The 286,414-nt window shown below is 40.7% G+C and overlaps 4 protein-coding genes across 15 annotated transcripts; 3 read left to right on the top strand and 1 right to left on the bottom strand.

The window, feature by feature from the left end:
• Nucleotides 1-28,563: 28,563 nt before the first annotated feature.
• On the top strand, nucleotides 28,564-41,824 carry rgmd (RGM domain family, member D). Its single transcript, XM_020632058.3, has 5 exons — nucleotides 28,564-28,676; nucleotides 32,536-32,576; nucleotides 34,314-34,462; nucleotides 37,278-37,789; nucleotides 40,041-41,824. Exons 2-5 carry the CDS (start codon nucleotides 32,539-32,541, stop codon nucleotides 40,737-40,739), a joined length of 1,398 nt encoding a protein of 465 aa, XP_020487714.2. The 5' UTR covers nucleotides 28,564-28,676; nucleotides 32,536-32,538; the 3' UTR covers nucleotides 40,740-41,824.
• Nucleotides 41,825-48,008: 6,184 nt separating this feature from the next.
• On the bottom strand, nucleotides 48,009-224,047 carry celf5a (cugbp, Elav-like family member 5a). 12 transcript variants are annotated; one of them, XM_065955917.1, is made up of 12 exons: nucleotides 223,579-224,047; nucleotides 208,555-208,637; nucleotides 125,949-125,997; nucleotides 82,194-82,319; nucleotides 79,240-79,319; nucleotides 71,075-71,221; nucleotides 64,810-64,954; nucleotides 57,062-57,271; nucleotides 56,658-56,750; nucleotides 54,995-55,138; nucleotides 51,804-51,967; nucleotides 48,009-51,318 (listed from the first exon to the last, which is right to left on the bottom strand). In XM_065955917.1, the coding sequence occupies exons 1-11, from the start codon at nucleotides 223,973-223,975 to the stop codon at nucleotides 51,840-51,842; spliced, it is 1,602 nt and encodes a 533-aa protein (XP_065811989.1). In that variant the 5' UTR covers nucleotides 223,976-224,047; the 3' UTR covers nucleotides 48,009-51,318; nucleotides 51,804-51,839. The 12 variants fall into 12 exon arrangements, with proteins under 12 accessions (XP_065811989.1, XP_065811988.1, XP_065811991.1 ...); XM_065955916.1 differs by having other exon boundaries at nucleotides 57,062-57,274; XM_065955919.1 differs by having other exon boundaries at nucleotides 56,664-56,750; nucleotides 223,579-224,046.
• Nucleotides 224,048-236,594: 12,547 nt separating this feature from the next.
• creb3l3a (cAMP responsive element binding protein 3-like 3a) lies at nucleotides 236,595-245,139 on the top strand. Its single transcript, XM_020632166.3, has 10 exons — nucleotides 236,595-236,752; nucleotides 237,146-237,262; nucleotides 237,380-237,623; nucleotides 237,997-238,130; nucleotides 239,699-239,809; nucleotides 239,886-239,992; nucleotides 240,559-240,627; nucleotides 240,773-240,857; nucleotides 241,357-241,450; nucleotides 244,399-245,139. Exons 1-10 carry the CDS (start codon nucleotides 236,732-236,734, stop codon nucleotides 244,713-244,715), a joined length of 1,299 nt encoding a protein of 432 aa, XP_020487822.2. The 5' UTR covers nucleotides 236,595-236,731; the 3' UTR covers nucleotides 244,716-245,139.
• A 7,813-nt stretch (nucleotides 245,140-252,952) lies between these two features.
• Nucleotides 252,953-255,974, top strand: rxfp3.2b (relaxin family peptide receptor 3.2b). Its single transcript, XM_020632174.2, has one exon. It carries the CDS (start codon nucleotides 253,408-253,410, stop codon nucleotides 254,608-254,610), a length of 1,203 nt encoding a protein of 400 aa, XP_020487830.1. The 5' UTR covers nucleotides 252,953-253,407; the 3' UTR covers nucleotides 254,611-255,974.
• Nucleotides 255,975-286,414: the final 30,440 nt, after the last annotated feature.

Consider the following 286,414-nt stretch of genomic DNA (forward strand, 5'->3'; position numbering starts at 1 on the left):
GAATTAATGGTTATTCCAAGTCTAGAAGACAAATAGTTACACTACCGGGTTTATCTTTTCTGTTTCAAGTAAGACTATGACAAAAATGGCTGCTTTTTCCGGCTTCATATTGAAATGGCAGACGTGACAGTGGTGACAAATGTAGTATTTAACCCTCGGCAAGAAAGTGTCAATGACATTGGTCTTCATGTCAAACTACCAAACTACCACTACTTGAATGCTTTTTCAATATACTTCAAGTCATCTTTTATTTTTACATTACATTACTTAAAGTAGTAAAGTAAAGTAAAGTAAAATAGTAAAGTACATTTTAAAGTAGTGATTTAGAGCATGAAGCATGTTTGTGATATATTGTGTCCTTCAGCAAAGTTACTAAAAAATAAAGCTATGGAAATATCTAAAAATGAAAGTAGGAAAGAGGAAAAAATAAACAAGAAATTTAGCAAATTGTGGTGTAGATGTTGTCTAAAATGCAGTCTCCTTTTATCTTTTGCCACTTAACACTGAAACCAGCCATTGATCTGTTGTTGTATAAGCTGATTAATTTTGAAAAGAATGTTAAGCTTCCTGAATACCGAGCTTGTGCATGACCTCTGAAAAGTTTTCACAAAACATTGAGCTATGATAACAAAAGGAGGGAGTGTACGAGGGGGGCGAGATGAAAACCTATGAAAGGGGAGCGTCAGTGTGAATAAAAACTGTGGGTGTGAGAGGTGGCTGAGGTGGCCCTGTGACCCCTGACCTCCTTCCCCAGGTCCATTCAGAGCAGCACAATGGTTGACACCTGTGTCCTTTCAGTACTGGCACTATTATTATTTACATCAGTCGGTGGGAGAGAGAGACAGACAGAAAGAGGCCAGAGGTGCTGTGAAGCAGAGCGAACCAGCCACATGCCCACAGCACCCTCTTTTCCCCTCTCCCTTTCACAGACAGGTGCCCTCCTCTCTCTCGCTCTCTGTCTGCCAGTCTCTTCCTCTTTAATTATTTCAGATAACTCCAAACACACCAGCGGAAGGATGAGTATCCTCAAAGAGGAGAGACGGGTTGTTTTTACATCCTGTACCTAATGGTCCGACTTTGCTCCTCTGTATCACCATTAACACAGAGGGCATCAGACTATGTTGGGTGGGGGGTGGGGGGAGGGGGATGTTGTTATGTTTTGTTCAAAATAAACTGCTTTCCCTTTTGATGATCTTGCAGAAGAAGAAGAAAAATGTAGCCCAATTAACATCCAATTACAAACAAGTTGTTTTTTTTTTGCAGCTCACCCACAACACTTTCAGTTGCACCCAAAACGATTCACGACAAGAGAGTTAGAGTTTAATGACGCTTACAGGACAATCTTTTTGTTAACTTTTTGTCATTTATCCCCCTCTAGCTGATCAGGCTGTTGGGTGGAAATCACAGGGAGCATGGGTGGCAGGCTGGGGGTTACATGAATACGTTTTTTTTTTTTTTTTCATTGGGGGAGAGAAAGCCCAATTAACAAAGGATAAGAAGTGAACCGTAAACACCCTCAACAAGGCCCAACAAACCTACAAGAACAAGAGCTGTCTCTCTCTCTCTCTCTCTCTCTCTCTCTCTCTCTCTCTCTCTCTCTCTCTCTCTCTCTCTCCTAACCCCCCTCTGCTGACCACTCCTCCCCCCTCTTGCTCACTCACTCTCTCTTCCACTTCCCTCACAAAAGGAAGGCTCAGAGCTTACAAAGTGCCAATTAACACTGAATGTTTGCCCCTCGCACCTCCCTCTCTGAACTGCTGACAGCTCTGGTGTTTGGGTTAATACCAAAGGCCTGCAAAGAATTATAATTCTCTTCCTTGCCCCATCCCCCCTTCTCTCCCTCTCCTATCCTTTTATTTTGTTTCCAATGGGGTGGTTTTACAGTTCAATGCACAGTCAAAGGGTGATATAAAATGACTTTCCAAAGAATTTCATTTAGGGAGAAGAGGGGCTGCTGCATTGGGGCAGCCAGGGGCAGGACCAGGGATAGGGTGGGGGACCTATCTCAGGCAGGGAAAGAGGGACAACCATAAATGCATAGGTGAAGACAATGAAAGATGTTTTTAATCAAATACTTTACCATGATTTTATAATACTTCTATTTAAGTATCTTTAACCCCCCAAAACAATATTGTATCCCTTTATTTTAATTCACCAGAGTAGAAATGTAGATGCTTTGTTACTTGTCCCTTTATCTCAACACATATTATGCAAAACAATGTGCACCGTGGGGCGGCTGTGGCTCAGTGGTAGAGTCAGTTGTCTTTCAACCTGGAGGTCAGGGGCTCAGTCCTCATCTCCTGCAGTCACATGTCAAAGCGTCCTTGGGCAAGACACTGAACCCTGAATTGCTCACACTGCGAGCTATTGCCGGCGGCATGTGAATGTATAGACTATAGAAAAGCGCTATCATGTGACATTTACCAACAATATACACACACAAACCTAGTTAACACACATAATTACAGATGTGTACAAGCACAGTCACACCTATTGGAACTCACTCTCACCCGTTGGAACTACAGGTCCCACTTGAGAGGAAGATAGCAGCATGGGTCATTTATCATAGTCAGGCCTGATGGCCGCGCTGTGCTTGTTTTTTCTCCCTTGTGAACTCCAATAAATCAGCGTACTGAATAAAAGAGCGGCCAATGAGCAGAGGTGAGAGGGTTAAACTCTGGGAGAAACAGAGACCACATGAGTCTTTGAGGGGAGCTTCTGCCTGGACTTAATTCCCTCTCCAAACTGGGTCTGCCTGGACAATTTATGACCTCCTGGGACCAACGTCTCTCTCCTCTTTCTTTTCTTTAAACTAATGTGCCCAGTTGAAATATTTTCTTTTCTTGGAAATGGAATAAAGCTTGGACTGTATTCAGCGTAAAGGCATCATGGATCAGATTGCAAAACAGTTTGAAACAACTTACTAAATACAATTCATGCTATAAATGATAACTCCTCATTGTCACATCAAACTTTTTTCAGTTCTTGGGAGAGCCACTACATTCCTTAGACATGTAGGCTTCAGACAGAGTGGTGCAAAGTCTGATTAAATTCCCTCGTTTAATTTAGCTGGCTATTGCAAAGTACTACAACTATGTTTTAAAGAAGACACACCACATTCCTCCTTTTAAAATGAGAAGTCTTAACAAGCCATAAAATGAACATACTATAGACCAATGATGAGACTAAGAGGTTGCTTAATCTGTTTGCAAACATTAGTGAAATAATTCGTCCACTGACATAAGCCTGCTTTTCTTTGTATATGCCTCAATTTCCTGCTAATTTGCACACTTTTCAAACACAATTTACAAAATGTGTATTCAACATAATCATGACTTGTTATCTCTTGTGGTGACAGTGGCTGCTCTTGAGCAAAAGTTGCAGGTTGACTTTTAAGGGTATTAACTGCCTCTCTGTTATTAGATTTAATCTGCTAGCTCTACAAATGAGTGTGAGGTGTACTGGTGGTGTGGAACCAAGCCAGACTGGCTTTATTTACATTTAAGAAAGGGGAGCTGAGCAGAGAGCTGACATGACCTGACACGGTTCATGGTTCCACCAGTGAGGGCTGTCTGGGCTTCAACCTCAACCCCAGGACCTCGGGGTCAAAATGCTCTGCAGCCTCTCTGGGATGAAGGCGGCTGAAGAGACATGTGACTCAGGCCTCTGCTTTAAATCCTGAATTCTGGGATTTACTTAAGATAAGGAGAGTGCAAAATGGGCCCTTATAACTTGGGGTGTGGGTTGAAAAACTCACGTCGGAGAGGGGGGAAAAAAACAGTATGCACAAGGAATACAATTTCCACATATCGAAACATAAGATCAAGCTACAGTATATCATTTTTATCTGAAGATTTATTGGGAAACAGGTGCTCCTCCTCCAGCCAGCCCTGGAGCCCTCTGTTTGCTTTCTGTAACATCAGATTCACATGAACTATAATTTCTGCTAGCCCAATGGCAGATCCAAAGGTCACTGGTGTGGCTGTGTCAAATGAGGGTCGTGAGAAACGCGGATAGAAGCACGTGCCTTTCAGAGAATTAGATGAATGTCAAAATTCTTTCTCAATAATGGACACATGTGAGAGGAATCATTCTGGCCAAAGTGCAACTGCACGTCTTTGCAGAGAAACAGGATTTCCTCTTTGCTTCATTTCAACATTCTTCTCTTTTCTCCCTCAACATTGCATCCCTTATTCCTCCTGAACCCATAGGAATTTCCTCTGATGTGATTGGTGTGTGTATGTCTGGAGTCTGTGTGACCCATCAGCAATAAGCAGAACATAGCAGACCGGCCACAGGGGCCAAACGCCCTGTGGGACCCAGACCTGGCTCAGGATCCGGGGCCGTTCTGCACCACAGTGGATCTCTGGCTGTAACTCACCCTCTGTCTGTGGTTTGGGATGGTGTGGAGGTAGGGGTGAATGGCAGGTCAGCCATGGAAAAGCTTGCTTTATTGTCTGTCTCGAAGAATGAGGGATAGAGGGTAGAAAGGGAGAGAGAGATAGAGAGATGGTAGGAGGAGAGGGAGGACGTGAGAGGAGGGAGGGAACGAGGTGGAGGAACCTATTTCAAAATATAGAATTGAAAAAGAGGTTTTGACATGAAGGTATATGAGAAAAAAATGTATGTAGCCTGAAAGTAGACTGGATGAAACATGTAATCCCACATGGCCCTCTTTTTCAAGTTATTTTTCAGCTTTTCGATACCATGATAGACAAAATGGCTGAAAATGCATGTCTATTTTTAAGCTAAACCGATTCCCTTCCTTGACATAGTATTTGATCAAACTGCAGTGTAGATCAAAAGCAACCTTCATATAGTATGCGCTATACTCCAAGGGAAGAGCTATTGGAAGTTTTTTTTTAATTCAACTGACAGTTTGATATGCTTTACAGAATAGCATTGATATGGGCCCGCACAGGAAATGGACAGTTTATGATAAACCTATAAATAAGCAGATCAGTCAAGATCTCTGGGTTATCAAATGAGATGATTTCTACCAGATTTGGGTGTCAAAGTTCCCGGCTGAAAGTGATTGATGAGTGCTAGGTAATTGTCCATTGTGAGGGGACGTCAGAGGGAGACAACATGTCACCTCGCAGTGAGAGTAAAGGAGCCGGCAAATGGAAGTGATTATGTCTAATATTCTCCATCTGGGAGCGATTGCCTCAGAAGAGGAGTTTCAAAGAGGAGCACGGTGGAGAGAGAAGAAGAAGGAGGCAACAGTAATTTGCACAGGATTTACAAATCTCCTGAATCGAATTTGGTTATCTTTGTGCACATTTTCTCATATTCCCTTAAGATAGTAACTCATGAACTGCATGCACACATGCTTAAGCAGCTCAACAACAATAACTCATACTTTTTATTGCAAGGATGTACAATATGAGAGGCAGCTTATTTCGTAGACAATCGAACAATCCCAGAGAATGAAGCTGTAATATTCACTGCAGCATGCTGGATTTTGAGGCTCAGACATCACCACTCACTATATCTTGCTGTCTGTCTGTGAGCAATCACAAACCACCCAAGAAATAGTTGCACGTTTGTGTGTGTGTGAGAGTTGAGCCTGAGCCAGGTCAGACGTGATCAAAGGGCTGCAGAGGAGAGGGGGGGGGGGAGTTATCTGGTCCCAATTACATTCAATCATGGGAAATTGGCAAAGTGCAAAGCAAGAGAGATCTTCATGATTAGAGCAGGAGGCCAGATGAGCTGAGGTGGTCCTTTGACATTTCTGACTTCACAGAGACGACAAGAATAAGGATTGGGAGATATTTCCACTTTTTTAGTTTGAGTAACCTATTTATTTATTGTTGTGAGTCACGGTACGATTGAACTATTCTATTTTCATTTTGAAATGACCATATAGACAGAAAATGACATGAAAGAATTGGCTTTCTGACATCAAACATGATGTAAATGGCATAAGAAGTAAATGAAATAAAATCAGAACACCTGACAAACTAAAATCAAATATCAAGAACAAAAATGTAAACATTGTATTATTATGCAATAATTTGTTGCTATATCCTGTTAAATCTATCTTGACAGGAAAAACACGATAGACAAATGTTTTGCTTTAAAGATCTGACTTTTCTTTTCTTGAATTAGAACAGACAAACGTGATTTACAAAGCAGGTTGGAATGATGTAAGAGGCAAAACAATAGTTAAAGCCACCTACAGGTGGTCAGCAAATGGCAATATTGTTGGCTGGCTGTGAGTTTAACTACTGTTGTCTTTTTGTTTAGTTGAGTAGTATGCAAGATAATCTTGTAGTTGTAAAGATTTTGTTTAGGCTTACTTGTTATTAGGGCTCTAATAAGCAAGGCCAGGACTAAAAAACTTTCTGAATCAAGGATTTAAATAATTAGCTGTTAATAATGTGTGACAATGTAATGGAAAGTTAAGAAAGCTTAAAAAGAAGATCAAGCTCAAACAAAGGCTTCTCTTTGTGTACAAAGGATTGGAACAGGGCACATTTCCCCAACTAATGAATGCTGATAAAGTGAGATGAGATAACCAAACAGGCATAACAAAAGGGATTTCTCTCGCTCAGGGTTTCTCACTGATTTGCCAAGTGGTTCCTTCTCCTCCTCTGATTGGTCAGTAGCACTCACCAAAGAATGCCAACAAAAAAAGTGACCCTGCAGAGAGCACCTCCATCCCCCACCTCACCCTCCCTGATATGTGTCCCTCACCCATCCCCCTTTCCTCCTACCAGCTCCCCCTCTCTCGATGTAGCCCTCGCCCTCCCTCTCGCTCTCTCCCTGTTGCCTCACGGCTTGCTGTGACCCATCTTGCACCTCCCGAAGCCCACAACAGACGCTTGGTGTGTGAAGAAGGTCAAGAGTTCAGGCTTGGCTGAGGCTCCATCCCTCCCTCTGCTCAGAGGAGGCCTGCCCTGCGGGTTTATAATTATCTGCCGTTGGCATTCAGCACAGGTTCAAGCACAGTGCAAGCGCTGGCACCAGCGTGGGGGGATGCGCTTGGCTACACACTTGGTGATTAGTTGTCCCTAATTGTCAGTTCCTTGTTCCTTTTTACCTTTCTCTCCCGCTCTCTGCTTCCCCTCCCTCCCCTCACCAGTTATCAGTTAGAATTATCTTGGTCACATTTGATACATCCTCACAAAGAAATAAAAAAGGAACAATATAGACTTGTGTATTTTGTCATTGACTGCAAAGGTGTCTGTCATTCAAGACAAAACCTTTTTCTTTTTTCATCTCACTGACAGACAAAGGTAAATTCAAAGACTCAAATAGCTTTAATTTAAGACTCAGTGTGGATGAGTACACGCCCTGACACACCAAGCAGACGGCAGACGGCGACCAAGACCGACTGTGGCATCACCTCATGTCGCCTTTTGTCTTGGCCAAAGGTTGCACTTGAACACACCGCAAAGACTAACAGCTGACGGCCAACCACCACGTACGTTCTGCGCATGCATGAGAGGAAATAACTCCCCATGCCAGCAGTCCATTGTTATGATATGAGTAGACCATTTTCATACAGCTGTCAGTCACCACTCATAATATAGGTAGCCTACTAGAATAATGTCTGGTATAAAGTGGAAAATGGCGCTGGCGTTGTCAGCCCCTGGTCTATTAGTTGAAAAAGGAAAGAAGAGGAAAGAAGAGGAAAGAAGAGGAAAGAAGAGGAAAGAAGAGGAAAGAAGAGGAAAGAAGAGGCGGAGGCGACAAATAAGGAGAAACCGCAATAAATGGGTGAAAGCATGGATACTACAGTGGCATGCTCAAGGGGCTTTCCTGAACCTGTGTCAAGAGCTGGAGTTACATGAAACCTCCAAAAAGACAATCAGAGTGATTCCTCTCACCAACCGTGCCGATGCCGACCAGCACCGATTCAACATGTCAAATCGGCTACCCAAAAAAGGCAGACGGGGGCCGGCAGGTAGCAACGGAGCTGGACAATCTGCAAAAACTAGAGCGATGATCTCCTTGGTGTGTCACGGCCTTAACAGATGCTGTTTGACATTTCATTGCTTGTCAAGATACATTTAGAAGTACAAGTGTCTTGTTCAAGGTTGTTGACATAGTAGGATGGCTGCAGACACAACTCACGAGAGAGTCAGTGGCTGTTTTTTTTAAACAGCTTACTATACTAGTAGTATGTACTGATTTGGCCAAAATGCAGCATGCAGTGTGCAGTATGCAAACAAAGGCAAGATCTGCATTAGTGTCAAAAATACGTGGATGTCCTACTGATTCTGAAAAAAATTACAGTATCCATCAGACCAGTCTTCCTTGCATACTGCTTCCGTGCCAGGTCATAGATGAAATGATGGACAGCAACAGATATCATAACAGGGGGAATAATCAAAATCAGACAAAACCACACAAAGATACCATCAAATACCTTTTTGATTCTTAAAATCATGAAAAGCTAAATGAATCGCTTGTCAGCTTTTTTCGGACCATAAGTGGATTCTACACTGTATTTGCCATCAGCTGTTTACTTTGTCCAAGATAACAACTGACTGTCAGTCAAACTACATACTACTGTCGATTCAAATATAGTATTCAGAATGCAGTACATAGTGCATGCTATGTTCAATGGTAGTATGTAGTAGGCAATTTCAAAAACAGACAGATTTCTCAACCTCAGGGATAGTGAACACAAGAGGCGAGCCAAATCAATCGCAGAGAAAAGATGAAGAGAACTAAAGTTAAGCAGCCTCCACAGATGGTCATCATGGGCCATAGCTACATGGGAAAAGCAGGTGGCCTAGAAGCTTTCTAAGTCGTGTCCAAATATGTGTCTTTTGCCAAAATAGGAATTCTTGGTATAGACCTTGAACTTGAAGTGTTTTCTCCTCAACAGTTTTGTGCCTTTAATTTATATTTTTATTTTTTAAGTTATATTTAAAATGAAAAAGCATACAAATCTTTCTATTTTAAATGTTGCACACATTTTTCATCTTGTGATATGCTGCAGATTTTGTACAGGTTTGACTCGTTTCCAAAGGTGAGGGTGTGCTTTCCATCAGGCATTTATATTGGCACTGACAGGCGGTGTGATAAATGACGTTGGATAAATCCATTCCTCAATGCCTTCTGAGATGTCTCCGCACCATTAGTCACTCACACTAGAGATCTCTGGGAGAGTCCATCATTGCTGCGCTGAGAAACACATCTGCAGACCTTGAGACAGACCCTGAAATGGGCTGACAACTGAACCAATACTGTTGGGGGCTGTTTGGGGGAAAAAAGAAAGAGAGAAACAGCAGTCAGGCAGATGTGGAGCCTGGATGGCTGCCAAAGAGCGCCCCGTCATCCTGCAGCAGACCCTTCATCTCAATATGAGTGAGGCAGAAAGCAGGGAGAGATGTGAAATACAGCAGGGAGCAGGGGGAGGAAAAAGGGGGACATGGCTAGATTTTGAACAAAAGCCCCATGACTATTCCTCCATCTGAGAACATCCTCCAAAGCTCTTGGCATCATTTCACCGTGACTGCACACCCACGGTTCAATCAGCAGTGCCAGCTGATGCTAGGAAGACAAAAAAACAAATTGAATTTGAAATAATTTATAGTGCAAACACCTCAGTGTGTGCAGCACCTTGACTGGCCTATTATTCTTTGACATTTTAGTGGAAAGTAGAACTAGTCCTTCGAGCCTTCAATAAAAATCTATATTTAACACGCGCACAGATGGTTGGAATAAAAGTCACATTTGCCCCTCTTCCCCTCTGCTTTTGGTGCAAGTAAGAAGTTGAGATTTCTGCCAATTTCCAAGAGCTATATGAGATGAGACATGGACTTTTGACAGGTGTTTGTTTGAATATCAAACAGAGCTGTGGAGTCCTGCAGATGGCAGGCAGATTGCATTCCAGATAGGGGCTGCGGTTCCTTTAGTTTCTTTGCTCTTCCATTGTTCCCTAGGGGAAAAGATGTTCTGACCTTTTGTCTGCATGACTATCATCATCATCCTAATCATCATGGGCTTCACCACTGGGTGCGTCCATGATGGAACAACGCAGTTCACTGTGTCTCTATAAGCTTGGTGCAGAGATAGAGTCAAGGTTTGGATCTTATAGTTTAATTTAAAGTTAACATACAGAAAAAAACAAGTACATTAAAACACTACCTCCAGAGGGAAAAGTAATTCAATTTACCATTACTGTTTAGGTTGTGAAGTCAAACCGCTTGTTTTAGTCTTGAATTTCCAAGCTGGGCAACTGGATTACTAATAGCCTTGTTAGATAGCTTTTTGGCTGATTTGGTGGAGAAATGAAATGAGAGTGTGATGAAGGTATGAGTAGCTGGCAGGGAGCACCTCGGTGAGTCAACAGACATTGGTCACTACCAGAAGGGTCCATGTGGTGTGGGGTAATGAAGAGCCAAGTGAGTCCAGTTGTTTGTATTAGCATCTATGATCTGCTTCCTGTGATAACATTTATTTTACAAATGTTATAAGCTGTGTTCAATCCCCAGGCTGCATCCTTCAGGGACCGCAATTGAAGACTAGTTTAACCCTTTTACGAAAGTTGGGTCTTTCTTAGGGCGCACGCTTCACCCCCAAAGTCCAGTTTGTTTGATTAGTGTGAGGGCGCGGTCACACTGGCCATCCGTACCGTGCCCAAGCACGCTTCAACCATAAAGTCCAGTTCGTTTGGCCAGTGTGACCGCTCAGTGCCGTGCTCAAGCACGGTACACTTCCTTGGCTGTGTCCCACTGCAATTGGGACACAGCAATAGTTTACACAAGTTCATAATGATCTTTCACTTGTTAGTATGAAGGGCCCAAAGTAGAACTCATTTTTGCAGTGACTTACAAGAATAGGAAAGACATTAGGAGAAATGAGGGAGGTGCTAACAAACTCAGGTCAGATCCTGCAAACAGATCCAAAGAACATGGCCAAAGTCAACTAGAGTCAGGCCACAGGTTGGTGCTTCTGCCCACACATATACCTCCTGTTAGAGTCATTACATAACCTCTTAAAAGAACAAATAGTTGCATGTTGTTCTGTTACTTCTACAAGTTTTTATTTTGCAGACAATTGCAGATTTGCAGCTGTACTGTTCACTCACATACAAGATCTCTGTGCATAAGAATTGAACCAGCATGAATAAATCCCCTAAGGGAAAGTCAGAATTCCCCTAAGTTCTATTTTTTGTATTATTTTTAGTACAGAACTCTAAAAAAGCAATTCAAGACCGTATGCACTTCTAGGGAAAAAAAGTTCAAGTCCACACAACCTGTACCAGATGTGCTTTTTGGGCTCCACAGCCAAGTCTCCATCAGCAGCCTGCCTTCTCCCTCCCCTGAGGGTGGCAGGCCGGCAGCATGCATAATGCCTGAGCTGTTTCATGCAACAGGTAGCCTCAATTTCCACATTCAACTGAGCCGCATTCTGCAGATCTCTTACTGTGAAAAAACCCACAGAGGAGTAGAGGGAAGTCTGTTCACCCCAAAGCTCTATTGTGATCATCCCCGTGCTGCTTTCAACTGTAACAATGACTGATGTGAATGAATGCAAGGCCCCCAGCCCTGGCCCCCACCCTGCACTGACCCCGACCTCCGCTGAGGTAAAGACATGGGGGTATTTTCTTAACCCTGATACAAGACAAATAGAGCTCCCAGGGAAAGGATCCGGGCCAAATTTGTCTTTTAATTCTAAAAAGATTGCAGAGGAGAGGGGATAGGCTGACTGGAATGTTTGACTCCCATCTTTCCAAGATTTAGAGGAGGTTGGGGGGTGGTAGTTAGCCAAGCAGATCTGAGGTCTTTGTGGCATTTTACAAGGGGGCTTCTCTCTTTGAGTCTGACAACTTCAATCAAGTTTCCTGAGCATTGTTCTTCCTTTAAACATGGAAAGTTTTGATTGTAATTTCACGCTGACAGAAACCACATGACTTGGGTAATTGTGAAAAGTCAATAAAAAAAGCCCACATGCTAATACTGGCCTGACAATAGAAACGTTACCACATTTTGACTCCCGACGATCATCTGTAACTCAGTAAAAGTGAGAATCTAATCTCAAGTGTTACATTTTGTGCCACAGATGCCAACAGGCCAGCCTTTACCAAACCTCACCCTGTCTGTGGTTGGTTCAAGCTTCTTATCTACAGAAAGAGTTCAAGGTGAGGAAAGCCCCTCAAACAAACACAAACTTTGAACAAAGAAGGGATGGAGGGAATCTGTGCTGAAAGAATGTGGCTCCTCTTTCAACGTTGGTATGCTCGCGGCACCTCCTGTCACGAGAAGAAAAATCCCAGGAAGAAACAAACTGAAGAAATGCAAAACAATCCCTGCAGCCTCCTGCTGCCTGACGAGTGATTGATGGGGACTTGTCACATTTCTCTTCTTTTCAAATTGCTGAAGGTGTTGAAAAAGTCAATTTAAATCTCTGTCTTCATTCACATTAACTGTTACAATACAAATTACAAATAACAACCCTTTTAACTTTTTAGAAAAACCATACCTGTTTTAAACCTCTTTATGTTCTGCATTCAGTGATTCTGTGAATTCTTCTCTATGTTTTAGGTTGTCTTGTTTGGGGTAAAGTCAGTCACTCTTTGGCTATGTTTGAGACAAACAATGCATGTGAGTAACACTGCGTTATTTAAAAAAAAATAAAAAATGGTTTCAGCCTCTTTTTTGCCACTCATTTATCAGATCTTTGAAATAATTTATTTTGTGATGTTGTCTCCTTACCACTATCTTTCAACTATTTATGTTTCTTTTAAATAATATTTATTTCTTCATAATGCTTTTATATTTATCAATGTTATGTATTTCCCTTATTGTTTATTACAATGTATTCCTGTTTCCTCTCGGTGGGTTTTTACAGTTTATTTATTTTTACATTGTTTGTCCTCTTGGTTTAACTTCATACTGACTGTACCATTGTATTGACTTCTTGTGTGTGGCCATGTTGTTGGGGTTCTTTTTTGTTGCTTACTGTGTTTGTGTAAAACATTTTGAAAAAAGCTCGGCTATTAATAATATTTAATTATCAATAGTAGACAAAGGCAAAAGAGTCATTGACAACCATTTCTTTTTTTTTTCAAAATAAAAGCATCAAACTTGCACAACATCTGCTGTCTTTTATTGTGAAGCAGGCACAACAGTCTTTTTGGGGGATTGAATTCAGAATGAAGTGTGACCAGCCACAGTGAGCTGTTAGATGAGGAGCTGCAGGCAACAGGTTGCACACCTCAATAAGATTACCAAAATGTACACTGCTCTGCTGTTGAGTGAAAATAAAAACCTTGAACCATGTCCAGAATAGAATCAGATTTCTGTTACAATTATTCCTTTTATCCATTCTTTACTTGGTCAATGCAAGTGAAAGTTTGAAACTAACCACTTTTTGTTCTATTGTATTTCTCATATTTAACTGAATTTGCATCTGTATCAGAGTCATGGCTGTTTCTGAATCAACTACATCTGAAATATCAGGATTCATAATTTTAACTTAGTAAAACTTGTAGAATAAATACTGCCTATTAATTTAATGTCAAAACCTACACATAGCTTTTTTAGGAAGCATTTGAAAATGTTAATACTTTTTCTCTTTTGATGCAAGACAATCCTTCCTGAGTTAAAAAAACAAAACAAAAAAAGCCTTATTGGCTTGTTTATTCTCCTCCTCTTGTTTTGCTTTCCTCCCTTCAAGCTGCAAGTCTTTAGTCAGAGCTTTGCTTTGACAGGTGAAGATCAACTGGAGTCATCGCTATTGGCAAACATGTGGGATCTGAGGAAATAGGTGGCACCAGGGTTAGCAGCAGTAGAGTTAATCTATACCTGTGCAACAACACACCTGGTTAGGACAGGGTTCACAACTTGGATTTATCCTCTTCCTGTTAACAAACTGCAGCACTTTTTCAGGTTCAACTCTAAATACAACAACAAAAAGAAACACTAATATACATGGGTTGATTCAACCTCTGTACTGTCTACAGAAATATGATAAATGGTGTCAATTAAATACCTGTGTAAAATACAGTGAAAGTATTCCCTTCATTTAGAGAAGACAACTATCCTGTATCCTGCATCCTGTGTTTTGATGAATGGTCATGGAGGAGCACTTGAGCCTTATTGACTTCTGCTGCAGATACTTAAAACAGGGAAGCAGCCATTGGAGCGATTAAGCAGCAATCACATTTGTAATTATGATAATGTCAATTGAGCTTGTCAAGGATGAATAATTTCAGTGAGACAGTAAAATGTACCTAACAAGGCTTTTCTCAGCAGTAAACATGGGGCTTTTAAAACTGTAATTAGCCCTTTAATGTCTAACACATGGCCCACAAGCCATCCATGGACCCAACTTCCTTGTTCGCACAACCACTTTCCTCTTCTCTCTGTAGGACACACTTTTCACATAGCTGGAACTCTAACCGCACAAATAGGAAGCTCCCTCAGTGGGGTTGGAGTGAGGCACAGGCAGGCGTAATTCAGCAATTGTGGGACAAATTGTTTTGTTCCTGTTCTGAAAATAGACACACAGGAGATGCAAAATAATGTTCTTACTGAGTCTACTTTTGGCTGCATTCAATTTAAAGCCTTTCTTGATTTTAATGTGCCTTGTTTTGTTCATTAACAACCTGAAACAAAAGCTATATTGTCCCTCAAATCCCTCTAAAATGTGTTTCAAGCTAAATAAAAAGACAAGATCAGAAACTGTAGTATGCAGCACCCAAGTCTCTGACCAACGATATGCGCCCAAGCTCTCTCTGTCAGACAACTGCCCCTTATGCATCGTCTCCACACACCCACCCAAAGTGTTGGAGAATTCCCCCTTGAGAAACAGACATGGATAATTGGTCACAGATTTTGTTGGCAGGACACAAAGGGACCTCCTATTCACCCCTGTGCAGCTGTCTACATCCCATTCTCGCATCTCTGCTCCCCACGAGTTGCGTCCCCTCAAACATTTCCCAACACCACTAACAGCATTGGAGCAAAGCTGAGCCGCTCCTCGTCTCCCCAAACACAGCCCCTTTCCCTGCCACAATAAAGCCACAAGGACACATGGCTCTCATGACCCTGACTCAGAGCCCCTCTCTCCTTAGTATGCCTTGAGGCCTCTGTGACTTCTGGGAGACCTTTGAATGTTCTGTGTTCTCTTTGATAAATGTTTCTCAACTTGTTGTGGATCTATTGACCTTGATTTACACACCTGTAACTTTTTGAATAACTTCTTTTCTGTAGTGAACAACTTTATGCAAATATCACATTTTGTTTTTGTAGGGGGCAGAAAAGAGGTAATACCGCGATTTTTCCAGATGTTAGTTAGGACTACTCATTTCTTACATGTCCAGTTGTGTTGATTGTCATTTTTGATACCTACTTTTATGTTGTTGTTGTTCTTTTTATGATGATGAGATATTAGGGTGTCCAAAAAAACAACCAGCCACAACAGCCCAAAACATTTTCACTGTGAGAAACAGGCTGCATTCGTAAGCGTTAAAGTTATAAAACACGTGCCAAATTTCCAAATGTAGCTCAGAGTACCTACAACACATTATACATTCAGTAGCTGTGTGACTGCAGATGATATTATGAATGTCTTCTACAGATAGCTGTACTGTACTGCTCTGGTTTTTGAACTGTTCAGGATAATTTATGCTGTCAAGACACAGGATTACAGGAATATTTAAAAAAGGGTGACACCAAAACAAAGAAAACAAAATTAACAAACCAAATCAAAAGAACAAGGCCTATAAAACTTAATATAACTCTCATAAACAAGACAGGAAATAATGTGTAAACTCAAAAATACAGACACGGCACAATTCAATTTCTTCTTCGTTGGTTTTTAAGAAATGGCATCCAAAAGGTTGCATGACCGCCTACCTCTGGATATGAAGAAATACTACAGTTTCGAACTTCCAATAACGAAACCAAATTTTAAAAATGAGAGTGGGGGAAAGGAATAATCATACTTATCTTCCTGAAGAGGTCCTGAAGGCCTCTCCCAGCAGCCCCAGCACTTCCTCCCTGTATTACCCGCAATGTCTGAAAACTTCCTTGCAGCATCCACAACAATTTCCACTCTTTCTGACTTATTTTTGCCTCGGATGCAAAGTTTATAACCAACTTAATCTGATCCTTACATGAAAAAGTATTCTTCATGCTTTGAACCTGAATTGTTTTCCCTGTGAGTTGAAGCTTTTCCTGTCTTTGTAACTACCAGAAACTTTTTGTCTTCTCTCTGATCTCATTCTGATGCTTTCATCTCTCTTTTTCTGTCTTGTCTTCAGTCTTCTTTCCATGCTTCATGATTTCCTCCACACTGACTGTGTTTCGTTCTTTTTCACAGCTTGTACCACTGCACATCTCTTCTCCACATTTACCACAAATCTCTCAGTAATGCCTACACACAAAGGATATGTGTCCACATATTCAGCACTTTCTGCACTTTAGGGGCAAGTGACGGCATGTGGCATGCCACTTGGTTAGCAGCAGCATGTGCCTAAAGTCAGCAGCATGTGCTGTAAGTTCAGCGGCATATACCATTAGTTCAGCAGCATGTGCCGTGGCCGATGACATACCACTAGAAGTCAGCAATATGTGCCTGTTGGTATGCTGTATGTCACCCGTCCGTCACACCAGTACCAACCGTCTTTCATCTCAATGATAGAGAAATGCATGAACAAGACATGAACATTTTAACTGCTGTAAATGTATGATTTTTTTGTTTTTACTGACAATGTAGTGATTTTTTAAAGCAATACATTTATCTCCTCTAATTTTCATGTGAATTGAAAGGATGTTTGTTCGGTATCTTTATCATCATGGTAAAGACATTTCATTGACTTATTCTGACCAATGATACCAATAAGCATGTTGCAAAGTTTGTCCCATCTAATAAGGTTAGCCTAGCCATCGCAGTAAGTCAGAAAAATCAATAGAAGAAAGAGTGCAATCCAACTTTGTGCCATAGAAACCTCAATGGCTATTCTGTTGCTGTCAACACACAATGTCCACTAAAGATCAATTACAGATCAGAGTAATCCAGCGCACAGCAGGAATGTTCAGATCAACCTAAAGTTTAATGCATATAAAACATTGGAGCAAACAACGTGTTTTCGCATTGTGGCCCCCTTAGGTTCGCTCTTCACTTGATTGGTGTCAGGTGTGGGTTTACAAAAACGTTCTCTGTCACCAGGTGGTAATAATCACAGATCATATGGTGACAGAAGTCGTGTCTATGCACCAAATATCAACTTTCACATTATTTACAATATTAGATTAAACAAACACTCAAGGTTACAATGACAAATAATTAGCAAAAAGAAGAAGGAAAGTCAAACAATCAAATCAAATATAAATGTCAATTTAGCATAGTCTAAATATTTACACTATACACGCACACACACACTACAAATACTAAATACCCCAGATGAGAAAATGTCTATAGTGCCTTGTCTGACCCTATGGTGCTTCTCTCGGCCTGTATAAGTAATATGCTACAGGTAAAAGGGGTATGTTAGAACCGTCAGGTACTGTGTTTAGAGTATATACAGTCTGCTTCCCTTCTCAGTCGTCTTTTGATAATGTTGCCTCCTCTTCGACTGGGCACAACTTTCTTAATGCCAATAAATGAAAGTGATGCAGAAGACCCATGATTTCTTGCCTTATAATGTCTATCTGTTGCATTATCCATATTTAAATTTTTTATTGCTGCTTTGTGTTTTGCAATTCTTCATTTAAGATTGCCTTCAGTTTGGCCTATATACTAGAAATAAGCTATGACCACATTGGCATATGAGCATATCAATCACGAGTGCTCATGTAATTGATAAATTCCTTGATGCTATATTTTTCACCTGTATGTGGGTGGCAAAGGTATTTGAACAATGTTTACACGACCACATCTATAGTTAGCCATAAACTTCTTTAGAGAGCCAATTAGTTTTAACTATAAGCTCTCTGTTATAGATGTAACTTAAATGTCACTGATATTCCTGACCCCTTTCTAACAGAAACAGGGCAAGGAAGATGCAAGATGTTGGAAGCTGGGGTCACAGGCTAAGCCTTACCAATGTTTTCTTGTGATGTTCTTGAAGTCACCGGAGATATTGTTATAATCTGACACAAAGGGGACCTTGTTGTCTGTGCTTTGCTGAGGAGGGTAAAGTAGTTCTTCTTATTCTATGCTTCTAGTTTAACTGACAGCTTTATCAAGAGATCGATTAGTATTACCTCTATCTCTAGACCGTGCTTTCATCTCTTTAGCCTTTAAGTCAAAGTCTGATTCTCTGTTGCACATACACTTCAGTCTGATACATTAAATACAGTTAATCTCATTGTTACTCCAGGATACTAAACACATTTTTAAAGGAAATTGACAACAGAGTGAGGTCCTAAATCAACAAATTCCCCTTGTGTTCCTCTTGTTATCGTGATTTTATAAAGGGATTTGTAGGAGAACAAAATCACATCTCTACTAACCATGCAACGATAAAACAATGCAGGAACAGTAAAAGAGTGTTCATACAGGAAACAGAAGAAAGTAGAGCAACACGTTTCACCTTCAGCTTCCTGCACTTTCTACCTCTTCCACTTCGCATAATGGATTGCACGTGTGGAGGTAGTGTTGTGCTGAATACTAAAAGATTTCAACAGAAACGAGGCAGAAAAAGAAGAACAAAAAATATGGAAAAGTGTAGTGTTGAAAAAAAAAAAGAGAAACCATGAAAGTTCAGTTTGGTTGAGGAAGAAGGAGAATAAGGTGATTAGAATTCCAGTCACATCCAGCGCAGCAGTTTGTGCAGTGATCCTAGATTTCTTGAGCAACCGAGCGAAGCTGTTCCCAAGGGGCTCATGGGAAGGCATAGGTCAATCACCTCTTTCCTGACTCACCACATGTTAAAGGAATTCTGCGGTGCATTGTGGGATATGACACCGTAACCCCCACAACTAAGTTTCCAAATGACTAACACACACTTTCTGAAGCCTGTCTTCTCTTTCAGTATTGGAAAAATGACAAATGTTGATGTGAAATGGGAATTTGTATCACCATAGTGTTAGTGAGTGGGACACGTGTAGATTTAAAAACACATTTGAGAGGAGTGAAATGCTCCCTTTTTTTATGTGTCGAAGAATGAAAAGTGTTGATCTTTGTTGATGTTTTTTTTCTGTCACTCTGAAAAATGGCCCATGATGACCTCACTAATAGATAAGTTACTAATGCAGTTCTAATAGGGGTATTTAACAATTATTCATCACAATGCTCTGGCTTTACTTCTTGAAAACAGTTCTTATCTGTTTACCAAGTGGAGACAGTTCAAGCTATTGTGGCAGAAAGCAAGATAAGGAAGACAAACAAGATTGTTCTTTCGGAGAGGCAAATGTTTGTAATGCAGTTTAACATTCCAGCATGCAGCTGGAGGATTTCATTCATTTCTCAAACTCCTCCTTCTGTTCTCTTCATTACTTTTCCCCCGCTCTCCCGAAGACTAAACTGATTACAGTTTATTAGTTTTAATGCCTAGAATTTAGAGGCTGTAGCTATCTGCCATTGTGCCTGGTAATTTGATTATTGAGATAATGAATGAAAACAGAGCCTTTGGATGTCTCACAAAAAAAGAGCCTGGAAATTGCTCTGAAGCAACATGACATGCATTCCTGCTAACAATTCCGATAGTAAGATGGTGTATTTGGAGACTTTTGTTGGAAACATTTTGATAATTAATTATTTTGTGTCAGCTAATAGAAGTATTATGGTAGTTGAGTTCGTCATTCAGATCAGCACTTAAACGCAACAGATATGCTGGAAAATAAGGAGGGCTCATAAACATCTTGACAGCCAGAATACTAGGCGTCTATTTAAAGGGTTGTGTTTCATGGAGAAGTTATTGCTGGGTTTTTTTTGTCATGCTGTGGGGCCTGTAGGTTTGTGGGGGTTGGAGTAAAATGATGGAGCTGATGGACATCTGTCAGCCAGCCTGATCAGAGAAGAAACAAATCTGCAAGCCTGAAGGAGGGGAAAGAAAGAGAAGAAAATGTGATCTGATTACTTTGCGTTTCTTTTGCTTTGGATGTGAAGAAATGAGAGGTTTACCAGACAGATATAGCATAAAAATCCATCCATCCGTGAGGGCTTTGTGCCTGTCCATCTCTGACATCCATCTCCTGAGTTCCTGTGAGCCCAGAGGGACTATTTGGAGCCACAACAGGCCTGAGGGAGGGCTCGGCCACAGGTGGTGTCCAGCAGCTGCCATGGGTCTGTGTACACAAATGCACACATCCTGCACTTATGCACATTCCCTGAACACACTCTGTCAGCCACACATGCCATCACACTACATGTATAAGTGTGCATAGTGCATGCCAACATAATTGTGTCAAAGGAAAACTCATAGATAGAACCGCAGGTACAAAAATGCACGGCACAGAGTCCACACACACAAATAGAGAACGTAGTATCAAATAGGGAATCATTAATCCAAGGATACTGACAGACACACACATGCACTCTCATCCCTCCACAAACATAATCCACTGCTGAGCCAAATGAAGCATACAGTGCACACACACACACGCACGCACGCACGCACGCAGGCACGCACGCACACACACACACACACACACACACATTACAGCAGGCCATTGTTTAAAATATTCCAGCCGCATCTGGTCTGCACACATGCCAGCACAAAGGCTGCCTGCCGCTCAATACCAAAGAGAAAGAAATGATTCCCTCATGACACAATGGTATAAATAGGCAAACATACGCAGACACCACACATAAGTCGGATCAACTGCAAGCATTGCACAGAAACAATCTCACACTCGAATTTGAGGAAAAAAAATGCCCCTCTCTGAAAAAAAAGTGTGCTGTCGGATCATGTGCACCCATTCTCACACCCACATGGATTCCTGTATTACTGCTGTCCATCTTACAGCTGTAATGTAAGACTCACACCCCAAGGAGGGAAAACCCTCAACTTCACAGTTTTTCTGGGTTATGATGGTTTAAATCGCAACATCAAGTGTCCTTTCTATCCAGCAATTTAAGTTTTAGCCTGAAATCAAGTCTGCATAGATTTACCTTTTTTGATTCATTGCTGAAATACCATGAAATAAAGTGAATCTCAACCCTAATCTAATTATGTGGAGATACATTTCCACTTGGTGGGTACAGTACATTCAGTGTATTTCAAATGTAATTATGTGCAAACATGGAGTGTTTGAGTAGTCTGTTTGACATTCGTTTTTCCTTAAGCAAAGGGCAAAAATTACCCCTGTTATGTAAGCCAGAACAACAAACTTTAATACATATGGTAAACACTCGCTAACATTCATAGAAAGACTACCCAGATGAACAGCGCTGGCAGTTTATTCTGGATTCCAGGGCAATGAGGCAACAAATTAAAACAGGCATTAGTGGTGAATTTGAGCTGCCTTACAGAGAAACAAGACACATGACTGACAGCAACGTTATGCAAACCCCCCAACAATTGTCCCTTTCATTGCTCCAAGGAATCAGACTTGTTGCCTTCCAAATGTGTGACTCAAGAAAAAAAGAGATAGTTTGGTCTTGGTGGGTGGGATTCATGCAGCAAGAAACATTTATGCCATAATAAAAGTACAAATTCAAATATGACTCAGAAACAAAGAAGTAGCTAGGAGCCGCCAACCACCTCCACATGTTTACTTATTAGCATCAAGAGTGTCATGTGTCTCTCACGATGCTCTAAACAGAGTCAGCTCTTGTCTGATGCTCCTGGTTTGCTGAAGTGTTTGCAGTCAGGCCTTCGTGACCACCACCCTGAGCCAAAAATGCAGTTGCTTGTCTCATTAGAGTACACATCTTTACCTCTGTATTTTAATGTCTTGCTTGCATGCAATTCCAGGCAAGGACACAACAGACATTTTTTTTTAGATTATTTCTCTGCTCTCCAGCTTAAAGAAAAGAGCAGGATCCAACAGAACTGCAAATGGGATCCAGTCCTGGCCCCAGGTACGGTTCAGAGACAGATTTAGATAGAAGGGAGTGAAGAGAATCCACACCCACTTTCCAATCCCTTAAGCTGACACATTTCATAGAATTCTTTCGAAAGAGGACTAAATAAGGCAGAAGCAACAAAGCTTATTTTCTGACCCCAGAGCCTGTGGGAAAATTGAAGATCATTAGATTTGGAAGAGAACCCCCTTCTATTTGCATATCAATAACATAACTAAATCCGGACTGTTTTATAATAATACATGTAGCACACCAGTTATATTCACATCTATTTAAATCGTTGCTTTCTTTTTCCTTGTCGAAACCCTGAAAGAACACTACCCACAATGTAACTAGACTGGGTGGCTGTTGGCAGACATAAGATGTGTCCCTTTCAGAGCTAGCATCCTTCAAAGGACCAAGTCTTCGAAAGACCCAGCCTACATAGCCTGCATAGACAACTCTGTGGAGCGAACTGAAATGAGACAGTATTTTACATTTCTATTGCTAGCTTTTTGATTGAGCTGAAGCAAATGACTTACATATAAAAATGTTATCATCGACTGCATGAAGGTCCTCAATTTGTTTGATTGGTGCTCAATGAATCTCAGGATTTGTTGGGCAACAGAGAGGATGCATCCTTTTTCCATTTGAAGGACTCTTCAGCGGTAGACTTAAAAAGATAGACAACACGACTGCTCCCTTAAAGTGAAGCCAAACATTTAAAGCTCTCTCTACTGACTGGCTAACTTTTATTTGACTCCACACTGACTGATTTTTTGTCTTTTCAATTGTTTAGTCCTGGGCTCTATCTGATGCTGAAATAAGTGACATCACTTAAGGAGGTCTATCAGACTGTGTTGCTCCCTCTGGAGTCACAAAAGGCTTTCTACAGCCTTTCGCACTTATGCAGCAGCACTCTCCCACACATTTAAACACTGAGATGTGTAAAGTCTTTGGAGTTTCTCTTCTCAGTGCTTTTCTATCTCTTTGGTTTATGCATGCATGAAGATGGGTGAGCAGTGAGAAAAGTTGATCCGAACTTGTTACATAACCTTGAAAGTGAATCTGTAACTTATGAGATGTCTAGAGAAACTCAAGAGAACTTTTTTTGTCTTTCTTTGTTTTGGTTGTGTTGTCCATGCAGGGCAAGTAAGGATGAAGGACTTAGGGTGCGTGAGCGTCTCGTTTTGACTCTACAAGCAAAGAGTAAAGACAAGGGCTACATATTAGATCCATAGACTCAGTAATGCTGATGCATGAAAGATAGGTAAGTGGTTATTTGTCAATACTACAGGTCTTGTCTTGCTCCTGTGCGATCAGACGTTTTACTGTATATCTCTCATCACATGACTGTGCTGCAGGCAAAGAGTGAAGAGAGCATTCATGGGAGCTTGTTAAAAATGATTGTTGTGCTCCTCAGAGGTTTGTATTTGTCTTTCAGGAGGCATGGGGCTGAGGGGAGGGGGGCAACTCTTAAATCTGACAAATTGCTGAAAATTGCCTTCACACAGTCATTCCTGTTTGGACACACTTGGCACATCTGGTTGAGATCTGGCAACAAAAGCACTGTGGCGAAGGGATCAGCTCTAAAAGTGGTGCTACATATTATACCCTCCTCCTCCTTCTCCCTCTTTCTCTCTCTCCTGTTTTGGTCTGCAAACACGCTCATCCATCTTCTCCCCTCTTTTCTTCCTCTTTCTCTCTCCGTGGGATGCTAGGAGCTGACAGTGTTTGAGGTGATGCTTGGCAGTTGTCCCGCCAGAGCATTCCTGAGCTCCACTCTAACTTTAAGGCTAACAGTGGGTTGTAATTGAGGCATCTGTAAAGATGAATGCAGCACGGTGACACTGCAAGCAGCGTTATATTTCCAATTGGAGAAGGCTGCACACAATCTGACAACTTTAAACACAGCCAATAAAAAAGATCCAAGAGATAATTTATTTGTTTTTTGGCATGATGTAGCACACATGCCTCCACACACACAAGATGATTAGTGGTTCAAAAGTGGAGCATCCCAATCTGCAGGGATCTTTTTTTTTTGTAAATGTATGCCTCTGATCACAGTGTGTGGTTCAGCAACATCGTCCTATAAATCCTCACCTTATTGCTTCACTATATTCTGTGCTAATCTCTGCGCTCTGGACAACATCTGCTGGGATGACTGCGCGTTTTCCATGCTACTGCTGCTCATGTTGTACTGTCTCCATGGAAAAACTCATGACATGAATAAGAAGTAAGTTGCTCCGCTGACTCAAACTGCTCTTGAAAAGGAGGCCAAGCATGCACTTTCACAAGGCTTCAGATAATATTCGCAATGTTTTTGACAAGTGCAAAATTCAAGTATATCTGTAAGTTTTACATCATGCAGCTCCACATAGACCTTTTTTTTTTTTAGATCATAAACTTTTCCTATAAACATCTAAAATAAGTTTATGGGAAAGTGGATTCTTAAACCGTATGTGTATTCTTTTTCTAACATGTGTGTCAAATAAACACACATTCGATTCTAAAGTAGAGGAGAGGTCATGGGTAAATACTTGAAGTGTTGTCAATCCTGCAGCTGTGTAACCGAGAGAGAAAAAGTGAGTGCACAGCTGCAGACTGAGGCCTCAGCTTCTCAAATTGCTCCTGCCTCAGTTTCCTGCCCTCTTTACCGAGAAAACCAGGCCCTTATTAGACCCCACCCCCACCTTAATAATCCATGATGTCACCTCCACATCACTTTTTTGTTTTTCTTGGTTTTTTTTTCCATCCCTTCTCCATTGTTTTTTAAATATTAACAGGTGTTAGTGACTCAATTTGGTTCTTCTGTCCCCCCCAACATCTGTCTATCTGTCCATCTACTTCTATCACCACATCTGCTTCAGTTTTGACTTCCCCTGGTTTGTTTGTCCATCTGTATTTGTGTTTCTTCCCCCCTTCTTTTCCCCTGTCCCCCCTTTTTCAGTGGAGAGAGGCTAAGGAATGATCAGTCATGCTTTGATGCTGCTGGCCCCTGCCCTGGCTTTCCACAGCACATGAGCCCAGGCAATTACGAAAGAACTCTTAGCTGACTGCTATTACCCTGTAATGCTCCCGTCTGGAGCAGGAGCAAGAGGAGAACGAGGATGAAGAGGAGAAGAATGAGGAGAAGAGGTGCAATGCTTGATTTAGGATCCATTTGACACAAAGATTCATTGGTTTCAAACTTTTCAAAAAGAAGAGTCCAACACTCCAACACTGTGATTGGCAGCTCTCTCAGTCAACAGCTCTTCCTGGACTGAGGAAAGGAAAAAGAAAAGTATAGACGTCTGGATTCTGCAGCACACATGTGGCAGACAGGAAGCACTATGGGGGGAGAGCAAGAAAGATGATGGCCCCTTTATCCCCAGCAATCATTAGACAAGACTCCAGAGGAAGTCAGAAATCACCATTCCATATGATCCATACTTCCCGTCTTCCCAGAATATGGACAACTGCTTCTTTAAAAATATTCAGTATGTGTGGAAACAATTCCCAGAGTGCACAGCTGGTTAAAATCTGCCATTCAATGTATATATAATAGTCCGTCTTTGCACAGCCGTCAAAAATAAATCATGTGGATCCTCCTTTTTCATTAGGAACGATAAAGCTCTGATGGCATCATTCAGGATTATTACCAAAGAGATAGACCTATAGAAGAATACAAATAACTTTTTGTTTTTGGGGGAATTAAGTGAGCTGTCTTTCTTTAAATTAAGCTTGTTTATTTATTGGCTTCATTGGTACTTTATTGGACAATAATCTGTTTATTCTGTCAATGTAAAAATATGTTTTGACCAATTCTATTAAAAGTCTGATGGTCTTCTTCTAAATTGACATAACATCTGGTCTGTATATGGAAAATAATCTGGAAACTGTCACTCAAAGTTGTGAAAAAAATAGAATCTCCATAAAATGAATGAAAACAATTATTCTGCTTTCAGAAATACAACAGTGTGGACCCACTGCACACAGCCAATTCACCTAAACTTGCCTGGCATGAATTGAAGAGTCTTTTCAATCAAACCAGCTCACTACATGGCTTATTTACTTAAACGTAAAACACCAATTTCTGTCAAGGGAATAGAAAAGTAATTTCCTCATCAGCACATTATGCTGTACACATCCAGTTTTGATTATAAAAGTTTGGTTATCTCAGTGAAGCTTGGCAGGTGTTGGAATGTTGCCCTATCGTTGTCTTTCCAGAGGTTTAGCTTCAATTTAAGTCAAATTATTTATACACGATTTACACAAGAAAGCAACATTATTTCTGCAAATATCTGACATTGAAAGTTGCTTTTCTGCGCCCCAGCTTGACGTCAGTGTCCTCTTATCACCCTCTTCGCCTACAGTACATTGTGCTGAAGCTCCCACTGACCTACCCTGTCCTTTCAGCCTAGACCACCACTCACTATATGACTGCAGCTGACCGAGGGCTTTGATGCTCACGCCAGCTTGGCACCATGTTGAGTGATGAGTATAGGACTGTGTAAGGACATGGATTACTGTGTTTACTATTGTTAGAAATGCCCCAAATGTAAAGATGATAAACCAGTAAGTGAAATATGAACCTAAAAAGAAGACAAATATAAAAATGTATCAGAATTGTGTCAATGTGTCTATGCTTGTGTTGTGAAATGCATGGCCAAAGGCTTAATCCCATTAAACTTTCCAAATCAATTCCAAAAGCGCACACATGTTGGAAACAATAGAAAAGCTGTTCTTGAAGACTGCAGATCACCAATTCACCCCCACCCAGCCCAGCTCTCTCACACCTGCTGTGTACCGTGAGAGGACCGAACAACTGGAGGCATGGACAGAGTGTGCGTATTTCTGTGTGCGTGTGTGCGTATAGAGAGCACAACTGGGCATGCAGGCTCTTGTATGAATGTGTGTGTTTACAGTGCACAGTCCTATAAGAATGCTTCAGTGCTTGTGGCACAAGGCACGGCCTCAGCTCGATTTAACCCTCCGCTGAATGCCACTGTGACGCCAGTCAGACTTTGTGTGGCCACATACCTTCACTGAAGAAGATATGGAAAAAATCTGTGGACCAGTAAATCTTGGAGATTACATGGCTCCTCTCAGCTGGGCCTGAATAATTCCTCAAATCCGACAGTGCCATGTCATTGCAATTTGGAGCTTTTGTCTGCAGATTTAAAAAAAAAAAAAAAAAAAAGGGAATCTGCGTAGCGTGCCACCATCATCATTGATCTTTGACACTCCTGATGTGGCTGTTCATGAGCATATGCCTGTGGGTATGTGTGTATGTAGAGGCCTGAGAGTGGGGATTAAATGTAGAAAAGAAGTGGATCAACAGAAACACAACATTGGCTTGATTTTTAATTGCCTCTCAGTTGAAATAAATGGCCAACGCAGCTGTCTGCCTGAACAGCTGCTCGCTGAAAAAGATTGGACTGAACAAACTCCATGGGGGAGGATAGAACAATGCGAGATGAATCATATGTAGCCTGTGAGGTATTTTGCAATTTCACGACTTTGAGAAATGCTTGCAGGATTAAGAATCACTTTTATTTGTTACTCACATCTGTTTCAAGGCGCATTTCCCAGGGTGCTTGCAAAGATGCATTTTCTATGCTGTCTGGGCAAGACAGAAACAGTATGGTGTATTACTGCAGTAAGTTCACTTAAGCAGACACTGTTTTTTTCTTCTTCCAGCTCTGTTAATGTGGAGTTTTTGAGTTTACAAGTTGCAATTTACAACTGAGGAAGAACCAGGGGGTCTGAAGATGGAGCAGTCTGTATGAATTTCCTGCAGAATATTTGTAAGACTTGAATTAAGTACTCTTGTTTTCTCTCTCTTTCGCTCTGAGCCTGAGGCCTTGTGGCTGACTTCTCCACATCTATAAATCACCAGGAACGCATGCATATATATCCCGGAGCAAGCAAGCCGAGTCAGTCTGGCAAGGTTAATCACATTCACATCTCCTCGGCCTGTTTGCAGCAGCCAACTGATAACCAAACACACATTACAGGGCATGATCTCTCTTGTTTGTGAATTCTGCTCATATCATGCTTTACTGTGTGAGGCCACATGAAAGAGTTGCATGTAGGTAAAGCTGTGGGTCGACAGTGTTTTGGTGATTGTTACTATGCATAAACATCAGTGTCTCGGGTGTTTGCAAAAGAAGAACGAAGCCAAAACACATAAAGGTTTGCTGAAAAAGTAGCGACAGATACTGTAGAGTGGGGCTGAGGTAGTAAAGGATGAGGAGGGACCCTTGAAACAGACAGAGGTCTCATTCACACTGCCCATATGCTCAGCTTAAACCAGTGTTGGGCTGCACTCACCCTTCTGTGTTTGATGGACTTTTAGAGAATATGGGAACCTTTCCAAGTGTGACAAATGGTTTCAAGCCTATGAATATCTATCAATACAAGTGACGTAGGTGTTGGCAAGTGTGCATGTTTTGGAATATACATGCATGTGATTGTACTTCATTTTTTTTTTCCTCTCTTCACAGAAGTGCCCAACCCAGATATGTGGGAATTAGGCCACATTGTTCACTAACATACTGCACTAATCAAAGTGCCGATTCTTGAAACAGACAGCTGTTGTCATGTGCCTTGATTCCAGTGGCTATCTGTCCCCGTAGCTGCCCTGCTTCATAGTCGGCCGGCTGTAGTTGTAAGGGGAACGAGGGTTAGAAGCGTCTACTAATTCAAACTCCTGTTAGAGCAGTGCTGTAATTCACAACATATAGCATATACTACCAACACACTGATCTAAGGTAAGATTTGTTTTTCTCTTCTCTTTCTGTTTTGTGAAGAATCCTTAAATTTGTACATGAATTGAATTCTACTTTGTCACTGAATAATAGTCCTATGATTTGGATAATACTTTTGTAACATACTCAAGGGTCCACTTTGGCATCATCATCTATGCAAGCATAGTATAGGTGATGGGTTTTTAAAAGGCATCTTGAAAGAGATACATGCATGAATCCTTCTTTCAATTAAATGTAGTAAATGTGCTAAAAAAGAAAAGAATTAAACAGCTATATACATTTCCTGACCTTTCATGTAGACCTTCCTGCATCTAGCAGATCTATGCTCGAGCTTTTGGCAGTGAGTCAGTCAAACTTCATTGGTAGAAGTGTAAACTCTGCTCCTTGCTAAATGTTTCACTGTCTCAAACCAAGTCAAGCAGGGGGGCACATTCTCAAAATGCCTCCTTGGGTCAAAATTTGGTAGATTACAATGACTAAATTTACACACGAGTTATTGTCCATCCATCTATTCCTGGTTCAAAGCAGTTGTCTGGGTGGGCTGAGGCAGAAACAATACCAACAGTTGTAGACCAACAGAAGGACAAGTTTTAACTGATTTGAGCCTACAGATTAAGCCTAAAGCCAGCAGGTGTTAGGGACAAGTGTAAAGAACACATGGCAGAAAAACAAGACAGCAGACATCAGGCTAGAGATTGGAAGAAAGATTTGAAAATAGTAAATGAACTATTCACAAACTACTGAATATGTCTTTAATCTTGTCTCTGGTCTTTTTTGTATTTGATCGTGAACTTAAACACTGAATCAAACATGATCAAACACGATTACAAAAAATGATCTTCTCCTAAAGTTGGGCTTACTCGGCAGTAGAAAGATGCATTTTAATGGTTAAACATGCAAAGAATAAACAAGAAAAGTTATGTTGTATTACCTTTTTTTTAAGCAAATTTATATGCAGATTTAGAATTAAAAACTATGTCTCAAGCAGTCCCTTCTCTGTATGTGGCCCAAAACCTTGAAATAACCTTTGACATGCCAGGTGAAATTTGCTGCATAGTTGTACATGCCTGGACTGCTTCACGTTTTATTTTGCTTTGCTTTAATCAGAGACTCAGAACCAGAATGCTCTAGATGACTGTTCCATATATTACAAAAAGTGATATTGTTATTTTCTCTTTATTTATTTTTGGTGCATTAACAGAGAGCCCCCTCCAACAGTATTTTGAAGAAAGCAATGTTTGTTTGTTGTTCTTTTTGCCTTTATTTGACTGGATAGCTGAAGATAGACAGGAAATGTGTGTGTGTGTGTGTGGGGGGGGGGGATGTGCACAATGCACATGGCATCGTGCCATCACTAACTGAGCCAAACCAGCACCCCACTGAGTACTATTTCTTGAGCTGGTGGCCGCAGAAGTATCACTCACATAACAGTTTTTAGGAAGCAAAGAGAGTTGTCAAAGCTCATTACAAAGCAATTTGTTGCCTGTTTCCATAACGCATCCTGGCTCAGAAGTGAGGGAGTGGTGTCATGAAAAGGAAAAGACGAGGCATGTTCAAACAAAGCTGTGCATTAGACAGCTTCACGGGCCGCTCTGTGAAGCCATGCATACATTCAACAGTTCTTTGCTACTTTGATGCATTTGTTGGGTAAAACATTAGAAGAGTAAATAGAGAGGAAAAATATTGGAGTATTTAAGAATAGGGAGAGCTTTAACCTCTAAAATACAAACAAACACACACACACAAACACATGGGCAGGGTTTGGGTCAGAGATCAAATGGCCCTGAACTCTCTCCCTTTAGGCTGAGGACATCAGAGGTCCCTCTGTGTGCTGCTCTCCATTTATTTTACCCATCATCCCTCATCAGGCTGGGCTGACCCTGCGACCCTGGAGCTAGGGTTACCTGTCAGTTGGCTGTCTATTCACAAGCAAGGGGCTTGATGCTGTGTCAACATTTACTCTGTGAGAAACGAGGAAGAAAAAAGAGAGGACTTTAGTTTAGTGTGGTGACGACAAAAGCAACAAATAGAAGAATGACAATGAGTTAGGTAAAAAAAAAACATTTTATTTTGAAATCATTTCATATGAATCTTTGTTTTCACCCCTGAACCCTCAACTATCAGGTAGAGCAGGGTCCTTTCAGCACTCTTCTTACACAAATGGCACGCATGTGTGATAAATTCCTGTTTACTTAGAGACAAAGATCCAAAGGAGCACAGTAAACAGATTCACACATGGATACCTACTGAGGGGTGCCTTCTAAAAACACTCCAGAAGCCCCCCCTGTGTGTGCTGTCAGCTATCAATCAGGGTGCCGTAAGTGGGATCCTAGTGTGGAGATGCTATCAGCCTTGCCTCGTATACACTCACACCACAGTTTCCCTTATCAGTGCTGAGATAACAGATCCCCTCTAACAGCCAGAGGTCTGAACCAGACACACACTCGCTTTCTACATCTCTCTGTCTCAGCTGCACTAGAGGCCACTTCATTTCAGACAGGGGCCCTCAAAAAAAAAAAACAGTCAATTTGCTCTAGTTCCTGTTTAAAATTCAATAAGTGTGTCGCTTATATTGCAACCGTGTGGTGCTAGCGGAGGCTACAGAGGGTGCATGCTCCTTCTGATTCTAATCTCTGATGTTATCAGCCCCTAGAAGAAACATGATACATGTCTCAGTTGACAAAGCTCAATGGGCATGAAATTCAACAAAAAGAAGCATGAAACATCAACCATTTCCTGCAACTGTACTTTTAATTATTTTGTAAACATTGCATTTCCAGAAAGACTAAATTGTTTAAGCTTTAGAGATTTAAAGAAAAGATTGGTTAAGAACTGTGTAGTTAAGCTGCTTTGTATTTAAAAAGTAAAAACCTGATATCAGATTTGATTTTTTTTTGGTATTACTGCAAAAAAAAAGAGCAGCTTTTCAAAGAGTTTTTATGATGGAGGTGTTATGATGTACATATGTGAGGTCACTGCTGTTATTTTTGTCTCAGTTTGGAGGACAGTGAGTTGAGGAGATAGTCCAGAACGTGGTCTGTTTTTCAGGCTTCCACCAGACCACAGCACACTGGGCCTAATAACAAAAACAAGCATCCCGGTGTGGAGCTGGTCCCACAGTGTGAGGACTTTAATGAGGAACATGTGGAGCTGCCCAGACACAGTCAGAGGAAACCCAATACCCCACTCCCTCTTTTCTTCTCACCCGTTCTTCTCCCTTCCCCCTCGTTCTCCCATTCTTTCCCCTAACTCTCAACATTTTCTATTGCATGGTCTAAAGTGGTTCATACGTATAGTGCTGCTTTTAGGTCCCCTGTTCTTGAACGTGTCTTTGTCAGCTATTTCTAATGTTTGACCGAGCCTCAACACACTTTTTTCTTAAATCCATAGAAACTGACTTTTATGCTCCATTGTGCTGGAACAAGTGACCCACTGTAAGCAGAAAAAATATATATACTGGCCTTGTTTTACTTGATAAACATGCTTGCAGCTCACCCACTCTGTCCCTTTTGGAGATTTAGTAGTATACACATTGCTGGCTCATTCAATGCAATATGTTCAGAAGGAAACATGGGAATAAAGAGGTCTTTCTCCACCCATCAAGCCTGACAGGAGTTTCTTTCATGTGCTGAATTCATCCTTAGCATCCACCTGGATCAATTAACTGTTTGCTTCAGTGGTCACCAGTCCTGCAGTGTGGAACCTCAGATCATTTAGACAGCACTATTATTGAGAAGAAAAAAACATGGCTATGATTTGTTATCTATGATTTTTTTTTTTTTTAAGACAGGCATTAGATATACAGATGCACGTCTGCCATAATTCATCAAACTAAGCATCTTTCTGTTGTTTACTTCCTCAGGAAATGTCCACACTTGCCCCAGAAGACAAACATCATAACAGGTGAGACAATCCTGCAAGGATTCATGACAATTTGCTGTTCGGAACATCCACACCATCAACAGCTCTCCCTTCTCCCCCTGCGTCACTGCTCTGTGTCCAAGCTGTCGGGAGGAATAAGAAGTGCAACATTTCTGAAGGGATTCAAAATATGACAGTAAAGCACAGTCATAAAGCAGATCAACCAAGCAAGCCTCCAAAATTAGCTGAACAAACAGAGTAAGGTAGAGCCCTCTGGGGAGACAAACTTGGCACACTGGACCCAGTGTGACTGAGGCCCTTCTGGCAGCTCCGAACAATCCAAACGTTCCACTTGGGTTGAGCTGTCTTCGTTTCCCCCTCCACTATATATATCAGCCCCACATCAACATGGGCCTGTGAAGACCTTTCACAAGACTGACAGGCCACCTGAATCACACAATTGTGTGGCCAGAGGAGCCAGCATGTGTATACGAAAACCAGTGATCCAATAACTGTCTGGGTTCACTTCTCTCTCATAAAGTCAGGAGGGAGGTGCAGAGGGAGACCCACAGTCAGCTACAAGCCAAATGCTCCAGCTGCACCAAAACAAGGCTTTTATTTCTAATCTCAATCGAAAAACAATGCTAATTTTGACCGTTGATTTTCTTAGAACCAATATTGTATTCAGTAATTGGATGGTGCATTCAAGTTCTTTATTTGCATTGCACAAAAACCACAACGTGTGGTACAGCTAACACTGAAGCTATAGGCTAGTGAGTCTCTGTGCATTGCAGATGGTCCGGCCTCACAGCAGCTGTGCAAATGAAAGACAGAGTGTCGTTGAAGCGGTGAGAGGGATGGAAAGTTGGCCACAAAAGGAAAAGAGTAACTCACAAGTTGCTAACTGAAAATGTAATGGAAAATTAATAGCACACTGAGATTTACTGGGGGAAAAAAATTGAGTCAGAGTATTTCTCTGAATGTTGTGAATAAGCAAAAAAGGGACAATTCAGGGACTAATGAGTTAGGGCAGGTAAAACATCACTTTGCAACCCCCACAACACCAGGCACAGAAAAGCATTTTTTAAACCTCAAATTGGAAAAAACAAAGTGATTCTTATTTCTCTGTTCAATTTGATCTAAAAATGCACCTGTTGCACCTTTACTGCATATTTACCAGCTATAGTCAGCAAGTGTATATGAGCAGTTGTAAATCAAACCCCCATTATTCAAGGACTTAGTCAGGAGTGAGAAAACAACAGGTGGGAGAATCCCCCTGCTTAATGCTGAAAACATTTGTCCTTAAGGGAGGGGGGGCAGGATCGCCTCTGAGTGCTTTGAAGTGCAAATCGTTTAAATTTTCTACTTTTGTGTTATAGTTCTGCATGGTGTTCTGCTGTAGGCCTACTTGTCACTGTGTTACTTCTTAGTTAACTGAATGCTGAAGTTGTACTCTTTACAGCATAAGGTGAGTTAAAATAACCCCTACACCCTTTTTCTTCAATCATAATCAGGGCAATTATAATTTCACACCGCCCCTCTTTTGTTGAGGGCACTTTTTCCACTGTCCTCAGCCCAGTAATTGCCACTACATGTAAATATCAAGTGGTTAGTGAATAATTAGGGTTTCATTGGCCAGCGAAGCACCTCTGGGCCCCCGTCTACGCTTTTTTTTTTTTTTAGACCCCTCCCCCTGTAGAGCCGCCCTGAAGACAGGGGCCCCCTTTTGACTGACAGCGCTTGGGAAGGAAGACGAATTCTTGTCTGATTTCCCCGCAGCCACAGCGTCGATGAGAAGCAGTCGAGGGACTCCATTCTAACTGAATGGATTGGTATGGGGAGAAGCGGACCACAAATCACGGCTAAGCGGCAGCTGTGGGACTGTATAACGTTGACCATGGTTTTACTTTCGCTGCTGTTTCGACCAGGTAAGCGGCGCTTTCTTCAATCCGTGCTCCTTCACTCCTCTCCTCGCATGCAAAGGTTGTGTCCCGCTCCCCCCCCCCCCCCTCTTAGGAATGGAGGTAAAGATGGAAAAAGTTCACTTTTTTTTCCTGGCTTTGTGTCGCTGAACTCTTAACTCTTTAACCCCCCTCCGTAGGCGTGTGGCTTTCTCCATTACTATGAGTTTGTAGTGTTTGGGTCTGTAAAGAAGGATAAATAGTCGCTGTTGGTGAAAGTATCCCGTCCTCTGTGGGGACAAAGTAACGTCCTGTAGCCTCTCCAGCCTTGCACCGCAGCTGCTAGCCGGGCAACACGAGTTACCGCACTACACGGGCGTGTTTTTAAAAAAAAAACCTTTTCAAACCCCTTTCACGTTAAAAAAAAACAAACAAATAAAAACCCGACACAAACAGTTTATAACCTACCGTCACAGTTACCACACTTTACATCACGCAGTCACCGCTTGCATTTAAATGTTACACCAAGTTCTGTGAAGTTACGACTTAGCTTCCAGCTAGCACACATCGCTAACAACTGTTGTCCAGCATCCGCAAGAAACAACCAGAAGAAAACCTCGGAGCAGAAAGTGACTGTCCCGCTGAAATCACCAACACGATTTTAAAACTTAGTGTGGCCATTAAAGTGTTTGGCGAAGCTAGAGGGACCCATGATATATTCAATATTAATGCTTCAATTATTAACTTTTGTTAGCTACCAGGCATGGGGGTCCCACTCTTTTGGCCTCGGAGCGTGTTGGGCAGAAACCCCTTCACCAAACTCAGGACAAAGTTATATTTGATTATAGTTCAGATTTCATGTGTTAAAACAAAGTTAAATTACTTGGACCCCACATTTGTTGTGATATTTACTTAGGAGTTTAAACAACCTGTTGAATGTGTTTGATCTAATATACATACCCTCTGGGGAAACAATCAAATGTATTTAAAATGTAAACATTGCTGCTTGTTTTGATGTATCTGCAATGTTAAAGACACCTGACACCATCTGCTTATGGACAATATACTGACATTTATCAGTGTTTGACCTACACTGCTGTTTAATCCCTTATGCCAAATTATGATCAGACACTTCAATCTAAAAAAAAATTGAGGTAATAAAATTCAGGGTTATTCATGAAAAAAATTCAAACCAGCGTATTTTAATGCAAAAGATAATCTTGTAGAATCATGTGAACAAGTAATAGTAAATTAGCATTAAGAACTTTGTGTAAAACATTCATTTCAATTGGTTTGGTTCTTTGTAATGACTTTGACTTTTCAATTCAAAGTAGATTAAAAAAAAAAAAAAACGTTTGTAAATGTGTAAAAAATAGATGCTGTAAAGTATACAGGAATACACAAGTTATTGTTGGTTATTTCTTACATATGTAATACTTTGGTATCAAAAAAAATACATGTATCCAAAGAATAGGTAATTATTTTTAACTTAAGTACATTAATCAAACATATGTGCTTTAAGATAGTTGATGTAACATCAAATGCCATCTCAAAGTGTCAATAGCAATGTTCAGAATTACATTTGAGCAGACCGTGGGTCCAATACATTTTTGAAAATATCAAGTATTCAACTTTTTACATTGTCTTTGTCTCCTGCTCCATCTCAATTCTACCAGTCTAACTCACTAATACAAATACTTGTTGTGTGGTCACTTTTCCTTTTGTTTTCCCATCATGGCCCCTCACACTTAATGATAGCCCGTTAAGTGCTGGAACATAAAGAGCCTTTAGGGAGATGCTTGGTTGTTGATAGTTGTGCAAGCAGTGATTGTCAAAAAGTGTCAATCACAACAGATGTATGTGACCTTGCAGCGAGGCAGCAGAGCCCTGCTTGAATTCAGGGGAGGGACGTAGAATAGTTTTTGGTTTGACCTCTCACACTCCGTCTTGGTTTTATCAATGCTCAGGTTGAAGTGCAGTAACTTTGGGAAGCATTAATCATCTGTCATGCCCCCTCACTGCATCTGACATATATGAAAGAGACGGAATTGAAAACATTCATGTGCACTGGTGTGGAATCTCCATGCTTATCTTGTAGTCTTTGTCCAAGCTTTTGAGAGATTAGACACAGATTCAAAGATTATTCTGTTGGTAAAGAAGAGCAGTCTGTTGCATCTGATCTTGGTTTTGCAATAAATGTGATGCATGTGTTGATGCTGGCTATTGATGATGGAAAATATATCCCCCCAACTCCAGTTTGTATCCGGAGTTGCTGAACAAGTGTGCTTCTTTGTGATACGTGGGCATACTGTGATACTTGAGGTATGGGGGCAGTTCACGTTAGCTGCTCCCATACCCAGAGCCCCGTCGCGCAATGTAGTTAGTTTAATGGACTTCAATTACCTCAGCAACAGCCAAACCACATTCAACACCCTGAGGCAAACAGGTTGGTTTCCTCCTACAGTGAGGGTATGTGCTTTATCTGTGAGGACTCGTTGGGGGAAAATAAGTTTTGATTGACTCTGACGCTCAGTGTGGGAACATGGCCTCGTGAGCTGAGCTTGCAGAGTTGGTTTATAATGGCTCTCCTGACTGAGCTAAACTTGATAATGACTCTGCTGCTACCTTGCAAACTGTAGTGAGGTAATGTTTCATAATTATTAGATGAATTATCAGATTCCTATTAGGATGGAACTAGTTTTTTGGTCGTGTTTGTAGATCTAGGCAGCATCATTATTGCGCAACAAAAAGTGACCGATGAACGTCAACAGAAAAACATTTTTAGTGTTTGTGAAATGATTTTACTGTAAAAATACTGATGATGATTGGATTTGTTTTGCAGCTCACTGCCAGCAGTGCCGAATCCAGCGCTGTAATGCAGAGTACGTGGCTTCTACCTCACCCTCTAGTGGTCTGCAGGATGATGTGGCTCTGGATGTGGACTACTGCATTGCCCTGCGGGCCTATGCTCTGTGCACACGGCGGCAGGCACGCAGCTGCAGGGGGGACCTGGTCTACCACTCAGCTGTCTTCCGCATAAAGGAGTTATTCTCTCAGCATAACTGCTCCAGTGACGGACCCACCTCCTCAGCAAAGGTCCCAAGCACATCTCGGCCAGTTGTGTCCGAGCTCTGCAACTACGAGAACCGTGTATTGACATCCGGCTCAGGCGGTCAGCAGAAGAAATACGCCCACTGTGGATTATTTGGAGACCCGCATCTGCGGACTTTCCGAGACGAGTTTCAAACCTGCAAAGTGGAGGGGGCGTGGCCTCTGATTGACAACCGCTTCCTGTCTGTGCAGGTGACCAATGTGCCTGTTGTGCTAGGATCCAGCGCAACGGCAACCAGCAAGGTAATGATGAGCTGAGAGTAAATGCTTTTAGAGATATGTTAGGTGACAGGAAATGTAACTAATCATTTAAAGGAGCGATATGTAACTCCAACATGTAGTATTTAAAATTGGTACTTCAGTCCAAATTCAAAACATTGGATTGAACGGTCTCTCCCCCCCCCCCCCCCCCCCCACCCCCTCCTCCCTAGAGTCATTACCCACATGGGTTGCCATGTTGCAGACACAGAATCTTCAGTGTTTAGCCAGCTCTGCATTGGTAACCCTTTTTTGTGTTCTAACCTTTCTCCGTTTTTCAAAAGCGTCTCCAATATTTACCCTCGATTTTCCTCGTTACTGGTCATGGAGCTTATTAGAAAAAAGCAGAGGCTTTTAGGTCAGGTAGGTTCAGTTGTATCCAAACCAGTTTGCTTGCCCGCTTCCATCACCACAACACCTGTTTGTTTCATGGGTGGCCAAATGGAAGTGTGGGGGTGCCTTAAAACCGCCTACCTTCTCTGGTCAAAATACTGGCTGCTGCAATGTTATCGGAGAAGCCAGCACTTTAACATAGCATGTTTCCTTAATGGCTGACGATACAGTTGGGTCAAATTATGATTTAATTAGGTAGATATCTTCCAAATTGCTCCTTTAAGTTATTTTTCAAGCAATAAAAGGCCAATTATTTATTGCTTTTTTAGATTTTGTCTTTCACTTTTTTAATTTAACAGAAAATTGGTAAACTCTTACTGAAACTCCTTGACTGAAGGGAATTCATGATTTTGAAATCCAAAAACTTCCTGGTTCTACTGAGGGATCAAGTACAAGTGATGCACAAAATGATACATAATAGTTCATTAGACATAAGACACTTTATTGTCATTGTATGCAATACAACAACATTTTAGTGGTGACAAATTATTCATTTTTAGCAAGAATTCAGCAATGATTAAAGTAAGCTTAAAACATATGGCTTATGTGAGCAGTGAGTTTTTATGCCCTGGATTTGTAGCTAAAGTAACGCCAGAAGTATCAAACATGTGAAGTTAATAATCATTCTTTGGTGCCTCTCGAGTCACCAGCATTCCTCTTGTCAGGGAGCTCCTTCAGATCTGTGAGTGAGCAGAGAGAGGAGGGGAGTCCTTCAGTGGTGTTGAATCACAGACATGCTTGAGCGCTCTACCTTTAATACATGGGTGGTCATATGGTAGTGATTAACGCTCACAAGATTTTCCTCCATCACCACGATCTGGAATGTTTTTTCACCCCTCTGGTCAAATAATTAACTGGCCGCATTTTGTGTAAATATGGAGTAATGTGGAAAACTAAAGTAATAATTGGACAGCGGGAAGGGTTTTCAATTCTGCTAATTGAATAGGTTAGTTTTGCACCAATGATCACAGAACATACTCAATTGCATTTTGCTGTGTGTTGTGCATTTTCAGCTAAATGCAAACCTGTAGTTTGGGTATGTCTTTGCCAGCACCTGCATGCCCCTATCATACCTATGAGTTGTTTTCCATGGCCAGACTAAAGACAGGAAATCATCCATCAAATACAGTATCCCTGCAAGTGTAAACTTAACCACAGTCACCGCTTTGTAAAGAAACTTTGAAGGAATGGAAGCTAGGCCCCATTAATTTTAAGCTCAGCTGGAATTCAAATCACATTCATTTAGTAAGCACGAGCACTGTCAGGGAAGAAGAAGGGTTCAAATATGCATGGAGATTCAAAGCCGTGATCAAACGGTGACGTTACAGCGCATATTCATGGCAGACTTTTGGACTATGACCAGTTAGTCCTTTGTTTAGTAAAGAGAGAACAGGATTAATTCTGGTTCGTATGACAGTTATCTCTTTGGGTGAAAACAATCTAGCGTCATTGTCAGAAACCTTTTCTGTAAACGTTTTAATTGGCTTGAGGGAAGAAAAAAAATCACCATTTAAAAAGACCAGTGTGAGCCTTTAACACACTCTACACAGCCTCCTGCTCCCATCTTGTGGCTGTAAGTGGTACTGCTCTTAGTCATAATAATTAGATTCTTTGTTGTTGTGCATCATTACTTTTAAACCAAGTGCGGTCGTTTGATGTTATAAACCCGTGTCTTTAATGAGAAGAAGAATATTGAATTTATTACACAAAATAAAAAAACTGTTCTAATTGTTTCTGTTTTTGCACTAAAACAACAAGTCCAATTCCTTGTGTGTGTGTAGAAGTAATTCCCAAAATACCTGATTCTGATTATTATTTTATTTTTTTCCCCCATTTATTTCAGATCACAGTGATCTTTAAGTCGTACCACGGCTGTACGGAGCAGAAGGTGTACCAGGCCACCACAGAAGATCTGCCAGTGGCATTTCAGGATGGTACTCGCAGTGGCGGCGAGAGCGGCAGCCTAACCATAGTGGAGCGTGGCGGCTCCGGAGTGGGCCGGCAGGTGAGGATACAGGCCCGCTACATCGGTACCTCTATCATTGTCCGCCGTGTGGGCAGCTACTTGACCTTTGCCATCCGCATGCCAGAGGACACACTGGACTTCTCAGAAGACAATGGCGGCCTGCAGCTCTGCCTGCACGGCTGCCCACGCAACGAGCTCATCAAAGAGCACACGCTTGGCCGACAAAGCCAGCAGCCCCGCCTGCAGGGCACCAACACAGAGCATGGTCCTCTGCGGCCCCCTCATCAGGTGTATACAGTTGAGCGGGCCACTGCGAAGTGTAGAGAGACTCTTCAGGTAGAGGACGTGTACTTTCAGTCCTGTGTGTTTGACTTGCTGACAACAGGAGACCCTGAGTTCTCTATGGCTGCTTATGGCGCTCTGGAGGATTTAAAGGCGCTGCCGCCCAGTAAACTGAAGCAGAACTCCCCGAGGACTCCTCGTCTTCACAACCGAGGGGCGTCAAACATGTCGGCAGCATCAGCAGCCAGCAGCTCCCTGCTTTCACTCCTACTCCTCACTCTGCTGCTTGTGTGAACATTAAGTAATCTGGGATGACCCAGAAGCCCATCTGGTAGAGTGCATGCCTTTTGCACATTACAGTGTCCCATGTTCAATTCCAGCCACCCCTTTTACTGCATGTCATCCCTTTTTCCATTCCCACCTGTCTCCATCATAATGCAGAAATGCCAAAACAAATCACAATTAAAATAAATGTTTAAAAATAGAAATATGGAGACAGACCATGGAAGCATTAACAGCTTGAGGAAAGAGTGATCTGAGCTCAGACATTACATTTGAATTGTTTTTTTGTTCGTTGTTCAACGGGGGTGGATTTGTGAATGTTGTGAACTTTATCAGTTTTGTTATTTGAAGGATTTTACCATCTCAACAGATGGCATTTCTTCACACTTCACATAATCTGTGGAATCATAAATAGGCCTAATCATATGGTCCAACATTTTCACATACTGTTATTTGGTTTACAGAAGTCTTTTGAAAAGTTAAACTTGTGTGTGCGCTGACAACAACGCAGCTGAAAATAATTTTATTTCTTTATTTTTTTGTAAATATTTCATGCACAACCTTCAAACACTACACCGTGTATGATGCTGCATATGTAACTCCACTACACATAAGCCGTTTCTGTGCAAAGCGATGTGGCTTCCAGATCCTGTTTATTCCAGGTAAAATCCAGCACTTAATAGTTTCAACAGCAAGTTTTGTGTATTTAAATGTTACCTCTTTATCTACTCCAAATCTTGTTCCAGAAATTGGCTTGCTAAATACACAGGATCCAACAACTGTATGTAAAAACTACCTATCCATAATATATGATGCATCATTTCATCTCATCTTCTGTGAAACACTCCTTCTTCAAGCTGTTTGTCTTTTAAGTTTTAAAGGAAAAAACGCAAATCTTTATATAATAATATATTAAGAATGTATATACGTGTTTTATATTGTGTACATTTGCCTGTGTATAGATGTTTTAACTGTAATTTGTTTTACATTTGTTGTGTTAAGTAGCTTATTTGGAGTTATTGTAAAAAAGTTAAACTAATATGTGTTGTGTTGTATCTGTAATTTTCTGTATTAAAGTGTTGGACACTTGAGAACAATGTCTACTTTTTTTGTCAGCCTTGTACCTGATGTCTTACAGAAGACTGTCGCCCCTTATGGTAAACAAATTGAATATTAGAAAACTTGTATTGTTGCATACAAACAAGGAATTTTAAAAGGACTAGCACATAACTTCACATTTTCCAATCTATATGCATGCAATGCCTCCTTTGTCCTGTTGGGGTCCTCAATCCATGAGGTGTAAGAGCTCGCAGTATAAAGACAGTTTTGACAGGCTGGCTGTGTAGCTGTAGGGATCCACAGTATGTTCTCAGTCCCCTGTGTAAATGTTACCTCTGAGTGCTGAGCTGGCTGCTGCCTTTGCTCTTGTCTGCCAGAGCGCTGCAAGGATCCAAATTGGATTTAGTCTGTGGTTAACACCAGGTTAGAGTCAACACACGCGCACATACACACTGCTAATATTTGCACTATATGAGAACAAAAGCATGCTGATTAAAAAGAGAGATGTGATCACTTTATATCTCCATCAAAAATGCAATTAAGAAATCAGTGCACTCCTTATGAGCACATACAGAATTCATGCTCTATAATTAGCAGATGGAGATTTCATTTGTATATTGTATGAAGTTAAAAGTGTCTCTGCGCTTGTATTACTGTGTCAGCATGTTTCATCACACATGCAATCACACTTAATCTCTCCATGTCCCATTTCTTGAAATAGAGACAGAGCCACAGTCAGCTGTGGGGTTTCTGGCCAATGAAACGTGTCACCATTTTCAGTCATTATGTGTGAAGCACTTTCGTGGCCTGAATCAGGTCCTCTTCGGGTGACTCCATCACCTCATTCTTGATATAAGGAGGACAGGAGAGAGATGAAGAGGGATGATGAAAGAAATCGAGGTGATTCTGGTTTGATGGTAAAAACTCTCACAATCTCTTGGATGCAGTCATTTAAAATGAAGTAAAGATACAGTTACTGTATATACTGGAAAGTATACACAGTATATAAGATGTACTTATCTGAGGCTTACCATTTCATCCTTCTTTTCACTTTGTCTACAAGATTTCAGAGGCAAAACATCATGTTAATATAGTTACACATTAATCAATCCATTTGTGTAGCACCAATTCATAACAAATGTTATCTCAAGACACTTTACGAAAACTGCAGGTCTAGATCGTACTCTTAATATTAGAATTCACAATGCTATTTATGCTAATGATAATAGACGTAAGACTGAATATCAACAGTTGTAGCAGTTGGAATCAGGGGGGTCCATAGCAGCAGGCCATCAACACCAATGATCCAGAGGAACCTATGAGACAAGAGAGCTCAGGAGCTCCCAGGAAGATATACGGTAAGTAGCTTAAATGGTACATGAAGATTTACAGATAGTTCCATAATATGATGTGAAGGCATACAGATAGAGATAGGTAGTTACTTATTACAGATCCTGAGGGAAATTCAAGTTAAGAGAGGTGAGCCTCAAGGTGCCAGGTCCCCCGGCAGTCTAAGCCTATAGCAGAATAATTAGGAGTTGGCCCATACCTGAGCCAGACCTAACTCTCAGCTTTGTTAAAAAGGAAAGTTTTAAGCCTACTTTTAAAAGGTACAGAGGGTGTCTGCCTCCCAAACCCTGACTGGAAGTTGATTTCAAAGGTGAGGGGCCTGATAACTTAAGGCTCTACCTACCATAAGCCTTTTAGATGTTGTTGGTACCATGAGCAGACCGGAATTCAGGGAGCTTGTTTAAGAGGGGGATTATAGCACTATGAGCCTGCTAGAATAAGATGGTGCCTTACTTTTAGGTGCTTTGTAAGTGAAAATAAGGATTTTAAATTATATTTTAGGGAGCCATCTCAGTCATAAAGTCCTTGAGGCATGCTTCTAGTTTACATAACTGATTGGTGTCATCCAGCCATTTGATACAAGTGTATCATCTATATAACAATGTAAATGTATAGAGTGTTTCCTCATAATTACCTAGAGCATATGGGAAAGAGAATTGGTCCAAGTACTGAACCTTGTGGAACTCCATGGGTAATCTTGGTGCACATGGAGGAACCATCATTAACATGTACAAACTGAGATTGAAACTGAGATATCGGGTTCCTGTTATGACAAGTGATATTTTCTAGTCTGTGTAATAGGATGCGATGGTCAACCATGTCAAATGCAGCACTAAGATCTAACAGGAAACGCCCGGAGAGAGAAGTCCACTGTCGGAGACCAGTTAGTACATCATTTGTCAATTCAACATTACTGTCAGGGTTCTGATTTAACATGTAAAAGTTTACACAAAACCACGGGACAAAACTAACAGTATGTTAGACTTTAAAAGAAGCACTACAGCACAGTAAAATGCTAGTTGCATCAATATGTTAATGTTTTTTATAGCAAAGCCAATGTATCTGATTGGACAAGAGGCATTCCATGAGTGTTCATAAACTAAAACGTCAGTGGGACTTTACTCTATAGTATCAACCAGATGGTCTGTATACTTTTAATTATCATTTTATAGATATATTTCTCTTGTCTGGATTGATTAAGATGGTGATTACAGTGGTTACAATCATTAATAAGGACCACAGAAATAGTCAGTGTTGTCGCTGATGGCCTTGTTTGCTTTTGCATACCTGGCTTGATGTTACGTGTCGAGCCGTGTCAGAAAGAACCACCCGTACATCCCATCTCCTTGTGAGCACAACTTCTCAGTCTGCTGAAAGGAGTGAAAGTTGTTCTGAAAATGATACATTTTCCACTTAGGAAAAACTGGAACAATGTGTAAAGTCCTCCAAAAAGTCAACCGTTCACAGCCCAAATAGGAGTCCTGACCATTTGGTGGATGTAACAGATGCAGCTTAGGAAACTGTTCAACCCTGTAAAGATTGCCCGTCCACCCTCTTTAAAACCATCCTGTCTTGACTTTCCCTGTAAACAAGGACAATTACTAAGCTAATGAGTTGAGGAAAAACTGCTTGAGTGATTGATACTCTCAATGGAGAAATTAATTTGATATTAATAGAGCACTTGGCAAGATAAATAGATAGTGGTGTGTGAGTTCTCTCCTTGATTGATAATGGATAGATTGATGGCTGTCTTAATGCAGGATGTTCCTTAGTCTTAAATGAGATGGCCTTGATGAGCAGAGACTTTTGCACAAGGATAGGACAAAGTTATCAGATAATTGTGCAACGTAAGATTACTTCCATATTGAGTTGTTAAGGTGCAGTACCTCGAGTTAAGGAAGTTAGCAGAGGTCTAGGATGCCTAAAACATCAAAATAACTTTAATAAACATATAATGTAAAGGATGAATATATTCTAAGGATATTTGTTATCTATAATATATTGCATGAGTTGCAAAAAGTATGTTTGAAAAATACAGCATTCCAGTTCTTTAGATGTGATTTATTGATGTTAAATAATGCGTGTGATGTTGGTCAGCCATAGTTGTAAACTCATTCAGCTGCTCCTGTGAGATTGTGTTTGCCTTCAGTTTCACAGGCTGCATCTTAAACGATCATCACTCCCACAGTTCCCGATGACTCGTAAGAGACACCCTCAATACACACACTCTAACCTTCCTCTGGATGGAGCATTTTGCTTAATGATGCACTAACAGTCTGATTGTTTCAGCGGGTGGAAGACATGCAACATACACATGCATTAACACCCTGTTACATGGGTCACTGCTGCAGAACAAAGTGCAAGAAGTTACCCATTTCTCAGTCAGTTTATGTAGTGTGTGTGTGTGTGTGTGTGTGTGTGTGTGTGTGTGTGTGTGTGTTGCCCCAGATGTAGCGATTACACAGCTCTTTCTTGTACCTGACCAGTCCAATCTTTCTATGTCTCCTCAATAATCAAAGTGACAGTGAGCAACAAGACGTATCTCACCCACCGGCTCCCTTCAGAATGCGGATTGACCTACACATCAAATCATACTCCTTGCCCTCCCTGCCTTGTGAGAAGAGGAGGGGGGCACTGAATGATTGACAGTCCTTCTTAAGTAAACATGTTGCAACCCTTGGGGTTCTGCCTCTTCGTGTGTATTTATCTCTTATGGGTAAAGTACCCTGTGGAAGGAAAATGTCCTGCAAAGCCTACAAGGAAGGACTTCCTGCATCTACAGCACTCTTTTCTCTGCTACTGTAACAGTAAAGCTCACAGCTGAGAACACCTGGTTGTATAACTGTGTATTTTTATTAACGAGCCTGTGTCACCAAACTTTTAACAAATGGCCCCCGGCACCCTGACGCCCCCAAAAAACCCAGCTCGGAAATTAAGCATCTGCATCATAAATCTTGGAAAGTTACAATAATTTGCAATTCACTCCCTCATCAAAGGCAATATTACCCTAATTTATTATCTCCCCGCACGAGAGGCCGCAGAGATAAGAGTTTATCAGGAGGGGGATTGATTTTCATTAACTGATTGTAATAAAGATGAACTGCCTGCCGTGCCCGCTGACCAAGAGCCACACTATATTGTAATTGGGACAATTTATATCATGAACCAGTGGCTCTACTTTTTCATCACACTCCCTCCCATTCTCTTTTTTTTTTTGTATCTGTCACTGCTCTTCAAAATGCTAGTCTCAGCTGTGCTGCTTCTGATGCTACAGTCGCTTCTGCCGTATGAGGAGGATAGAGGTGTGTGTGTGTGTGTGTGTGTGTGGAGAGGAAAGTGTCAGCAGATGTTGAATCAGATTTCAGTTTCAGGCATCAAAGAAATGCTGAAGTTACTGTACCTAAACTTTATACAATTTCTATACGCCATCCTTATTTGAATGTACTAGGATGGAAACATTATCATTGGAAGATCTCTTCCAACTGTCTGTGTGTCACCCTGTAGAAGAGCAGCATTAGGTGACCCACAAGCTACTAAAGCCTTTGGCCTCCACAATGACACATTCTCTTCATCTTACATACAGAGCCCATATAACGTATAAAATGGGTACATTTTCTGTCCTGACACATTTTATGATCCACTGCAGACTCCTGTTGTGCAAGAGCGACAGAAAACACCTTTAAATGAAAAAAACGTTTTGAAAACCTGTGAATGTGCAGCATTAACACCGTTATCTGGACTCCATCATCCACAGTACCATGACTTGACCGACACGAGGCGTCAACAGCAGGCTCCTTGAGACGTCCAGTGCAACAGCTCCCCCTGTCTGTGCAAATTGGTACATCACTCCATTCAATATAAGTGGTAGAAAACAAAACACCCAGTTTGAATTTTTATTGTAAAATTGGAAAAAAAGGAGAGAAAGAGAGAAAAGCCCCAATAAGCAATTCTTTTTGATACATATCTTTATCTTACCATAACCATGAAAGAAAATTAAAGCAGAAAATGTGGATAAATGAATAAATAAAATGAATGAATAAATAAATAAATAAATAAATTAAATAGATAAATAAACATCAAGTTACATACTTGACCAAATAAATAATTATAAAATTATTCAATCATCAATCATTTATATGACATAATCTAAGCAGCAAGTATTAAGAAATTTCAACAGGGGAAAAAATGTTTGGTTTCTCAGGCTAATACAGAACACATTGTTTTTTAAAAGTTTTTTTTTTTATAAAAAGATACTGCTTTCCCTGTCAGTTAATCCATGCTGTACTGATGCTGCCACAAAAACAGGTGGCGCTCTTCTTTAAAACCAAAGAAAAAACAATACAACCTGTAAACTGCATTTTCTCCTCCAGGTTCTAAACATTAGTACTGAGATTCCTCTTTTTGCGTCCTGTGTGTCAGTGAAGTCTTCTTCACAGACTCCATACTGCTGTTTATATGTTTTTGTTTGCTTTGTGCTGAGAAACCAGAAAGATAACATCTTTATAAAGCGACCCCTGCCCCCCCTCCTCCCCCCGCCCCCTCCCCCATTTCAAACCCTAACCTCTATGTACCCAAAGAAAGGTCCTGTGCTGATTTTCCATAATATACAGATTTCATATTTATAATAAGCTACTATCCTTAGCATTCAAACCATAGTTAAAGAATCATATTGTTAATACGAGTAGTACCATAATCTTTAACCCCCCAGCCCCTATTGAGCATGCTCGGAGATTGAAAGGGCACCATGGTAGGATGACAAAAAATAAATAGAAAACATGATAAAAGAGATGTAAGAGTAAAAACAATGTAGTAGATAAACTAGTTAGAGAAACACTATTGGAGTCCCTACTTTCTTTTTTTTTTCAACCAACATTTTCAATCAGTTCCAGTTACTCAAAGCTGCTAACTCAATTTACTTCTTGGATTTCAGTCATTTCATTACTCTCCTTCCCTTTTTCTGAATTTCACAGTAGATATGTATTTTCAGGCTTATATACAAACTGTTTCCACCCCCAAACCTTCCCTGATTTTAATTGTATTCGATCAAATTTCTTTTTTTCTTTCTTGGCAGAATGAAATTCATTCAACAATCTTCTCAAACTCATTACATGTCAGCCACAGCTGGCATCTTTAATTTGCATTGCCCAAGCTGTTGTGAAGGCCAAATTTAATTTGATTTTAATAATTTAAGAAACTCTCCAGTGGAAATCCCATAAGAAAAGATTTTTGAGTGGGTTTATAAGGCCCCTTATGGCCTGGGGGAAAGAGGGCGTATATCACAGCTTCCTAAAGCCGCTGGGCCCTGACAGCAGAGTGGAAACTAACAGTAACTCACCGAGAGGGGGAACCAAGCTGTCTGCTGGCAAAATATATATGAAATCTAACCTTTTCACAGGAAAACCCTATTCTATATCATTACAGCCTGAAATGACCCTCCTCCTTGAGAGCTATGCCACATCACAAAATCAATTATTTCTTTCACTTATCAACACTTCCTTTTTTAAGAAACTATGTTTAAACGTTCAAGGAATCTGGCACATTGTCTGACGAGGAGATACAGTGGATATGTTTGCATGATTTTGGCAATTTCTAACGAGAAAAAGGCATTAAAGACTTTCTTAAAACAGCATTTAAGTATTTCAGAGCGTTAAGAGAGTAATATTTGTTATTAGTGTCCTGATAATAACACATCCTTTTCTCCTAATACTGGGCCTGTGAGTCAGGAACGTATACGCGTAAGGAGTTTTAGAAAAAGACGTAGTCATCAGGACCCTGGACGCTGTTCTGGTGATGACTTTAGTTGTACCAGACTACAGAGGCAAAGTAGTTGTTTTCTATAGTCTAGAACAAAGCCAAAGAGACAGAGCGATGATCAGAGCGCTGAGGTTTCACACAGTCCTGAGAGGCAAGGTGCTTCAGAGCAAACTGAGTTCATAAATGGCATGACGAAAAAATCTAATCAAAAGACAACTGAGTGGATGTTAGTTCAACAAATATGAGCAATATGATGAAAAAAATAAAGTGATTCAGTAAAAGCATATAACTCATGAGAAAACAGGTTTCATCTCAGACGTGCTGTCTATGTGTCTCTCGGCGGACGCATAGCTACAGAGGATGCTAGATTAGTTAATTTATCATATCAGATACGGCGTGATGTGTCATGACCACACTGTATAGGAGCCGTGTGTGACCGCCGCTAATGGTGAGCTGTCGTCTCGTTGAAGCAGCAGCAGCTGCAGCGGCTACACTTACAGGCCTGCTGCTGTCTAATTGATGGATCATTTTGCTCTTAATTTGACCTCCTAAGGCTGCTAATGCCAGGCTGTTCATCACCGTGTACAAGCTCTTACTGTGCTATAGAACCCTATGAAGTACATAAATAAAATAAAATAATCTAAAGCTGCTCTTCTCTCTAGAGCTACAGTATTTATAAAGTTGCTGTCACCTCTATGTAAACCTCTGAACTTTATTGTTTTCTTTAGTCAGACAGAAATTTGCAGCATCTGTTAAATTTGGGTTTTTGAAGTCCCTCTGAGACTGTATGAAAGTGAGAGGAGGAAAAGACTCCCATCCAACCGCTGGGAGGAAAATGGACTCTGTCACTCAGTCAATTCGTTCAAAATGCCAATATGTAATTGATTGCACATCTCCTGCCCTGTGGCTGTGCTCCCCATCTGATCAATATTATCATTACCCTAATTATGCTGTGGGTTAGCTCTTGGCCCCCTTGAACTGATGGTCCCTATTAAGAGAGAGATATGCTGGCACTTGGATGTGTTGTTAGGAGGAGGAGGAGGAGGAAGAGGTGGGAGACTGATCTCACCTGCAGAGAGCAGCTGGAGGAGCCTGTCAGTGCAAGAGGGCACGACCTGGATGGGACCACTGTGACACACGGATGGAAATTTTTACAACCGTTGTCAGGCTCATTTATATATTTTATTAAGCGGTTACAGATGCTGCTGCACGGTTTTCAGTGCTGCTCATCCGGGTGCACTCACACTGCTTTATGGTCAGAGTATCTGTAATATCAATGCTTCAATGTGCTGTCAGAGACACAAGACAGCATAGCATAAAATAAAAAAAATCACTGCAGATCAGTAATGTATTGTTGAAAAGGCTGTTATAGTGTCACTTTTGGCACTACGAGACTGTTTTCTTCTTCAACACAATAACAGCGACAGATCACACCTCCGAGATGAAACGCTGAATATCACACAAAGAAATGATTAGAAAAAGAACACATCTGAACATGCCCGGTTCAATGTCTAACCCACATATTCTACGCCACTAAATTGGTATAGCTTTATTTTTTTTTACACATTTTTTTTTTCTGTTTTGTTTTAATATCCTCAAACCCAGTAGCTATAAATGTAAAAGGAACAAAACAAACAAGAAAAACCTTTCCTCTTATTTTTTTTCAACCTGAAGCTAGTATTTCTTCTTAAGTTTAACTTGTAATATTATTAGTAGTAGGTTGTAGTATTAGTATCATTAATACTATATATTACTGTTCAGAACAATAAAAATGTTTGGTCCTTTGGTCCCTTAGGGGTGAAAGATCTGCAGTTCTACTGTTGCTAATGGAAACCTCAGTGACCTCCACGAGTCATAGTTCTGCGCTTGCTGAGAGAGACGGTGAGAGAATAAGAGAAAGAGGGAAAGAGAAAGAAAGTCTGTCAGTGGATGTGTAGAATAGCTTCTTTTTTTCCACTGTTTTTCTTGATCTTCAAGTTTTAACCCTCATTTGTCCAGTACAGTAAAAGCGACAAGCGCCTCTTTCCTTATATATATGTGTATATAATATGTATATAGAAATCTATTTGTTGTTGCTGCTTTTTTGTTTGTTAGTTTGTTGCTTAATTAACAATTCAAGTCTCAAGAAAAAAGTTCTGTTGTTCAGTCTCATCACTTTCTTTTTTCAGTTTTTTTTCTTCTTCTTCTCATCTTTCTTGCACTGTGCCATCTGTTACTGTTAAGTCCCCCGGTGAAGTGCCTCCTCCTCCTCCTCCTCCGCAGCCGCCTCTTTCGCGTCTTCTTTTTTCTGCCGTAACCTATATCTTCATAAGTAAATGCTGATATGTCTTCAAAAATTCCTTATGTGTTGATTTTTTTTTAAACATATTTCGCTTTCAAAGAAAAAAAGTTGAACTCCTCCGAGATATCTTCGAGTGTCCTCTAAAATCTGAAAGATAGAAGAAAATTGGCAATTTAAGATCTCACTGCTCATTAAACCGCCATTTCAAAAATCCATTTATTTTAACTTTGAATATTTCAATATGGCTCGATTAAATCAGTGTAATAGTCTGGAGAAAGCTAAACCGCACTGGCACCAATCAATCTTTGTCAATCACAATGATGACAGATTTGCCTATAATTAATACTCCTGCTGTGCCACATATATATTCTAACTTTATAGTTTCTATAGCAGACTCTCAACTTTAGAACTTTGAAATATTAACCTTTACATTTACTGAACATGTTTTTTTTTAATATATATACTAACCGATCAGAAAACTCTAAGCTTTCATTTAAAGGCAGTTGAACAGAATGGAAAGGGGCCAACATGCAGGAGGAAATTAGCTTACACTCTTTTCACCAGAGATTAGATTTAGATCCTCTACAATTGATGATTCATGTTAATCACAGTGACAGGTTTTGACACTTCACCTGTGCTGCTGCAATGAATACTGAAGGTAGGCTTTGTCAGTAAGGGCGGCTGGCATCCTTCGGTCTCTTTAGCTGGACTTTCAACCTCTTCATTCCAATCTGAAAGCCATTCATGGCTTGAATAGCTGCCTGCGCACTACCAGGGTTGTCGAAGCTCACAAAGCCTGTGAAAAAATATCAATCCATAAGCTTAATCATCACTTAAGATGAACACCCTTCCACATAAGAATTGTAGTACAAATATTTACAGATGATTTCTGCTGCCAATATACAAAAAGAAAGCCAGAGAGAAAAACAGTTTGGAAAAAAAAGTGAGAAGAATAAGCAAACAGCTGTGAGGTTGTAAGCTGCTTTCTCATCATGGTCTGTCTTTCTGCTGAAGGAGTCTAGATGGTGCTGTTGAGGCAGGAAGCACATGAGCAGCTGGAAAGAGCTGTGTGCTTATGACAGCATACGTGATTGTAGTTTTGAGACCAAAAGAACATTTGGCTCAGAATAATGCGTTTGCCCAGTGCATGTGTCTAGTATGAACACAGGGGTGTATTTGTTGTTGATTTTGACCAGCTGCTTGTTGTTGCATCGCTTCACATTAACTTTTGTAACAGCTTCAATAATTCACCACTTTTGGAGTCGAGATGCAACAAGAGTGGGGGTGTTACTGTCATGAGACATCTCTGTTTTGATGTTGCATTATGGCTGAATTTTTTTTGTGTCAAAGAGATGTAATACTAAGCTGTTTAGTGATTCTACAGAGAGGCATTAAGAAGAGAAAGACATATTAAGAAAAGTAAAAGGACAGGGAAGAGATAGTTCTGCCGGTTTAATAGAAGAAAAAATGATATCATGAATCACTGATACAAAAACTGTTCAGGTTTTGAAATGAAAATACGGAAACAAAATGTTATTTATCAGAATTTGGTAGTACAGAGTACATTATTTGAAACATGTGCTTTTACTATACACGCAGCCAGTGGCAGAGCTAGACTTTCTGCACTTTCTGCACGTTGGATGTTAACGTATAACATTTAGATATCTAAAATATGTAACAATCCTGCACAAAAAATGTAATTGACTTTAAAACGTAACACAACACAGTGTCAACAAATACATTTTGAAAGCCTCTTTAAGGGCTTAAAAAGGAGACACATTTCTAATCTACCAATTGGAACTACTAACAAAAGGAAAAGTGCTACACTGAACTGCAAAGAAAGCCACCTACATAGCCAACGGTTGATTTTTTTTTTTTTTTTTTACATGTGGCCACTCAGATTTCAGGGGAGGCCACCCACTGGCTCCGCACCTCAAGACAACCTGTGTTCTGTATGAGATCAGCAGATTCCTGGACACTATCACAATGATCATGCACAGGTAAGTCCAACAAATATACACTATTTTTTACAATACCATTTTTAAAACAGCTTTAAGACATCACTAAAAAGGCTAAATTACCTACAAAGTGAGCAAAAATGGTTGAGCAAATAGATCGACCAATTTAAGAGCAAATATAGTTCATCGAAAGATGTCAAAAGTCTGCTGCTGGCACATAAAAAACTCCACAGTGCATTTCCCAAAGACGCAGCCCTCCACAGACCTATGCTGAACATCCTGTTTTCATCATGTGTAAAAATAAAGCCTGGAGGATTCAGTGACCAGAAACTGCAGTGGAGTGTGTCTCCGCTTGATGCGCTCCCCTGTGTCTGTGGTGTCATTAGGAACAGTCGATGACCCGTGCAAAACAGCAGGAGCCTCTCCAGGTCCACAGTCACCTGGGAGACATGTCTGTCGGCCTGTTTGGCTCCGGGTTTGGCCCATTAGGGTGAAGGCTGGGCAGCACGGAGGAGGGCCGAATGGAAGTCTGAGGAAAGTATACAGGCAGTAAAGGAGGTGTCCTCCTAACCCGCCGTCAGGTTAACACATTCTGGCTAGAAGTGGAGAAAAGATGGAGAGGAGATGCAGGCTTACAGCTGTAAGCCCTGCTCTCTGTCCTGTCACACATTACTAGTGTGCTTTCTCTCTGTTTCCTTGTCTTTCTCACACCATCAATCTAAGTTTATCCCCTCTCTCTTCCATTCTAGATTAATTACACCAGTGTGCTCCCTCCTTCCCCAGGCCTAACATTATGTTGTAAATGCATAGTGTATAAGTCAATACTGCAAATAGCTCTTCTTTCATGAATTTATATGTTATTAAGTTCCCCCAGGGAGACAGGACTGGCGATCAATTTGGCCCAGGGTTCTGTGGTTCCCTGAAGTGAAAACAAATGCTGATCCATAATTGTCCTTTGCCCCCACCAAAACACCCCCCCCCCCCCACAATCCCTGCCTGCCTCCAAGTTTTTATAAGCCCTGAGGCTTGTTGGTGTGTGGAGGCTGACGGAGCTAAATGGGACAGGAGGCGAAGCGGTGTGTGAATCAGCCTCAGCAGAGAGGGTATTGACAGATATTGGGGTTACAGAACGGTGATGTGGATGCTGATACAGCACCTGGAGGTTTGCAGGTCACACAGCTGCCAAACAGAAAACAAGGACAGAGGATCTGATCGACTGCATCATGGCTAGTTTGGCTACAATGTAGTCAGCACTTCCTTTTTTTTTTTTTCTTACAGTGCTGACACCAAAACACAACAGTCATCAAGATGCAAATTCAGGTCAGTCAGTCAGGGGTAAGATCATTCAATCATCTGTGTCTGGTTCTGTCAAACATCATCAAAATCTACAGCACCTAAGAGCAAACATATCAAATGTCTATTGTTTGCAAAGCAGTGTGAAAAAAACCCTTCCATTATTATGAAAATCAAACTTATATTGTGACGCTTCACACATTACCTGTAAGTTTTTTACCCAACACACACACTTTTAAAAACGCTGGAAGAGAGCAGACCGGAAAAACATTTTTTTCTTGCTCAAGTCGCATTGCTGTGTTTTCAACATGAACTACAAATTTGTATCAAATGTATTAATACAAATATGTGCTGAGGTTTATTTTAATTTGGTAAGTATTTCTGGTACTACTTTATATAAGAAATCATGGTTTATAGTACAACTTTATGATAATGGCTTAAAAGAAAAAACAAATCTACCCAAAGCGTCAATGTAAAAAAAAGTTCAGGGAAAATCCTCAATCGCCCAAAATCGCCCATGTCTTTGTATAATGTTTTGGGGGAAGTGGTGGAAAGCTGTGTGAGTCACTAACCGAAGCACTTGCTCTGGTTGGTTGCTCGGTCCATGAAGACCTTAGAGGAGATCACGGTGCCAAAGGGCAGAAACATCTGCATGAGTTCGTTGTCTCCAAACTCCTGTGGCAGGTGGTAGATGAACAGGTTACAGCCCTCTGGACCTGCAAACACAAAGAGAGAGAGAGAGAGAGAGAGAGAGAGAGAGAGAGAGAGAGAGAGAGAGAGAGAGAGAGAGAGAGAGAGAGAGAGTGAGAGAGGGAGAGATGGGGAGAAAATGTGTGTTTGCTGGTTGAGGCAAAGAGACAAAAATCTGTGAAAATGTTTAATCTATGCAGTCTTTTGTCAAATTAAGATAAGTGGACATAGATTGTCAGGACGTTATCAGCAAATGAACGTAGCTGTTCTTAAACACACACAATCAAACTGAAAAGTGTGTTCTGTCATTTAAAATGTCTTTTTAGAATGAATTAACATTTCAAGTGTGATAAAAATAATTTAATCTACAGAATGGATCAAATTCTCTAACTAGCAACTATATTATGAGATTAGAGTGCTAAAAGAAAAATCAAATAGAGGCGTTTGCATGATTCACCTTGACCATTCTGTAAGACTGGATCAGTGAATATTTCCATAAAACACCTTTGTACATGATTGCTGATTTTTTTAATTTTTTAATTTTATTTTTATTGAATGGTTTTTTAAATTAAAACAGAAACTTGTACATGCTTGCTGATAACTTCTCTGGATACTGCTTGAATTCCTCTGATCACGACATTTACACATTAAGAGCTCCCCTAAACTATGATTGCACAATTACAACTCATCACTTTATTGCACAATCACACCTTTACATCCCTGCAAAGTATGTTTACATCTAGGACATATTATTCCATATGTAGTACATGTAGATATATATTGTTTTATATGGTTTTGTATCTTAGATTACCTATATTAAGGTTATTATTTGTATTATAATAATAATTTAATCATTTATATTCTTCTCGTGTTAGGGTTTATTTCTTGTGTATGTTCTGTGTTTTTTTCTATGGTGCTTAATTTGCTCTGATAACCTCTTACTGTAAAACCACAAATAAACACAATAAATCAATAAAGAACATATATCTCTATATATATAATATAATTAACTTGCGACAAAGGAATAGTAAAACCACTGCTGTAATTAAATCACAATTAAACAACCTCAATTCAACCTGCATTCATTATCATTGTTAGTTATCTCTATTTTTTTCTTTTCTTCTTTGTATTATTTCTGTCTGGGATCAGTGCCACTATTCCTGCAGCCAGGGATTTAATTATACAAGCTTATGAAAAGCATGGGACTATGATTATGATAATGACATTATCTGTTTTAAAGATATGGAGTATGATAGCCATATGAACATTGTTCTATCATCCTCATGCTTTATGTATTTATTACCTGAGACGAGATGTAAACTGTCTTTTTTCAGCCGTTCTACTCTATTTATCTATCACATACAATGAAATGTGCATTATCAGAGTAGTACTCTGCTCTCACCCTTGCATGCTTTTTATATGTGCATCACACAGAATGAGGTGTTGCAGAGCTAAAGTAATACTGACCCTGCATGCTTGTCTTCTTTATGTGTCCATTACACAGGATGAGGTGTGTGATGTGTAAAAGTAATAATGTTCTCTCACCCTCACCTTCTCTCTGCTGCTGCTGCTGGATGACCTGGGGTGGTTGGGGCAGTGTCTGGCCAATGGGAGTCAGTGTGGTGGCTGGATAGATTGCTGCAGGTGGAGATATTGGGGGGGGGGGGAGAGAGAGAGAGAGAGAGAGAGAGAGAAAGAGTGTAAAAGAGAGGGGGGGGGGTTAAAACGGGGATCCCACAGAGAATGGTGTCAAGGATGCTTAAAGTCGATCACACGGGCATAACATGTGTAATCAAAGGCTGTCTGATGTTCTGTTCTAAGGCACTGTACAACACTGTCTGAATACACACTCATGCTGTAGTTACCCTGCAGTAATTGTCCCATAGCTGCAACATTTACAGCAGATTGTAAAACCTCAGCATAGTAAACAAAGCGTTCTAGTCTCTCACCTGTGTATTGCTGTACTCCGGTGAAGGCTTGCTGTAGGGTGTCAGCAGCCGTGGGGCTCTGGGTGGAGTAGGGAGGCAGGCCGTTGGTGTAGACGGTCTCCACAGCAGGATGTCCGTTGGGCTGATGATGGATGCCGGTGAATCCGTTGACGATGGGCGTGACGATGCTGGGGACGGAGGTGTTGATGTTGGCTGGTGGAGAACTAAGGCCTGCTGGGAAAGACGTTTAAACGTTACTGGATCATGCAGCACTCTACATTATAAAACAAAGCAGTTGTAATACATTGGATTAGTGCACTCCTAGACATGCTTTTATTTTTGTTTAAAGAAAGTAAACACTAGCACACAACCAACAGCTATAGATCTGCACACACACACAACCACACACTTGAGCAAACACACAGCTCGTGGCCGAGAGCTACACTCCATCTCCTTACTAATGCAAGGACACGGGTGCAACGTGAGTCTGTCACATATCCGCCATTTGTCGTGACACATCCTGCAGAATAGCTGGGAAGTCAACCTGTGAAAAATGAGCCTGTCCATAGTGTTTGTGCGATACCCCGCTGGCTCTTACTGCTCAAGATGATGAAACCACTATGCAACTTCAGAGAAGGGGGTGGGGAGGGGGGGACGAAATAGAAGGAGATTACAGAGGGAGATGTGCTTGAACGAGCAGGTGGCAAAATCACAAAGATGCCTCAAACTCTATACATCATGAAAAAAAGGAAAAATAACAACTGTTGGCAGTTTGACAAATGGGTGGTTCATAACATATATGGTACACACGGCTGAAAGGCAGCTGCAGGATGGCTTATGAGCAGAATTGAAATTGGCTGCTCCCTGTCCTCTCTCATTCAATGCATTTTAAAAGGACCCTCCTTTGGAAAGTGTTTCCAATTATGCCGGGAACATCAAAGTACCCATTTTGAGCAGAATCTCACTGTGTGATGGTCTCTCTAAAAGAGCTGCTCTGTGGTAAAGCATCCGAGCTCGTTGAAGTACGGCTCCCCTGAGGACCACCTCTCAATCTGGAAACCCTAGCCCTGATTCGACAGAAAGCCCAGGTTGTCACGGAAACCCTCCAGCATGCCATATCCCCGCAATCTGGTGCCTGAGTAAAGAACCCCCTGTGAGAGGTGGTTGAGATAGGGTAAACAATCACATCCAGTATATACACACACAACATGCGCTGAGATTTATGCTAATGAAACTGTAAATATGCCGTACATCACATGCAGAAACCTCCCACCATCAAGTAATATAATCCAAGAATCCATTTGGAATTTCTTATCTTCTCTTTTACCTATGTTTTTCTTCTTCTTTCATCTCCTTCTACACTCTCTCTCTCCTCTCCCTGCTTTCAGCATTTAAGCCATAAGACGCTGACAGTCTGGCAAGCAACTGCAGTGACCAGGGGAATTGCCAGGGTCCAGTGAGAGCTGTTGTGTCTTTTGCACTTTTTTTTTTTTTTTGTAGCCTCCCCACGATTGCTTGTTTCCTGCGGAGCTGTGATGAATTAGACTGCAGCTTCAGCCCATTCTCCTACCAGGACCCAGGAGACTGCCGCTCCTATTCTGAGGGCTAGAGACAGCTAGTCTGCACGGGCCACACACACTCTACTGTACCGCCAGATAATGCACCCTCTCCATCATCAGGCAAATTCATTTTCCAAGGCTTAGCAGTGCCGTGGGAGCTCGCTTCTATGTATGTGTAGCAATTGTAGTAGGAGTAGCAGCGATGGTAGTAGGTGGTACTGTGGACCCCCTACATGCAATTACATAAGCTTCAGGGTCAGCAGATGGACCACACGTCAGCTGTAAAGGAGACACATGACAGAAGAAGCAGATTGGAGCCACGTAGTCCAATCAGGTTATCAGGCTGAAAATAAATAAATAAATATACTTGTTTATCCATCAAAATCTTACTATTGTTTATACAATCCTACATGGACATACAGGAAATTCGCTGCTATCTTTCTTTGTTATTTCTTGTTGCACTTCTATTTTTGTTGAGAATATTTGATGTTACTGAAAAAAGAGTTGGCCGTCAAGTTTTCAACCCATAAGTTTTGATTAGACCCATGTCGTCACGTTGTGGAATCGGCATTTTTGTTGCACAATAACTAGGCGAAACCAAGCCTAAATAAAATACTAAAAAATCAGGGCCAAACATGTAGTGGTTCATGTGGTTCTAAAATATATTTAGATAAATAATATCGAACACCATGGCCAATAAAACTATGATTACAGAAGAAAGCTGTTTATTTAGTGGAGTCATCATAGATATCCACTTTGTCAAAATGACCCGATATCCACCATGACGAGACCCTGAGAGAATTTTCGCCACAGAAAATGCGAAGTGTTTCCCACTATTCGAAAAATAGAAAAATAAAAAGACATTTTCATTTTATACCTCAGTGGACACATAGTTCTTGCATTGAGGGAAATTGTATTCATAGCTTGTTTACAATGTGCACACTAGAGTGCTGATATATACATGTGGCTGTCACAGTGTGCTGAGTGGATTAACCTGTAATGATGACATGTTGTCTCCCACTGTGGAACGTGTGAATATGAAGCTATGGGACAGCAGATCATATATTCTATTCAGCAAACTCTTAACTGTCATCTCCCCACTCTTATTCCTCCAAGTACGAAGTTTGCCACGCTAAACAGTATGTGTACATGTGTGTCACATGTATTTATGTTCAGCAGGCATAATTCATATTGATATTCCTGCAGGCTGCTTCTGAGAGGGGAAACTGTTGATTTGCTCCTTGTGCTGATTGCTCCATGAAAGAAATCTTCATTTGCGACAGAAGTATTTATTATGTTAATTATACGTTCAAATCAACAAGAAATGCTATTCCCGTACAGGAGGGTGCAGTCATTAGCAACACAAGGACTGGCTTTTACTGGAGCAAGCAATATGCACTCAAAACAGATGCTTTCATCCGACTGATTTAAAATCTGAAGCATTTAGACTCATAGTGAAAACGTCTGTCTAGTCCTATAAGTTTTAATAATACATCTAAAATATGTGGAGAGCACCTTTTTAAAGCCAGTTGGTACACACCTTAGGATACTCCATAATATATATAAAGCAAACAAGATGTGTACCACTTCTATTTAAATATTATTCATTGTCTATAGTGCTGTTAACGTTCCATTTTAAGTGTGATTTTGACCTAATTTAGTTAAGGTGGGATTCAATAATGTTATCAGCAGTTGCTTCAAGGACATATACAAATCCTTCCACGTACAGGCCCTGAATAGCTATTTATATAATCAGCTTCTTACTTTAAATCACATAATACTGCAGCAGCACACAATTTCCTGCCATCTTAATCTGATGACAGTGGCCAAGTTTCATGGAAATGACATTCAAATCTGAACAAACTACACCCACGCCATGCTGATGTGGCAAAAAAAAGAAAAAAAGTTGAAAAAGACTGTAAATACCCAACACTTAGAATGTTATTTTATTCCTAATTTTACTTCTAGGTAATACATGTTTAATGTTTTAGAATGAAAAAGAATACCAACTCAAGTGTTCAGACATTTTAAGTTTTGCATTTTCTTTTCATGACAACAATTGCCATTGTTAAATATATGTCTTGCTCCTGTTTGACATCTACATGGATTGTTAAAATGGTAAATTGTGTTTGTATGCTGATGATGCAGTTCTTTACTTGTATGTGCTACCTCTGAATTAAGTGAAAATGAATTAATATATAGTGTCCTGCACAAAATTAAAGCATTGTACTGTTTAAATACAAAGTCCAAGAAGTTGTTCAGGAAAAATATTCTCTGAAAGCTGAAACTGTACTTAAACAATAACCAGCAGCAAGAGACTACTTAAGACCGTATAGCTTTTCCGAGTAACAAAGCAACGGGTAAAGTCTGCTGATTGATTGAGCCTCAGCTTCGCTTTTTCCCAAATCAGTACAGCTCCTGCAAATATCTGAGGTGGAGCTTTCTTCTGAAAGTACTAGTATTTACCATGACAAGGAAAATCCTCTATTTCTTATTCTATTTACTTTAGTTATTTTCCTGCACTGAAGGGAGGGGAGGATAACTGCCCTTTGTGTAACCGGAAATAAGAAAAACCTGGCGATGAGTGTAAAAATAAAGCCACTACTGTGTAGTAAATGTATTTTCACAGTTTGAGACTGGCTAGTAGCTGTAGGTCACAGCATCAGTTGGGACGCACAGGTTCATCTCCCCAGCTGTTTCATCTGGATCTGAAGAACTGCAGATGTGTGCACTGCTGTTTCGTGTGCAGAAAGTTAACTTTTAACCTTATATACCCTTAGAAGCCATTCCTATGGGACCTGCCTGATATAAAATGTTAGTGTAACACTAAGTGTTTTTTTTTTTAGGACAGGAGCATATTGAGAAGGAACTCTTTGTCTAACAGCTCATTAATTTGGTGAGGATAACCAGGGAAGTCTTTTGCACCAATAATGTATCCGTGCTAGAATCCGGCAGGGGCGGGGCTGTTCATGCACACCCAACCTGCCTGAGAGTGGGTTGTCTCTGACGGCGGAGCATCTGCAGTATATTTTGTGTAATGTGTACTTGTGCATGTACATCTTCATCGTGGAGAAGCACAATGCAACACAACAATAAAATGACTTTGATTACACACTTCTCCCATCCTAACAAAGCACCCTTGACACGACATACTCCTAACCACATACACCCAACAGGATCTGCATCCCTCTTCAGTCCTCCCTCCCCCTCCCCCCTCGTTATCCCTCTCTTCCTGTTTACCCAGTGCTGCCTCTCTCACCCTTGTTTTGTTTCACTTTTATTTCTTCTGCAGCGCTCAGGGAGCAGCACCTGGCGAACATTATTTTCAAAAAGCATCATCATGCATCATTGTAAGGATACATGCTCTAATCAGCTGAACCATCTGGCAAACGGCTTCTGCACCATCAAGCTTAAATGCTGTGCATCTGTTGATCAAATGGATGTCTCATTGTTTTCAGAGTAACACCCTTAACCTCTGAGCCTCTTTGCACTTCGGCTCTGCTGTCACAAACAACATTTTTTATGTTGCAGAGGTTACACTGATCATTTCAATGAAAGATTTATGTCACACATTTACCTCCATTTCAGGCAGGTTTTTATCTATTAAGCCACTATAAGAGCTTTATATGCTAATTCTGAGCCCTGTGTGTAATTCACAAAGGCAGTATCCTGGCTGTCAAATAGCAAATGCTCTTCTTTGGAAGAAAATGGGATGTTAACCTTTTTACCCTTTATGCTTTAAACATCAGAATTGATAGCATTGTTTAGAACTTTAATTTGGTTGATGATACGACTTAATGCATAAATTACACCTCTCTGGAAGCACAGAAGCACTCTGCTCCTATAGACCCTAAAAACAGATTCAGATATTATGATGAATTATTCCACTGACTCGTGGCAGACATCCTGGAGTCTCTCAGTAGTGTCAAAGTCTCTTGGCCTACTTATACAGACAGCCTTGCCAGTAATGTTATGTATTCCTTCAATGAACTCTAAATAAGTCATAGCCACAAGTGTGAAAAGGGAGGGAGAGAAACTAAGCATCGAGCTACACTACCACTCCTCGCAGTTGTGACACCCACACTCAAAGGAACAAATGAAAAAAGGGGGGAAATAAAGATTCCGTATTTATGATAGTCCTTGAGAATTAGACTGCATCGTCTTTCAAGCCTTGATAATATATTATATTAAATAATAAAGATAATCAGTCGAGTGTAGCTTCACAGAGTCTGAAAGCAAACAAATGGCTTCACTTCACACATCTGATTCACAGACTCAGACACTCACTTCCTTTCTCTCTCTTCGTCTCTGTACAACAAGCACAAGCAAATATGTGCATTGCCAACACTTAGTTGTTTGATCCTGGCATTGCCAAGTGATACATTTTCCTTAAAAAAAAATGTTGCACAGAGTCAAATTTTTTGTATTGCTATTAAAGAATATCCAACAAAACACAACAATGTTTCTTTAGAATGTGGCACTGATTCTGGCTTCTGAGAGGCTACAGTTCAAAAGAGAAACACAAACAGCACAGACAGTACAATCAGACTGGAGGACAAAGCCTCCAATACAAACACACCCACGCACACGCACGCACACGCACACGCACGCACGCACGCACGCACGCACACACACAGAAACAGAGACTTAGTTTTATTACAGCACAGTTGCAGGATCTTTCATCAGCACACTATTGTGTTGCAAAGAACAGGTATGCGGTTGCCATACTGTCAGTGCTTTACCCATCAAAATAAGAGCATCGCGTTGTCTCAGCAATACTGAGCTCTGCTTTTAATCACTGTCTCTGATTGATTATGCCCGCCCAAAAGTGCACACTTTGCACTGAAAACATCACAGTGAATATTTGACAAATGGGTCTCTTCTTAAGATGTATGGTCCTATGTTGGAATTGACTGCAGATGTACTTTACACAAACGGCATGTGTGTCCGCTAACATCTCGCTCTATGTACATGCGTTCATTTGGCTTAACGCAGGGACACAAGGGGTTCAAAGGTTAATAAGCATCGTGTAGAACTGATTTCATCACCTGGTCTGCTGACTGTCCTCTTTAATTGAATTCAACATACTATTGTGAATAAACTACAGGATTGGTGAACAGGAATTGCACAAAGGTACCATCCTTTCTCTGCGTATGTTGATGAAGATGTGAGCAGAATTTTCACTCAGAAATATTTTTCTATTCCACAAAAACCACAGTGCAGAGAGAGAGAGAGTGAGAGAATATGAAATCGTGCAGCAGGTTTATAGAAAGAGGATGGCTTCCTATGGTGGCGATAGAAAAAATCTAAACTAGGTCTTCTCGCACTGATGGTGGCTCCCTCGCTCACACTGATTGGTTTAAAGTTACCAAAGTCATCACCTTAAAAACTCAATACTGCAGTGTTGACAAAGTAAGTGAGCAAGGCACAACAAAGACTTGGATACTGTATTATTTATTTCAGCTCATGCTTTTGTTGAGTTGAGAATCCTGAAGTTTCCTCTGTCTCAAGGAAAATGAAGCAGTGCTGAATAAGCAAATGTTATGCAGTGGGTAGGTATTTCAAAGTCCTTCCTTTTCCTCTGTAATGTATCTGCATAGGAGGTGTTTGTTATGGAAAACAAACCCAACTGCATGCAGATCATGCACAAGTGCTTCAAAGCACAAGGTCAAAATACTACTGGGAAATTAGCGTCTTATCTGTAAACCTACTCATTGATGTTCCTTATTCTACAGCTACGATCCCCAAATATTTTCTGCATCCACCAACAACATAAACATGCAAATCTCATTGAACCTATTTTTTTAAACATTAATCTCTCTTTGGAATAATTTGGGATAACCAGAAAGCAGGCACCCTTTGTTTTGGACTTGCTGCAGCTTTCCGAGTCTCACACTGTAACACACGCATACGCACGCACGCACGCATACACACACACACACACACACACACACACACACACACAGGCAAATATTCATGCAAGAATTATTACAAATACATGTAGACCTATAAAAACCTTGACCACATGTGCACAGAAACCGAAAAACCTAGCACCTCTACAGCAAGGAATTTAACCGTTGTCATGGCGACACTGACCAAACCTCAATCCACACGCACGCAGGCACAGGCACAGGCACATACAACACACACACAAACACACAACAAGAAAGGGAATGAAAGTGAGCTCACCCAAGGTTTGATGAAACTCACCCGACACCGAGGTCATAGGGGTGGGTGGGAGACTGTTGATGTTGAGCGCCCCCATTTGGTGGATCTGCGTGGCGGGGAAGGCCACGCTGGGCGTGAGGTAACCTCCGTGGCTTGCTGCCATGATGGCTGCTTGCTGCTGCATGAGCTAAAGAAGAGGGACACGGAGAGATGGGTGAAGGAATGGGAGGGTTGAATGGGGTGTGTGCGGGAGGGCAGGAGGTAGAACAGGGCGAGAGAGAGAGGTGAGAGGAGGACAGATGGTAATGAAAAAAGTAGTAAGTTTTGCAAGGAGTCATACGAAGACAGGAGACATGAGAGTAGGAGAGCGAGAAACATGGCAAGGGTAGAACAGAGGGAGGGATATATGTTGAGGTTGATGGATGGATAGTGCATGGGAAGTACAGAGAAAGTAGAGCGGAATAAAAGAAAGGGGAAAAAAAAGAAGCCTGTCAACCTATGTTTAGTGAATCTGTCTACTCTCCCAGCAGGAAGCCTGTCACCAGCTGCAGCAACGATTTAAAAGCTGTCTGTTGGGCTCATACAAATCAAGGCATTGACATGTGCACATTATCTCTGCGCTCTGGGAACAGGAAAAGTTTGCAAAAGAGTAACAAAGCTTTTTGTCTTTTTACTATTGTTAAACTTTTCAATACTTTTTTTGTTGTAAAGACATAAGAACATCAGTATCCTGTTTTTAAAAAAGTCTATAGCCTAACATTCATCCAGAGTCCAGAACCTGTTTTGTTTCACAATTCAGGCAGAAACCATAAGACCTGTCTCTGGGCTGCTCTTCTCAAATTCACAAACATTTGTTGAATATTGGATTTGTACTTTTATAATGAAGATTTTATGAAACAGGATTGTGAGCTTTGGTTCATTGAACTTAATTCAGTTTTGAGGTGTCACTGAATCCAGACCCTGAGTTATTAAAAGAATAATTTTATAGCATGTGTAGCACGGATTCCAGAGCTTGTGAGAAACAAAGCATGTTAGTCATAAATTTGCATTGAAAGTACAGTTTTTTCACACATTGGACAAACCCACAAAGAGATAAAATCAATAGGCCTTCATTCACTCTGCATTTCCATTCAGCATGAACAGAGAAGTGAGAGCAGAAACTATTTTCCATCACATGAAGCCTGCAGAGTGTTTTTTCATATGCATAGGACACGCTCACTTGCACCACTGGTCTGCATGGCACTCTTACACAGACACTTTTACACAGACATATGCGCGCGCACACACACACACACACACACACACACACACACACACACACACACACACACACACACACACACACACACACACACACACACACACACACACACGCACACAACATGCATGAAGAGTAATAGAGACTGTTGGAGTTACTGCACTGGCTGTGCAAACCAAGCGCAGAATGTTTAATTCAAGAATATATCCATCATTGTACAATGGCCATTCAAACTTGCAAACTTGTCAGTGTATCCAAGGAATTAAAAACATTTTGCTGGATATAGCTTTGCAGTCTGGTATAGTAAAGGATTAAAAACTCAGCTGGACCAGTGTCTTACCGCTGTCTCTGTATCTGTTTAATACTGCTGCTGTGCGTCAGGGGAGTTGCTGATGGCTGTGGACTGAGAATGACTCATATAAGCAAAAATCAAACCTCTCTGCCACTGGCAGTAATGCTAATGACAATGTTGTGGTACAGCGTAAGTATAGAAAGCCACTCTGCTTCTATTTGCATGGGAACCCAGCAATGGAAAAGCCAATTATTTTCCCTCAGTGGCCCTGTCAGGTAACCTGAAAGCTGCTGTCCAGCTGTAGAATGCCCAGCACTGGCATCTCATCCATTAGCCACATGGCCCGCCACTGCTATCTATTAACGCCTTTTGTCATTTGCATAATTTCAATGTGACAAATGGGTATCATCCATTCCTTTCCAAATAAGATGAATTGAGCCTTTAAGGGGGCATAGCTGAAAAAGACAGCAAGGGAACAAGAAACCAAACAAAAGGAATGACAAAGAAACAAACAAAGAGGTCTCTAGGATCTAAGCCTCCCGTGTTCTGCTGTGACTGCACCCCTATTAGGATGTGAAAAGGGTTGGACTTCAGGATGAAGGCTTTGACTGGTATTACGGAATAAATACAATGTCCCACCACTCACAGTTTTTTTTTGTCTTTTCTTTTAGAGAGGTCTGGGTAACTTGGGGATGGTTCTAATAAGCCTGTAGCCTATTTGTTGCAGTCATTATACAAGCTTCAGGCCTGGACGGAGAAATAATGGAGTGGGAGTGAACACTAGCATCTCCAGAATGCAGGCCTATCTCCCAATGCATGTCTTAGATAATGCAATCATTAATGCCATCTGTCAGATTGTCAACGACTTTGCCTTTCAGTGATGCTTCATTTCAAATAAAAACCCAACAAATTGCAAACCAAAGCATGTAATTATGTTGCTATGCAGTGGTTCATGCAAACTAGCTCTGATGAAAAATAGAAGAGCAGAGTGGCTATGTTGACAGGGATATTCACAGTCATTCCATTTTTTTTTTTTATTTAAATTTCAAAGGCATTATATTCAAAAGCCTTTCCCATTCTTTATTTCTGCACTACCCAGCAGATAGCAAATGTCTCTGGCGGAAAGAATGAAAAGAACTGAGTCTTCATCATCACAGACACAACCTTTTCTGCTTCCTCTTGAAAAGAAAAGGGGAGGGAAGAAAAGACAGAGAGAAACAAGAGGGACAAAAGAGAAGCGTGCGAGATGAAAGAGAGCAAAGAAAGTTGCCCGCGTTCCGGCAGCATTCATTTAGTGTCAGACATCTGCTTTTTTATTGCAACCTGATGGCATTACTCTCCCCTGGTGCCAGCAGGCAATCACCTCTTTATCACATGGCAATTATCTCTGTAGCGCTGCTCTGTGACACGCTGACTCTCAGCACTGTCACATGTGACCCCTTATAGCCCAACCAGCCGAGGATGGGGGAGAGAGAGAGAGACAAAGAGAAGCAAAGAGGCAGAGTGAGGGGGTGAATAGGTTGAAAAAATGAGAGAGAGAGAGTGAGACAGTGGGTCAATGAGGTAAACTAAAAGACTGAAGACAGAAGACTGAAGCTCAGGGGCCTCATTTATTACCCCCATGCTAGCAGGCTGTATTACCATATGAAGATTTTATTCCTTTTTTTTTTCTCCTTCTGGTGTTTTCTGTTTTCTGTATTTTGTAGAGCGAGTCCTCATCGGTATATTAAAGCTAAACCAGGTCACACACATCCTGGTGTGTGTAAGTGTTCAGGCGATTTTACGGCACAGCCAAATGATGCAGTAATATCTTACAATCATTTCTCATGTGTGCCGTGTTTGAATGTGAGTCCCTCCAACAGGGGGAGATGTTTCCTAATGTGAGTTTACAGTCATCATACTCCCTCTCATCCACCCACACATTGTCACTAGCAGCATCTAGTTAAACCATTTTCTCTCCTCTCATTTATCTATCCAACACTTAGTCTAATGCATCTTTTAGGGAGGCACGAGGGGCACGTCGCCGGAGGTGCCATTAAATCTAAAAACTTGTCTCTTGTCCTTGTGACACAACGTGTAGTCCTCCACCTAAAGAGACAGTGGGAATAACTAAAATGGCTGTCTTTCCCAAAGAGACCGAGGAAGAAAAGTGACTTGAATCAAATCTAATCGTGTACAAATATGATGTTTGTGTCTTGAAGGGGAAATACAAAAGGTAATAAAACCTGGTTTTATTACTTGCATTCAGCGATTCATGGGAGAACTATTATCGCTCCCTGCTAACGCTGGAATGAAACATGGAATCTCACTCTCTCGCTCTCCATCTGCTTGTGTTTTATGAAATCACCTTTTTACAAATAGGATGTCTCTTGTCAGAGCACACCAGTGTCTGTGTCTATCGAGCAAATGGCAGATTTCTCATTTTTGGCATATGTTGTCAGTGTTGTACCCCTCCAATTTGTGTTCAGAGTCCCCTCCTTCTCCTCCTGGTTTGACTAAAATCCAATTTACTGGCTGTCAGCTCAACTCTATACCCCTATCCGCTGCTGTAGTGGAGAGGTAGCTCTTTGAATTCACCATTTACTGTACTGCCTGGTTATAGCTATATATACCATCTCTCCCCACGTCTGTATTCTATACTGTGCCACCTCCTCTTCTCTTGGCCAGTGTATATGCAGAGTGGGCGAACACGTAGTGTGTCTTTGGAGATAAAGTCCTTTTTCTGTCACTGCAGGTTTTTCGTCTTAGGGGAATATGTGTAGTTTATCTTGCAGTAAAGAAACATTCATCGTATCACTTCAGCACATTTCTGAATGCTGCAGGGGAATCAGGGCTGCACAGCATCTGCATGCACCCAGCACCAGTGTCTGTAATGTAATCATAGCAGCTGTACAAGCTGGACACCCACACTAAAGATAACTAATATGTCCCTTTTATTCCACGTTATTATACCCCACCAGTCCAAACCACTATTTAGAACCATTAAAAGAGTCTTTAGCAAGATATGAAAACAAGAGGCTCGCTGATGATCCATTACTGCCTCCTGAGCAGTGACTGCTTTATCAAAAGTTGGGGTGAGTTTATCTCCAAGGTTCCCTTGCCTCAGAGTTTGTCCATCGACTTTCTTTATGTTGCTAAAATTCATTATATGTATGCATTATATTATTATACTGTCTGCGTGATTCATAATGCTAATACAAGGAGAATTTCACCTTCACTAACATCATTCATGCTGGATAATCTTTGTGTCGAGGAGCCCACATACAGTACGTGCAATTTCTCCTTTAGATTTAGTGGTAATTGATTCTCTCTAATGCTGAAGTATCCCCTATGCCCTTGTTGCTTTCACTCCGAACTCGATTACCCAACATCATCCTGCTCTTTGTCACATTATATCTGTGTACGAGGGAGAGAGGGCGAGAGACAAAGGAAGAACTTTTGCATCGCAGTGCGTGAGTGTACACTTTTGTGTGAGTCTGTGTGAGTCTGTGTGAGTCTGTATGAGTCGACACAGGTCTCTGCCACAGTAAATAAGAGTCATGGCCAACCTGAGTAGGGCACAATGCTCTCCCCGTTGACTACCACTGTCTCCACTGCCTCCACCACCTCCTAATCATTTGCATTTCTCCACATTTCCTGGGAAAGGGCTGCATTTCATGAATGGTAATGAAGGAGGGAGTTTTACTGGAGAGAGCACAAGAGATGGCCTTACAATTACTGTGGGATGGTCAATTTGCACATTTCACACAGGGTTCCACGGCTGGGATGTGAAAATGAGGGAAATGGATAAGCCCCCAAGACCTAGCTAACGCCATCAATTAATCTTGGTGTTAAGAAACAGCAAGAACACATTACTTTGACATCAAAATAAGTCAAGGAAAAAATGGATGTGTGTTTTTCCTCCTCTGTAAATAAACACCTTGCAAATGCTTATGTGTATTTATGCAGAGTGTTGTGACGGAGACCTTTTTTTTTTCTGCACCCGATAGAAGGCTCACCTTCAATTCATTCCTGCTGCTTCATGTAGGCTGTATAGGTGCGTGTGCAAGTGAGGGTGTGCTCTGCCTCAGCAGGGAGGAAGAAAGTTAGTGTGCAGATAAGTTGCCAATGAAAAATTCTGAGTCAACTATGGCCCCTGAAGCATCTTTTGGGCCCAGAGGGGGAGGACACAGGGAGGAGGAGGGAAGAGGAGAGCCGCAGAGTGATAGAGGGTAGAGGGGGCATATGTAGAGAGAGGCTGTATAGGGTGTCTGAACTCATCAAAGGCCTGGGGACTGCTGTGAGCCTATGGTGCCATGCCCCTGATGGGGGGGGGTGGGGGGGGGGGGGGGGTGGGTGGGGGGGTACGGTAGGGGGGGCCAGTAGGGCAGAGGAGAGCTGATGAAGGGGTTGGAGGGTACAAGCCAACTTAATGTGAGTGTGCCTACGTGCTGTGGGTACTCAAAGCCTGAATGTAGTGGTGTAGCAGAAATCGTTATCTGGAGGGGAGGAAGAGGAAGTTGTGCTGATGGAAATGATGAACGTTTGACGAGCTACTACTTTTTTTTTTTTTCAATTCTCCTTTCTATGTAAGCCATCACAAGTTCCGCATCAACAATAAGTTGAAAAACCCTGAAATGTCCTTTAGTCCACGTGTTTCACTAGCTTCAATCACATTATATAACAAGCATAGTTAGCAGGTATCATTCATTGAACTAGCAGCTTTGTTCACATTTTGATTTTTCTATGTGTGCCTACATTTGACTTTTCCAACTCACCGCATGTGCGTACGAGCTGTAGGTGCTGAAAGGGAGGGCGATGGCTGGGTTGAAGATGCCAAACTGCCCAACCATCTGCTGCATACGTCTGATGGTGCGCTCCTTGTCTGTGTCGGCGAACTTGACCACCAAGCTGGAGGAAGCACCCTGAGGGGCAAGAGAGAAGAAAAAAATCAAAGAGAGCAGATTATGGACACATAACCTGTTTTTAAATGCAAGACCCTTTAGTACACACTCACTCAGAAAACAAAAGTCTAATATCAGAGCCTATGTATTCGTTACGACTTCTTAGTATTACCTTTTCATAAACAACAACAACAACAACCGCTGTTGACATCAATATGTGAGAGCTCCTCTAATTGCATGTCAGAGTTTTTGGGGAATTTCTTTTAGTAGCAGCTGCACTCATTTATCGCAGAGAATTGTGTCTCCTTATTTAAGGGTTGGCATACATAAACATGAATGTAACAGGGATTTATGTGAAGAATAAAAATAATCTTCTTATTGAGTGAAGAGCTCTGGAGGCAGATGTGCAGACAGAAACCATCCTCTCCTTCAATCAGTTTTAAACATATGTACAAAGTCACTCGGGGCAAAGCAGCCTCGCTTTGCATGACATAAATATTTTATACTTTTCCCCAGCTTTCCCCCTGCGGTATACACTACATACATGGAACCTTGGTGCTCCTTCTCACAGTAAAGGCTAAGAGATCTGCAATGTGCAATGATTTGAAACAAGAGCTACAATTGCCAGCGCTTCCTATTGACCTTGGTGAAAGTGTTCTTCAAAGAAAATGCTGCCTTTTTAAGGGCAATTTCTCTCATCTTGTCCTTCTGTTTCAGCCTCCCTCTTCCTCTCTGCAGCTCAGCCATCCACCCCCTTATCAACACAATTACCTATTTCTGCAGCCCACTAATGAAACAGAAGGTGTGTCCGCCACACACCCTTCATTAAGAATCTTCAAATGATTTAGCGCTACAGTTGACCTTTTGCGCGCTCCGCCTCTCCTCCCCTCTGTGGCCCCAAACCGGCCAATCGATTCCTATAAAAGGCCGAAATATTACTCTGATCTGACAGTGTAGAAAGGTTGTGTGTCAGTCATGATAAGAGACCCCTGAAATTGATGCAATTTTGTCAATAACAGTGGTGGCTGGTCAAGTGCCGGGTTTAAAGGCTCTGGGGGGAGGGGGGGGGTGCTTTAATAGGGCTAAAGGGGTTTTTCTTGGTTTGAAGTTAAACTGAAAAATAAGAAGTTAGAAATGACAGTCCAATTGACTTAGTTTAATTCTAACGCTTTATTGGAACAGAAGTGTCAGGAATAATTTGTAAAAGCATCACGTTATAAACAGATCAGATGTTTTGATCAAAAACTCTAAGGCTATGAATATTATTATTGTATTTTTCTTAGCTTGCATTTTCCCTAACTTTAGGCTCAGGAATTCTGCTAATAAAGACATCTACAGATATCAAGAGATGTTCAAAGACAGGCACTGGACCTTTGGACTGTAGCATATAGATTTTATCCTCTTCCTTTCCCTTTCTCCCATCTTTTCTCAATGTTCCCCTGAGCCCTCTCCTCCTGGCTCACTGGCTGATTGAATTACAGGTTTGAAGGATTGTAGGTGTGTGGTCAGTATATGCTAATGCCTTATTGTCTAGTTAGCTGAGTGATAGACTTACGGGCAGACTAGTTGGCTAGGTGCTCGGCTAACTGGCTGACAGACTAATTGTCAGACTGTCCAACTGGCTTACAAATGTTCTGCGGTCAGTGGATAAGTGTTTAGCTTCTTACTGGACATGCCATCCTGCTACATTTGAAAAATGCTCTTCACGGTTATTGTGTTAACCTGATAGAAACAAGAGATATACCCTCTGCGTCCCATCGATCAAACATCAAGAGCATGTTCAGTCCCTTCCATGTTGACTTTGGCACAGTTAAAGGATCACGGTTTGTTGTGTCTGTCCAGATTTTACTATCTGCATCATTAACTTCATTATGAGATTCAACTTTGCAAGGTTCAGAACAGGGCGGCACAAGACCAGAATACAGAGAAGCTGTGCAGGTACATATTGAATATTTGAACTTCCTCTCACTGTTTAAAAAGCTATTAAAGGCATACCCACTTTGGTAATGGGAGCTGTGTGTTCTTGCTTTGCTTCTCTCGTTTTTGGGGAAGGTTGAATGTAATAATCTGAGCATATTAACTTGGAACTCAGGAGTCAACCTTTCAACCAACTTTAACTAAGAAGTATGTCTGCTTGAGTATAAGGTCTATTGTACGATGGACAATAAGGGAAAAAATGCAACAATCTTGATGTCAGTTTGTTAACAGGAAATGCATTAGCTACACCTGTTTTCAAGCTGAGTTTGGCTCTTGTCAACTATGAGTTGTTGCCATAGAAACATCTCTGGGGCCTCTGGAGGTGTCTGGTTCTGCTTGAGATTTCTACATGTTAAAAGGAAGTTATTCCACACCACACTGCAAAGTGCTTCCTCATGGTGGGTTGATGTTGGGTCTCTCTGTAAAACATATTGAGCTTAAGTTTTTGTACATTGTGCTATGCAAATACATTTGATTTAATTTCCTTTGAGCCACGTCTTTGTCGTCACCAAGTCATCAAATGGTCATCAAGAAATCACTTTGTCAGCATGTGGTTGATGCTGATGTAACTGTCCTGTAAACTGTAACAAGCATGTTTCACCCTGTGCCAGCATTCCCCCCCCCCCCATACTCAGATCATGAGAACCTTGACCTCTCCACAGGCTAAAGCTCCTGTGCTAATTTGAAGTGTTAACACAAACACTTCTCTGGTGATAACTATAGGCTAACAAGCTAATGGAAGCTACAGTTGCAACAGTCAGTACGCTAACTTAATTAGGTCTTTTAATTGGAATACTGTCCTTGTCCATGTATACATGCAAAAGGGAAGAATTGATTTATTATTGGAAGTATGTCCAACTCTGCTAAGGTAGGTGGGTAGGTGGCAATATGCCCCCTTTCAGCTAGTTACTATGGAGTCTTCTTCCGGTTGACCTATGCAGTGAAAACATAGACAATTTTATTGTTCTGTACATTTCTTACATACACGCTTATGGTGATGTTCGAAGACAGGCAACAATACAACTTCTGCAATGCTTCACATTTATGCTGTCCGACTTCCACGTGAAAGCTTGGCCTATACATGCAAGAGCAAATCGACCCCCAACGGCATCATCTAAGTGTGTATATTTTTCAGCTGGACTAACACAATAAATCAACTTTTACGGAGAGGTAACTTAAGCTTTCTGTCCAAAACATGGTGCAGTTTTTACCAAAACCATAAAAATACGAGTATTTAATGTGTTTGCTTTTTGTGTAAGTTGAGTTGTTGCGCAGTGCTACCTGTCCTCCTGAATAATACTCCACTTGTCATCCATCATTCTTCAAAACGTATTCCTGCCTCTCATTTGTTGTGTTACAAACACATCTGTCTTCCATGTCATAAATCAAGCCGTTCCACTTTGCAGCCCCCTCTAGAGGTTGTAATTGTTTTTGACTTTGTCTGTTTCTGAATTGCAGGATGTTTCTCCTCACAAATATAACTGGCTGCTGACGCTGATTTAGCCTTGCATACAGAATTACAATGTTAGTTGACCTGTCTGGTTATATAAGAGTCTTGTGCCAGGCTTTTTCATCCTTTTCATATTATGTCTTGTTTTCATGTATGTCCCGCTAGCGCTATACAAGCTCAAGGCCATTTACCATTACCATTTACCTACAAAGCTTATTGAAAGAGGGTCTACTCACTGACTTTGCTCCCCCGTTGCTTCTCCTTAGGACACCTGACTTGTTTAACTTGTCGGCTAAGCATCCTATGCCCCAATTGTTTATGTACAGGTTTTCCAAGTCAGGCCTGTCAGGATATCAGTGGGCAGAATTTCCATTGCCAAAGGAAGGAGGATGAAGTCTGAAGTAAAAGTCTCATTAAATTTTAAGCTGCCAAGTGAGGGAAGAATCCTCCCACCATGCGGCTCCCAGCTGCCTAGAGAGCCACTGAAGAAAGGGGAGTTAAACAGGGGGGATAAAAAGAGGCCCCACAGAGACTCAGGACCAAAAGGAAAGTCTGCCTCTTTAAAGTTCCTTCTCACTGCCAAGGGTTGGTGTCTGTCCAAGCTGCAAGTCCAGCTATACAGTCGACACTTCTTTAACTTTAAGTATATGCCTGCTTTAAGGCACCGTAAAGCTAGAATGAATACTGATTAATTGTATTGATGTACAGCCTAATGGGTTTCAAGTGCCACCTCGTAAAGGCCTTACTGTCAGCTTGAATTAGTTAAACTATGATTCAGTCTATTCTGATTCTAGCACTGAAATACAACATAAGAAAGATTTCTTCAAAATTTAACAAGTGCATCTGTCTGCCGAACAAACTAGCTGTTCCCTCCTCAAATCTAAAGTTTGTCATCACTACCTGTTAAATAAAATTAAAAAATCATTCAATTTGAATGTATTGTTGCTACAACTCTAAACCATATGGCATCATATTCTTATCTAGAATAGATGTGTATTATAGATACAGCATGACAACATCATGTGCACAGGAGCTTTCATTTGCAAATACATCCGACAGGAGAGGTTCTCTCAAGAGAATGAGTGCTTACTTTGTCCTTCTCATAATATGGCAATTTTATTATGAAAAACAATGATATAAGCAATGATACTAAGACGTATAGCCGATCTGATATTTTCGTAATAGTACTGCATGTTCATTGTGCTTATAAGGAACCAGGACTCAAAGAGTGATATAATTACATGTTATTTGAGTTCGGATTGTAAAAAACTTGATGCTTGATGCTGTTGGGTTATTGGGAAAATAAGTTATAGGGGAAATAACCCAGCCTAAACTAGACACAGACATACTTGAAAATATAAATTCTGATAGGCAAAACAAAAATCCATTGGCCTTGTTAAATGGCTTAAACATTAAAAGCTGCATTTCATAAAATACACAATGAGATTAAGACTCCTTCCCGACTTAAACATGCTGTGGTATCTGCAGCTTTTTTGACTTACCACCTTTCATTGTAACATGATTTAAGGCGGTGACAAATTGATCCATACATTAAAACAACGTGTCTTGTTGAGTGTCAAATCCTGGCACTCATGGCTCTTTATGTTTGTGTTCTCTGTCTGAAGTAATAAAGAAGATCCAGCAGCTCTGGAATCACATTGAGATGCCTTTTTTTTTTTAAACCCACTCTTTTCTTCTCTTTACTCTCAATCATCCAGTCCTGTCTTTTATGTAACTTTACCTCATTTCCTTTTCTTTTGTTATGTCTTATCCATCCATAATCTTGCTTGCAGTGTTGCTATCTCAGTCCCTGTGTCAGCTGAAAAAAGCCTCAAACCCAGGCTGGGCTGATGTGGAAATGGTGAACAAATCAGCACGGCTCCACGGACCTGACCCACACGCCTTCTTGTCTCAGTGTAACTCCGTCCCGGGACTTTGTTCCTACACGGCGGTGCTGAATCACAGCAATTTGCTCTACAGCTCTAGCGTTTAAATGTTTAATTGAGCCACTCATATCCTGAACTGTGGCAGTGTGTTTGAGTGTGTGTGATAGCTGAAGGAGGCTGAGGGTCGGTCGGCAGTGTGTATAGGGGGGGTGTAGAAAGCTTGAAATATGACAGGTTGTTCAATCATTGTTCATATAGTGACATTTTTGTCATTGCTAGCTATGTGCAAATACGTCTTCATATGGTGTCCATTACAAATGCAGACATAAAAAACATGGAGGTTAATATTTACACCGATGCATACATAATATAGCGTCTTGCATGCACTGACCATCATTTCTCATATATTGTCCACATGCATGTGCACACACCATGCAGATTTCCTCTCTTCTACCCTACTCACACATACAATACAAACAAAAATGCCCACTCCCCCTCTTCATGAATAACACAAATGTATTCAGCTCCAGTGCTCCGAGCTGGAAAATGGGATCAGTCAGAAAGCCTTTGACCCTTGCCTGTGGCTGTACGAGCATGTGACAGTGAAACAGAGAGAGCAGCAATATAGACAGTGTGTATGTATGTGTGCGCATGTGTGTGCTCATGTAAATGTTCTAGCCACAAAGTGCTTCTGTTTGTAGACGGTTATGTATGCACACACATGCATTCATGTGTGCGTGTGTGTGCAAACTGATAAACTCTAAGAAGCCAGTCTTCATGCTTTGGGGGATTGGCAGTAGATCTATCAAACTGCTGTAGTTAGTTGCAGTGTTTATATTCAGCACACTTCAATACCTCAGCAGGCGATGCTATTGGCTGAGCTTTATTCATGGTCATCTCTCTGAGTCTGCTCAACAGCTGCAGCTTTGGTGTGACGGCAAATAAGTATGCGCATATACATATTCTGGCTCAGTTTGTCGATCGTTCATTAGCGCAATTAGTCATTTCTATTAGCCCTGCAGAAGTAGGAATCATTGTGACCCCTTGTAAGGGTTGTAAGGCAACTGATGCCCTTTACAAGTTCAGTTTGAATCCTGTATTAAAGCTGTCAAAAGTATTTCCTTCTTTGTCTTACTTCTTTATTTGTTGTATTCATTTATAAGGCATCTCAATGTGTTAAAAGAGAGATTATTTATTCATTACTTCCATCTTATTGAACTTGACTTCTTTTTTCAGCTGTGTGACTCAACGTCAATCAACATGAATTTAAGAATTTAATTTAAGAAACAGGATGTACGGTTCAAGCCCTCTTTCAGGATCTTTGCTACTTTGATAGACACTCTGCTTTGAATAGCGTCGTCCTGCTGATGCTTAATGGGCCACTGGTGGTCCGCTAATCTCAGCAAGGCAGGCACAATGTGCCCTCTCCTCCAGCAGCTACAGGATATGAGATGCTGATCAGATTTCTATAATCAATTTACCAGCGCAGGAGGTATAAATCCTGTCCATTCGCTCATTCTCCCTTTGCCCCCGCCCTTCTTTTTCGCTGTCTCTCTCCCACTCTTCCTCCCCTCTCTCCTGCCCCCTGCTTATAGTTAGATGAATAATTCAGCAGCCAATGTGGTGAAAGGTGGAGTAAACAAGTCTATTGCCTAATATCCCGAGAGGCTGCCAAAGAGAGACGAGTGAGGGCAGAGAGCTAGCAGAGATAGGGGGATGGAGCAACAGAGAAAGGAGGGTATCTATAGAGAGTGGACATCCAGAGTCTTTCCTCATGACCTGCAGTCATTTGCACTTAGATTGACTCAGAGGTTGCGCCAAAATGGCACAGCTGGCTTCTACTTCTTCTCTGTGCTTTCCTCTCTCTCTCTCTCTCTCTCTCTCTCTCTCTCTCTCTCTCTCTCTCTCTCTCTCTCTCTCTCTCTCTCTCTCTCTCTCTCTCTCTCGAGCCGGACATTGGCAACTATTAATAATGAAATCATACAGTGAAACAACATCTGTGAGATATTGGTTGGAAGAGAGTGCAGGGTCCTGCTTCTCAGACGTGATCGTTTTCAGGACAGAAATGGGGATAAAAGCAGAGCATACATCAAACCACTGGATAATATGGGACGTGACTCTCTGTCCACTTGCAGGATGTCACAGAGAATAACTCCATTCAGGTTTGGAGTGCAGAGTAAGTGGCTTTTATTTTGACACCGCCAGGTACACAGGGACCAAGAACTAAACACGAGACACATACAAATGAGCAGTACAGCTTCTGAGCTCATAGTAAATCCAATACAGAGAAAATGCAGAGGACATGGTGTGCTTATATAAGAAGCAAATGTAATCTCACACTGTGAGTTATATTTACTGATTATGCAAGCAGAACTACTGATTGATGACTCACCAAAAATTCAATTATCATCCTAAACTGTTTCATCTGGAAGTGTGGATCTTTTATGATAGTACCACATTCATTTAAGAAACAGAGGCTATTTCTAGTTGCATTTTGTTTTAAAGCTGGGGTATTTATCAGGATGGTTGTACTTTCTGTATACGTTATTTAAAACCTCGAAGTTGGTGGTAAGTTGAAAGTTTGAAGCTCTCGATCAAGAGGCGGAATGAACATAACCCTTGTGATTGTTGGTCTATGTGTACGTGTTGTGAATACAAGGCTAGGTGGGTAGTTTGTTCATGTTTTTTTATTTATTTGTATTTGTGGGAGAGAAGGCTGTACTCACTGGCATGGTCTGGCTGCCGTGGAGGGCGCTGATTGCTGACTGAGCCTCAGTGTGTGTGGAGAACTTGACAAAGGCGCAACCTGGAAGAGAGAGCAGAAGCACAGCACACATACTAATTTAGACACAGGCTCACACACACACACACACATACACAATCAATCAATCGAGTGAGTTTAAAAGCCTATGGTATATTAATAAAAAGGATGTTGAATTATATCTGACAACACAGAAATCAGTGTGCAGAGAGAGGCTTTCATTGCACAGCAGGCTGTTCCACTCCGGGCATTAGGCAGGCAGACAAGCAGGCAGAAGCTGCAGGCTAAGGATTGCACTGATGAAGCAGAAAAGCATGCTCTTTAGCACCACATGCCTGTCTGTGCATATTAAATATGAGCTTAACTGGCTAAGATCACAATATTTAAAAAAAGAAAAACCACTCCATTTAAGCACTTGGGTAGGAATAGTGTTTTTGATTCAACAACAGGATGTTTGGATCGGTATATATGTGAATGTGGAGATCCAAAGGAAACCACAGGACCAACATTCGCAGTGCTAATGTTCACTGACAGGAAATAGATGACCAAATCTAGTTTGAAGGCTGACTCTTGTGGGAGATGTTGCACATTAATTTAAACAATAAAAAAAAGGTACATGAACTGATTCCAAAGCTGTATACTTCATTTCTTTAAGAATTACTTCAAATCAGATCAAAACACTGTAATCCATTTTCAAGACTTTCCAAGACTTGTATGGTGGTTGGCATGGGGATTCACAACCAAATCATCGTGGATAATTTTACTTCATCCATTCGTTGTCTTTATCTATGTCTCTTTTCTGGATGTACTGGTTTGAACGCACAGACCACCTGTGCACATGAGCTGTCTGCAAGTTCTGTTAAGCTTACTAATGAAGTAAGTTACTAGTTTAAGGAGTTTGATTTCTAGCTTTTTGTAATTGATTTTTAAGTGTTTGCTGTTGTTGTTTTTGCTTGTTTTACTGTGCTTGTAATCTCATCGGCATTGGAAATGAGAGAAACCTCAGTGTAAATAAAGGTTTGAATGAAAACCCTCATTGATTTAAAGTGCCTAATCCATTGCTCTTATGCCTATGTTGTTACATTTTTTATCAAACTTGAAGAGGTCAGAGGAGTGGGGCCCTGAAACAAAACAAACCTGACCTGAAACGTGTGAGGACTGATTCTGGGTCCATTGCAGTTCTAACTCAATGACACCAAAGCCTCTTCTAATTATAACATAATTCACCTCATTTCATTTCATTTGAGTTTTTTCTTTCTCTTCTTATTCAATCTTTTGTACTTTATTCTCCTCATTATCTATCCTGTTTGACCCAGCAGCCCTGCCACATTCCCCCCTCCTAATGGGCTTACCCCCCTGTGGACAGCAGACAATCAAGATGTCCATTCAGCTGTCAAGCCTCTATCCATTAAGATGGATAGAATGGAGCAAAAGCTCAGTGTGACCTGTACAAGGACTTTGCTACAGTGGTATAAAAACTGTGTGCCACTTTATTTATGCATTCAACTTAAGATACTATGCAAACCATGCATTTCTAATTCAGCTTAGAAATAAGACACATGTGAAATTCACACAGTGCAAGGGGGGGGGCAGCCTGGTGGCTTTAGTTTGTGATGAGGGGAGCAAGGACAGAAGTCATGACATGTTTAAAGATACCAAATCTTAAATCCCATGCATAACATTACTGAAGAACAAACTATTCCAGAATAAAAATGTTTATTATTGGACTCTGGTTTTTATGCATTCATATTTAAGCACCTTCTCTATATTGCAGGTGGATTATGTGGATGTGTTGATCATGTTTTGTATAAATAATATCAATAATCAAAGTCCAAAATACTGCTGTGATGGTGGACTAAAAAGGTGGTGGACATGATTTGTGTCTTAAGTTTGGTGGGACAGAAGCTCTGAGTAGCGTAGAATGGAAAACCTTTCCAGTAAAGCAAAAGTACACTTGAGTACATGTACTTTCAACCCCTCGCAGCTTCTTTTTTCTGCCCCTACTTCACATCTGAAATTATTCTGACACCCATCACTACTCCTCCTCCTCTAAACTGCAGGAGAAGAACTATCTGTTTGAAACCCCATAGATATAATTGCAAAACAATTTCCATTGGCGCTGGCTGGGAATAGGCTTTGGAGACATGAAAAAATGAACTCCCTTTGCTTTTTTGCTGCATGTGAGAGGGATTTGATGTCTCCAAATGTTTTTGGCTGACTGAAAAGGTCTGCAAGATATCAGCCATAGAGTACAGAAGTTACAGTATAGGGACGGAAGAACAACAAAACAAATGATACTGATGACGTTAGAAATGTTGTTGCTTTTTACATCAGAGAGGTTTCTTCTAAAACAAGATAGGAGCTGATGATGACACAATGATGACGGACAGAAAAGATTACCTGGATGTTTGAATCTTTAGGTGTAACAATTATTCATAGCATGGAGTGTCTTGTTTTGCTTGTGGCTACCATGCAAGTGGAGGGTCCGATTATACATATATATATATATCCAAAACTGCCCTGTCTGTTGCAATCAATAAAAAACAATTATTTTCCCCTTTGATTTCTTTTTATGAGGATGCGCTGCAAATATTTATTTGCAAGAATCTTTAGAAGAAAGTCAAACCAACGGAATCTTCATTTAATGGCTCTCATAGTTCCTAATTATTAAATTCAGACATCAATCTATCAGTTCTTGAAACATCAGACTTAACTTTTTTCCTTACTGCCTAAAGCAGACTTCCACATCAGACAGCATAGTGTGAAACTGTTTGTAATTATGGCAATAGGCGATTTGACCCACATCTGGTGAATATGTCACATATATTCCACAGACCCCAGCTGATATGACGCTGACACGCACTGTCACTTCTCTGCCAGTGACCTAAATAACGCTGACAGCTATATCATCTCTCCTACCTTTGCTGTTTCCGTCCGGACCTCTTAGGACCGTGCATTCCTCGATGACTCCGTAGGGTTCGAAGAGGCGGTAAACATCCTCCTCGGTCTGTTGTTTATTCAGCATCCCCACAAACAACTTCCTGTCTTCTGGAACAAAACAAAAAGACAAAAGGTTAAATTATAACTTTGACCTCAATTATAAAACCAATTTAGGAACAAAGAACATCAAAAGCTCGTCTTTGTTGGTGGTGGCATTATTTCACAGAAACAGACGTACAGAGCCTTGGCAGGGTGCAGTAACTGTCGAGTTTCTTTGGTGCTGGTTTGGCCTGAGTCGCATTGTATTATCCCATTTTAAAGACTGATCATTTTAATCTCTAGTATAAGTGGGTTTGGTCCCATATGGGGATATATACTGTAGCTGCTGGGGGTAAGTGGTCAGGGGCTACAGGGAAGAGCAATGGAAAGACTAATGAAGAGCTACTTCTCTGTATCTCACATACACACAGACCCAAGACAATAAGCAAGTCTTTGGTCCTTTAAAAGCACCAGGGGCTTCAAGCTACAACCTCCTACACAGACACACCACACTGTACTGGCTGGAAACTCTTTCTCTCTCTCCCTCTCTCTCTCTCTCTCCACTCTCCAATCTCTCTCTCTTGTTCCTTTCTATTCATCTCTCCCTCCCTCTCTTTTTTCTGCTTTTCTTTTTCTCTCGCTGATGCTACATTTTTTTCCCCCTCATTCTTTTTTCAACCGCCTCCCTCCCTCGCTCCCGTCCTCTCTTTATCTCTCTCTTACTCTACTAATTGCTGCTGATCCAGTGTTTTTTTGTGTAGCCAGAGAAATATTTCAGTATGCTCTTCAGTGAACAATGGTGTGTCTCTCCTGCGAGCACTGAATGCTGGGAGACATGCCATGAATAACGCTGACTTTTCAATAGATAGCCTGTATGCTATTGAGTCCTGTTAAATGCTGTGGGATCTGATCTTTACCTTGACCTGACACCCTGTGTTTACTGATGTACCCTGGCCTTGTATGATTAATGCTACGGTGAGGTGTGTCTCTCCTGGCAGCACAAGCACTAAAACCTTCCCTTTATACAGATTGTTTCTACAACTCTGGCCCGTGAAGTCACAACGGAGAGACCGAGTGAGAGACAGGACCAGCGGCTGATGCTGAGAGATGCTTGAGAGCAGCATAAATCGCTGCCAGAGGTATTCACAGTGTCAGGGTGACCTGTGACGACTACTGTGTGTGTCGCGTTGTTGTCGTTCCTTGACCCAGACACAAGCCGATACCCACATTCCCACAGCGGGCACAGAGGCGGAGTGTATGTGTGTGTGGACACGGCACCCTAGCTAGGATTTCGGCACTCAGCACCACCAATGATGCACCTTTAAAATAATCACCCGTGTCAGAGTGTTGTCTAGGGAGGGGGCGTCCCTGGTGCTGGCTCCTTATTGCAAGTGGCAGGATCAGAGGCTATGTATCAAAATGGAAGTGATGCAATGTGACATCTGTCAGGGTGGATTGGAGAGCATTTATCTGCAAAAAAAAAAAAAAAAAGGAAAGCCCTGAACTGGAAAATGAAAGGCCAAGATGGTCCTTCCTTTTGCTGGAGGGAGAATATAAATTCTGAGGTCGGATGCGTGAGATGAGTTGAGGCGAGGGGGAAGGGGGTTCGACTGCACAAATTTCACTGAATGCCAACAGACCACATCTCATATATGCTCCTGTATTCATCTGCAGAGCCACAAAGCACACAGGACTACACATACAACTACGTTTCCTCTACCCCCTACCCTGGCTGTTTTCATCTAGATGATAGGAATCAACCATGTTTTAAATAAATGCATGCATCACTTCCAGCTGAATTGAAAGGAGTTTTAAAAATATATGAAAGGATAAGTATAAAAGCATCATTGGTCACAGCCTAACAGGCTGGACTCAATTTGAGTCTGGTATATTTTTTCAGTATTTCGTCAGAAAGTTGTACTAATCCGTGGAAGCTGACAATACTGTTAGAAAGACTTGTATGATTATTTGTAAACAATAGCGATGGTATTTAGAAGGAGAAAAGGACGAGTGCCTGAGAGCAAGACGGAGTGCATGTTCTGCACCGTGAGCACGCTTTGAAAACAAACTAACAGCGCATGAAAACTGATCATCTTGGAGATGTGTTCCACCATCTAGGATTCTGCGGTGGCCGCTCTGCACTAAAATGCTACCTTGGGATTTTAGGTGTTCTTTTTCAACCCCAATTGAAACATTATCTCATTTATCTACAACACTGCAGCACAGGCGGTGTGCAAACAGACACATTGAGAGTGCAAAACACCTACAGTCATTTACACATGTCTGAAGGGGGGAGGGGGAAAAGGAGCAAAATGGGGAGTAAGGGAAGGAGAGGAAAAAATAACACACTAGCTGGGATTCCCCTCGCACACCCTGAGTGGACTATATGAGACAGATTCCCCAACGTGGCCACACACAGATACACAAAGAGCTGCACGTCCCACTTTTAACTATTGACTCTTAGTTCAGAGCAGCTATTATCAAGGTCAAGCTTGACCTTGACAAATCAAAGTTTGTATTTACAGCCGAACAAAACACTGTTGTGTCACCTTGTTTTTCAGATGTTTATAACATACATCTGAAAGAACATATGAAAGCTATATCTGTGTTTTCACAGCCCCCATTATGGATCATGTTTATGTTTAAAAAACTATTTTCATGCTTTTATGCTCATAAATTCAGACTGTGCATTTGGCAAAACCAAAACACAAAAGAGAAGAGCCTTTGTAGAATGGACTGATGATACTGAGGCTCTGCTTTATATGCTTCTTTTGCAACATGGGCTGTGTAGGTGTGGTGCAAACTGCAACACTGATGCAAGCTAGTGCTGCGTTTATGTCTACCTGCTAAAGCCAAACCAGTGGCCACTACTGCATCACAAGCTGTATCACACCACACCCAATAAATCTGCTTTATCTGCTTGATATTCTACTAAAATGAGAAGCAGAGTATATGTATGATTTTAATCTGAACTGTAGAAATGAATCATTATTCTTTGGCGTATCTGTTTACACAGATTCTGAAATCCTGATTTTCATCTTATCTTTCTTTACTGCTGTTTACAGTTTGAAGCAGCCTCCTATAGTTTCAGCTGAATCCTGGATTCCTCCAAGATAAGCCGATTCAGTCTTTATAAAAGCTCAAGAGCATTCATTCTTGATCTGCAATTCAATCTCACGCAAATGTGGCTCCATGCATCCACGTTTCTGACCAATGCAGTACTGTGTGTGTTGCATTATATGTCCCTGCAGAGCAGAATATTCTATATGTATGAGAACTGACCCCTTAAAGGGTGAAGAGATGTCCTTCCCTTAAAAGGGAGTTCGTTTTATATGTGAACATTCTTAAATATGCAAGATAAAACAAACAAAATTGTTTTGCTTTGACTCCGTTTTAGCTCGTCTCACTAACTGGACCATTAAGCCAACTTGAAATGTGTTTTACATAATAAAGAGTCATGACCAAATTGCTTCTGATTGAATCATGTCACACACAGCCCTACAGCAGACTGTAAAGCTGTGGGTTTCAAACATGATAACAAGCTTAACTGTCTGGCTGACTCTTTTCTCTTTTGCATCCCTCAAAAAACAGCTGAATCATCCCTCTGTTGCAGCTACTCACCTATGGTAAATGCTGCCTACCGTATAGATGAATACAAAGTAGACAAGAAAATTACGAGTTGTTTTTCTTCTTCTTGCACATCACAGCATAGCCTTGTCATTTTGAATACCATCCTAAATTAGAGCAACTCTGTGCTCTTAGTGTTTACAGCGAAATGCAGCTGCCTAAACAATTCAGGGGTCTAATAACCGCCAGCACATTAACTGTGAAATTGGTGCAGCACGCTGGCTTTAAGATACATTTACAACTCACTGTAGCAAAGTTGAATGGAAGTACATTGTGACACACCACTGTTATCCTTACATCCCCCCCCCCCCCCCATCATGTTTAATTTACTGTGAGTTACTTAACAGATGCTTGTTTGGAATAAATGCAGGGGAAATTAATCTCCAGTATAATGAAATGGCAGTTTGCTGCCTGGGTGTACATACTGAAGATTACTGGCTCCATTTGGACCCTTTCTAATCAATATAAGCCTTTTAGTGTGAGCGCATTGGGCCTGTGTGAAGTCTTTGACTCATTGCGCTAAAGCAAATTATATCAGTAATAATTCATATCTCGATTCTTCGAGTTGTAGTTTGAGCATGACAAACAATATCAATAATGTAATTCCTTCCCTGAAAACGTGCATCGCCTCTCTGTACAATACATTTTTTTTTTTTTTATAACATATTGTCTTATTCTGCTGGAAGTTTCACAGATATCCTGTCCATACAGCTGACTGTATATCCTGTCAGTAAAGTCCAGTCAGTATACAGGAGGCTTACTACTGTATGCTCTATGATTAGACTGCAGACTGCTGAGGATTTTGACAGTGAGATGAGACTTATTGAATAGCAATGGGGCAGGGAATGAGTTTTTGGAGCAGAGCTGGGGTAAGCAGAGATGTAGAGGAAGAATAGGAGAGAGAGTGAATGTGTAGGAGACTGACAACCATACTGTAAGTTGATGTGCATACAGTCCTCAGTCCTTGATAAGCCAGGCCGGATGAAAGAGGTGCACCATAAGAGTTGGTAAATCATTGTCAGGGCTGGGGAGGTGAGAGAGTGAATGGGGGAGGGATGGGGCTGGGTAGGGAAGATGATGAGGTGAAGGAAAGCATCCGAAATGCCTAAGGTGCTCTCTGGTTTTCAAATTTCCCTTCTCTGTCTGTCTCTTTCTCAATCGCTGCAACAGCAGGGAGTGGGAAAGGAAGGCGGGGGAGAGCGATATTGTGACAGAGACAGGGAGAGAGTGTGCTATAGTGAAAAAGCACTTGTCAGAAGGATGGGGCGGTTGCTATGACAACCACTTATACAGCGGGCTGTCAGTCATGTTTCAATGGAGTTTAGAGAGGTGGAGAGGAATGAAGGAAGGAGAGGAGTTAAGGAAGGAGGGGTTGGGTAAGGGTCATTTCTCCATCTGTCTGCCGAGCCGGAGTGTAAATTTGACTGTCAGGCTTGGAGATAAGGACAAATTATGAACAATATTAGCCAGCCGATAAAAGAGAACAATAACGAATAGATAAATATATTAAAACCAAATTAGATAGCATCCAGGCAGAAACAGGGGCCCTGAGAAGCCATCCAGGTTTTCTCATTTGGACGGAAAGATAAGAGCCGGAGCGAGCCTGTGAGGAGGGGAAGGATCCAGAGTATTAGAGCTAGCTACTGTAGCGTACTTCCTTGTCAGAAGAAAGAAAAAAAGAATCAAAATCACTTTGTAGCCGGAATACCTAACATTGTGGCTTCCTCTCGCTCTCCTTCACAAGCCTATTATACTTCTCCAATGAGCAGGATGCTGCACAATAACAGTGTCAGCATGTGTTCAGGCATAAAAAACACAGACTGAATGGAATGAAATTAATTAACCCGAAGAGATCACAGTGCTTAGCCAGTGGAATTTAATCCAATTTATTACATATACGGATCTAACTAGGGTAGTGTTTGCATTAATGACCTGGTGAGTTTGGACACCTGTGTGAAGGTGCAGTACACAGGAGTGTGTGTGTGTTTGCAGAGGTGTGCATCCTTCCCGTTCTGTGTACAATAAAGGATCAGCAATAGGAGTGGCAGGGAGCATCGAGGGAGGGAGTCTAAGGGTTGGCACAGCCTCAGGGTGAGAAAACCCTGCCAAATTAACTCCTGAATAATGAGCCTTTTATGTGCTGCGTTATCACCAGCGAGAGGACGGCCATGTACTTTGTCATAACGCTGGAGCCACTTCAGACACAACCCAGTTAGCAGGTTCCAACAGCACACCTTCAACGGAGAAAGAAATGTGGGTTGATAGAATAGTTTGTTTACCAGTTTCTGAAGTAAATTAGCACTCCTGTGTGTTCTGCGCTGCATTTGCAGCTGTCTTTTGAAGTTTGCATGCTAACCCACAGAGTTGACAGCACACACTGTAAGACCTACCATGCACTGGCTCTAATGAGGACGCTTATTAGTGCTGTTTCCCCTCACAACTTTAGAGATGTTGCCTGGAAACAGCAGCGTGAAGAAAACAATACTGTAGTTCCCAAAAAAAAAACATCAAACCCAGTGTTCCCATGTTGCACATTGCACACACCACAGTGAAAAATATGGGCTTCTACTGAAACATATATGTGTGAATAAAAAATGTAAGAGATAATTACAGTGACAGAGCTGACATGTAATCATGTTTTTGTTTGAAAACTGTACATCATAGTGCTGTTTGTCTAGGTTGTCCCTAAAGTACAAAGCACTGCGGGCAATTCTGACATGTTCGCTTTAACAGCTGCTACAGGGAGCCGCTTCTCTAACTTAAGCAACAGCTACAGTGACACTGGCTTGATTTCATGTCATAGTTTCATCATTTTGGTGTCAAGGCTGCACATTGGCAGCTAGGCTGCGACCCATAAAAGCCATCAGTAAAAATGCCATTGAGCACTGCGGGCAGGGCCTTGATAGCCATGCTGCAGAAACAGTGCATCCCTCACTTCTCAGGGATGGATTGGGCTTCAGTGCTTTCACCTACATGTAAGTACACATAAGCACACTAACACAAGGTTGTACGCATAGACTCTGTAAACATGCGGCAAAGTACTCACAGAGTAACCATAAAATTACACACACACACACACACACACACACACACACACACACACACACACACACACACACACACACACTTACATACAGGCTGACAAAGAGAAATAAAGGAGCATGATGATACAAATAGATTTATCAACAGGCCCAATTAGGGAAACGTTCTGTACAGTGCTGTAATACGTACAGTATCAAGAGACATCTAAACACTTTCAACAAACAAACATTACTGCAATGAATGACAGATTGTAGTTGGTAACTGTTGCATCAGAAATCCTTTCAGCATATTGGTTAGGCCAAAGCACTTAATATCAAACTTTAACATGTCCCTGAGACGCATTCTCACGGGGACAGAGCTTCCGCAATCTAACCGTACACTTTTCCTCCGTGCACACCAACCCCAGTCGATTCCATCTCAGAGGGGATTTGGAGACAGTGATCATGAATTCACTCTGTGCCACTGGCAGAAAGGATGATGGATATCACATATGACACCAAAAGACTCACCCACACATCTGTATGTGCACACCCACATGCACACATGTGTTTGTATGCACATAAAAAAAAAGCCACAGAATGCACAGACAGCACACACAGGGCCTCCTGCACGTCACTCAATATTCTCCAAAGGGCTCCACACATTTTATGCATCAGTGCGATCTAATGGCTGCTCTGTTCTGTGCTGCTGGCTGTGGGATTTCAGCTGCATCCTGGCCCTGCAGGAAGCCTTGAACATACAATTACAGTCCTCTGACTCGGTTCCTCCTACCATAAATGCTCTGCGTAAAAACCTCTGAGGTGTGGAAGCGTAACTGTTGCATGGGCATGTGCATTTTGTGCGCTCCATTCTCTCTCTTTCTGCAGTTCAAGTCATCATCAAAGCCCAGTAGACAGCTTTCAACAAACAGAACAGCTAAAAGGAGAAGAATAGAAGGAGAAATTGCTCAAAGTATGTTATCTGAACCATATATACGTCTCAGTAAATTTACACTCAATATGATAACAAATGCGGAATATAACTCACAGCCTTGTGTCAAATTCTATGTATTACGGCTGTGGTCATAAATCCTGAAAGTGCTGTGCAACGTGCGTGCGTAGATTCTGTATATAAACATTTACAATATGGCAGCGCTATTTATATTGTCTCCCTTCATAATGCCGTCTGAAGGGCATTTTGGCATCCGTTATGATATGGATTTTCTCCCCCCCCCCCCATTTTCCTCTATCCCATTTATTGCCATTTTTCTTCCCCGTCCAGATTGTGTTTCTGTACAGTAGAATGGGCCTTTTACCTTTGGCAGTATTTAACACAGCTCTAGTCTGTTTCTTAATTATTTTCTCATCGCTCCGCTGACACTGATTCATGAGGGTGATGTGGGACCCACCCCCTCAGCCAGCCTATTTAACCAACCCCCACCTCCCTTCCACATGTGCAGTTCTTCTTTCTTTCTGTTCTCACTATACATCGGAGTTGTTCTTTCTTTTATCATCTCTCTGATGTACTTTTTTCTCTTTGTCTGAACCCCCCTTTTTTGGCTCTCTCTTACTGCCGTACTTAATCTATCCCCTCTTTGCCTTATGTTAGCTTCTGAGGATCTGGGACGGCTAATGAGATACCTTCATGGTTTCTCATTAGCCTTCAAGAAATTCTTTTTTTTTTTCCACATATAGAAGGACAGAATTGACCAAAGCAAAATATAACAACGTTTATTATACACTGGGCCAAACTGGAGCCAATGTGATATATTATTATACCAATTTCCTTTCACCCTCTCAACTCTGCTGAAGTGCACAATACTACAAACTATAAACTGCAGCTGAATATAAAACTACACCAGAAAAGACGAAGGAAAGGACAGCGTTCAACAAAAGAAGAGAAGTGTTTGATAAAGGTAACCACGCCAATGCTTCATCACAACAGACAGCAAAACAGAAATCCAGAAACAGAAAAAAACAATAGACTTTTATGCATAATATATAAGGGAAACAAGGTTAAAGGAAAATGCATGCAGAAAAAAAGATTCTGATAAAATGTGAAAAGGGTGCATGCGGCAAGAGAGAGGGCAAGGAATGAAAGGGATGAGGCTTATGAGATAAAGAGCGAGGGGGCCATGCCCGACTCCAGCTCAGGAGAAAGAGAGGATGTCTCAGAATATGGGGCTATCTCTCTGAAGCTTTGTCTGCAAGGGCAACTGAGCTGGCAGATGACTCTGCTGCACATGGACAAAAGAGGCTTACAGGCCACCCTGCATGTCAGCTTTCCTCTGGCCTGAAGGTTGAGAGCTGTAGCGCAATATAGGGTGCGTTCAAGCTCTCACCTGCCCAAACCTACAGAGACCTTGGAGAAAAGTGGATTCAGATTTGCTCGATACAGGTGACATCAGCCTGCAGCTTCATTTGGCATATATCCCAGTTCACTGCAGAGCACCTCTTTACACTGAAAAAGGTGCTGTGTTAACGATGCGAAATAGGGAATTGCTATGAGGGAAAGTTACAAATACAGACATAAATACTAAAGCATGTCACTTGTGCACTTTACTTTTGAACATTTCCATGTCATTAGTTGGAGCTGCCTCCTGATAGGAAGAAAGTCTCTGTGCTGTAGTGTGCTCTTTGTATGCAAGGCCTCTGTAGTGTTGATGTGACTGCAGGGGGAAAGCCTAACCCTGTCAGTCACACTGACAGCCAAGCTGTCTTATCTGCTCTCTATAGTGATGGTGCACTTTAATTAGGCTGGAAGGTCAATCAGCACTTTTAAGATGTGATTCTACTGAAAACATTTCATAATCTGGGACAGCCATGGTGTTTTTTAGGTGCCTGAGGCAAACACTTGCACTTTTTTTTTTATCCCTCCTTGTCTGATGGATCACATCTACTTATTTATTCTCTCCCATAAAGCTGTGCAATGCTGAACAAATCAACTGTTGCAAAGGCTTCCTCATCTTCTGTATCATATCTGACAGGAAGAAAATCCCCTTGATGAACCGAAAGTAGCATCCACTGTTACTGACTCATACAAGAATAACAAATACATTGCTAAAACATGACTTGCCATCTCGTATGAGCACAGTCTTTCACAATCTGTGGAGAGAGTGGAACTGGTTTGCAAGTCTAACGGGTGAGATACTTTCCCATTATCATTAGCACTAACTTGCCTTGATGAAGCAACATCACATGTGCTTGCAGCAGTGTGTTCTTTTGCAGCACAGCAAGAAGATAAGCTACCTTTGAGAATTTGCTTCTTGATTTCCTCTTCCTCTTTTTATTTCTCTCTGCTGCTTGGAAAGAAATATTTTTCAATTTTGTTTTTGGAAACTGTTATGGAGCTCTACCATCAAACCAAATTGGCCTCCTTGAATTGTTCCTCACTGGTGCATCGTGCGCCACAATTGTATACAGTTGTCAGAGCCGGGTCTGGTTCATTGACAATGCTAAAATAAGCAATCTGTTGTGTGTGATATTTTTCAGGGGGATAACTGAAAATGTAATGTCATATTTTATATTGCTCTGTGCCTGTGCTCATGATAATTTAGAAGAAGAGGGGGGTAAAGCAATAGCTTTAGTTCTGAGTAAATCAAAACTACAGTTTCTACTAAATCAACACCTTTGTGTCTGCCAGATTGGATTTTAAACTTGCTAATGTCATGCTTTTAGTTTCAGAGTCTTGCTGAGCTGATAGTTTCCTCCCATAAAAGTCAACATCCAGGCCGACTGTATGTGTTGAATGAACTTATCAAGCTGGCATTTGTAAACCAGGGCACCATTCTAAAATGTAACAACTAACAATACTTTTCACAATAGCATTGTCCACTTATCGTCAAGAAGTAAGAAAAGCAGCAGTTTAGACAAGCAGATGGAGAGATTCTGCAAGTAAGACAGATCTGTAATCTTGTTGCAAGTTACAACAAGATTACATTTCTAATCACCAAACACCAACTTTTTGGACCATAGAATGGTTTATGAAAAAAATAACTTTACAGTTATAAAATATCACCTGAATATCCTCATAAACTGTTTCAATTTATACCAAAATAAAGTAAAACAATGTGTATATTTTCTTAAAAAATGCACACAAACGAAAGCAATGTTATGAGAAAAGATAGAGATTTAAGAGAACAGATACAGACGTGTATCTGTATGTTAGTTGTGGTTAAAATGACTGCCATAATGTTTCCACATAACAAACACACACACACATACACAGACACACACACACACACACACACAAAACCACTCATTTATGGGAAGGCCTGCTCTGTCTCCATCTGTCTTGCTCCTCCACCCCAATCTTCCTGACAGGTCATTTGTTTTCATTTCGTGAATATTTTTGCTTGATATGTAATAATAAATAAATATCTATATATTGAACAAATCATAAAGAGGGGAAGATGGGATTCTTCATAGGTTGTCACTTACAGTTTTGCATTGCTGTTTTACTCTCGCATCAGACTTAATGGGATGAGTTTATTGTCATAGCATGTCATCTAGTGTCTGAGCATGCACAGAAATGTGTTGCACCTTTCTGCTGATAAAACCCATGGACCGTAAGGATCCATTGCTGCATGCAGAATCTATAAATGCAATGTGTATCTCGGAATATGATAGATATGAGGGAGAGGGGAGAGACATTTGGACCTGTCAAGATAATACCTAATAGCATTAGACTGCAATAAGACAGGCTAACTTAGACTGAGCTATCAGGCAGATGGCCTTTTCCTCTGGATTTCTGTCTCGTCCCAGCTCTCTCTCTCTCTCTCTCTGTCTTTCTCTCTCTCTCTCTCTCTCTCGCTCACTGACAAACCTTACAGTAAGCATTTTAATTCCCCCTGACCTTTACTGATCTCAACCCGGCAGTTTTTGCCCGTTGCTTAGGGCCAAAACAAAATGAAATTTGAATTTCAGCTCAGAATAATTTAAGATGATCCCTTCTATGCAGGGAGTCTGAGCTATTTTGTAGTTTGGGTTCTGCCAACTCTGACTCAATAGACCTTCGTGAGAGCTCTCTCTCTCTCTCTCTCTCTCTCTCTCTCTCTCTCTCTCTCTCTCTCTCCCTCTCTCTTTCTCTATTGCCTATGGGACTGTGGGATCACATACAGTGTGCTGTGAGTGTGAGGCGCGAGGGGTTGGGATGAGGACGGGTGTGGGAAGGGGGGGGGGGGGGGGGGGGGGGTTGAGGGTGGGAGGCTGAGCGAGCAAAGTGTCCCCAATATTCTCATGTATGCAAGCATGAGCACATGGCACACACACAAACACACACAAAAGCTGGCACACAAACACGGAGTGCTCCAACTCTAGTACACTGAGCACCAGAGGGCTTTGTGAGTGAGGCTGAAAAATGCCATGTCAGCACGCACCACATGGAAGTTTAGAGGGGGGAAAAGCTAAATAGTAGGAAAAAATGAGTGTGTGATGAAAAATGCATGGAGGGGAGAGGGGGACAGGAGCTCCAATTGTCTACTAAGAAAGTCCTGTGGATCCTTTCCCTCCTCTTTATTCAGTTGGTTCTTCTGACAGTGCTGCCTGCCACACATACCACCTACAAAATAAAAAGTAACATTCTTACAAACTGCACAAACACCGCCTCAAACACAGAGACTCTGCAGAAATAAATATGTGGCTCCTAGGGGTGTGCATCTCTCCCCGCCTCATCCCATTTAAATCTTGACTCGTGTGCTACAACCATATTCAGAGACAACTCATTTAAATATTGAATGATCTGGTAAAATTTAATCCAATCCAAAGTGATAACTCAATCTCTTTTTAAACCTTATGGAACTGAGAAAAAAGAGAAAAATTAACATGACACTTTAAAATAACATGTTAATAACAAGTATTAACTTCTGTTTATTCCTTGTCCAATTAAAAAAGGACTAGGCATAGTGTATAACAAATATTCTGACATCACATGCCCATGCAAAGGTGTCTCTCTTTCAATAAGATTTCAATTACAAGATAAAATAAAACCAGAATTAGAAAATAAATGAAAGTGTTTTGACTATTACAATTATGGGAACAAAACCCCTTTATGCTAAAAGGATTAGCAATTAGCAATCCATGGCCTTCATCACTCAGCAACCTTGTTCTTGTTGGTATAAATACTCTTTGAAATAAAAATTGGTCTGATTATGTTCTGGTACACAGTTTATTTCTGCATAAAACCCCATATTTGACTGAAAAAAGGCAGAAGGGAAAATGTCAGATGCTGAAACTGAGAAATGTCATTGTTAAAAAATAACGGCTTTGGAACATCTCACAGTTAACGAGGTTAACTGGCAACAGGTTAGAAAACTGATTGGGCTAAAAAAAAAAAAAAAAAAAGCATCCTAGAGATGCTGAGACTTTCTGAAGTAAACATGTGGAGGGCTTCACCACTTCATTCCATCGTCTACAGTACATGATAAAATTAAAAGATTCAGATTACAAATGAACTCGGTCTTTCTTCTGTGTCATCAACCATTTCTCAAAATGCTAAAAGTTACATTAAGTTAACAAGACCAGCCCCTTAATTGTAACCTATAATTTAACTAGACTCACTTCTACTCGAACTACGTGTGATTCATCGCTGCATTCACATTTAAATCATATCCAACAACGTCAATGCGCTTTCTGTTCTAAGAAAAGTTGAAAACTGTCCTGAGGTCTGTTGAGTCCAATTCTACTTTGTTTGATAAGGCACCATCAGTGCTGAACCGTATATACAGGCTATGAAGCAACATATACTGCCAAATGAAAACGGGAAAGTTACTTATTTCAGCAGGACAATTCCAAACCACATTCTGGATGTATTACAACCACATGGTTCTGTAAAGTCAGGGTGATAAACTGGCCTTCCTGCAGTCCTGAACTGTCTTGACTTGAAAATGTTTGGTGCGTAACGTAGCATGAGGTAAAAGAGACTCTTGACTGGTGAACAGCTGATATATGAAAGCTAAAACAGGCATTGGATCCCTTAGATTCCAGAGTGCTAACATAGTGTTGTTTAAAGACAAAGTGATGCAGCAAGGTGGTAAACATGACCCTGTCCCAACTTTTATTTTTTGTGTTGCTAGAACTGAACTCTGGGCTTTTGGTTTTCCAATAATAAATACACTTTTTTATTGTATGATAAGTTATCTTTGTGCTATTTTCAATTAAATATGGGGTTTCAACTGTTTTTCATCACATTCTGCTTTTATTTATATTTTACACAATGCCATTTTTTTTAGGAAGAAGGGTTGCAGGGAGCAATTTCTTAAAGTACAATATGAAGAATTGTTACACTAAAATATCTAAATTAACAAAACTGCTAGAGAGAATCACTCCCATGATTCCTCGTCAGCCTCGACTTTATCTTTTTTTTTTATTGTTGAGAGGCGGAGGAATGTACTGTGCGTTTAACCAAAATTAAAACTTCACATGACATCCATTATTGCCATGCGCTATAGAGTAAAAGCAGTTTTTAAAATGTAATATATTTTTTTATGTGTTTATTTGATGAAGAAATGTGTCTACTGTCAATTCCCTGTCCAGCTCAGAATCAGTATTCTGCTTCATTCTCCATGAAAACCTTCACAGGCCTCCTTAATCATGCAGTAGAGCTGATGAAATGATAGAGAAACACCAGCAATTAGACACCTGCAGAACAACTCAATCAATTTCTGCAACCCTGCCCTTCTTTTCCACCACAGTCCTTGAACACATTTCACTCACATGACAACATAGAAGTCTACACTTGCACCATATATTTGTAACCTTTTTTTTTTTCTACTACTGTCATCTTGGGCTTCTTTCTTTTTTTTCTACAGCACACACTGCTGGCGGATGTCAGGTCGATCTGTCAAGACTTTCTTCCATTGCGGTAAAAACAGCATGTTGTCCTTTTCACTCAACAACTGTCTGACAATGTTAATCTGCAGGAGAGGATTTTGTTGACAGAACACATTATGGAGCTTTAGGGGGGAAAGGTTAGGCATCAGCACAGAAGAAGAATTTAAATGGCTAAACCTCTTATATGGCATGAACTTATATGAGAAAATGCCCAGTAGACTTAACCCTGCCCTTTTAAATTAGTTCATTATGGCTTGTGTATTTGTGTGCGGTCCATGTATAAGATAGTGCCACTGTGTGTCCTACTGTATGTGTTTATGATGGGGTATATTTTTCAGACTGCCTAGCCATATAGAGCTAGAGAATTATTTAATCTTCTCAGAGCTCCATCAGCAGTTTATCAGCTACCCCACCTTTGCTGAGGGGGTGGGGGGGGGGGGGGTAGTAAGATGAGTGGCAGAAGTCAGAGAGGAGGAGGTGTCTGCATTTCAAATATCAATTGGTGCTGTCAGCGTGGCCCAGTGTGCTGAAGGATTATCTGAAATTAGTTTAGTTAATTCATCATTTTAAAGGGCAGTTGCTTTGCCGCTGATTAGTTATTGTACACACTTGTCAATTAAGGTTCCCGGGAGAATGTGTCTCAGGAGGACTGAAGCTGACATCAAATACAAACACACACACCGGGGAAGAAGGAAGGGAGAGGAGACACAGAGGGATGTGTGGAGGAAAAAAAAACAGAAGGATCTGTGTTATGCAACATTAAATAAATATTTTTTGTCTACTTACATTGGTTAGATATGGCCTGAGAGAAAATAAAAAATATGGGATTTTTTTTTTCTCCCAGAAGTGGGTGTTGCACGGCGGAGGTGGTTGTAGATGTTGTGAATTAGAAAAAATCAATGTTTGAGCCTTTGTACAAAAAGGCCAAGTGGAGGCCATCACATTGACCTCTCCACAGGTTTCTATTCCCATAGTTACTGTTGCTATGATACTGGATTCAGTTCACCATGCTATATATGGCCCAACAGAGAAACTCTGGTCAAAGCACTGACAGAGAAATAGAGGATGTGGACTGAACATAACTCATTACAAACAAACAGATGTGATGTGAAGAGGAATTCATACTTATATTACAAATACGTTCATGTGATTTTCAAACACAATCAATACATAATAAGACCTATACTGGGGCAACAGGGGGCAACTGTGGCTCATTTGGTAGAGTTGGTTGTCGGTTGTCGGTTGTCGGTTGTCGGAACCTCAAATTGCTCCCACTGCTTCGTTAGCAGCGTATGCATGAATGTGATCAGTTACTTCTGATGGTCACTTTACATAGCAGCCTCTGCCATCAGTGTGTGAATTGGTAGGTGTGACATGTCAGAAGACTAAAGAACAATACAAGCGCTAGTACATATACTGCAATTTACCCTGTTTTAACCTGTATTATAGTATGAATATATAAGCCTGAAACCTACACTAAAAAGAGTTTATTCAGCACTGAACAAGCATTTCTCTGTTCCTCATAATTAATGCTTAAAAAGTGCATTCTGGTTAATCTAGCTACCCATGGGGCGAGTATGAGAAGCAATGTGACAATTTTACTCAGGGATACAATGTAAACAGTCTTTCTGAACAAAATATATTGGCTTTTCAAACGTTATGTTTCCACAAACACATTTCTGAAAGATACTCATCTGGGGAGGATTTTAATCATGATTTGAATAACTTAAAATGTCTCAGAGACGCAAGACATGAGTGTAAATTTTAGTATGAATTTACACTTGTATTGCTTGATAAGAAATTTGCATTTTGAGCTCTATGTGGCACATGCTTTTACCACAACTACTTTACAATATATATACGCCTGCTACACTATGTGTTTTTGTATTCACTGATGCTGCATTCAACTGTGGTTGTTAGTCCTGTTCCAGGGGACCGATAGCACTGCTGTTTTTTAATCCTTGCGGCTTGTTAGGTGTCCTACCACAAAGTTAATTACGTCCACCTTTCATCCCAGGTGGAAACCAGTCTTTGTTTAGCTGTTTAGAATGAAAAAGGTACCTCTGTAATCCTGCTGGGGCTGTGGCATTTCTTCTCCTCATTCATTAAGGCTTTGTCCCCTCATGTTCCCCCCAAAGACCCAGTGAAAGTTGTAGAAGATCAATAGATGTTTTTTTTTTCAACATTGTGAATACCAAATGCAATTTGGCTAGTCACTGTAGAACCACTTTTTTTTTTTAACTATCTTTGAACTGTAGAGTGCTTAACGATTTATTTTATTTTCAGCAACACTTTAAAATCCTCAACATTAAAGATGTGGGCTTCATGACTGAATATCTTGCTAATGCAGCAGTTATTTTAGAAATAAGCACTCTACAAGGAATTCTATATTTTTAAGAAGTTTCCTTTGATGTGTTTTTTAAGCTTTTATTTCAATAAAAAAATGTTTTTGCATTTCACAGCGAGAAATGCAATGCAATTTTTCTCAGTCACTATGCATGCTGTTTCCTTTAAGGCGTTTAGGGGGGACAGATCAAAGGGCAAAGGTCAATAAGTGACTTTACTGGGGTCAAAGAAAGATAAGAGATTGCAGGTGCAACAGTCATGGAAGGAACATTTTCTGTGCAGGGACAAACAGAGATCAGAGGTGATGACTATTGCACAAAATGAAAAGTCCAAGCTGAAATAAAATGAACAGATATCAAATGTATTGTCATTGGTTCTACTCTAAAACCTTCCCTGACTACCGAAGGTAAACATCACATGTAGCACATTTGACCCAATGTTCCCTAAGCTAACCCTGTGTGCACAGAGGAAGGGCAGATGGTAAAGAAAAGGAGAAAGGGCTTCTATAAATGCAAACCAGTGTGGTCTTAAATCACAAGGCTGAACGTAACCTTTTACATCGGAGGACAGCGAGTGCATTAGAAAAGCAAAAGAAACAGCAGTCATGAAATGAACCAGACAGTTACTGCTCTTCCAGCTTTAGTTTCAGAGCTGACTTCTTAAAAATACAAAAGGGAGTCAGAAAAAATACAAATGCCAGAAAATTAAATAATAAAGTGTTTCTACAGTTTCCAATTCCATTCATCTCGCTGACCTGCAGTAACAAGAGAAATCAATGCAGCCGCAAGTGAAATATTCTGAATTGAAGGATGGCAAAAGCCTCCTGCTTCTGCACAAAAACAAAGACCATCTTTGTTCTGAAAAATCACTCCGTGAAAAAATGAATCACTCAGGGGTAAAATACTGGCAATTGTTTGGCTGTAAAAATATGCGGACCCAGACATATTCACTTTCCTCCAAGTCTGCCTTATAGAAATAGAATTTGTTAAACAGTACACAAAACCTCAACTTCAGCTCTGTGCATTGTTTCCAGGCTGGTGCACATTAGAAAGTTTTTCAATTTCTTAAATCTGAAAAAATAAGAGAAGCATATCTGCACACAAAAGGATACATGCCGGTATATGTACTTTGGATTAGGAAGAATTACAAAAAAAAATAACCTGAAGTACTTCAGTGGCAATCTGCACAAATGTCAATAATACTAAGAGGCTGGGATTTCCCTCTTTTCCTGTCACATCTTGTGATTGTAACGCCAAGAAAAAGAAGCAAAGTGAGAGATATCTGCCTTCCCCTCTGCCTTCAGGTAAAACTCATCCATCTCACGTGTTGTCAACACAACAATCTGGCCTATAAGGCTGTGTGGGGTGTGTACTGGAGTCCTGTGTGAGATTGTTTTCTTAATCCCGCTCCCGCCCGTGATTTGTTCCTTCTTCTATTACGCCTTTACTGTGTTCTAATTTTTGGGTGAACGTGGCCGGGTTTAAACCAGAGGACTTCTTGAGCTCGTAAGTGCCGCGACCAGCTCACTCGAACAGCCCGATCCACGGAGTCACTTGGGTACGATCTCCTCCAAAGATACAGCTGTCTCCCTGAGAGAGCGCAGAGGGATAGGGATAGGGACTGAAAAGATTTCCCTGCCTGTACAGCTTCACTTTTGACCATTTGTGATACTCTGGAGTACACAACTGTATTGCCTAAACTTCCATTGACAAAACAGAACAAAGTAATAAGATTTAGGAGGAGATATAAGTGTATCAACATATGAAGAAGTCTAGCCCTATAAGGTTTTGGAGACTATATTAGTGCTGACTATTACTTTTTGACCACAGCCACTAAGATAGCCACAGTCCACTCTGTAATTAAACAATAGTGTGAAGCCCAACCACACGCTGGAGCAAAATGTCAGTTATACAGTTGCAAAATCATTTACAGTATCCTATTTTGACTTGTGAGAAAATGACTGACGTAGCATCAGAGATGAACCCTGACCTGGCCATCTAGACCATCAAGGTGCATAGACCACCTTTGTTTCCGTGCAAAGCGCCGCTTCCATTCATGTCAAAATGTCAAATATGGATCCTCTAAACTTATCTCCAAAGATCACTTTCAAACGACACTTGTCTTCGAGAGAGGGACCTCAGCATCGATAGTGTGTCTGGGAGAAAAAGGAGGAAAGGTGACTCACAGGCCATGGAGAAAAAAAAGAAAAGAAAAAAAAAGCAAATAACTGTTGAAGCGTGAAAGTCTGAACATTTTCTTTTCCTTTTACTCTTGGAGCAAAGAAAGCTTTCTTTCAGGTCTGGAGATTGTGAAATGTTATTTCTCATCTATCTTCTTTGAGGCACAAAGAAACCTGAAGAGCTATGGTTACAGCAGTTTAGTAACCATCCTTTTTCAAAATTGAGCTCTTTTCAGATGTTGTGTGCAATTCAGACCTCCTGGGATTCTCTGCAGCGTGCCCTACCACGTCTACAGGCTGCAGGAAATTGGAGAAAGCTTTTTGTACAATACACTGTCACGTTTACAACTCCCTTACCAGCCATAGCTTACCCCGGCACCATGCAGAGTGTCTATCTAGTGCGAGTAAGACCTCATCCCACCACCTCCTCATTTGTATTCTTCTTTCATCATATGTTAGATACATACCTTTGGGTTTGATATTCAAGATGTTTTACCTCCATGGGTGACCATTTCAGCTGTAGCATGAATTTTTATTTCCTTCCTGGGCTCTGTAGTTGAATACGTTATACGTTCTGTCTGTAATTTCCATGCTCAGAGACATGCAATCACTGTTTTGGCAGCTAAATTTCTCATCTGCTGTGACAATTAACTGTTGATCAGCAGCAACTACAGCTGAGTCCCATGCAAAGTAGAGCCTTTCATTCAGCAGCATGCGAAATGAAAAAAAATAAACAAAAGAAAATCGTGAAGAGGCAGATGTTATACACAAATTACTTAATTTGCTTCTGAACAGTTTTCTTCCATCATATCAGAGCTGTTAAACAGCACAGAGGCGTTACATCTCCACTAGAAGAAAACTCATCTTTTTTATCCGAAAGGCCTCCCAAGACTGTTGTCTTCACTCATCAGCCGGAGAACAATAAGCCCTGGTGCTCCACATATCCTTGATAGCCACGTTAAGAAAAACACCTTTGGGATTTCTCCTGTCAGCGGGTGTTTGAAGTGTACCTTATGGAAATGCCACCATCAGAAAAAAAATATTGTATTTCTTGATTTTTACTTAACCCTCTTCCCCCCACCTCAGCCATCTTCAGCTCCAAGAGACAATTTAGACTTGTCCTTGGCTCAAAGGCAGCACCACTTGAAAAGCCTTTAGATTTGGTTTGCGCACACACACATCAAAGAGACCAGGAGCTTATTTTCAAGTATTTTGCACCCTGAGGCTAGGAGCTACTTCTGAGGCGGCTGTGTTGCCTGTAAATAGCTCGGTATTCTGTTCCACGGATCCCGGCAAAGCAACATCTACCAGAGAGCGATGGGCAGGGGCCTCCGTGCTCTAGTATCACCAGAGGTAACAGAGAGGGGGGGGGGAAAAATCAGTGTGCATAATAGTTCTGCCGATTGCTTTCCTAAGGTGTTGATCAGTAATGCTCACAACAAACTAAACTCAATCCAAGTCTGCAGGGGCAAATGCCACAGAATGTTCTGCTTCCTTGCCTTTGAAAGATCAAACTTTTCCTCTCGCGTTTGATGGTGCTGCCCTGTGATGTGCTGGAAGTTTCCGAGCCTCCATATTCATGTTGTGATGACATAAACAGTAAAATATTGTATGAACTTTAATAGTAATCAGTAGCATGGAAATTGAAGCTGCTGTTACTATATACCGCTGTGATTAACAGAATACTTATTCAGTCTGTTTTTTAATACACCCTCTAGCTATCAGTGGGTGTGCAGAACTCTCCATTGACGCACAAATACCATCTATTAAGTAAATGAGAGAAAGATAAAAAAAGAAATAAGGTATGTGAATTGTGATTGGTTTGAAGTAACTTTACTAAATGTCTCCCTGAATATAGAAATAATTCAACAAATATCTGTGGACTCCAGCTCAGCTGTAATTCTGTGACTGCTTTAATCACACACAAAAAGGCCATGAATTGAACGCCAGAAAATCCTCTATATCAACATTTCCAAATAGCATCAATCAATATTTTAAATAATGGTTCCATTAGTAGTGGAAATGTGCCTTTAGAGGGAGTTGTTTGTCTTAGATCATTCTTTCCACAGTGATGCCCTACCTCATTTGAATTCTGATGCCCCAGAGTGCAAAACATCATTCACAAGAAGACTGCTCGCTGTGATTAGCCTCATGCCTTAAACCATATATTAAAATTCATTTTAAATGTCTTTCAAAAACCCATAAAGAGTCCGTATTGACTCGAGGCTGCCGGGCTGCAGGCTGCTCCTAATCAGTTCCCTCCATGGTCCATTTAGCCTCTGTGTTATTAAAGATAATACAAATAAAATAAGTGTTAACATGAAGGCACTTTGAATCCTTCCCCTGGAAAGAAAAAAGAAAAGAAAAAAGCTTCCCTTCACCAACTGTCAATAATTTGCACTAGAAGAAGATTTCTTTTCAGTTTCCCACGCTTGCTGTGCATTTGTGCTGAACAAATTCCAGTTAATTACAAGGCAAATGGTACAAAATGTGCTCTGTGACCATTACAATCCTGTTTGCTATGCTCAGCGAGGATGTATCACTCATCACACCCACACAAACACAAGTGCGCACAGATAAATGAAAACACATAGATATAAAGACTCCAGTTAACACATTTCTCTATGCCAAAACAGTTTTGTACCTCCCCTGATTAGACACTTGCGTCATTTGTAATCTCTCCGATTTACTGATGTAAAATTTCAACACTTTGCTCTATCCTCTCTTGACTTTGACCAATATTGTGAGGAGACAGTCATGTACCAGCAATGGAGCTTTAATGAAAGGTTTGCAACAAGCGTAGACGCTTGGTTGATCTAATGAGGTCCCTAACTGTTTCTGCCATCTGCCAGACCAGAGTCATGACATTAACTATGCAGCCATGCTAAGCTGCAAATCCTTTTTCAGATGAAGTAACTCTCATCCGCTCTGTGTTGAGTCCTGATGCACGACTAAAAGCACATACCTCACAGAAAGCCTCAACATCAAACAAGGACTGCAGACTTTCAATTTCATAAGAAATACACAGTGCCTATGCACCAAACTGTGGAACACCATTTAAACTTTATAACGCTGTAGACACAAAAAGCCCTCCTGGCTTCTGGCTAATGTAACGTTTTTCTTTGATTTCTCAGAGCTTTTGTAGCAGTATTGACGTGCCCAGTATAGAGGGGCCTTGCTTCGAGTCAAACTCATCTGCAGTTTACGAGGGTGCCATTGTTCGCCTGGCTTGGGAGAGGTCACTGCAAGGGAGGAGAATAAATGTGGAGTGATTGACTAGTCTCTGTTGGAGAAATGAGTTCTCCATTCATTCCCCGGCTTCCAGAGGTGAAACGTCCTTCATGAAAGTAAACACAATCTGACAGGGCCCTACAACAGACGCAAAGGCACAGCATGGCTCAGCCAACGAGGACGGCCCTTTGCTCGACACTCCTCTTATACCCTCCTGTGTCCTTCTTTTCCGTCCAACAAAGAACCACAATGCATGGGGACTCTTTGCTGCAGCCGGACACTTTAGTTGGATTACTGTTCAAGCACACGGTCAAACTTAATTCTGACATTTAAAAAAACACATGAATCCAAAGAGATGGGACGCATTCATTTAGGCAAACAGCACAGTTTTTCTCTGTAGGCTTTCATCCCAGGTTCTTTCAGATCCCTGAGCCCACCTGGAAAGCAAATTGAAACCAGAGCGCCCATCAGAGACCAGATTAGACTGTTTTCCCGACATGCTTAAATTGCAGTAATCTTGAATGTAGATCACATCTTCAGCTAATTGATGGATTTGCAAGAGGATCTGAGAGTAGCGAGGCTCCGCTGAGCTCCTGTTTATTTTCAGAAGGCAGATGCTTTAACCCTTCTCTGGCTGCTGACCCGAGGCCAGTGAAATTAGAGCTTGCAGCATGCCGTCTTCATCTGTGACACAACTGTCCAAAGGCTTTGCCTGACATTCACACACTCACAGTCTGCTTAATTAGAGAGATAGATATGCCTGGGTTTCTGTTACACATCGGTTTCACATGAATAGTTCAAAGCACGTAAAGCTTACTATTGTTCTTTGAGACCTTTCTTATCATTCATGGTAGAAGCTCCAGTGAGCATGCAGGTAGTCTGCCATCCACCCATGCAAAGATGCTAAGAGAAAGTGTGGTTAGCAGCTCATCCCAGCATTGTTCCATACTAATCTGTTAGCAGCCACGGTAAAGGTTTAAATACATATATATATATATATATATATATAAGCAGTCAGAACTGTTGACAGCTCTCTGTCTAAAAACCAACACACTGTCGAACACAAGTCTTTTAGAAAGCCAACTGAAGATCTAATGCCAAACTATGTTCTCACAAGTGATACAAAATTAGCTTGTGTAGTCTGTGGGAATCAAATGAACAAATAAAAAGGTTTTATGGAAACATGTTTTTGTTGTAACTTTATGTGAACATGTAGTTCTCTTCACTCTGCATGTGTAGACTTCACCTTTTTGTGCAGGCCTGGGTATGAAGGCCATGCATTCACACTGTTAGTCAGTTGAAGCGTAAGCAAGCTACCAGCTTCCCTCATATTAATTGGTGACAATTTAGTGAATCCAAAGATACGGGCTACATTTTATTTATCCCGTCTGGCCTGGGAACGCCTCAGAATCCCAGAGGAGGAGGTGGAAAACGTTGTTTGGGAGAGGGAAATCTGGGTTGACTTTTTGCGCTTGCTACCACTGCGACCCGATCTCAGATAAGCAGAAGAAAATGGATGGATGGATGGAATTTAGCGGTGGAAAGAAATGCTTTTTGGAACTGTTTTGGATTCATAACAAACATGTTGTATTGTATAAAACATGAGACAGACAAAAACAACAGCTTCTCTTACATTTGTTCACCGTACTTCATGTTGTTATCACATTAAAGAATGTTATCACTCATCACATATTTTTCTCAAATCATGCATGTCTAGTGTGGGAAAGTATTAGAGAGAAATGCAAAGAGGGACCATTCGCCCATGTGTTGGTATTTTTGCATGTGTGGACAAAAAAAGATGTCCTGAGAGCTGCATGTGTTTGAGGATGTGCTGTGTTTTGTGGTTGTGGCAAGCAATGATCTATTTTTCCCTATTACCCCACTGCATACGTGTGGCTCATTTACATTCATGGTTATCCAGATAATGAAGCTTTCAATCCGGGGGATCCTGTGGTGAGAACAATGAACCCAATTACCTCCTGCCGCCTGTGAGATGGGATGGCAGACTCCGAGACAGATGGGAGAGGCTGCACTCGGCCGGCAATCCAATCACATTCATCTCACTCGCTTCCCGTTTCCCCTGTTCATGTGTTCTGCAGCAACTTATCAACAGGCAGCGGCCAAGAACCTGGGATCATTACATCACACACACCAACAAATCTGCAAACACACACACACCTGCACAAACACAATCCCTGGGGTCCCCTCAACCACTACAAACCCCCTTCTCTGTATCCACACAGCTAACATGCACCTCAGGTTTCTCTCTTCCTTCAAATACAAAGTTAATCCTAAGAGCTCACATGCTTCGCCTACTGGAGGAGGAGATTGAGGCAAGGAAGGGGTTTTGTGGTCGAGGTAATATCCACCTCAATCTTCATCTCCACACCAGTGAGACGGGCTCTGCCTTTCGAACATTCCTGATGATTTATGCAAGATACTCAAGTTTCCATTACGGGGCTTAATATTTCAGATATGAGCTCGGACTGAAATCATTCCGAGATGTACTCAGCCAAAGTTAGCGGCTACTTTTTCAGCCCTCGTGTGGATGTGCAACATGATGGAAGAAAATGGAAATAGTGTTGATCAAGAAAGCAGTTAAACAAGAGCATCTTTTTCATCACGTCTCTGATGCAATAGAAAGCAATAAAAATCAGTGAAGACGGCTGTTGAGTGAGCTTTATCACAACCTTGGCTTGTGTCACATTGCACCGTAGGGGTTTACGAGAAGACTATGCCCGAAACAGACAGAAATTTATAATCCAAAAAAGTAATAACAAACATATCTGAAGGTAAATCTTATCTTCAGTCCTGTATATAATTTACAAAGAAAATGATCATATTTGCCCTCTTCAGCTAAAAGTACTGTAGCAGTAGAGCTGCTTTCTATTCATCATTTGGAAGTTTTACAGATAAGAAAAAGTATAGTATAGTTCTTGAAAAAAGAGGACTTGACATTCAACAGTAGCCGATGATACAGTACGTGCCGGCATATAGACACTGCTTGAGGGAATGTATTCCACTACTAGATAATTGGCCTGTGATTGCGTGAGAGCTGAAACCAATTCTGCATAAAACTCCAATATTTTCTGCATGTTTCATGCAAAATATACCCTTATGTCATATTCTTCTCCCCTTATGGCCCCTAATTTTCAAACTGTGATCAATAGTAATTGACTTAATGATCGATGTGTCTCTTGAAGTTTTACATCAGTGCGTACTGCCATCAGTCGTGTCCACACGATCGTAGGGGGAGTGTATGGTTTGTTAGTGGGGATATGCAAGGTAATGCTTCAACAGCTCCCCTGAGTGACATATAGGTGTTTTTATGTTAATGAATGTCAGCTGAAGATATCTCGTTGGTCATCCCTGGGTACACACAGGTGTGTAGACAGACCTACACACACACACACACATACCTGCCAACCCAGGCGTGCAGTCTGCCTCACACACACATGCAGACTGAGACTGCACACCCACTGAACCCTTGGATGCATTATTGATAAGCTACTAATTACGCTTGTTGCAATTTCAGCTGACCTTTCCCTGGAACATCCCGGATCATTATAAGCCGCGTTCTCTCTTGAAATTGCAAAGGTAATCTAAAGTCCACCTCGCTCGCACCCCTTTATACCCCCCTCTATCCCCAACCCTCCACCCCCACCCCACTTCCTGCGAGTCACTGCCTGATGAAGATATGTTCTTTCAATTCCAAATAGAAGCTGTATCGTAGCTCAATGCATTACCAGGCTCTGTAAAGCCTTGTTGAAAAAAAATCATCTTATGATATTAGAAAAAAATGAAAAAAAAAAAACCTTTGCAAAAACCTTTTATAAGACCGGTGCGTAGAAGAGCAATGTGTTCATCAAAAACTTAAAGGTAAACTCCCGCACACTGTCTAACTTGCAAACAAACATCTATTGGTGACGCTTCAGTACTAAACGTTCATCAGGAAAACATTTGGTTAAAATTGGCAGGACATTTTAAATAGAAAGTGGCTACAAGTCTGCAACCAATCATCATTCTGATGTCAGCTCTCAATCAACACTGAGAGAGCACACACATAAAAACAAGTACCGAAAGCCTATAATTAGACTACAGGCAAACTTATAGCATGTGGCACCAGCAAACATGGGGAAGGTTAAAGTATGTGCATGAAATGACAGGAGATCTATGTGGTTCCTCAAAGATGAATCAATTTCTTTACGATGAGACCGACCAAGTCTGCTGCTAAATGTATGTATTAATAATATGTGGTTGTGCCCCCAAAAGTCAATGTCCACTGAGTGAGCTCTCTCGGATGCTTGAGCTGAGACTGTGGCTCTGTGGATGTGACATGTATTCTTATTCCTAATACCAATCGATATTAGCTGTCCAAAATCACACAAAAGTTGATCAGCCTTTATCTTTCCATCTTCACAACCAAACATATTTATACAGAATACACAAACAATTCAACAATTCTCCCTCTAATGCGGGGTGCACACTATTAGAAACCAGGCCAACATTGGACCCAATTCCCTCTTTACGACACTCTTAAGCAAATTGCTAATTTTTTAATGGTTCTAAAGATTATAATTGAGACAAAACAAGGTGAAGGGTATCATCCAAATAAAAAAGGAAAACAGGTGCTGTTTAGAATTATCTAAAGGTTATTTTGCCAGACTTTCTTGTGGTGTGAGGGGTGTTGAGATTTATCTGGGATCTGCTCGAAAGCATGTTTTGGCCGCCCTAATTGCAAATTGTAAATAATAAACATGTTCAATATTTACAATCTGATCTCCTGTTGTGCGGGGTGAGACCTGAGAACAGCAGAGCACAGAGGTGAAAAAAAGCTCTTGCACTTTCAGTGCGATCAGATTTGTTGGTGATGGGAGCTGATCAAAATAAACAGACAGGAGAGGAAAAAAAGGGCTGGGAGCAGCAGTTTGCTGGCAGCACTGTGAACCAGGTGAGCCAGTGCAGACAGGGACAACACCAGCCAAAGGATTAATGGTCCCATGGGAAACCAAGGTAAGCCTGCTGCTCCTGCCTGACATCTTTGTACTTGTAAGAGCACAGAAATTAGCCAGGCAATGTGGAGAGTAATGACCAGGGCACTTCCATCAGTCCCATTTAACAATGCATGCAAAGCCTACAGAGGAAAATGCAGGCGGAGAAAAACAGTAAATGGTCTCTCTTGGGCATGTGCGCAGAGTTGCATGAAGCAGTTTATCAAAGACGGCCTGCTGTGAAAGTAAGAGAAACATTAAAGTTATAACCTGCCTGTTAAATTACAGCAATCACATTATACATTAGCCATATAAATCACTGTTACTCCATTTATTTTTAAAAGTAGAAGCACTTCAAACTGGCATCATTTGTTAAAAATAATCAATGAATGCACTGCAAAAACAAGCAAAAAAACTATTTCTAATTATACTTAATGCAGCTTCAGAGTTTTAAGTGTGCACAGAGACTTAATCTTGTTTAATATGGAAACACTTCAAGTCACTATCAGGACAATCCACTTTTAGACTGTCTGTGTTTATGTTTGCACCAGTCATAATTTTTTGGACATTTTAACTAACATGAAGCAACATTCAACTTCGCCACTGTTGTTTGTAGAGAAGCAGAAAGTTCCCTCCTGCTGCCTAGATTAGAAGATACTCGATGTTTCTAAAAATGTCTCTAAGAACTTTGTATAACTGAGCTTCTTGTGCAATTACTTTAAAAAGTGTTTCCCTTTGTCACGTCAGCTGTCAAGGTGAAATGTTTGAAATATTTGTCCAACTCAAAAGGACAAAGAAGAAACTATACTGTTCAGATCCGTCTTTAAAGTAAAGACTCATGTGTAGCTCTCGTCTGCAGTCTAATTTGGATAGTTCAAAGCGAGCGGCCTTGAAACAATCTTAACCCCCTGTATATATTCATGCAAAAGCTCAGCATTTTCCATCCATTCTCTCTTGTAACCAATCCATAAACAATGATGGATATGTATGTATTTCCCAAAAATAAAGGCTACAGCTTCAGTTAAAACCAGGGACAGCATATCCTGATGAGTGCAGACCAATGTGGTGCCATGGCCCCTCCACATACTCAAACACTGTATCAGACACAGGCATGCTCTCTCTCGCTCTCTCTCTCTCTCTCTCTATTCCTCTCAGCAGAGATGTCTGATCACACGAAAAATGACAGGAACACTAAAGTCAGACTGTTTAACAACATGTTGAGAATGCACTGACATACAGATACACACACACACACACTCACAAACACACACATACAAAATGTGTCCTCCTAAATAGGATCCCGAGAGAAGCTGAAAGGATGAAGCAAGCATCAGGGACCTGCATATGCATAGAATTTGTATCTTATTTTGAATGAAACCAACCATCTTAATAAGCATCTTAACATTTCTGCACCCAAGAATGGATCCATGTTTAACCAATTTTATTCCCGAGGAAGCAATCAATATAGTAAAATATTCTAGCTGTAAAAAAAAGCTAAAATATGTTGGATATGATATAATCCACCAAGGTCAAACTGGCTATGAAGATAAATCACAACAGATTCATCCATACGAAAAATGGAATGGAACATTGTAATCCAAAGTGTGCATGCAAAAATTCATCGCCCATTTCCTACAATATTCCAAATTCTAAAACTCTGTTAAAGTTAGCTCAGAAAATATACTTCAATGTCTTGTGGAAATAATTTATTTTGACACTTTTTGGACGGTTAAATCTGTATTCATCCAAGAGCACAGACTGGCATTTTTTTCTTCAGGTTGTGAAAACAGAACCTTTTTGGCACAGATGGAGGAAAAGCATGGATGGAGGGGTGATGGTGGTCTCCCAGCTGTCTAAGACCCAGGCTTGTCCCAGCACACTGGTTCCCACTAATGACCAGAGACCCTGAATTTCTGCAACTCCCCTGGGACAACAGCTGCTGCCATTCCTAGCTTCTCTTTGAAAGGGACGTGGCAGCAGTTGAGCTGGCCGGCGTCCTGCCTAGCAGAGCAGCAACTCAGGGATGGGGGACAGGCAGGCTTGTTGTGCCAGCAGGGTGGCTAAGCCTGCTGAAAGCCTATCCAGCCAATTACTCCCTTCCAATGCCAAGCTAGCCCACTAATGGAGAAACAGGGGACCGCACGCTGTTGGGTCATCTCACAGGTAAGCAGTGGCACTCCCACTTTCAGTTTTTCTGTCTGACAGGATTAAATGGGAAGAAAAGTTCAGTTTGATTCTCTCCAAACCAATTTGTTTAAAATGACAAATTCCTTAAAGAGCTCTTGTTTCTCTCGGTCTTCCACTCACACATAGCCCCTGGTGAAGCTTACCCTTTAGACTACTTGCAGAGGGACTGAAATTGCTGTATAGAAAGAGTAGTGAAAATAGTCGGGCTAGAGGGGGTCGGACTCCTATGGTTAGACCACGTTATCATTCCGTCCACGTACCTACTGTTCAGATAAGCAGCACAGTGCCTCCAGTGAGCCTTGCCTCCATCGACGGCATACATATACTTTAACACAGCTAATTTGTGCAAGTCTTGCAGCACTTGCACACCATTTAGAGATACACTTCAGATTTCACTAGAGAGCCAGTAGACCGTATGTCGGGATGGAGGTCAGAATAAATAAAGCTGCTGCAACCCAGGAGAATTACATTTAAAATATGTATTGTTTCAGTGTGTATTGTTCTCTGTCAGGGCTGTTCAAGAAGCAATCAGCATTACTGTTACTTCACATGTATTATAGCAGTTGTGGGTACACTGGGACTGCTGTGCCACAAAATCAACAAAAAAATCTGGGATCTTATTAGGTACATTTAGTTAATACTAAGAAATACCTGAGTTTTCCTAAGGGGTTAGGGTCCCAACATACTGGATCAGAGAGAAATATGGAATTACATTCTGAGGAAATTCATTTTGTTCCATGTGACAGTTTCTGGACTGTTCTTTTACCCCCTCTGTGTTTACAAAACAATTTGTGAGAGTCGGCTGAACCAACTTTCCTCTAACAATGTGTTATGAGACGGAGAAAAACAAGAGAGAATCAATAGGACCTGTGGTCATGTATAATTTGCAGGGCCAGCACTTGGCTGCCAACAAATAAAGATTTTTTTTTTTTTATCCTGCACGTTGCATTCAAGGATATTGGACAATTTTGTTGGAGGTAGGCGGCTATTTTCACCAAATCCTGGCAGCAGGTCAGACGAAGTGATTGAATCTGTGTAAGCTCAGTGGGTGCACACAGCACTGTCCCAGTGTAAACAGGAGGCCTGGTTGTGTTCTTCACACTTCGTTGTGTGTTATGTTTCTATCCCCACACACACACACACACACACACACACACACACACACACACACACACACACTCTCAGCTGAGGCACACTGACAAGCTGCACCTTGCACAAGTCAAAGCCAAACCACATTGGCGGTAAAATAAATCTTTTTTTAATTGCATGGATGGTAGTGCATGATTCTCAGTATTTTTTTGGGGTACAATCCTCCTTTGACCATCCGCTATGAGATTTGTCTGTGTGTGTGTGTGTGTGTGTGTGTGTGTGTGTGTGTGTGTGTGTGTGTGTGTGTGTGTGTATGTGTGTGTGTGTGTTTCAGTGTGTGCGTCAGGTTGGTTGGCAGGCTGTAAGGCAGCTTTGGCTAGTCAGAGAGCTCTTCTCTCTGAACCAGCTGGGCTCTCCTGCCTCCCTCCAGAGCAGAAAGTGCAGACCACATGGTCTCACCCCCACTCTGAAAGGTGCCATTCAGCCCCGCACAGCTAGACACACATGGACACGCATGCTAGCACACACAAACACAAACACACACACACACTAAACAGGACACATGGCTTACACCAATGCTTCACAAAGCATATTTCAAGGGATACCCTGTGCTGTCAACACACAGGAATCCAACCTGCACAGCTGAGTCATAAATTAACGATCATTTTCATCCAACAATCCAAGACATCATGCAAAGAAATAACAGCTATATGAAGGCATTGTTAGCAATAACAAAGAGTTTACTTAAATATCAAATGCACTCCTAAGCTGGCATTGCATTAGATTCTTCTATTCTATTCCATTTTTTCAATATTACAAAAATGTACTTCATTTATTGAAAAAGTAATTCTGTGTCTCAATAGAATTTACACTGCTAAGTCACACAGCTGATGTTGTTGATTGTTGTTTATCTCCAAACAGCACAAATGTTCATTTGAGGATAGAAAGTGATGAAAAAAGCTCTAATTTTGGTGATTAAAGAAAAAGTTGTATTCGTTGCGATATCATCCACAACTTTTTTTTTTTTATTAAAGAGGACTCAAATAATGTCATGACGTTTTTGGTATTATCCTTCAGGTTAGATAATAAAATCACCTTTTTCTAGGTTTTTTATTTCATGTTTACAGAATCCATTTGAAATAATTAAATATATATATTTTATTATTATCATTAGTAAGACTTAAAGAGTAGAGATACACGTCTCTGTAATCAAAATAAAACAACTACCAAGTCCAACCACTATTAACGCTATCCCCCTAAACCAATCCACAAATCCAAATCGTCCCACCTCTCCTCAAACTATAACACAGGGAAAAAAAGGAAGCAACAAAAAGACAACCATCACTTGCTAGATTAAGAAACAGAATAATTATTCAATACTGAAACTAAATAGAATGATTGTTTGTTTCTAAGTTATCAATATATTATTATTATTATTATTAGAATAATTCTTTGATTGTGTCTTAGTACTTAAATGCCATATGAAGGCACGCTTTTGATCATTGTGATCAGAAAAAAAAAAGCAAACTTTTGAACTGGGCCACGCTCAGCAGAGAAGGCGTTTACTTGTTCAGTCTCTCTGGGTGAGGTCACTGAGGTGGAGCGAGATAAAGGCAAAGACGAGGAGGAGGATGAGATGTTGGGAGGTCCAGGTCACATGGCTGGCCTTAGGACCTTGTAGTGGAGGTAGCACACTTCCCCTGAGCTACATTTACCCTTTAGCTGCAGTCAGGCAAGCAGACCGAGTGGACAGAGGTATATGCGGGGGGAGAGCGGGGGGGGGTTTCATCGAAGGAACGGGAAAGGAGTGAGCGGGAGATAGAAACGTAGCAGTGAATCTTAATGTCAGATCAGAGCTGAGCAGAGTGCTGAGGAGATCACTTCTGCCAGCAGCGTAAGAACATGCATCTGTATTGAAGGTAAAATATTGTGATCTTTGATTATTCCCTCTGTCAACTTTCATTAATGTTATCCCGAAAGAAGGCAGAGCAGGTTGACGTGCACACACAAGAGCATAGATGATTCCAGAGACACACTGGTGAGATAGCACGGGCGTGTGACAGAAGCCTTTGTTTCCTCTGTGCTGGTTTTGTACATTACCTCCCTGCAGTTGTAGGTCACATTCATTTCATACTGAGATGAAGCTGTCTGTGGACTCTTTGAGTGTTTTATCTTCTGTTTGTGGGCTCATGTGATAAGAATGGCTATTTGCCCCATCATGTGCAATAAAGACACAAGGGACACAAATAATTGGGTTACTAGTGGAAACACTGTGATATTTTATGGCTAAAGGAAATTTAGATTATATAATGTAGATTTTACAGTGTTTGTTAAAACACTGTTTAATTCCAAAGATAGACAGTATTCATATGACATCCATATGGTATTATATGTTAATTATATGGCAACATAAAACTTCCGATGGTAAAAACTTGTGTTTACAGGGTAGAATTTGGAATCAAACTCCAACCTAAACCGTCAAATCATCAGTACTGATGCTCTCTTGTAGTAATAGTGTAAAAGCTATATCAGGTTTTAATGGAGAGGCTCTGGAAACCACAGCTGGCAGATTGTTTTACCATAAAAAAATACACTTTATTTTTTACAGTGTACAATCATTTTCTCACACACATATGTACATACGTACACATTCATATGGGTGCTGACTGAGGAAGATAGATGAAACCTGTGGAAATAAGGAGGGTGGGGTAAAGGTAGAATTGGGAGCTCAAATTGATCATCATAATATTATCATAAATGTCTATCTTTAAATATGTGTAAATCTTCTAATAAATAAACCAAGGGAACTTCCTAAGCAGGTAAAAGCGTCTCTTAAAACATGAAAATAATGTTATTTTATAATTAGAAAATGTGTCATAACAATTTATCCGGGCTAAAGGTATTTGTAGAACCAAAATGATACGATTTTAATCAAGCTCTGATGAATGAAATTAGATAACAGGATCACATTGCATTATTACACAGCCCCAGGTGAGGGTGTAATGAAATTATCACGGCAGGGTCTGCCCTTTGTTTTTTTTAATGAAATCAAATGGTACAAATAAAATCCTGTTTCGCTTGCTTGCAGGGATTCCATTTCTCCAGATAAATAATTCAGATTGTACATGCTGAGAGGCCAAGAATAGATTCCTAAAATAACAGGGGGATGGAGGGGTGGAGGAGAGAAAGGATGGGGGGGGGGGTGACGGTTATTGGAAGGAGAAGCCAGGGATTTCGTCATCCCTCATCATCTCAACCTCAGTCCCTCCTTGACCTGGGATTGGAAGCAACTCTTGATACCATGGCTATCATTACCCCCAAAATGCAGCCAAAAGATGCTTTCTTCCTCTTTCACACATGACAGGCCCAGATTTAACATGTTCCACCTGCTGTTCGCTGCATAATTCGTCATGTTAAACTGAGCTGCCACAGATTAAGAGACAAAATCTGATTATGATGCCGAATAGCTGTGCAGACGTCTCCTCCCTCAAACAGTCGGAGAGAAGATGGTAGCGGCAGTGCTTCAAGGCTTCACTTTAACATTCAGGAATCAATTCCGGTTTCCAATCTAGTGTATTAGGTTTATGTGTGCCAGCAATCCAGGCAGGCAGCTGTTGAGGGGCCGTACCTTTCCCTGAAGCACATTGTGCCTGCACTGCTCCCTGACTCCCTGATAACATTAATGCCAGGCAGATGTCCCTGAACAAGGCCAGACATTTTCTTAATATTAGACTTGTAGACTGGCCTCCTTTTTTTCGCCCCAACCAAAAATCTCTTGTGACTTTTCAGAGCAACACAATATTGAACCACAATATCTTCCGCATCAACGACATCCAAGCCATTCAAGAAAATCAATAGGGGACGAAGAGGCTTATTTATTTTTCAAGTGATGATGTACCATGTTTTTTGGTTTTGCAACAAGTTTATTGCTGTAGGGAGAAACCGTTGCTGAAGATTTGCTATAAAACAATGAAAAAAAAAGGCAATTCTGTAGATCAGCTTTATCAGCTGTTGTCCCTTTACAGCAAATAACATCTGTTCTAGATGGGGATCTCTTCCTTATCAAGACACTGCTCCACCTCTGTCATTAGTCTAAGGCTTACTCAGTGGCTAATCTAGAATGAAAAGACAGTTTGACCCCTCAGATCACACCCAATAACTCCCTTTACTATCAAAGCACTCTTTGAAGTTCACCTTCCATAAAATTGATTCAAGTGTCAGGTCAGAGATCCCGCAGCCAAAGGTACATCAGTCATTTGAAGCCCTATTCTACTTTCTAGTTATTCCCCTCCCAGCACCTAGGGATGTCTTTGTATTCTTCAGTAGGTGCCCTCTTCATGATTATTGCAAAGAAGCAATGAAAATGGCCTGTGTTTGGACCTGGCCAAAGGCCCCGATGACACAAATCATCCTTGACAATGCCAGTTCCTCCGATAGACTCTTTGATGAGACAGGGAAACAGAACAAGGACAGATACAGAAAACTAAAAAGCATTAGGGGATTGGATAAACCTGGTATAAATATCAGTTCAACAGCTAAGGGATCTAGTGGAATATGAGGTATATACAAGAACTTTATAGGTTACCATGAACCATGGTTAGGCCATGATAGTCAGAACATGTTCACCTCAACACTTGTACTTCAAGCGGTAGTGTTGCAGCCAGGAACACACACTACACATTCACACTTCAATCCTTATGAATAAGGTGAAAACACTCCCTCTCCCTTCACGCCCCAAAGCAAAGGTTGCCCCAATCATCTTTTCGGCTGCTGTGGTTTTACGGCCCCGGAATGAGTGCTTCTCTCTCCATTACCTCTGCACTCGTTTGACTGGCAGATGGGTGGAGGGATGGTGGATAAGGAGTGGGCGGATGGGCAATCATGGGACTGTGCGTCACAGTGCGTGCGTGTTAGCAGCACTGTTTGTCTTCTCAGCAGATGAAATGGGAAAAGGCAGGTGAGATGCGGTCTGGCCTTATTTAAAAGCCTCTTTAAAGTGCCCACTGAACCAACGTTGGCATTCCCTAATGGTGCATCACAGGCACGTCATCCCATGCCACCCCTGTGTCCTCTGTCCTTGTCGGTTGTGATTGCTTTAATGGCTGCCACATGAAGCTTAAGTTGCAGGCATTACAATACACAGCAAAGTTCCACAGAGATTAAAATATTCAGCTATGTTCTATATTTTTTGGGGGCCTGCAGGAGTACTAATCTCTGCTTAATCCACTGCTTCTGTATCTCTGCTGGAATCATTTTGATGGAAGCAGGTGTTCTTTACAGTCCAATGGTAGCATGATGCAGTGATTTCGGTGAATTGTATGGACTAACAGGGAGACAAACAGAGGGTGATATGAGAGGCTAATGGAGTTAATATGCTGAAATGGAGAGTATAGGGAAGAAGAGGTGGGATTGGACAGACAGACATTCTTAATTTTTGAAATTCAGAGCTTCATAGAACTCCTGGATATATAATTGTGTCCATGTGTGCACCTCATGTTTTCTAATACTGATTTCACTTTTGAAAAGTGCAAATACAGTGTGCTGTGTTGTTAAAAATAAAGAGTGACTGCACTGCAAAGATGTCCTCTGTTATCCTCATTTGAAGGCATAATCTAATAACTCTGCACCACTAACAACTTGAATCTGCAGATTGGCTGTTCTTGGTGTTTGTGTGTATTCAATGGGGCCAATGTTTGTGCATGAGCTACAGCCAATTTTTTGTTGTTCTCTTGTCAGTTTTTAGAAACACAACAGCTCCAAATATTCTTTGGCCTCTCTCAGTGAACAAACAGCACATTTTCTTTCCACATGGAGAAAAAAGAGAGGGCAAAGGTCTCGCAAAATTGGGGCAGATAATTCAGCGCTGGGAAAAAGCCCGGCAGTGAAGAGAGGAGGACAATAACGGAAATCTTCTGTTGGCCTAAAAAAAATCTGGCCGCTTGGAAAAAAAACCTCATTCCAGCATCTGTGTTCATTATCTCTTTGTAGTTCAAATACAGAAATACAGACTTAAGGTAGCTAATACTGCACCTCATGAAACTTGTCCAAATCAGTCTGACTCAACTTAAATTGTGGAATAGAGGTTGTATCTCTGATGTATATTGTAATATGTGTGTGTGTTGGCGTGCCTATTTGCCTGTGTGCATTCGTCTCCAGTCTGCCTTAATCTCCTCCCATCTGCTGGTGGACCTCTTCTCCCTGTTCAGAGGCCTGCCGGGCCCCGCCCAATCTGCTGAGTTTGACCTCACTGTGCTCATATATGTGTGTTTATATACGAGTGTGTGTGTGTGTGTGTGTGTATGGTGGGCTGCTTGATGAGCCCGGTTCCTTATGAAGTGGTGTCATTAAAGCAGAGAGAAGGAGAAAACGGGTGATTGCAGTAATTTGGCAGAGGTTGCACAGACTCTCTCCTCCAATCAGAGCCCTTGCTTGGCCTCCTTGAGCTCCACTGCAATCACAGAGCACAAACCCCCACACACACACACACACACACACACACAAATATATAGACACGAGTCGACACACCAATCAATCAGCCTAAGGTATGGACTTCTCATTACCATTATCTGCCAACACTGTGGGTACATATAACGGAAGATTTGAAGACCTTACATCACAGTCTGCTTCTAATTAGGTTATTCAAGGAAAATGTACCGCACAGATTTTGTGATTGAGGCCATCATTGATTACAAATAGGAATATGCCACAACAGAATAATAAAATCTACAGGAACCCAATATGAACAGAAAACTATTTTGATGAAGGATTAACACATTAAACAGCCTCAAAAAGCTATCTGCTACAAAAGCTGTTTTTTTTTTTTCTTGTATGCTGCGAGCTGTTTGCTTCAGGTTAACAACAGAAAGGCAAATTCAAGAGAAAGTCTTCACACAATGTAAAACAAAGCATTGTCAAAGAAGTTTGGACAACACTTAATATCATCTCGATTGTTTAGTTGTATTGAAAGGGTTTAGAGAAAAAAAATTCAAAGGAGCACGAACAGACAAAGAGAGAAAGGGAGATGAAGAATGAGTTATAAAGTGCAGAGAATTGAGCACTAAATTGATCTCCAGTCTGTCCGTCCCCAAAGAGGTTTTGGTGCTGTAATGAGAATGGCCGAGCCGATGCATACGGCGGCCGTCTCTTCCCCCATCTCCATCCCTCTCTGAAAGAAGACAAGTTTGTTTCTCAAGGTGATTGTTGCGGTGATAAGGGAGAGGGTGTTATTAAGGGTGACAGCGGAGGAGCTGAGAGGCAGTGGCTGACTGGATAACCTTGTCCCCATCCCCGCCTCGCTTCCTCCTGCAGGAGCATCTCCACCACTGGCCTGCCTCTGCCGGCCCTGCTCGTCTGAACACAATCTGCTGGCTGGAATTACCTCCCGGCCTCAGGAAAACTAAACATGATTTCTGACCTTTCCTTTCTGTGTTCAACAGTAACCTTTGCTGATCCGCCTTGGCTACGAGACCATCGCGAGGAGATGGAGTGGAAGAGATGTGTGTGTTTCAAAAAAAAAAAGAAAGTAGAATGAATGTGTGTTAAGCTGAATTTATGCATGTACATTTTAAGGGCAAGTTAAAGCGGTAGCCACACTTGTACAATATCATGCAATCAAATACAAGAGCTGTGTAATAAATGCGACCTTTGTAGAGTTCAGAATGTGGAATGTTTGAAACGTGAACTTAAACATGACTTGGAGGCCGACACATCTGGCTGTAGATGTTCTGCCTAAATTATTTTTTGATGTTGTTGAATGTGACAAACATACTGCTTACTTTTATTTTAATGTCTTTTAATGCATCAATGACTCGCTCATTGTTTGTCTCCCTGTCTTGACCAGGACTCTCCTTCTTAAATAAGGGTTAATAAAAGAAAGAAAAAAGCAATGTTGCAAGGTGTATCTGTCGTTGTTCTACTCTCTCTTGGTGTCTGCTGCTCCTGTCTGTGCATATGCTGACTGAGTGTGCCACAAAAGTTGCAGTAAAGGTGCATTTGTGTTGGAAAACGAGAAAGTCCCTCTGTGTTTAAAAGAAAACACTGCATCTTTAAACTCACTAAAATTCATTACATCATCACTCTGCTTTCTCGTGCTGTTCTGGTGCCGTGTCAGCAAGTTTTGCATTGGTATTATCATTAGGTGTTTGTAAGATAAGGCTAATTGATCTCCACCTACCCAGTGTATTAGCGGCGTGTTGTGATCTACTTCTTCCACTGACTCTGCATAACTCACAACAGCCTCAGCACAATCTGACCCTCAGGAGCAAACACACATCCCTATAGAAACGATTTCATCATCTCTTTCTCTCTCTGTCTCTTGCTCGCTTGCTTTCTCTTCCCTCACGATTCAGCCCTCCTCTTCAGAACAAACCCCTATGTACTGATGTAGGGGTACATTTAAGGGCTTACAAGCAGAATGACCTCAACATCCCAGGCCAGCTCTGTGGAGTTAGCAGACTGAACTCTGGGACCGTGTATCAGTATTGTTTGGGTAAGAGCACCAGAGGGGATTTGGACAAGGAGTGTGAGCTCTGAATGTGTGACCCGCAGCTGGCCTTACCATTGGATTAGCTCCCTCTGATCCCTGCAACCTCCGAACATACTCCCTACTATTTCAAGATCTCTCCATTTATGCCCAGCCAAGCACATTGAGACCAGTAATCTATAGTTTTCTTCTCTCTAAAGGGAGAAGATATACTGTTCAGCTCTTTGCTTTGCCCCTTCCGCCCCTCCCTCTACTTACACTTTTCTCTGTTTATTTTGCACTTGCTCTCTCTCTCTTTCTCTCTCTCAGTACAAATTCTGTTCTTTCACTTCTCTACATTAACCATCCGTCTTTTCACCCCTCATTCCTCTCCCTCTAACTACCCCTCTCCTCTTTTTTCCTCCTCTCTTTTTCTTAAAGGGGATCAGTGGAGCTTATAGAGGCCTTCCTGCTCGCTTCATTATAGAGCTGCTCTGACATGGGGAGCTCGTCTCTGGTAAGGAAAAGGAGAACAACCACTGATGTTTAATACATGGACCACTCTGTTGTCTCTCAAACTAGATAAATTCATCATCGAAAACTGAGCGTAGAACAGCAGCAGAGCATGTAAACCTGCCCTCTCAATCTAGATTCCCAATCTTTCTGTCTCTTGTTTTTGCACTCACTCTCCATTTAACTTATTGCCTCTCTCTCTCTCCCTCTCTCTCTTTGTTCCGTCACATCTCAGTGAACTGGAGCAAACCTTTTTATTGTCCTTCGGTTGGAGTAAACACAAAAACACAATGCAACGCATGCTGTTTGGCCCACGACATGAAACACAGCGCATGAAAAGAAAATTGACCCATTCCATTCAGTGTATGCGCACTTTGTGTCTGCGTTTATGTGTGTAAATATGTAACCTGTGCTGGGCACGTCCCTGTTTGTACACACATGTTCATATTGCAGTGTACATCCAACTTTCCACTGTGCAGTCATGCTTTAGCATGAGAGGCAGAGAGGCAGTCAGAGCCGTATGGGTATGTATGCGTTTGCCTGTTTGTCCTCTCTGTGTGGGTGGGTGCGTGGGCGGCAGGCCTGCCTTGATAATGCCAGAGCGTGTTTCTAATCCAGGCCTTCTCAGTGGGCTGCAGCTCTAGCTGTGCCAGGCAGGCCTGCCGCAACACCAACCGAGTCCCAGCTGACAGCAAGCCTGCTCCTCTCTCTGCTTCATGGACAATCTCAGAGCTCAGAACTTGAACAATGGGTTAAGCTTGGAAATGTGAAAAGCCAAATGTGAAAAAACAACAGGATTTATGAAGAGAAAAAACATATTTAGTGTGAAAGCAACATGGCTCCGTTAAAGAATGTAATGAATTGACAGTTTAGTAAAAAAAAAAAAAAAAGACTACAGAAAAGGGTAGATAGTGATGGTGCAATGCTAAAGGAGGGGTGCCACTGCTAAAGGGTTTAGGATGAAATCAGAGCCGTTAAAGCTGATTTATCCTGTGTAAGGACGCCAAGCCCTCTAAGGAGGCACTGAACAGCCCTTCAAAAATGAAATATCAGCAGCAGTCAGTGCCAGTCATCAGTGCCATGGCTGATGGAAAATCAATCTATTTCATATCAGAGACCTGTGAGGGGAAAACGAGAGAAAGAAAGAGAATGAGTGAGAGAGAGAGAGACAGAGAGAGACAGAGAGAGAGAGAGAGAGAGAGAGAGAGAGAGAGAGAGAGAGAGAGAGAGACAGGTCCCTGCTGCCTCCTCGCTGCCCCTCTTTAAACTTCTCCCCGACAGAAGGATCCCAGAGTGCTCTGCGTCATCGGTGACGGAGACTTTGGCGGTGCTGGTGGCTCAATGTATAACGGCTGCTTTTCTGCTAGATTAGGTAGGTGATTGGCCATTAATATTCATTTCACAGTGTGTCTTTGTTAGGCGGCAGCAGGGGCTGACAGAGTGTTTGGATGGATTTACTCTACCGTATATTTCCCTTTAATTTCTAAAAGCAGGGAGGTTTACTCATATGCCCTGTGTGAATCTTACTAGATGCCTTACAGTACATATTTTCCCGTGTTTGCTCTTTTTGAGGTGAACACTGTGAACATCTCCATCTGGAAACTGCTCGGTTTTTGACATATTTGGAGGAGTCGTCTTGTCTTAATAGCAGAGTTGTAGCTCCTGAAGGACGGCAGGTCCAGCAGGCATAAAACCACAGTAACAGGTCTTTCCCTAATGGACGACCAGCCTGGCACAGGTGATCTGAACCGTCCCCCTTATAATGAGATTAAGGGACTAATTAATATGACTGTGTGTTAGTGTTACTGTGGGCACTGAGGAATATATGGCCCCTATCGGACTAGCAGTGTTGCCCCTGAGAGAGCAGGCCAGACTGGGTTTGTCCCTGGCGTCCCCTCCCTCCGCTGCACTGAGAGGTTAATTAATATTTTCTGCATCCGCTCTCCCAGCTCCTGTGCGCCATGCTGAGTTACAGTCCTTAATGTATTGATCTGGATCTGGCAACAGCAAGAAAATAAGGATCAAAATAACAAAAATGTAAGCCTGCCAGATTTGAAAATGTGAAATGAGGAGAGCCAATAATTACAGAAGCCTGAAATTACAGACTGTTTGATGAAATCCTCTTCAATCTTTTAACACAAATAAGAAGCTTGAAAAAGTAGGCCATGGAGGAGCATCAGCGGCACACTCCATCAGCTAACAGAAGCAGCTAAAGAAGGCACCACAAATGGAGAAAATTGTCACTGCCAATGATACAGAAGAAGTAATTCACACCAGCCAATTAAAGGATGAGGAAACTTGATTAAAAAAACAGATCCATTCAACCATTTATTCCCTGTCTTCTTCTTCCCCCTTCTAGCTCCTAACCCTTTAAAGTCACGCTAGTATTTGATCGCCCCTGCGGCGCCACTCTGACCTGTTCATTTAAGATGATGTGCAACTCTCAGGTCTGTTCCAGCACTCATTTGTTCTGCAGAGAGGTCCTGAAGGCTGGCCAGTAAGAGGACCCCATACTGACCAAAGCGCCCTGGGAGCTCTAAAACCGGCCACTCACAACTAAGTAAAAAGACAGCTGAGTGTCATTGTTAATGTGGACACACAGCACCACAATGGCCAAATCAATGGAGCTATAGGGAACATCAATCTTGACAGCACAGGACCCTTTTGCTTGTCTCACCACTCCTCTAAAGCGCTGAAAGAATGGTGGTGAGATAGAGGGAAATAAAGGAGATAGAACAAACCTAAGGAGAAGGTAAGAAGAAAAGAAAGATAATAAAAAAACAGATACTCAAAGAAAGTACAGAAGGACACCAAATAGAAAGACTAAGATACTAAAGAAAGACAGAGAGAAAGTAAAAAAAAAGGAAGAGATAAAGAAGTATAGGGGGAAAGAAAGAAAGAAAGAAAGAAAGAAAGAAAAAGTATGGAGGACTGACTGACAGTGATCTTTTATTGGCCTTTCCTCCATCAGTCTCAGTCTGGGTTATGCTGTCCTTTGAAGATTGTGTATATTTGAGAGGCAGCCAAGTGGCCAACCATCCTTGTTCACCCAAATCATGCAGATGTTTTTAGGTAAAGCCTCAGAAGTGCAGCACAGCAGCTGTATGCAGCTGGCATCATGCTTGCATTTCCTTCTCACTTCAAAATGTGACTCTCCTTCCAACACAAAAGAAAAGCACTGAATACAGTCTTTATCCATTAAACTACAAAAAGTCACTTTTTTTTTTTACTGTGTGACACATAGGATGCACACCAAAAAAGAAAAAAAAAAAGGCAAGATTCATTATTTCTGCCACTGACTTGAAGGATGCCTCCTCATCTCATTAACATATATGCAGATAGGCAGTGAGTAAATAAAAGACTCTAAAAACAGAGAGAGATCAAAGACGACAGAATTAAGGCCAAGTAATGAGGATCTTGGCAAGGACCCTGAAAATGTATTGATTGTTTGGCAAGCTGTATGCGCTCCGGCTCCGTTTTCCTCTCCCTCTATACCATTTACGCTTGTCTTTCAAATGCACACGGAGCAGGCGGTGTGGGCTCTAACCATAGACTGTAGGCTCTAACGTGTGGGGTGCTTTGCATGCCTATACGGTTCCAGTATAGAGTCTAATCACGATATAATTTACAGTGTAATGATAATGTACTTGGCATAGGGAACAATAAAATGGAGACTGGCAGCAGGGAAGCCATTCATAACCTTATAACACTTTCAATAGCACAGACCCCTTATTCAATTACAACCAGTCCAAGGCACTGATGCAGGATGAGACTTTGTGAGATTAATCCTCAAAAACCAAAGGATATGAACAAGAAACAAACAGAAAAGCCATAATATGATGATGTGAGATTATGGACAACTATAGAAAATGTGCCTTAATCTGCCTCAAGATGAGAGAAACGCATTCAAACAGAGGAAAACTCAAATCTACATTTGTTATGTCATGCATTGTGTCTGCAACAAATTTAGACTCAGTTTAGTTTAAGATATTTTGTAAAGTTATTTACAGTGATGAAAAATCTGCATGTACATGAATAAGTGCAGCAGCATGAAAAGAAAACGGAAATGGGGGGGGGGGGGGGGATTTTTGGCAGGGGAAACATTGCATTCAGAGCAGTGGAACAGATGAGATCAGAGGGAAGAGAATGAAAAGAATTAGCCTAGATAAGACAGATGAAAAAAGGGATGTGAATAAATCATGAAGAAAAGAAGACAACTACCTCCACGGCTCTCGCTGTCAGCCGGTTTCACCTGGATGGGGCGTGTCATCTGGAAGAGAGAAGAAGAAGAAGAAGAAGACAGAGCAGAGAGAGGTTAGCATCGGGCTGCTGAAACAAAAGACCCACAAAGCAGCGGTCTCCATGCACCTCTCTTACATACCAATAGCTGTTGTAGTGGTTTGAGTGTTATACTTGACTTGACACTGTAGTGTTTCTGCTCGCTTGATATTCAGTGAAAACAAAATAAATGGGCTCTCTTGCAATGTGTTTGTGTGTCTGGATGTTCATTTAGTCTTGTATTTCGTGGCAGGTTCGTATAGAGGCTGCATATGTGTGTCTAAGTGATAAAGGCCGAAGCAGTCCTAATAAAAGTGAATCCAGCCACAGGAGGAGAGGGATCAATGCGGGCCTATTGATCCAGGCCCTTGGGCTGTGGAGAGTGTCTGGCTGGGAAGCATTCTGTGGTTAGGAGGCTCACTCTAATCCACTGGACCCTGATAAGAATGGCATTGCCTGGATTAGATGCTTCTGTCATCACAGTCTTTGTGTCACGCTCTCCTCCTTTCCCAACTTTACCTCCTTTTTTTTTTTTTTCATTACTGCTGTTCAAGTGGAACAATTTCAGCTCCATCTGTTTAGAGGGAAAGTTTGAAAGATTTCACTCTGATTTGTAATGACTTTGTTTAAATCAAATATGTGGTGAAAAGTCACATATTAACACCTCTACTGTCTATAAACCTGCCCTCACGTGCACGTTTAATATCTATTTACTGTAGCAGAGCATAAGGCTTACAAGATCATTTATTGCACAGATGTGACACCAGTAATCCTGCTTTCACGAGTCAGTGCAAAACAAATAGATTGAACAATAAAAAACATATTTATTCAAATAAGTAGAATTGGGGCTAAAAGTGGCACAAATGTTTAACAAGATTACTGGAACATAAAACCAGCCTTTTACCACACTGAGCCATTTACAGTAAAGCATTTGTAGCCTCTATTTATTCATCTTTTTATTGCTAGAAAATACCAGCATTCCTGTCAGATCACTGAAAACCATTCAGCATTGATATTTTTATACATAGATATGTACAGTTTGTTCCTTCTCCACATGTTACATCTTTTTTTTTTTCTTTTTTTTTGTGTTCAGTTCCAGAGCAGGACTGAAAAGGTCAGATTTAAAGACAGGGCAGTCCAATAAAAGCATGACATGTTCAAGGAGAAACACCATAATGGGATTTTAAAATGTCTTAATAACATGCTGATATATGGGGGAGAGGCTTGGGCCCGATTCATTAAGTGCTAAACGTATCCATTTTCACCTTGAGGAACTGAGTAACCTTCCCTCACTGATATTATTCCATAAATTTAGCCATCGTAAATAATAACTAGCAGCGGCTTAGTCTTTGTAGGAAAACAGGGAGGATGTTATGCTTGTGAAGGTTAAGGTTTTTAGCTCCCTGTTCCTTGGCTCGTTCCCCATCCTCCTCCTTCTTCTTCTCCTTCCTCCACATCTACAAGTGTTTTCTTTTCCGTGTTCAACACAAGCAAAGTAAACCCAACAGTATGCTAATGCCAAGCCACAGGGCGTGCTGCTCCCCGGCATGTACGGATAGATTACAGAATCAACCGCGACACTATCGCACATGTGTTCAAAGCAACCTCAAAGAAACACCTTGGAATGTGTGTTTGTGTGTGTGGGGGGGGCATCTGCAAGACAAATTTACAGATAACTTTACAACCCTCTGCTTCTTCGCAGCAAGACGGGGGCTCTTTGAATTTGCCTTTGACATGTCAAACGGACAAAAGATGCTTCCATCCTGCCAGTTGATATTTGTTCAAATGCATGATGGAGGAGGGCAAATCTGCGGCTGTGGCTCCTCTGCCATACAATGATCTCAACGGTCTCTGCAGGGTGCCTGTGTGTGGGAGGCAGCACTCTCTCTCTCTAAAGCTAGTTACTGTTCAGCCTCCAACATGCCAGCTTAATGGTCTATTTATTTTCCTGAGAGCAATGCATTATGGTCCTGGGCAGTCACTGCTGATGGCTTTCAGATTTATTCCATTTCCATTGAACACATATGAAGAAAATTGTTTAATTCAAGCCTTGAAAAATGTACATTGAAAGACACAATTGTACTTTATCCATACTGACACATTCACAGGCACGGGGACCTTAAGTAAAATGTATTAAGTGCTGCTGTTGCCTAGGAGACCATTCATTAACTCCATATACTGAGGGCCGGTTTTCATTCAGGCGTTCATAGGCTGAAGATAGGAGCTTCATGACACACCCACAGTCAACAGAGTGAAACATTCACTGCTGCTGCATGTGCAGAAGAACAACACGTGTTTCTATTAGTGATGCAGCGATTGGAATTTATTTGCCCGATTCCAATTTCAGATTATTTTTCAAGGTCTGACCTGCCGATTCTGATTTTGACAGAATGAAAAATTCTATTAATGGTCATAATAAAATACAAACTGATAAGTGTTTAAAACTCTAAGACATGCTACACTTTTCACAGCTGCATTCTCCCAGACTTCTGAAGGAATTTGAATTACACAACAAATAACTACAATGGGTGACCAATTCATTAAGCTGCCTCGATGAACTCATTCTGCAGCTACACAGAACTTTCATCTTGTTCATTCATTCATTCATTATCAATATGTTTTCAACCATAATATTTCCTGAAAAAGGATACGTCATGTATGCAAAACAAAGAGTGGTGAAGGTACTCTCAGGCAAGAGAAGCCAGCGCATGTCTATTACAATCTATGTTTATCCTCCATTAGGTCAATGCTTGTTGCATCAGCTGATTGGCACCTCACGTCCACACTGCTGACATGTAAGCTTGTGTTTGTGTGGCTGCCGCGTTAGACTGTCGCTGTGCGCAGGGCGTGAAACATGCTGCTCATGTGTGTTAATCTGAGATCGGCACAGAACTTGATACATTTGAGAGGACCTGCCTAACCTACCAGTTACTGCAGAGCGGGCTGAAAATCTGCTGATTCCAGTCACCAGCAAGTTGATCAGTGCACCTCTGGTTCTAATTGTAATTTGTATAAATCCTCCTTTCCTTAAAGGAATAAGAATGAGGTATGAGAAGTGAGGTTGTATGAGATACTTGTCAATATATAAGCTACAGGAGATACCGGTCAACAACATGGCCCTTTTATTCAAAAACCACCCAGAGAGACGGCATGGAAGGTAGGCTGTACATTGCTGCAGATTTAACACGTACCATACCACATATTTTAGCTAATTTTTAGAAAGACTGACCTCACTTTACTTTTCTCTCAGCAGGCCAATTATTCAAGCACTACTTTGGTGTGTTCGAAAGACACAACAAATTCAACCAAACTAGAAAATGAGTGCTTCTTACAGCAACAATGACATGTTGTTTACTGTGGATACAAAGAGATACTTTAATGGACCAGAGCACATGGAGGAAATACTCCCGCAGATGGAGACTCAACGGGTCTGAGAGACAGAGGGGAGAAACTTCAGTGGAAACTTGATGACAGGAGTGATCCCAAGTTCCTCTGTGATGTAGGTTTGTAAACCTTGAGCTCATGCCCATGAACCCAGAGAGCTACGAGTAGGACTAAACAGTATTTTGGGACCTTTCTGGATCAGATGATACCAGCGGCTCACCTGCAGTCGGCATCACTTAACAACAACTGCACAGTTGAACACAGGTGTGTTACAGACCTCCAAAATTTCAGATTTTTGGAAAACCATTAGAGTAGAATGCAAATTTGTCTTCAAAGTAAGTTTTTGATTTGGACTGTTCTATTATTAAATAATGACAACACCCATGATCTGCACAATATGTTTACTTGATCAAAACACACAATGTGTTCTTTGTTGAAGTGTAAAACTGAAGTAGAAGAACACACTCTGCAGACATTACTGTGCTGTGTCAGCAGGATAAATTATTAAACATCATGTTGCCTAAAACTATCTCAAATTATTTACAATTCTTGATTCTCTACTAGAAAAAATAAATAACCAAACCAAAGACCAGTTTTTCCTTTCCTCACTCCTGACTTGCTCTTTTTTCACTCCACAAGGCAAGCTGAGCTGCTCTCAGGGCTCTGACAAATCTGTACTTCCATATGTTTTTATTAGGTTGTCTCATTTTCCCTGTTAATCCTCCAGTCACTTAAATGAAAGCTCTTAGCACTAGTGTGCTTCTGTTTCATATGGAGGGTAAGATAGAAAGTCCCCTGGCCTACACTACATAATATAGTGTAAAATAAGCCTGGCATAAACACACATTGCCTACTGGTTCTTTTTTCTAGTAGTCAGATTGATTTATGGTCATTTACTGAAACTAACTATAAATAAGCCTAAACATTTCTAAGAGTAAATCAACAAAATGTAAGATCTTCTTTCTGTGACTTCATCATAACTCATTATCCGGGTTAAGTTACCTTGCTCGGAAGAAAACATCTTCATACAAAAAATATTATTAGGCAAAGAAAAGGACAAAGGACCCTGGACTTTGGCCACAAAAGATATTCCTGACTGACTTCAAATTAAACTGAGCAAGTCATAGAACCGCAGTCCGGGCCTGTTAGCCGAGTGGAGGATTTAGAGTCTACTGTTGGCACTGTCGATGGCAGTAATGAGTTCATGGCTAGCAGAGTTTAGCTGGATTGAGCCGTATACAGTCCCAGACTCCACACTGCTGAAACCCCACAGAGGGCCAGTAGCAAGACAATAATACTGCTTTGGAAAGAGTATCAAAGACCTGGTGTAATTCCAAGCCCCAAAACTTTGGAAGTCTTTAACTTTCATATTATCCAAAAGGAGAAACCTCCAACGCAGGAGAATTCCCAAAGTAGAAATAAAATTGCAGCAAATCTTGTCCTGATTTTGCAGAAGCTCATGTCTCAGCAGTAAAAGTATTTTTTTTACAGCAGCATTTACTTACAGTGCTTGCAATAAAATAAGTCTAATGGCCATACAATATGTGTGATGTCTGCTGGCTTTCATTCAGGTTTAATATGGAGTAATGTTTGTCCTGGGATCATTAATACGTATTAGTGGGCCATTAAAGCTCATGTTGCTGCACTACTCGGTAACAGGAGCATAAACAGTCCCCTACTGACTAGGACGTCTCTGCTGATATAATTAATATTTCCAATTATTGATCTGAGGGAGTGCTGAGTGGTGGCTGTCCGGGGGCCCAAGCTTTAGCTAATAAATCTGTACTGAATACAGAAGGAGAAAGATGGAGGAAATAGAGAGACATGGTCCAATGATCTTATGATGGACTCTACTGCAATCACAATAATTACTCTCTAACCATAAAAAACCCAAACTATTAATGAAGATCAAATGAAAAGGCTTACTCGAGTTTAGAAAGGAACACTTTCTTAATATTGTAACTAAAAGAGTTCTCACCATTTTTGTATAAAAATGTAAAGGCATTGCAGTGTCTTACTGCAGTGACTAATGACAACAACGGTTTAAATGGCCCAGTGTTTTGGCTACACCTGTTATTCCACTCATCTTCATTTAATGAATACCGTATGGATACTACTAGATACACTGTAATAAACCCTTAGGAAAAGCGTGTCATGGACAAAAGTGCTGCACACATTAAGCTGCTTCCACAGTAGTATAAAAAAAATAACTAATTAAACCAGGACTTTATATGAGAGGAACTTAAATGCTATGTCATTTGAAGAACAAACTGAACAAAACTTGCTAGAGCCTTAGGTGAGGTTTTTAACTTTATGATTTAAAATCAAGAATATTTGTATTTATGATCTACAATGGAAAAAGAAGGAACATTTCCCAAACTCCAAAGCCAATGCTTTACCCCAATCACCATTGAAACGTTTAAAAAAATGTTCAGAAAATCAAAACCAGAAATGCCCTGTGTTATAGTCCGTATGCACATTGTGTTTAATTACAGGGAGTTGTCCCTTTAAATGTGTGCTTTCTCAAATTCAATATCTGTTTAAAAAAAGTGCTGATCTTAACATAAAAGTGTGAACAAGTATAGAAAGAGTAGAGTGGAGTATTTTAATTCCGAGCTTCTCGTTGAAGTATGATCTTTGATGTGCAGCCTTCCCAAACTGTATATATAAACGAGATCAATGTTAGCATGTTCAGATATGTGCTTAAATGCAATTGGATAAAATGTATGTGCGAGGGAGTTGTAATGTTCCCACATGTGAAAATGTTGCTTGCGGCAGCAGTGTGCCGGTCCTGATAAGAAGCATCAGTCAGGGCTGAGGAGATGGCAACCACTATAAGCTTTGGGATTCCTATCTGAACCGACAGGATTTAGAGCTGGAGGCTGCTGACATGGACTGACTGACACCTGCAGACTTCAGCTAGTCGGTGTCACATTTATAGGTCTGACGTTTTACTCCATAATGCTGTATCCATTTTTAGTACAGCTCTCATTCCCCCCTTAGAGACACTTTTTTTTTTGTTGATATGAGAAAAACAAGGCTTGCTCTTATTTTGAAGGTGCCATATTGTTTTTTCTTTGTAGTTATTTTGTTCGAGTGCGACTTTTTTTCAAAGGCTTGATCGCTCCTGTTGGAATGAAACTGCTGATTTCCATCTGTTACATGGAGTTCTTCTTGTAGTACACAAATTAGCATTAGGCCGCAGCAAACTCACGAGCATGTGCAATGTGTAGTACCATTATTCCTAGCACCACTACCACATCTCTGATTAAGACCATTAGACCTTCTGTTGCCTGAGGCCATCCAAGTTCCTGTTTATCTCTTCCCCCAAAACACTAACGGCCTCCCAGAAACAGCCTGAAGTTCATCTCTCCGATGCTTTCCAAAAGCCTTTCCAAGCCTCTCTATTATCATTGCTTTACTAGCTGAAGTGGTCGGCCAGCTGTCTGACTGCTACAGCCCTCATTACACAGACAGCAGAACTCAGCTCTCATCAAGATTTCATGAAGGTGAATGTCACACATCAAAACCACCTCATTTGTGGCGCCCCATGACTCAGCACATCGAGCTGTGTGGCTTGGGCTGATGTTGGTCCTAATCAAACTCTTTATTACTTCGGATTAACTCCAAATAAAACGTAAAAAATCTCACCCTCCACCTCTGAGTTATCTTATCATTGTCCCAACCCTTCACACAGACTGTGTCGCTCTCCTCACGCTACGCTTGTCTGTCAGTTTGATTATGTCTCCCTGTCTCATGGAGTATAAGCTCTCCATCAGAAGCTGTAAAAGAGACTTGGAGCCCTATACAAGACTTGTGCAGTGGACTAGGGTATGTGGGTGACAGAAACAGTGTGCAATCATGAGGGGGGAGTAGATAGGGGGATTGAGCTAATGCCTAAATCCTGTCCTACTGAGCCTGTAGCAGGCCGTCCAAGAGATAAAATGAGGGAGGAAGGGGTAAGAGAGAGAAAAAATGGGAAGGAAAGTGATCAGAGAGGAGAGACAGAAAAGGGAAAACTAAGGGTGAAAATGCTTGAGATGAAGTAGAGAAAAGAGTGGGCGGCGATTTGAAAATATAAAGGAGGCACAAAAAGAACAAAAAAAAAAAAAAGAAAACGTTCTCCCTCAAACACCCCTCCCTCACCTCGTCCTTCTTGACTTCCTGACTTACGAGTCACACTTTGGTTATCAGGGGAAGGGCATCACTCCCAGACATCTTTGGCACGGCCGCTTTTCAAGCTCAGAGAGCTATTGACATGGCGTGTTACTGTAATGCGTGAAGCAGTGGGAGACTCATTGTAAATCTGTGTCAACAAATGCTGGAGCAGCAGCAGGCTCAATCTCTCTCCCCCTCTCTCTCTCTCTCTCTCGCTCTCTCCCTTTCCGTGTCCGCCTCGCTTTGCCCCTCTCTTGCATTTACCGACCTATCTAATGAATCTTATCTGCACAGCACACTGGAGGCTTAAGCTTTTGGTGGGCTCACATCTCTCTCTCACACACACACAGACAAACTCTCTCTCTTTCTTTCCCACTCTGCACGCTGTTTGATGTGGTTTACGCTCCTCAGTTCATCTTGAGGAACTGTCCTTAAGATAAGATCGTGACGACAGACCAAACCCTGTGGCTTTAGAAGGGCGACATCATGGCAATCCCAGTGTGCACCGCAGGGAAGGTCCAGAGCAAGCAGGAAGTAGTGAAATGGCAGAGGATATGTGCCGTGACAGAGTTACAGATTTCGACTAGTGTGAGGCTTTAATGCTTAAAGGTGCCCTCATGCACTGATGCCATGTTTCCTATCTGGCTACTGCCTTGATATTTGCTTTGAAGATTATGTCCAGCCTGACCGTCTGTGAGTTACAGCAAAGATAATGATGTACAACATCATGCTCAGCGTGTGCGCCCGCTCACACACCATCCTGTGTGCACTTCCAGCTCGCTGATATGACCTTTACCTCATAAGATTTGTCATACTCATTGTGTACTGAACAATGAACGCCAACTCATGAATTATGACTGAGTACATTTTTTTAGTTTAGGATTCTAAAGGCTTTGTTTTTCTAAAATACAGAAACACAGCTGCATTATAAATCTTTTGAATAAAACATTAATGGATTCTGTAATGTCATTCCATTGGACTGGACATTGTAGGGTATGCAGAGACATAACCAAATGTCTGTGTTCTGGATGAAATGCTCCACAGATAAGTGTTTGAATTTCCATCTTCCCTTTATTCTCGGCCAGGGACAACATTATCATATGATATGTTGTGCTTCAGGTGATGATACAAAGTCCTTGTGCCTTCTTTAAGCTGAAACTTTTTACCAACAGTATTTAAATCGAGCTTTTGTTTTGTTGTGTGCCAAAGCGTGCCCACGCAAATGATATGGCATCTTTTTGTACAAGCTCTTTCTGAACTGCAGCAGCCCCCCCAGCTGCAGTCTTAGTAGTTCGTAAAACAGCTTAAAACTGTTGGATGGAACAATGGGAACTTGACTTCAACAGCATGGATTAAACCCACAGAAATGACGCAAGCATAGTGATTAGTTGTTTGTATTTAGGATTAGCTGTGATTCATGTTTGTACTTTCAGGTGCATTAAAGGGTTGCGCTTCAATTGACACATTGCTTACAGAATCAATTTACTTAACGTACAGACATGACAGTCAGTTTCATGTCCATTTTGTGTGAATTTTCCCCTTATTGCACAGAAATCTATAAACTCAACCACACTTGTACAGGCTTACACACAGAGACACACACACACACACACACACACACACACACACACACACACACACACACACACACACACACACACACACAGACACACACACACACACACACACCACCACCCCTAGCTGCAGGTTTCCTTTACCCTCTGTGTTGAGCCCAGAATGCTCCTGCTGCTGTCACAGCAACTCTGGGATTGTGACAGATTACGGCCTGCTGCCCTGACCAATAGGAGCCAAGAAGTGTTGGCGGCCCACTAACTCATAATTCTTGGCATACCTATGCCGAGTTGACGTTTCTTTAATGGTCCCTGGACCTCCAGTAGGCATCCATGTCCTGAGCACTATGATTGCCTTTTAGCAATTCACCATCACTTGCACTTTCCTACTGCTCCACGCCCTGTGCCACCTCTTCCAGGAGAAGAGAGGACCAGAAAGAGGAAGAAGCCGTAGGAGGATGGAGATGGATGGAAGGAGGTAGATGGATAAGGAGGCAGCCAAGCATGTTGGCTTTGAAGTGGAGAGAGGTCTGAGGGATGCCAGGAAAAGAGACATGGACAAAAATGGAGACAAAAAGAGAACAGTACTTCCCTTAACCAACAGCCTTATTTCAAAAAGTGCTGCAGGACTTTTCCGTTCAGTCTCATTAAGCAGACACATCTGCCATGGCTACGGATCAGTATGACACTCTGGTTATTAATGATAGGATGGTCAATAATTTGTTATCCTATAGGATCATTATGAAGTTGGTGAAATCTGGACACAGCATCATATTTTTGTGTCCATGTATGTGTGTGTTGGTGTGTGTGTTTCTGTGTCCATCAAAGGACGGATTGCGAGAAGGAGCCAGAGCTCACAGGATCGACACAGGGCCAGCCTGCTCTGTCCATCTGCTCCGAGCTTCATTCCCAGCATATCAATACCCCACGTCTCGCTCTCTCTCTCTCTCTCAAACACACACACACAAATACACACCCACACAACATTCTGTCACCTGCGACTTCTGCTGGTCCCATCACTCTCCCACCACTCAGCTCCTGGCTGTAAAGCCTGCTTATGTTTCATCCTGACACTTAGAGAAAATCCCTGCTTGTCTATAAGCACATTCAGCATCACACAAAAGGGACAGGCCTGTCTTCTAGCCGTCCTAGTCCATCTTCTCCTCCTCTCAAGATTTACGCTGCAACACAGTGATACTGTTTGCTAAAATAAACACAAAACCCCCTCTTGCTGTGCCTGGTTCAACCTTGAACCACACAGGACCTAAGGGCCAGAGAAGAGGTACAACAGCCTGACCTCTCGCCATTTCTACCAATCTGCAGCAAACACACTCTGACGAAGTGAGAACAAGAAGCACTGGAGCAGAAAATACATTCGAAAGTGTCTCTGCACACACTCTCACTCCACACCTCCAATGGCCTTGGGTGGCTCATTTCATCAGTAGAGTTTGGGTGGTTGAGAAGATGTGGTTTGGATTTGTTTTCTGTTGGTTCATGCCTTAAATGGTGAAAAAATAAACAGAGGAATTAATGATGTTGGGTCGTGTACTACAAGAGGAAGAGGTGGGATGGTCTGAATGAGCTATGGTTTTGGACTGTAGAGGAGGCTGTTGTGTCTAAAAACACATAAAACAGTATATGTGTTGTGGATTTTCAGGCTCTACAATTACTTCTACAGAAGTGCATGCACATTACATTTGGTCTAACTGATTCCAGTTTGCATGTTTCTTTTACAAAGTATAGAGATTGTGTACTATGTAGTGTATGAACCATGTTGGGTCTATATTAGACCAGTTCTGACTGTCCTTGGATCCTTATTGGGAGGGATTTATTCCACTAAAACTTGTCATATGCACATAGGATTCCAACTTGTCTGTTTCAGAAAGTTCCCCTTGGAACATCTATAAAAAATTAACAATTTTATCTCGAGCATAAATGTTTAACAGGGATGGTTAGAGGTCCTCACAAGTACAACATTTTGGTTCTGACAGGAAATTGATATGGAAAACAGGAAAATAAGTTGTTGTTCTTTTCATAAAAAGGGCCACAGAACCTGAAACAACCCAAAATAATCTATCTAAATTCAAATGATTTTGACCATGGCAAAAAATAATAGAGAAGACCAAAAACAGGAGCAGTAACTTAATGAGCTAACAATTAAAAAGTAGACGTAGATAAAAGTCGCCACAATAATAGAAAATAATGTCCTGAGAAATAATGCAAAGTCAGCAAATCTAATTTCATAAACAATTTGTCTGTGTGCCTCAACAACTAATATATAAAGCTAATTCATTTTCATCCAAATTATTTATACCTCCTGCAATGAACAATCACCAGCATACTTTGCCAGAACATTCTGGTGAATAAGCCACATATTCCCTTCACATTTTCTCTCATTGCAATAAAACAATATAATATGATTAAAGTTAATTATATCTTTTGAATCCATCCAGAGTCCAGGAGGTCATTTAATCTATTTGGACACAGTAGAGAATAACTTGGACCTACCCAAGCGGACCTGATCAGACCACTAAAAGGATGGGCCAATTCATCCAGTTATGATGCCCTAACTTTAGATGTAATCAAAATGCTAAGCACTTTCCTTCCTCCCTCATCCACACCGATATCTTTATAGCGCATCCTCCTCCAGTTTACAGTAACATCCTTGACAGCCCATCACCTCACTTGCCCCTCAAGCCTCCCTCTATCCAGGGACATTTGTATGCATGCATGTATGCATGAGTTGGTATTAAATTTAAATATGTTTTTTTACAGTCAACAGTAACTGATATACAGCTAATGCAGGCCAAGAACAGAAAGAGAGACATATTCAGGGAGGAAGAAAGGGAGAGTCTGTGCACTCTGAATGAACTCGAGCTAAATCACACTCAGAAGCCTCCTACACTTCCGCCCCTCCTTGTCTTGGAGTTTATTATTTATTAATTTACTCATTTTAATGATGTTCATCTGAGCACATTCGTCTAACAATTAGGACTTAAAGGTTTAACATGGTGCAATATAGCATCTTAAATCCTACTGAAATTACATTTGGGATTTGAGATACATTCTTCACCCCAGCAGTCGTGAGGTTGCTGTTGTGCCTGTCGTTTCCATGAGGTCAGGACTGTTTTCTTCCATTCTACGGCTCTGAGGGCAGTCCTGGGAGCTGTAATGGCTTGCTCACACTATCTGCTTTGCATTATTTCTAAACTGCAAACACCAAGGGGTCATGTCACAGAGAGAGCCATCCTAAAGCACTTAACAATGTAACCTACATACACTCCAACATGGACAGAAACACACAGCCAGAAAGCAGGAACATAAAGAATACGCGCACACACACACACCCCACACACTTCATTGACAGGACACGGGGGGGCTCTTAGCTTAAGGGGGGGTCACACAGGGGACACTTTATTTGCTCTCAGACTACACCACCCACGGAGCTCAGCCAATACTGTGAACAGCGCTGATTTTAAAGTAAAGAGGGCAGAGAAAAAGAGAGAAATAAGAGACAAACGCAGAGAAAATGAAAAGAGCCAAAGAAACTGATTTTGCCTCATAGTTCATCTTCATCTGGGTGCCCTGTCCCAAACCCCAGTTCATGAAATAAGTCCTGCTGAAAATCAATGGCAGTCCGAGCCGTGTAAAGGTCAGCCATTCAGCGGCGCTGGCCTTGGTGGACCAGTCAAGGCCAGGCTTGTACTGTGAAGCTCAGCTAAGTAGAATTAATGGGGGGATCGATTATTCTGCACACAACTTAAATTGAACTAAGCAGAGAATCATTTTAAGGCAGGAACTGTAGCATGACGTAGAATGAGATGCATTTGCCACACAGCCAGCCCCAGAACCCATTAAGCAAGCACAAAGTAACGGGTGGGGAATGAAAAAAGAGATTTTTAAATACAGTATCTCCCACGCTCTCTTTTCATTTCAATTCCATCGCTCACCTTCTGGCCCATTCTTTTTAAGTTCACGGTGTGTACAGTCACCTCCTCATAATTTCCTGAACCCTCCCAGGACCCAACTCGTGTATTTCATACATAGAAGTACTTTCCTCCTTTCTCCTTCCTCCCACTTTCACTTACTTTCCCCCCCTTACCTTTTCTTTTATTTCATGTCACCTCCGGCACCTCATTCTTCTTGTATTTTTCTCTTGTTTAAAACAAAATCAATATGGAACCAGGGGAGACAAATCAACGTATGGTGGCACTGCAGGGGGAGGCCCAGCGGGCTCCTACATCACTGGTCACATGTTCCTCGCTCTCTTGCTCGTTTTGTGGTACAGGGGGGAGGGGCTGAATAAGTGAAGGAAGGAAGGGTGGATGGGTGGAAGTAGAGATGTAAGGTTTGACTTATGGAAGGATGAAATGATAAGAGACGAAAGGGCTGGAGAGGGATGAAAGGGAACTGGTGAGGGATGAAAAAGCACTCCAATGGGAGGGCATATGGAAGGAGAAATAAATGGAGAGAGGGATGAGAGAAAAGAGAGAGGAGAGGAGTGGGTGGCAGCAGTGGGGGTGGAGGTGATGGTGGTGGGGGGCTGCATATCATGGAAAAATTCTGCTCCAGTGACTGGAGTGCAGAACGGGAGCCCTCATCTATAATGTATATCATGGATCCGTGAGAGATTTTCATACATATAAAATGGAGCAGCACCAGGAAGTGTCTCGCTGCCACAGCACAGCGGAGAATCGCCCGTGGGGGCAATTTCAATATTCTGTTCTGTTTGTACTTCCATACTGTTAATTCACATATACCCCTGTGCTTCTCAGCCTTGCTTCATACTGTGTAAGTCAAAAAGGATTAAAAGACTCCATGACTATATGTAAACACTTTTTATTCAAGATTATTCAAATATCTCCTCAACGAGAGAAGACGCAATTAACCTCTTTTTGCATTTAAAGGGGAAGCGATCTTTGTTCACAACTTGAAAAATAACAGCTATATCAATTTAGAAAAAGTGAAAGACTCACAGGTTTATGTAACACAGCAGACAAAAAAATGCAGTAAAGTGCTTACATATCCATCATAAGCTGCTCTCTTCTCCCTCAGGACTTCTTTCTAAACAATTTGGACAGCCAACACAGACGTCATGTGGGAATAGGGAAAAAAAAAATGAAATAAATAAACATGACAAGTGGCCACTTAGCCACAGCCTCCCTCATTGAAACCTGATGAGGGCCCTGTCTCGGCTAACTTCAACAAACGCTAAGTGACATGCTTAAGTGGGTTCAGGTTGCGCATCCGGGGTAATTCAGTAAAAATACAAATGAGTCTGGCTGGGAAAACAGATCACTATGCACTCATTCAAAATAGAAGAAGAGAGAAAGCCAGGAATAGAGAGAGAGAGAAAGACTGGCTTTTCTTTTCTCTGTCCTTCAGAGGATTCTCTCTGCCTCACATCGACCCTCTGGTATACACAAACAGACACACACAGACACACTCACAGCCCTTGCCCAGCCATAAACAGCAGTATATAGACCCGGTGATTTCCCTCATTGGGAATCGATAACAAATAACCTCACTTTTCACTGGCCATTATGGTTGGTGTCGACCATACCCAGTCGTCTTTATCTGCACAATGGTGTCACGCCTGACCTTGAGCTCTGTGCTCGACACTCTCTCTGCTCCCCAGGTACATTTCAAGCAGAGAGCTCGGCCCTGGTTTTTTGGAAGGTTCAAATTGAGCCCGATGGGAACAAGGAGCAGGGAGCAGCCATCTCCCATGACAGATCAATGGTAGGTCTCACCACAGGGCAGGGGGCCAGTGCCTTGCACAACCTGCTAATAGAATCCCAATGTCATTGCTGACATTACATGGCCCGGGCTGCTGGAGGTTAGCCTGAGGTAGGACAGTAGGACGGCTGTGGTTTAAAATGCCTTCAATGTCTCCATGTTTCATATCCTCTAGCATGTGTATGATGTGGGTGTGAGATACATACAAAAACAGCTAAGAGAGAATAATTTGTGTATGAAAATGTTGTCGATGGGTTACAAGCAGGTTATTAACCACCTATCAAAAGTACTTTTTCATTATATAAAATGTGTGCAAGGCATAGCAGCTTTCCATAGCTTCCTTACCCTCCCTTTAAACTCTTTAGTCCCTTGCAGTCTGTGCATCGTTAATAAAACTAAATTTAGACTGTTGCCTTCTCTCCTTGTGCATTTAAATGTAAAATATATTTTCTTCCTCTCCCTCTCAGTTCAAAGATACAGTGGCAATTTTAGGACTTCATTAACATCGTAGACACCCCGCTGAAGTGCAGAGCAGTGAAACTCGTGATTCATAGCACAAATCATTTCATATGTTCCACTTTTAGACAAGCTGCAGAGGCTGTTAAGGCACTTTAAACACCTATAACACACAGACACATACACACAGATGTATGAGTGAGCTATGCGTGCAGGAGAAATCTTGGTCACCAGAGGAAACGTGTCTCTGAGAGTCTTAAGAGCTCCTGATGAAGATGAAGAGAGGATTTAGACCTTTGCATATTTTACTCCCACTTTTACTCTGTGTTCTTCTGTGTGTGTCACACATCCCTGCATATATAGGATAGGACTTGAGAGCCTGCTGCTCTTCTTTTACTGGATTTTCTCTTCAACTCCCACACCAAAGTTCTGCAGCTTGAGATACAAGTTTCAGAAACTTTGCACATGGCGCTGAAGCTTAATTTCACATAGCCAAGATGTAGAAAAACTGGTGTTTCTAACATTTAAATAGCTAACTCTAGGGCAAGTTAAATGATACTGTGCAAAATATAAATGTTACATCAAATGACTATTCTATCCTTGACTACCCCATACATTTTATCAGTGGGAGTCATGCCATTTGCCAGTTACATATTAGAGCCGCTCAAATTAAAATTATCCTTTGAAAAGGATCTCTATTGTCAGAGTTCTCTACAAAAAAAATTCAAGATATATCTGCATTCTAGATTTCTGTTAATACATCTGGTGGGAACATCTGCATAACGTCAGCTTAAAAAAGCAAAGAGGCACCACTTTCATGAATATTGTGCCCCAAGGGAAGCATGTATTTAAAAAAAAATACAAAAAATAAATGGTCCCAAAACTGAACCTTGAGGTATGCCATTTCACAGGAGAAAACAGAGACAATATTGTTTACAATACCTTACCCTGAGAGGTAAAATGAAAATCATCATTATACTGTATACAATCACACAAACACACAAGCATAAGCATCCACAAACAAACACTGTGACACTTGCTTACAGACCAGGCAAGCAAAGAGGAGTTGTGTAAGTTTCCGCCTGCATTAATTCTGTTGATGATCATAGGGTCAGCCTGCCTGTGATCCCTGTCCTACCATTAAACAAATAAAAACAACACTGATTACCAGGATGTTCACTGGATGCATCAATCTTGAGTAATTAGAGACTCGTGTTTTGACTCTTTCCCCTTTTCTTTTCCTCCTTTCTTTCCCTCTTTCCCTTATACCCAAGTCAGGCAGCAGCGGCAGACTCCTTTTAATGAACTAATAAGGGTGCGTGCTTGGCTAACCAAGAATGAGACAGCAAAGAGACAAATAAGGAGGAAGCCAGGCTGCTCTACCAGCTAAATAAAGCAGCCACAAGCACGAGCTCTGCTGCATTTCCCCACACGGGTTCATCACTCTCTTTTTGAGAATGGAATAAAATAACACATGACTTTTGTGGAGAAGCAGAAGCACAGGGTGTGTGTATGTATATGTGTGTGTGAGTGTGATGCTGCCTGGAAAAGGACACAGCTGTCACATTAAGATCATGTAGGCCTGTAGCATTAATCTGTCTTGTAAAACCTTGAGACCTTAAGTACTGCGGTACTTAGGGCTATAGTGTGTGTGCGTGTGTGTGTGTGTGTGTGTGTGTGTGTGTGTGTGTGTTTGTGTGAAAGAGAGCGAGAGAACATGTGAGTGGTTGCATGTGTAAGGAAAGAGTGAGATGAAGATCCTAGAAGGACATATGGCTCTGGATTCCAATCCAGATGCTCACACAAACCAATGGCGTGTCACTGCAATATGGGCAGAGAACGCGAAGGTTGAAGAAAAAAATCTTGGAAGTTGGGCCGTAGAAGATGGCATGCAAAAAAAAAAAAAAGAATGTATCAAGAATCAATGATAATTCAGCAAATAAAAATGAGAAGAGTGTGAGTGATAACATGACATTGCAACCAACCTGAAGAATGCCTGATGATGAGCTGGCCTGAAGCATATGCTATGCTGCTGAGCTGTATTATTGCTGCACTGTGATGTATGCATTTGCATGCTATTCTAACCTGACTGGGTTGCTCCGGTGCTATGCTGTGCAATGCTGTGCTGAGCTGTGATAAGCTGGATATGTTGTTTCTTTGCTGTGCTGTCCTGGGTGGTGACAGCCTCAGCCACTGACAGGTCCTTTAAATTCACCACTGCCAATTAGAGTCACTCCAGACCTGGTGGTGGGTGTGTGGGAGAGAAGGAGGGGAAGTGAAAAAACTGCTGGGACGATGGTTGCAGGCCTGACAGGCCTGATGTGGAGATGGAAATGCGGTAATTTGGAGTAATTCGGCAACTCGCTGGCGCTTGCCTTGCCTGCCTGTCTGTCTGTCCGCTGAAATAAATGGGGTCAGCAGCGTGTGATCGGCAACTTTCATTTATATGTAAATGACCCCATCGTTGGTGCAGCAGCTGCTGTGGAAGCTGCTGCTAAGTCTGTACACACACTGAAATGCGAGGCCTGAGAGAGAAAGTCAGGCTGACTGACTTGTGTCTCTACTTCTGCCTTCTTTAAGCCTTGTTCTCCCTCTTCATTTGTGAGTTTCATTTGTTCACTGCCTCTCATTATACTACCCAAAATAAATGATCTTCATACCTTATGTACTAAGTAAACCTCAAGCGTCTTTATCCAAGTTTATAAAAGAACTTTGCGTCACAGAAATTGAAATTGAAATATAGTGAAAGCTTGTCGCAAAATTATTGTAATTTTTGTCAAATTAAGGTGAACTCAAGCTCTTGTCAGTTAAGTGAACTCTAATGGTAATGTGCTGAGCTGGACTGGTCGGATGAAAATTGAATTTTCACTGTGAATTCTGAGATTACATGATAAATCGCTTTTAATGCATGAAACTGAATTTATCAATGAAGGCTGTCATTTTAAAAATCAAACATCTTCTGTTGAGCAGTTTCATGTCATTTTCATTTACATTGTTGGGTCAGCTGTCTGAGTGCATACCGCTGCCATACTTAATTCAATCTTTTTTATACTTCTTTCTAAAGATTGTTTCTTATGCCAATATGTCACAGAAAGACGTGACGATAAGGCTCTGGTTTAAATTATATTGAATTACCAGCCAACATTGTTGGAGCCATCTACACAAACTACTAATTCACTTGTTGATTGCTCCCTCAAAGAAAGTAAAGCTGTAATTAAATAACAGGAGATCTATTATTATTAACATATTATCAGCATTTAAACAATACTATACCCCCATTATTATCAATATTATTATGATTAAATTGTATTGATCCTGCTTTAAAAGCCATGTCTCTTAAGAAACATGCAGCAGTAGTGTAGTAAAGTATAGCATGAAGCAGCAGTGAGGAGAGGAGCAGATCAGATAGTGTGTTGTAGGGCCTGGAGGAGTGTTTGCTTCATTACCTTGCTAGCCATTGTGCTGATGCAGAACCGGGGTCCTGTAAATTCCTGCCTGCTTGTGACACCATAGATAATTACACTTCCATAAATAATGGAGTGTGCCTTGCCCACTTCCTATAGAACTCCTCTAATGAGATTAATATGCAGGGAGAAGCTGAAAACACTTGACAGGGGATTCTTAAATCTTTAAATCTTTTTTTTTTCTTTACATTAAATGAATAACCCACACAAAACATTAACAATCTTATAAACAGCTGCTGGCAATGTATTATCTGTTCTTGAGGCAATTTCAATTAAATCTCCCCAATACCACAAAGAGTATTATGTGATCATATCACCAAGGCAGCAAACGCTTGATACTGTTCCTCACAAAATAGCTAACCAAGCGGTTGACAAAAAGTTAAAGCTGAAGAGCAAATCCTGGGCCAAAAGATATCTACTGTAATTCAGTAAGATCCTGTAAAGTTAGCATGTTTCTCTCATGTATTACTTAAAATAATGGAACCACTCGCTTCTTTTTAGTTATTTTTTTAGCGGGGTTCAACATTATAAGATTCCAGAGGCAAACGGAGCAAGGAACAGAGCGAGAAAGAGGTGTATCAAAGCTATATAGCAGGCGTCTTTTGGTCATACAACATGGGCCATTGGCTACTTTGGTACTCCAGTAGACACCATTCTCCTCATTTCCATTGTTTTTCTTGTTCCAGTGCTACATCAGGCTGAGATTTCCTTCAGTGTAATTACATTTCTGCTTTAAAAACGTGAATGGGATTCTGCAGTTTAGGTGTTAGTCCCTCAGAATCAAAGCACAAAGTATTCTTCCAGGTGCGCTTCTCTGCAGTAATACTTTTTTTTTCTCAAACAGAGATGTACCAATTTCTACCAAAACTATACTGCAATTCACTATCTTTAGAATGGTGAACCACTTTTCTTGTGCTAATGACATATGGTATCTAGTGATGCACTTCTTTTTTGTCTATAATAAAACAAGTGCCAAGTTTTATTTGACAACCTCTCAGTGCAAACACATGAATATAAGTCTCTCAAAAAATGTTTTGTATTTAATCTCTAATTGACAGTCCTGGACATGTTAAAGTGAGCTTTTATGGATATTGCTGCACCGCTGTTATATTTCCCACTGCCTGTGAGTAATGTTTATTTGTCATAACTTATTCATGAAAGAGATTCCTTTGATGGTGCATTGATTTCATTATGAAAATCTTTAAGCTATCTTTCATCCAGAGAGCGTCTTTTATTTATGTCTAGTTTTGAAAGCTGAAATGTGTGGGAAGATCTAATATGGTTCTTTGGACTGAGCTGTTTTGGATTAAAATTGAGTGAATAATTAATGTTCAAATAGATCCATCTGCTATACATATGGAGTCTAGATGGGATGCACGACGAGAAGCTTGCATCTCTGTTGAGAGAATGAAATACCTTTTAACAAACTTGTTTCTTCTGCTCGCTTCTCCTTTTAAGTGAAAGATCTGAACATACCCCAAGAACCAAGTCTGAACCAAGATCGGTTCAAAGTGTGATGATAATCCCACAGATGATGTTTCAAAGACTTTCAAAAACTTTATCTGTCGTGCCAGATCTAGGTTCTATTGCTGTGTGTGTGTGTGTGTGTGTGTGTGTGTGTGTGTGTGTGTGTGTGTGTGTGTGTGTGCATGTGTGTGAGTGTGTGTGTGTGTGTGTGTGTGTGTGTTCTCACAGTAGTGACCATATATATAAAGTTACATTTTGCAGTTACTGCAATACTGTAAAGACTAAATAGTGTTCTAAACAGACAAGAAAACATATAAACTTAGGCTGTCAGCATTAACTTGTTAATCATGATGCAATTAAGATCAGATATTAAGAATATATATATATATTTTTTTGCATTAATTGCATCCTATTTTGTCCCATCCGGGTCCCTGTAGTTAAGCACTAGATGAACAGAGGCTAGAGTCCTCATATCAACCATGGTTTCAGGTTGGACTCACCATCCTGTTGCTGTTCGGTGCATGTCATCCTCCACTCTCTTTCCCTTAATTTCCTGTCTCTCGAAAGCTGCCCTGTCAAGGGCGAAAAGCCCAAACAGTAGTCTTAAAAAAGAAAAAAGGAAACCCCAGACTGCTCAGTTAAAAAGTCAAAATAATAGCACCTTGTGTCAAACGGAATTAATACATCACCCAAGAAGTTCAGGTTGAGCTTCAACGTGAGCAGAACATACAGGTTAGGAGTTTCAATAACTTCCTCACACTTTGCAGCAGTGACTTAAATATTTTGTTTCGACACACAGACACACATCTAAACAGGCTGTTTGCATCCAAAATGTGAACATAAGTTCTTTATTTCATTCATAAAAGAACTGTAACCTATGGTGCAATTTACCAATAGACTTGCAATTAAATAGACTTCCCTTAGCTCAGTCTGGACCAAGCTGGTTAAATGTGCTCTAAAAGAAGTGCAAAGGCAAAGAACAATCTCATAAGCCTTTAGTTAGATTCTATACATGGTTGTATCCTCTGAATATAGCCCATACTACATAACGACCCCCACAGAGTGAAGCATATTGACACAATAAACCATGTCTGCTTTTCAAGTGAAACCCACGACCTCCCCAGTATCCCATTGCTGGCTGAGGTAGAATTAAAGGAGGAAATAGTTGCCCTGGTTGTCTAAATACTCAACCACAATGTCTGGCTGTGGAAAGGAAATAAAGAGAGGGCCTAATTAAAATTTCAGAGGTACCAGCTGGGTGTCTGATCACCCCTCCCAGTGTCTTTGTGTCTGGATTGAGACACACTCACCTTGATTTCTTCATTTATTAACCTTGACAGAAACAAATCTGAATCCCCACTCACAGCGTCACAAAGCGTGGATAATGGGGCGAGTATGCAAACATACAGTACATGCACACACACACACACACACACCCATATCAATGTACATACATTTGCACATACAATCATGATCTTGCAAGCACACATACTGTACCCACAGCACCTGCTCACACTAAATCACACACACACAAGTGATACACACACTTTCTCTCATACACACACACTTTCTCTCTCACACACACACACACACACACACACACACACACACACACACACACACACACACACACACACACACACACACATACACACACACACACACACACCCTGTAGGCTCTTACAAGGCCGTTCTTTAATGAACAGCTTAATGGGCAAAGAAAGATACAACAAAGCCGTCTGGGAGGACTGTTTGTAGTGAAGTGATCAAATACGCCCGGCAATGATATCCTAAGCATGAGTAGTTATAATGATAAGCATGGATGAATATGAAATACGGTTCATTTTCATCAAACTGCAGCATAATTTTGCCACCAGTGCAGCATCCACTGACAGGCAGAGTTTTTTAAAACAAAGGCAGCAGAACTGTTTGTGTCTCTATGTTCATGCATGTATCGGTATGTATGATACGTGCGTGTGGGGTGTTCCCCACAGAGTTGCTAAATTCGAAGGCCGCATCTTCTTTTCTTTTGGCCTGCTGGATGGCGACCTTGTAGCCCCCGTCTCTGTGCGCCTCACGGCTGCCTAATGAAGACTACAGGGCCAGGCAAACCCATTCTAATAAATTGCTGTGATGTGACTGAAAAGTAGAGGTTCTACCCCACACACACACACACACACACACACACAGGCACACACTCTTTGAATATTAGACAGTGCATTAATTCTCACCAGCTCTGGAGCAAAAGCCAACGTGATGGTGTTTCCTGTGACTGCTGACTGTTTCAGGGCTGCTGCTTCTTCTAAAAACATTACAACCTGACATTCCAAAAGAGCCTATAAAGAAATGACAGCCCAGAGCCTGCGGCACCTTCGCCTAAACCAACATAAGAAATAGCTACTGAAAATACAGAAATAAAAAAAGGAGATAAACTGTAGATGAAGAAGAGAAATAAAAAAGCAGAGGGTCAGGTATGTGTGAGATTTTCATCTAAGTTTCTATGTGTGTGGGTGTGTTGAGAAAGTAGTTGTCGCCACAGCGAAGTCTGACCTTGAACAGAGTTTCAAAGTTAGGAGAAGTTGTCTTCCATCTTCACTGAAAGGAGGTTGACATGTAGTAGTCCACACAGATCAAAGAGGGTAACAAACACTAAATAAAGGTTGCCAGAAGGCTAAAAAAAATGGAACATTCTCACTCGTTGTTGAGTGAATGATTCGGAGAAGCTATTCCAATAATATTTGAATCTCCACCTTCCCTAATCACTCCACCTTATCACACCTTTTTACTCAACTGTAATGTTTCTGTTTTTCTTTTCTCTCCCTGATACTTTTCACTTTTGTTTATCTCTTGTTGACTCAGAAGTTTCATTAATGCTACCTGTTCTCTCCCTGCTCCATGGAAGTTAAGGATAAGCAAGGAACAGGTTGAGGGATGGAGGGATACAGAAGAGGAGTGGTGGCCTAGGATGTGTGCCATGCGCTCCAATAGACAGACCTTGTTGCCATTGGCCACTGTAACAGATCCCCGTCTCTGGAGTTTTAAATGATTCAAACATTTGCCCTTCGCTGTTCCTGCGGTGGGCAAAGATGTTCCATGTCTCTTCTCCTGCTCCCACTCCGCTACGCCTCCATCCTCCTCTCCTCCTCTCCTCCTCTGCTCCTCACTGTCACTCAGCCATAAATGCATATGCACATACAGTATAATGGAACTGCGAAAAGAATACATTTCCTGATGCAAGCAGGGTACTGGCTGGGCAATTTCAACTTTCACTTTAGAGCCCTAATACACATATTGCCTTAATGATTTGTTTTTTGTATCTTAATTTCAAAGAGTCTGTAATTCACTTGTCAGGGGCTCTATCTTGGAAACCAGAAGTGCAATTAGTACAATTTGTACTTTGCCATGGAACAAAATGAACCCAAAGGACTTGTTTTACGTAGATGTATGCTCTAATAAGCATCCATATGCACACAGAAATATAGCAGAAAGGGCTCTCATGCAAAGAGAGCCAATTTAAGGCTTGATATAGTGTAAATCTGCCCATACAACTTTTTGTGAAAATTGGATGTAGTCTGGCAAATAAAGCAAAAAGCAGCCTAATAAACCTGAAACAATTATAACCGGCATCTAGAGCCCAAAGCCAGGAACAGAGAGAGATGTATCTAGATATAATTGGCAGTCTTTCCGCAGCTCTTGGCAGACAGGATGGCAGACTAAAAAATGCCTGGAGAAGTGTAGTTTGTTGAGATGACAGAGCTTCGGAGAGGTAAGTAGTTCATTCCTCAGAATTAAGCAGCAGAGGTGAGCAGATGAGGGAATGATAAAGGTACGGGGGGGGGGGCAAAACTGCAATTCAATAATGCAACAAAACTCCCAAACCCTAATAATGATTGACACGGCAACAGCATATGAGCTTGCAGTAAATACATTAATTACACAGACCAAGGCCAAGCCGAGCTGATCTGAGCAGAGCTGGGCAGAGTTTTCTCCTGCTAAGCTGAGTTAGGCCTCAGTGCAGGTCTGCTGGAGGATGCTCAGTCTCTGCAGAGCGTGCTTTGCAATCCCCCGTCCTCATTATGGATGCAGAGAGCTTCTGACTCTCATCACCTGTGTGCTTTTTATATCTGGCATAATCTCTTAGTAGATATTTCTTACATCCAATAATGAGCAAGTTATTACTCCATACAACAGAGAGAAGGAAGCAGAGAAGGGAGCCAGGGAAAAGGAAAGGAAAGAAGAAATGTATAAAGAGAGCTGAAAATCCAATCAGATTTCAAAGGGAGTAAGATATACAGATGGGAGGCATCCCTTTTCAGCTTGGTTGCTAGCATCAACAGTGTTTGTGGCATTATGACCCCAGCAAAATCAAATAAGTTGACTGCTGCCTACTCGAGCCTCCAAGGAAGTAAAGGCGGGGAAAACAGGAAAACGGGAGAGGAGCAGTGCTGCTTAATAAATACATGAATAGGTGCATAAATAAACAGAGCATCAGACCTCTGCCTGACATGGCAAGAGACAGCACCTGAAGCATTGGAAGACAAGTCATCCTTCTACTCTCTCTTTCTCTTCTCTCTGCTGTCTGAATTGATTGATGTGAAGCACGAGGATCAAAGGCTGCCGAACAGTAGTACTCAGGAAGATGGAGGGATACAGAGAGAGGGAGGAGAATGCAGGCGATATGAGGGATGAGAGAGATATGGGGACAAAGCGGGAAACACGTAGAGAAGTTGAGGCTGTCAGACCATCAGCGCCACAAAATGACCCTCTAATTTTCCCCTCTAACAGGGCTATGTCAGACATTTAGGCCTCCAGAGTCAAAGAGGATTCACTCGGTCTCCCTCTACCTCCCTCCCTCCCTCTTCTTCTCTCTCCTTTATCTTTTCTCCTCTACAACCCATCCTGAAGAGGAGGAGCAGGGCCAAGCACCATTAATCTCCTATCTAATAACACTGGTAATGTTACACATTATTGGAAAGAGATGGGCAAAATGAACCAATAAGTTATCTGATATGGGTCTCCCTTCTCCACGCACACTCTGATCCCAAGGACGTTTAGGCAAAGGAAGAGACACAGACGCAGTGACTTGGGGAGACGGGGTGGGGGTGGGGGAGAAGGGGAATTAGTAATGGAAAAAAAGGTGGGCAATGTGAAATATTTCCTGCTATCGACCTCTTGGCCAGGGACATGCATAGATTTCTGTATGTGGAAGATAAGTGTCTTTGATAAAGTAGGTTAGCATTGATTAATCCATGAAATCTCGGGGCTGTGGACTTGAAGTTAATGAGTAAGGTTTTCTATTTTCTCTGCAATCTCTCACGACATGCGTTTTCACACAGCCCGGGGACCCTGAGGCCGCAGCGTGCCGGCACCCCTCATTTTAGATGTCTGTTATTTTTGGGGCGAGGATGGCCAATCAATGAAGTTGACATTTGTTACTGTGAAGGATTCACAATGCAATCACAGGATAAGGGTTGTAAGGGGCCTGCTAGGTGCATATCGAGGGGGGTGGAAAGGTCACTGCTAATCTAAAGGGAACACGAGTTATTTATCCATACACACCAGAATAAAAAAGAAGACGAGAGACACAATCTATATACACTGCCCCCGGGGGTTATAGAGGCATCACACACACACACACACACACACACACACACACACACACACACACACACACACACACACACACACACACACACACACACACACACACACACACACACGGGGGCACACACAAACAAAGCGTCCTATCAGCCTCAAAGTAATTTCCACCCTATTTCAACTGGTAATAAACATGGTGCATCAAGTGACCTATCTCACAGCCCATAACTGAGTTTTGTAGCAGCACTCAACAGCTCGCAAGGGTGGAGAAATCTGCATTAAGTACTCACCCCCTGTATGAGGTTAGGCTGAAGGTAACCCTGTTTGAAAAGTCCATCTGCATTATTTGTGCTGCGTGTTTTCCTGCCACATTTAATGTAGCATGACAGTTTTTTTTTGTTGCATGCAGCTGCAACGAAGGCAAGCAAAGCAAACAGCACGATGGCCATACACATCAGTCACATTTAGAACAACCTTGAAACAAATAGCACCATGGACGCATCCTCAGGCACAGAGCGCTGGGAGAAAGAAATCAACGGAGACAGACAGGCGGGCATTGCGCGCAGGCAAACAAGCAGCTTTTTCTTTCTTTCCTTCTTTCCCTCTCTCTCTCTCTTTCTGACTGTACATCAACACCTCTGTAGCCCACACTCGTTCACATTCTAGTCTCTCGCTCCTCTCACTCCTATAATCAATTTCTCTCTCTCTGCTGTAAATCATCTCTCTCTTTCTCAACCTCAGCAGCTGTGCGGAGGAGGTAGAGTGGATGTCAAAATATTTGGCAGCCATCTCTAGTGCCCGTGTAGCATTTTAACCTCCATGGTTATTACACATACACAGGTTTGTCTGACATCCCCCCAGGCATTAGCCTTGAAATCTCTCTCTCTTTCTCTCTCCCTCTCTCCCACTCTCTCTCTCTCCCTCTCTCCATTCATCACATCATTATCCTTACAGCAAGGATACACAAACAAAAAGCTCACCCCCACCCGCGCTGCTCAGTGCTCTGTGAATGGCTGAAGCTTTACACCAAACACATCCTGCCCCTAATCCACCAGAGTCAAAAGTGGAGTAAGGCGGAGGGCTCACCTTTTCAGCTCACTGCAACTGCTAGATGGAGGATGAACACATAGCTCACTCATGCACACAATCTTAATCACAAACCTTCGGTACATGCATCCCCCCACGATACATATAGAACACTTGTGGCCGTAAATAAACACTACATGGCCAGCTTTTCCACACACACACACACACACATACACACACACGATATTTTCAGCAGCTAATTATCTAATTCCTTTCCTGAGTATTGGCATTGTGTGTGTAAATCATGAGTGCTGCAGGATCTCTGCCCCAGGCTCTTCCTCTGTCATGCAAACACACACACACACACACACACACACACACACACACACACACACACACACACACACCCACACGCACACACACACCCACACTGCATCTCCATGCTGAAGTCTTTGTTTCAGTGCTTTTCACAGAAGAAGCGTAAGTTATTCCAGAAAGTGAAGAGAGCCCCACAAGGCGCTCTGACAGCTCGTGTAAATCAGATGTCATAGAAAGATCTAATGGTGCTGCATTGAGCTGATATACATCGGTGTAGTGTGCTGACAGTTGCATGTACTGTGCGCACGCCGCACATGCCAACACACACACACATACAAACACACACGAAAAAGCACAACCAGCATGTAAACGCTAATGCAGTAGATAACGTGTAGTGTAAATATAGCTGACAGATGCCTTGCTCAGCAGTATGAAGGCCGTATGTCCCCTTTCCTGAACTGCTTTTATGGCACAAAAAGTTATAAACATGAAGACACTAAAAGAGGTTTATATCTACATACAGGACAGCTTCACTGTTTTAAAAAAAATCTGAAACATTTTGGACTGAAAAAGAAGTTCCTATTAGTCCATTTCTCTTCATTGAATATATGCTCTTGAAAGAAGTGTTTTATTTATTTATCTCAAGTCCAGTTATCCTTCATAGTTTATTTCCCCTCGAAAAAAGCAAAATGAGGTGATTAAATTGTATTTTTACTGCAGGTTCACCTCTTTCAAGGACCCTTTTCAGATAATTAGCAATACGCCTACTATCCAGGAAGGTCAATGCAATAAAGTTTACAGCTTGATTCAAGAATACCCTAGATACAAGTTCATCTATACTCGAAAAAGTGCTTGTTTCCATCGTTTTTATATATGTATGTTATGTTATGTTATGTTGTTTGCACACAGAGGATCTGCAAGAACATGTGCTTAGAAACAGAGACATTTCTCTCTCCATTTTAGTACAGTGGATCAGAGAAAGCCCATGGGTCACTGATGGCGCTGTTGTGGTTAAGAAACACAAACATATCTTCTCTTTTCTGGCCCATTAAAACCTGCACTCCTCTCCGGTGCCCTATTATCCCCGGTCCTCCTCTGTCCTTATGTATACCATCAAAGATATTTCCCTGTAGTGTGTAATAGACTAAATAACCATAAAAACAGTTGTTAGCATATTTCTAAGGATATACTGAGATGCTACCACAACACACAAACACCATAGCATGGCAGTAAAAGCAGCAAGGGATTGACTGCTTTGGAGGACGGGCTAACATAACATTCTGGCATTATGTACTGGAGTTCATATATACGTATGTATGCCACCTGTATGAGGGAACAGGATTTTCAAGTGGATTAGGGAATGTTCCCAAAAGAGCTTAGGCTGAACTACTGAGTGAAATGTGGATTGATGCAGTATTAAGATGACTGACTCATGAATGTAGATTGGAGTGTGATCATTTTACATGTGGTGAGATCATATTCACGTTGTACAGGGTGAATAATATCTCCACTGGTCTCTGCTCTAGCTGCTTTGGACATACTGTATGTAAAGATGTATGGAGGGAACATATTTAGAATAGGTGCTATTTGCAAATGATCAGGGGATGGAGAAAATGCTGATAGAGCCAGGGACAGCTGGTATAAATGGGGTACTAGGGCTACTTAACCATTACCATTACAAACACATCTACCAAAGCAGTCATTTAGGTTTTTTTTAATTATTTATTTAATTTAGAAATCAAATTAAGTAACTTTGCATAAATGACACCCATACTGTAACAACTAGGACATGAAAATAATAATGATAAGTACATTTGTTTTTTCATATATTGTTATTGTATCAATATTAGAAAACACAAAAGAGTTCTGAGTATTTAATAGCCATTGCATTTGACTCTTTGACTGTATTAAAGACATAGTATCATTTCATTGTTTGACATCTTTCCTCTCACCAGAAGATGGGTGTCATCGGCGTTGTCAACTAATGTTTCTAGTTGTTTTTCTGAACGCCATAACAAAATCTGAAACTATCTATAGCTTTAAGCTTAAACCAATTCGCAATCAGCTTATTTCAGTCAGCATTAAAAATAAGAAAATATCAAAAACAACTTGTCGTCAAGGAGGAGGAAGAATGGGACAGAGGATTGTTGCCATGCTGTGGAGCCTTCGTGAGGCTGAGTATGATTGAGGAGTCGGTTAGGACAGCGCTCGAGGGTTCATCTTGACGATGACACTCCTCCTGAGAGTGATACAGAGGGATTCCCCCCTCGCAAAAAAAGGACAACACATAGCTTTGTAATGTGTCTCGCAAATGAACTTAGGGGCGTTTTACGTTACGACTATATGAGCGACGAAAGCCACAGCACTGATGGTGAAAGAGCCAGCACGCAGGTAGTGCCATGTGTAGATGAACTGCAAGAAAAGCATAACTGAGGACACCTGTGATAAATGTCTCAAGGTGGTGTGTGGAAGTAGACCTTATATGAATGATGGAAACATAAACGGAAGTTAATTAACCAATGAAGACGCTGACACCAGGATTAAAGAAAAACCAGCGGGATAATGTCAGACAGCCGTGAAAGGGTTAAAGGATGAAGAGTGTCAAGATGTGATACAGTCATCAAATTAAGAGAATAAAATGTGGTATTAACCTATCGTATCGTATTGTGGTTATGGTTATCCCAACTCTTGACATGGTAGAGGGTCAGAGAGATGGTAGACAGGAACTGAGGCTTGTCATTTTGGAAGCCTGTACATTCAGCAGTGTATGGCTGTAGCTGTCCAAGTTAAATTTATTATATTCCCCATCTGCCTGATGCATACTTATGCACATCATGCTTCAGCCTGACAACTGATTTGACAGAGGAACCAGGCGCAGACCGGGCCGACCTGTAGGCTCACCACCCCGGGCATAAATATTTATAGAGAAACCAGGAGGCCAAGGAGAGTCATTATAACCTTGTGTAAACCTGAGTACAGCATCCTTCACTCAGAAATCTTGTTCTTCATCATCTCAGATAATAGTTACCGCTGCGGGTGTCATTTTTTAAAGTTTAAAATGAAACAAGACAAATACAAGCATGACGACCACAGCAGAGGCTTTGGATACTATCGGGAGGACACACACACACACTGGAGGCAAGACAGTGAGTGTGGGGGTGTGAGATGAAACAGTTGGGGTGAGGGGGTGAGTGTGGATGGTAATGAAGTATGAGTATATGGAGCCGGTCTGAGAGACAGAGCTGGATGCAGAAAGCAGCTTACTCACAGTGCTGGTGAATCATTGTGCCCTGCCTGATAAGCTCTGACTCACTTGGGGAGGGGGGGCAGAAAAAGCAGAGAGTGTGGGTGGAAAGCGAGCAAGTGTGTGTGTGTGTGTGTGTGTGTGTGTGTGTGTGTGTGTGTGTGTGTGCGTGCTTGTATTCATGTGTGTGTGCGCCCATGTGTCTACAACTTAACTTGAACTACATACATACTCACAGCTTTGGCTGCAAGAGCATTGGCACATTTGAGTGTATAGCTTTGTGGTGTCTGTTCGTGCATTCAAGTGTGTTTTAACATGTGTGTGTGCTGCAGTGGTGACAGTGAAGGTCAGTTGGGTGGGTGTGTCTCAGGCCTCCCAGCTGTGGCCCGGGGCTAAGGAGCCATCACTGTCACATCTCTGTCTCACTGCTGTGTGTGTGTGCTGCGGGCCCTGCAGCACGGGGCAGAAGTGACTCACACACACACACACACACACACACACACACACACACACCCACACAAAAGCCCTGTGGCTCTGAACAAAAAGCACACACATACACACAGAGACACAACACATAAAGTAACCTCAGGATACATAAGCACATGGAGACTCACACGTTAATACACAAAGAGAGATGTCATAATAGCATATATTGCAAATGCCCTGTACAAATAAACTTTACTTTTACTACACGCACACACAAAATCAAAACAGTCCCTTAACATTCCACGGATGGAAAGCATAAAGCATATCCCTTCTTGAATATTTGAACCTGATGACCTTGTCCACACTCATTCAATCACTATAGCGGAGAGAGAGAGAGAGAGAGAGAGAGCGATCACAATTAATCCAGCAGCCTGCCCAGCCTGCTTCGTACTCTCTGCTGTATCGTCACAGGCTTGCTCTCTGCTGTATTCAGCAAATATGTACAAAGAATCTTGTCTGGAAGTTTTGTGCTTCTACAAGCACAAAGTCAAGCAGAGGAAAGGTTTAGAGGTGAACACGACCTGCTCGACATGGTACTTCAATCTCTGTATCTATATCTCTTCATCTCTGTGGGTTATCATTTTCTTTATAACACTTTCTAAAGTCTAACCTTTGAAAATAAAGCCTAAAGGTACTCTGAGTGGCATGCATTTCAAATAGAGGATAAGTGAATCTACATTGACTGATAAAACAAACTACTGAATGATAAAATGGGTCATTATCAATGTAACCAGTGTTGCCAAAATACTCAAAACCATTATACTTCTTGATACCACATGTTTCTAAAAGATTAAATCTCCTTTTAATTATTTTTTAAATTAGTTTATTTAACAGGGACACATGCAACGGGCATTGCTTCGTAGTTATAATACATAGTAGATGCCATGCATACAAGTTTCTAGGTGTGGCTAAATTGCAACCCCTGCCCATGCCTAGGCACTACTTTAAAAAAAAATAGTAAGATAAATATATCTTTTTTGGTGGTGGGGTTGGGGGGGCAATAGAGTCAGAAATCGGTTACAAAGACAGTAGGGGAATGACATGCAGGAAAGGAGCCACAGGATTTGAACCCAGGCAGCCCACTTTAAGGACTACAGCCTCTGTACATGGGGTGCGCTACTTAACCACTAGGCCACCGGCGCCCCAATGTATCATTGTTAAATATGACTTGATATACTGATAAAAAAATGTGAAAGGCCCACAGCCTGTTAGGTTCTTCTTCTTCTTAACCTTTATTTAACCAGGAAAAGGTCTCATTGAGATTAAAAATCTTTTTTACAAGAGCGTCCTGGCCAAGACAGGCAGCAGCACAATTACAGGGTTTCAGACATAAAACACTTAACAACAATTTACATAAATACAGGAATCACAAAAAGAACCATTCATCAGAATCTGTCACAAGTCATCAGCAACAAAGTGATCAAAAAGGGCAATACGAGTCAGCTAAAACATCTACAGTCAGATATTTCTGCCTGAAGATCATTAAGACGACCTTTAAAAACATTTAACCCTCAACAAAAGAACCTCTGGCCTTGGTGTTGACTTGAAATAGGCTGATAGAATAGCACACACCTTAGTGTCCCTCTCTCGCAGCCATCCTTACACTGGCCTCTTTATGGCCCGGTGCATGGCACATAAAAAGGAGAGCACATTGCACAATTACTGCCTAATTAACTGGCCGATATTTTATGTGGTCGGTGAGGCTGCAGACAGACTGCAGATCATTTGCCAGGTTTTTTTTAGGGGATTTGTGTCTTACTGGACCGCTCTCAGGCTGATTTACTGAACTCCACAGCTAATTTGTGTGTGCGTGTTTGTCTATATGTGAGCTTAAATAAAACAGAGCATATACTGTATGTCTTTGGAAAGACTAGGCCATTTGTCTGAGTCATGGTTTATACCATACATTGCTCCCCATCCACCTCCCCTTTCCTCCCTCCATCCCCGCCTCTCTCATCCCCTAACAGCAGCAGGTTTGCATTGGGATTTGAGGTGTAATTAAATTCAATAAATACGCGAAGGTGAGGAAATAAATCAAGCGGAAACTGATAAACAACAGGAGATTAAATGCCACTGAGCCGTGCAAACAAATATTTCAATAGTATTTTAAACAGAGGGTACTGCAAACCTCGAAAAACTTTCAAAACTGAAAGTCAGCTCAGCATGGCTGCCTGCTGCTATAATTACGTTTGATGCCATCGTCCTCTTTGACATCATAATAAGGCGCACAATAAGGAAATAAATAACCGTTTGAAGGGCATAGATTGTAGGAGATGACAGGCTATGTTCCCTGCTCTCTGTCGCTCACTCACCTCATCATCCTCCTGCATCATCACTTATTCTGAGGCCAGCCAACTCTTTATTAATGACTACTGAAGTAGCAATTAATGCTGCATAATACATGAAGTACAGCTGTGCAAATCTGAATAAAGTCTGATTAGGTGCTAAAGAGGAAAGGGGAAACACTGCTGGTGCATATTAATGCTGCCTTTTTTAGAGTGGTGGGTTAGCAGGGGGCAGCTCTTTGTGCCAGACGGCTTGATGAAACTAAAAAATTACTCAACCAGTCCTTAAAGTCAGTCACCCATCAAAGACCAAAGCGACTCAGAGGAAAGGAGGCCATAGCGCCCGTGCTCCTGTTCAATTTTAAGCAGTGAGTCATAATGCCTTGGTTAGCACACTGATTTGCTTGCTCCACTCCATACCGCACCATACTGCCCTCCTGGGCATAACAAGCCTAAGTGCTTAAAGTCCCCAGAATGGAAATTAGGTCTTTTTTTTTTTCTTCTACAGGCATCGTTCAAGGCCACACCTGGTGCACTGAAAGCACCCAGGTCCAATGCTCGATGAATTAATGAAGGATCCTAGCAGCACGGAGGTCAATCTGTGACTCCAGCTACTCGTTCAGAACGGGTATGAGAAACCCCTCAGAAATGTCTGCCTCCGTGTTGATGTGCGGTCGCAGGTTTATTCTTTCTCTGTCGTCTTGATTGAGACACGCTGTTCCAGAAAAGTTACAAATGACAAGGACAAAAATGCCTCCGCTCCGGCCATTTTGACTTGATCACCTCTGTCCATTCTTCCCTCCCATCCACTCTCTCTCCCTTTTTTCCCTTCTGCTCTTTGGCCACTCAATAAATCTTTAATTCCTAAAAATACAGTCTCTAGTCTTCCCGCTATCTCTCTCTCTCACTCTCACTTTCTCAGGCTCCCTCGCCCACTCTTTCCTCCTCTTTTCTCCGCCTCTCTTGTCCTCTTTTGAACAGCTGCTCTGCCTTTATTATGTTGCGCTCTCTCCCTCTCCCTGTCTGGCCTTTCACTCTAATCCCCCAATTGCCTTTCACACGCACAATATTCCCCCCCTGAGCCGCCCCCCATCCCATTCCTCTGACAGTCTTTCACATATTAGATTAGGCATAGCTTTGTTTATTTACTTATTTATTTATTTAGTCAAGGCTATTGTCTCTGGAACTTCTGCCAACCCAAATTCTCCACAAGAAAAAAAAAGTCACTGACTGCTATTTACAGCTTGTTTCTCTTTTGCTGCTGCAACATTCTGTTACGTATCAATTTGGCTCTCGTGTGCGTTACTGAAATCATTCTTTGGTGCTATGTTTTGGCAGTGAACACAGGAGCGGTAGCATAGCACGTTAGAGAACTCCGTCTAACGGATGTTTGCAGCATTTTGTGATTTCCAATCATTTGGTGGTAAAGAATTCACAGTAGCCGATGAGCTGAGCAGTCAGCCTTCACGCTGGCCACCCGCACCTCCGTTTAATTGTGGTAATGAAGTCCATGCTGACCCTATAATGAAAGGTCCACACATGCTGCCATTGTGACACTTTTATAGACCTGGCCTGAGTTATGACCATTCCTCTGATAGGCTAGCGGAGGGAAAGATGCAGAAAGGTATGAAAGAAAGGTGGGAGGGGGGGCGGCGAGAGAAAATAAAATAGCATTGGAGAACAGAAGAGAGGGCAGTTGACTGCTAAAAAATGTCAGACAGGACAGAGGAAGGGGTTTCCAGTAAATCATTATAATGAAATGAGTCTATGCCTTAAGGACAGTGTAGCTCCAATGGTCTTTTACTGAAAGATCTGTGGTGGCCTGTCCCCACCCTACAGCCTTGCCATTGGCCCATTAGCTGGGAGCTGGGCCTTCCATCTTGGTTCCTATCTCTCTAACCTCTCTAGAGAGCAGGCCCAATCAGGAATCAATAGCCATGTCACAGAGAACCCACGCTGCTTTGACACCAGTAGCTACGGCAAAAAGAAGTCTATTACACGGCAGTTATCTCCATTACTGCTGAGCAACTTGGGCTTGGAGAGGTACAGAGGCCGGCTGAGGAAACCAGAGAGGGGGCTGATGGTGACAGCTTGTGAAACTCTAATTCAGAGCAACATGTCTGATTAACCTGCATCTCTCCTTTGGGATCTGCTCTGGGTTCCTGGCAGAAGATATACTGCAAAGACACTCGTGGTCCAAAGCAGGCAGAGATGTTCACTATACCAGTATACCAGTAGAGTTCTATTTCCCCTGTTCTGGTTCCATATCCTCAATGTCAAGGAATATAGAAATACAGGGGTACAAAACATATACTTTCCAAAGGCCTGTTTCAACTCACAGCATGTATTTGCACTTGCAACACCTATTTTCTATACAAAACCCCATTTTCAGCGCTAAAGGTACTAAACACTATAAAAATCATTCTGCATCAGCTGTTTTTTTTGTCACTGCCCTCAAAGCACTCATACATACTGTATAATAGAAATTTTGAAACACTATCAGGCTCAGCAATGCCAACTGGCTCTTCCTTATCAATCAAAATCAAGAAGGGGACTTCTGATCATAAGGCTTTTGCACCCAGACTTGCTTTTTCAAGGGGTAAAATTTACACATGTGGAGCTTCTGCTGCTGCAAGGACACAATTCCTCTAAAAATTCCTGGAATAATAGCAAATATTTGGCATCCAGAGCCATTTAAAACAGAGTTAACATTCACTGCCAAGGAAAGCGTAAGTACCATGAGACAACTCACACAACCTATCAATAATAAGCGCTTGTGAGAAGCTCTTTGAAATTGAGGAAGTGGGCGCTGCCAGGGCCAAAAAGCACCGTTTGTAGACACAGGCATTACAATAATTAAACTTGAACTTAAGAACTCATGCTTTATATTAGATTGGCACACATAAACCTCAGCTGCCAACACTATGGAACTAAAGTAAATCAGAGGCAAGAATCAAATACGAAACAGATTTGGTATACAACTGTAAACTTTCCCGAAATTGCTAAAACCATCCAACACTGACTGCAAATATGAAAAAAATAATTATAGCTCTAAAGAAAGATCTATTAGACTTTCTTAAGACTGTTATTTGTATTTTGTAACGACTTTGCTACTGAACATTTTTTTTCCCCAAAAATAGGAGTGCTGTGTTTTTTAACATCGCCTTCATGATCATGGGAGGTTTCCAGGGTAGAAAGGCTGTTTTAAGAAGAACGAATGTTGACTTTTTTTTTGATGAACACTGTTTCAATGTGCTAAGTGAATTAGTGTACTATGCAGAGAAAGATCTGCCGTACAGCAGCCATAAAGCAATGTGACACCGTTCACTGGGCGTCACATTGGTCCAGTAGCCTTGATCAGTCAGGGCCTCAGTCAATGTTTAATTGCTGAAACGTAACATGTGGGCTGTGGGTGGGAATATTCTCGGGGGGGGGGAACCTCTTGTCTCCATGCTGCAGTCTTTTACCATCCTGCCTCTGGCTTGCTTTATGACACTCATTTGCCTGATTAGCTAAACAAATGCTGACTGCTCCCTAACTCACCTCTACAAACACACACATGGTCCTCTGCTCTCTGTTCACTGTCTGTGCGTTAAGTATGCTCATGTGTGTAATGCACAAACATATGTACTCATATTTCCATGCACAGAATATACAATGTGCAACTAAAAACTATCAGCTTGAAAAGTGCTCATAAATCATTGCAAGGTCTGAATCAGCAAGCAGTAGCATTAATCAGTGGCTTTAGCACAGATACTATACATTAATTCAATCTATTTATCTTCATTTAATAAGTGTTGGATGGGCATTCTATACACGCTCCTCTCTTTAAAATGTGTGCTCGGTTACGAATGACATAAAAAGATTCCAGCAATGTTTTCTTCTTGCACTTTGTGAACATAGCATGCATGTTTAAGGTATGCAAATGACCATTTAGATTAGATTTAGATCCTCCCAACATCGAAGAATCACGGTGTAACATTTATCTTGGTAAAATACAGCCTTTGATGCACAGAGCTTCGCTGGTAATGAAAGCAATAGGTCTCTGTGAGTGGAGATTGCTTTTGCAGAGCTTCATTTTACAGCCTGGTTTTGAATACACTCCTCTGGCAACTCCTCTTGAATGTTTCATCACAGACCGGATCCCAGGGGTCGGCGCAAACCCCCCCCCCCCCCCCCCCCCCCCCCCCCCTCCCCCTCCATCACACGTACGCACTCACTATGAGCCGCCTTCACATCATGCATGTGGAGGATATGAGAGTCAACTGGATGCCATTTCATCTGCAAGGGGTGCAATTTGATTGCATATTCAATATGGGAGGATACAAACATGATAGAATGTCAAGCCAGGCCGCTACAGTAGCTACTGTCGCTGTGGCGTGTCCAAATGGCTTTTTGAGCTGTCAAATTATGCCTCCTTATCTATGGGGGAAAGTTTAAAATGTAGCCACACGTACACTGGGGAAAACTTTCCATTATAACATTGGAATATTTTTAAACATGAGAATTTCAGTGCTGCCTTCAAGGATTTGGGTTCACAAACTTGATTTCCCGTTTTGATACCAAGTTGCTTTGGTGTGTGAGAATGGTTTTGGAAAAGTAGAAAACTTCAGTAGGTGAAGCGAAACAAGTCTGAGTTTTTCTTGCCAGATAATCACTCATACGATCTTAATATAATTATGCCCTCCATACTAACCAGTGCCAAGAAGATGCCAGATGGCTTTTGCAGAGATGGTGATTGACGCATCTCAGTACAAAAACAGAGTGATTTTCTCCGACTCAGTAGTTCAACAGAACTGTACAGTACATCTGTCTCCTAGAGGAGACAGACAAGACAAAATGAAGCAGTGCCAGTTGAGCCGATTCTTTGAGGAGTTGCAACCACCTACCAGGGAAAAATCTGTATTTGTGTGTTTCTGTACCAATGACTGTGTTTATCTACATGCATCCAGCTGTAATTAGAATCTCTGTGCATGTTATCTTAATAATTGCCTCGGCTGAATACCTGTGTTATAGAAAAGGTGTGTGGGTGTACACACTGTGTTTGTGTAGTGAAGGTTGAAGGATTTTCCGTTCGCGAGCGGGTAGCACATGTTCACTGCGGCCTCTGAACTCGTCTTCAAAGACATATTCTGCATCTGCTTTAATCCGGCTTCACACAGGCTCATGATTGTAACACATAGACGCTTGCCAATAATTCACAAACATACATAGACATATATAGTATACAAATAAATATGAGAGCATATAAAAGAAAAATATTTAATTATTCAAAAGCATGGGAAATCCTAATGAATCCTTTCCTATTGAGTAGTCTGTGAAGTTTTCACATAGCTATGCTAATGAGCAGCAACACTGTTATGAAAAGCTCTCTATATAACATTTTCTATATGATTCTAATAATCATTTAAAAATGTGGGCTCTGGTATGTGTTTATTAGCTTGTTACCCGTGAATATGTGCTCTTCCATCATGCGCTACATGATGTACAGTATTCATTTGCACCAGAACATTTTCAGCAGAAGCACTTTGGTCTAAAAAAGGATAGAGGTTCAAAGTCAAAAGTTAGATGTTAACACAGGGCACAAATGTATGATGGAGTATTTTGAAAATCTTTAACAGATGTTGAAAATTTGAGAGACCCCACACATGAGGTCATATCATAATAGATTGAACTGTTTTGTTAGTGTGTGGAGGGTAACAAAAAGACGAAGCAGCACACCACACAATGAAAGATTCCAGTCACAAGAATCAAGAAAACTACCCAAACATAAAGTCTTGCTAAATCATCTCAAGATCATGAAAAGCATGGCAAACATGGGCAGGAAGAATTGGTGATCTTATACTGAAAACGAACAAAGAAAAGAGAAAAAACTATGGATGAAGTCATGGAGACGGCGTGAACATGGTATTTATGTTATAGCGTGAGCTGGAGATGAGTAAAAATTGATTTGCAACGGTGTTGTGCTTCCTTGTTTAGTCAGCTTGCTTTCCAATTGACTACTGTTTTGTTCCTCGTGACCGATGTCCTTGGGGTTGCCCCCATAAAACGGGAAATTGGATGCGCAATACTGAACGTGTTTAATATTTAAGATTTGAAATCAGTGCGGCCATGACATTCTTTCCCAGAGCTTTCCGAGCGGAGAGTCTGACCATACATCACAGCTCAGGAAATCAGGCAAAATAATATTTAAAGCGCTCACAAAACCAGGACTTTGCTCACTTTTGTTGGAGGTGGAGAATGGGCCCATAATTGGCCTGATTATCTTGTAGTGCGGACCCTCCTTTAAAAATTAACCCATTGCTCACAGGCCAAAGGCTGCGACACCATAAATTCTCCCAAAGAAAATTTGAAATGTCAAATTTGTATGTTCCTTCCAATGTTTGGGGCTGGTCTTTTTGTTGTAAATGTATTTGTTAATTTGTATATACAGCATGTTGGATGCCATAACAAATGAGCCTGAAGAGAAAAGAAAAGAATAAGACGTGAAAGGAAAAAAGAAACAATGGATCTGATGCTTCAAACATCACATAATATGGGCTGAAGCATTCAAATTTTAATTAACATTAAGCATATCAGCATGGGGTGAATTAAAACTGTCTTTAGGACTTCAGAGAGAAAAGTCAGAGACAGACACTTTAAACCATTAAGCTCAGCTGATAAACCAGTCGCACCAGTGGAGTCACTATCTCCTGCTATAATTTGATCTCTTTCACTTTGTGATTTTGCTTCGTTTTAAGAAACACACGGTGCTTTCCTTCCTTCCTTCCTCCCCCTTATCCTTTTGATCCAGTCCTCTTTTCTTTTCACATTTCTATTCCTTAAAGCTTCATCTTTTTTTTTTCATACCCTTTTTTAACCATGTTCTTTATTACTTCTTGCTCTCAGCTTTTCTCGTGCTTTTATCTCCAGATCATACAGAATAACTGTGCGGCTTGGTGAGTATAATGAGGCTGTTCCTCTACAACTTCAAACCTTCCCTTCACCCATTTGCCAGGGTTTTAAAACAAACCCCTAACAAATATTTTGACATTCAGACACAAGGGAAGACGTGTACAACGATTCCAGCCATACCGATTCATCTTCTATAAATACAAAAAAAATAAAACGCAAAAAGGAGAATTCCCTTTAAAGATTCTGTGGAGTAAATAAGAAAGAACGGCCAATCAAATGCTGATAAGGTTTCTTCTTTTCAACTGGTGATGTTTCTCATTCTTTTATTAGCTGCCATCAGAGGAATTAGTAAGCATGACACTGAAGCTTATTTAGAAAGAGTATAATTAAAGCCAAGAGCAGGCTCTATATGTTGTACTGTAAACGATTTAGCAGGCCAGCATTGTACCACATTGTCATGGATCAAAGTAAATTGGCCTGGGCAGCTTATTGTGCGGATACACAGCTACTGTAGCACGTTTATAACAGTAATTGCTACGAATGAAAATGCCCATGGTACTGCATAGCACGCCAATCCACAATAAACTTGATTATTATGGTAATTATATAAGTATAAAACACCTAAACACGAGGGCCCAGATTTATCATCACAATCACTGTAAGTGCATTTACATGGCTGGGAATTGGGACTCTGTCCATACAAAGGCCAAACCGTTGAGTTGATGGGAGTTTAGCAAAATTGGAAATCCATCTGCAGAAAAAGGCAACTTTTCTCACCATTGTGATCATGATCATTTTTCTTGTTCTACTATTGATTTTTACTACAGATGCCCTGGACACTTTCCTTTCACATACACAGACAGGGAGGAGAGGGAGTGGTTGAAGCGGGATGGAAAGATAGAGGGATGCTGGGATAAGGGGACAGAGGAGGAGGGTCGGTGATGAGTCTCGAGCCGCCCTGAGCAGTAATGAGGAAGCAGTAAAAATGAGACGGCATTGTGTTGTACTTTAAGGTAGTTCATCTTTAAAATGAATAGTCCCTGAAGGGCCAGGTGGTTAATGCCATTTATTAAAAGACAGACAGGGCCAGCAGTTTGGGCTGTGGCCCTCTGAGAGCCCTTATAGTTAGGACAGAGAGAGAGGGAGTGTGAGTGACTAAGTGATAAAGAGTAGGGAGCATGCGGGGGAGGGGGGCTCAACTGAGCAAATGAAGGACAGTATGGACAGAGGGATAATGCTGAGCCTGCTACTTGAGGGAAAGAAAAAGCTGTATAAAGAGTTTAAACATTAGATAATCCCAATAAAGACATTTGTGAGGTGTTTGCAATTTAGTGGAGACCAACTCTCTTATGCTAGCTAATCAGAGGGAGACACTTCTCTCATGAGCTATCCTTTAGGATAGGTCAAAAGGTCAAAAGATCAAAGGACAGGGGAACTACATGCATACATTGATGATCTATTTATGTTATAGAAAAGATTCACTTGTCAAAAAGGTGATTTTGTCTTATGAGTTCAAGGGAGCCGATTAGGTCAATACATTGGTCATTCTTAGAGTTTAATATATTTATATATATCAAGCAACATTGCCACAAACTCCGATGTCGAAGGATGAAACCAATGCAGTTGTGTAAAACATTGCAGTTCCTTAAGTGTCCACTTGAGGCTAGCTCCAAAAGCCCAGGAAGCCCCATTAACATACATGTTATTATGCCTATTTGCACAGCAGAAATAAACGTTTTTGCAACTTGGTACAAAAAAGGCTTCTGGTCTGAATAGCTAATTTATTTATTCCTTCACACTGAACAATGTTTTAATCCTTTTACAACTCCTCAATTTTAATAATATTAAGGCTAAGAGTTCTGCAGAAGTGTGCATATGTAATGTGCGTCTGATTTGACTAACAGATGGGCGAGTTGTAGCTGTTAGCCAAGAGGCTTAACGCTCGCCTAAACGTCCCCTTTTTTCAAGATGTCAAAATTTCCAAAACAGCGCCCTCCATCAATCAGCTTCTTATCGGCTCTTCAGAAAATACGTCCAATATTTTACACAGTCTATGTTATAAATATTGTTTCAGTATATTTGAGAGAACAGTGTTTTTGTCCATAGTTCTCTTAGTGGTATAGCAGTGTATGTGTTGTCCTGAGCCCGCAGTGCCCTGACCTACTAATAAACCAACAGCCATTACCACCAGGAGTTAGCCAATTCAGCGCCCCACCATTTTTCATAAATTGTGGGGAGAGCTGAGGAGACGTGCCACACAGCAGCAGCAGCAGCAGCAGCTACAGCTGCCAGAGACGAGAGCTGGGCTGTTTTCACCGCGAGCCGAGAGCATCTTTAGCTGCCTCCCAGGACACCACACAGCGACAGCTCTTGCCAAATAGCTTTCATTACGTGGGTAGTATCAGTCTTGATAAAAGATCCAAACAAAGGGATGAGAGGAGGATTTACTGTGCTGCTCCACCTGGGCTCTAATAATATTGTTGGTGTCTGGGAATAAAATATCACCGCTGCCATTTGCACCCATCTAAATCTTTGAGTTTAGACAGTGTCACTCTGCAGCTAGCTACGAGCCATATTGCTATTGATTGGTGGAATGATAGAACAATTTCTTACCTGATGTTGGAGGTGCACCAGAGGCGATTGCATGGGGGAGAGAAAGAGAGAGAGAGCATTTGATTAGTGGTGGCCTTGTTCTGTATACAGCACACGCTCAAAAAGGAAGTACTAAGGGGGCCACATATTACACAAATCAAAGTCTGCAAACTGCAACAATTTAAAAATCTGAGTCAAAACCTCAACAGACATTTTTGGTATTGTCTCTGAGTGCAAATAAAGGCTGATGTGGGTGACATGATGTCTTTTTCTCTAAATTACTTAAACATGCTATTTATATGATATGCAACATTCTAACATGTAACACAACAGCTCTCCTTATATTTACTCCCCTCCTCTACACCTAGATCCTTCACTGTATTATGAATATATTAAAAATCTAAACCAATGGTTGACAGCCCACTCACTTTGCAGAACATGCACTGTATATTCATGTTTCTAGACCCAAAGACAAAGACATTATAAGCCATAAAGCCAGCATAAAGAGAAATGCTCATCCCCCTAAGCTACACTCGAATGCCCCTTACACCCCCGTGACACTCGCTAAGGCTCTGAGTCAATGTCTTGCTCTCAAATCCACAGGAGCCTCCCACCACCAATGTGCATTAAACACATAAATATTCATTGGCATTGCACATAAACCCTACCAATACACCAGAAGAAGCAGCCATCTGCATTAACAGGACTCAAGCTGTGAGCCAGGCTCCATCCACCAACCTTATATATATATATACACACACACACACACACACACACACACACACACACACACACACACACACACACACACACACACTATATATATATATATATATATATATATATATACACAGTATATGCAGCAGTGGGAGCCGGGCAACCTACTTGGCAGGTGAGATGGTGAAAATGTAGCTCAACTGTTGATGGTACAGTATCCTCTGCCATATATAGCTCTTCCACATGATCTTAGTTTGGAGTGTTCAGTGGGCGAGAGTTCCTTTAGTTCTGCTTTTTTTGAAAAGCCTCCACACAAAGCTCTAGTGTTTTTACTTTGCTTCTTCTTGGCAATATAAAAAGATGGAGAACTATAACATCTTGTTCTCAGCCTGTTTCCTTCAGTTCCTCAGTTGTTTATCCCAACCTACTTTGACTCACACTGTGTGAATGGTGTTCTATCAGCACCACAGCGGTTTCATTTTAATGATCAATACCAAAGTAAATACTGGAAAAAGTTCTAGTAGATTTTTGCAGACCTGTGAGGAAAAGAAGTTCCTCTTCAACAAAATAAAGGCTCTTCAATTAGAAATTAGGCAATCTTTCAAGCAACACCATCAGCATTAGCCTGAAAGAAAGCTTACTAAACTCAAAAGCAAGGATCATCCTCTTTTTTTTCAGACCATGTCACTCAGAGCGCTCTCAGCTGACAGATACCCTTTACAGATAAAGCCTAGGGATCTCCAGCCAGATACTCTGTCACTAGAAAACCGGTTTTCCCACAGATTACATCAGCCTTGGTTTTAAAACAGCAAGCCGCACTGGCACAGAGACACACATACAAGATGATCACAGCTTTGCCTATCAGCAGTCTGTGTTGAGAAGGCATAAAGCGCTGCACAGTGGAAACAGTTAAATTTCACTGAGCTTGAGCTTCCAGTCCGGCCGCTCTGGAGGACTTCTGTGTGTAATTATTTAAAGGCCGTGTATTACAGTCTAGAAAGGGAGCAAGCGGAGAGAGAGAGGGAGGGGAGGATAGAGGAAAGGATGGATGGATGGAGGATAGAGAGAGGGATCAGACGACTGCTGAGAGAGAGTAAAGCCTTTCAAGTTTGTTCTAAGCTAAAAAAAAAAAAAAGGGTGGGGGTGAGTTATATGATGTGTGTTACCTCCATGCTGTCATGCTGGGAGGCTGTAGTCAACAGCCAGCAGCTGGGATCAGCCAGAGGGACGAACTAGCGCCCTATGAAATCAGAAAATGAACCAACGGTCCCTGCGTGCACGCATGCGCACATACACACACGTATATCAGTGCTAGTCGTGCTGCTAATTCTGATGCAATAACCTGAAGCTAGAATGCTCCAATGATGATAAACAAACAACATTTTGGATGAGGAGGGACGCATGGAGGGTGGATGGAAACAGTGGGAGAGAGAGAAAAGAGAGCGAGGGAGCGAGGGAGGGAGAGAGAGTGTGGCAGTGCTGGGCAAATAAGACTCAGGGGCTTTTTCTTTAACATGAGATAGTTTCGCTTCTTTTAAAATGTATGTTTGAAGTTGGGGCGCAGCTGAACACAAGCTGTTTGAAAAAGACTGATGCAAGAGTGGAGCAGGAGATGAGAGGGAGGCCCAAAACCAGCTAGAGAGAGAGAGAGAGAGAGGATCCATGAGAAAAACACGCACAGACACAGTGGGAGAAATATGTGGAAAGAGCATGAGGTATTACTGCAAGACAAGAAACAAGATGCAGGCAAATGGAAAGGAGGCCTCCAGTGGTGCATGGTGGATGTTGCAACTGATATTGAAAGTACATTATTATGGACAGAGATTTGAAAAAAGATAAAATACAAAATAGGGGTCAAATTCGTGAGCCGAGGTGAGGGAGAGCATTTATATAAAAAGCGTCTCTAAAAGTGATGAGAATCCACAATAACTCACTGATTAAGTAAACATGGAACAGATTCTGTTCTTGTTCAGAAGGACTCTTACGGGAAGGTCAAAGACGACGGTGTCTTTTTGTCCTTTCTACCATCAATAGCCTTTCCACTGTCCAACACGAACACACATATAAACATGGGCACTAACACACATTTGTGCGACACTTTAATCAGAGCGTGGCATGCTCTCGGCCCAGACAAAGCCCAATCAGGGCGGTGATAATTTGGCCTCTCCTTCAATCAGCAGCACCGTAATTGCATCAGTCACAATCTCCATTTCATCTTTCATCTATGTGTGTCTGGATGGCGGACAGGAGACAGAAGGACACTCTGAGGCTCAGACCCATCATTAAAACAGACAAGCAGCAAATCCAGGGGAACAAAAGAGAGGGACATTACAACAAATTGTTGTCATTTCAATAAGGCTCAGTGAAGTTCTCCAGAGTACGAACATTCGAGGTGAACATTTATCTAGTTATTTTCTTGCTCGTTTCTATTTCATAAATATACATAAAAAGGTAAATCATAGATAAAAAATGCAACATAAAGAAGATAAGGTAATTGAGGTAAGGTAGATAGAGCAGGTTTACCAGTTATTCTATGTTTCAGATGGATAATTCATCAATAGAAAAGGAAAAGAAAAGAAAAGAAAGCATGCTGAGATCTATCAAATCAAAGCCTTGGATCTTGAAATGTCTGAGTGTGATGATGAAAATTAAAGTAATTGCAATCCAATAAGTCAGTAGCACTCCATACAATAAAGGAAAAGAAGCAATCGGAACATGTAAGATAAGAAAGAGAGACAGAAAGTGATAGACAGTGATGAATGGAGAGTGAAGAGAGAAAAAAGAAAAGAGAGAGAGCGTAAAGGACAAAATAAATGACTGTTCATGACGTCTGTTATCTTTCAGCAAAATTAGTCATATATATGTTTTTCGTGTAGCTTAATGCATATGTCATGTAGGTGAAATTAGCCTTTGAATGATTAATGAGACATTTGGATTATTTCTAGGGAATTCAAGGCATTGAGTGAGAGGAATCTATTATATATTCAATAGAAGAGTGGACAAAAGGTTGAGGACTCACTCCTGGCTCTATAACATCATTTAGTAGCCTACACATTCATTTATAGAGAATTAGCCTTACATGTAAATGGTCTATTTAAAAAAAAAAAAAGAAAAAAAAAGGTTCCCACAAGTTAGCGATCCTGCTGAGACAATATTCAGAAAGATTGGATTTTCTAGGTCTGACTTCGAAAAAAGCAGCTGAAAGCGATCCCCGCCTGAGCAGAAAAACCTCCCCTGCCTTGTTTGAAAGAAATGAACAGATGTGTCAGTAATGTGGGGGAAATAAAGGTGATCAGTGTGTGGTGCACAGAGCCGCTTTAAGAGACAACACAACCCTTTGAGACTGATGCACTGTCTGATGAAAGCGCTCAGATCAGCCAACACATGTGCAGAAGCGTTCACGCAGAACATACACAGACACGCACACCAACACATGAGCACATGCACCGCACACAGGTACATCGATTTCCTCGTGTTCGCATATAACCAAACATGAGACTATAGCTTTTGTCTCCTTTCAAACTAATGGATCCGTGCTGGGCAGCATGGATAAAAGCAGACAGAAGGATCAATTTAGTATGATCTATGAAAGTTATTAGTGATGACATTTATGAATATTTTATGGAGGGTAGAGAATGTCATCACACATTTTTAGATAAGGAAATGAGGCAGGAATATAAAACAAACAGCATTAAACATTGAGCATGGCCTCCATGTCAAAAGGGTTGTGTCCAGAATAATGGCCGAGTTAACAGAGAGGATGGGGCGGAATAAAAAGAGAGAGGACAATCAGTCGGCCTGGATATTTCTGCTTCTTTCTCAGAGATGGAAAGGTCGGGCCGGTAAGCATATCGACCAATGGAGAGGAGGCCGGGATCACTGTTTTATGGTTGTGTGTGTGTGTGTGTGTGGGGGGTTTCCTAAATTGTACACACTATCATCATTTATTCATTTATTGATTTGATCTGTCCCCACCACTTGAGTTGTTCCTCTTATTGTAATGCATTAGGAATGAAAGCCAGCTAAATGTTCTACATTCATTGAGCCTTGTCCTGGCATTAACTTGCATTTGCAGCAGTTCCATGTACCAGAGACGGAGCCAGTCGGAACAATTTGGCTCAAACAGTCAGAACACCACTCGCCCACATGGAGACGAGGGACACCTGATATCACCACTTCAGACAACAAAACACTGACTCTCCAATAGTTTTACTGGCTTGTAAATGTGCTGAACTTGAACTTGCTGTTTGGAGGATGTGTACTTCTTCCTGTAATGAGCTAGTAATGCTGGTGCTTGGAGCGTTCCAGATTCTTCTTTTCACCGTCTTCAGTGCATATTTACATGACAGTGAGCGAACCAGACTGAATCCTCCTGTGAAACCCTGTCATGTAAGGTGAGGTCTATAAAAAGAACAGCTGATTCCCAACACACACGGCCAAGAAAAAGTAGAAATAAAGAGATATTGCTCATTTTCAATGGGATGCACTCAAGCAAAGACACTGAAATGCACTATAAATACAGGTGTAGGAGATGACATTTTAACTCCAGACCATAGTCAAAGTGCAGCGGCCGAGCTAGTACACACTGATGTCCTTGCCTCAGTTAGTGTATATCACTTTAAAGAGGCTATATTTTGCCATTTAGCGCTGACGTGAGCAGATTTCGTTGGGACAGAGGAGGCACGGAACATCTGGATAGTGTTTAGGCTGTTTATAAAGACAGGAAGTCCTCTCTGACCTGTTTTTCACACTTCATTTAATACCATGGATTGATGTCAAATCCGTCGGTGTGTGTGTGTGTGTGTGTGTGTGTACTTGTGTTCTGGGCAGAATGGCTTCATGTACACGAATCACCATGTGGAAAGAAGCTGCCATGCCCACACACAAAAAAAAAACTGTAAATGCTCCACACAATAACTACATTTTTACAACACTTGATGTCCTAAGACTTAACAATCTGGGCTGCTTAATAATAATTGTCCACACACATGCGGCTCTGAAGGCGTGTGCAGTGTCTTTCCTTCTGCCAGTGACAGTTGGTTTGTCAGGGTTCAGGCAGAAGAATAGCATGTGGCCGGGGGGGGGGGGAGGAGGTGATTAGCATTCACATGGCACCTGTTGCCAGCCAGTATGCCCATGCAGGCTACAGATAATTACAGTGATTTTGTGGAGGAGAGGAGTGCAGGGGTAATTGTACGCTAGGCAGAGCAAAAGGGAGAGGAGAGAAAGGGGTACCGTGCTTTCACTAGCCACACGCCACAGAGCTGTTGACGCACATGCCGGCCTGTTAGCATGTGCACGTTCTCTCTCTCTCTCTCTCACACACACACACACACACACACACACACACACACACACACACACACACACACACACACACACACACACACACACACACACACACACACACACATGCATCCACAGATAGGGGCTAAAGCTGAAGGCCATGTGTATATGCATGCAGCATACAAACAAATAAACACATGAAAAAAACATAATTAGGCACCGGGCTACCATGGCAACACCTTGCTGGACAAACGCAAGTGTTAGGCAAACATTTAGAATGATAATCAGAAGACTTAATGGCACTGATGTCTACAGGGATGCTGTAGACCTGCCAGGACTCTGAGCTCTCTGCCATAGATCTGCTTTAATAAAAAAACACCCTCAGCCATAAAACACTTTCCTCTGCTCACTCACTTAGCAGGCCTGTTGTGCCATCACTTCAGCCATTACAAATTATGTTATTTAGTAAACGTCTGCTGCGACACCCGAGGGATGGCAGCGGGGGTGGGAGTAAGGAACCTATAATATTACATAAAGCGTTAGCACGGTGTAAAGCTTCGATGATTGGTGTTAAGGTTTTCATTACACAAAATGAGTAATTGCTTGTCATTTGGAGCTGGCATATCCCACAATCATCCTCACTTCTGTGCCATCAATCAAGCGTTTAAGTGCTGATGACTCGGCTCACATTTAAAGCAGGGCGGCCGAGCCACAATGCACTGGGGAAACTCATTGTTTGCTTCGTTACTCCACGGAGCTCAGCTCCCGTGCGAGTGTGTTTGTATGTGTGTCCTTTTGTGAGGGTGTGTTGTTAAGGCTGCTTATGTGTGCATACGAGAAATAAGATCGGGTGTGGTTTTCTAAATAGCACTTCATTCCTCGGTCCATAATATGTCAGGCCGTACTGAGGAGCAGCTCACAGGGGCAAAGAGATTAAACTCTCTGCTGTAGACTCAAAGTCCATCATTGTTAATTCGTGTTTGTGCGTGGGTTTAGCACGTGTGCGGTCTGCATGCAAAAAGCAGCCGGAAACTTACCAGGACTGACTTTAAAATTTCATATGCAACTCATAGACTGAAAAGTAGGACAATTTTCACACACACACTCATAGGCTAACAGGCACACTTCTTTTGGATGATGCTCCTGGATTGGGGCCACAAACTTGCTGTACCAACACAGCTCAGTGATCTGGGAGTTGTGGTGAGCTATTATTGCTTAAACCCTTGCTCCTGAACAGCAGGACATGGGGGGGGGGGAACACAGCGACTCGAACACGCACACGCCAACACACAACCTTCTCCCTGATCTGGAGGAGTGCGACAGAGGGCAGAGTGAGACAGCAGATGAGAAGAAGGAGGGTTTGGGGGGGGGGGGGGGAGAGAGAGAGAGAGAGAAGAAGAAGAAGCACACCATGCCAGTCAACCAAATGATTTGCTCAGTAAAGTAAAACTCAAGTGGAACAACAGCTAACACTCGCATCTTGAGCCTGAGCCTGAGCCAACCCCAGCTCTCATCTTCCTCCCTCATCCCCCCTTTTTTCTCTCGATTCCCACCAAATCTCAAGCTTGGTTTGACAGCAATAAAGTGTGCTGCTCAGGCAGGGAGAGCTGATAATATACTTTTTTTTTTCATCCAGATCATCTTTTGGACTGAGATATAGCCAGAAGGCAGAAGATGAATATAGTGTACAAAACGATGACAAGAAATGAGTCACAAACTCCAGAGGAAGTCAAAGTTAGGACTTACACAACACACAAAAAATATTTCAAGGTAACATGAGCATTTCATTGATCATTATTGACGAACGCTTATAAATAATAACACTACTAATTCATTGTTGGCCATTTATTCTTGTTATATAAGGATTGCAGCTGCCATTATTGCAGAAATCAGCAGCTCAGTCAGCATTTCTGTTCTGTTGTGCATTCTGCAAGCATTCTGCAAGCTCTTTGTCCACTATGCATTAGCACAATGGTAAGAGATGTCTGCAAAAGTTGTTATTCTCTACTGTAAGTATTGCAAATACACAGACAGGCAGCAGAGGTATGGCGCTCAGAGCCTGGGCAATGTGAGCAGGTATCCAGCCGGTACACGGCCAATGCTGAGGCAGAGAGAGATCAATAGCTTAATGGAATTAGCCTGGCTTTGATACATGACTGCCAATCGTATTTACTGAAGGCTGTTTATGTTTGCTATAGAGTCTGACTCGATATTTAAAAGCTGCTTGTAGGTACAAAGTAGAAACTTGTCTGGAAACAGAAAGAACAAAATCTTCACTCCTGCTTAAACACCACACCAGTAGTCTGCAGTCAGTAACCTCTGAAGGAAAAATAGGAAGATAGGGCCACAGATACATACACCAAAATGAAGTTTTACAGACATATTTGTTGTCTTAAAGTTCAGTCACTGGTGAAAACAATGATTTTCACATTGAATTGAATTGAATGTATTCAATACTCAAGACACATCCCAAAAGACGCCTTTGGAATTAGAGATGCACCAATTTTGAAAATCAGGGCAAATACAGATACTGATGTTAAAAATGACAAGGAACATCATCAACAAACTGAGAGTAAAGTGTAAGATCCTAAACAACATGAACTTAACCACTGCAATGTCAAGTAAGGCACATAGTAAACTAAATTTATATCAGTTTAATTTGAGTGAAAAATGTAAACTATTATATTAGCAGTGTTGGTTTAAGACCTTGTTCTTGTTGGCTTGTCTGTCAAAACCATCCATCTTACATCGTCCCCCAGGTAGAATGAAAGGTGTTTGTTAGACGTTTTCTAACAAAAGGTAACCGATGACTAAGCTCCTGCACTGCACCTCAAAAGCCTGCACCAGTCAAATCTGAAACCAGAGAATAAATCCCCCCTTACCACTGACCGCAGGCAGCAGGGAGGTAACACACGGAGACACCAATACTGTACACAAATATAAATACACATCTCCACACACCCACATATTCTCAAAAAGCCAAGCTCACCACAGGGATGGCGGGTGCGGCAAGCGATTAAGGGCATGGAACAGATGCCCACCTGCTCCCTCTGAACCTGGCCATGCCTTTGCTATGCCAGGGTGCCCGGGGTTGCCCCTGGGTGCCTTAATACACTGTTTCCATCTGTTGCCTGGAAAGTGAAGGGCAGCGATGTCCATGTGCATGGGCATTACCCCTACCACACACTCCATATGTATCCCTCTTTTTTTTTTCTGTCCACCTCCCTCTCTAAGCCTGCCAGGTCTGTTGAATCCACCAACCAATCGGCTATGACAGGAAAAACTGTAGATTTACTTCAATCCTCCTGCCATCTAAGCAGAGTCTGAAGCTCTCAGCTGTCAGCCCAGTTCTGTACATTTGGCATAATGATGACATGAAGGCAGGGAGGAAAGAGATGAAGAAAGTTGCCCAGCATGTCTTTATTGATTTAGCTCGAGCTCACCTATCTATCTAAGAAACGTCTGTATTTGTATATGAAAAAATGTGTTTACAGGTGAAATATGAATAAGTACATTTTGAGTGCTGAACTCTTTGTCCATCACATAATAGTGTTTTTTTTGTCTTTCCTTTACAGCTGTTGTAAATGATTATTATCAGCACAAAGCCTGCCTTTATTCTAATTACCTTGTAAATAAACTTGCTTGTCATTACTTTTCAAACCAATTACAGGCTGCCTAATGGAAGCGCTTAATTAGCAGACACTCTACCAGAGAAAAAAAAAAGGAAAGAGATGGGGGGGAAGAAAGGGAAAAAATGCTAGTGGGGGGTGGGAATGCATTCATTGTGTAATTATACAGTCATCAGATGTTTTTTTTTTTTTTTTGTCTTCTTTGCTGTTTTGCAACGGTGCCACAATAGAGGTTGGACCTCTCTCTCCTCTCTCTGTCTGTTAAGCAGGCAGCTGACAATGGAGCACTCGGCAGGCGGTGACCCGGACCCCCTAATAGTGCTGTGGCAGCCGTGGCCCTCACAGCAGGAGGACAGGAAACAGCAGAATACTGCTTGTTGGCCGGCCCACCCGCCCCCCACCACAGCCCCACGCCTCTCCTGAACATCAACCCCTACATAGCTGCAATACACTCCCCTTTCTACCCCATCATCAGCCCTATTCACAGCAACCCCTGCAACTAAAGACATCCTCTTCCTGTGCAATAATGTCATCAGTGCTGTCTGAATACTTGATCCTTGTCCTGCTTTTCTTTGAATTTAGTTACAGCCCTTTTCCATTTGACTTTATCATTTATTAACAATTTGAGATTTGGGGATTTAACTTCTTCTTTCCTTTCCAAGAACCTGTGAATTACTGCCTGACATTAAATAAAACAATGAGATAAAAATGTTTTATTGCCAACAATAGTATTGCTGTGTGTGGGATAATGGAAGGTATTTCTATCGACTGTCAGCACTAGTCACCATTATTATAATTAGAGTCCATTTTCCTTGACAGAGAGCTCTGGGAAAGGGGAAAGCCCCTCTGTCATTAGCTGAAAATGTTCTAGCCCTGGTTACAGCCTCCTGAAAGGGTCGTGACTAAGTGACAGAGGGAACAACCGTCCAGTATTTCCATAGTATTCCTTAAGCCTTTTCTAATGAATAAGGCAGGAGGGAATATAAATGCAATCTAAGCAGAAGAAAATGGAATATGGCAGTATGCTCTTAACTGTTGGTGGGCTCAGGAACGAAGGACTGAAGTCATGTGTGCCACTGTTAACTGTAACATGTATTCCCCTATTACAGCCTCAAAGATGCTCATAGTAAGTGTGAAACGCATTAAGGAAGAAAGAAGAAAACAGCTGTAACTATCTCCAAGCTGACAGGAATGCTGGCCTATTCCACTGAGGGGAACAAATATGTTTCTTTAGCGATGCTGTTATCAGACACAGTCCATCTGAGAGGGGGGGGGGGGGGGGGGGGTCAGGGAAGGAGAGGGTGAGGTTGGGGGGGTGGGGTGGGGGGTGGAGGTGGTGAGGTTTGGGGGGGGAGTTGAGGTGGTGAGGTGTGCGATTACAGCCATGTTAAGACCTGAGAGATAGATCTGTACCCACAGAGATTAGACACTCATCATTCACAGAAAGGTAAGGGATGGGATGGGGGGGGAGGGGAGGGGAGAATGGCAATGGAGGTTGAAGCAGTGTTATGCTGGTGTTTGGGGTTTAATATGAGAATTCTGCCAGCATAATTGTGTTTCAGCCCTTATCCTCAGCTGCATCAGGGCCTTGTTTGGCGACAGTTACGGGTGCCTTATCTTCTGCCATTCTCTCCCTATCCGGACCCAATCAAATTTGCTCCGGCTAGCCAGGGACAGGCAGAGGAGGACGGGTTACAGCTATGATAAGGACGGGGGGTGCTTGTATTTTTTTTATGTGTGAGGGATTTTTTCTAATTTGGAATGAACAGTTTGCTTGGAATGCTTATCTTGCTTTCATTAGTGGGCTGTCATACTGTGAAGGCAGCCACAAAGTAGAGCGGCAGTGAGGGAGGCAGGGTAGAGCGGGGGGGAAAAATAAGGCTGTTAGAGAAGTAAGGAGCCATATAGGTAAGAGAGGAAGGGGAGAAGAGCGAGGGAGAAGTCAGTTTTAGGAGAAGGGTGCAGGCAGAAATGAAGACTAAAGGTAAGATAATGTCAAGCTAGCATATTCGCTGAACAAGAGCTTCTAAACAGCAACATGTCAGGAGTGAGTCACAAATTGAGTGATACAGTAGTGGATTGCATAAGAATTTAATCTTTGTTTGTGAATGTGACTACAGCATGAAAGCAAAATGTAAGCTTGTAAAAACAACTAGGTAAAAGATGACCCAGTTTGTATTAGCATTTCAACTTGGCCCATCTTCTCTTAGAAACTAAGTTGATGATTATGTAACTTTTTTTCACATGTTTGGTAAGATGATGAAGGAATAACCTTAAAAACTAACATTATGGAGTGTACAAAGAGACGATCCTGAGTCCTCAAACCAGAAGCAACTGGTCAGTGTACCAGTGACCCTGCTTAAACCTGAGGTCGTTTAAAAGCGGCGGATGATCAGCAACATTAAATCACAATGATGCCTGTTGTCCATTAGCAGACATTATATGATGCATCAGCCACCTACCAAGTGCCTCGAGCAGCCATAAACCCACATAACACATGTGCACGCACACACACACACGCACACACAAACACACACGCACACATGCTTTACAACTGTAGTGTTGTGTAGGCGGTCTGCAAGCTGCCTGTGCAGTTTCCATTTTAAAAATGTATTCTTCTTGGACCATAGAAAATTGGCTCCCCCATGCTCAAAATATTCCCTGCCATTTTCCTCGCATTAGTCATGGTGCTGTCTGAAAGAAAGAGATGAGGAAACCGCATAGGGTGGCAATGTAAATACTGCATGTACTGCATGACTGTGTCTGTTTGTGGAGACTCACAAAGCAGAATGGGAAATGTGCATACATGTGCATATATGTGACACTTTACTGACTGTACAGAACACACAATTCTGTATTCAATGTTTGGTTCAATAATGAATTTGACAGAGAAAAAAACAGGGGAAATTAAATAAATACACATTGATAAATTCTCAAGTTAGGTGGAATCCCTCAAGGCATAGAGATAGGTTTGAATTTTAAGGCTAATTTATGCAGAAGAAATAAAAAACACATTAACACCAGCGTTGAAAAAAGCTGTGTGCTCTCACATGTGCAGTAATATAAGTGAACATGTTGAGCAGTCGTGGGTGAATCCCCCGTCATTGTGATCTCAGCACGGCTGATTGCAAATGAAAAGTTGGATCATGTACATGGTTTAATTACAAAATAAATTGATTTCTGTCTGCATCAGATTATTACCTTCTGAATTAATTTCATATGAAGGAATAACAAACAGGTGTGTCGTGCCATACTGCAGATTGTACAGAAGGAAAATCATATTTGAGAACAACAACATTATCTGTAATTGCAAATGGTATATGCCTTAGATGTAAGATATTCTTATCTTGCCTTGGAGGGGGGACTTGTATGCCAAGATGCTTGTACTGGGAAGACTTTGCAAGGCAAAGCAGGTTTGTGTACTGTAGTTTGCACCCTTAAACAACTCATTAATTTCATAGTTCTCCAAGCGAGATAGTGTGAAAGTTGATGCAAGCGCTGTTCTACAAATAAAAGGGAAAAAATGTGCATGGCATGTTATCAACAGCGTGTCAGGGGGCAAATGCGGCACGGATTACAGGATGAATTAAAATGAGTAGAAATGAGCATGAACTACATTTTTCTTCCTAGCCTGCAGTTTGTCTATATTTGGGCATAAGAACATTTAATAATGCAATCACGTTATGCAGTTGCACTTCAAAGTATTTACTGAATCATTGCCTGGGGTTAGGATTTAGATTCTGAATAAATGTGTTTATGGATGAGGCAGGTAGCAGAGGATCTAATCTGACAGATTGGAACAGAGAAGTAGAATGTATGCGAGAACCAGGTGAAGGTTAGCATAGCCCTACAACGCATCAATCTCCATGACACAACATGACAGACAGATGGAAAGCGAGTGAGGCCCGCAATGGAGAGAGTAACTAAAGAGAGACTGATGGAGGGGGGGAAAGTGAGAGCGAAGTGAGAGTGAAGGCGAATGTAAAAGGAGATGAGGGCTGGCTGGATCAATAGAGAAGTGTTGCCATGGTTACAGGTCATTGAAAACCTTCATTGTGTGTGTTTTTTTCTCGCTACATATTAATTTTTGGAAAAAAAATCTTAATGAAAGGTGTCAATTCAAAAGCGGGAACAGATGATGTTACATGGACACAATGAACACAAAAGCCTTGAAACCTGAAGTAACACACTGGACTCTTACCTAAGTGTGTTTGATTGTAGGATAGAAGCCACTTTCTGGTAACAATGTGTCTAGGCTTAAAGTGGGGTTATAAATGAAGAGATGGGGGGGATTAGGTTGAACAATGTCCAATCAGACTAAAGAGACCTTGCCTGCAGGTTTTAAGAGCAATTTCTGCATGCTGTAAGCCACACTTCAGACAATGACAGCTAGATCATATATGAACACAAAGCTTTTCCCACCACCAAAATCTGAATTGAGAGCACCTTCATGTTATTGGCTTTAACTTCCCATCCAAAGCTCTATTCTTTATTGGTTGAAGTTAGATAATCTGCACCAATACCTACTGTAGTTATTAGCCACAAGATTTCATTCTGAGCGTATGTCATGTACAGTTGATGCTCTAATCACCCCGGATCTGCGATCCATTTTTCAACCGGGGAGAAGCTGCCGCCTTCCCTAGGCCCAGATGGTGTCATTACTGTGGTAAGGCTGAGTGATTATACACCGCTCACACTGGGAGAAACAATGGTTGAGAGTTCTTTCCTGACACACACACTCCCTCCCTCCCTCCCTCCCTTTTTTACACTCCCCCTTGCTTTTCTCACTTTCTGAACTCTATCTAGTTTACTTTACAGATGTTTTAATACCTGCTTTCCTTTCTTAAATTCGTATTTCTGCCCAGCTACCAAAGTGATAAATATTGTACAATAGGAATTCACATCAAATCTAAATTTCAGCGTTCTCACAGTACGAGCATTGGCAATAGCACAAAAGTTGGACTATATCACAATGGACATGTATGATTCATTTATGTATGAAAGCTATGCTTCCTCACTCAGCATGTGCACATTGTAGGTATATATCAATAAAGTTTGATCTTATCTTATTTTAGGATAGAGGCCTTGGTATAATGGCCCTGCGTTCACACCATGATGATGCAGTCTGATGAAGCTTAAGATAGATATCAGTGGTGAAAATGCTTTTTTTGGATTCATTTTGGATTGACACCCAAACAATCAGATATTGTGATAAACATGAAGAGTAGGTAGACATAGATATTGTGAGTTACAGCTAATAAGAAGTCCTCAATATTTTTTTCATATTGTCGCATGAAGAACAAATCCCACCTCACATATTTATATATATCTTGCAGACATTAAATGCATGTTAGTGTTTTCTTTAACAGCTGAGTAACCTGAACTCTGCATGCAGGTGACATTATTTGGTCATTATTGTACAGTCTGGCTCAGGTTGTGAAAAGGGAACTTATAATGCACATAAATATACTATACTATACTATACTATGCGCATAAATGCCATAGCACTTTGCACTATAACATGCTTTGAGCTTGTCATCACTGAAAGACAACATCAGTTTATCAATATTCTTACTCATTTTGGAAAGTTGGGAGACACTGATTTAATCAAGGCTCAATCAGATCAATTGAGTCGTTTATTCAAGCTTCTAGTGGAAGCAAGTCTGGTTTATCATCTTATTTCCTTTGCTTTATACTTTCTAATCCTGCAGATCTGAGTCCAGTTCAGTTTTGTCACTTACATCCTGACCCTACCTTAATTTAATGTTCAATATTCAAATAGAAAAATACAAATTTAAAATATCTAAATTTGGAGCCAGCGATTGACTATTGTATGACACGAGTCAGGACGACTTATGAATATTACTGTGTCGATATTTACAGTAGTTCCATCCCTATCAAACAATCAAACACCGACATGCTTACATGTCAACTTGCTCATACACAAACAGACATTAAAGATAGCCACAGCTGACTGGAACAGGGTGGCATCAGCTGCTGCTTGTGATGCCAGGCAATCTCGTCAATCCGAGCTGGCAAGGTGAACGCCATGAGCGAAGCAATCTCAAAGACAAAGGTCAACAAGTTGAGAAAGTGAAGGATAGCCATGACACACCTGTCACACCTCTGTCAGACCAGGAGTCAAGATGGAGGGGGGTGAGAGGACGGAGAAGGTGACAGGAAAGAAGGACGGGAGGGATGAAGGCAAGAAGAAAGAGAGAATGGTAATGCAGTGAAAGGGAAAATGTTATGGTGGCTAGAATTCCCCCAAAAATAAATGAAACGAAAGAAAAGATAAAAGGAAGCAAAGGGAGCCAGTGGTTTAAAACACAATGGAGTGAAGAGCGGGCTGGCGCTGCAGTTCATGATCCACTGGGAAATGAGGAGATGGGAATGGAAGTGGGAGGGATGGAGGTGGGCTGGTGGTGTTGCTGGTGGTGGTGGTGTTATTTCTCCTTTTCATGGTCTATTTGGTTTGCCAGACCATGCAGTTTAAATACCCTCCCTCTCTCCTCCTCTCACCAGCAGAAGCGCAAATCCAAGTTTGAGGCCAAAACACACAAACAGACACACACTAACTCACAGTAGATCCATTGTCAGGCATGCAAACAAAGATACGTACATGAACATGACATGCACATGCCAACGTTTAAAGGCGTGGACATTTAATGCTTGAGAGCATTACAAGATATCTCAATTATTAATAAACCAGTGGAGTTACACTGAGCTTTTCCTGAGTAGTTTGGAACATGCTTTTTACACAAAAGACACAAACGTGCAGCTACACACTCACACACACACAAAATCATACTAGTGTGGACACATTCCTAGTTTTTCTTCTAAGCCATTTAATCCCTCTTCGACCCCCTCACTTTCTGGGACTCTCTGTTGCATGTACTGTCTACAGTACACCATAAAAGTCTCTGCACTTTTTAGCTAACCATGCTGGACCTTTCTTTATATCACATTCAACCCTCTCCCTTTCATGTTATTTTTTTTCTTTACTCTCTCAGTATTTATATGTGTTTTTTAATGTCTTGTCTTTATCACCTCTCTGTGTCCCATTTCCTCTTTTCAGTGACAGAGAGCCCGCCTCATCTCCTTTAGAAACACACAGTTCTCCAGCAGCACCGCCTTATATAACACTGTTAGCTTGTGTGTTTTGTGAGGCTGCTTTGCTCCGGGTACACCTCATTTCTTTCCTTTGTTGTTGTTTTTTTCTCTCATTCCCCCTTTCTCAGTTGTTTCTGCACTTGACATTCCCTCCCATCCATGTTTCCTTTGCAACACTTTTAATTTCTTGTCTTTTTCCTATTATAATGTCTGTTTCTTTCTCTCGACCACATTCTAAGCCTTGCTCCCTTGCTATCCGCCCCCACTCATTTGCTGCCTGCACTCAATTTCATTCTCCCTTGCTTTCTTCCTTTCCTTTTCTTTTCTGCCTTTCAACACTCCCTCTCACACACGCTCTCCTCTCTTACACCTCTTTCAGCATGTTGCGATGGGAATCACACAAATGCCAGATAAGACGGGGGGCATTTGAGCGCTATTTCAACATAGTATTCACACTTCCTCTACTGAGGACGTTAGAGAGTGTGGCTATGTTTGGAGGAAGACAGCATGTGGCAATATTTGTCACATACCCACAACTGAAGGTTATTCAGTGGAACCACTTCAAACTGATGTAACTCCAGAATATTCATGAGTATGAAAGAAAATTGCATTTCAGTAAATGACAAAGTGGAATGAATCTTGAAATCTGGAGTTCCACTCACACACATGCACACACACACACACACACACACACACACACACACACACACACACACACACACACACACACACACACACACACACACACACACACACACTAAATACTCCACTGATGGCTGTAATTTGGTGCCATCCAGGGGGCTGAATTGTTGAGAAGACAGCACCTCCGTCTCTACATGCGAACATGGCAGAATGCCTAGACTTCTCATGAGGATGTGCAGAGTGAGTAGCAGCAAAGGGGGAGTGTGGGGGGGGGGGGGGGGGGGGGGGTTCAGAATTGGTAATGCACTCCCCCAGCATAGAGCGAGCCACATGGAGGAGCCAGATAAGACACTCTGGCCCTTGCTCTAAATGCTGGAGTAAAGCCTCTCCACCAGCGCAAGCACTGACTTCGAGGCTTTGGCTGACGCTTGGCTCCATCCATCTATAGCCCAGTGATGCCTCTATTACAATGGCTGCCCCACAGCTACGTGGGCTCGCGCCAGCTGCACAGGATTATAATTAGAGGAACCATGAAGTGCCCTGGACACTGGCAATTGATCTGACTGACAGTCCAATATTTCCACTGGGGAAATAAACCTTGGTTTGTCACCGAGGCAAAAGTGTGAAGGGGGTTGGGAGTCGAAGTGGGAGTGGGAGTGATGTGGGTGAAAAGTGACAGAAGGTGGAAAGTGACATGGAAGAGAACTGGAGGGGGGATTTGGGAAATCTCTCTGCCCTACACTTTTTGTGATTCCCATTCTCACTTTAGGTTTCTAACGGATGAACGGTTGATTAAGTGCATAAAGGTATGTAGGTAGATGTGTGGATGCACGTTGCTTTATGATTGAACTGACTCCTATTTCCACTTCGACTCCAAGCAGTGTCTACTCTTTCTTTAAACAGCAAAGTTCATAACATCTAGTCTTGTCAAGGGTCTTACTGAAGAAATGTGAGCAGGCACAGAGGGGAACTACACTTAGCAATGTCAAACCCATCCGGTTTCTATCCCTCAAAAAGAAATGTGTCGTGTGGTGACAGTTTCTCTGTGCTAAGACTGAGTTCTGTTGTGAGCAAATCCAGGTCAGCCTGACAAATACATGCGTTTGTGTCGACATTTTGGGGTTGTTCTAATGTTTGCTTCTGTTGTTTCCTTTTAGGCTCCGGGGAGGCTTTCAGCTTGACAGCATCACTACAGTTCCCACAAGTCTAGCTGCTGCTAGGTCACATGTCCAGAGAGAGACACAGAGACAGCTGGAGTACAGCAAGAGGGAGCACGGCAACAACAAAAACAGAGGATGATGATAACTTAGGACAGATTTTAAGGCTGGGAAGTGTTACAGAGAGACACACGTCTTGCTTTTCATATATAAAAGATGCCTACAGATTTCAGAAATATACCCAGTCCTAGTCTAACATACAGTTCCCACACACAGAAGAGTGTGACTTTCTGTTTCATAATAAAATAGTTCACACGGACATCCACACATTTGGCATATTTGTCATTATATCCCTTTTTGTATCAAGCCAGATGGTACTGTAGGAGGAACAATGGCTTTCAAAATGGAAACCTCTTATTAGCATGCACACAGTATTATTGTATCAAACAGAATTTTCTATGGAAACCCAGTGGTTTGTTCACTTCTTTTTTCACACGTAATATGATTTATATCTGAATGTCTGAATGCAACAAAAAACTCACTGGATGTCTGTTTTTATTCAGAAAAGTAAATGTAAGCATTTTACTAAAAGCCAGAAAACCATTGTGCTGAAGTTTGAAAATGATTTATGATTATCATCCTGGCATAGTAGTTACAGATTTTTAGGATTTTCAAACAAAAAAATGTCCTGTTCTGTCCTGTACTGCAATGGAACATTTCAGATAAACAAGAGAAATTCTCATGCCAAATAATTTTCTATTTAAAAGAAAAACAGGGAGAAGAATAGAAAGATCTGTGTATGAAATGATTGGGGTGGGATCCTTCCTTCTGAGTTGACCTGTTTTTGAAGTCGCTGCAGAGGGGCAAATATTGGTATATGATCTTTCATATTTAAAATTCAAATATTTCACAGAAGACCCTCACAGTTACTTTGAAACTCTTGTGAGCATTTAAGCCAATTACGTATATCTGATTTTCAAACACCGTGCTGCCTCAGGATTCTGGACTAAAGACTCCTTTACTGCAGAAAAAGTATTCAGCACTATTTTTTACTGACTCTCTAGAACGCAAGCCCTTAGTCTCTGTATCATTTATACAGGATATCATTTATTTTATCGTCTTTATTTGTTTTGTTTAATTCAGTTACATTTTTTACATCTATTTTTTTTCTTCCTTCAATGTTCTGTACTTAAATCTATTCCTCTCCTTCCACATTTCCTTCCCTCTTCCCACATTTTTTCCTCTATTTCATCCTCCTCTACCCTACCTCTGCAACCCCTCTAGCATCCAGACTATTCAAAGCATCCAGAGAGAGCTTCATGTGTCATCTGCCAGGGTGACAGTAATGCACTATTTCTTTTCATCTTCAAGCAATGCCTGCATTATCAGTGTGTAAGATGTAGGCCAAGACAATATTAATGGTCTCTTTCCCTGGTGCGAAATGAAAGAGGCCTCAGCAAAACAAACAATCTGCTCTCTCTTCTCAAGGAAACTGAGCAGGTCTATCAAATGAGAGTAAAAAATGACCTCTATGTGTGCTGTTTGTCTCTGCCGGGTCATGAGAGGGATGGCTTTCTACAGCAAGAGCGCAGCGGGTGCGACTGCTCACAGCCTCAGCTATACTTCAGGATCCACCGTTGTGCTGCATGGAGCCCTGAATGAGCTATGACACTGTATAAGACGATAAAAGCTTAGAGCGATGCTTAGCAAGTATCAAAACGCTCAAGTCAAGCAGTCTGTGATGCTGACAATGCAGAATATTAAAATGATAAGTAATAAAATCAATTGAATCCTAAGATTCTGTGTTACTGAGCATTGCATCATCATACAGTATATCACAAGTGTCAGCGTTATCTATCCTCTCTCAGTCAGAATCCATATCCATTCAGAGTCCATTTTGTGTGGGAGTCTAAGAATTTAAAGAATCTAAACTCAGAACAGATAGTGATTCTTTTTTTTTGTTTTTTACCATGAAACTTGTGCACGTAGTATCTAGTGCTTCATAGCTCGGGGTCTATTTGTCAGAGAGAGGGCATGACTATAAAGGACAGAGCTGTCTCTCTGCATTTAAACAAGATGTACTAGAAGAAGGGTTATTCCACGTCAATGAGTGGGCACACAGTGATTTAATTTTTCAGGCAATATGGTGGATTGAGTAAAAAATAAAAAATGTTCAGAAAGCGTACTGTAAAAAAAGACCAAAAAAAAAACCCTGGTTAGGCAATATAAAGCATGGAACCCTTTTGGCTAATTATAAAGACTAAGCTTGATTGGACACCAAAACAGTTATTTCACATCCATAATCCAGTGAATGCACTTCTTTTCTATCTGCTTTATTAATGCAGATCTAGATTTTAATGAGCATCTCTTAAAAATGATGCACAGAATGGGTGGGTTAGGAAAAGTGCATTAATAAATGACCCGTCCTGTCTGTGTTCATTCTTGTCAGGAACTACTTTCCCCGAGTTGATTCTATGCCTTCATTTCAGTTTAGAATAACGTATCAACAGGAAGGAGGGGCAGATTAAATCCCTTTTTATTTATTAGACATAGACCTTTTAATAATATTGGTTTATTGGAAAGCCGAGGCTGTATTCAGCTGTTTATAATGCTCTCACATCCTGGTAATGTATGGAAGGTCTATCTGCTGCTGTGGAGATATATTACAGCGGGAGATTCCTCTCAAGCAAGTTATTAAAAACACTAAACCATTAGCTTGTGGAGCCGGGGCTCAGTCCTCCTTCACTCTCCTGATCTCCTCACTGCTCTCTTCTGTCGAGTTCCTAAAATAAGACAGAAGATCCCTGACACACACACACACACACACACACACACACACACACACACACACACACACACACACACACACACACACACACACACACACACACACACATATACATACATACACAGCAACACGCTGGCCTGGACACACACCCACACACAACTATTTATAGCACATTACTATAACAGTGACCTATTTGTTTGGTTCCAAAACTGTCTGGGCTACACATTTTATACAGTGTACACTATGTATTCAACATTTGAGATTAATTTCAACACTGCTTTAAGAGGGGCTTGTTGGTAAGAGGAATTTGACTTCACATCCACTGGGTTGGAAAATGTAAAAGAAAACATACAAAATGGTTTACTAAAAGCTGCTATCCTGACCTATATTGGAGAACAGATCCCTTGTCACAGCCAAAAGACAGGAAATTCTGATATTGGATTAGTATACTTTATTTAAGCAGGACTAATATGAAAGAGTCCTGTCCTGTCTTAGACAGAGGGTTTGTAGGCTACGTTGTGGCTCCAGGGAAGCCTCGGGCACTCTAGCACCCACGGTCCCAAAAGGAGCCCAACCGCCGCTGACTGAGGAGAAAAACTGGCTTTGAGACACGGAGATGGAAGTATGTGGAAAAGAGGCAGGGAGAGGAGAAGACACACAGATCGATATGAAAAGGTGAAAAAATATACAGAGGTAAAAAATTAAAGATGATGGAAGTAGACAAGAATGTGCATTTAGAAAAGAACTAATATCTCTTTCTATATGATATACACCGTGATTTAAAGTTAAAGCAGCATCACTCGTCTTCATAATAGCCTCGCAGAACAAAAACAAATAATAACACAACACGGAGCAAAAATGTTGAACTTGTCACCTGGAAAGAGAGAGAGCTGAAAAATACTGATACAGCCAGGCTTACATGGGTTCAGGTAATTCACAGGAATTTGGCAGCATGACAAAAGACATAAATCAGAGGTATGCATTTTTGGTTTATACAAAGGCTGAGCTAAAATTACAGGTCAGAAAAGCAATTACTCTTTCCTGAGGCTGTCAAATCGAATAAGAAATGTGTTTTAGACAAAAGACAGAAAGCAGTCTACTCGAAGGGTGTCATAACACGCTGCAGTTTTGCCCTGAGGTGGTTAGATTTGTTTTGTCTTGCCTTTTTTTTTTTTTTTTTTTTTTTACTTAAAAGGCATATTATACAGAAAATGTTGTGAAAGGTTCCCATCACATATGTTTAATTCCAGCCACATGTATTGAATCATTGACCATGCTCTGTCTCTCTCTTTGTCTCACTGGGTTCACTGCACTAAAAGTCATTACATAATCCAGTTTGAGAAAATAACAAACTTAATTCAAAAGAGATATTGACCTAGCATTATTCAAGCGGAAGAGAAACAGAGGTGTTTAAATCAAGAAGAACTGAAGCCTCTGCCTCTAACCATTTCAGCACCATGGACAGCACCCCAGCCAGCAGAATGTGCCAGCTTGCAATGTAGCTTTACAGTGTGGTAATTGGGATTCAGTGCCTGAGCCCTAGTTCAAGCAAACATATATACCATCCCCTATCATGTCATAACAACACATCAACACATTAAATCAGCACCAACCAGAAAATGTTGTTTCGCACGTCACAGATATTTGATTAGCAGCTTAAACCTAAAGCTACATGACAACATAATTGCCACTCCTCTCTCATCTGCACACCCTGTGATTATTCTGCTGGAGAACAAACACAAAAGCAAACAAACAAGCAAACAAACACATTTAAAAAATAAAAAATAAAAAGCAGGCTACAAATGCATACAGCCCTGATTTTGGAAGCCGGCACACCAGTTAAAACCTCCATCTGTTGAAATGCATTCCCGAGGTGCTCCTAGAAACTGTGAACGCCCACACACTGCAAATTCTGCCAGGAGAACAAAGACAAACATTTCAGAACCCCCGTGCACCTCTCGCACCACAGCGCATGCAGAAGAAAAAAGCTTTTCCCCCTGCTAAATATATGGGCTTGACGTGGGAGCGTGTGGGCTGCTGAAAGCTCAAGATGCGATGCTTTACTTAACACAGTTCTGCAATATTAAGACAGTCATATCTCCTAACATTTCTCCTCACTCCGGATAAAACTCACATTCCCACAACACATAGCCTAGTTTAGCAAGATTCGTTTATCTCATAATATTTTAAGAGGAACAATGAGAAATATGCCATGAATGATTTCATTAATTTTCTAATAGCTTGTTAAAGAAGAGAACAAAGAGATATTAGTGCGGTGAAGCCAACCACAATCTCTTGGTACTGTGCTCCCCTGCTGTCAGTGTTCTTCTCCGTAAACATTCCAAAAAATATGCCAAAAAAAGATTTCTATACAATAATAACTACAGCCCCCAGTCCATTCATATTTATAGTCAACATCAAAGAGAGGAAGCAATGCATTAGAGCCCATTTTGGCTCAAGGGGATGAAGCCATTTTCACAGTTTCTCAACAGGAGAGAGAACATTGCCTTCATCGTAAAACCCATGGTAATCCTAAATAACCCGACCGCTGTGATCAACAGTTAAATAAATACTTTTTATTGGAGGTATTGATGTTAATTTGATTTACTCTGACCTAATAGTCCTCAATCAGAGGGCCAGAGGGGCCTTTGGGTTTATTTGTCCAGGCTCAGAGACGCAGGACTCACTCATTTTCAACATGACATTTTCTATATTATCTACCATCAACTATTACTCTATTAATGAAGAAATTCTTTATACTGATCTTTTCTGATAGAGAATGTCACCGTAGCCCCAAAGTTCACTCTTATATACTATGAGATAGGGCTGGGCAATAAATCAAGTTTTTTAAGATATATTGATATCTTTTCAATCAAAATATAGGGTAAGACAATATCTTTAATATGGATATAATTTATGTTGCATTCAAATAACCTTATATGAGTCTTCTGTAGAGCTGCCAGTTTACCTATTTCTCATCTCACTGTCTGTCACTCTGCACCCTGCTCCTCCCGTCTCCTTCTCGAAGCCAAACTAAAAACAAACGCCTAAATAACAAAGCACACAGCTGTGTGTATTTTGTTATGCAGGAAAAAACACATTTTTAGTTTCACAGGTAGTTTATTTTTATTTACATTTTTGATCTTGTTCGATTGACTGTTAATAAAAGACATATCGATATATATTAAGTATCGCCATTCAGTTAAACATTATGGAGATATGAGTTTTGGTCCATATCACTCAGCCCTACTTTAAGACACAGACTGATGCACAAACACAAATCAGAAAGAATTGCTGATCTTAACTTTGTAAGGATTCTGTTTCTAGTGACTGGCTGAGCTGGATGAAATAGCTGAAGTTAATATTATGATAGGATTTGTTCTTAGATAATAATCAAATGCATTGTATATGTCTTTGTTGACATAACATAACAAAACATGAGCCAAACATATTTACAAATGTAACATCTTTTAACTGCATATTTAAGTTATCATATTGAACCATCAAACATGATCGTATCACTTTAAATACCCCAAATCAAGACACATAATAATACTGACGAAAAAAAAACATGAGGACATCCATTTAGGTCATTGTGTTTACAATTCACATGGTGCCAACCAAGAAGTCCTGTCCACCTCTCTGTCAGAAGAAATCCATTAGTCAGAGCAAACAGGGACACTTAGAATGTCAGACACACAGGTAGCACATCATCTGTGTCACAACAGTGTGATGGCTCCGAATGGCGAGTGCTGAATAATGACTGCCTATTGTCGAAAAATGAACACTTTGAAATCACCAGAGGGAGGATGTTTAAATGTTTGTTGTTTTAAAATCTCAGGAACAGTTTATGCCGTTGGTGGTGATTATTCACTCATGGGCTTTTTGTTTCAAAGACAGCATTCACAATATAAGCTTCTGTTTAATTCAAGGAGGAAGTGTTTATCTAAGAACATTTATATAAGAAAAGGGGATGCCACTAAATTGAACTTCCTTTTAAATGTTGTTATTGTTTTTTTTTTTTTTTTTTGAGAAACCTCGTTTCTGAATCGGTCTCTTCCTGTCTTTCAGGCAATAAGAGAGGAAGCAGCACCCGGGGCTTTTTTGTTCTCCCTAATGTGAGCTAATCCGGACACTGTCACATCAAACACAGTGACATCTTAGGTGTTATGTAGATAGTGTTTATAGAAACTTAGCCTGGCTCTGTCCCTGTGGGCCCTTCTCTTGCCTTTTCATTTGGATGGAGGCAGAGAGATAGGCCATCTTCAAAGCCCTCTGTGTCTCCCTGTATCGACCACGCGCCTCTGCAGCCCGAGAGGCTTCCTATTAGAAAGGATTTGTCTTACAAGCTCTGTGTGCTGCCACTCTGAAAAAATATCTAATAAAATTTTTAAAAAACATGGTACAAATTGTTGCTCTTCAGAAGTGCTTTTATGCTTCCGGAGGCTTTTTTGGCTCAAGCTTTGAAAAAGCCATCTTAGTCACTCATTTCAAACCACCTCTTGCTTACATGTCAGCACACATATAGAGCCATATCTGACATGGAAAGATTGTACTGTGGATGACCGAGAGACCCACATCAAGCTTTCAAATAAAAAACCTTATCGTAATGGCTCCATTCACATGGAACCACAGCAATATGTCACTGTTCTTGTTTATTGCGAGAGGGAATAGTTCTTTGTGCCTATTTGGTTTGCAGCAAAAGAATAAGCCTGGATTTACAGCTCAGTGATCCCGTGTTTTGATAGGGTGAGGCTGAGACGGAGCGACATTTTTTGATATCTGTAATTTCTTATTTTTCTTCCAGCTGTGCTCCATGCTGATCCTTAGATAACCTGCCATCTCCTCTGCTTTTATGTATGTCCAATGTCTGTAAGCTATAGGCAGGCCACTATTGAACATCTTCAATAAGGTGGGGGGGGGGGGCAGCTTAAAGACAAATAAACTTGTGCAACATAACTACAACTGACACGCTTATAGCCGGAGGGTTTTTCGCTATGAATGGACACTATAAAAATCCTGACATCTTCTGATCATGGTCATTCAGCCTACAGAGTCAAAGAGCTTTAAGATGTGTCAAAGGACATGGCAGACTGTCACTGCCCTATTGATGACTTTTCATTCAACCTATATGACATTAGTTTTTTTTTTTTTTTAAACACAGTATGTGCTCTCTACTTCAAGCTTTTTTTTAATCCAGCTTTCAAACTATGACTATGATTTGACACACTGTATGTTAGACCATATGATGCTATACCACTTGACAAGCTCTGCTTTCCAGATAAAGTGATACAATTCTCCAACTCCACCGGCTACCCTTTGGATAAGAGAGGAGAGGGAGAAATCCGAGGAGAATGAAGTAGTTAGTGCAGGAGTGATGGGAGAAAAGGGATGAAGAAGTGGGTTTGGTCAACAACTTGCTCTTCCCCCAGTCATGAAAGAGGGGCTACTGGAGAGAAGTCTTTCAGGAATATTTTAATAACACTGCAGTAAAAGCACACCCATGAGGCGAGCGGGTACAAGCTGAACCCATCAAATTAATCTCAGATAAATTTGCAAGTCATCATCATAATTTAAAATGTTTTAGAGACTGAATAAAAGATCAAAGAATAAAAGGAACCAGTCTGATGACAAAGATGTACGATGAGAGGCAGAGAAAGAACGGAAGAAAATGGCGGGAGAGGGAGTTTGCGTAGCAGACATATTTTGATAGAACCCAAAAAAAAAAAGAGCCCTAGTAAGGCCAAACAGACGGACTGACAGACAAACAGAAGCTTCCAGACGAGAAAATGGGCATGAAACTTGCCTTCCAAACTGAATATGCTGCTGCAGAGTCATACACATTGATAGATTCATAAATAATAAATCAAGAAAAACAGGTAAAATAAACTCTGTAAATAGATGTGCTGCCTCGTCCTCTGCCCCGCTGCCTAATGATTGTGTCTGTGCACATCTTTGCTTCATTTTATATTTATATATATGTGTGTGTGTGTGTGTGTGTGTGTGTGTGTGTGTGTGTGTGTGTGTGTGTGTGTGTGTGTGTGTGTGTGTGTGTGTGTTTTAATGCACGTAGCTCCACTCATTGTAAACATTTGCAGAGCGCCTTTTCTGATGTGTTGGGATAATAATGAGAGATGGCTTTTGCCTTCCTGACTAGAAAGACATAAGCAAACTAAGTTTGTCTTCAGTGAACTCTCATATGTTAATCTAAGTTTATCTTTCTGTCTGGAACGCATTTACAGACAACTGTGAGAGACACCATCTTTGTCGAGTGTCTGAAGTCCAACATAATGAGAGCAAAAGGCAGCTAGAAATAAAAATGAAGTCAAGGCAAGTTGAAGATCATTTCCTCATAAAACATGATTTCAGACAGTGTTCTTTTGTTTTTGTTCAGACGTAGCTTCATCACCAGCTTTGAGCAATGTTCAAGCAAGCCTAGCACTCCCTTATAAAAGCAACCCCAAACTGAGAACATGAAGCAAGCTTTCCTCCCATTTTAAATATATTTTCCTCACATTTGTATATTTCTGTAGTGCAGAGAGAAGCGGTGGCATGAACAGCTCCTCATGATTTACAATCATCAGTGGGTGGATATCAATCTGCTGTATATCGACTAAAGGTGCGATCCATCTGTGCTGCACTGCAAAGCTGACAAAATAGAAACAAGTTTAAGTCTGCACATTTTCTCTGACTTCACGTCAACTCATTTTTTTTATGAAAGACTACTCCTGGTCAGCAGCCAGTGCAGTTGATCTGGAAACACTGAAAGTGTATCAGAAGATTTTCCTAATAAACTTGTGGTGTGGAGTGCTGGTTTAGCCCAATCGGTAGAGCAGGCTCCTCATATACAGAAGTAATGTTTTGGTTTTTGATTCTGACCTGCGATCGTTTGGTGACGTCTTCCCCACTCTCCATTCCTGACATTTCCCTGTCTCTCCACAGCTAAAATGGATAAAGACACTGGAAGAGCCATAAAGTCAGCAAAGCCAACTATATCACATATTTATGCAGCCCTTTCTGAAATGGATTAGGATATTATAAAGTTGTCACTTAGTCGACAAAGAATCATTTGCAGAAAAATAGTCGCTGTGTTTAGATGTCATGTAGCCGGCAAACATATTTATCTAATCTCAAATTCACATACGCTGTTTTAGAAAAAACAACAAGCATTCATGCTGCACAATACCTCAGACAGCACACACTACTTAACCAATCACTGTGAAGGTTACTTATTTGTCTTAAGTTTGACTACGTCTGAGCCCAGTCTGTCCCCCTCGCCTTCACTGGATCTTAAAGTCTGTTGGCTCAGAACAAAGTCTGCCTGTTGAGTTAATGGCTTAATGTTATTACATATATTTGCAATATAAAGATACATTGTGTATAATGTGGAATATAGTAGAACAAGACAGCTAGCAGTTACTTGGTGAGTGAATACACTTTCATAGTGTACATTTAGTCAGGAAGATAAAAATGCAGAAAGACATGAATAAGTTGCTCTACTTGGGGTCAGTGTTTATTGGATGATTGCTAAAGAGGTTATCAGGGATTCTGATGCTATATGGAAAAGCAGATATCAAAGGAATGTGCAGGGATTAAAGCTTTATAATTGCTCGGGTTCTCAGTCAGTGTCAATGTAACGATTGACTCTCTTATTTGATTCAAGAAAATAAGGAGCATAGCTGTGTTGCTTTATCTCCTGTTTCATACAGCACAGAATAAAACTACTAGTCCTGATCGGGGCAGTGAGGCTGTCCTTCAATACCTCCCACTCTCCATTGCACTCCCTCAATCTCATTTCTTAATCTTCACAACTCAGTGATTCAAATATCTTTCCTTTTACTTCTCATTCTGTTTCGGTCTCCCTGGTTTTTTTTTTTTCCTCTCTGACCAATCCTGCTCCGTCTCCTCTAATCTACATTTCTTCACTTTTTTCCTTCTCACTTTTCCATTTTATCTTTTTTCCATCTCCAAGATGACTTCATAGAGCTACCTCCTGCCTGAGAGCTAGCAGAAAGCACATTAAAGGATGCACACAGGCTTACCCTGCAGAACAGCGAGACTCTAAAATGCATCTCCCAAAAAAATGTACCAAATGTATGTACTGTATGTGTGCCACAGATATGCAGGGAGCCATGAGGGCTGACAAGAGTGAAAAGCCATGCTGTCCCTGCACTTCTCTCTTACATACACACACGCAATACACACACACACGCAAAACACCCATACATGCATAGCTCTGCACAGTGCCAACAAACTTTGCAAACAACAACACAACCCAGTTAGGGGTGTGTCCCTGTAAGACCTTCACGGGATGTAGCACACAATGGTTTTTGGGGTTGTTGAGGAGGTGAGGGGTAGAGGAGATTTTAATGTTTCACCTAAATGTGAGTTTGCTGCCTGGAAGACATCCAGCGTACTGTTTTACTTTGAATTATTAAAAGCTGCCTCTTATTGCAGCCGGGACTGAAATAGTTTAGAGGCCAATGACTGTAGCTGTTGGCACATAACTACATAATTCATATTCCCGGCTATTCTGCAGCCATCCAGTTTATTGTTGTATCTCATGTGAAATGCTTCAAGGCTGCCATGATGGACAAAACATAGCCCTTAAATTTTCAAATGTCAGGTAAAGTCTGAGTCTGAGTCTTTTTTTTTTTTGAAATACTAGGACTGTTAACACTTAAAATGATTAAACAAGTGGACACGCTTGATCTTGGTGGTGCTAGCTCAGCTCCATGCAGTGTCCTGGTATTCTGTGGGGCAGATGACAGAAGCCATTGCCAGCGTTCACCCTGACACAGGCTCCCTGAGCAAGCTCTACTGACAGCCCTCCTCTGCAATGCAAATACCCACTTCCACATGAGCAGGCCCATCACTAGCACTCCCCATACACTTGTATTCTGTGTCATTACCCCCCGGGGACACACACACACACACACACACACACACACACACACACACACACACACACACACACACACACACACTGTTCCTCTTCTCTACCCTCTGTACCTCACGCTGCTGCCCTTATCTGAAATGCGAAGGAGGGCTGGGGCTTAAAACAAATCAGTTGGGCCGGCTGATGCATTGGTAGCCATGAAGGAGCGCTGCCACAGGCTGTTTCCACTCATGTCTCCTGTCAGTCACACTCCTCTCCTTGCCCTCCAGCCATGTGGACTGTATTTCATTAGTCCTGATTTTTGCTGACAAATGCTGGCTGTCGTGCTGTGCAGCCCCCTTACCCTCTCAACGGACAGTACACCAAAGCACGGCTAGATCTGCCTTACAAATGAGCTCCCCCGGTTCCTCCGCACAGCTACGTGCCATTGTTCATCTCTGGACTGAACACACACAAACATACATAAACACACAGACAAGTGAAAGGCTATTTTAACATTGAAGATATGGCTCGGAGCTGTCAACATGACCTTATGTCTCCCTTTTTTCTCCTCCCTTCTTTTCTCAATATCTCAACTCTTCTGTCACTTCACCCCCCTCTAATCTCTCACTCACCCCTTGCTCACCCCCCCCCCCTCCCTCTCTGTCCCTCCTACAGGCACAAGGTCCAGCCAGTGAGATGTCAACTCCGATTAGGCATGTTAGCTGATGCCTTTTAAGTGTGTCCTTCATTATTGAGTAAAGTTACATGCTCTCAGCTACACTTTCCTGTGCCTCTTAATCTATCTTGTATATTTTGATCCAGTTTTGTAAGCTAATCTTTCTCCTCTCTCTTTAAACATACACACAAGGGGTGCAGCTGGGGATTTTGGTTCACCATGAACCGATATAACATACGACCCCACCCCATTACCAGCAGCTGGGTTGTATACAAGTGTCTTACGTCTTCCATTGACAATAGTTCCATTCATTTCACAACAATGAAAAAAAATGATTTGAAATAATAAACTTCAACAACGGCAACTAACGTGTATCAACATAATGATGCCCATCATGGTTTTTAGGAGAAATGTTTGTCTAAGAGCTGCCAAAAATGGAAATACAGAGGCTCTCTGGGCTTTTCACTTTTTTCCCCACTTACATGAAAATACACACGGCCTCTATGATCACAAGGACACACTCTCAGACACATAAATAACTTATTCAGGGCCACTGTTAACATGCTCTATACCCTGCCCAATCTCTTTTGCTCTCTCTTTGAGTATGCAGGGTTCGGCAAACCAGTTGTCTGGTTCAGCATCACTGATATATGTTAGCTTCACAGTTCTAAAATGACATCAGATCATTTGAACGAGGCGTCAAAATGAGCCAGACCATCATGGCTTAACAAACAATGACACTCAAAGGCATAAAAACCAAAACACATACATAGTTTTTCCCTTTACACACAAAAAAAAACTGCTCAATAACCCAGATCCAAACTGTGTCACATGATTGACTCTCACAGACAGGCGGGAAAGCAGTCTCCAGCCACAACCAGAAATAGGTTAAACAGACTAAAAATATAGAAAAACATTAATTATTCAGCCTTTTTGATAACCTGTACTATTCTGAATAAATAGCACACTTCTCACTGTGAAGTGGCTTAATGGGCAGGCTGTGCAGTGGATTATTTTTGATATTTCAAGCTACGTCTCCCCACAAGAGCCAGTTAGTGAGATGTACCCTGAGCAGAGGGAGGGGGGAGCAGCAATGTAATGTCATCAGCGCTAACGTCACACATGGGTTCAAAATACGGTCATCTGTAGCTCAAATTTTAGTAAGGGATTCACTTCAAATATGATGACAATCCCTGTAACTCACTGTTGGCTGTAAGAAATGAATATAAAAAGGAATGTCTATTTTTCCCCCAACATTCAACCTGTTTTTCATTTTATCTTTTATGAAATATTTAAATGCAACAGAAATTTGACTGTAACCTTTTACAGCAGCACTTCTAAAAAACTTCACATCAGTGTAGTACACTTACTGAAATTAACTTCAATGATGAAACACACTCGGCAGGTGCAAAGCCAAGATCCTCCTCTTTTCTCCAAATACCCTTGGAAGCAAATCCCCTGGGGAGAGGAAGGCTTCTCTAAATATGTGGCTAATCTACCACACAGGAAAACGAGACGAACAAAGGAGAGGTGTGTGTGTGTATTTGGGTGTATGTTAAGTTATTTGTGTGTTCAAGGGGGCACCAGAGGAGCAACAGTGAGACCGAGAGACAGAAGGTGAAAAACAAGCAACATCCTGACGGCTCCAACAGTTACCCTGTGTGTTACAGTGTATTTCTAGCTCCTCTGCGTGTGTGTGTGTGTGTGTGTGTGTGTGTGTGTGTGTGTGTGTGTGTAAGAGAGAGAGCGAGAATAAGTGCATATTGTAAAGGTTTAGAGGTTCTGTTCCCTTAAGAGCACCCTGGTACGCCAGCTCTTTTCTGTGTATACATTACACTAATATGCAGCAGAAATGCACTAACACACTTTCAAACTAACATACGCCGTTCTCACATATGCTCTCTTGAAAATGTCTACAAAATGTCTAAATTCTTCTTGAGTTGCTCGTTCACACATTCACCTCCCAGAGATAGACTATCAATAAAGACGGGGGGGGGGCATGGTGTAAAAAGAAGGATACGGATGTGGGGAATGACACAACAGAGTGTGACAATATAATGAGAATATTTACCTTCATATTGATGTTGTGTGTGCAACTTATAGCAAGCATACATCTATTCACACATCCACAAAAGCCCCAATCCTCTAGCCTCAGTGCACCACCTGCTCCTTCTTTTCATCAGAGGGATTTGACTTTGGTATTAAGTTCTGAGACAAGCCAGGTCACAGATACAACACTATTAGGGTACTAGTAACTACAAAGCCTGCTTTATTCTCATCCCAATGCATCAACTATAGGTTGAAAAAAAAGAGACACCAGAGGTGGCCTCCTGTAGACTCTGAGATCATCCAGCTTACTGTAGAGCTCATACAGCCAGTGGTAAGCTTATTTATGACAATATGTTTGAAAAGACATAGTATGTATCTTTTCTTATGTGTTTGTTTATTACAGGGACACCAAGATCTTACAATAAAAAGAAGAGCGACAATAAAAAAAAAAACACTAGTTCACTTATTTCATATGTGACCAAAGCTAAAAGAAAACGTGAAAAATATAGGAAAAGTTGCAGTATGTTCCTTTCAATGTGATTGTTCAATTACCAAAACATATGCCTGTAAAATTGATAAAGCAAAAAAGATAGAGAAGAAAATACCTTTACCATGCAGGTCAAATTCATCCCCACAATAGTCTTCTTACTGAAACATTCACAGACTGTAAACACACATTTCTCTTACCAAAAGGCAATGTTCTCAAGTCTCCCTTTTACTATCTACATGTACAAGGACTCCAGTAGGCCAGCAACGGTTGGCGTCATGCTTACCAGTCCAATCACCTCTTCCCCCACCCTGCCCACTCAACACAGGCACATACAGTACACACACGATCATACAATTCACTACGCTTAGTTTGCCAACTTTCACAGAGTGTATGCTGTAGCAGTGAATGTTTCTGTAGCTGATAGCAGGTGGAAAGAATGCCCTCAAAATGTTATGTTTCTGTCTCTGCATGTTTGAGTTTGTGTGTGTGTGTGTGTGTGTGTGTGTGTGTGTGTGTGTGTGTGTGTGTGTGTGTGTGTGTGTGTGTGAGTGAGAGTGCGTGCAAAGACCAACGGAAGGCAGGCTGCTGTGTCGAGGAACGACTCGCACGGAAACCTCAATTTCAACAGCATAAGGACGGCCACTCTCTGCAACACAGCCGTGCTCTGCTTCTTGCTTCTCATACATCCAATTATGCCAAAGCTGAGCACTGGCACATACACATAATAATAACACATACAAACACCAGTAAAGTCATGCCTTTATATGTGCACAAACACACAGGACCACAAACAGTGCAGGTGTGTGTGCAGCAAAGGGCACCATGCAAGAGCGAGAGAGCAGGAGACAGAAATGGAGACAGAGGGAGACGGAGGCAATTGAGAGGGAGGGGATCTACTTAGAGTGTTGACATTGCAGGAGCCCACATGTGTGTGCCGGAGCATAATCTTCTCCCTGCTCTCATTGGGTTTTTAATGCGGGTGCTATTTCCATAAACCTGCCTCCTGAATCACTGCCAGCCTCTTACACTCCCCCCAGGTCGAGCTGTACTAATACTGGGAGTAAATGCAAGCAGCAAACACATTCCCTCCATTGCCTCTCCAAGACAATCACTGTTGTACACATTGCTAGCATGACCAAAAGAGGAGGAGGAGGGGGGGGGCATGTTTTTCTGTACTACAGGAAATAGACTCGCTGTAGCGGCTGAGATTATTTCTTGGATGGGCTGGATTTGAGGAGTAGCAGGGAGAGGACAGGGAGTTTGAGGAGAGAGGGGGGAGTTGTGAGGGGAAGAGGGAGGGGGAGAGATGAGTGGATGGTGTGAAGGATGCAGGATTTTGTCATGATGCCATGCTGGGTGGAGGAAATCTCCTGTGGACTTGTGCAGAGAGCTGTGAGACTCAAGCACACGTACCAAAGAAATAACCCCTGACAGTATTGGTTATTTGTTTTTTTTGTTTCATGTCAACTATGTCATAAGAGATAATCAGGTCATCAGGGGTTGCTTTGATTGTTATAGGAGCGAATAAAACTGATAGTTGGAATTTTAAGCTAACACACGCAAGTGTTGTTCACAAACAAAATAAAGCACTCTTCTGTTATGTAATATAAAAAAGCGGTGCATCTCCATCAGCTGCAAAGAAGCACGAAACAGCACACAAATAATATAATCAGGCCTGACTGTTGTGGGTGATGTGTGTGATCACGGCAAGCTGCCATGTGCACGTGTTTTTCTTTCCACCTTTACACGCTGCTATCTGTATCTACATAGGCCCTGCTGCAATGCAAAGCTGGTTTACCACGTGAGCACAAACACACAGAGCTAATAGAGCCAAGAAGCACACACCTGGTAAACTGTCAAAGCTTCTCCTTTTCTGTGGCCAAACTTATGTCAGGCACTCATGTCCCCAAGGTTCCCATCACACTTCACCGCAGGAATCTATATTCCAGTCCAGTACACTTCCATTAGGCCATACTGTTCCCTTCAGCAGCTAATGTGTATCAGGGGGACATGGATAATAACATCCAAGAACACAAACACTTCCTCCCGATAATAAGTTGACACCGGGTTGTGTGTGGGTGTGCATGGATGTGTGGCAACCAGTGCTAACCCCTGAGTGTACCCACACATGGCACATTTGGTTCTTAAAAGTATATTGAGGATAATACCCTCGAAATATCTCATTATCAAAAAAGATTTTGTACAAATTAGAAACTGAATTAGCATTATGTTTTTTCCTCTCTTAATATTAGTTTTCATTGTTTTGGAAAAGAAACCTTTAGAAGCATTTAAAATACACAAACATTCAGCAGCGGACCAAAGAAAGTGATACATGCTGTGATTAGGGATGGACATCACAGGATACCCCACGATACGAACCGATAAGATACGATGTTAGATTAGATTAGATGCATTTGCACCATTTGTCAGTAACTACCAAAAGGTGTTCCATCTCCATTGAGATCCACATGCTGCTAAACTAATCTGCGCGTAGCTACATGTGCAAAGGCACAATATTTTGCTTGTCATTACATCATACCGTAAGATGCCTATAAATGAAGAAGGCTTCTCCTGAAATCTTAAACAACAGCTTTGTTAACGAGTATTGAAACACTGCAAATGGAGTGGGTATACAGCTAATGTGATATTAAGTGAATCTCTATTCTGGGAGCATTATTAAGCAGCAAAAACTCGGCAGAACACCAGGTCTAATGAAAGGCCTTAAAACTCCTGCAATATGAGCACCAGTGAGATTCTTGTGCATTACCCTAGTTTGTAGCATGTTTTAATTCATTGCTCAACCATTCTCTATAAAATGGGCAGTGATTGTCACGTAGGACTTATAGACTGTATATAAATAGACGTAGTCTCAGTGATGTCACCAATTTCTTTCCTTCTTTCTTTTTTTTAAAGATTTATTTTTGGGCTTTTTGTGCCTTTAATTGAGAGATAGGGCAGTGGATAGACTCAGAAATCAGAGAGAGAGAGTGTGGAATGACATGTGGGAAAAAAGCCACAGGTTGGGTTCGAACCTGGGCCGCCCACTTGGAAGACTACAGCCTCCATACATGGGGCACACGCATTAACCACTGCGCCACCAGCGCCCCACCAATTGATTTCTGAAGCCGACTTTTGAAGGCCATCATAGTGTTCGCTATTTTGAAAATGCTGTCTCATACTAACTTTCATTTAACATAGAAACAGGCTGATAGCTGGAGCTGGTGCAGGGCCTTAAGACTCCTGACAGCTATAGCCCTTATTTTGAATAACTTGTTCTTCACAAAATCAAAACGGATGAGTAATAAAAATAAAAGAAAACCTGTACAATTTGTGCAGACATAAGTTAGACCAAAAAACATTTTTTTACCGGGCTGTTAACATGTTTATTTCATCAATCCAAGTGGACATTTGAATATGGGGTAACCACAAGGATGCCAAATCCACCAGGACAGAAACCTTATGGGTTTTAAGTTGTATTTATGATGTGTTTTCTTGTCCCTTTTAACATCAAAGGGGAGAGATTCAGCGACTTACAAAAGAGAATTACATCAGGGTGTGAACAGTAGCCTTCTAGCTCAAGACTAAATCCAAATTCTGCTCTCGTGATCTCCAGTTGTGTAAATGAGGCTGCCCATTTGTATTTTTTGTATACATTACCTGAGGATTGGATTGTTTGTGCTATGAGTTGAGCAAGAGCCCTGCGATTCAAAATAGCTTATTTGGTGGTTCATACCTGGTCCTACTTAATTTGCATCAAGTTAAGTCCAGCAGGATTTGGTGTGTTGATATGACATCTGATTTCATTTAAAATCACAGTAATGAAAGGGTAACCACACCGGCCATAAGCGCCACGAAGGGATTAATGACAAAACTTGGATGTTAATACCTCATAACTCCTCTCTGGAGAATCCTAGTTTTACATTAATTACACCGTAGCCCCTGGCATAATGCATATCTAATAGGATTTTGCAAACAAACAACAGGCAGATCTACTTACCATCAAGCTGTCAAGCAACAGGATTCATATCACACAAGATTTAGAAACACGGTGGCCTCCAGAGAGGATAGGTGTGATGGGAGGTAGTCAAATGCATGAACACCCACATAAAGAGACAGACCCAACTGAAAACACTACAGCATGTGATACCTCAAGACATCTCCTGTACATCTCCTGAATATGATATTTTGAACAGGGTCTATAGGACGTTTAGGCAAACAGGCATACTGTTTTCATCGTTCCGCTGCTGTTGCACCTGTTGACGCTTTTGCTACAGAACTAGAGTACACCCTGCGTTTCCTTAGATCTCTGGTGTTTGTATGTGTGTGAGTGAAGTCGAAGGGAAGAGCAGAGCAGCCTCGCCTGTGCGGCCTGACACCCATCAATGTCGGCCTGTTACATTTCTATGACACGCTATGTCTCTGGGAGAGCAGAGCTGGGAAAAAGGGGAGACAGGAGGATGTGGGGTGGACAGGACTGGGTAGGCGGTGTGGTTTAGGGAAAGTCAGCAGGAGGGTGAAAACTGAACTGAGAGGTACAAGAAAAGGGTTTTATTTGTCTCAAGTGTAACAGGGCAACTTTCAAGTTCAGTGAATGTTGGTGTTTATACGACAGGGATGCTCCTAGGGGATTCATTTTCTCAATCTCAATTCAGACTTGCCGAAAGGTAAGAAAACACAAAGAAAGCAGTAAATATCCAGCACAATTTATTCACAACTGTCCGCGGGTAAACAATGTAATTTGGTTTGCTAAGTGTGGCTAACAAGAGCTGTGCTAGCACCGCAAGTGGTTGGTCCTCCCTGCAGGGTTACAACCTCATTCCTGTGTTAAATGTAATTACACATTGTTCCGGTTGATATGCCAGTTTAACCTGACACAGCCTACATACATTATGTCTACATTTCTAAGTCGAAATATTGCCAGACTGCAATGCTCCTATGAAATGCTATCCAATTAACTTTGCTTTGTTTGCATCCGGGTAGCAGAGCAGGGAAGGCAGGCCCATTAACCTGAGCTACAGCCAGTCTATGGCTACAAACCCAGCTAGTGCCATGTTGCTACGTTGTAGTTTGAGCAGAACTCTTGACCGGCATCAATGGCCAATATATACAAATATTTATAATTAGTTTAACTGACTAGTATTTCTGGCGCTAACTAGCAAGGTTGATGCAGTTTAACCGTTCAGTTGACGCCCATATCCCAAAATACACACACATGCAAGGCTATGTTTTTTTAAATCTGTATACCTACTCTTTGCATCACGGCTGTATAGTCATTAAATATTGTTTCTTGTCTAAACATTAAGTGATGCAGTACAATGCAATACATGTAAGGTTGTTTACAGCCTTCCATTCGGTTGATCGTTTAACCTTTCTAAGCCTCAATGGTTTGAAGACCTGCTCTTCTCTCAGAACACACAGAGAAGAAAGAAAGAGGAGCAGCAAGAGCAACAACTTTGTTAGCATCTTTGCCTCGGCCCACATGCATCTTATGTTTACATTTAGCCACGTCGACTGTCAAATCCCAATTGTGGGTCAATCTGCCATGCTGCAAACGAGGGGGGGGGGGCATAATTAATGACGAGGAGACATGAACCAGACCACGGACAAAATCAGTTCAACAACCGGAGAATTCTCCCCTCAGCTCCAACCTCCCATGAGCGCATCCTCTGGCATTATGTAAGAACACTTATTTCCCTTTTCTGTATACCATCTCATTATTCAAATGTAAAGGAAAGAGGAAGAGAACAACGCCCTCTGGCCTCATGCTAAGCTAATTTGCAGGATAAACGAATCTAATTGTTTTGTCTAGAAAGCTGTCAAAAGTTTATGCATGTTGTATTTGCATGATTAAGTAAAACATGTGCCTTTTGGCTGGTTTCTCTGGCTCTTTGTATTCCATCAGAGGGCGTGTAGCTGGTGAGAAGATGGGAGGGGTTGAGTGGATATTCACTGTTATTTCTCTCCAGCACAAGCTTGATTTGACCATGTTAAGCCATGCTGCCTCTGTATGGAGCCTCTTATACCCACCCCCATACACTGTATGTATGAACAGAGCTGTTCATACTCTTCATCTTATGAATTCATTCCTAAACCTAAACCTTGTTTACTCTGTTTGTAGCACATGAAATGTAGAGCTTTGCACCCCAAACCTCAGTCATTCTGCACCACTGCTTCAAAAGTGTGAAGCAGATTGGGTCTGATCAATGCTGGCATTATCCCCCTAGGACAGACACATGGAAAAGTTGAAACTGGGCCTTCAAAAGACTGAGATATTGATTGAATTGCTTTCCAAAGTGGTTTTCATCTCGGGGACCATGCATGGAGAATGCCGGCTGGTGTGTGGCCGAGTACAGATGGCATGGCTGACCACCGTAGAGAGTAAAGAGAGTGAGAAGAGGAGGGCTGACAGATCGAGGGAGACAGGGGAACAGACACTTACCCCTGGCAGTGTTTTCTGTTCATGGAGGGCGTTTTGGGCTTTGATGGCCGACTCTCTGGCGCAGTAGGTGAGGAATGCACAACCTGAAACACAGGTATATGACATAAACACTTATTTAGGATTATTAATACCACTCAATTAAGATCACAAAGATTAAAACAGTTTTCAAAGACACATGATGCACAATTGGACACATGAAATACTTTACAGGTGTTCATGGGTTAATAGTAAACTTCCATTTCTGGAAACACAAGCAGCTTTTTTTGCCAGACAACTGGGTATACGGAAAAATGTGTGAGAAACATTCTTGCTCACCCAGGCATGAAATTAAAATAAAATTGTCGGCTAACACACGACCTAAAAACACACTGTCCATATTCTGTACATTCACACAGCTAACATCGTAGAGGCTACAGGGGCTTCCTGGATTCCAATTAGCTAAGAGTATCAATTATCTTCAAAAACTCTGTCATTAGTCCGTTACCCTCATACATTCAATATACATGCGTGTTGCTATATTTATACATTGTTTGCCACTTTTGCGCATCTGTAAATAAGAAATTCCAAGCAATGCTTAACGTGGACACATGTTGTGGCACATCTCATTGTACTGAACTACACGCGTGTAGGAGCGAGCAGGAGCCTCACATTTTCCAACCTCAAACTGTATTACTAAAATATTACATGTAGTAAAAGAAAAAAATATATATATTCAAATCAAAATAATCAAAATATGACATGAAAATGTACGAAAGAGAATTTGGACCAGTGAAAATATTATTTTGCGTTCTGACTTTTATTTTACAATGCTAAGCTCAAAGTCAGACTGCTAATAAAAAGTCAGGATTCTGATTTTAAGGTTAGATCTCAAAACTAAAAAAACGTTTTTTTTTCAATTATGCTAATCCTAAATTTGTTCATTCTCAGTGTCCTTTAATAAACTCTCCATATATTTTGTCCCTCAAAAATATCACAAACAGGCACAGTGGTTTAAAAAAAAATGCACTCCGAACATTAGAGTAGGGGCAACATGAAGAATGGACAGGAAAACATGAGTTTGTTCTGTTTCAACACAAAAAGTACTTGGACACTAAGCATTAACAAAATGATAAAAAGATCAGTATAAAGGTTTAGAGAAAACATGAAACTCTGTGTTAGTACATCATTGATTAAACAGATATGGTTAATGAAAAAAAGAAGTAATGCAGTACACTAGGCAACATGCAGATAGTTTGAGATGATGGATGGGGAGGTGAAGGAAAAAACAAAACCTCAACAGAAAAGTGGGGGTGGGCAAAGGTTTTTACAGCTTCCCCATCCCTCGTGCCATGACCTGTCAAAAGCTAGCAGCCTGGCCAGCGTCCCCAATTTGAGTGGTTGTGACAGCAGCGGAGACACAAGAAACAGGACTGCAGGAGAATATCGGGAGGGGGGCTAGAAAAGGAGAGAGGAATGGATGAGAGACCAATGTAGGACTGGAGGGAGGAGGGAAATACTGACAGAAGAGAAGTGAAGACAGGATGTGGTGTTAAAATCTCTCCAGAGTAAATAGCTTCTGCAGGTTTTCAGGTATCCTGCCTACCAAACACACACACACACACACACACACACACACACACACACACACACACACACACACACACACACACACAAACACCCACCAAGCATGAATGTTAAGCATACACATGCACACAACATCTGTCAAATCACTGAATGCACAAAGAAGAGAAGAGAGACAGAGGGAAACCAGATGCAGTGTTGAGGCAACCATTTCCCCCCTGACAGTCTGAATTAATAGATTTGCTTGTGTTCTATTAATGAGGTTCATATGGGTTACTGTGCATCATATTTCTGCCACTCTCAAGACGCTTTATTAGCAGCCGCTGCATGTCGGATCTTATTTCAACAGCCAAATGTATTCAGTATGTGGTAATGTATTTAGTGTCTTAATACAGACAAAATCCCAACCTGTATTCCCTTTTCCTTTAAACCAACCATTTTTATTTTGTGCATGTGTGACCATTTCATTGGCCAATGCCCCGTTCTGGTAATTCTCCACTGTAACCTTTGCAGGAATGTATCAGAAAGGAGGTTTAACCTGCCATGTCAGTCATTGATCCATTGATTGAACCGTAACCTGTTTTGTCTTTCTGCTCTAAGCTTAAAGTGTCTACATACGTATGTGTGGAAGTTCTCAAAAATCTTCTTTGTACAATTTAATTATGTTCTGTTTTTTCAGATCACAATAAGTTAATTATTTTCTATTCACTAACACTTCTCCTTTTGTTTGGGACTGTCAGTCAGCACCCTGACAGACTTCTCAGCATAAGAAAGACAGATAGTGATGGAGCCTGGCCAGGGTCGTGACCTTTGAGGTGGCTGACTGTAGCACTGGTGTCCTCCCCATAGCCTCCCTTGTCCCAACACCCCTAACCTAATGATTTCCAATGGTCACCAAGCAAATCACTCAATCACTCACACTGCTGTCTCACTTCCCTTTTCTCCTCTACATCAGCTAACAAAGAAAATACCAGATATTGTTGTTGGTTTTTTGGTTTGCCTCACTGTTTGTTTCACAAATGGTTGAGGGTAAGAGGAGGGAAGGGCTCCATTTTACTGCTTGTTTTTCTCTTTTTGCCCGCTCTCTCTGGGCTTGTTGTTGTTGGTTTTCTTGACAAATGCTGGCCCTATCTCTGAATAAGGAACAAGTATTTTGCATTACAATCACAAACACGATTTATTTGTTAATGTGTAATGCATATAGGGCATTGAGAATAAATTAATAAGAACTACAACACTGGCAAACAAAAGAGAAACATGAACTCCATTTAAATGTGATTCTGTGCTCTTTAATGTATGGCTTAATAAGAATTTGCAGGCCACAGGCGAAAAAGCTTTAACAAGTCCATAATTGGAATCCAAACACGTACAAATTGCCAGCGCTGCGTTGCATACCAAGTGCCGAAGTGTGAGGGGGGGAGCATGATGAAATTGTTTGAAACACAACAAAAAGCCACTGTAATCGGAGCCTGCTGACAAAGCAATGGGGAAAGCCTTCCCATTGTGAGGAGATGATCCTCTGCATCAACTGATAAAAAGCTAAAACAGCCTTATCACACACGTCGAATTCAGCTCCAAAGTGAATAAATTTTTTACTTTTCCTCTTTGCTCCCTTTCCCCTTTCTCTCCTTTCTTCCATCCAGTCTTCTTTCTCTTTGCCCGCTCAGTTCCTTTCCGATTTCTCAATGATATATTTTTCATGTGTGCCGTGTACTGGGAAATAGAGCCAAGTCTCTCCATCACCACTGTGGTGAATTGGCATGTAATTAAAAAAAAGAGAGAGAAAGAGAACGGCTAAGAGAGAGAGAGAGAGAGAGAGAGAACGAGAGAGAGTAAGCAATGGAAGATACTGAATAGTTCACTGTGGCCGAGGCGCTTCATTAACACAAACATATTTTATTTCAAGCTCTTTGTGTGTCTGGGGCAGCACAGAAGCCCAATTCACCCAATTTCAAATTAGATTCACAACATACAGCATAATTCATTTTTATGTGAGTTAATAATCTATATAATAAATTGTGATACTATTTTTTCTGAACATGAAATTCTACAACACATTTGTCGTGACACATCTTGTCACCAGTATCCATTTAACATTCATTAAAGGTCACATATTATCCTCCTTTTCAACAAGTTTAAATAAGTATCAGATCTCCCCCAAAACATGTCTGTGAAGTTTCTTGTTATAAATCCACTCTGATCCTGTATTTTATCATGCCTATATACCCCTCTATTTCAGCCCTGTTTAGAACAGGCTGTTTCTGTGTCTTTAAATGCAAATGAGCTGTGTTTGACCACGCCCCTCCCTGGAAGGGGATGTGGCTCAGGCTTTCTTGCACCATGCCGTATTGTTTACAGTTTGAAGGCAGACGCAGAGGGCAGAACAAACACCTAGCTGTGGGAGTGTCAACCATCTGGGGGAGGGGTTACTGCCCTTGGTGATGTCACACCGGGAAATTAAATAACGGCCTGTTTGAGCACAAATTTTCTGAAAAGTTGAACAGGGAAAAGATGGAGAGGATGGACATTTTTCATAATTGGGGGGTTTTGTAGACAGACTAGGGACATATATTAGTGTTAGAAAACCATGGTGAACTGCATTTTGCATAATATGTGACCTTCAAAAAAGTCTTTAGATGTATAGCTATGTTTTGTTTTCTGAGGCATTTTTTTGTTTGTTATCCCACAATAAGAAAATTATCCTGCAGCTGTGAGCAGGTCTTTAATTTCCTCTGTAAATTAACAATCATTTATGGCAAGCAGATTGTTAATACTAAGGCACATTTGAGTAACCCTCCTTGACAATGTAACAATGATGTAAACTTTTTTTTTAATTCCATTAATTCAACAGAGTGAATGCAATGGACTCTCTTAATTTAGGTTTTGAAAGCCTCTGCTTATTCAAAATAAATTAAAGGACAGAAGTACCTTTGATTTTATTTTGTCATGTCAAACCATGTGGTTTATTGTTTGCTATTAAAAAACATTATTGGACAAAACAATCCTTACCTAGCTCCATAAAAGAAAAGCAAACATAAGAAATACATTTGTATCCAAATGTTTCCTTTTCTCAACAAATTAGAAATCCCCTAGCCTGCTCCCTAGCCAAATATTAATAAATTACTTCTCTAAATATATACCTGATCCTTGACCCTTGAGTTTACTTCTAGCATGGAGAGCTGTAAAATAATTAATTTATTTCTTGTAATGATTTAATAAACTTTTCAGGCTTTTGCAATACATTTATGTGTAAAAATGCATCTTAGTAAACACCTGGCAAAATAAGACATTCTTACTTTTCTCACACAAAGGCGAGTAATACGTACTGTTTAAGATCAATGTGACTTTTTTTTGCATTTTTTTATAGAAGATTTATGTCACAGTTTAAGCATTTTGCTAGAGGTTATTATTGGGCTTCATTGTGTGCTGCAGAATAGTCAGCATGAATGCAAGTCATTGTAGAATGAGTTTAAACCACAACCCTTCTCTTTTCACTCCCCCCTTTTATTCCCATTCTGCTCCCTTTTCTCAATCTCCTTGCCCCAGAGGAGCCAAACTGCCCCAGTGTTGAATGAATGCATGAAAAAGTGTGAACTTGCTCTCAATGTGGCATTTCCTTGCCCAGAAAGTGTGAAGGTAGCAGAAACGTAGCCAGCCCTGGCAACCATTCTCGCCCCTGCTCCCTCACACATCATTTGCACTCTTTGGAAAATGCTATCACTGTGGGCAGATTACTTGCTTACTTCATTTACTGCCATGTGGGGCTCCAGGGGAACTGATAGCCTTTCAGAGGGGTCGCAAGCTGAGACACACATCATCAGCACTGATACAATGTGATTATGACCTGAATCATTGCCAGCCGGGGAGGCAGGAGGCTCAGTGGCACAGATTGACCGTGAGGGGGGTAATCAGTCTGGTCTCGGAGAAGCTTTTAACAATCACTCCCTCACCTTTTGAAAAAAAAAAAAAAAAAAAAAAGCCCCCCGATCTGCTCACACAACCATGCCAATGTTCAGGGAGAAGCAGGGCAGACAAAGAGGTACAAAAAAGAAAGAGCTGGAGCATTGAGTCGGCAGATACTTTCCAAAATGCTCTCAGTCATTGTTCTGACAACAATATTTTCTCTGCCTGGACTTAATGGGCTTGTAATGAGCAATATAATATAAGCAATAGCCTAGCGTAACCTGTAAACCTTAATTAAGTCAGACAGCCACCTTAAAGGGAGCTGGCCGCTGTGCTCAGTCACCATCTCATGATCCTAAAGATGACTACACTCTTCCATCACACCTTCATCAATCACTCAATCCCTTCATCCTCTGCTCCAAATCCTCCTCCACATCTCCTTTCACTTCCCCTCCCATCATCCCTTCACCTTGAGCAAAGGCTGTGTGTGTGTATGTGTGTGTGTTGGGTGGGGGGGGGGAACGCTGCTGAGCGAGCAAAGGAGCATCGCTGTCCATCATGAAGGCAAGAAATAGTCCCCGGACCCTCCCTTGTACCCTTTCTGACCCCTGAGCAGGAGACCTCAGCCATTGATTTGTTGCTACACTTGCTCAGACTACACTAGCCTCCGAGCAGCAGTTCAACAGATCCATAGGCAGCACGTCCCAAAGGATCTGCCTGTGTGCAAGGGTGTGAACGCGAGTATTTACAGAACATGCTTGTGTTATGGGGAGCCGTGCAATGCCTAATGAGTGTGACAAATCGAATAAATTCTTTCTATACGGCTGTGTATATGCTTCAGAATCTATACCGAGAGCAAAGAAGCCATCATAACGATAAAGAGAGATTTATATTGACACCCCTACACTCACAATTTATTGTATGGCTCTGAGGTTAAATAGTTCTCTCAGGGCAGAAGTGGTTCTTCATATATAATCCAACTGTAGGGTACTTCTCTCGAAAGCTGACATGTACTTCTGGCTGTACACTGTAGGCGTACTAGCATCATGAAGACTGAAAACAGCAATACAGTTCCAAGTAGCTCAACGTTCCCTAGACAACAAAGCAATGTCGTTAGGCGGTATGGGTGCAGTTTCAAGAAGTCACTTGATAGATTGCATCTGCCCACTCATCCCCAAGTTTGGCAAGAACTCTCTCTATATGTGGTTCTTTGGCATCCCCAACCATACTTTAGACTTTAAAGCAAGCCATATCGCTTTTGTAGACTCTCTTTGAACTTCATCTCTCTTCTGCTGTTAAAGGCCCGATCTATAAATACATCTTGGCCTGCATCCCTGATGAGCAAGCTAATTGACACTGTTAATGGATGGAGTTTCACAGAGCTGTAAATAATGTGTAGGTTCACACTTACTGCCTCCCGCCGTGCTACTTCTGGGAGGGCAACAAGAGTTTACCTGCCAAGTCCCGTCTCTCTGGCTTGTCGTGCCTCCCTCCCTCCTCCAACAAAGTCTGAGGGGATTTACACAGAAATCAATAAAAGTTTCTCTGAGCCCCCCAGTCAAAGTCAGAAAACTGCATCTCCACCTTTTAATGTACTATAACATCCTCTTGGAAAAACAAAAAAAAAGACCGGGGAAAAGAACGTAATAAAATCCCTTTTACTTGGCTCAGACCTTTTGCCCAGTGCTGTATAAAGTGCACTGTTTCCACTGATGCATAGTCCTCACTTAATGTACTTGATATATGATGCATTATTCCTTTCATGAATGGTGAAAGCCATCATTTTTAGACCATCAACTGATCATCAATCACAATCACAAATAACTGGCAGCTACAAACTGGCAGACTCAGAGACCAATAAGATTTTCAGTCAGTTTGATTTTAGATACCTTAAAAGGAATACAAAGATATGTAAGGAGGAGAAACCCCACCCCCTGATAATCCCACATTGTTTTTCCATTACTGTTTTACTGTACACAGGCCACCTTTAGTGGAAACACTAATTGCACTTGTCTTTATAAAGAAACTTCTAATGAGCACTCTGCTTCTTAAACATGGTCTTTCATTGAGCGCAGTAACTGAACAGAGCGTACAATTCTTAATTACAAACACACTTTCAATTTGCCCTCTATGCCAAAAAATAACTTTTTGTCCTTGTCCCAGCTTTTTGCCTTTTTTTTTCTCGTCACCACTGAGCTGCAGAAGAGTGATAATTATCAATAATTATCTGACCAATAAGTGGTTACCACATGGTTAATTGCATTAAAAATTACGAATTAAGAATTACATTTTCTAGTCACCACATTCATTTTAAAGGTTTTCACATTATCGCATTAGTTTCTATGCTGATGATGAAACGGCCTATCTATCTATCGATCTATCTATCTATCTATCTATCTATCTATCTAAATAGAATGATCCGTAAAGTGGTAAAGAAAGCCCTCTTAAGTGAACCCAAAGAGCACACGGAACAGATATGAGAGCCCATCAGCCATTAATTAATTTGAGTAGTCTTTTTTAATTAAGCCAGATCTACCGTTCAGAGTGAGCCATAGAGCGGCTGCCATGTTGGAACTCATTTAAAAAGTCCACATACTATGCTCATTCAACCACATTTACATTTTGATCATCAAAAAAGAAATACAAATTATATCTTTTATCTGTGCCTTCGGTACAATTTGGCGTTCAATCCGCTCGTGTCACACTAAAAAAGTGGCTGCGATACATCTCCAGTACAAAGCCCTCGACCAGTTTGTTTCTCTGGCAATAAAGTACAGAGACTGTTAGCTACAGCATTGCAGCTTCAGTGGGAAAGATAGATGGAAGGAGTGAGACAGGAGATGGCTGAGTGATGGAAGGGATGCGGTGTGAGGGAATGGGGGGGTGGGAGGCGATGCTGGAAATAAGGAGGACATGGCCCTGCAGTCGCCCACAGATGCTCCCTCTGTCTCTTCCTCGCTCTCTCCCTCTGTTTGAGCACAGTATGGGAGCAGTCTTTTGGGGGAGGCTGGCAGGCAATCAGTGATGTCATGCCAGCAGTGCAGCAATGGCAGCTTAACCTATTTTCGGAAATACCACAGAATTTCTATTTATAACTGTGCTGAGCAGCATGTATCTTCACACATCCCTCACCGACCTGAGTGTTCATGACATTTTCCTTCTAAAATGTGTTTTCATCAAATGTCAAAGTTTTTTGTAAGGAAAAAGGTCTAATGCTACATAATTGCTGTCTAGGTAGGTAATGAAGTGTTTATGTTGTCAATATAATGACATTAAGAGTATCTTAAGTCTGCATTTTTGCATTTTATGTTGCTTGCTTCTATATTTTGGTATAAATAACAACCATAAAATAGTAATTGGCCCGTGAGGCCAGAAATCGTTGTATTTGCAAAAGCAGCAGCAGTGGTAACAGAGTAAGTATTACGAGTGTTGCTGGAGGGATACAGCTTTCATATGATTGTTTTATACATCTGCTAAACTTGGCCTCTGCTCCTCCTCCTCCTCCACCCTCCATCAATCCTGCCCTGCGGTGTCCAAATGGCTCTCAACCTGTCAGAGGGATCCTCTGTGTCCCGCACTGAGCCATCACTCTACCTCCTCCCGCCCTCACTGCCTGTGGATAAAAGCAACTATTTGTTTCTGCATCTCTGACAAACACTTCATCTTTCCCCCCTCCACTTATCCATCTGTCCATACATTCATTGTTATGTGCCTATGTGTCAGTCTGTCGTTTTGCCTTGTGGGCCCTGCTGCACACATGTGCCACCCTCCCTATCCAATCCTTACAAGTGACAGTGGTAAGTCACATCTCTGCAGCTTTGGGATGGCGTGCACTCTCTGGCAGATACATGTAGGACACGTATGCATTGTTCATTCACACCAGCATCAAAGGCTCAACAATTTGGCATTCAGAGAGATGTGACAGCTTGACTAATCTGTGATTTTTCTTTGGCCAAAACACAAGGGTTAGCAAGCCCTCTGAGGACACAGTACTATAAGTCAAGACAAATAACTTATTATTTTCCAGGCTTGTACAAGGCTTTATCGCATGAGTTCTCCTGAATCGCTCCAAAATAGAGAGGGATTATCACAAAACATTGCATTAAAATCTCCTCTCTCCCCTCTCCCTTGTTATTTCATTTTCCTTCTAAAATGAATCGGTGCCCAGCCAGGCTAAAACACAACATTAAAGAGCTCATGCTATTCTAAAAGACACCACCAACCCCCTCCTCCCATCCTTGATCCCTCCTCCTTTCTCTGCTCTGTGCCTTTATAACCCCCCTCCTCATAAGAGAACACTATGCTCTGTAGGCAAAGGCACTCTCCGCTAAGCTCCCCATACAAAATAGATAGGCTTCTTTCCCTTTTATTTAGACTGAGGAAATAGCTGTGACCTTTGTGCATGAACAAGACCGTGGTAGGCTTCTACCGACTTTACCTTTACAAGAGAAATGAGACCAGCAACACATCAAAACTCATTTAACTGAAAATCCTTTAAATCACAGTTAAGACTAGCCATAAAGAGCAGAATAAAGTTCCCTTGCGGTCTTTCTTTTAAACAAAATTTGCCAAGAAATAACTATTCTTAAGAGAAGAACAATAGCATTATATACGTATTTATGTTTTTTCCTCTATAAAAGACAGTGTAGGATGCATGTTTAGAACATCTATATCACAGAAAAGAATGAGACCTGCATAAACAAATGCCAATTACAAATTGATTAATCTCAAGATAAAGCTTTTCAAAAGACTTTAACTCTTTAGACCACTGCCATTACAATCATGCCCTTTACCAAAACACACTGTAAAATTTCATTTAGCCCATCTAATGAAATAAACACATCATCTATAGTTTTATAAACAGGTGTTTAAGTGTTGAAATTGGACAGTGTTTATCCCTCAGACCTCATCGTACAACTTCTCATATCTGTCTCTGCTTCAGGCCCCCATTAAGAGCAAACATATTCCACAAAGGTCAAGGAATAACAGCACTTCCAACACACTGAAAGCATAATATACTGCATTGCCATAATGAATGTTGCATTGGAGCAGGAAATCAATCCATCTAAAAGTCTCTCGGGCAGGGATTAAGGGGAGCGAAGCAGAGACAGAATAAAAAGCCAGGTGAGTTTGGTGAGTGGACACTGACCTCCAGCAGAGCATTGCCTTGTCGGCATTCGAGATTGGCAATCTCCTTGGAATAACCAACAGAAAAAGAGGGAAAAGGAAAGGGGGTAGTCAGCGCTCCTCATACTGAAGTCAAGGCCCATAGCGCCTGTCAGTAGCAGTTGAGCTGCTGCATCTTTTATGAGAAAAGCCCTGTTGCTTATTACAATATTTACAGACGTTTAAAGATTGCAAGGCGAATGTTGTTGCTGCATTCGATGGCTCGGTGGCCTTCGCTCACTGGCCCTGACAGAAGATTTTATTCTGGATTTGTAAAAATGAATCACAGCACGAAGCTGCAAGGAGACTGAGGATTGTGTTCCCTGACTCAGTGTTCAGTTAAAACAGAACACAAAAAAAAGATCATGAATTTGTTTGATTTCATTAGCAACCATGCAGCAGTCATTATTTGCTACACTGATGTCTGCTAAATCAGTAATGTCATCACAGCGTGTTGTGTACGTCCCGTCCATGTCACTTCTGCAGCTCTGTTTATAGTCTGTAAGTGAATTTCACCCATCTGTTTCCTCGGGGGGGATGCTGTCCTACAGCAGTGCTGTGATCTTTGACACCTTCCATAAGGCACACACACAATATGGAGACGTTAAGATGCACTCACACTTCCAGTCGTTTTAAAGAGGGAACAGAAAAGCAAACAAACCCAAGCTTAGTTTAATCAATGCCATTGCCTTTCAGGTGTAATCTAAGTGAACAGCAGTCTCAGTCTCATATTAATGCCGTATCATTTTGGTTTGATGCATATGCTTGTGTTCCAGCTATTCCTGTTTGCTTCCTTCCTTCTCTCTTTATTTTATTAGCAGGGCGACCCACTGAGGAACGCTATCCATCAGTCTAGCTCAGAGGGAGAAAAAAATAAAAACTTGAATAAATATTTCATTAGATTATTCTGTGATTTAATGTGCTTCTGCTTGGCTGGGGTCTGCAGCGATATCTCTGGTCCATTTATAAATGCATTAACAGGATGATACCCGACAATAGCTTATTATTGATACCATAGCAGAGCTGGCCGGCAGATTGAAGAAGTGTGGGGTTTGTTTCATCTGTCTGTCTGCTGTGAGGAATCTCACCTAGGAGGATAAAAAAAAACCTCTTCTCCCTCTCCCTCTCCCTCTCCCTCTCCCTCTCTCTCTTTTGAAAGCGTGTTACTTAACTGAACAAGGCGAGATCAGTCAATCTTGACAGAACTCTCTGGATAAAATCTGACATATAGAACAAAATATTCTACAGAGACAGAGATTATGCATGGCTCTGATTGAAAACAAAAAAGTCTTTAAGTGAACTGTGAAAAAAGCACTAGTAATAAAATGATATAAATTAAATCAGAAGATTAAAAAACTGAACACAGAAGATCACAAGGCTGTCAATTAAAGCCTTAACTCTGCATCATGCATGTGCACAGACATACAAGTGTATGTTCTGCATGTGCTATAATTGGAAGCTAATTAGAGCCAAAGGGAGAACTTTTCACCGTCTAAGATAAATTTAACATCAGAAAATCCTTTACCTATTAATACCAATCGGGTGGCAATAATTGGCAGGCCATCGGCAGCTTCTTGGGCAGAATTAATCATTTGAAGAGGCAGACTAGACTGAATTTTTAATTGGCAGAGGCAGCCACTGTTTAGGGAGGCAACCAGCTGATCACCCAAGAGACTGCTGCTTCAGACAATGCACATTTGCTAATCCTCTTGAGTCAAGTTATTATGGCCATGCATTATTATGACGCTTTACAAACTAATTCCCATGTTTTCCCTCATGGATTACCGAGAGGGGGGAAATAGATGCACAAAAAAAGAGAGAAGAATAAACAAACGAAGCACGATGTGCATGAAAGGGAAATGACAGAATAAGTGCAATGATGCTAAAGCACCATACTTAAATGATACTGTGTGTGTGTGTGTGTGTGTGTGTGTGTGCGTGTGCGTGTGCGTGTGCGTGTGTGTGTGCGTGTGACACTCTGTATCCATACTTACAATCCTTTTCTGCAAAATAACATGATACTCCAAAAGATAACTTCATCACAGATCATTGAGGGATTGTTTTTCTAATGTTAATCTTGTGACACAACTTTGAGACATTTTTATGTCTCAACAAAACTTAACTTAATGAATGAGTTGTTTGTATGTTCATTAATACATTTAAAGAAAATATTTATTTTTTTTCCCACATTTAACTGAATGTAAAAAAAGTAGCTGCATCCAAACAAGTTCATGTTTTAGATTTTTTTTTTTAAAAAGCCTAAAATGTATTTTCCCTAACACCAACATCAGGTGGAGCCAATCAAGGGGGAAAATACTGCAATCATTATGCAACACAGTGCAATGACATTTTAGTATATGTGTGCACACACATGCACAAGTCAACAGATAGCGCTGAATGCCAAATGAGAGCGGCTCTGAAAAAATGTCTTCCCTTCTACACATCAGCCATATCAACTGCAGCATCAGGAGTGTTTGCTATTCAGGCATGTGGCTTCATGAAATATGTAGCTAATAGAAGCTATGATAGCATAATGTTATTGTACATACAGTATGTGATCCCCAAACATAAAACATTTTTTATCCTTAGGCGAGTAGATATTTTGGATCAGCTGCTTATTTCAACCTGAAATTAATATTAATATTTTTAGATATTTTATTAATCCATTCTTAGTTCCCTTATATTATGCCATTAATAGAAATCTAATCTGAAGGTGCTTTTGTGCCAATACTCTATTCTTTGTCATTGAAACTGTGCAACCAGTCCCAAAATGTCAATCCATAAAACTTCATTTTAAAAAAGCTATTTCTAAAACAGAGGCTCTGTGACAGTTGCAGACAACCTTTGTAATGCTAACACATGTATTATCTTGTGGATGTGATTTTATGTCGTCGAAGACATGACATTATTTGCAATATTTGCAAATGGCATTTTCATTATTGAAAGAGATTGTCATTCGTCATTTCTAAATGTCACAGCAATAAAAGGCTTATCTCCTGTACTAACGTCGCTCACATATCAACATCTGCTCTGCAGCAGAGCAAGACGGAGATCCAAGGAGGGGGATTACATTAGGGAAAGAAACTTTTCTCCAAATACTTGGACAGAATAATAGTCACGCCTATGGTGCTTTATAAAACATACATTTTACCATTCATGTTATGTTAGACAATAAGACAGTGTGATTTTCTCCCTTTGAATCATGAATATGATGAATGTTGAAAACAGCATCAGTTTATTGGCCTGAAATGGTAAAAATATATTCTTGCAGTATCACTGATTCCTAATATTATGTTTTTTATTATTATGCAATTCTCCTAATGTATGCAGAATTCCCTAAGCTTATATCAACCATTAGCCTACAGCCAATGAATTTCTTACACCATGCTGACTTCAAATACAAGTGCAACGTGATCAACTCTAAGTTGGTTCAAAGTGATGATGGTGTTGATGACGTCCACACTGCGTGTGTATTACACTGTGGGGGGCTACCACATAATGCGAAATGGGTTTCCCATCCAGACAGTGATATAGCCTACACAGTTCACCCCAAAACAAATGTCATTATTGGGGCTGCAAGTTGTAAGAGTGTGCAGCAAGCTGAGTGAATTTACACCCTCTGCCTTCATTTGAGCAGAAGCAACGCAGCAGCTCTGCCCACTCCTCATGGCCACGTCCGTCATCTTGCGACAGTTCTTGCGCCCTTTGGAGACGCTGTGGTTGTTGGACACTGAACTGATTTTACCGTGGTGGATTTGCACATCGTCCCATCGCACATGGGGAGAGATGTAAAAGAAAGCATATGGATGAATAAATGATGCCGCCCCTCCGCGGAAGACGGGACTGGCAAGAGAAGGCTCTTTAAAAATGCATATTTTCCAAGCGCCTCTGCCCCACTTAACAGTGTGTTAAGGAAAGACTTTCCAATAGCAATGAATTACAGAGCAAGGCCAACACATTTAGCCACCAAAACATTCCTGCTAATGCAAACGATCATGAGCTTGAATATACCATCTTGTTGAGTGTGTTGTGGGGGGGGGAAAATGTGGAATAAACAAGATTGAACTACAAATATGAGTCTTTACAAATCTAATAGGATTTTAGCTTTAACAGACAATGAATCAAGCATGGGACAAAATTATAAAAAATAAATAAAAAATGATGGATACAACATATATATTAGCAACGATGCGCACAAGATTTACTACAAGACAAATCAGATCTGGATAAAACCGGAAAAACCGTAAGAAAAGTCGCGTGTACCCGTATTTTCGCGCCACCATTTCAACACAGGTTATGACTTGTAAATGTAGCCTATATTTAAAAAATAATAATAATAAGCAGTTAGCAAACTCTATACAGGGCCTCGCAGCCCCTGGAGGTGCGACACGTTACCTTTGTGCATGCCGGTGTATCGGTCCTTGAGAACTGTCAGTTCGTGGATTTTCCCAAACTGTTCAAACAGAGGTTTCAGGTCTTTTTCCTCCAAGTTCCGCGGTATCTGCCCGATAAACAGCTTAATGGCATCTTGGTCCTTCATGTTGCCGCTCTCCGGATGAATTGAAATGGATTCTGACCCGTTCATGGGTTTCGGGAATGTGATCTGAGGGTACTGGTGCTGATGTGGGATCAGTAGTAGTGGTGGTTGGGTCGGTGGTGCCCCCGGTCCGGTAAAAACCAGGCTGGAGTGAGCGGGTTGGGGCTGCTGTGGATGGTGCTGCCTTCTTGTTTCAGTCTGAGTGAATCTGGCCATTCTGAGCTGGGAGCAGAGTGGATAATAATGACAACACATACACACACACACTGTGAGAGAGCAAGCACTCAGCTGGAAACCAGGCTGACTTTCTATCCGACACACAACACACACGCACACACAGCACGAGGCAGAGGGGGGGTGAGACTGGCGAAATAAGCGCGCAGGAGCGCTATTAGACACTCTGCGGCGACACCCAGTGTCCGATGTGTGATACAGCATCTTGTTAATGGTAGTTCCACAGTTTTTTTTTTTTATCATCTAGCCTACACGGTCTGACCCGGTTTTTTTTTCATATAGCCTAGGCCTACTACCGTATAGGCTATATGTTAGAATTTGTTTTATAGTGATTTCCTTCTTAACTCTTGCGGCATCACTGCAGCACATCATTTACCTTAGCAAACCTGCTACCAAAAATGACAGTGTCCCATAGTCCCCTTCCAGAGATGACATTTTACTCATATAAAGGCTTCAAAAGCACTAAGTTACTAATTACATTAACGATAGCTCCTTTCCATCTAGGAGTAGGCTATTAGTGCCTAACAGCATCATTAAAATGATTATTTACAACAGTTAATTTTCTACCGTTGCATGTCAAATGGTCATCCAATTAAAAAAAAAAAAAGCCTATTGTATTGGAAGTAGGCTATGTAAAACCCCTCAATTCTCATCTTTCTTGAATGAAATCAAAATGAGCCAGCATTGAGTTGAGAATTGGTTTTACTAGTTCCTATACATTGTTAATACGTTGAATTATTGATGTTCACAGTAGTACCGTGGTACTACTGGTATTACATGGTAGTCTAATTATGAAGACCAAAGCTGACTTAAAGTCAATAAAAAAATTATGAATAAAAGTACATTTAAAATGCAGAATCTTTGTAGATACACAATAGTTTTGCTCAATTGTGTGGTAGACATTTAAAGAATGGTATTGGCTGGATAGTGCTAAACAGCCAAACAGCTAGAAACTCTTACAGTAGTATACCTATATAAATATAAGTTCTAAAGTCTTAATGGAAAAAGAACAACACTGGCATATAGATGTCAGAAATCCAACTTCAAATCTTTAAATTCACTATGAAAATAAAGGCAAAAATCTCAGAGTAGTTATCAAGAAGCTTAACAGCTTTGGAAAGCTAAATAAAAACATGCAAATAAGCTGAAGAAAATGTTTAATATTTTCAGACATTGTTAGTCTGGACACTTTTGTTGCTAAAAAGCCTCACACAAGCTGTTGTAGCCACCAATGTGGCTGTACTAGAAAAGGAGACAGATCAATGCAGGCTTTTTGCTTTGCCCCTGGATTTTTTTTCCAACAGTTCAATTCAAAGGACTTTTATTGGCATGAAAGTTTCAGAAACAATGTTCTCAATGCCAACAATGTTTTTAGCTCTGGTGCCAAGATTTTGTGTTACAGATGGGCATGCACTATAAAGTTTCATAGAGCTTAACTATATGAAGTTTAGTGTCAGTAAGGGAAGCAAAGTAAAAGTACTGATTGCTGCCTTTTTTTATTTTTTTATTTTTTTTAGTGTTGATAGTGCTAAAATGTACACCATATTAAAAGTAAGAATTGTGTTTAATTGGCATGTGCTTCTACTACATTGAAATATAGAAGTTAAACTTGCATGCTGCACAGCCAATGCCGCTGCAAGAGAAAAATGCCCCATTTATAAGTTAATAGTATTGCTATCAGTAATCTGTCATTAGATTGAGTCCAGAGACCTGTAAACATTAACCACAATTAGGAGACTTACTGTAAGTACTTTTCAAATAGCAGACAAGCTAATCCCCCAAGAGGGAGAGTATTTGCATCATTTGCCTTCTCTTTGCAGATACAGCAGTGAACAGCTCTCAGATTAACATCCAACACACACACATAAATGCGTACAACTGTAACTGAAAGGACAAAAACACAGATAAATAAAATGTTAATGCAGGAAAGGAAGCGTAGTTTGACATGCAACCTAGCCACAAACCACCTTTTAACTAAAACACATCCGCTGGACAGATTTCTAATTAAAGCCTATTTAACAGTGGATTAAATAAAGTGATATACACTGTCTGTGACAGCAGGCTCAAGGCTGCAAGGTGGGATCAATACGGCTGCTGGCTGCTTCTCTTGCTATGGAGGAGCAGCACCACATGGGGTCCTCTCACACAACTTAAACTTAAGAATGGCTGTATCTCTGTGTTAGACATCTCCTTCAGCTGCCTTTGTGCTCCAAAGTCAGCAGCACACCTGTAAAGCAAGGAAAGGGTCACATCCAAAGGGCCTTGTTTCAGCATGCTGTAAGCTCAGGGTTGGGAAGTTTGGAGGAACAAGTTTGTTTTCACATTGAGGAAAATAGCAATCATTTCAGCTTTATTGAACTCTGCTCATAATATTTCTGTCTGCAAAGCTCAATAAGTGCAACTGTGGAGGGAGAGACATCAGCTAGCAGGGGTACACATTGACATTAGCAGTCAATAAAACAGCGGGTGGTAGCTACACGCACACTGGGCATGTTTTATTGTAAACTCGTTCTTTTGAAATGTGAATGCTTGTCTTTGAAGCAGTAGATCCCACAGTGCTGTGCTAGTCACAGCTGCTAAAACTGCTGTTTATTGTCGATTTGCGGGCTGAAGTCACAGTGTTATTTTATGCTTCGTTCATCATGTCATAAATTTATTGATCAAAAGAGGCAGGGTTCTCGCTGAATGTGGCGTCTAAGTGTGAGTTAGAGGAGACAGAATTTCAGTAGATGTGTTCTGTGGAGGTCCCAGCCAGTTAGCCATCTCATTACTGAACCGAGGAAACAAATGCCGACTAGGATGCATTGAATAAGAGTACTGAGCTGTCATGGCACTGGCCTGGACACCAAGGGAGTTAAAGGGTCTATTTTTAGGGATGTGATCAGCCCAGGGGGGAGGGGGTATTCAGAACTTCCACTTCATGGTTTTTTATTGACCAGTGCCATTAGTGTTTCACCCAGGCTGAAGGCAGAGACAAGAAATCAATAAAGGTTACACAATTAGTGTGAACTAAAAAGTTACATACAATTTAACTGGCTGGCGTTCATTCTGCTGCTTGTTAACCAGGCTGGACCCTGATGGGAGGCAGCTCGTCTGGATGTGTTCAGCTTGGGAAGTCTGGGAGGCCCAGAGGGAGACAGAGGCAGCTGAGGGAGTCATTTTGCATTCTGTGTGCACCACTTGTAGACATACAGTGAAGACAGGCAGCCAGACATGCTCTCACACACACACACACACTTCCTAATTACAAAACTCAACATTATTCTGCACGTCCAGTTACTTACTTGCATATTGTTCAAACACAGCAATGGTCATGGGGGAGTAAATCTCAATAAATGTAGAAAACATAAATTAGCTTGCCATACGCCATCTAGTTAAGAGTTAAAGTCAGTGAGCAATTGAAAAGCTGGACAAGATAAAATGTGCAACACATTGCCGTGTTAGGAAGGTGTCTTCTCTGCTTGGCCTGGCATGCTGAAGTTCTAAAAGTGTAGTTGTGGTTTAATAAGCTGTAAGGGTTCGAGGTGTCCCCTGGTGCCTAATTCACCATTGCACTCTGGTTCTGCATTGCAAACCATGTTCGTTCAACTGTAAGGTGCTGTTCAAGAAAATTAGGGTGTGATGCAATGATGGCATATCACACTAGAGACAGTTTTATGGACCACTGAGTTAACAGGCTGATGAGATGTGATAAGAGCAGGCTGAACTGTGGAGTCGATGTGCCGCACCTTTCTTTCTCAGCAGGCCTCAGGTCCCTCGTCAAAAAGTCGGGTAGAGCTCTTTGACATCCATCAGGGAACTTCCATCAAGGATCGCTCTGACATGTTTTTTTCTACAATGAAGAAACTGAATTGAAGTTCCAATATAAATAATTGCAAGGATAATTAAAAAGTGCATAAACTATTCAAGCATTTGAGCACACATGTCTCATATATTCTGTATTCCAATTGCATGGTTGCTGTGGGTGAGAAGGGGGGAAGGACTCCATCTTTATTTGTGCTTACTGTAACCTGTTTTAATAATTATGACCCATGCAAGCCTTGAAGTGATGCATTCTTGAAAGATGCCAATATTGTGTTACATCTGATAAAAAATGGTATCAGTTTATTTGTGCATTACTTACAGCATTACACAGTTATCCCAGGATTCATTTAATTTGATTGTGGTTGGTTTGTGGTACCTGGCTGATCTACAGTGGTGGACTAACGTTTACCTACACAAGTAACACATAAGTACAATTTTAAAGGTACCTCAGTTGATTTAAGGAATATTTTTTATTCTGTTACTGTAATAGTTAATCTCTACAACATTTGAAAGGCAAATGCTATGTATTACACCATGGTCTGGGTAAGTGCTTGATTTCCATTGACTGCAGGGTGTCAATTATTTCCTGACAGTCAACACATTATAAGATTTTTTCAAAGCCACCTTTTGCAATTTTTGCAGTTTGTTAATATCTGTTACAATGATGTGCGACTTCAACATATACATCAGAGGGAGAGACTTGTTTCATCCTCCACACCAATGGATGACGTCATGTTAAAAACAAGCTGCAAGAAGAACACTTTCACTCTGAACTTCCTGATACTGTGGATCACGTAAGCAAACACCTCTTTTGTACTTCAAATCTACTTCAGGCTGTTCCCAACTGTAAATATGGAAGCAGTTGTTAATTAAAATCTTGATATTGATCTGGTCACAATGAAATACAGAAAATAGTTAGCTAGCTAGTCATGTTGTTAAACCTATTGTTGAATAATAACTTCTGTATGTCAGCCATAGATATGCCATGTTATTGATGTTTTTTTTTTTTTGTTAGCCTTGCTAGCATACTATTAGCTCTCTAAGCTTGGCCAAGTTATATCATTATGTTATCTGGTGTGGTAGTAAAACCCTTAAGGGGTACCATGGATGCCTTTAAATAACTTAAGAAAAATTAAAAAAAACGGGTTGTTACTGTTAAATTGGAACTCCCAACAGGTCAGGCCTCCAACTGTCATCAAAGTATGTAGCGTTTTGTGAAAAATATCCCTTGGAGTTTAGACATCATATAGAACAAATTATCTAGGTTAGCATCAAGCTAGTTAGCAGCAAGCTAGGGACAAGTAGGCTAATCTTGCAGCTGCCTGCCAGGCCATGCTATTGCCCTTTTTCTTTTCAGTGGAAGCTAGCAATAGCCCCTTGCAGACAGCACATTGATAGTTATATATGGTAGCTTAATTTCAGCTCAAGATAGACAGATACAAAATCAATGCAGCTCATTAAAGCAATCCTCTTCTTTACCCCCCCTCCTCAATGTCCTCATCCTGTGTGTGGCATTATGATGCTTCTCATTAGCATTCTCATCGCTGAAATAAGTATTCTGTAATTGTCCTAAATGACATCCATTTCCCCTTGTCTCCCATCAATAACAAAAGTAACATGGTAGACAATTGGCATTGTGCATTTAAAGAGATAATATTTTCTCTGATTTGAGACACCTCTTCTAATACCTCATTTACAAGATTGTCTAGTCTGCTGCTGTTTCTGTGTTACTGTACTAACATTTTCAAAAGAAAAATCTAATCATAAGACGTGGTTTTCAAACCCCTCTGTGGTCTCTACCTACACCCTATGACTCATTCTTGTTCTGTTTGTTAAGAGAGATAATGTTTCTCCTCAAGGTACTTTCTCAAAAGTAGAACCTTACACCTTTGAAACAGAAGATACAGAATACTGTAGTAGGATGTATTCAGGTGTCATTTAATATAATCAATATAGTCAAATCTTTATTTATTTTTTAGCATGTTTTCGGGGAATGGATAAAGTCAGTGAGATAATATGGGAAAAATAGAATCATTACAAGCATAAGAAAATATAATCTCTACCCACGTTAAAAAAGCAAAAAACAAAAACATGAAAGTTGTATTGTATTGTTGAAATTTCATAAAATAACACTTGTGGGGTTTCTGGGTACATGTCTAAAAGTGAATATTTAGCTAACATAAAGGTAAAATCGGCATAAAGAAAATGTTTTTTTTTCCTTTTCCATATTTATCTTGATCTTCTGCAGTGTCTGGGCCTTTTACTGTCACAGTATAATCTCACCAGTACTGCACACATGTTTTAAAATAAATATCCAGAACTACGTAATCCAGGATTGAATACGTAATTACAATTTATGGCCACCAGATGGCAGCTGTGATCCACTGGGATTTCATTTCAAATCTAATCAGTCATGTGAGGACACTCCACTCTAAATTATGACTAACCTGTGTTAAATTATTGCCAGTAGGCCTAGAGCTGCCTCTTCAATATCACATTTTCTGTTAAAAATTCATTACAAGACTGCCAGGCAAACAGGAAGGGCTTGGACGATAGCGCTAGATATCTGGCCACTTAAAACATCTGGTTATCTCCCTGCTTTAGCACAAAGAAGATGAAGCTGCTGCACAACTTTGATCGCACATTACAGACTTTACAATGTATAGGAGGACACATGTATATTAGGCCTTTTTTGATGATAGTAATGGCGTAAAGTGTTGGTGTTTGACATCATTATGTACACATGTAGAGAGTTTTTTTTGGCTCGGTTTAGTGTAAGCTCATTGAGACCGGCCTGTTTCAGGGCCACAGAACAGCTGCTGTGTACAAGCCTCAAGGATACATTAAGAAAACGTGCTCCCAACACCTCTTGTATTTGTCACATATAAAGCATATTTTCAGGTTTGACTGTTTCTACACCCAATGACACTCAAGAAAGTGTAACTTATTCATACCTGAATAGCATATCATTAATTAAAGAAATAAATTGTACATTTTTAAACAAAACAGACAAGGAATCAGAAGGATCAACATACATGATTCATTTTACCCAGAGGCTGATGCAAGGATCTGAAACGTAACTGTTCCATACAGCCTTTACTAGTGCTATCTTTACTAATACCATTAATGTTGATTGAGATTTCTGATTGCTTGATACACATATCTGGTAGAAATGTATTGTCTTTCTTTCTTAAATTAAAAAGATTAACTAGCATCAGGCATATAAATAAACGGGAATATAATTCAGTAGTTCACAAACAAACAATGGATTGGGTTTAAGTTTTCCCTCTACTGTTTGTCCCTTTACCCCTTCCATAGTCCCATCCCCATGCTCTTCCCGACCATGTGAAATACTCAGCTGTGTGCACCTGGTGTGAAAATCCAGTGCTGACCTCAGAAGTCAGAGGTACCTCGTCTACTTTCCCTGCCTCTTGGACAGGGATTTTGTTTTGTTGCGTTTTGTTTATTAAGTCCTTAGCTGGTATTTGTCCAACGATTTGGGTTGTTTTCCTAATAATAAATCCCAGTGATTGGAGGGATTTAATGGGATTCATGGATTTTGTTTAGTCAGTTTGTTGGTTGCTGTTTGCCCCATACGGCCTCCTAATAGTTGGGCGGAATAATTGTCTTCATTGAAAATTAAATGTTTAAAACGCTGAACCCCCATCAAAACCTCTTGGTTTACATTCTAACTTTTATTAATAAAAATAAAAATAATTAAGTGCGGCTTGGAAGTGGTGCTGAACCTAAGGTTGTATAACTTAATGCATCAATCACACTTGTAGCTACTTTCATCTGTTCTATCAAAAAATGTCCTTTCGACTTCTCTTTTCCTTCTTCATGTGTAGAAAGCCTCAAACAACAGAGCAACATCACACAGATCTTAGATCAGAGTTATTCAAACAGGCCTGATGTCGACCTTAACTCACCAGAGAGAGTTGATGCAAATTAGCCTTTTGTCACATTGCTGGTCTGATATGCTAATAGTGTTGCAGGCCTTGAGTGGTACTTTGTATGCTGGTGGATGCAGTAAAGTCAGCCTCTCTGGTGTAATGTTCTGCAGGTTATATTATTTATTTTACTACCTATGGGCAAACAATACGCCTGAAGATGTAAGGTGTTGAATATAATCATGGTCATGTTTAAACTCCTGTGAGGAACTTTGGGCTATTTCTGATTTTGGTGCCCCTTCCTGACAAAGCAGTACCTTTCATGATGCAAAAAAACACAGTGAAATGTGTTGAGAAATATCTAAAGGACCTTCATGCACAAGCACAACAATATAAATTGCAGATATTACTTGAGAAGATGCCACTAAAGCAATTACATGTTTGTACAACAAAGACAGCCACCAACTGTCACATATTTCAGCCAAGCCTGTGTGCCGAAGATGGATTATATTCCATTTAACATTGGGTTTGTCGTTGCTTCTTGGGGGAGAGGAGGGTATTTTAAATTCCAATTATGCATGTCAACGGTGAGGTCTCGCACTGATAAAGCTCTTGACAGACTGGCATTTACTGTAGGGATTGGCATTTGATCTTCAGCATCTGTAAATCTCAGTTTGGTGTTGTTTTTCAAAGGCTCATCATTACCATATCTTCCCCCCCAACTTTCAATTAGGAATAAATCTGACCCTTATTTCAGATTGTATACCGTTCAAATAGGGAATTAATAGTGCTCAGTCAAATGTGATATAAACAACAGGCATCAAGTCTCATCAGATTAAATTCTTAAATTAAAGGCTTTCATTTTCACTGCAGGGCTCTCATCACAGCACAAGGATGGCATCAAACCAATCGCTAAGATATCCAAGAAATTGTTAATGAAATGGTCTGACATTCAGTAAATCAAGAAAAAACGAGTTATTGGAGTCCCTCTAGACATTGACAAATTAATATTTCATAGTGTTGCTGACCTTATAGCTTGATCTCCTGAAGCTCAGGATGACGCATGCATGTTGGTTGCTACTGGCATGTATGCACCATAGCACAACAACCACCCCAGACCCACAAAGGAGAGAAACATACAAATAAATATGAGTTGATGGTCTTTTGTGTGTAACTTGTGTAGAAAATAAAAGAATGCAGGTCTAACAAGCTTAGATTTAGCTAGCATGAAGTCGGTTAACTAAAAAATTGACTGATACTCCAACAATATTGATTATTGTGATTCTTGTAAACGGTTTGGGGGACATATCAACCTATTTACCATTACCATTTACTACTTAACATAAAATAAGTTAAATAATAAAGATTTAAGGTCATCAATCCTTCTATCTAAATGCTAACATGACACAACGACACAGTGCCAACAGGCTAAAGTTAAAGTACTTAAGTATCCACACACTGAATTTACCTTTTTGTTATTGTTTGTTGGCTTGATCAAGTTAATTATTTCTCTTTTATTTGGAGTTACAAGGCCAATGTGCTCTTCTTCCTGGTTTGAACAAGTCATGGGGGCATCTTCTTTTTTTTTGGACAGAGTTTAATCCCAGTTTTAAGGTGTATAGAGTCACCTACTATACTAGAGTATTTAGAAGGTTAAAAAAAAGTGGAGCTGAGGGTGAAGCCTGGCTTTCTTGAAGAGGACCAGACCAAGTGCTCTGAAAGCATGGGGGGACCAGGGTTCCTTTTTGTTAACTATTAGTTATTTTGTGTGTAGTCCTCCCCTGTGTGCTGTTTTTGGTTTGGTCAGCCGGTTTAAATATCCCCCTTTGTTAGGTCAGTTAGTTGAGTTCACATCCTATTCTGTTAGCACTATTTTTCAGCAGTTATTTTAACCTATTTTACTGTAACTAGCACTTTACTTCTATACTTTGACTGATTTGCTTGAAGCCTGGTTTTTGAACTTTTAACCTGTTTCTCTTGCCTTGCCTGCTTGGTCCACGTCAGTGACAAAAACACACAGCAGGCAGAGGTATGTGGGAAGAAGTGGTGTCAATGAAACACATGTCTCTGACAAACATAGATGACAATGACAATGATGACAATTCCTTTAAACCTACAAGAACTTTTCTTCTCACAGAGCTTCTTTTTACAGAGCGGCAGTTTTCAAAACAGCTTGCAGGTACTTACAACTTTACCCTTTGAAACCTAGCTTCCTCAATCAGATAAAAAGGTAATAATGATTACATAATACTTCTTCGATGTAAGCCAAGTAGACTAGTCTAGGCAAGACACACATTCCATGATACAGCCTATCAGCTGAAAGCTGGCTCATCACATCCACACTGCACACTGGGTAGTGTTTTCAGTGGTGTGTAGTTGGCGAATGAGACGGCTCTATATGTGGCGGCTCTTTCTAATGTGAACGATGGGAGCTGGACCCCAGAGACCTGGTTTCCCTTTTCTTTTTTTTCTTTTTTACTTTTTTTGCTGTTATTTAATACACTACTGTAGACAGTGGGCCAGCAGCCCTTTGTTTAGTGTTTGAAGTGAAACAATCATTTTCAGCAGAACTAATAAGTTCAGTAAACATGAGGACTGGTACTTGATGGTTTAACATTATTGTTTCTATAGCAATATAGGCGTATATAAAGGGTGTGTCAAATATTGTTATTCTTGGAATCACAAGGTTTAAACCATATTTTTTCTGACTGTGATATCAGACAAGCCGCGCTGTGTTTAGTGCTTTAAGTGGAATAATAATTTTCAGCGTCCCTCATAAACAAGTTCAGTACATATTTTTGACCAAACATCATGTTAAATATCGTTATTCTGAGTGAATGATTTAGGTAAAATACATGTTCGTATATCATAGGTCAAAACAAACATTGCTGAATTTTTAATCAGATTTGATAAAAGCCAAATGGTACCAAATGAAGAGCAGTTTGGAAGCTGAAGGTAACAGCAGTTCATGATTAGCTGAGCCACATGATCTGGAACTGTAAAAAGAGTGAATTCCCTTCACTGGGGTCTTACAGGCCTTCTCCAACCTCCTTGGCTCCGGTCTAGTTGGCCTCTCTGCTGAGGTTTTTAACTTAAATATGTGACAATTGTTTGCTGTTCCCCCCTCCATGTTGTTTATCATGTTTTGTCTTCTCCATACTTTGGGATTTTCTGCAGCAGAGAATCTTTTCCTAAGCCGATCCATGCCTCCAAGTCAAATAAACACATTACCATCTCAAAGTGCAACATATGACATCGGTTACTTTGATAAAGATGGGTACTGGTGCTGACCTCTTTCTACATCAAGGATGCAAGGGTGAGAATTTGGTGGAACGGCAAGAAGTTGTAGTTCCGCCATATTTTGTGCCCCAGAGGCAAGATTATGATTACTTTTTTTCTACTTTACAGCTTAAGCTATTTCAGTGGGCTATTTCTAGCAGGAATTTCACCTGTGGTGGTCACACTGGTGATGGCTCTTTCATACTGGTAAGTAGCTTTGAGATTTAAAGGAACAGATATACATTTTTGGGAAATATGTTTATAGACTTATTTGGCCAGAATAAGACAAAATAACCACTTTCAGGTCTGGATGTTAAGAGGGAGTGATATGTAGATAGCAAGGCAAAAATAAAAATAAAAAAATAAAAAAATAAAAAAATTATTTATCCATACAATTTTTTGTGAAAATAAAAATTGATGTGCTGATAAACTAATTTAGTAACCTTTCCGAGGCTATGGTTTCCTGTCTTTGTGTTTGGCTAAGCTTACACAGCTTCATACTGAGAGAAACATGAACGGGGTGTCAATCATCTTACTGTGCAAGAAAAAAAAGTCAACTTAATTCCAAAAATGTCAAACTATTCCATAAATTTGGTTAACATGAAGCAGATCTGTTTTACAGCCTGTAACTGAATGCACTTATGATGACTTTTCAGTCGATCTGCCTTTGGTGGGGATTTCTACGTATTTGAGAGGAAAACTAAGAAGATTAAGAAAATGTGTGGACACTTACACCAACAAAGACAATCCTGTCCATAATAGTACCAGCTCAATATACAAAAATAAACCCAAAAAGCTCAAGTAGCAAAACATTACTTCTGTCAGAAGACTCCTCTTTCTTTTTATTTGTCTTATTCCATTTTGTCTCTTAGTTTTCCTTTATCACTCTTACATAATTCCAAGAATTAACGGCCGGTATGTCTTCGAACCTGTTCAGTTATACTCTTGGTTAAGAAGATAAGGGGAAAACTTATTTGGGCCCTGAAAAAAAAATAAAACATAGCCTATAGGTTACAAAGAGGGGGGCTCGAATAGTTTCTGTGTAATTATGTTTTCATCCACTTCTTTGCAGTACATTCATGTTTGTAAGCCTCTTTAAAGGTTGATTAAGAGGCCTCAGGATGCATTTTTTATTCCATCTTAGAAATATTTAATGATTCTCCTCATAACCAAGTTTCTCTAAGACTGCCTTAAGACACTGATATGAAATAAATATGCAATTATTTTATCTGCTGTCAAACAATGAAATGTTACTTTGTTCTTTAGAAACTTACATGAGTTGAAACATGAATTGGTGTTTGCAACAATTTGATAAACAGAACTGTTTCAAATCAGTAGAAATACTCTTATTCGTTGTGTTTTTCAAAAACCAAGGTTAACTTTTGTTTTCTATATCCTACCCATTATGTGTCCATTGTTATATATATATGACAAAGGTCAGAGCTATTCTTATGTCAATAAACTGTAATAAAAAAATAAGGCAAAAACAAACCACAGACTTTGACCTCTTCAGTGTTTTCCATTTGGAGACTCCATGTCCTCAAGACAAACCAATTTGTGAAGTTCCTTAGTTGTGTGCTCATGAGTACCAATCAGATGATATCGCCTTGTAGCCAATGGGGACACAGAAAGCTAGTTGGCTGGGTGTGTTGAGTTGGAGTTTGAACTTTGGACCAGAAAAAAGAAGAGCTGAGAGATACAGTGGAGACTCTTTGGGGACAGAGGCAAAGCTACTGCAAAACAAAGTAAATTGGATATTTAAGCCGAATCTCTGGGACTTCTTTGGTGGTTCAACCAAAAGACAATGGAGCCTTTCCAAGAACAGGTGAATATACAAATATTATCCTATTTATGCTAAAGGTTGCCAGGTTTTGGGGTTATTAGGACAAGTATACAGAGCACAGATCAGGCTTTAGAGCAAATTAAAAGCCTGCGCCAAATTCTGAATATACCTAAACATATACACAAACACATTTAAACCTAAATAACAACAAAAAAAAGGAACTAAAATAGTCACAGACACTGACAGATATCTGGGCGGATCTGGGGAACATGGAGTACAGCACAGTCTGTCCAGGAAGTCATGGTGAACGACTGGCAGTAAAAAAGCAATCAGCTGTGGGGACATAAGAATCCTTCATATTTTTGTTTTCTTAGCTTCTGAAAGCATGACATGCACAATATTGTATTGTGATGAAATGTCATGATCTCATTTCAGGGTTGTGATGGCATTGAACTGCTTGACTGGCTGTTTGATCAAAACGAGGGAATTCTCCGTCATGAAGAAGCGGGACGCCATGGCAACCATCAAACTTGGCCAATCCAGGATCCAAATGTGCGTGAGAATTCGGGGACACTAATGTCACTCACATGTGCTTGGATTAGCTGTTAGCTCTGAATAGACTTTGGTTTCACCCTGTCATGCTCTGTATCTCTTACATATTCTCTTCAGATGCAGCAGCCGGCTGAACAGGCAGATGATGACTTCCTCAACGCCCTCCTGAGTGGAAATAAGTCCGTTTCAGGATCCCCTTTCTGGTCCCCTTCTCCGAGTGACAGTGGGATCAGTGAGGACCCCCCATCAGATCAGATGGACAGCCCTCAGCGTCCTGAGAGCCCACCCGAGGAAGCGCACTATTTCAGGACAAGGCCACAAACCAAGTTTGCCATGCAGACCGATGTCTCCACAGACCTTAGTGAGTCAGAATCTTTCACAGAAAAATTTATTTTTAAAGAAATGGTTGCCAATTCTCTCTTTGTACTTCACCTGATAGTATCATCATCTCGTTCTGATTATACTTCATAAAATAAAGTTTCCAGTCATGGACATGAACAGACAATAATCAATCACATTCATGCAAATTAGTCCCTGGATCTGCTGAATCACAGCAGATAAAGAAAGAGACATTACCGCTTATTAAAAAATAACACACATTTTGAAAGGTCCTTGTCATGGCGATTGTTTTATATTACAGTGTTTTTTTTCTAAAGGATTTCTTGTACTTATTCCAATCCTAAACACTAGAATGTGTCATTGTTTGGTCTGCTTTTGTGTCTGTTTGTTTGCAGATGGTTGGGGGCTCACCTTCCCAATTGGCAGGACAAGAATCACACAATGTCCCTCTGATATACAAAGACCACAGCTGTCCTCTGGATTCCCTCTTACTGTCAAGGATCTGCTTATGTCGGGTACACCAGATCCTGTAAGTTTGTTATGTTTTTTTTTTTGTCATTTTGGGGGATTTGGACTAATAAGGAAAGAAGACAGTGTTATTTATTTTAAAAATGTTTTGTTACTCTTTTTCCACAGCTTTATTTTATCATAGGACCTGCTGTTTAGAAGTTGTACAAGTTTTGTGCGAGTTAGAATGTGTATGTTTGAGTGTTTGTGTGTAACGTTCAGGAGAGCAAACAATAGGACAATTGATTTGGGCCAGCTTGTGCAATGACAGGAAAAAGTTGAGAAAACTCAGATTTTGCAGTCAGTGGTGGGGGTATGGGTAGGGTTTAGGCAATTCATGGTTATTAAAGTGAGACAAGGGGTGGCTGTGGCTCAATTGGTAGTATGTTATTACGTTGAAAACACATGTGGGTGACTTCACTGCTGAAATCATGGCTTACATTAAGATACGAGGCCTTTGAAATGCAATTGACTTTCCTATTTTTGAACATTTGGTTTTGAAAATGTTTGTTTCACATGCAGCATTCAATTTTAAATGCTTACGAAGAGAGGAGTTTGAAGGAAGGGTAGTTTACGTTTGTATTCTTGTGAATCAGAAATTCCTAATAGTTTGTAAGTTTCTCACCATAGCACACAGTTTTCTGCTGTAACATCTAGCTGTTCATTAACCACTTTTGAAAGGGTCACAGGAAGCGATGTTTCGATACCAATACTTCCTTTAAGAAACCTATTGTCTTGATTCCAGAATTAACAAATGGTAGAGGACCAAAGTGAAGAAAAAATTATTTATTCATTTAGAATTTATTCTAAAAATCAAAAGCTTACTGTATTGCAAGCAGTCCAAACAATAGGTTCCAATCAAACACAGGTGTGACAAATAGAGACACAGGTGAAACTGATGACTACAGCCAAAAACAGAGTAATGACAAGGTTACAGGAAAAAGCAACTTGTAGGCTTTTGTTTTTTGACGGTGACGAACAATGATTTCTTGAAAAACTCGGCAAACCCAAGGCAAATAAGCAATGGTGTCAGAATGGTGTATTATAACAAAGACTGGAGACTGCAAACGTTCACACTCACTTTCAGAAGTGTAAGGGACTTAGAGTCACCTGTTAACTTAACCTTCATGTTTTTTGGTCATAGGGGAGACCAGAACACCTAGAGAAACAGGGAGAGCACGAGAATGACATGAAAACTCCACACAGATGCGAGAACTTCTAATTTATTTCCTGCAAAAAATGTTCCTAAAAGGGGAGGTCGTCACCTGAATACACAAGCTGAAAAATGTGTATGTGCAGCTGAAACTTGAGGTTATTCAGTGCTGATCCCAATTTTGCAAAACCAGCTTAACAGTATAAAAGTGGCAGAATGCAACTTCTTCCACCATAATTGGTTTGAGGTTTTCATGAAATGAGAGTGATGAAGGTGGCCTAATACTTTGCACTCATTTAACGTCTTCTTGTGAGGCTCTGGGGGAAAAGATGGTTGGCAGCAAAGCCGGAGGAGGAAGATGAGTGGGAGCAGGGAGAAAATGTAATCAAACAGCTCTCATTATGTATCCTATATTAGTATTCATATCTCATCTACAGACCCCACACCCATCCCAACAGTCCATTCAGGAGCTGGTTCTCAATGAAGATGAGAAGAAGCTTTTATCAAAGGAGGGGGTGACTCTGCCCAACCAACTACCGCTAACAAAGGTAAAATGCAATCAATACCTAAAAAGCTCCAAAGGTTTAGCCTCAAAATCAAACTGTTCCATCCTCTGACCATCAGTATGAAGAAAGAATCCTGAAGAAAATACGCAGAAAGATTCGCAATAAGCAGTCTGCCCAGGAGAGCAGGAAGAAGAAGAAGGAGTATATTGATGGGCTGGAAAGCAGGTAAGAAACCGAAATAAGAAAAATCATGATTTGTTAAGCACGTTTTTGGGCAACAAAGTAAATTCACCATGTCAATGCAAACTGTGCTCTTAAGTCATTTTAAAATCTGGTTTCATACAATCAGACTGTGCACAAGGCCATCCTCTTAAAATGTGATGGCTATGGTTCCATTTTGAATAGACTCCGCAGACAATATTATGTTAGAAAATGTATTTCATTATTATTACTTAGAATTCTATTTCTTGCGTCCACACCTCTGCTGTTCATAATTGTAATGATCAACTGAAAGTACATTTACTGTATAAAAAGAAATATGAACTAGTTGATACTATTTATTCATAATTGGCAAAAATGTGTAAAAAAAACAACAACCTGTAAGCTCCTTTTAACTGTTTAATGTCTGAAAATGTAGATACGCATCATGAACATGTTGCATCAAATGTTTGAGTTGACTATTACTTTTATGCTCAATCAAAATAAGTTAGGTAATTATATTTCTGTTTTTGTTGGGATATTACCTTGTCATGCTCCCAATTTCTGCCCTCTTTGTGTATTGTCTCATCCAGGATGGCCACCTGCAATGCACACAACCAGGAGCTGCAGAGGAAAGTGTCCCAACTGGAGAAATGCAACATGTGAGAGAGTTTTAAATCAAACGTATTCCTTCATTTCCAACATTTCTTAATTGCAGGAACTGCTCTGCACATCTTTCCTCGCTATTTTGTTCTTTCAAAGCACTGTTCATTCAGTTATTTATGTCTGTCTGTCCCCTATCTGCAGGTCATTAATGGAACAGTTGCGCAGACTGCAGGCTCTGGTCATGAATACATCTAACAAGCCAGCCCAGACTGGAACATGTGTGCTGGTAAGGACGTCCTCTGTGTGTGCATGCCGGGCAGATAAACAGATGCACAGATGCTTCATATGATACGTCTTCAGAGCAGGCTGAAAAGCAATAACCGCTGTAGCTTGATTAGCCATTGAGAAAGGCCAATGTAGATATGTACACAATGGGCAGAACAGCACAAAGGACACATAATGGCAACATAAAAAAAATGTATGAACTAGAGCCTTGTATTGCCTTTAATCTCCAAAAAGGAAAAATCTTTCAAAAGTAACTTGTGATCATGAAACCTGAGGTTCCTGGACAAAGAAAGCTTTGCTTCACAAGAAAAGCATGGCAATACAATTATGTTTTTTTTCCTCTGTATTATGTTTTTCTTTCTGAGCATTGAAACTTGAAGCATTTTCTTTTTTGTGAACTCAGCCTGTATTATGTTTTTTTTTTTTTTTTTTTTTAACCTTTATCTAACTCTCTTTTTGTCTGTCTGGTGTGTTTGATTTTGTTGTTTCTACATCCTTAGGTACTCCTGCTGTCCTTCTCCCTAATCCTGTTTCCCAGCCTAAAGCCCTTCTCTGACACCAAGGTCAGCCAGGGAGATTTCAGTCCTGTCAGAAGTGAGTAACCTTCAGCACCAAACAGCTTTTGTGCAGCCGCCTGCAGACTAATCCAACGCCTCCTTGTCACAGTGGAAAGGCTTGTTAGAATTGCAGTCTAACCCGGTGCTGGAAATGTCCTCACCTGCAGAGCTTGGAGTCCGCTCTGCACATGAGGATTTTCAGTTGACTTAAAACTTTTATGATTAAGACTTTTAAGAACTCTTGAGATTAGAGCAGATGCACAGAGAACAAATGCCATATATCATTAATATAATGGTTATGAAGCTATTGCTTTGCCGAAAACGTTGATGATTTAGCATTACTCATTACAATATTATTATATCTGTTGGCAGGAACAACAAAAATGGCAACTTGTTGATATAATACCAGATCCGATCCGCGCAGCAGGGGTTAGTTTGTTATTTTAAACTGTGTGACAGGGACTAGTGAGATAGCCATGATGGAGAACACTTAAGTCCTTCTTTATTGGTAAAACTCTTCAACAATGATGTTTAAGGATTTTAAGGCATACTTTTCATGTAAAGTGGATGGATGTTTGAACAGTCCTACCAGCTACTCACATAATTTTTCCAAAATAATATCAACTACCTAATATTCTTGTCAGGTTTGACGACTGCTTAGTGAATGATCCTAGTGAGATCTGCTCTACCTTCAATATGCACTTTGCAGCGACCGGTCATATCTTTGAGGATGTGGATTATAGATCACCCGCTCCTAGCATTGACCTTCCTCCCACTGACAATGGCTGTATTCCCACTCCAAATCATACTTCTCAGTTTAACTTATCTCCTATCTCATTCTGTGTAGTTTTAGAGGCTCTTCAAACCTTAGATCCTAAGAAATCTACTGGTGAAGACAAATTGGATCCTCTCTTTCTCCGTCTCTCAGACTCTTTGATTGCTGAGCAATTAACTCAAATTTTAACCTTTCCATTTCATCTGGAGTAATTCCCAATGTATGGAAAAACACTTATGTTACCCTTTACACTAGAGTGGATATAAGAGTGACCCTAATAATTATAGGCCAATCTCCAAATTGCCCTGCTTAACAAAAATATTAGAGTCTCTCGTAAATCACCAACTCAAGGAATTTCTGTCAATAAACTCTGTTCTAAGCCCACATCAGTCTGGGTTCAGATCTATGCACAGCACTGTTTCTGCTGTCACGCTCGTGTTAAATGATGTTGTCAATGCCTTGGATAAAAAAAACATGTGCTGCCATCTTTGTCGACCTCTCCAAAGCATTTGACACTGTTGACCATTCATTGCTTTTGCTAATTCTTGGTTTATTGGTTTTAATGCAAGTGCGTGTGTGTGGTTTTTGAACTACCTCACTGACCGACGGCAATCAGTGAACCTGGGAACCATCCACTCTGAGTTTCTTCCAATCACTAAGGGTGTTCCACAAGGTTAAATTTTAGGCCCAGTCCTTTTTACAATTTTTATCAATAAAATTATTCCATTATTAACTAGCAACCCTTCACATGCTCACTTATATGCAGATGATACAATATTGTACTGTATCGCTAACTCTGCTCAGCTTGCCATGGAGAACCTGCAACATTCCTTTAATGTTCTCCAAATTGTACTTAATGACATTAAATTGGTTTTAAATGTTCAGAAAACTAAATGTATGTTGTTTTCTAGGGCTAAATGTGAAACTGATAATAACCTTCACATTGCCACCCTGCTAGGATCCATTATCGAGTGAGTTAAAGACTATAAATATCTCGGTATATGGATAGATGACAGACTAACATTCAAGCTTCACATAATCTTAATCTTACTTAATAATCTTACTGTCAAACTACGTCAAAAGGTTGGTTACCTATATAGAAATAAATCAAATTTCCCTATGTTCTGTCGGGAAAGGATGATTGAAACAGTTTTTCTCTCAGTTTTGGATTATGGTGATGTGGTCTATACGCATGCCTTTTCCGCTACGCTATAGCCCTTGGATGCTGTTTACCATTCTGGGCTTAGATTCATTACCACTGATAGCTACATGACTCACCACTGCATTCTTCATAATAAAGTTGGTTGGACTCCCTCACTGAGAGACGTAATAACCACTGGCATCTTTTTAACTATAAAGCCTTTACTGGAAAGCTTTCATCATATAACACCTCCTTGTTACATCTGCTTCCTGGTCCATTTTTAACCCGCTCGAGAGAGAGAGAGAGAGAGAGGCTGGTTCTCCAGGTTCCTCATGCCAGGACTGACCTGGGGAAAATTGCTTTTAGCGTTAGTGCTGCAGACTCCTGGAATATTTTACAACAGGACCTGAATTTGAGTGCTTTTATCCCTTATGGACACTTTAGAAATATTATTTTTAACCGCCAATTATTTATTTGATTTTAATTACTGACTTATCACTGTAGTAATTTCAAGCTTTTAAATTATTTTAGTGTATATATTTTATTGTTCTTATTGCTCTTATATTGATTTTCTTTTCTGTAGTAGCTTTATCTCATTTCTCGTTGTTTGTCATTTATGTATGTTTTCTCAGCATCATTGTAAATGAGGGTCACCCTCAATGATCTCTCCGAGAACTTAGATAAAGGTTGATGATGATGAACTTCAAACTGTTCAAAAGGAGTATGAACTTAAGTGACAAACAGTTGAAAAGCAACATCTACTAATTATTATTTGCACACTCAAGATTTTTCTTAGTGTGTTAATGCTAACACACTAAACGACACAAAACAATATCGATAATTTTTAACATCACAGTCACTCATTCAATGTTTCATAGCAGCATATTCTTGTAGGTTATAGTTGATGAAATTTACTTTAACAAACACTTAATCCACTTACAACGCCATTATCGTTTGTTATAAAGCATTAATCATGTGTTTATTACTCCTAAAGCAAACTGTCAATGAGCTGCATGTGCAAAAGTTCTTACAGTTGTTTCTCTTTTCCATGTGTCTTCTTCCCTCTCAGTCCAGTCACGGTCCCTGCAGAACCTTCAGGCATCCCGCGTGCTGCATGTTATTGACCCTCCCTTCGCTGCTGACGAGGAATCCGAACCTCTGCACCGGTATTTCCCAGGAGACAGAGGATTAGACGATATAACTTCACTGATGGGAAAGATGGACGTGAACCAGGACCGGTCTGATTTGGAGCCGCTGTCTCTGAACAGCAGTCAGGAAGAAAGGATGAGTCATTACCACGTGGACCCAATCACTGGCCACATAGCTACTGTAACCTTGGATCCCCAGCGCTCTGCCAGGCTGAGACCACATGCTGATGACATGTAGTAAAAATTAATCCCCACATGAGTTCTTTAATCCATCCTCTTCATACATGGTCCCCCGGTGAATTTCCCGAATCTGCATTTTACACAAACACGGAAATGAGCCTCTAATCTTTCTTGTATTGGATTGAGTATATATTATGTCTTAAGTGTGATACTGTTTTACTATGTATGGATTTGTTCTTTAACTGAAATAGCTTGTCAGGATGAATTGTGTGAACTGTGGCCTTTGCCTATTTTGTTTGATAAAATGTGTTTAAAAGGGATCTAAAACTAGCAAAATAAATAATGATAAGTTTTAATTTGAAAGGATTATTTGTAAAACTTCAATGGATTTTGAAAGCATGTTTAATTAATGATTGATTGTTTTAATGCGTTAAGATGCCTCAAATAAAGGTTTAAGCCAAATCAGTTGTCTCAAAATTGAACACATTGTTTTTTTTTTCAAATATGTTTTCGACCTTTATTTAATGAAACTCAACTTTTCTGTCAAAATATGAGTCTAGACAAGCCATTTGTTAAAGGGCAGGTACAGTAGGTTTGACCTGACCAGAGACAGAGAAGGACAGAAGACTTGGCCAAAGGTGGGACAGATGACCTCTTATCTTCTGACTCTGACTTCAATAATTGGCTTTTTGATATATTTCCTGGATGCAGGCGGGCAGCAGCTTGTTTCCACAGCTCTGAAAGTGCCTTGTCTGTCAGTGCAGACCACACTGTGATAGTATGAAAGTGCTGCAACTTGGGCCAGAATTATATCTTAACATTTAAGGTGTTACTTGTCCAGGCTGACATTTTCTGTGGTGAGAGAGACTTAACATCAAAGGAGTACAACCTGTACTGGAATGAGCTGCTGTAGAAACCATAAAACTAGTGTTAAAGCTGAAGAGAACTGAGGGGAAAAACAAATATTAACTATGATAGGTGCCCTGTACCACACTTGGTAGAGAGTGCACCCAATGTACCAAAACTATCTCCTAACCATAGTGATGAATCCAAATCCAAGATCTTAGTGTCATTTCATCCCCATAGTCTTCCACACATTTCCTGTTTCTATTCAACTTCCCCTTTTATTTTTTAGGTAATTTTTTGGCCTTTTGCCTTTATTAGGACACCTGAAGAAAGACAGAAAATGCTGGGAGGAGAGTGTTTATTTCTAAAATAATGTCTTAATGTGTATCCCTGAAGCATGAATTTTGATGTTTCAAGACTTAGAAAACATACTTGTCACAGTTTCTTGTAAGGTGATATATACTTCTATATTGTGAACTTATAAACACCTTCTGAAATAAATAAGAATTTTTTAAAGGAATAGATCTGTTTCATAACTTATTCAAAATGACTCCAAGGAATCAAATTTTTACAACCACAAACCCTTATTACCTTTCCTTTATTAAGAAGAGCATCAGTCCGTCTTTACAAGAACTCGTTCCATCAAACGTGTGTCAAGACTAAAAGTGTGCTTTGACTAAAGTGTCTGATACCCGATGTTTTGAACTTTCTCTGTTATTTTCTATCCCTAGAATTCATTATTGTCCTATATCCAAATAAGTTCAGTTCTAAATATATATTTTTCCTGCATGCTTCTGTCTAAAAACGTTATACCTGTTGGTTATTAGTTGTAAGTAGTTTAACTTTAACAGGGACCAAATCCGGTGGCCCCAGTATCACATTTAAAAGGCATTGCATTCTCATTTAGGTACTGATTTTATTTGTAATTAATGAAGGATTAGACCATGTGTCCAGCAGGCTTTGTTTTTCAACCATTTCCAACCTAATTAATTGGCTTTTTAAAAATTTATTATTCACTGACTTTGCTCTGGGCTTTTGTCACTGTCTGTAGTTGGGGGACCAATTAGTCATGTGAAAAATTAGCAATTGTGTCTGCATTTATCTTGTTCTCTTATTTAAATAAGAATGTGGTATAAAATGAAGGTGCATAATACACATAAGCTCTGAGATACTTTAAAGTTGTTATATGAGATGGTTGACCTGTTGTTCCTTCATCTCTGACCTCCATCTTCCCCACCTTCCTCTCTTTGACTTAGTTCTGTTGTTCCTCTAATCATGGGGAAAGTCTCTACAACATCAGCCCCTTCGCCAATCACTTTGATTAACCAACTCCCCATGGAGCCAAGAGGCCTCTCTGCATGGATTGGCTCATACTGAGATAGGTGAGCCATAAGGAATGACAGGGAGACTGAGTATTTATCAGAGACTCCTCATCTTCTCTTTTCATCTACAAATTGACTTTTTCTTTCCATGTGTGATGAGGGCCCTCATAGATGTAATGTGCTTAGATGAAGATTTCTGAGCACCACCAGACTTTCTTATGTCCAAAATTGTTTGTGTAATATCAGCAGAATAGGATGAATAAATATCTCTCACCTTAAAGAAATGTTAGAGCAGTTAATGATAAAGACACCAGCAGGGAAAATTGTACTTAAAACATGGTGTGTGCTTTCTTTCTCATGAGCTGATTATATGAGTGAATTGGATTAACCTGTAGTTATATTATCATATAGTCAGTATTAACTGCTACCCATTCTCTGTTTTCAATGAATGTCACTCCCTCAAAGTGCTCTGTCCAAAACTGTCCAAAAGTCTACCGTGGGAAACCTGATTCTTCAGCCAGAGACCCCCAAGGTAAATATCAGAGGAGGTGATAATCAGGGACATTGTCCTAGTATAGATTAGTAAAAGTATCTGTCAGTTGAGGTAACTGGTTGCCCAGGAACAAATGTAGTAATCAAAGTGAGTGATTATTTAAGCTCAAGATTGATTGAAACATGCAAACGTCATGCATTTGAGCAACTCCACCTTAACAAAAGTAGTACAAAGATACAATAATTGCTCAAATTCATCATTACAAGTCATATTGTATTTCCCCTAATATCGCACTACATCTTTATTTCTCAGAACACAAGATCCAGTTTTTTTCTCTGCAAAGATTATCTCATTTACAAACACCAAAATATGATCCATGTAGACTAGCTATATGGTTTATGAGTACACAAGGTTTATGGTTAAGTAATCCAGAAATACAATTATTACTCAAGTTATCTGAAAGCATGACAAGACCTTTGAAAAGAGAAAGCAAATTCACAAGCATTGAACATGAGTTTATGCTTTTCTGTCCAATTATGTGCATTTTTGGGATGTGGGCACTCATAAATTAAGCTAATCATTTCTGGAAAGTCATATGTTGGTGAATACATGATGCCATACACAAGTGTAAAACATCTTAGAGAGAAAATTCACTTTAAAAAAAGGGGTTGAACAGTGTTCAGAAGTATCATACACAAGGACTAGTGTATAGAAAACCAAGATGGAATATAACAAAAAGCACAGTATTTAAATATATAGAACCTATATAGAAAAGGCAACATAGCGCCACTTTTGCCATAATACACTACAAGACACCAAAATCATTGGGCCTTTTTGCCTACTATTTTGTCATTCTACAACATACAATATGAGATGCAGAGCCGGCCCTAACCCACTTGGTGTCCTGGGCAAGATTTTAGCTGGTGCCCCTTGAATTGCAACTAATTCCACCACCAATCACAGTGTTCATACACTTAAAGAAAACTGGCATACAGCTTTATGTGTTACAGCTTTATTTATTTAACCCTGATATTTATCAGTACGATCAGTGTCACTCACTTCTTAAAAACTCGTCTGCCCTCCTCCCCTACAAAGAGCAGGTAACGAGCCGGGAGCAAGAAAATAGGGCATTTTTAAATAGGTGATGAAGACTAGATAACGTTAAGTTAACAGTTAAACACGTTTCCTTCTTTATGTTATTATTATCTTCAACTTTTCTTTCTCACTCATTTTGGGTGCCAGGATGCCCCGTATGGACGGCAGGTGCCCCTAGCATTTGCCTTTACTGCCTACAGTATGCCACGGGCCGGCCCTGAGTCAAAACAGTCCTAATTAAAAACAGCTTAACCTTTATATTGGCTAGATGATTTCATTGATTCTTAACATACAGATTATTAGAATAGTTGTTATCAAAAACTTTAACCTTCACTTAATTTGTTTCTGTTAATGTCCAAACCTGTACTAAATGGATCACAGAAAAGCTGAGCAAGAGCATACCGCCTGCAGTGGTTCTCAAGTTTGATTGTCACTTCCTGTCCCCCATCTGGTGTTCTTCTCAGTGACATGACACCATCTGCAAACAACTTATAGAGTATTGTACTGTATCTCTTACTAAAGAGTACTGAGAAACTGTACTCAAGTACAGGTACTATTACATGACTAAAAATGTACTGAATTACAAGTCAAAGATTATTACTTTTTTAGCTGTTCTTAATGCATCAATAGTAGATATTCAATCAAATCAATCCAAATCTTCAGTCTAAATTACTCCTGTGCTGTTCTGTTCAGTGGTCACAGTCACCTCTACAAACCAGTTGTGTTACGGCTGCAACCTTCGCAGTGTTACGGTCTGAGTGACACACCCGCTGCACACAAGATGATGATTTTTCTGTGATATTCATGTTCTTGGTCTTGCCTCGGTCTGGCCCTGCCTTGGTCTTGTTCTGGACTTTGTCTTGATCTCCAGATGTCTTGGTCTTGTCTTAGTCTCGGCTATATCTTGTTCACAGTTAGTGTGCTTTGACTACACTATACAAACACTATATACCAGCCCCAAGTGACTGTTGACTTGTACCTTTCAAAATGTGAATTTATCTGACTTTCATGCTGTGAGTCCCTTCAATGAAATGAAGTGACGTACATAAAACAACATTTTAAAACTAACAAAGTATTTTTTGTGTCTAAATCAAACCTTACTGTGACCATTTCCCAGAGTTATTAACATGTGAGATATTGCTACAACAATGCAGGTGAAAGGTTTCAATATTAAAGGACCAGTGTGCATGATTTAGTGGCATCTAGCGGTGAGCTTTCATATTGCCAACATGTCTCTGCATCTTTCCATTCCAAGCATGCAGGAGAACCTGCAGTGGCAAGAAACTGTAAAAGGCATTATCTAGAGACAGTGTTGGGTTTGTCTGTTCTGGGCTACTGTAGAAACATGGTGGTGCAACAAAGTTAACCTTCTCCCTCTGCAGATAAACGGGCTCATTCTTAGTTGACACAAATACACTCCAAAAATAACCCATTTAATAACAGTAACTTGAGTATTTGTAATAAGTTACTTTCAACCCACATTTTATAAGATGTGTCAGCTGCGTTATCTTGTTATTATAAGGTATCATGAAAACCACCTGTTAAAGCCTGGAGAGCAGCATGTGGACCGCAAGCTCAGCAATGAGGAACGCTGCTCTAATGTCTACAATTCACGATCAAGTCCTCTAACTTGAAAATCTGTAAAGGATTTTCCATGAATCCAAGGTTGAACAAGGTACATGAAATTTACAGCATTTTGAAAAGTAATTATGCTAATATAATCATCAGCATTGAAAAATGGCTGATGCGTATCTCCAGCTCAGTAAATGCAGCTGGGGGAAAAAGAACAGAAAAGGATAGATTTAATCCTGATGGACAGTTTTAAGCAATATATAGATTTCAGTTGATTATAAAAATGTACTATTAATGCACAAACATTTCTTAAGCTGGTTTGAAATTTAGACATCATGTTTATATGGTATATGAAAGACACTCTTGATTGGCCTTATAAAACACAGACTTTATCTAAAACTCTTTCCCTTCAAGAGGAGTAAAATGTGACTGGTTGGTTAAGTCAAAGGAATGGAATGCAAATCCGTGCAGATCTTTTTGATTAATTTAGTATTCAATTTTAATCCTAGCCTAATTTAAATAAAGGTATTTCAGATTAATTTATCATCATGTCTATTAGACAAAGGTGCTTTTGACAATTATGGCCCTTCTCTAAAACATCGGTTAGAATGTAATTTTCTCATCGTGGTCTTTATAGATCTCAGATAGAGGAAGCTGAGCTTTCCAGTGGGATAAAGAATCATTGCAATTGAAAACAGACTTTTAAGCTCAGATGCAGTGTGTTTAAGGTTCATTTGGATAAAAGTCACCTTACAACCTCCACACAAACATGCACAGTACAAACAACTAAAAGTTTCATTAAACAGGCACTGTGTTACCCTTGAGCTAGACGCTTGATTTGACACTTAAAAGCTCTTAAATTACAGGTCTTATTATTTAGGTAATTCTTTACAAATAGTGAAAGCACTCTTTTATAGTTTCTTATCCACACAGAGATTTAAGAATGAAAGGATCAAATAAAGGAGCTCAAGGACAATACATAAATGTGTCTGGTACATCAATATGTGATATTTGTTCCCTTGAATTGTGATTCAAACTTTTCATTTTGAATAAAGGACACAAGTTAAAGACTTTGTGTCTGACTTTTGAAAAGAGATACAAAAATACGCATTTATTCTGGGTGTTTTTCTTCACAGAACGCTGAACGCTCATTATCTGATTGTTAACCCAAGGACAGCTATATCTGGCAGCCTTACCCCCAATCTGAGATCATTTTGCTGTCAAAAATATGTCAATATTTAGTTGTTGTTATCTCTAGTGCCACTGGGGAAAGATAATACATGGTGTTCCCTGATCCAAGGAGATGAACTGTTCTCTATGCAGGAAAAAACACCCCACATCAAAACGTAACCATCTGATCATCTTTTAGTGTTAAAGGGTGCTGTTAAACAGGAAGAATGAATAGTCACACCTGTTGTGTCTCACGCGTCAGTTTGGCAGGGATTACTGCACTAACACCAGAAACAGATGTTGCCTTTTTAACATTTTAATCACTCGCTGCAGTCAAATTGAAATGATTAATAAGGACAGCTACCCATCCCTGAAACCAGCTGTCTACCTTATCTCTCTACAGCAACAAAAGAGGGACACAGCAAAGGCAGTCAGTTATTGTCTTATAGAAGTATAATTATCGTCTTTTTTCCATTCTTGACACTTCAACAGATCCTTATCATTACACATTTTACACCTGTCTATTCATGAACCCCTCTGGAGCTGGTTTCCAGAATCCGACAGACCAAAACATTTTGTTGTTTAAGACTAGGTCAGAAATGTGAGTTTTTTGTGCGCAATGTTAAGTAGATTGCTCATCTGCAAGCTTTACTGTAATGAGACATCTATGAGCCATCTCCAGCAATTTGCTTGCCTTAATGTGAAGCAGCACTTGAGATATTAATTTTGATTTATCTGGGATCTTGGTGACAAGAGTTATACAAAATACCCGAAACTCTTCGAATGGTCTTCGCTTTTACGAACATTAATTAACACCTGACCAGCCAATCAAAAGATAACCTTGTCTCACTCAGTATATCACAAAGCGTCCACTAAATGGTGACTAACCCAACAATAAGGCCTCACAATGCTTTGCCAGGCAACTAAACCCCACTCAACAGACCTTACTCGAGCACATATGTCTCTGTTCGTATTGTTTCATCAGTAAACAAACACAAAGGTAGAGAACAAATAAAAAAGAAAACATGATTAGTAATGCCACAGATTATGACCACAGCATTGTGGAGTGTGTGCAGGGGACTTCACAGCAGGAAGTAGATGACAAGTGGTTTGTATACAACCTGAAAAATGTTCGGTGCTTTGGAAACAGCCTGTGCTGATTTATTCTACATCATAGATTTGAAAGCTTAGAAAACTGAACTTGGCACCCTGTCAATCCTGCTCGTGGATTTTCCGGTTTTAGGGTTGTTAAGATGACAAGAAGTGGGTCACAACAGATTAAGACTAACCTTTTTATCCACTCTTGTCTTTCTGATTTACCTCAAAATGTAAAGGAAGGAAAACACTTACAAACCAGGAAAGTGATTTTTAAACAACTCAAGGCAACACAGTGTAACTCCGTCTATATTTTTGTTATAGTCAGAGGAAAAAAGCATTGTATTTCAAAATGTTTACAGTTTTTGATTTGAAATGTTTTAGTAAGTGATTTCTTTTTTTTTTTTACAATACTCACTTGAATATTGCAAAGTTAAAAATATAAGCTAGAAAAAAAATAATTAAAAAAACTATTGAATCTTTTTGTGTTAATAAGTTAAAAAAATCGGAGCGCGTAATGCTCATCCATAGAGGTTGTCTTTATTGAAAGCCTTTACTAAGGTTCCCTAGCGTTTCAATGTGGTGTCCTTGATCCTTCACCTGCACATCCTTTTCAGTCGTATAGAGTGACAACACCAAGCACAGGTTTTTGTCTAAATACAGATGTAATTCAGCACTTGCGTCCTCACTATGGAATCCTCTACACATCATTGCGTATTTACGCGCACCGTTGTTTCCCCCAAAAGCCTTTAACACACTGCGCAGCACTAACACGATTATCTCGGAGGTGCCAGTGTCGCGTCAAAATTAATAAATCCTCACCCCTGACGGACATGCCGGGATACTTTGATGTGGTTGAGACTATCAGAATCTGAATTCGCTTCGGTCCAATCATGAGGCTGGTGAGGACAGGAGCGTCGAGTTTTGCGCGTTCACGTGAAGCATATAAACAGACGTGACGCGCGGGAACTGTGAGTAGTCCTAGAGAGAGGAGAGGAGAGGAGAGGAGGATTGCATCTGTGGTACTGTTGGAAATAACCTGTCATGTAGAGGGCTCAAAATGCCTTCATCAATAACTTTTTTCTCTCTTTTTTTGGAACTCATTGCTGGTTAAAGTTTGCTGTTGCATAGTGTTATGTGAGCAGAAGAGTCCAGCCATGCAGCTAAATGAGTCTGGAGTTCAAACCTCAGCTCCAGAGCCATGTGAGCAGCCAATGATATTGGAGGACATTGCTGGAAACTGTAGCGGAGGATCCACCAGCAACCTGTCGCTGCACTGCTGGCTGCAGCTGCTCACCAGGGACTCCATCATGGAATTTCAAGGGGACAACTCCAGTCTGGTGGTGCGTGTGATGATCGCATGTGTCTACTCTATAGTCTGTGCCCTGGGGCTGGTGGGAAACTCTTTGGCGCTGTATCTGCTGCACTCACGTTACCGGCAGAAGCAGTCATCAATTAATTGCTTTGTGATGGGACTGGCTATTACAGACCTTCAGTTTGTGCTGACGTTACCTTTCTGGGCGGTGGACACCGCCTTGGACTTCCGCTGGCCGTTTGGACGTGTGATGTGTAAAATCATCAGCTCTGTCACAACCATGAACATGTACGCTAGTGTCTTCTTCCTCACAGCGATGAGCATGGCACGTTATTACTCCATCTCCTCTTCACTGAAGATGCACAGCCGGCGGACGGCAGCTGCCAGAGCCAAGTGGACAAGCCTAGGCATCTGGGCTGTCTCCCTGCTGGCCACTCTGCCTCACGCCATCTTCTCCACCAGCGTCCAGGTGTCAGATGAGGAGCTCTGCCTGGTGCGCTTCCCAGACTCAGGCAGGTGGGATCCACAGATACTTTTGGGTCTCTACCAGCTGCAGAAAGTCCTCCTGGGATTCCTTATTCCTCTGATCATAATCACTGTCTGCTACCTGCTGCTCCTACGCTTTATCCTCAGCCGACGTATCACAGGTGCAGCAGATCCAGAGGTGGAGCAGAACCGGCAAAGTCGTCGTTCGAGAGTGACCAAGTCCATCGCCATCGTGGTTCTGTCCTTCTTTCTGTGCTGGCTGCCCAATCAGGCGCTGACACTGTGGGGAGTGCTAATTAAGTTTGACCTTGTGCCCTTCAGCAAAGCCTTCTACAACACTCAGGCCTATGCCTTCCCCCTGACGGTATGCCTGGCTCACACAAACAGCTGCCTCAACCCTGTGCTCTACTGCCTGATCCGCCAGGAGTTTCGGGCAGGTTTGAAGGAGCTTCTTCTTCACGCCACGCCTTCCTTTAGAAGCCTGACTCATCTATTCCCTCGCAAGGTAAAAGTAGCCGAGGCACCGCCTGTTCTGGTACTCGTCCAAATGGATGTCTGAGATGGACAGGTTACAGTGAAGGAGTGAATGAATAAAACATAAAGTGGAAAAGCCAAACCTTCATATACTATGACTGATCTGGATTTATAAACTAATGACGCATTTACCTCCATCCTGTCAACACAGAATATGAAATATATTTTTGGCTTAAACAACATTATCATAATGGACTGCTCAGAGGGTTGTGCCCTATTTTCACTGCCTGCTCCAAGATTCTTTCTGCTGCAGAAATATTTATTTGTTTTACAGTGACTCTCTCTCTCATCGGTTTTGTCTTTGCATTACTTTCAGCTTCTGAGAGACAAAACAAGTCTCAAAAAAATATTTTTCAAGATATATTTAACACTGTAAATGATAAATGAGATTCACACTGTCGAACCACCTCAGTTTAATTTTTAGTAAACCTAAGCTGTATTTGCACAGCATTGGCATTATAAATGCGACCAACCATCTTTACATTTCTTTGATAAAACTTCCCAACTGCAATATAGTGACTTGGGTTAAGATCAGAAATAATCATGCCCAATATTTAAAGAAATTAACGAGAAAATAAGTTCTCCAGATGTTTCCCAGTATGCCTTTGGTGCATTTTGTGTACATAGTCTCAACCAGTGAAAGCAAACTGAAAAAAAAAAAATATATATATAATAATTGTTCCCCCTCGTATACAAAATAAGAGCAAATATCCAGAATATGTTTGATCAAAGTTTCATAAAATGGCAAGGTTAATCACCTTACATGCATTATATTTAAAAGAAAAACAATTAATGCCTGAAATATGACATGATAAAATAAGTAAAAGGTTCAAGAATTTCAATGTTTCCTGTGTTTTTTAAGGCAATATTATATGATCTAATATTTAATGTTCAGTTAAAGGAGTGAGGTGTAAGAGAGGAAGGCTGTCCCTGAAGACACGGGAGTATCAAGACTTTAAAGGATTCAAATGAGAATGTTTCTCTTGTTTTATGTCTTTCCTGCAATAAATGACTGTGTACACACACACACACACACACCCCACTGGAACATATATCTGTATATGCCATTTGTTAATGTTGTAGAAAAGATATAACTTATAATGAATACATTCAAAATCACATCAAAGCAGAACATTCTTAAAAATGAAGCATTTCTCCATGGGCCTGTCACAGACACCAACAATCTTCTGTTCCCTGTTTGATAAAAAAGGATCACAATATAGAACCAACGTGATGATGTGATCTTCTGTCAAAATGATGTGTCTGTATTTTCATTTGACTGTAACTATCGTTATTGTTTATATGGAAGGCATTTTGGTGGTTTGATGTTTCTCTGGAAATGACATGCATTGACACAATCAATGCAAAAAAGTAAACTTTTAACTAATGGCCCTTGATTTGACCTGTTTGGAATAATCCGGCCTGGCTAAGTAGAAGTACATGTAAATATATGGAGATATGAATTAGGCGGTTGTCAGCTGAGCCTCTGTAAGTTATTCAAAATATAGTTAGAATTAATGCTTCTGTAAATACTCCTACACTGACAGAGGTACAGCTTTAGATGACAGGGACTCACTCCTCTGTTCTTTATTAATGGGAGTTCATTTCCTCATCTTGTGTTTGCGCACCACTGATTCAATCACGAACAAAATCAACACGGTGCTGGACAAATAGTCTACATCGATGCTGACAATGCGCTGTTTACATGAATTGGTGTCAAATAAATTAAATTGCTTTTCTTGATCCCCTCTGATGAGCGGAGAGTAAGTGAGGATTAGACTCTCACTCGTATTAATCAAAGACAAATAGAAAAAGGGCTGCGCAAAATGTGAAAGCATGATTCTTTTCTTTTTTTTTCAAAAAATATTTCTATTATACTTTTTACTTTGAAACACACATACAGACAATTCAAACAGTACAACAGAACAGACAACACACATTGGCCACAAATTACATTTCTCATCTACATCTCAGACACATGGCACACCCCATACATTATAGACAAAATAGTTATGCCTGTAACCACAAAGTATGGCACGAAGAATGCCATGGCATCCAAGCTTGTGCAGGAAACAATGTATAATAACCACAGTTGACAGTGAGGCAGCATTTTCTTTTCTTTTACAAAAATGATAACATTAAAAGAAATGTCTTTGAAGAAAAATGAGAAAACAAGGCATAAAATAAAGGGCATCAAATAAAAAATTCAAATACATTTGAAAAAAATGTTCTGCCCTATGTATAAAAAATATCCCTTTGTCTGTTTTCTGGGCTGTAATCCATCATTCCCTTAAGTACAGAATTTGCAAGTCTTTTACCACTATATCTAAAGAAGGGTGTCCAAATTTCCAAAAACTCATCACCTTTACACTTGAACCTATATGTTAAATACTCCATTGGTGTGAGGTCAAAGATTATTTTATGCCTAATACTGAAGGTGGAGTATTATCAATTCATTTTAGTAATATGTTTTTCCGGACAGCAAACGTGAGGATACTGAACAGCCTTCTTCTATAAGAGCCCTTTAGCTGAGGACTAGGTAAACCAAGAAGCAAAGTTTGAGGCTCAATATTAAATTGAACATTAAAAATCAAATTTAGTTTACCAGCAATTTTACCCCAGTAATCTTCAATGTGGATACATGACCACATACAGTGCCTATAGCTTCCCACCTCCACAATACATTTTGAGCACATTTCTGACAGACTTGGATTCATCCTGTGTCTTAGCTGGGGGGTAATCTGTAAGCGATGTAGTATTCTTAACTGAGTTTCTCTAGTTCTATTACATATGGAGCTCTCCTTTGCAGAGCTCCATATTTGAGCCCATGGTGCTTCATCCATTGTCAGATCAGTATTCCACATCTGCCTCAAATAATCTGAGGACATGCTACCAGCAAGGTGGAGTTTTGCATAACCCTGACCAAGAATTGATTTCTTGCCTCTGTGAAGAAGTAAAAATTCAATCTGTGAAGTTTGGCAATCAAAAAGATTACGACTTTGTTTTATAATAAAGCTACAGATTTGTAAAAATCTAAATAAATGGCTTCTGGGGAAGCTGTTTTATTCGCTCAAATGTTAGCATCACTCCTCTGTCATATAAATGTCCAAGTGTCAAAATCCCCCTGTCTTTCCAGATGTTAAATCCTTGAAGAGACAAAGCCGGAGCAAAATCAATGTTACCTTGTCTAGGAGTCAGGGAGGATAATGACTTTGAGCGGCCCTCCACCTTTCTTATTGTCTGCCAAGTTTGCAAGGTAGTTCTAATCCTTATATTGTTGTTCACATCAGGCTTAACCTTCTTTAAGTCTAAAGCAAATAAAAGAGCCGGCAGTGAGTTTCTCCTTCTCCATTTCTCCTTGATGATTTTTCATTTTTGGTGAAATTTACAATTGAGTCCAGTTCCCAGTTCCTCCAAACTTGTGACAAGCAGAATTGTAAAAAAAAAAAGAAGTTAGATAAAAGAACCATTACATTTAAGTACTGGTTTCAGAGAGTCTCTCTCTCTCTTTCTCTCTCTCTCTCTCTCTTTCTCTCTCTCTTTCTCTCTCTCTCACTACCTGCGTGTGTTGTTTGTGTTGTCTCTATCCATCTCTAATGCCTCTACTTTTATCACACTTCTTTCTTTCTGTCTTCTGTCTGAGGAAGCTCTAACTTTGCAGAGTATTTACAAATTGAAGTAAGAACATATTGATGAATCCCAGATGTGTGCGACAAACGTTCGTACCAACGTTTGAAGAACTAATATGTGCGTATAAGTGAATGAGGCCCAATGTTATCAATTTGTTTAGATCATTAAAGTTTGTTATCCAAAGTTATACCTAAAAGTTTGACCTCTCTTGTAATGTAAGTATATGACTTACATTTGATTTCAGTGTTATTTTAGCTTTTAATGGATACCTTGACCCAAATACAATGAACATGATTTTATCAACATTGAGAATCAATTTACTGTTTTTATCCGTTCTAACACTAATATTAAGTATTTATGTAAAATGTTGTTCAGTTCACCAGTACTGCCATTAAAGAAATCACCCTGCCTCCTATTTGTTAAGTAGCTATCCAGCCATGTTATCCAGTAGAAGTAATTCCATAATGTCTCAAGAATAATCAATCACATCAAGCTGAACGGAGATCAAGACACTGCACCCATTTAATTATTATTATCTTGCTCCCCCTGCCAATCATCAACTATTTGTGTTAGAGCCAAGCATGTGGAATGACCTCCTTTAGGCATGTTGATAATTTGAGTTTAAATTATGAACATCAAAATAAGTTTGTATTTGTACAGCAACAATTTCTCTAATTGATCTTTCCTTATGCTGCAAGCCGCAAATATTCAAATGAGCCAATTTGAATCCTTTCCTTGGAAATTTAGTTTAAATTAAAACGGTGGTTTAAATTACATTTCAATATATCCTCTTTAAAACTAAGGAGCCATAGTGAGACACAGAATTAAGCTATCCAACAGAAACACTTACATATACGACATAACCTAACACACATAATTTACCAAACATGCATCCTTACATACGCTACACGCTTGTTTCAGGACATCTTGTCCAAGCTGATGGCTGTTCAACAATGAGTCTGGTTCTGCTTGAAGTTTCTCCTTTTTCTTTGCCACTGTTGTCACATGTTGCCCAGTCCTTGTTCATAATAGATTAATGTTGTGTTGATTTAAGATGTCTAGAAATAATATGTCATATAAATTACAGTCTAAACCCTTCATTTTGTGTAAACTGTCATGACATTGATTTTGTTGTGATTTGGGTCTCAATATATAAAATGTATTGGGGAATGAAAAATGAGGGTAGGCTTATGAAATATTTTTGTTCCGGTGAAGTGAAATGTTTGTATATTATTTTATTTTTCTTCACTAATGTTGTGAATTAGACTGATCAAGTTGTTGTGTGTGTTTTTTATCGTGTTTTGTTTGTATTGACCCCAGGAAGAATACTTAATAAAATAGATGTCTGTATATGGTGCAAAAGGGTCATGTTCTATTACACCACACTTTAAAGGTATAGGCTCTCGGGGAGATGTGCAATTATTATTATTATTATAATCATGTGCAATACTCCAGGCACTTCTGCACTTTAATACACCTCCCGTAGCAGCACTTTAAGCCCGTTATGCTCTTTAACTCTGAAGGTCACTTTATCCTGGTCTATTTTGAACAATATTGGACTGCCACTTTTATGCTGTAGAAATGTGTCTCTGACAACTAATGTCCAGTTGATGTTGTTGTTTGGTCATACCACCAACCTGCCCCACACACACACACACACACGCACACACACGCACACACACGCACACACACGCACACACACACACGCACACACACGCACACACACGCACACACACACACCTTAGTATAGAATTATTATGTTATTTATTTAGTATGAGTTTAGTGTGATTGTGAGTCCCACGTCATTGCTTGGTGGTTTTACTGCCCTAAAAGGATGATGATGATTATGATGATGGTATAAAATAACTGCTCTGAGTACATTTAAACAGATTTTGGATTCACAAGCCATACTCTCTGATTATTAAGAGCTAGCGCTCCATGACAACTAATGATTAATTTTGATTTGCATGATTTTGGAGATGCAGAGAGGCATTGTAGATGCTGCGAGTTTATTTAATTAGCTGCTGTTTCACTAAGGCTGTTTTCAAAACTACTTACTACTATCGAATGAAGTCTGCAATATTTACTGCATAATGCATCGTTGGACATTAGTATGAAGTACTGTATGACCACTAGTTGGTGGTTATTTTGATGCATGCTAGGCCCGGCTACACTTGTTTCCGGTTTTGAAATGTGGAAGCGAACAACAGCCCAACACCACATCAATTGCTTATCATATAATTATAATTATAAATTCACATTAAAACAGGGTTCTACCCCTTCTGGGCTGGAACCCTAAAAAAGAAAAGGTTAGATATCAAATAGCAGGGAAGAAAATGGAGGAGGTCTGGCTGACTCAGGAAGCATGAGGCAGAGAAAGACTGAAAGTTTTTATTTAATTACAGTACAGTAATGTGCTTTTGCTGTCATTCAAGGTACAGAGTGGATTAATGCTCGCAGTATTCATACACATCTGAGTTCTCTTTTTTCTGAAAAGATCATACAGAGTGCCAATCGTTTTTCCAAGAGTAGAAATACTTGATCAGAATCTTATGTAATACAAAGAGGTGCACTGCTATAACAGGAGTTAATAGACTTCAGCAGTGTAAGACCTGATTGGCCTATCATCATGCACTTCACTGCCTTTCATGTCGGCTGTTTCATCAATACTCACCCAAGCGTTCCCTGGGGAAGGAAGTGGTTGTAGAAGGTTGCAGACACCCTTGATGCTGACCTTTCTCTCAAGCCGAATGATGGCCTAACAACACTTGCATCTTTAGAAGATTAATTGTTCCTCATTAGCGTGACATAGACACAGGTTGACTTTTTTATCACCGGATGGGGTTAATTATGAAGCAGAGAAGATGCATAATGTGTTAATGCCATGCAGCTTCAATCAAACGCTCTGGTAGTGAAAGAGACCCGATGAACTTAAAACAATTATCTACATAGGCAACATTCAAGGCGGCTCATAAAGGGAAAGGCGAGTGTATTTATGGAGCAACTTTCATTAACATGGCAATTAAACAATTTTTTGTATGAGAGGAGACTGAAAAAAAACACCAAGGAATACAACAAAAAAAAAAGATCAGTGTGGGAATAACCACAACAGTTTGACAAACGTTTCTCTTTGTTTATTATGCTTTCTCCAATGATTTCCTTTTTCACTGTGCCTCCAGGTCTCTCAATAGTTAAAAGTATCTCAATTATCTATTTTCAATATAATTAAAGAAATATCCCAATACTTCCCAATACAGTTTAATCCCCTATTTAAAGGCATTATCAGTAATAGCTTTTATAAACAAATCTTACTCTAGATAAATTAACAAAACATTTTCTTACTAAACTTTTAGAGATCATGACTAAATAGAAATTAAAAGCAGCACCTTGCTTTCTGAAGGAATTCTCTTCATTCCCAAAATATTTTTTTTTTTCGTTAAGAAGAAAAAAACTGTGGGGGCATGCTTTATCTCTCATATCCAGTTCCTCTGCCACAACCATATCTTAAAGATTCCATCACTGAATTGGTTTCACTTTCCAGCAGAATTTGCTTACTGTCTGACAGAGAGTCTCTCTTCCTCTCTCTCACCCAACCCCAGCCTCCTGTTCTGACTCCACGTTCGGTGCTCACTACTTACCTGTTTCATTTCATGATTTACATTCTGCCACATATTTTGCCAGAGGGGTTTTCACCCGTGTGAGTGCTGCTTGGCTGTGATCTCAGCGAGTCAGGACACTTGTTCCTGTTTCATGTATCAAACTTTGGTTACTCAGTTCACGGCCCACAGAGAGCCTGAGTCCAAAACTTGTTCTTTGGTTGACTTAGGCATAAACATACTTGACGTGATACATGAATCAATTCTCTCAGGGGTTTCAGCAGCTCTGTGAGCATTGTGTAAACAGACTATATATCTGCCATTAAAGTCTACAGCTCTGCATAAAAGTCAATCAAAGATGTTAATTTTCTTATTGTCATTTATAGAGGCAATTCATGTGTCCTTTGTTGAAAGTGAAAGGTATGGCATAAACTGCCTTCACAACTCTTTTGCAATATACACAAGAAATTATGATTCAGATTCAGGTTCAGGTTCAGGTTACTTTATTTGAACCTGTAGGTAGATTTGTTTGTGGCCAGCGAGATCGACATCCATCGTGACACACAGATTACAAACTCAAACATGTAACTAAAACAGATAAGAAGTGTTAGAAGCACTCAAGGTTCCACCAATCAGGGAATATGTGAGAGAAAAACACAAATAAATAATCGATGTAGGTTCATGTGGGGAGGCAAAAAAGAATCAGAATCAGATTTATTGTCCAGGTATGCTCACACATACAAGGAATTAAACTTCCTTGTACTGTGTACAACAGTATTACATTAAATATGAAACAATAAAAAAAAAAAAAAAAAGTATATTTACCAGCCTACATGATACAATAGTGCAGTGGTGAGTTATTCAGATGCTGAAACAAACGTGATATTTCTCACAGATGGACGGTGTTGTTGGATTGATGCTAACACGTATGGAAAATGCTATGAAATGGCTAACAAAAGTCACTTACAGTTATTGGCTACATTGTTGTGTTTTTGGCATAACATGAATCAAACCAATCAGAGTGTAAGCTCTCATTCCATTGAAGAGCCAAGTGCACCTGCAAGCTGGCGAATTTGCATTTACACAACTGATTCTATTCTTTTTTCCTTAATAGTCCGTATTCCATTTAACTTCTCTCCTTTCATTGTGGCCCCTGCTCCCCCTTTTGTGAACAGAACTCACACAGGACACTGTGAAATATGTCGATAGTGGATTGAAGTTCAAGTTTCCTGAATTATTCCCACCACATCCGAAACAATCAAAAAGACAAGGTGAACATTTCCACATGAGGCACCAAAGCGTATCCTTATTCCTTCCTAATTCCTAATATCTCCAGACACACGACAGGATCGAACAGGATCTATAATAGCTAATATAGTTTGTGCTCAACATCAAATAAAAGCTGTTAACATTTTTTTTTACTCATTTTCACTGCTAGATGTGTGCATAAAGGACCCTGGACAAAATGTAAGAATATCTGTGGGCTTTTATTGTACTCTCTGCAGCACAGGAGTGTGTGTGTGTGCTTCTGCATGTGTTCCTGTGAGTATTAATTCAAGCTCGCACAGAGGAGAGCTTGGTAACAGAAACAAAAGCTTTCCGTCTCTAAGCCTGTATTCTGTTAAAAACTCAATTTAAATGTTAAGAGAAAATGCACTAATATTCAACTGTGGAGTATGTGCACTGTTGTTCATCCTGTGTCAAGGCAAGTCAAGGGCTGCACGGTGGTCTTTCTGTGTGGAGTTTAAATGTTCTCCCTGTGCATGCGTGGGTTCTCTCCAGGTACTGCGCCATCTCTCGTTAAGTTGAAAGGTGACGTTAAATTGCCTGTAAGTGTGAATTTGAGTGTGTCCGCTTGTCTCTATATGTCAGCCCTGTGATAGACTGGCCAACAGTCCAGGGTGTACGCCGCCTCTCGCCCTTTTCAAATTGCTTCAAACAAGACATCAAAAGCATCAGGACAAAGGGAAAAAGAAACATTATTGAAATAGAAAAAAGAAAGCCCTCTGATTTTCAGGAGTGCAAAACAGCTTTAGAACGACTGTCTATCTCTCCCATGTGCACATTGTATTGTCTTTGATGTGCCGAGGCTCTTCTTGTCGCATGACTTTTAACTTCTATTCATCGACTATTTGATTGAAGCAGTTAAAAAAATATAATCTGCAATATTCCAGTGACCCGAGTTCTTATTACTAAAAGTTTTCATTTGCAACAGCTCAAGGAATGAACTCTTGCTCCATGGCTCCTGCTGCGGTCTTACTGACCTTTCCCTGCTGATGCTGATCTGGCCCAGACTTGAACATAAATTAACTGAAATACCAGCCAGTGTTTCAAGCGTTATCTATGCACTGAAGCCAAGGTCAAGACAAAGAAGGCACACCAAGCTAGAATGGGACAAATCCTGTCAACCATATCTGGTGCTATTGTTATCACACAGACCAGGCTATGTTGATGAGGTAGATCGAATAGGTATAGATCACATGGAAGGATGGTTGACACACATATGGAAGAAGAATATTCTGTATCCCCTTATGGATGGCAGTCACTACCTCTTTCCTGACCTGGATATCTTTCAAACTCTTTGATGGAATGCCATGAGGCTTGGAAGAGACTTTGATTATTCCATCAGGATGAATTGTAATAGTTTTGGAAATCCATTTACTTTCTACAACACCATTTGTTCATCCAGTATTTTTTATGTACTAAAACGTCCAAAATTATTATTGATGGCTCTTTATGAGCTACAAAAGCAAATAAGAACATCAGCATATAGTCTGATTATTTCTGTATAATTTTTAATGCTTCTAACCTCTGCTGTCAGGTAGGTGTCAGCTTGAGCAGTGAGAATATGGAGTTTTGTTACTTTTTAAGAATACACTTGCAAGCAGATGTTTGTTTTCTTTGATATATAACAGCTAGACGGCCTTCAGCAAATCACTGATGGGTTCTGGGATTGAACTGTGTGGCATGTGCCAATTGGCATGTGCCAATGCCAATGCACTCAGCCACTTTTTTTCTATTTGTAGCCAAAGCCATTTGAAATATAAGTGGATAAAACTTCTTGGACAAGAGAATCCTGACTACTTCTATCACCAGAAACACTTCCACTTATAGATTCTGCTTTTATTTTCATAATCTATCTATAAATAACCTTTGGCAACACACTGAAGAGCATTTTTTGCCTAGGGTGTGTGACTGTATGTGAATGTATTTTTGATGATGGTACAAACAAATGAATTGTGATGGGGCACACTTGATTTGTGTGTGTGTCATCTGCTGGAATGTCTGTGGACACTAGTCTAACCTTTTTTAAACAAAGATGATTTTCTCCACTCATTGTAGTAGAGCATTGCTTTTTTTTTTTTTTTTAAGATTCATTTTGGGCTTTTTGTGCCTTTAATGCAGAGGGAGGACAGTGGATAGAGTCGGAAACCAGCGAGAGAGAGCGGGGAACGACATGAGGAAAGGGGCCACGGGTGGAAGCGAACCCGGGCCTACCGCTCGAGACGAGGGTCTCAGTACATGGGACGCGCGCCCCAACCACTGCGCCACCAGCGCACCCCATGGAGAGCATTGCTTTTGATGCTGCTGTAAATGTTAATGGTGATGTTCATCATTCACAAGCAATCCTTGATCAATGCTCCCTCTCAGAAACAAAATGATGCAATCATCTAGAATAGAATAGAATAGAATAGAATCTGATTGCCTTTCCTGCATTTGCAAATGATAAGCAAGCGTGGATATTTTCAACCCAATTCATTTTATTTAATGAAAAATTCAGCAGTTTGGACCTCAGAGGCTACAAAACATGTGACTGATTAAAGGAACATAACACGAAAAGCATGATTATTAAGCTATCTACATACTTTTTCAACAGAATTGTTTCCAGGCAAACATTCGTGACCCACTGAAAACGGCTCGGTGACCGACTTTTGGGTCCGGACCCACCAGTTGAGAACCACTGCCTTAAACTAGAAAACATTAAGTGAACGATATAAAACCTACTCAACATCAGTATGGAATTTCCGAGTATAAAGACAGTACAAATGAAAGTGACTGAACTTAGAGCTTTTTTACTAAATGTCACCCTTTCATGTTCACACACCAATACCATGGCTGCTTTGTAAAGAGTCCATCAGTTCATTCGACATTTGATGGCTATGCAATTGGGAGAAACTTGAGGTCCAGTATCTTGCCCAAGAACATTTCCAAATGTAGACTGCAGGAGCTGGGGATGGAATCCCCAATCCTCGATTGGAAGATGACACACTGTACAGCTGAGCCAAAGCCGCCCATTTCAGTATTTATCAGGTTCTGCAAATAAAGTAAAAGTAACAGCATAATTTCCTGAACAATTCAAACTCTATTAACCCTAAAGTCACTTCGGAGAGGACTGCACCAGTAATTGCCTAAGGGAATTATAATTCATTCTATCTATTCTATTAGGTGCTGCTAACAGATCAATTTAGATATATTAATTTCTTAACTCCTCTTGTAAATGTGTCTCACTAGTATTAATAATTATGTGATTACAAAAACATCTAATTGCAATGCGCAGTTCATTATGAAGATGTTAAATGCAAGGTCTTATTTCAGTAAAGGTTGTATTCAGTGACAAACATACCTCTCCTTGCAGGGTTTTATTGTCTATAGGTAAAAGCTCACAGATAGAGCATTTGAAGGTTATTTTCTGTCTTCTTTATTTATTTCTTTTCAGGCAGGCATGTGTTACTTGTCACCAACATGTTACAAGATGCTGACCTACTTACTGGCTCAATAGAGTTTTGTGCATTCAGGAAATAGAAAATGCTCAGAGACAGCTTCTGACTGACAGGTTGCTGATAAATAAATGTGCAATATGTTCTCCCCCCTCTCAGTCGTATTGTTGTATTGTATTGCAGCCTGATGAACTGAAGTGTTGACAGTATATTGAGGGTTATCACTGCTCCTATCAGCCATGAGACTGCACAGATGGTGGACATATTAATCACTTCAGGCAATGGGCTATGAAATATTTTTATTGTGGAGTTCATTATTTTTGATTAGTTGTTCATAAAACCTTTGGTTTTATTGTGAAAATAAATCTGAATGGGATATTACTAATCCTTTGAATAGCCTTTTAATGGGCCTTTCAGCATTTACAAATTGTAATGTAATTTGTTAATCCTGACAGTGAGACCAAATGACAGTGTGACTAAAAAATATTAAATCACAAAAAGAATAAGAACATTTGCATTTTTTAAATTCACTTCCAATTCAATGGTTTATTGGATTCTGCAAAAGAATAAATCATTATGAGGTATATGTAATTTTAATCTGAAAGAATGAATGACATTCAGGTGCTTCCTAACCTCTGCCCTAACACCTGATGTTCATCGTAGAGAAGTGTTTTACTCCGAGTTGGAAGAAAAAGGGGGACAACCTGTTGTTTCTAAAACAGAGAGAGATTGCAAGTCAGATTCCTCTGGAGACAGTAAGCATGGGCATGTAGGTCAGACTTTTTTTCTATTTTTCTTGCTGTGAATCATCTGTGTACAGTATGTGCCTGTCTGTATGTGTGTCCATCTGTCTATGTAAAAGATAAAAGATAAAGATAAACTTTATTGATCCCCGTGGGGGAAATTTGTGCATTACAGCAGCTCCAGAAAACAGGGGACGGGAATGTACTTATTAAAAATAAAATAGAAGTTAAAAACAGATCAAACATATTTACATCATTTAAAAAAATAAAAAATATATATATATACAATAATGTAAAATTACACAGTAACTTGTTCTTAAAAAAATGTCTATATACCTTTAATAAAGAACCACTAAAGACTAATATTTACATATCCCTGCTGGAGCTTTCAGGCTTACTTGTCACTTGTGCTCACTTTAGTGAGAGTCCAGATGTTTTAAAAAGAGGGAATCAACACATTGTTACTGTAATTAAGAAAACAATTACATAAAAGATATCAGCCTAAAGCATATTTTTACTTTATTTTCAATTAATTTTACATACTTTATTTATCCATTAGGGGAAATTCTGGTTTTACATTCTGTTATTGATAGACATGTTTCTCACACACATAGGCCTGGAAAACATACATGCACAAACAGGGCCTATGGAAATGCATTAGTGACGAGATGTCAGAGTGGGGCTGCTACACACTTCTACACAGAGAGCACGTGCAGTGCCTTGCTCAAGGGGCCCCTGGCTCTCCAGCTACCGGACCAATATCCAAATTTTAGTATGCACCAGGACTTGATCTGGCGACCCTTCCGGTTCCCAACCCAAGTCCCTACAGACTGAGCTACAGCTGGCCCCCGTCATTCCCTACTAAAGGATAAAAATAAGGGGAAATAACACAAACTACGAAGTATGAACTTTCATTCAGTCCCCACATTGAAAAGTTTTTAGAGGATTAAAAATACAGCTTTGTGGTTTTTATGTGGGCGCAGATGAGTCGACTCAGTTTGCTCCTGTTGTGGGTTTGTTATCTCTTCAGAGAGACTTCACAGGATGCGGAGACAACGCCTTGAGAGCACCCTGTTTTATCTTCAGTCACTGAGAGAAACAGGATCAGCTGACTGTGCTAGACACAGCACTGCTTCATTTCAACTGGGGAAATCCCAGGCTTACATGCTTAAAATATGAAAGGTTACTTGGAAAATGATTTGGTGTGTACTGAGATAAGATAGGATCCAGGGGTGGTTCTTTGACACAAATGCTCTTAGTTACTGTATGTTCTTTTACATTACTTACTCTTTCCAGGGTCTAATTTAACTTTCAGTATTCGATTGGGAGCTTTGTGTTCTGCAATCCTATAACGGCATTTTGTGATTTTCATGCAACAGAAAAAGCAGGAGAGGAGAATAACAGAAAGGATGGCTGCATGTCTAACCAAAGAAATCATTATGATTAAGACACAACAAAGCTTTGAACAAACATAAAGCAATTTTGTTCTGTTTGGTATGTTAGACACGACAATATAAACATATCTCACCTATTGTGTTTGGCTATGTTCTTAACATAGTTCTTAAATAGTCAGTTTCTTTCCAGCTGAAGCTGCTTTATTTCCTTCTCTCTGACTCTTCTTTAACTCTTCCAGATACGTTTAAGGATAAAATAGAAAAACAAATGACAGAAGAATGACAACTGAATAAAGAAAAATCCTCCAAAGCTGAAAACATAGAGCGATAGAGATCTGACATTCATTGAGAAGGGAAAATATTCTAAATGTACACCTCCTCAGATTGTAACTTGAAGTGAATTTATTTGTGTATTGATCTGAAGTGGGAGTAGCTAGGTGGGGCAGGTCAGACCCGCCCCCTCAGAGCAACATGGCTCCAGGTTCTCTGGCCAGACTGGGTGTGCGGAGTTTGTACATTCTCACCATGCAAGTGTGGGGTTGGTATCCCACAGTCCGAAGACATGCTAGTTAAGTTAATTAATTGCCTTGGTGACATTAAATTTCCCTATAGGTGTGAATTTGACTGGTTGTCTGTCTCTGCATTTTAACTTTGTGATTGATTGGCTAACTATTCAGGATGTACCCTGCCTCATGCCGACTGAGAGCTGGGATTGGCTCAAGCCCGCTGCGACCCCACATGTGATTAGCGATATAGATTATGGATAGATGGAGGATCTGAAATGGGCCATTTGTTCAGCTAGTGGTTAAAGGCTTTATAATGTGATTTTTCACATTTAAATATAATATAAATCAAGTATATCCTCTGAAAATAACTGTGAGTAATGACTGTCTACAATGGGTGTAACACCCGAGTCCCACTGTCTGTGATGCTTTCCGAGTTTTCCGAGTCCTATCTTCAGTTTGTTTACATCGCCAGGACGGCGGATGACTCCTCCCCTCGCAAATAAAAGTTGTTTAATTGATGCACTAGAGAAAAGAAGAATAACAGAACTCACTGCTTAACTGCGTTTCTAGATCACCCTCATTTCGGGTAAATTTACATGCGGTGTGAAGATACGAGCATAATAAAGATCGCTAGCATTAGCATGCTAACTCAACAATGCAGCGCGAGTTGTTTTGGTTTCATGCTGGTGCTCAAGGGCGACATCTGCTGGATCAAAAAATTGCATATAAAGCCTTTCAAAGAAAGTGAAATTAATACTCTCTTTGTTTTTTTAAAATCCTGATCCTGTTACTAATGATCTAAAAAAAAACACTATAATAGCTCAATTCTTCAGCCAAACAAGAGGATCTATCTATGTGCGCTCCAGTGCATATTGCAACAAAACCTAATCCATGACTCCCCTTTATGTTGAGGTTTAAACTTGGATAGGTTTTGTACAAAAACTACAACTTTCAAAAGTCAATATCTTCCATCTATTGAGATAATAAGGCAAACTCAGAAGCTGCACAACAAAGTTCATACAAAGTCAGTGAAAAAATGCAAATTCACGTGGATTGGCACATTTGGATGCATCCACGTGGGTTTCAAAATGTTTGAACTGCTGATTCTTGCAGATACAGATGAAAGGAAGAAGGAGAGATACTAATGGGAAATAACACAAAGAAACAGACGCTGAACCGAATACAAAAACAGGTACATAATCAGCAACCCCTGCCTGCTATTTATTTACATTTAACTGATTTATTCAATGCATAGAATTGCTTCAGAATTGAAAATGGGTCCCATTTTTACATGGCATTGCAAATGTGCACCATTATGTGTCTAACTCTTGCAGTTGTGTGTGTTGATTGAAGGCTGGTGACATCTAAGTGCTGCCATGTTTGACCAGTATCCTTCTTGAGGGGATACTTAATCAGTGGCTGTCAAAGTGTCCAGGGATCAGAGACATAAGCCTTCATCAACAGCACTGCTGCAGTCCAGTGTGTCAACAACTTGAAAATATGTCTCAAAACCATTTTTTTTTTAAATAATATTTTTCTTTGAATAATGGAGTCATCAAGAAAAAAATATGAAAAGACAAAGTGATGAAGGAAGCTAAAATATCAACTCTGTCATTTAGGCTCACGGTGTTAACAAGCTCTTTTATTCAAACTGAAAGCTTGGAAAAGATGAAGCATGTCAGTCTGGATGCCAAATGGTTTAATTTCCCTGTCTGACTGAAAACATTTATTTTTACATTTCTATGCATGAAAGGCCTCATGAATGTTATTTTCTATTCTACATTCCTTGGAAAGTATCGTATATAACTGATATTTAGTCTGTCAGAAATGTTGCTGGTGCAGATTCCAGCTCGCTGCCTGGCTAGGTGAAAATTGAACTCCCTAGTTATAATAATGTGTGAAACCTTGGAAACCTGCACCCACACACTCTCTCTAAAAAATCAACAGCAGTTTCTCAAACCATGCCGACCGAGAAAATAATGTTTGTACCAGCAGAAGAGATACACACACACACATACACACTTAGGATGTGATCAAACAATTAGTGATAGTGATTAACATAAACCCTTTTCACACAAATGGAAATCTCCTGAAAAACTCTGGAGATTAGGCTACAAGGATGGGCTTTAGGCTATGTGTGAACGCAAACAGAAACATTTTTCGTGTGGACTTCACCCAGAATTTCTCCGGCCAGACCCCTAGTATTTTTTTTCCGCAGAAAGTCCGAGTGAGCTGATGTGAGAATAACGCATATACTCCAGAGAATTTACCTCGAGCCAATAGGAAGAGAATTACATTTATTTATATACAGTGACTGCCTAAAGTGTCTGCACGCGATCACTATGCTCTCTGTGCACGTAATTAAACGGCTGCATTCTGTTTTCTGTTCCTCAGTATGTTGTTCTCCGCTCTTTTGTGGATGTTGTCACTGATAAAAAGGCAAATATTCTCATTATAACGTTGTGTAGCGAGTTGTTCCTTTACTCTTAGGTTATCCCGAGTACCATTTGTTTCTAATGAACCTTTATAAAACACTTCAAGGGTTCTCTGTACAACTAAGTATACGTCAAGCAAGTATTTCTTCCTAATGATTATTTTTTACAAGAAAACTTTCTGCTTGGATTGTTGGAAGCATGGCTCTAAAAACACTCAAAACATGAAAAATACTGATGATTCATCCTGCACGACTGCCAGTTACCATCTGGAGTGCAGGACCTAAAGGCAGGCCATACGGTATTAGTCCATGCTTCCTGGCATTTTTATTTTTTTTCTGCCACACTCCCTGCTTATTGGAGTTTTTGTTCCTACAGGAATATTGCCATTATGCAAGTTGACTGGGGATTTGCTGGTATAAACATCAGTCAATAGCAGCCACACGTTTTTTTCAAGGAGAAACAAGCAATGTGTGTTATCAAATCAAACATCAAATATTGGGAGACACACCCACTTGTATACAGTACATCTTCACGAGACATAGTACAGACCGTGGGAAAATCACTTGACCTGCTAGTGTTTGTTTGCTGAGCTAAGAGGGGAGAGAGGAGATGCTGAAATCACTGATCTCAAACAGGCTGGAGAGCTTACAATTCTCTGCACCACTTGTTTGTTTGCATTTCTTCAGCTTTTAACATAATTTAACCACAGCTTCCAGGAGACAATCTGCTTACCGATTTAAGTCGTGGTAATTTTTCTTTAACATTGATTTCAAGATTTCAAAGCAGAAGTCAGTGAAGTTTCTTTTTCCAGGACAGTTGGAGACCTCTGCTAGCTCTAGTAAGCAATAAATTCTTCATGTATTCAATTGTTATAGTTTTTGATAATTTGTTTTAAAGATGTTTTAAAGATTAAAACAACTGAGGGTTATGAAGCAAACTTACATAATAGACAATTGAAGCATCTTTTCTCTTTTATAAAACAGAAAGGTTACATTTTGTTTATCTTTCAGGAAGTGAGTATTAATAACTCAAATTGCATGAAAGCTTTATGGAATGAAAGGCTCTTTTGTTGTCTTTTGTCCCAGTGTAAAATGCGTAGTTTTAAATGAATTCAGATGACATCTACATGGGTTAGGAAAAAACTGAAAAAAATAAAACTGATAAAATTCTGTGTATCTCTCTGCACCTCTTTCCAATAAAACATATTTGAAATATAATAAAATGATTGTTATTGTCGTTGTGCGGTTAAATCAATCAATCAACCTTTGTTTGTGTTCAAGAGAAAATTGAGGTGCAACCTTCATTACACTATCCCATTCAGTTCAATTATAAAATCAATTATAAGACAACCACGTGTTATCATAGCCAGAAGACATATTTATAAAAAGCCATCATTCAAGTATTTCAATTACTGCATTAAATTGGGGAACAAATAAATAAATGACCATAAGTCAACATGTCTGATACATTTACAAATAGAGGTAAGAAGGTTTTCAATTTCAAAAGGTACATTGACATCGACAGCAACCAAGACGTCTGTCCAATAATGACCACCTGAGAAACAAATAAGTTCTGTTAGGTAAGATAATAATTAATACATTATACAAAAAGATAACGAAAAATCACGATATACCTGCTGGAGAGAAGTCATCAACATTATTAGACAGGACACAATAATGTGTTAAAGGCATCACTGTTTATGAATCTCAACACAAAGTGATATTTACCATTAACAAGCTACACAGGAGGAGTTTATGCTTAGTATTTGTATATATACAAAATGTAATTAGTTTAAAGTTAAGAAAAGGTTGTAGGATGTTCATCATTATACATTTCCTCTGTTTGTAAAGGTCATGGTCACATAGCTGACTCTGGATGATAGACTGACTAGTAGTAGTAGTAGCCATTCTTCTGCAATGACCATTTAATTGACAGAGCTGTCCATTCAGGCCTCTCTGCTTGTCAACACAATGGGGGAGCGATTGTGTATGTATGTGTAAGCTTGAAGAAAGGCCAGTTAAACATTTACACAAGCTCTAGTTTGGTCACGTCTGCCATTGCACAAATCTCATTATCAATGATGAATAATCTCATGTAAAGAAACGATAAAGCGTCGTACAATGACACTTTACCAAGGATTAATCTGCGCACAGTGTGACGTTACAAGCACAAAACTCAGGTTTCCCTGTCTACAAATAAACACCTTAAATAGAGTTTCTAAAAATCTTCACCCTGAGGAGTTTTCCAAAAGGTGTGTTTTCAGTGAACTCAAACAAACCCGCCTACGTGGGGACTAGGCCTAAGGGCGGCTGTGGCTCAGAGGTATAGTTGGTCGCATTTCAAACAAAAGATCAGAACTTTGGATCCTAGCTCCTCTCGTCTATATTGACGTATCCTTGGGGGAATTATGAACCCTAATGGTAACACCCGCAGTGTGTTGAATGTATGTGAACCATAAGCCGAACAGAAGTCTTGCATGTACGTGTGAAATGGTGAATGTTGACATGAAGTCAAAAGCAGGAATAAAATAATCAAGTTTAGCCAAGTCTGTGCAACTATGGCGTTGGGATGTTATTAGAATCAGAGCTATCGGCTCTACATGTATATTTGTAGTCTGATAATAACCAGACATTTTGTTCTATCATCCTTTTTTTGATTATGGAGAGGAGAGAAAATGTTTCACAGCACATTGTCCCATGGTTCACAGATCAGTCTGGCTGATAGATGAAATAGCAGACAGAATTACCAGGAAGCAGATAAAAATTATGCTGCTTTGATGAAAATCAATTTATTTAAGTCTACCTGCTGTTAATAAATTTTTCAAATAATTTCTTATCATGCATATTATAAGCCACATAAGACAATTTCTCTTAAATTTGATGATAAAGACACAATGACAGCATTACCCAAAAGGTACTCAAGAAGAATCATAGTAGTTATGTGTAGATGAAGACAGAACAAAACATTTTCCTTGCAGGATGAAGAATTCAATCGTTTCAGCCATGTACTTATATGCTCTAACAAAGTGGGATTGGGGAAATGTGGCATGTGAGATTTCTATTCCATGGATGGTGTTCAAAAGACCTTATACTCCACAGGAACCCCTAACCATAATCCAAATGCAAAGAAGATAATACTTTCTCTCTCTTATTAAGGCTGGAAGATACATTTTTAAAAACACAGCAAAAAATTATGATTCGGAAATAATTCGGAAAACCAGATAATGATATCAACAACAACAACAAAAAAGAGAACACTCAGGGATAAATCATTAAGAACAAAATATAATGACATAGGCAATGTTTGAGAAAATGTTATTTGAAGTATATTTGATTTTCGCACATGTCCCATCTGTTAAGCTGGAGGAGGCAGAGCTTATGATCTATACTACAGCCAGTCAGCAGAGGGAGTCCAACTGTTTTGGGACGCTGTCATGTCGTCCATCTTTTTAAACAGTTTATTGTTTGGAGTGACTCTTTTTTAAATTTACATGATCATTTTATATACTAAATTTGCATTTGTTCAGCATATCCACACATTAGTTTAGGGATATACATGAGGGATCTTTCCATGTTTTTTGAATTGGTGGACATTCAGAGGACAACTGTAATGAAAGAGACTTTTTTGTGCTTTTAGATTAATGCTTGAAAATCTTTTAGTGTGGAATAATTCTTAAATAGCTAAGACATAATAAATTATAACTATAAGTGTGGACTTTCCAATTGTAGTCCTGAGTATTCACGCTGCAGAAACAGTAAAGCAAATACATAGAAAAACAGCAGCAATGACTGTAGTATGACTCATATCATGGTGAAGAGTGAATACATGCAGGAATGTGGCACTCCCATTGGTGTGATTGTTGCTACACCGATACTTTCACTGAAATGTACCTTCAGCCAATCATAGCTGTTCGACCAACCCACCATGCCAGAGAAGATTTTCCCGTTGAAGCTCCTTTCAGAGTTAACAAAAGCTGGCTTACAGTCAGCAAAGTCAGCAGCTTTCAGTTGTGTGAATGGTTAACCCCAGCACTTATATTAGCTACATTCTGGCCATGGGGTTGGTCCCAAGTTGGCTTAGGTTTGTCGTTGATATGGTAAACATCATTAACACACTGTTAAAACACCATAAAAATCAATGCACATGAATTATCTACCCTATCTCTCTGATCTGTCCTAACATTTGATCAGTTACCTGCACCATAAATCTGCATATCATAGCCAATGATATGTGTGACAATGCAATAGTGCAACACCCTCATCTGGCTCAACAGATAAAGAGAGGGAGAAAGAAAGACAGAAAATTAAAAAAAATTGAAAAAGTCTTGAAAAAATGTAAACTGTTCTTTAATGAGCTGTTAGCCATTTTGAAATGTGTGTTGGTTTCATGATTTTTTTGCCAATTTAAAGTGCCTAGGAGGAACTTTTATTATGTGTGGATTTAGGCATCCCCTGTGGGCAAAGCAGTCCTTCATCTTATCTCTTCGCTGGTCTTATGTGAACATTTGTCCTGAACAATCCTTACTCCAAATTTCCTTCTAATCTGTGCGCCCTGCGGTCCGTCAGGGCCTTGCTCTAAGCCGCTCGCTTCCACTCCAGTCAATGCACCAGTTTCCACAGCGAGCACAGCGGTTTGTCTCTGGAGCGTGCCAGCATTAGTATTACGCTCCGCTCCGTTTTAAATATGCTGCAAGACCATATTCTCAATGAAGCATGCTGTAAGCACGCGTAAACTGGACAGCAGAACAACCCGGACAGGAAATCGGACAAGGAAACGCACAGAGCATCTGGTCAATTTCAAAATAAAACACAACATAATGACTCACAATCATATTTTCCATCACTTTATCAACATTACGTCAAAACAGGCACGCGTGATGTTTATACAGCCGCTCATGGCTGCGCTCCGCTGAGCTCTAGCTCGAGAAAAGGACCCAATGGGGCAGGGTGCTCGCCATCCAACAGCGCAAAACTGTGGCGCTTACGTACAGAGTATCTGGAAATGAGGAGTCAGCATAAAAGCGTCTGCTAAGTGAATTGTAGAATGTGTGTAATTATGTTTTCTGATGGGAAACCTTATCTTGCTGTATCAGATCACCATAAAGTGTTGCGATGGAATGATGTCAAATGTAAACAGATGGTGGCAGTGGTACCAGACATTGTAAATAACAACATAGAAATTGTCCACTTTTTTCTGATGGTCTTGTTTGCTTTTTGTAGGGCATCAGTCTTAATTTCAGCCTGTTTGATAACTAGATAAAAACTCTTCTCATGAGATTTAAGATGGTAACTATTCAGTCTCTAAATTTCCTAGAACATAAAAAGGTAATATGCTGACACCTGTTCTATCCTCTTTTTCCCACTTATCAGGAATAGTAGCACCTCTATGGCATAACAACTTTGATCTACGTTCATCCTGACAGAATCTCACACCCCAGTCCCCTGCCCCCTATTTCATCACCTGTCTCTATTATCACTTCCTTTGCTTTCAGCTTGACTCTCTGATACTGTCTCTGTGTCTTTTGTATCAAGTTACTTTCCCATCATGTGATGAATTCTCCTGTAACATCAGAAATCATCTCATCTTTGTTTCCTGTACATTATGAATCAAAAATATCTCTAATATTGTTTCTGTCCTGTTTTAGCACCACAGCTCTCAAAATAAATCCACAGCAACACTTAAAGGACAGGCAAAGTCCAAATGATCAGATCATTTAGATCTTGAACCCAGACTCTCTGCCTTTGATGTGAAAGTGTTCATGAACCCTGTGTCGCTTCCTGCTTTCATTAAGTGTGATGGACTGTGTCTTGCACTGCATGACTACATTCTGCAGAAAGAAAAAAACAAAGATTGAGATAGCATTTCAACAGCAGATTGCTCTCTCTTATCTGAAGCATATATTACAGCACTCACTCATATTAGAAATATAATCTACAACATTGTACAGGCTATGGTTATTCATGGCAGTGTAGTATTATCATTTGTCTGACGAGACGCTCACATCGAGTTTCACAGTCCAATTTTCTTTCTGAGAAGAGAGATTGACCCAAAATTAGAAGCCTCCACTTTAAACTTCATGAGTGGCTGGAGTTGGTCACAAAAAAGAAACTTAAAAATCTTCTGCAGAGATCCAATGCTTCAATGTCTAATTGTAACTGCAGTTTTAGCCTTCTATTTGTGTGAAAAATAAATGTATATGAGGGTTGATATTTTTGTAACTTGTTTGAACGTGTCATTACTTTAACTCCACTCCCTGTTATTAAAACTCAGTCACTGGTTTGTAGATTCAGGCATGAATATAAAAAGAGTGAAACAGATAAATTGTGATGCATTCAACTATTTGAACAGTAAAGATATAAGTTCATATGAGCACTGTTTTCCCAGCTACAATCTTGAAATGATCCATACATACTGATCCATCAATAATTAGAACTTAGTATTATTTATATTACATTCTAAAACGTAGGCATTCATGAGTACTTCAACTTTTAGTACCTAAAGTATATTTCGCTGGAAGTCATTATTTATCTTAAGTTATATTCTTACATTGACGGAGTAAGGCTTCACTGTACTGGCCGGAAACCTTCCTCACTATGTGAACCTAATGGTTCAGAACAGACTCGATCTGGTCCTAACCAGACTTAGATAAGCACCCTTACCCAAAGTATGTAATGTAATATTTGTTTTTTGATACATTTATCATGATCACAGAGCTTCCAGGACAGTACAGTATGGTACATGTTTACCTTAAGGTTTTCATTGAAATAGTTATTAATTGTGATTCAAAATGACACTACCGAAGCTTAAATACGTGGTTCTCGGTGGGTGAGAAAACCATCGAGCCAAAAACTAAGTAACGTGGGATGTTAACCCCTTCCATCAAAAAATCAAGAAAGGTGAACATTTGGTCATCCATCACAGAGAGAGGCTTGGCTTTATTAAGCGAGTGTGACACAGAGGAAAAACATGGAGACAGTAATTGGCTGCTTTCACATTCAAGTGCAACAATCATGGAGCATCACTGGTTATTACAAAGGAACGCACTTTGGATAGACTAAAGGCTGGATACTTAACACCGGTTCAAAAAAGCTATTCGTCTGGATTGTAACAAAGAACAATACTAAGTTTTATAGCGTTTATAAAGAGGATTTACGGTTCAAATATGAGTTCAAAACTGTAATATTTGTAAGTGGAATAGGCAGACATGGAAACAGAAAACAACAATGGACTGACTATAGGAGTAGAAATCAAACATATTCAACAATAGCTTGTTTTTCTCTCAGTTGCTTTGACTCAAAAATGATTTCAAAACACGGGTTTCACCCTCATGGTCATAATACTTGAAATGTTCAATGATTCACTGTATTCATCAAAAAAAAAGTATTTTCACAAAGTTCGTCCCAACTTTCATTTTCTATGTTTTCATTATATATCAGTCATGACTTGTGTTTTAGTTCCAGTTTTTAAAAAATAAGGTAAAAAAAAAAAAAAAAACATTTTAAGGAATCTCTTACAACTACATGATAATGTGAGACAAGCAATTTGTTCCCTGTTAAAATAAAGCCAGTTAAAATCCCTTTAACCCAATCATTTAAAAGCCTCATTAGCTTCAGGCAAATTAGCTCACTATAGACCTACTGTATATCCAACCTTCCCTTTATGCAAAGATTCTGGAGAAAGTAGTGGCTAGTCAGTTATGCGATGTTTCTGTGACGTTATGTGACATGATAACAGTTTATTTGAGGATTTTCAACAACTACAAGTGATTTACTTCTAGCCTGAGACAGTGGACTTCTCTCTAGGCTTGTCCTGTTAGATCTTAGTGCTGCATTTGACACGATTGACCATCACATCCTATTACATAGACTACAAAAATTACTTGGCATTATAGGAACTATAAGTTGGTTGAAATCATGTTTATCAGATCGATCTCAGTTTGTAGCCTACATGTTAAGGATAAGTCCTCTATGCACACCAAGGTTAGCCATGGACTTGTGTAAGGTTCTGTGCTTGGGCCGATTCTTTCCTCCTAATACATGCTTCCTCTAGATAATATTAGGAGGAACACTCCATAAATTTTCATTGTTATGACGCTACCTTCTTATACAAAGCAATGAAGCCTGACAACACCAATCCGTTATGTAAACTAGAAGCATGCCTCAAGGAAATCAGGACCTGCATGACTAGATATATTTGGTCCTACTCAGACAAGACTGAAGTTATTGTGCTTGTCCCTTAACTCCTCAGAGTGACTTATTGTAATGACATAACTGTTCTGTTTGATCAAGATATGTCCTTAAACACACACATTAAACACATTTCAAAGATAGCCTATTTTCGCCTTCATAATATCTCTAAAATCAAGCATATCCTGTCATAAAACAATGCACCTCTACGTTGGATTATTGTAATGCCCTTTTATCAGACTGCCCCAGTAAGTCTCTGAAGACTCTTCAGCTGGTCCAAAATGTGGACTAACTAGAACTAGAAAAAGAGATCACATCTCTATTGGCTTCCTGCACTGGCTTCCTTTATATATCCTATATATATATATTTATAATCCTTCTTCTCACTTACAAAGCTCTTAATGGCCAGGCACCAGCTTATCTTAGGGCGCGGTCACACTGGCAATCCATACCGTGCCATACTCAAGCACGGTTTGTCCCCTGCTGCACCAGTACCCCGCTGGCCGGCACCGTGTGACCGTGCCCTTAAAGAGCTAATAGTGTCGTATTACTCCTCTAGAAACATTACACTCCCAGAATACAGGCCTGCTCGTGGTACCTGTATCTAAATGTATCCATCACCACAAAGCATCACGTGTCTCATAGAACGCATTCATGTGTTGCATTCAGAGTTAATTAATTAATTAATTGATTTTAATCAATTGTTCAGTTCATATGAATTGTTGCTCACATACCCAAACATACAGGCATGTAACTGTAAAATGGTATTTATAAGACAAAAATATATCTTAATCTAATCTATAAAATGATAAAAAGAAAATAGGAAAGAAAACAAATGAGTGGAAAAGAATATACATCTTGTTTGTCTACTCAATTACGTTAAAACCCATTAACAATTGTTAGTTACTGCAGCCCGCAGTAACTAACAACTAGTTTGATGTGCATTTTGGCAACTTAACAAAAAAGCAAAAATAAATCTATTAATCTTAAATCTCTGCTATGCAATGTTCAATTATATCCAAATTTGTAAAACATGATACGGGGCCCGCCCTGAACACATCCATGTTTGACATTTTTGGATAAGTCACAGCGCCACCTGTTGACAACAGGAAGTTACTGCTTTTCAATTAGCACTAGTCATTGCTACACGATAGCTAATTTCCCCCTCAAAATTGGTGTGGACCATGCTAACACCTTGGCCATACAAGACTTTCAAGCTCAAACAGCCAACACTGTTGCCAGACGGATGCATCGTTTGCCATCAAACAGGAAGTAGCTTTTCACGGGCTTAACATAGTCATTCAGTCCCGAAACTTCATACATATAATCCTAGTAGTAAAGTCAAACATTTGATACCGTTTAAGTGAGTGGGCATGGCTTAATGTCGAACGAATTAGCAGAGAATATTGGAAGGGCCGTTTTGGCCGCAATTCAGGGTTTTCAAAGCACTACTTCTTCGGTGTCGGACACAGGATCTTCCACAGCGCCATCACAGCACTCGTTCGACATTTTCAAAATACTCTGTTAATGAATTAATGTTAAGTTAATAACTTTATTTGAAGTTTAAGTTAAGTTGTAAATTAAATAGGCCTACTAGTAGTAAGCATTTGCTGAAGTCCTGTTAGGTGCATTTCATTGTGCATACATTACTGTATCTGCCTTTACACTGAAGTTTTGTGTTTGTAAATTATTTTGGAAAAAAAGTGTTAATAAAGCACTTAAAACTTTAAGTATGACTCTTAATACTTCATTAAAACAACGTTTTAAATCATGATTCACCACAACAGGTGCCCCACCCCACCGTTGGGCCAGTGGTGGTCAGGCCCCTACTGAGTTGCACCCCGCTGTGGAGTGTGCTTTATTTTTCTGCTTGGAAGGAGGCAACTCTACCCTAAACACAAACAAAATTAAGGCAATGCTGTCATGTGGTTGTGACTAAAGAGGCTGATTACAGTAAACGCTCCTTGAGCCCAGGAATATCCTTGAAACATTTTTTTAGAGAAATTAAAACAGAAAAACTTAAAGCAGGTACTTTAAAATGACAAAACTAAGGAAGCTAAATAAAACTTTAAGCCTCTGAAAGAGAAATATTTTTTTAAACAACTGCGATTTTGCTCAATATTTATCACGAACGGCTGTTTTACTCCAAACAATTTTACTGTATGAACCTGGGCTTTGTGTGTAACAGCTGACCCCTTTAAGCATACAGAAAAACTAATCAGTATGTCCAGAGATTTAAATAATCAATAATATGCTGATGTGTCATATTCATAAATGCACCCAGCACACGCACTTAGACCACTCTACATGTGACTAATCAGTATGTCCAGAGATTTAAATAATCAATAATATGCTGATGTGTCATATTCATAAATGCACTCAGCACACGCACTTAGACCACTCTACATGTGACATCGAACAGCCTCCTCTGGAGACTCCTCTGGAGGCTGTTAGACGGAGATAGGATCATCCTATATGTAAGTGTTAAATTCTTATGTTTGAAAAGTGGGCTATTCAAATTAGAGATGCACATCACACAACATTAAGTCAAACACTTTATTCATTTGATGCAACACGTTTCAGGTTTTCAATTATCTCTTTTAGTGTAATATTAAAGGGAAGAATGAAGCCTGTTTGTGCAACCGACATTATCCAACAAAGATGCAGGTTTGTCTGTGCCAGTTGTGCTTGATAGTGAGGCTGAACCTATGAAAGAAGCAATTCGCTCCTCGTTCTTGGATCATTTCAGGCTGGGATGCAGCCAGCCTCCTCCAGTCCGAGAGATGCTTCTTTTAAGATCCCCAACAGGCTTTATTGATTGCGTTATTGTCTGACAGCTTTCTAAAAAAACGTAATGTATCGAATTTTGATTACGCTGTAGCCCAGAATTTATAAATTACACATTACAGATGTTTAAATTACTATTATCTGCAATATGTGGAAACAGCAAAAGATGCCAATGCAGCAGGACCCTTTGCAGCTGTGCAGCATGACAGTTCTGTCATGAACAGCTCTGCATACCAATATTCTCTGAATCTCATAGTGTTGCCTTTTTGAACTTGCCAGTACTACGACTTTTACACAAATCGAACTGCACGGCTTGCTGCTTAGCCAAATCCTGCTGCTCCTTCCGCCTCTCAACCGGAAGGTCGAGGGTTCGATCCCCAGCTGAGCAACATGTCCGATGTGTCCTTGGGCAAGACACTTAACCCTGCATTGCTCCCGCTGCTTCAGTGGCGGTGTATGAATGGATTTGTGATGTACTTACTCTCTGATGTACATCGCTTTGGATAAATGCATCTGCTAAGTGAATTGTAACATTGTGACATGAATGCAGCATTACTCTCAACTTCACTTTTCACATTGTACATTGAGCCCTTCTGTAAAAATGAGCGGACCAAAGAAAAGAGAAGTGGACAGTGAGTGCAGAGTGTTTAATAAGGAGTGGACAGCAAAATATTTTTTCACTGATATCCGATCAACGGCTGTAAGTCTGATATGCCAGGAAACTGTTGCAGTTTTTAAAGAATACAACATCAGCCATGACTTTGCAACGAAGCATGCTAACTATGCTAGCAACCAGTCAACGCAAGAACTAAACGGGCGGCTACTGCTGAGAGGCTGATGGCTAATTTACTGACTCAGCAAAACATTTTTCACCGACAAAATGCGATTCAAGAGTCCAGTACCAAGGCAAGTTTTTTTGCTGGCATTTAAATTAGCAAAGGCTTGCAAGCCTTTCTCAGAAGGTGAGATTTTGAAAGACTGCATGATAGAGACAGCAGGTCTCTTATGTTCGGAGAGCAAAGGCAAGTTTGAAAAAATCAGTTTATCACGAAGGACAGTGACTCGCTGTGTGGAACTGATTGATGAAGATATTGCCAGCGAGTTAAACAAAAAGGCACAGTCCTTTACGTAAATACTACACTGGATGAAAGTAACGACATAAAAGACACTGCTCAGCTCCTAAGTCCCTGAAAGAGGACTTATAAGACAGCGTGTCTGCTGTGATCGAGAGAATGAAGCTACCTTGGAGTAAACTTGCCAATGTCACCACGGATGGATCATCAAATTTAACTGGAAAACACGTCGGGCTGCTGAAAAGAATCCAGGATAAAGTGAAAGAGGAAAACCCTGACCAGGATGTTATTTTCCTTCACTGCATCATTCATCAGGAATGTAAGTCTGTATTGCAGCTCAATCATGTGGTGAATCCAGTAGTAAAACTTGTGAATTTTATACGAGCAAGGGGACTCCAGCACCGTCAGTTCATTGTGTTCCTGGAGGAAACAGATGCGGATCACCAGGACTTATTTTACCACTCTAGTGCACGACACACAAATGTGAGAGCCTTCAAAGCCAAGCTGACTTTATTCTCCAGACAAATTTCAAACAAATCTTTCACTCATTTTCCCACACTAGCCACGTGAAGAAGTATAGCAAATCACTGGACGACCTGCACAGAGAATTCTGCCGTTGGTTCTCTGATTTTGAAAAAATGGACAAGTCACTTCAGCTGGTGTCCTGTCCCCTGTCACACGACCCTGAAACAGCACCACACGACCTTCAACTGGAACTGATTGATCTTCAGTCTGACTCCAAATCACAAATGTCGAACACTTTTAGGGCTTTGTGTATTTTAGAGGGTCAAACTGAATTCAACACAGATAGTCAGGTTTTATTTTTTCTGTCCACACAAAGCATCAAGATATTCTTGACTTTTTTTTGTAAGTGTGTATCATTTGTTAAAATCTTTTTATTATCTTTTATTTTTATTTTAGCCTTGTCAAATGATAATTTATGTCACTGTTGGGACAGACAATAAAGTTGATTTATCTATCTAATCATATTCCGCTAAAAGTCTGGTGTCATTTCAATCCATAGTCGATTAATCAGGCTGAGTAATCAATCATTCTGTGTGAGTGTTGTCAGATATGAAAAGCACACGTCGAGCTGCTACACGGGGCTACACAAGCAGATCAGATCAGTGTGATGGCGTTAAATTAGAAAATTTTCCACAGTTTACTTCCTTTCTTCAATTCTAATTAACACAGTCAAATCTACTTGGTATGTGTTTTGGGGTATGCATGTCTGTGTCCATTTTAGGCCCCATTGTTTCCTAAGTGTGTAACATTGCACTCCCACAGTCCAACAACCCCAAAGGAATACTTTTCACAGAAAGCTTTTGCGACATGTCCATAGAATTCATCACATAACCGTGCATAGTGAAAGGAGAGTAGGGATGATTGCAGGACATTTTTTGTGTTTCATAATTATGTTGTACCTGATTACCTCTATTAAAATGAGTTTGGATTAACCTTGCAAACCATCCGTTATGCAAACACTTTTTTTTTTTGAGTGAAAAAAGCAATATAAGCCTTTTATCAATAATGAAAAGTGTAGTTGATTTAGGGCCTTATTTGACTTATCTGAGGCTGTAAGTAAACAGTGAAACACCATGGAGGTGAGGATTGCATTGAAGCAGATCCGAAAGGGGGATTCAACCAAGCATTGAGAACCGAAAAATATGGTCCATTAGAGGTTAGAAGGAGTTGAGAATTAATCAAATGTATTATTAATATTACACACAGGTCACACTTTAATCAAGGACCTTCCCCATACATGTGTCCTTCGGTATTATCCAGGTACGTGATGTTAATGGAAATGGAGACTTCCATTGAATATACTGTAATCATAATGTAACAACAAGGGATGGTCTACAAGCTGCCAACAGTCAGTCAATAACTCTAATTCTCAAAATGATAAATAGATATGTGAACCCGTATAAGAAAATCTATAGACTTGTAATTTGGCATAAAAGATATAACCACACACAATGCAAGAAATCCTTATAACTTCCTGAAAATATGTTGGTTAAGGAGTTTCACACAACATATCTTATCAAATATTTAGCAGGATTTCATCATGACATGAAATGAAGCGCTGTAATGATGACTGTTTTAAAAAGAATATATTATGAAGCATTCAATCTCCCTCTATTGGAGAGTTGGAATCCTTAAAAAAAGAATGCACACAATGTGGAAGTAGAAGATAGCATACATGAGACTACTGAAAGTTTTTATAGTTAGGTTTGTAGAAATGATGCATTCATTCCAGGATATACTTCTCTGTAAGAATAACATGATTACTTCATAATTAACTATTTGGTGATCGTCTGGATTACACAGTTGAGAATTAGCCTATAATAGCCTATAGGTGTTTCAAAAACTGGTGTGTTGGAAGTTAGTGTTTCTGGAAGCGAAGCTAGAGCACCATCTGCTGGATAATTGAGTATATGGCGACCTGAAAAATCTTCATCATGACAAAACACTTACAATCTAACAATTTCAATTTAGTCGAATGACTGTTAATAATGCTTTACTCTGTTATGTTTTGTTTTTCAGCATTTGTTATCACCAGAGTACATGTTATGACTGTTTCCTACATTTAACCTATGTCGTGAAGCATCACCACCTCGTGACTCAAAATCAATAATGCTACACAATGTGCTTTTTTTAATAACTGTCTTTCCACAAGTGAAAGTGGTCATAGTGTATATACATAGTATTAATCTAGTTCTATTATATTTTTTTCCCTTTATTTAATTAACTTGAATTATGT

This window comes from Labrus bergylta, chromosome 6, assembly GCF_963930695.1.
Source record: "Labrus bergylta chromosome 6, fLabBer1.1, whole genome shotgun sequence".
Classification (NCBI taxonomy): Eukaryota; Metazoa; Chordata; class Actinopteri; order Labriformes; family Labridae; genus Labrus; species Labrus bergylta.

Coding starts and splice junctions, on each gene's coding strand:
- celf5a (XM_020632105.3), bottom strand. CDS start 223,975: ATGTGTTGTCATTATTATCCACTCTGCTCCCAGCTCAGAATGGCCAGA. Junction 79,320..82,193: donor TCCGGACGGAAACAGCAAAG/GTAGGAGAGATG, acceptor TCTCTCTTCCAG/GTTGCGCCTTTGTCAAGTTC. Junction 55,139..56,657: donor GCAGCAGAGAGAAGGTGAGG/GTGAGAGAACAT, acceptor TTGTGTTTGCAG/GTCCAGAGGGCTGTAACCTG.
- rxfp3.2b (XM_020632174.2), top strand. CDS start 253,408: ATGCAGCTAAATGAGTCTGGAGTTCAAACCTCAGCTCCAGAGCCATGT.
- creb3l3a (XM_020632166.3), top strand. CDS start 236,732: ATGGAGCCTTTCCAAGAACAG. Junction 236,753..237,145: donor TGGAGCCTTTCCAAGAACAG/GTGAATATACAA, acceptor ATCTCATTTCAG/GGTTGTGATGGCATTGAACT. Junction 237,263..237,379: donor GGCCAATCCAGGATCCAAAT/GTGCGTGAGAAT, acceptor TATTCTCTTCAG/ATGCAGCAGCCGGCTGAACA.
- rgmd (XM_020632058.3), top strand. CDS start 32,539: ATGTCCACACTTGCCCCAGAAGACAAACATCATAACAG. Junction 34,463..37,277: donor TTCGCTGCTGTTTCGACCAG/GTAAGCGGCGCT, acceptor TTTGTTTTGCAG/CTCACTGCCAGCAGTGCCGA. Junction 37,790..40,040: donor GCGCAACGGCAACCAGCAAG/GTAATGATGAGC, acceptor CATTTATTTCAG/ATCACAGTGATCTTTAAGTC.